We start from the raw sequence: 288,358 nt of genomic DNA, 5'->3' as shown, positions 1-288,358 counted from the left end.
GGAAACTTTGTATGTCTAAAAATGTCTTTATTTTACCCTCACTATTGTTTAATAGTTTAGCTGGATATAGAATTTTGGCTTGGAAATCAATTTCCCTCAGAATAATGAATGCTTCATTCAATTTTATTCTAACTTACAGTGTTGCTGTTGATATGTTCAATGCCCTACTGACTTTTTATTCTTTGCATGCAATCTGTTCTTTTCTGTCTGAAAGCTTTTAGAATCTTATACCAGTTGGGGTACCATCTAGAAAAAAGAAGTCATTTTATATATTCTGTATATAACAAATTTATGTATGTATGTATGTATGTTTAGAGACAGAGAGCAAGGTAGGGGCATTGGGAGAGGGAGAAAGAGAATCTCAAACAGGTTCCATGATCAGCACGGAGCTCAAAGAGGGGCTCAATCTCATGACCATGAGATCACGAGCTGAGCCAAAACTAAGAGTCAGTGGCTTAACTGACTGAGCCACCTAGGCACTCCTGTATATAAAATATTTAATAAGAATTAGGCATTTTCTTGACTGTTGGAAGAGCTGAAGGAGAAGAGGTCATGGGAGCCATCACCAAAACTCAGAGGAACTCATGCTAAACATCTTAGGTTAAGCATGAGGCAAGTGGTTCTCAAAACCTTACTGAAATTCTCAAAAATCTCTGGGAAGTGTCCACCAATCATGTCAGAATTCAGTAATGAAAAGGGTAGTTCTCAAGAGTACTAGAAAGCCACTGTGAATCTCTTCTTTACTCACACATTTGGCAAGTTTCTCTCACCAGCATACTCTAACCAAAAACTATATAGGAAAGGGGAATTCTGGAAAATGTAGCTCAGCCTTAAAGATAAGCGGTAGTAGTGCTGAGTTAACTACAAACTGTGCATGCAGAGTCTACACCCTTGTCAGCTCAGCATCCAAAGACCCTCGTTGTCAACATTTAACTTCCAAATGAAGATATTAGCAACATTATACTTTCCTATTATATAATTTAACTATTCATCATACCACGAAACCCAGAAGAAATCCAGAGTTCCATTTGTCCCTCTTTGAGTAAATGTTTCTTTATCCTCTGATTCACAATCCCCTTTTGCTATGCTATACCCTAAACCTGAGATATAGAAGTAATCATGATTTATATATTAATACTCTTAGGTGGCATGGGAATGGGAGAGGAGAAGGAAAAAAATATGAGTATATACACAAATGTCCAAATATAGCAACAAGACAAGAAATATATTTAACTACCATAGTGATTTTATTTTTCTAACTGGTAATATGTCCATAAGTGTTATTTATAATTCCCTTCTCTTACCATCCATTCCCTTTTCCACTTTTCACCAGCAAGCGTCGCAGCCAGTTATTTATTTATGTATTTATGTATTTATTTATTTATTTAGGTCAGGTAAGGTGACCTAAATCTTAGTCTTGAACTCTTTGCACCATAAAGGCTCTGCCTCTTCTGGTTGCTATAGTTTTCTATTACTTCTGCTATATAACTTGAGTACTTGAGTACTAAGAGATTACCAAGAGAATCTCCTGAGTCCTAGGTTTTCCTCCTTGCTCCCATTGCACAGTAGCAAACTAATTTACTATTGATAATTAAGATCAATTATCACATCCAGTACAGTAACCACTTTATTTGCCTGACAATGTGACCAGATGGCAGTCTTAGCTTCATGTTTAATGAAACCATTTTTGTCCTCCTGGTAGAAGCATTCCCTGCCCTGGGAACCGAGATCTCCAAGACCAGCAGAGCTCAATACTGTGGAGATGGGAAGTTAAAACTTTGCTACTATATCATTAGGTGTATCAATTTAAAAAGTGCCCGTTTATACCTCTTGATTCCTGAAACTGCATATCTGCTGTGGAGAAACTGCATTATAAATTAATCGTTGGTTCAGAGCATGCCCTTCATCTCAGGCATTATGCCAGATTTCACCCAGCTGGTATCATAACTGAATTTTCAGAGTCTATTCTATTAGGCCAAGCAGCAGGATGATGGGAAACATAGTAAGATAGTGAGTTCTAAATAACAGTATTAACAACGTCATACTTTCAGGAGAAAATCACTGCACTTCATTTGCTTTTAAATGAGTTCCTTGTCAGAAGTAATGCTAAGAATACCATGATCACAAATAACACACTCTGTAAGTCCAGGAATAATCATTATGGCAGAAGCATTATGGGAAGGGAACGCAAAATCTGTATCCAGTGAGAAAAAAAAATCATTGTTCCTGAAATGATAGAAATTATCCAATGCACTTAAACTACCACAAGGTAGCTGGTTGGTTGTCCCAAATAATAGTGTCACATCATGGGCTCAATGTTGATCTTTGCTACTGACAGATTGGGCACTCCACAGGGGACATAACCCTGTTATTTCATAAAGGTTACATAAATGGAATCATACAACATGAATCCTTTTGAAATTGGCTTTTCTTCATTCAGCATAATTTCATCCAAACTGTTATATGTATTAATGGGTTATTCCTTCCTATTGTTGAGTACTATTCCCATGGTAGAGATTCATGACAATTTCTTTAACTATTCATCCTTTGAAGGATATTTGAATATTTTTGAGTTTAGAGCAAATAAATAAACAAATAAGGTTGCTATGGATATTTGTATATCTATTTATCTTAGTTTTTGCTACATTATTAATTTCCAAAAGTTATTTCTTATTGTTTGATTGCTTCATTTTATAGCACCATCTTTTTGCCTTATGGGTATAAGATCTTCTCTTACATTTGCCAATATTAATTATAATTTAAAACAAAAGTTTTCTTCTATTCTTTGCATTATTACAGAGTTCCTCTGTTTCTTTGTGTAAGATCATTTTTCATGTGAACATTTTCCTCAAATGTATGTTCAGTCTTGATTAAACATTTATATTTAAAAGTAAGGTACTACAAAATTTATTGGAAGGACTTCTTGGCTAGTTAGCTTCACTGGTGAGGAATTGGTCAGTTTACTAGTTAGAATAAATTAAGATATGTTGTCCTAACAACCCCCAGATCTCAGTAGCTTAGCACAGTAAAGGTTTACTTCTCACTAGTGTCACAGTCCAATGTGGCTTCCACAGAACTAGAAGAAAAAACACAGAGATTGTGTAAAGTCTGAGAAAGAGTTTTTGTCATTGTGAAACCCCCACAGAGCTCCCAGGGTTCAAAACTAAAACTAAAGTGGAAGTAAGGCTGTTGGGGCTAACTGCAATGATGTTTTCAGGATTAGCAATTGGGATTATGCCAATACTCTTTCCGTAAAGATGTTGAAGATTCCTAGAAGACAGAAAGTTTCTATGCCGTGGCCTCAGATACTTCAGAATGCACTTTGTAGTTTTACAGCAAGTAGGCATCATTTTCATGAATTTGAGCAAGAACAGTTTTGAGTAGCCTGGTTCTGGCTCCAAGTCATCTACTTATTAACTCATCCTTACATGTGAAAACATACAAAGGAAATCACCAGGCATTTGAAGGATGTCTTCAACACGAAAAAGAGATGTAGAGGGAGAGCTAGAGTATATTATGCTAAATAATATGTCAGTCAGAGAAAGACAAATATCATATGATTTCACTCAGATGTGGAATTGAAGAAACAAAATGGAAGAACATGGGGGAAAAAAACAAAAAGAGAGAGGCAAACCATAAAACAAACTTTTAAGTATAGAGAGCAAACTGAGAGTTGCTGGAGGGGAGGTGGGTGGGGGGTGGGTTAAATGGGTGATGGGGATTAAGGAGGCCACTTGTTGTGATGAGCAGGGGGTGTTGTATGTAAGTGAGGAAACACTAAATTCTACTCCTGCAACTAATATTACACTATATGTTAACTAACTGGAATTTAAATAAAAACTTGAAAGAAAAAAAGAATAATAATAATAAAGACAAATTCTGACTAGAAGATTAAAAAGCTAAAACATGAAAGAGATACTATTGGCAAATAAGTAGAGGAAATTATCCTAGAGGAAATTGGCGAATGTTGAAAATACAAAACTGTAATATCAAGAAACTGGTGAAGATTATAGACATCACCAATGGAGTGCTAAGTAAAACTACAGTCAGAAGCTAAAAACCGCTTTTATAAGTTAAGAAAATATTATTTGAAGCAGGAAAATTGGAAGAAAATGTTGGGTAAATACCCAAGGAAGAAAAACAAATGTACAAAGAAAGGAGAAAAAGAAAGGAGATATTGAATTCAGGAGTAGAATTTAGCGATTCATCACTTACATACAATACCCAGTGTTTGTCCCATCAAGTCCCCTCTTTAATACCGATCACCCATTTAGCCCATCTCCACATCCACCTCCCCTCCAGCAACCCTCAGTTTGTAATCTATAGTTAATAGTCTCTTATGGTTTGCCACCCTCTCTCTTTTTCTTTCTTCCTTCCCCTATATTTGTCTGTTTTGTTTCTTAAATTCCACATATGAGTAAAGTCATATGATATTTCTCTTTCTCTTATTTTGCTTAGCATAACACACTTAAGCTCCACAAACATCATTGCAAATGGCAAGATATCATTCTTTTTTGATGGCTTAATAATATTCCATTGTGGAGATAGATAGATAGATAGATAGATAGATAGATAGATAGATAGATAGATAGATATAGATATAGATCACATCCTCTTTGTCCATTCATCAGCCAATGGACATTTGAGCTTTTTCCATAATTTGGCTATTGTTGGTAATGCTTCTATAAACATTGGGGTGCATGTATCCCTTTGACTCTGTATTTTTGTATCCTTTGAGTAAATACTTAGGAGTGCAATTGCTGACCCATAGGATATTTCTATTTTTCACTTTTTCAGGAAGCTTCAAACTGCTTTTCAGAGTGGCTGCACCAATTTGCATTCCCACCAATGGTGCAAGAGAGTTCCCCTTTCTCTGCATCCTCACCAACATCTGTTGTCACCTGTGTTGTTAATTTTAGCCATTCCTACAGGTGCGTGGTGGTTTATCTCATAGTGGTTTTGATTTGTATTTCCCTAATGATGCGCGATGTTGCGTGTCTTTTCATGTGTCTGTTAGCCATCTGGATGTTTCCTTTGGAAAAATGTCTATTCATGTTTTCTGCCCATTTCTTCACTGGATTATTTGGTTTTTTGGTATTGAGTTTGATAAGTTCTTTATAGATTTGGGATACTAACCCTTTGATATGTCGTTTGCAAATATCTTCTCCCATCCCATAGATTGCCTTTTAGTTTTATTGATTGTTTACTTTCTTAAAAAAAAAATTTAATGTTTATTTACTTTTGAGAGAGAGAGAAAGAGACAGAGAGAGCAGGGGAATGGCAGAGAGAGAAAGGGATACACAGAATCCAAAGCAGGCTCCAGGCTCTGAGCTGTCAGCACAGAGCCCAATGCAGGGCTCAAGCTCACAAATTGCGAGATCATGACCTGAGCCAAAGTTGAACGCTTAACCAACTGAGCCACCTAGGTGCCTAGGTGCCCTATTGATTGTTTCCTTTGTTGTACAGAAGGTTTTTATCTTGATGAAGTCCCAATAGCCCATTTTTGGTTTTGCTTTCCTTGCCTCAGAAGACATATCTAGAAAGAAGTTGCTAAGGCCAAAGTCTAAGAGGTTGCTGCCTGTATTCTCCTCTAGGATTTTGATGGTTTCTTGTCTCACATTTAGGTCTTTCATCAATTTTGAATTTCTCTTTGTGTGTGGTGTAAGAAAGTGGTCCAGTTTCATTCTTTTGTTGTCACTGTCCAGTTTTCCCAACACCATTTGTTGAAGAGATTTGTCTTTTTTCCATTACATAGTCTTTCTTGCTCTGTCAAAGAATAGTTGACCATATTAGTTGTGGGTCCATTTCTGGTTTTTCTATTCTGTTCCATTGACTATGTGTCTACTTTTGTGCCAGTAACATACTGCCTTGATTACTACAGTTTTGTAATATAGTTTGAAGTCCAGAATTGTGATGTCCTCAGCTTGCTTTTCTTTTTCAAGATTGCTTTGGCTATTTAAGGTCTTTTGTGATTTTATTTTAGGATTGTGTGTTCTGGCTCTGAAAAAATGCTGGTGGTATTTTGATAGAAATCGCATTAAATGTGTACATTGATTTGAATAATATAGACATTTTAACTATATTTGTTCTTCCTATCCATGAACATGGAATATTTCTCCATTTCTTTCTGCCCTTTTCAATTTCTTTCATAAATGTTCTATAATTTTCAGAGTACAGATCTTTTACCTCTTAGATTAGGCTTATTCCTAGTTATCTCATGATATTTGGTTCAATTGTAAATGGGATCAATTCCTTGATTTCTCTTTCTGCTGCTTCATTATTGGTGTATAGAAATGCAACAGATTTCTGTTCATTGATTTTGTATCCTGCGACTTTACTGAATTCATGCATCACTTCTAGCAATTTTTGGTGGAGTCTTTTGGGTTTTCTACTTTGAGTATCATGTTGTCTGCAAATAGTGAAAGTTTGACATCTTCCTTGCCAATTTGGATGCCCTTTATTTCTTTTTTTTATGTTTATTTATTTATTTATTTTGAGAGAGATAGCAAGAGTAGGGTGGTGGTGGAAAGAAAGGGAGAGAGAGAATCCCAAGCAAGCTCGTGCTGTCGGAGCAGAACCCAATGCAGAGCTAGATCTCACAAACTGTGAGATCATGAGCTGAGCCAAAATTCAGAGTTGGACACTTAATTGATTGAGCCACCCAGGTGCCCCCCCTTTTTTGGTCTGAATTCTGAGGCTAGGACTTCCAGTACTATATTAAATAACAATGCTGAGAGTGGACATCCCTGTCTTGTTCCTGACTGTAGAGGAAAAGCTCTTGGTTTTTCCCATTGAGGATATATTAGCTGTGGGTATTTTGTATATGGCTTTTATGATGTTGAGGTATATTCCCTCTATCTCTACTTTGTTGATGGTTTTAATCAAGAAGCAATGCTGTATTTTGTCAAATACATTTTCTGCATCTATTGACAGGATCATATCATTCATATCCTTTCTTTTATTAATGTGGTGTATCATTTTGATTGACTTGTGAATATTGAACCACACTTGCACCCCAGGAATAAATCCCACTTGATCATGGTGAAAAAAATATTTTAATATACTGTTGGACTCAATTTACTAGTATCTTGTTAAGAATTTTTGCTTCATGATCATCAGAAATATTGGCCCATATTTTTCCTTTATAGTGGGATCTTTGATTTTGAAATCAAGTTAATGCTGGCCTTGCAGAATGTGTTTGGGTGTTTTCCTTCCTTTTCTATTTTTTGGACCAGTTTGAAAAGAATAGGTATTAACTTTTCTTTAAATGTTTGGAATAATTCCCCTGGGAAGCCATCTGGCCCTGGACTTTTGTTTCTTGGAAGATTTTTGACTAATGACTCAATTTATTTGCTGGTTATGAGTCTGTTCAAATTATCTATTTTTTCCTGTTTCAGCTTTGCTAGTTTATATATTTCTAGAAATTTAACTATTATTTCCAGATTGCCCAATTTGTTGGCATACAGTTTGTTCATAATATTCTCTTATAATTGTTCGTATTTCTGTAGTGTTGGTTGTGATGGTTCCTTTTTCATTTGTGATTTTATTTATTTGGGTCCATTCTCTTTTCTTTTTGATAAGTCTGGATAGGGGGTTATCAATTTTTATTAATTCTTTCAAAAACCAGTTTCTAGTTTCACTGATATATTCTACTGCTTTTTTGTTTGTTTGTTTCTTTATAATTTATTTCTTCTCTAATCTTAATTATTTCCCTTCTTCTGATGGCTATTTACTGTTCCTTTTCTACATCTTTTAGGTATAAGGTTAGGTTGTGTATTTGAGACTTTTCTTGCTTCTTGAGGTAACCCTGTATTGCTGTATACTTCCCTCTTATAACTGCTTTGCTGTATCCCAAAAGTTTTGGACTTCTGTGTTTTCATTTTCATCTGTTTCCATGTATTTATTTATTTCTTCTTTAATTTCCTGGTAACACATTCACTCTTTAGTAGGATGTTCCTTAATCTCTATGTATTTTGTGGTCTTTCCAAATTTTTTCTTGTGGTTGACTTCAAGTTTTATAGCATTATGATTGGAAAATATGCATGGTATAATCTCAATATTTTTGTAATTGTTGAGGACTGATTTGTGACCTAGTATGTGATCTATTCTGGACAATGTTTCATGTGCACTCAAAAAGAATGTGTATTCTGCTGTTTTAGGATGAAACAGATATACCTGTATGGTTGATCTGGTCCAGTGTGGCATTCAAAGCCATTGTTTCCTTGTTTTCTGCTTAGATGATCAGTCCATTGTTGTAAGAGTGGTGTTAAAGTCCCCTACTATAATTGTATTGTTATCAATGAGCTTCTTTATGTTTGTAATTAATTGATTTATATATGAAAGCACCCAGTGCTTTCAAGTTGGGGGAATAAATATTTAGAATTGTTATATCTTTTTGTTGGATAAACCCCTTTATTATGATATAGTCCCTTCTTCATCTCTTGTTACAGTCTTTGGTTTTAAATCTACTTTGTCTTACATAAGTATGGCTAGTCCAGCCTTCTTTTGACATCTATTAGCATGATAAATGGTTCTCCATCCTTCCACTTTCAGTCTGTAGGTGTTTTTAGGTCTAGTAAGTGTCTTTAGGTCCAAAGTAAGTCTCTTGTAGGCAGCATATAGATGGGTCTTGTGTTTTTATCCATTCTATAACTCTGTCTTTTGATTGGAGCATTTAGTTCACTTACATTCAGAATGATTATTGAAAGATATGAATTTAGTGTCATTGTATTACCTGCAAAGTCATTTTTTCTGGAGATTTCCTCTGTTCCTTTCTAGTCTTTGTTGCTTTTGGTCTTACTTTCCCACTCAAAGAGTCCCCTTTAATATTTCTTGCAGGGCTGGTTTAGTGCTCACAAATATCTTCAGTTTTTCTTTGAGAAACTCTTTATCTCTCCTTCTGTTCTTAATGACAGCTTTTCTGGATAAAGTATTCTTGGCTGCATATTTTTCCCATTGAGCATGTTGACTATCTCATGCCACTCTCATCTGGCCTACCAAATTTCTGTTGATAATTCTGCTGCTAACCTGATTTGTCTTCCCTTGTAAGTTAGAGATTTCTTTTTCCTTGCTGCTCTCAGGATGTTTTCCTTATCTCTGTATATTGTAAATTTTACTATAATATGTCTTGGTGTTGGTGTGTTTTATTGATTTTGTTGGGAGTTCTCTGTGTCTCCTGGATTTGTATGTTTGTTTCCTTCTCCAGATTAGGGAAATTTTCAGCTATATTACTCAAATAAAGCCTCTTCCCTTTTTTCTCCTCCCTTCTTATTGTGGGACTCCTATGATATGAATGCTATGCTTGAAAGAAAGAAATTTTTAAACACATGATAAAAAATACAATTTCCTACAACTGAAATAATTAAATCTCCAGGTTTAATGATTCCAAGGAGTGTTAGCACAACAAATGAAAAAGACGTGCAATTAGGCACATAACTTTAAAATTTAAAACCCATGGATAAAGAAAAATCAGAGAACCTTCCAGAGAGGAAAAACCAACTCACCTGCAAAGCAACGAGCATCATTTTAAGGTAAAATATCTACCTTAAATTCCGGGGGGAAAAGACATTTTACAATAACAAAGTATGGCAAGTTCACTAATGGTTCAAGTTCCACATTGCAATTAACTTTTAAGAAACTATCATTTGTCAAGTTGTGGTGTAGTATCAGAAAAGAATACCCTCCTTCTTTTTTCAACTATATATCTGTGGGAAGCCATATTTTTTCATATATTTCAACCTAAAAGCATAGGGCACTAAATTTAATGAAGAAGCACATGTAAGAAGACAGATCTCTTTTATTAAAACAGACATTAAAGTTATTTGCAATAATATAAGTCAAGATAAAATTCTCATCTTTTTGTTTTAAAAAATACAATAAAAAAGTATTATTTTTGACATGTAATGAGTTCTGATTCTAAGTGAGTTAATGAATAACATTATTACATTTCTTAGTTTGAGCTTTTTGTTTTCAATTTATTTATTGAGGTATAAATGGCATATTATGTTAGTTTTGGATGTACATGTTTGATATTTGTATATATTACAAAATTATCACCACAGTAAGTCCAGTTTTCATCCATCACCAAATATAGTTACAATTTTTTTCCTGTGATGAGAACTTTTAAGATCTACTCTATTAGCAGTTTTCGTGGTTTCCTTTGCTGTGCAGAGGCTTTTTAATTTGATGTAGTCCTACTTGTTTATTTTTGTTTTTGTTGCCTTTGCTATTGGTGTCAATTCCAAAATATCATTGACAAGACCAATATCAAGGAGTTTACTACCTATGTTTTCTTCAAAGAGTTTTATGGTTTCAGGTCTTACAATAAAGTCTTTATACATTTTGAGCTAATTTTTGTACAGTGAAAGATAGTGGTCTAGTTTCATTCTTTTGCACGTGGCTGTCCAGTTTTCCCAACATCATTTATTGAAAAGATTATCCTCCCCCCATTGTATACTCTTGGCTCCTTTGTTATAAATAATTGATCATATATGTGTGTGTTTATTTCTGGGTTCTCTATTCTATTTCATTGACCTATATGTCTGTTTTTATGCCAGTATCATACTGTTTTTATTACTATAGCTTTGTAATATCCTTTGAAATCAGGGAGGATAATGCCTCAAGCTTTGTTTTTCTTTCTCCAGATTGCTTTGGCTATTTGAGGTCTTTTGTGTTTCCATTCAAACTTTAGAACTATTTGTTCTATTTCTGTAAAAACAAATTGGAATTTTGATAGCAATTGTATTTAATCTATAGATTGCTTGGGACATTTTAACAATATGAATTCTTCCAATCCGTGAACACAATGCTGTGTTCTTTCCACTTATTTGTGTCATCTTCAATTACTTTCATCAATGGCTTATATTTTTCAATGTACAAGTCTTTAAGCCCCTTGGTTAAATTTATTTCTAAATATTTTATTCTTTTTGATGTAATTGTAATAGGATCATTTTCTTAATTTCTATTTCTGCTGGTTTGTCACTGATGTATAGAAATGCAACAGATTTTTGTATGCTAAGTGTGTACTCTGATACTTTGCTGATTTTTTAAATTTGTTCTAACAGTTTTTTGGTCAAGTTCAGGGTTTCCTTTTTTTATTTTTTTTAATGTTTATTTATTTTTGAGAGAGAGAGACAGCATGAACAAGGGGGTGGGAAGAGGGGTACAGAGAGAGAGACACAGAATCCAGAACAGACTCCAGGCTCCAAGCTGTCAGCCCAGAGCCTGATGCGGGCCCAAACCCATGAACTGTGAGATCATGACCTGAGCTGAAGTCAGCCCCTCAACTGACTGAGCCACCCAGGCACCCCAGGTTTAGGGTTTTCTATATATAATATCATGTCATCTGCAAATAGGGACAATTTAATTTTTCCTTTCCAATTTGGGTTCTTTTATTTATTTTTCTTGCCTAATTTCTGTGGTTAAGACTTCCAATACTATGTTGAATAAAAGTGGTAAGAATGGGCATATGTATCTTGTTCTTTTTTTTTAATTGTTTTAAATGTTTTTATTTTTGAGACAGAGAGAGACAGAGCATGAGCAGGGGAGAGGCAGAGAGAGAGGGAGACACAGAATCTGAAGCAGGCTCCAGGCTCCGAACTATCAGCCCAAAGCCTGATGTAGGGCTCGAACTCACAGATTGTGAGATCATGACCTGAGCTGAAGTTGGACGCTTAACTGACTGAGCCACCCAGGCGCCCCTGTATCTTGTTCTTAATCTTATAGGAAAAGTTTTCAGCTTTTTACTATTGAGAACACTGTTAACTGAAAGTTTTCTGTATATGGCTTTTATCATGTCAAGATACGTTCCCTCTGTACCCACTTTGTTGACAGTTATCATAAATGAAGGTTAAATTTTGTACAATGTACACTTTGCATCTATGAAATGATCATATGATTTTTATCTTTCATTTTGCTAATGTGGTATATCACATTGATTGATGTACCAATATCAAACCATCCTTGCATCCTTGAAATAAATCCTACTTGATCATGATGTATGATTCTTTTAGGATACTGTTGAATTCAGTTTCCTAATATTTTGTTGAGGATTTTTTGTATCTAAGTTTATTAGAGATATTGGTCTATAATGTTCTTTTCTTGTGGCATCCTTGTCTGGCTTTTATATCAGGATAATGCTGTCCTAGTGAATGACTTTAGAAATGTCCCTCTTCTATCTTTTGAAAGAGTTTGAGAAGAATAGGTATTAATTCTTTAAACGTTCATAAAATTCAACAGTAAAACCATCTGCTCTTGAATTTTTTCTTTTTGGGAGGATTTTGATAACTGATTCCATCTCCTTACTAGTAATTGGTCTATTCAGGATTCCTATTTCTTCCTGATTCAGTCTTGGTACGTTGTATATTTCTAGGAATTTATACACTTTTTCTCTAGTTTTTCCAATTTGTTGGTGTATACGTATTCATAGTAATCTCTTATAATCTTTTGTTTTCTGTGGTATCAATCATTTCCCTCTACTAACTTTGGGCTTTCTTTTGTTTTCTTTTTATAGTTCTTTGAGGTATAAAGTTAGGTTGTTTATTTGAGATTTTTCTCACATAAAGTAGACATCTACCACTACAAACTTCTCGCTTAGAATTGCTTTTGCTACATCCCATACATTTTGATATATCATATTTCCATTTTCATTAATCGCATGGTATTTTTTTATTTATACTTAGATTTCTTCTTTGACTCATTGGTTGTCCAGTAGCATTTTGTTTAACTTCCAAGTATTTGTGAATTTTTCAGTTTTCTTCTTGTAATTGATTTCTAATTTCATTTCATTGTGGGCAGAACAGAAGCTTGATATGATATCCATCTTCTTAAATTTATTAAGGCTTGTTTTGGGGCCTAACATATGATTTATCCTGGAGAATAAATTCACAAGATGTGTATTCTTTTGCCTTTGGATTGAATGTTCTATTTATGTTAAGTCCATCTGGTCTAGTATGTCATCTAAGACTTATGTTTTCTTATTGATTTTCTATCTAAACATTCATGTAAATGAGGTATTAAAATCTACTGTTATTATATTGCTGTCTATTTCTACATTTAGATCTGTTAGTATTTCCTTTATATATTTAGGTGCTCTGTTGGTTGCATAAATACTTATAGATGTTATATCCTCTTACTGGATTGGCCCCAGTTATTATTGTGTAATGCCCTTCTTTGTCCCTTACTATAGTTTTTGATTTAAAATCGATTTCTCTGATTTAAGAATAAATACCCTAGTTTTCTTTGGGTTCTATTTGCATGGAATATCGTTTTCCAATACTTCAATATTCAGTATGTGTGCTCTTACATCTGAAGTGAGTATCTTGTAAGCAGCTTACATGGGTCTTATTTGTTAATTCATTCAGCCACTCTACTTCTTTTGATCGAACAATTTAGTCCATTTACATTTTTTTTACATTTATTTATTTTTAAGAGACAGAGCACAAGTTAGGGAGGGGCAGAGACAGAAGTAGACACAGAATCTGAAGCAGGCTCCAGGCTCTGAGCTGTCAGCACAGAGCCTGACAAGAGGCTCGAACTCACACACTGTGAGATCATGACCTCAACTGAAGTCAGACACTCAACCTACTGAGACACCCAGGTGCCCCATAGTCCATTTACATTCAAAGTAATCATTGATAGGTATGTATTTATAGTCACTTTGTTCACTTTTTTGTGACTGTTTTGTAGTTCCTTTGTTCCTTTATTCTTCTTTTGCACTCTTCCTTTGTGAATTGATGGTTTGCCTTAGTGATATGCTTAGATTAATTTCTCTTTATCTTTTGTGTTTCTAGTATAGGTTATTTTAAAGTTTTTATTTAAATTTCAGTTAGTTAACATACAATATATCATTAGTTTCAGGTGTACAATAAAGTGATTTAACACTTCTATACAATGCCTGGTGCTCAACACAAGTATACTCCTTAATCCCCAATACCTATTTAACTAATCCCCCCCACACCTCTCCCTTCTAGTAACCGTAAGTTTGTTCTCTATACTTAAGAGTATGTTTCTTGGTTTACCTCTTATACATTTTTTTCCCTTTGCTCATTTGTTTTCTTTCTTAAATTCCACATATGAGTGAAATCATATGGTATTTGTCTTTCTCAGGCTGACTTATTTCACTTACCATAATAGCCCCAGCTCCATCCATGTAATCGCAAATGGCAAAATTTCATACTTTTTTATGGCTGAGTAATATTCCATTGTGTATATATATAACCTCTTCTTTATCCATTCATCAATGGATGGACTCCTGGGCTCTTTCCATAATTTGGCTATTGTATGTAATGCTGCTTTTAAGATCAGGGTGCAACTATCCCTTTGAATTAGTATTTTTGTATTCTTTGGGTAAATACCTAGTAGTGCAATTGTTGGATCGTAGGGTAGTTCTACTTTTAACATTTTGCGGAACCTCCATACTATTTTCCAGAGTGGCTGCACTGGTTTGCATTCCCACTAGTAGTCCAAATGGTTCCTCTTCCTCCATTTCTTTGCCAACATCTTTTGTTTCTTGTGTTATTGATTTTAGCTGTCCTGACAGCTGTGAGGTAATATCTCATTGTAGTTTTGTTTGCATTTCTTTGATGAACAGTAATGTTAAGTGTCTTTTCTGTTGGCCACTTGTATGTCTTCTTTGGAAAAATGTCTATGTCTTCTGCCCATTTTTTAATTGGATTATTCATTTTTGGGATGTTGACATCTATAAGTTCTTTATAGATTTTGGACACTAACTCTTTATCAGATATGTCACTTGCAAATATCTTCTTCCATTTTATATGTTGCCTTTTAGTTTTGTTGTTTCCTTTGAGGTGCAGAAGCTTTTAATTTTGATGTAATACCAATAGCTTATTTTTGCTTTTGTTTCTCTCGCCTCAGGAGACCTATCTAGAAAGAAGTTGCTATGGCCAATATCAAAGAGGTTGATATTGAACACTGTCTGTGTTCTCCTCTAGGATTCAGATGGTTTTCTGTCTGACATTTAGGTCTTTAAATCAGTTTGATATATTTTTGTGTATGTTGTAAGAAAGTGGTCCAGTTTCATTCTTTTGCATGTAGCTGTTGACTTTTCCCAACACCATCTGTTGAAGAGGATGTCTTTTTTCCCATTATATTCTTTCCTGCTTTGTTGAAGATTAATTGACCATGTAGTTGCAGGTCCACTTCTGGGTTTTCTATTCTGTTCTATTGATCTCTCTGCCTATTTTTGTGCCAGTATACTTAGTGTTTTGATAGATACAGCTTTGTAATATAACTTGAAGTCCAGAATTGCGATGCCTCCAGCACTAAGATTGCTTTGGCTATTTGGGGTTTTCTGTGGTTCTGTACAAAATTTAGGATTGTTTGTTCTAGTTCTGTGAAAAAAAAAATTAATAAGGATTGCTTGCAATGTGTACGTTGCTTTGGTAGTATAGACATGTTGACAATATTTGTTCTTCTAATCCATGAGCATGGAATATCTTTCCATTTCTTTGTGTCATCTTCAATTCTTTTCATAACTGCTCCATAGTTTTTAGAGTATATGTCTTTAGCCTCTTTAGTTCAATTTATTTCTAGAAATCTTATGGTTTTTGATGCAATTGTAAATGGGATTGATCCCTTAATTTCTGTTTCTGCTGCTTCATTATTGGTGTATAGAAATCAAAATATTTCTGTATGTTTGTTTGTATTCTGTGATTTATCAAGTTTGTCTTTCAGTTCTAGCATTTTTTTATGGAATCTTTGGAGTTTTCCATATATAGTATCATGTCATCTACAAATATAGTGAAAGGTTTACTTTATTGCTGATTTGGATGCCTTTTATTTAAAATATAAGAATCTTAAATTTATATTTATGTCTTTAGCACTCCACCATTCTAATGTTCACTATGTGTTACTTAAATTTACACAATGTAGCTTAGATTCAGCATTACTGGGAAAAAGACAATGTTCCTAAGAAAATTCTACTACTGACAATAAAATTTTATCTACTACATATTATCTATGAGAGCAGTCAGCAAGGTTAAGAAACTTTTTGAAAAAATTATGAACACATATAACCATAGAACACCTTATAATGATTCAATAATCCTTAGAATAATGCCAATCTTTCTATGTAACATATCATTTTCTAATTCCTCTGTTGGAGCAGATTACAAGTAAATTTATTCATCATATACAAAAACCTGTCACTTATGTTATAGTCATACCTCTTTCTTAAAATAATAAATTTGGCATTATCCAGCTTAATCACTTGTGTTATAAAAAGAATTAACTCTGACTTTTTGACTATCTGCAAAAATCAAATCCAATGTTGGCAGATGAAGATTTATCACCATTGACAATATTTTTAAAAATACACTTAAGTTTCTGAAGGCAATTTCTTTTTTTAAAAAAAAGTATTAAATGTTTCAAAAGACTTCAGATTGTTAGAAAAAATAGCCTTCAGCTGGCATTTATTGAGTATTAATATGTTGGCCAATGTCTTGCTGACGCAAATGGCTCATTCCAGATATAGAAATGTAATTTTATTCATTTAAAAAACACACCCATAATTTTATGAAATGTGACTAAAGTAAATTTAAAGGGCATAAGTTATTCATCTTTTGGTTCTAAAGTGAAGCTAAAGTGAGTATAGATGCATAATTCAGCTTATACAATGACATTGGCCAGAAGTGGACAAAGCATATAGGTGAGCAGGGTAGAATCATTCTGTACAATCCAAGGTCATCTATGAGTAAAGCATTAAACACTTATTCAATCCAGGAACTTCTCTCTCTTCAAACTTCCCCTTTATTTTGTACCAACCCTGCTGTTGCTATGTTTTGTTGGGTTAAGTCTCCTGCATAGAGGTTCTTTCCCGAGAGTAAAAGAAACATACTATATGAGAACAAAATAACAGGATAGAAGCACTGGAAAAGAGAAAACAGGAGTACAAAAGAAGAACTTTTTATGCAGCTGACTTGTATTTCACTCACTGGATAACATCGGTGTATGTAGATGTTAGTCATGAAACAAATATGTTTTCATTGCATATGGCTTAATTTTTTTTTTTCAACGTTTTTATTTATTTTTGGGACAGAGAGAGACAGAGCATGAACGGGGGAGGGGCAGAGAGAGAGGGAGACACAGAATCGGAAACAGGCTCCAGGCTCCGAGCCATCAGCCCAGAGCCTGACGCAGGGCTCGAGATCGTGACCTGGCTGAAGTCGGACGCTTAACCGACTGCGCCACCCAGGCGCCCCTCATTGCATATGGCTTAGAAACCTACGTTATTTAATAACTTCATCAGGAAATTATTGAACTCTAGTTAATAATAATTAGAATGTGTTATATACTTGTAATTATTCCTAATGTACCAATAATCTAACCGTGAGACTTCAAGAAGCTGAATGATGCATTCCATTAGCCAATAAATTTATCTCTTGTGTTTTTATAAAAAAAGAAACCACACTTTCCTTCACTAATTAATTCAGAAGAAGCGAGATTTGTTCTCCTTAACTAAAATGGTGCTATTGTGCCTTTCAAAGAAAGAAAGAATTAAAGATTTTATATTCATGAAAGCAAAAATGTGACCCAAAAAACTACCATGTTGACATTATTAACATTATAGAATTATAAATATGCCCAACTCAGTTTATAAACACATCTTTTTGAAGCCCAAATGCCTACATATAATTTCTGAATAAACATCTGTCCTATTTACTAGTCCAAGGACATAATTTCAGATTTTAAAGAGCTCACTTGTGACATCCTTTAGGGCTTTCAACAAGTATGTGCTCATGGGGTAGTTGCTACCCATGTACACAGCACAAGACACACATAGATTCTTAATTATGCTCAAGTTTCTAGCATGTTGATGACAAGTGTTTGTGACAGTACTGAGGAAAATTTATTTATTTTATCTTGCAAAGTAACTTCCTCAGATAAAGAAGTATACTAGTTTCCTACAGCTTCCATAACAAAGGACCATAGACCAGGTAGATTAAAAAACAGAAATTTATTGTCTCACAGTTCTGGAGGCTAGGAGTAAAAAATTAAGGTGTCATCAGGGTTGGTTCCTCCAGAGGTCTGTGAGGGAAAGATTTGTTCCAGACCTCTTTCCTTGGTTTGTAGATAACCATTTTCTCCCTATGTCTCTTCACATTTATACATGTCTTTGTGTCCAAATTTTCCCTATCTGTATGAACACCAGTTATATTGGATTACTACTCATCCTAATGACCTCATTTTAACTCGACTACCTCCTTAAAGTCCTTATCTCAAAATAAGGCCACACTGAAGTGGGGTTAGGATTTTAACATATAAATGGGGGGGGGTGGAAGGGACAAAACTCAATCAATAATATGGAGCTACAATATCTACAATGCATCTCTTCCAATTGACTATTCCTTCATAATAAACTAGTAATAGTAAAACCTTTTCCTGAGTTGCTGTGAGTCATTCCAGTGAATCATTGAACCTGAGGGAGTGGGTTTGTGGTCAGTGGGACAGAGATGTGGGTTGCCTAGACACTCCATATATGGCTGGCTTCTGAAGTGGGGCAATCTTGTGGGACTGATTGCCCAATCTTCTTCAACTTGTAGAATCCGAAGCTTATTCCAGGTCGGTAATGTCAGAAGTGAACTGAATTGTTGGACAGCCAGTTGGTGTCCAGAGAATGGAGAATTGGCTGGTGTTGAAAAAGAGACCACAGGGGCGCCTGGGTGGCGCAGTCGGTTAAGCGTCCGACTTCAACCAGGTCACGATCTCACGGTCCGTGAGTTCGAGTCCCGCGTCGGGCTCTGGGCTGATGGCTCAGAGCCTGGAGCCTGTTTCCGATTCTGTGTCTCCCTCTCTCTCTGCCCCTCGCCCGTTCATGCTCTGTCTCTCTCTGTCCCAAAAATAAATAAACGTTGGAAAAAATAAATAAATAAATAAATAAATAAATAAATAAAAGAAAAAGAGACCACAAATTTGGTGTCAGGAGGATTAGATGGAAGAAAGGGCTTCTGTGACAAGTAAGGGAGGTTGGTGGTGTTAGAGTTCAGAGTACTCCATGGAGTTCCCTGAGTCATTTCAGGTGCACTCATTTCAATTCACAGTCTTGATTTTTCCTAACTCTATGTTCTAACTTTTACTTACATGATGTGGTGGCTTTAACTAATAGAGTAATTTGACAACCCTAAATTTCAAATTTTGAGTTTAGTGTTCATCTACTTCATCATTAGGTTTCCAGCATATAAAAGGACTTTTGTGTTTTTGTGTTTTTAGAAATCAAAAAATAACATTGAAAGACCACAGCACATAAAATAAAAATAAATCAAATCAAAAGGATTAGAAAGGATTGAAGATGACTTTAATTAGAGGATATTACCATTTTAACAGAAAATCACAAAGAATCTACAGACAGGATACGAGAAATAATAAGAGAATTTAACAAGGTGGGTAGGTATAAAGATTGTTATACAACAGTTATCTGTACTTCTTTATACCAAAAGGCAGTCTAGATGTAGACTCAGATATACGGGGCATGTGAATGTGACAAAGGTTGTATCTTATACCATGGGAGAAGTAATATTCCATAAAGGTGTTAAGACAATGGTTAATTGTTCAGGGAGAAAAAACATAAATCTGAATTTAATGTAATCTGTTAACATATACAAAGATTTTTTTTTTAATTTTTTTTTCAACGTTTTTATTTATTTTTTTTGGGACAGAGAGAGACGGAGCATGAACGGGGGAGGGGCAGAGAGAGAGGGAGACACAGAATCGGAAACAGGCTCCAGGCTCTGAGCCATCCGCCCAGAGCCCTACGCGGGGCTCGAACTCATGGACCGCGAGATCGTGACCTGGCTGAAGTCAGACGCTTAACCGACTGCGCCACCCAGGCGCCCCTACAAAGATTTTTTTTAAAGGAGGTCATTTAATCCATTACTTTACCATGATTGCATCATACTTATACAAAAGTTCCTCGTTAGTCTCCTAAGAGAGCATTTAACACATTGCCATTTTACTGCTGCCGATCCCTGAAAAGTTTTGATTCAGTATTTGCAACTCATCTCTTGTAAAATGTTACCACTATGTAGGTTAGCCTCAAGAAGTAACAGGATTCCAAAAGTGCACAACACTCAATTTCAGTCAATTGAGTACGATTCCTCATAAATTCTTTCTTGTTTGGGTCATTATTGCACATATTGGAAAGCTAGAAAGGAGAGGGAATGTTAATGGAAGGCATAGATTCATATCTAAAGAACTGCAATGCATTTACTTGAAGACTGGCCATTGGAGGAGATTTAGGAATGGAACAGTGTGAGCTCTAGATCCGTATCCACCCTTCCTGTATCATCACTCTCTTCCACAACTCTTCACAGAATCTTACTTTCCTGGCCTATTTTCACAGACTTTCAAAATAATGCCATGAAACTACAGAGCAAGCCAGGAGATGTTACTTTAACAAAGCAATATTGCCATATCTGATATATTTTCCCTCTTCTTTTGTTGAATATAATTGTGAGAAGTGAGATGATTCATTTTCAGATACCAAATAAAAGCTGTTGTTTAGTTAACCATAGGTTTGCAACCTATTGGAAATATGTATGAACACTGCCCCACCCCCATGGAGTCCCAAACCCTTAGCTGCTTCACTTCCTGGTTCTTCTTCCCCTCACCATTTAGCAGGCTTATTTTTTATAGGCTTTGCAATGAGCATTGACCAAAGAACTGAAGTCTCTGCATCACTTCAAGGAAAGTACATTTGTTCCAATCAGACTACTTTTTGGCCTTATATGGGCATAAGTAACTTCCCAGTAAGGCCATAACCTCTGTAATACTTAGCCAATGAGGAATCAGGGGAGGGACTTCATGCTAGGAGATACATTGCCTGCTGTAACTGCCCACACGTGCCTGTCCATCAGACACCCGTTCTTGCAAGAACATTGATTAAAGCATCCCTTCACTGTGCTCCAAGTCTCCATGTCCCTCCTTTGATTGGGGCAGTGAGCTTATTTCTCACAGTAATTAATCATTTCTTGCCTTAACTTCTGTTGACTGAGCCATGGAAGCAAAAGCTAGCACTTCAGTTCCATAAATAGTTGATTCAATATTACCAAAATGTACTTTGATTCCTTATTCAGATGAAAACTTCACAAGTGTAGCATACTTAGAGCTCTTCCTTTAACCATGTGGACTTTATCCATTTACTGCTACCATGGGCATTTATAAATATAAATCCAGCCTATCTCTTTTTCTTCCCAATGATTGTCTGGGTCCTGTGTGTGTGTGGCTGATTTCAGTGTTCTAAATTAAAAAGTGCCATTATGATGCAAATAAGTGATGCCTTTTTCTTTGAACTTTCCAGAGGTCTTTTTCTTTTAAAAGTTGGGTCAAAGTCCATCAAGTTAATCCTGGCAGTCAACTAGTTTAAAATCTAGGCCTCTCCACTTTTGATAATCTGCATTGTGAATATCTCATGGAGCACACTATAATCAATTTGAAATATTACCATTATTTTGATGAAAGGGCCGTGGCAAAAAGTTGGGATAATGTTAGCCTGCTATGGCCTTTGTCCTTGAGAACAAATCGCTATAACAATGAGTTTCTATATTTTTAAGGAATTAATGCTATTTAAGCTGGTGCAAGTGTGAGGCACATAAATGGAGTGGCAGCAAGTTTGCTTTGTGAAGAATATTGAAGGGATGTTTACTTCTATGGAGAGCTTCCATGAAGAAGGAGGAGGAGGAGGAGGAGGAGGAAGAGGAGGAGGAGGAAGAGAAACGTGAATCCTGCCCTAAGATGGGTAGGCTGACCTCTTTCAGGTCCATTCTATCTTCTGGTCCCTTTAAATCCATGCAGAAATAAGGCCATAAGTTTTGGTGTTTAACTGGGAGGAAGGTGGAGCCTTGCTGCCCCCAATTGACTTATTTTACTAGTGGTTTGTCCTTGAATTCGACTTTGATTAAACTTCATACTAGTCATCATTCTCTCCTGGGACTGCACCTCACCTCCTTCCCTTCTGCCAGCTTTCCCACCTGGTCTTCACTCTGGACAATGTGTGTAGGAAACGCTACACTTGATGCTTAGCTTTGCCTTCCTTCCCCTGTTCTTTTCTGCTTTAATCAAGTCAAGAGCCCAAATTCTCCCTTAGAGATTTATCCTTTTTCCTCCTGGCACATCAGATATTTTCCCAGTACCTTATCTATAGAGTTCCAGCTTAATACTATAAAGTCTGGCAGAGAGATGAGAACCTGAAGTTTTCCATAGGACAAGACAGACCACTACACAAACACTGGCTCCTCTTTTTTCTGGCTTTTTCATATGGGGCACTATTGATGATAGTCCAGCTCATACCCCCTATCATTCATCAAGGCCTATTGGGTACCCATACCAAAGACTTCTAAAAAATATATAAGTATTACAAAAAATAAACTTAAATATTTTTATAATGTTGGAGCAAGGAAATTTTCATAAACACATCAGGAAACCCAGGAGTCACAAGGGAATCTGACTACTTAAACAATTTGAAGCTTCTTTATAGCACAAACACAAACCCTCCTTGAAGTTAAAAGATAAAAGACAGTCTGGAAGATAACGTCCTATCACAGCTTGTGGTGTGCCTTTGGTTGTCAGTGAGACCTGTTTGAAGGCCAGCTCTAAAACTGTGTGAATTTGGGTAAATTCCTTAATCTCTCTGAACTCCAGACTTCCTCGTATGAAAAGTGAGAATAATAACAATATTCTATAAGACTGTTATAAGGCTTAAATGGGATCATGTACGTAAAGTATTTAGCACTGGGCATAGCACATAATAAGCATTCAATAAATTCAGGGGAGAAGATCTGTAATATTTGACAAAAGCAATAATTACAAATTAATAAGAAAAAACAGTTCATGTTTTAAAAAGGACAAAGTATGTAACCAGTAAGCTCGAATAAGCAGAAATAACATCAGTTAATAATCACATGAAAAAATATATATAAGCTACTAATAGAAATGCAAAGTAAGACAACAATAAGACACATGATTATACTGTTCATGGAGGAAAATAAACTTTTCTTTGACCTTTCATCATCCCTTGCTGTGTCTGAAAATTAAATCAGCAAAGACTGATTAACAGGAGAAAAAAACATGCACATTTATTTAATCTGAATTCTATGTGACATGGGAGCCTCAAAAGGAAACGAAGACCCAAAGAAATGGTTAAACCCATGTGTTTTTATGCTAGGTTTGATGAAGAGTGGAAAGTCATGGAAAGATGTGATAGGGTAAAGATTATAAGTATAGCAAACTGGGGGACATTTAGCCAGGCCCATTGTTTCTCAACATCCCCTTATCTTCAGAGATGAAGATGCTTCTTTCCTCCAGGTATAGAAAGGGCACTTGTCACATAAGGGTTTTATGATTGCTTCCAGAGAAAGGGGCAGGGGAAAGCCAGAGTCACCTTCCTGCTGCTGCCATTTTCTCAGACTCCTTCAGCTTAATCTATTCAATAAACCAAGGTAGTATGCCTTGAACCCCATAAGTACCTAGCAGACTGGCCAAGATTGAAAAAAAAATGATAATTTTCTGAGTTAGTAAGAATATAATAATCAAATCAAATCAGTCTCTTACATTGTTTTGGGAGCATAAACTGGTATACTTTTCAAGGTAGTTTTTGGTGCTTATTCAAATCTATATTTTTTAAACTTTTTTTTCTTTAATATTTTAACTTATTTTTGAGAGAGAGAGAGAGAGAGAGAGAGAGAGAGAGAGAGGAGGGCAGAGAGAAAGGGAGACACAGAATCCAAAGCAGATTCCAGCTCTGAGCTGTCAGCCCAGAGCCCAATGTGGGGCTCAAACTCATGAACCATGAGATCATGACCTGAGCAGAAGTTGGCCACCTAACAGACTGATCCACCCAGACAACCCTTTGGTGTTTATTCAGCTTAAATGTTCATATAGTTTAATAAAACCAGCCGTGAGACCCTCCAGATATATATCGGGGGGCCATAAACTTGGAGTATGATTGCCAACATATATCTTGGGGCAGCTGAGATAAAAGAAGTAGATTTACAGGATCCTCAAGATTAGGATAAGGTTAGGATAAGGCTAAGATCCTCTTTTGCCCCTAGCAAAGTGTTATCATCTAGACAGGTGAGTTCCTAAAGGGAGGTCACTCTGCCAGTTTCAAGGACTTATCAATGGGCTATAGGAAGCAAGGGAATGTAATTTTTCATTTGCCTTAGTTTCCCATATTACCATGGCAAGCACTTAAAACCCTTGTCTTTGTTCTTGGGTAGCTGAGAGTGTCTGAGAAATATCACACAGATCCCACCTGGGGCGGCGGGGGGGGGGGGAGGGGGGTTGCCAGCCTGTATTTTGCCCTCAGCTTGCCCCATGCTCCTTCATCAATCTCCTTTTGGTCAAATAAAAAAGAATTATAACCTATATGCTAATATACTCATAAAAAAAGTCTCTAAAGGTTAAGATTATAGAGTTTTCCCCCTTTTAGTGTTATTTTTAAACTACAATCATTTATAAATTAATAATAATTACATACGAGTGACAATTTATAATTGAATTCAGATGGAAGAAGAGAGGAGATACCAAAGTATAAGAGGAGGAAAAGAGATAGGCTCTAAAGCTCAAGCAAAACGGAGATAGACACCAGGTTATAGAAGTCATTTTAAATATTTGAAAATAAACCTCCAGCCAAGCTCTCTGCATACCAATAGTTAATATTCAAATTAAATATTTCATATACTCATTGAAAAATGTAGTGCAAATTAGTCACTACTTTAACTGTAAAAAAAAAAGATGCACAACTTTTTCAAATTTAAATTTGCTTTAATTTGGAGGAGGAGGTCCTTGTCTTCCACCCTCATCTTACTTAAAAATGTATCATTCAGTGGAGCTCCTGGGTGGCTCAGTCAGTTAAGCATCCAAATTCTGCTCAGGTCATGATCTCCAGGTTCACAGGTTCAAGCCCCGCCTCTGACTCTGTGCTGACAACTCAGAGTCTGGAGCCTGCTTTGGATTCTGTCTCCCTCTCTCTCTGTCCTTCCCCTACTCATGCTCGCTCTCTCTCTCTCTCTCTCTCAAAAATAAACATTAAAAAAAAAATATATATATATATATATATATATATATGCACACACAGCATCAACAAGTCTGTGAAAATGCTTTGCAAATGCTCTGAAAAGTGCTAGATTGTACAGCTATTAGACTAGGCTTGAGTGGAGTGGCAATAAGCATACAAATTGTTCCAGGAAAAGGGAGTTTTACTGCTCCATAGCAGTTGAAGTGCATATGTTTATTAAAATACTTTGACATGAAGCTTTACATTTTAAAAACTGCACACTATATTTGAACACAACAGTCTTTCCAAATGTGGCATTGATGCTTCACATATGCGTGTGATTACTGCCCAAACCTGCTATTTCATCTTGCCTCTGACATAGTCTGTCCCTTCATCTACTGTACCTCCAAATTCATCTGCCATTGAGTTCAGACCATTAACATAACATAGGCTATACCCTGTTTAATTTGCCAATCCAAGTCATTTATTCCTAATCTTAAAACATGCTTCATTTTATAAACGCATTCAAGGGAATAAATGCACGGAAATGGAACTTGCCCAAGAGTTTCATATGCAGGCAGATACAAAAGACATCTGTGCAGTAATCCAGGAATCAGATTACTCTACTTGTCATCATTTTTTTCTTTCAAGAATGGTAGAAGGAATGGGTGTAACCATGGAAATGTTCCTTCCAAAAACACAGATCTTAAACAAAACCCAAAGCCTAGGAACATCAAGGAAACCAAGGGCCCTAGACTTTCAACAGAGAATTCAACATTACCATGACACAGAGTAGCTGAAAAGAAATGCTTTCCAAAACAGAACGAAAAGCGCTACAAAGACAAGGCCCTTTGCTTTTACTCCAGGCAAGACGCCTTTTATTCTGTAAAACAAAACACTTGTCAGCAACTACAGAAATAAAATACGTGTCTAAAATATTCTAAGAACTATTCTTCAGTAGCTAGGTTCAGCCACTTTCCTTAGATAATTGTGGTGCAGCATCTTAATCCCAAAATAAAGCAGCATATTCCTCATATCCTGGTTGAAATGGGGGTACTCTTTTGGGAGACATGGGTCCCTCTTGATCTAAACTTAATTAAAAACAACTAAAATCTGTACAAATTCATATAAAGGCAATAAAATACTCACTTGCCAAAGAGGCTGGAGTATAAACTAACAGCGCTGAAATTAATTCATTCAACAAATATTCATTGATGTGGGAAACAAAGGCAGAAGGAAATGGCAGATAAAATTAAATTTCCTTATAACCTGCAGCCCATTGACAAATACTTGAGGCTGGCAGAGTAAAACCAGGAGTTTCTCCAGGAACTCCCTCCTGTCTTAATGCTTTGCTAGAGGGGAAGCTTGACAATAGCTAGGCCTCCAGTAACCTGTGAGTCTTCTTTGGCATATGAAACTTTCTTTGGAAACTTCCCCTAGACTACCTCCCCCAACTCCGAAGTACATAAGCAGTTTCTCCTCATGGTCCCGGGGCAGCTCTTTCTGCTCACAGGTCCTATCCCTGTGCTTCAATAAAATCACCTTTTTGCACCAAAGACGTCTTCAAGAATTCTTTCTTGGCCGTCAGCTCTGAACCCCCACCACCAGTCCAAAACCTCATCATTTATCATACACTTATTGTACAGTAAACACAGTCAAGTGCTAGATAAACTGTTGCCAACAAGAGTAGACAATATCTCTAATTTTATAAAGCTTACATCTAAGTCAGTGAACAATTATTAATAAAGGGGCAATTGTATATAGTCTTAAGTAGTGAGAAGAAAATCAAGCAAGGCAGTGTGATGAAGAGGGCTTCTTCTTCTTCTTTTTTTAATGTTTATTTATTTTTGAGAGAGAGAGAAACACAGAATCCAAAGCAGGGTCCAGACTCCCAGCTGTCAGCACAGAGCCTTGATGCAGGGCTCTAACCTGCAAACCATGAGATCATGACCTAAGCTGAAGTCAAACGCTTAACTGACTGAGCCACCCAGGCGCCCCATGAAAAGGACTCCTGGGTTAGGGATAGAACATGGCATGATATTAACAAGTTTTAGAAGATGTGGCCTTTGAGCTGAGACTCAAAAGTCTGGAAGACTGACCATGCACAGATGTAGAAATGAGAGCTGTAAGCAGAGGAACAGCACACATAATGATTGTGAGACAGGAATAAGCTTGAAGAATTATAATAAAAGAAAAGAGGGTGTGCCTGAAGGTTAAAGAGTACAAAAGAGAATTTAGGGAGGGCCAAGTCATGTAGAGCCTTATAGACCATAGGTCAGACCACAGGTGGATTTTATTTGATGTATGGTGAGAAAACACTGGTGGATTTTTGTCTCGTGAATGTTCTAAAACCTCATTCTGCTGCTTTGAGGGAAAAGGAATTGAAGTGGAGAGACTAGGTAAGACATTTTGATGGCTTAGACTAGAATGGTAGAAACGGAGATATAAAGATAAGATGAAATCATGCAATATAAACATATTTTTTTAAATTTTTTTCTTAATGTTTTTATTTATTTTTGAGACAGAGAGAGACAGAGCATGAGCAGGGAAGGGGCAGAGAGAGAGGGAGACACAGAATCGGAAGCAGGCTCCAGGCTCTGAGCCATCAGCACAGAGCCCGATGCGGGGCTTGAACTCACAGACCGTGAGATCATGACCTGAGCCGAAGTCAGACACTCAACCAACTGGGCCACCCAGGCGCCCCACAATATAAACATATTTTATGGTAAAATCAATAGGCAGGCACTTGCCTTCCTCTTGATGGGGTTTTGGGGTGATGGTGAGGTTTGGAGCTGATGGCCAAGAAAAAATTCTTGAAGAGGTCTTTGGTGCAAAGAGGTAATTTTATTAAAGCACAGGGACAGGACCCAGGGACAGAAAGAGCTGCACTGGGGTTGTAACAGGTGACTGATTATATACATTCATATTGGGAGGGGGTTAGGAAAGAGTAAGTCTCTAAGGTATTTTGGAAGCAAGGTTTCCAGGACCTTGAGGGGCTAGATGTTGTTAGGAAAATGCCATTTATTACCAATTAATAAAATCTCAGTCATGAGACCCCTTCAGATGTGTATCAGGGGGCCATACGTTTGGAGTATGATTGCCAGCATATATCTTGGGGAAGTTGAGATAAAGGAGGTTTCCAAAGGAATTTTTATATGTTTGAATAGATTTAAAGGATCCTGGGGGGTCAGATAATGTTAACCCAAGATTCCCCTTTGCCTCTAGAAATGTGTCATCATCGAGGCAGCAGAGCTTCTAGAAGGAGGTCACTCTGTCTGTTTCAAGGACTTGTCAGTGGGCTGTAGGCAATAAGGGAATTTAATTTTTAATTTGGCTTTATTTCCCACATCACCATGGCAAGCACTTAAACCTCCTTACATCTTGATGAGTGTGATGTTAGGGCTCCAGGGAACAGAGTCTATAGGTTTCTGGAGATTAGGCTATGATAAAATTGCCTTTTTCTTGCAGTCTATTCAGTTATCCATAAACTGAAGGAGACTCCTATCCTGCATGACTGTGATTTCTATCAGTCAATCATTTGCTTTTTTTTTTTTTTTTTCCTTTCCTCTGTCCTTGGGCAGCCAGGAGTATCTGAGAAATAGCACACATATCCCACCTGGGGTGGGGCAGGGGGTGCATGCTGTTAGCCTATACTTTGCCCTCAGCTTGCCCCAAGCTCCCTCATCACTCTCACCTAAATTAATTAACAGAGGGAAAGAACATCATTGTAGGAGCAGGAATGGCTAGCCTAGACCTTATGGTTATTTTAAGCTGTGGTGGCAACAGATCTCACTGTGTAAGAATTAAAGAAAAATTATTCTCCTGGGCTAAAAAGAGAAAACTTGGAAATTTGCAATAAAAAGTTCACAGTCATTTCATAAATATTCTAAAAGCAAACAAACAAACAAGAAAACATTCTGAAGATCTGGGTAAATAAAAATGTGCAGCTTTCTTTCTTTCTTTCTTTCTTTCTTTCTTTCTTTCTTTCTTTGTTAAGACTTAGAATAAAGCTGCTTATGTAAAACAGATGAAGGCTGGTAAGTAACTAGAATGAGGGGAAATGTACAAGGTTAGATTACACAAAATTAACCATATAATGTGATATGAAATTCTAGTTGAGACTGGGAAAACATGAAAGACATATCAGAAAAAATACATATGGGTATATTAGGAAAAGATAAGTGAGGAAAGAAAATAAAGAAGTATAAGATAAAGCCATACTGAAAGATGGTGATGTGTAATATACTATTACAGAAAAAAAATTATATTTAAAGAGAAATGCATTGACTGTTTGAATTTAAAGTGACATAAAAATAATGAATCCCACCCAAATGCCATGGTTTCTGCTCTCCAAAGAAGGAAAAATTTCTGTTCTGGTATAAGTTGGATCTTATATGTCCAAACCACTGCTCCAAAAAGTTCTATATTATTACACTAACGGTGGTGATATTTCAGAGACCAATTTCCCATGAAAACACATGGATTCCTCGAGATATCATAAAATTTCAAGGAAGTCAGAAGAGACCTTTAAACATAAGTGTTTAACAGAAAAGTACTTTCCAATATACAGATGAAATTTCACCAAAAACATGGTAAATTATGATCAATTCAGGGATGCTCTCCAAAACCACCATATGGGCACTGACCACTCAGAAGGCAGGCTGGCCACGGTACTAAAGCAGGATCCAGGAGGCACCTGACATAAGCTGGGCAAGAACGGAAGGAGGAACCCTGAAGGCATATGCTAAGGATTCCACTCACATGAAATAACTAAAATAGGCAAATTCACAAAGATAGAAAGTAGAATAGAGGTTACCAAGAGCTAGGGGGAAGGTGAAATATGGAATTATTGTGGATATGTAGTTTCTGTGTGGGGTAAAAAAAAAGTTCTAGAAATGAGTAGTGGTGATGGTTGTACAACATCATAAATGTACAAAATGACACCGAATTGCACACTAAAAATGGCTGAAATGGTAAATTTTATGTTATGTGTATTTTACCAATTTTAAAGGATATGGAAAAAGTGGAACCCTCATACACTGCTGGCGGGAATCTAAAATAGCACAGCCACTTTGGAAAACAGTCTGTCAGTTCCTCAAAATATTAAACACAGAGTTGCTATATGATCTAGCAATTCCACCCCTAGGTACCCAAGAGACATGAAAACATAAGTCCACAAAAAAACTTTCACATCGATGTTCGTGGCAGCATTATTCATAATAGCCATAAAGTATAAAAGTATAAACAACTTAAATATTCATTAGCTGATGAACAAAATGTAGGATGTCCATATAATGAAATATTATTTTGCAATAAAAAGGAAAGAAGTACTTTTCTGAATAATAGTAATTCACGATAGATGCTATTTCATAGAGGAAACCTTTATTAATTATAAGGGAAAGAAATATACGGAATTAAACAATTAGAGTAAACATAAGGAGGGAGAGAAGTATAGAGAAGAACAAAGAAGGGTTAATACATCAAATCAGGTACTCACAACATCAAACCTCCTGGCAGGGAAAGCCCCACAGTGAACAGCCCAGTTGGAGTCCTAATTGAGGGCCCTACAGTGGAGTGTCTTCCCCTGGGGTGAGACTTCCAACTAACTATTCCCACCGGGGCAATATATGTACTAGCTGTGTGATTCATCTATGGCTAGTCATTAAGTTTGCCTAAGTGCAGTCCTGAGCAAGCTGGGGTGTTTTTTTTTTTTCTCTGTTTTCTTTTTTTAATTTTTGTTTAACGTTTCCTTATTTTTGAGAGAGAGAGACAGTGACAGAATGCAAGCGGGGGAGGGGCAGAGAGGGTGGGAGACACAGAATCCGATGCAGGTTCCAAACTCTGAGCTGTCAGCACAGAGCTCAACGCAGGGCTCAAACTCACAAACTGAGATCATGACCTGAGCCAATGTCAGACGTTTAGCCAACTGAGCCACGCAGGCGCCCTCTCTGTTTTTCTTATCATATCTGAGAATCTCAGGAGCCTGGACATCTGTATATTTTTCTTCCCTCCCGGATCTATTCCAGGGAGCCAGCCTGGTCTGGTGCAAGGAGGTGAAGCAAGTTAAAATTCCTTTTGGCATCAGGAACAGAAGGGCCAGTTCTGATACCAAGGCCAATACAGAGTACAAGTCAACTAAGCCCCCCATGACTGTGTATGTGCGGCTCTGGGCAGAAATGCATAACAAGTCACACAAGTTTTAGATAGAACACGTGCTACAACATAGATGGACCTTGAAAATATCATGCCACAAGATGGCGGAACAGCATGGAAGCTTTTTGTGTGTCTTGCATCCGTGAAATACAGCCAGACCAACACTAAACCATCCTACACACCTAGAAAACCGACTGGAAGATTAACACAACAATCTGCACAACCTGAACCACAGAATTCAGCAGGAACGGGACACAAAGAGCTGAACTTGAGGAGCAAGCAGGCCTGAAAGGCAGGAAACCGCTTTTGCAGGCAGAGAGAGGATGGAGACTGGGGAGGGGGGGAGCATACAGGAAAAACACCCCTCCCCAAAAGCAGCTGGAGAGAAAGTGGAAAATTGGAAACAGCCGCAGGGACTAAACTAAAAAGGGAGAACGGAGAAAGGACAGGGTTTAAATTCCATTAAGACTGTAAACAAAGGGAGCACAAAGGCTGCAACTCCGCAGCTTGATACCTGGCGGTGCTGTGGTGGGAAAGGTGAATCCCCAGGAACAGAGTGGGGTCCAGGAGGTTCTCAGGCCACATGGGGAAAAGCGGTTCCACTTCTGGAAGGACATTTGGTAGAGACTGTTCAAGCCACCTAGTCCCAGCAGACCCTGGAAGGCAGCCACATTCACCAGTGCTGGAGCAAGGTTGTTGAGGGTGAAGCCTGGTGTCAGATTTATGTTGCGATTTTCCATGGTCCCTGAAATGCTGAGACTACATTGTCTTGCGATTTTGGGGGGGGGGGGGGGGAGGGGGGCGCCGGCAACAGCAGGATCCAGCGGGCGTTCCTGGGTGCAGCTACATTCGGCCATTGCTCGGTGAGACCCTCCCGCAGAGGGGTGGAGCAGGTCAAAACCCCAGTCCTTTGGAAGTAAGGGGACGGGGAAAACAGCCACATCTGAGAAAAAACTTGGGAGAGAGGTACTGCCCTAGGCCTGGTCATGGAGAGTGGAAAAGCAGGGAGTGGACAAGAGCTGAAGACGGAGGACTGGTGCGCAACTGCTGATCGGGGAGAACAGACTGGGTGGCTGGGTGGTGCCATTTTTCACTGCTCCCGCGCATGCGCACCTACGAGCACCTCAACAATCCACCCCAGTAGGCTAGCAGCGCCATCTAGGGGAGAGTGGAGCTGTTACACCGAGCCCTGCCCAACTGGGCCAACTTCGCTCTTCAAGAACACAAACCTCACCACCGGCTTAAGCTAGGGACTATAAAGAGCTACATGGACTGACCTCTAGGGGAAAACAAAGCAATTTCAGTCCTACTTCAATCTGTTAGCAGGTTCATCTGTTTTTTCTCTCTTTCTCCTTTTTCTCTTTTACAATTCTCTTTTCTTGAATACAGAAAGAGAAAAAACTCATTTTTATTTTCAATTTTTATTAAAAATATCTCTTTAATTTTTATTACTATATTTTTTACTTTTGTGTAAATTTTTTTCAAATTCTACTTTACTTCCATCATTTTATTTTAGTCTACTTAGTGTACTCACCTTTTCAAATTTCCAAACAATTTCCTTTCTTTTCCTTTCTTTTTCTTTTTCTTTCTTTCTCTTTTTCATTTCTTTTCTTTTTCTTGAATGCAGAAAGAGAAAAACTTCATTTTTACTTTCAATTTCTTTTAAAATATTTTTATTTAATTTTTATCACTATATTTTTTGATTTTATGTAAATTTTTTTCAAATTCTATCTTACTCCCATCATTTTATTTCAGTCTAATACAGTGTATTCACTTTTTCAAATTTTCAAATGATCTTTTTTCTTTTCCTTTTTTCTTTATCTTTTTTCTTTTTCATTTCTTTTCTTTTTTCTTAAATACAGAAAACAAAAAAATTCATATTTCTTTTTAATTTTTATTAAAAATATTTTTCTATAACTTTTTCTACTATAGTCTCTATTTTTGTGTATTTTAGTCTACTTTAGTATCTTAATTTTTTCAAATTCTAAAACGATTTCCTTTTTTTCTCTACCCCCCTTCTTTTTCTGTTTGTTTCTATAATCTGTCAAACCACTTTCTACACCCAGACCAAAACACACCTAAGATCTAGCATCATCTATTCGATTTTTGTGTGGGTGTGTTTTTAATTTTTAATTTTAATATTTTTTTATTTTAATTTTTTTAATTTCCATTTTTCTACTTCATTAATTCCTTTTCTCCCTTCAAAATGACAAAACAAAGGAATTCACCCCAAAAGAAAGAGCACAAAGAAACGACAGCCAGGGATTTAACCAACACAGGTACAAGCAAGATGTCTGAACCAGAATTTAGAATCACGATAATAAGAATACTAGCTGGAGTCAAAAATAGACTAGAATCGCTTTCTGCAGAGATAAAAGAAGTCAAAACTAGCTGGAATGAAATTAAAAATACTATAACAGAGCTGCAATCACGGATGGATGCACTGGCAGCAAGGATGGATGAGGCAGAACAGAGAATCAGTGATATAGAGGACAAACTTATAGAGAATAATGAAGCAGAGAAAAAGAGGGAGATTAAGGCAAAAGAGCATCATTTAAGAATTAGAGAAATCAGTGACTCATTAAAAAGGAACAATATCAGAATCATAGGGGTGCCAGATGAGGAAGAGAGAGAAATAGGGGTAGAAGGGTTATGTGCAAATCATAGTGGAAAACTTTCCTAACCTATGGAAAGACACAGACATCAAAATCCAGGAAGCACAGAGGACTCCCATTAGATTCAGCAAAAGCTGACCATCAAAAAGGCATATCATAGTCAAATTCACAAAATACTCAGGCAAGGAGAGAATCATGAAAGCAGCAAGGGAAAAAAAGTCCCTAACCTACAAGGGAAGACAGATCAGGTGTGCAGCAGACCTATCCACAGAAACCTGGCAGGCCAGAAAGGAGTGGCAGGATATATTCAGTGTGCTGAATCAGAAAAATATACAGCCAAGAATTCTTTATCCAGCAAGGCTGTCATTCAAAATAGAAGGAGAGATAAAAAGTTTCCCAGACAAACAAAAATTAAAGGAGTTTGTGACCACTAAACCAGCCCTGCAAGAAATATTAAGGGGGACACTCTGAGGGAACAAAAGATGAAAAAAAAAAAATATATATATATATATATATATATATATATATATATCAAAAGCAACAAAGATTAGAAAGGACCAGAGAACACCACCAGAAACTTCAACTCTACAAGCATCATAATAGCAATAAATTCATATCTTTCAGTACTCACTCTAAACGCCAATGGACTCAATGCTCCAATCAAAAGACATAGGGTAACAGAATGGATGAGAAAACAAGACCCATCTATATGCTGTTTACAAGAGACCCACTTTAGACCTAAAGACACCCATCATGCTAATGGTCAACAAAAGAAAGCCAGAGTAGCCATACTTACATCAGACAATCTAGAGTTTAAACTAAAGACTGTATCAAGAGATAAAGAAGGGCATTATATCGTAATCAAGGGGTCTATAGACCAAGAAGACCTAACAATTGTAAACATTTATGCGCCAAATGTAGGAGAACCCAAATATATAAATCAATTAATCACAAACATAAAGAAACTCATCAATAATAATACCATAATAGTAGGGGACTTCAACACCCCGCTCACAACAATGGACAGATCATCTAATCAAAAAATCAACAAGGAAACAAAGACTTTGAATGACACATTGGACAGATGGACTTAACAGATATATTCAGAACATTTCATCCTAAAGCAGCAGAATATACATTCTTCTCCAGTGCACATGGAACATTCTCCAGAATAGACCATATACTGGGACACAAATAAGCCCTAAGTAAGTACAAAAAGATGGAGATCATACCATGCATATTTTCAGACCACAACACTATGAAAGTTGAAATCAACCACAAGAAAAAATCTGGAAAGATAACAAATACTTGGAGACTGAGGAACATCCTAATAAAGAATGAATGGGATAACCAAGCAGTTAAAGAGGAAATTAAAAAGTATATGGAACTCAATGAAATTGATAGCACCACAACCCAAAACCTCTGGGATGCAGCAAAGGTGGTCATAAGAAGAAAGTATATAGCAATCCAGGCCTTCCTAAAGAAGGAAGAAAGATCTCAGATACACAACCTAACCTTACGCCTTAAGGAGCTGGAAAAAGAACAGCAAATAAAATCCAAAAACAGCAGAAGACATGAAATAATAAAGATTAAAGCAGAAATTAATGCTATCAAAACCAAAAAACCAGTAGAACAGATCAATGAAATCAGAAGCTGGTTCTTTGAAAGAATTAAAAAAAAATTGATAAACCACTAGCCAGTTTGATCAAGAAGAAAAAGGAAAGGACCCAAAAAATAAAATCAAGAATGAGAGGGGAGAGATCACAACCAACACAGCAGAAATACAAACAATAATAAGAGAATATTATGAGCAACTATATGCCAATAAAGTGGGCAATCTGGGAGAAATGGACAAATTCCTAGAAACATATACACTACCAAAACTGAAACAGGAAGAAATAGAAAATTTGAACAGACCCATAACCAGTAAGGAAATCGAATTAGTAATCAAAAATCTGCCAAAAAATAAGAGTCCAGGGCCAGATGGCTTTCCAGGGGAATTCTACCAAACATTTAAGGAAGAGTTAACACCTATTCTCTTGAAACTGTTCCAAAAAATAGAAATGGAAGGAAAACTTCCAAACTTTCTATGAAGCCAGCATCACCCTGATTCCAAACCAGACAGAGACCCCACTAAAAAGGAGAACTATAGACCAATTTCCCTGATGAACATGGATACAAAAATCCTCAACAAGATATTAGCCAACCAGATCTAACAATACATTAAAAAAATTATTCACCACAACCATGTGGGAATTATACCTGGGATGCAGGGCTGGCTCAATATCCACAAAACAATTAAGGTGATTCATCACATCAATAAAAGAAAGGACAAGAACCATATGATCCTCTCAATAGATGCAGAGAAAGCATTTGACAAAATACAGCATCCTTTCTTGATAAAAACCCTCAAGAAAGTAGGGATAGAAGGATCATACCTCAAGATGATAAAAGCCATCTTTTATTACCCAACGCTAATATCATGCTGAATGGGGAAAAACTGAGAGCTTTCCCCCTAAGGCCAGGAACAAGACAGGGATACCCACTCTCGCCCTGTTATTCAACATAGTATTGGAAGTCTTAGCCTCTGCAATCAGACAACACAAAGAAATAAAAGGCATCCAAATTGGCCAGGAGGAGGTCAAACTTTCACTCTTCGAAGATGACATGACACTCTATATGGAAAACCCAAAAGATTCCACCAAAAAACTTCCAGAATTGATTCATGAATTCAGCAAAGTTGCAGTATATAAAATCAATGCACAGAAATCGGTTGCATTCCTATACACCAACAATGAAGCAACAGAAAGAGTAATCAAAGAATCGATCCCATTTACAGTTGCACCAAAAACCATAAAATACCTAGGAATAAATCTAACCAAAGAGGAGAAAAATCTATACACTGGAAACTATAGAAAGCTTATGAAAGAAATTGAAGAAGATGCAAAGAAATGGAAAAAGATTCCATGTTCCTGGATAGGAAGAACAAATATTGTTAAAATGTTGATACTACCCAAAGCAATCTACATATTCAACTCAATCCCTATCAAAGTAACACCAGCATTCTTCACAGAGCTAAAACAAATAATCCTAAAATTTGTATGCAGCCAGAAAAGCCAAATAGCCAAAGCAATTTTGAAAAGGGAAGCCAAAGCAGGAGGCATCACAATCCCAGACTTCAAGCTATACTACAAAGCTGTAATCATCAAGACAGTATGGTACTGGCACAAGAACAGACACTCAGATCAATGGAATAGAATAGAGAACCCAGAAATGGACCCACAAACGTATAGCCAACTAATCTTTGACAAAGCAGGAAAGAATATCCAATGGAATAAAGACAGTCTCTTCAGCAAGTGGTGCTGGAAAAACTGGACAGCGACATGCAGAAGAATGAACCTGGACCACTTTCTTACACCATACATAAAAATATACTCAAAATGGATGAAAGACCTCAATGTAAGACAAGAAGCCATCAAAATCCTTGAGAAGACAGCAGGCAAAAACCTCTTTGATCTTGCCCACAGCAATTTCTTACTCAACACATCTCCAGAGGCAAGGGAAACAAAAGCAAAAATGAACTACTGGGACCTCATCAAAATAAAAAGCTTCTGCACAGTGAAGGAAACAATCAGCAAAACTAAAAGGCAACCGACAGAATGGGAGAAGATATTTGCAAATGACATATCAGATAAGGGGTTAGTATCCAAAATCTACAAAGAACTTATCAAACTCAACAGCCAAAAAACAAATAATCCAATGAAGAAATGGGCAAAAGACAGGAATAGACACTTCTCCAAAGAAGACATCCAGATGGCCAACTGACACATGAGAAAATGCTCAACATCACTCATCATCAGGGAAATACAAATCAAAACCACAATGAGATACCACCTCACACCTGTCAGAATGGCTAACATTAACAACTCAGGCAACAACAGATGTTGGCGATGATGTGGAGAAAGAGGATCTCTTTTGCATTGTTGGTGGCAATGCAAGCTGGTGCAGCCACTCTGGAAAACAGTATGGAGGTTTCTCAAAAAACGAAAAATATAACTACCCAGCAATTGCACTACTAGGTATTTATCCAAGGGATACAGGTGTGCTGTTTCAAAGGGACACATGCACCCCCATGTTTATAGCAGCACTATCAACAATAGCCCAAGTATGGAAAGAGCCCAAATGTCCATCGATGGATGAATGGATAAAGAAGATGTGGTATATATATACAATGGGGTATTATTCAGCAATCAAAAAGAATGAAATCTTACCATTTGCAACTATGTGGATGGAACTGGAGGGCATTATGCTAAGTGAAATTAGAGAAAGACAAAAATCATATGACTTCACTCATATGAGGACTTTAAGAGACAAAACAGATGAACATAAGGGAAGGGAAACAAAAATAAGGTGAAAACAGGGAGGGGGACAAAACAGAAGAGACTCATAACTATGGAGAACAAACTGAGGACTGCTGGAGGGGTTGTGGGCAGGGGGGTGGGCTAAATGGGTAAGGGCATTAAGGAATCTACTAAAATCATTGCTTCACTATATACTAATTTGGATGTAAATTTAAAAAAATAAAAAATAAAGTTAAACCAAAGCACAAAAAAGAAAAAAGATTACTGAAAAAAAAAAAAGAAAGAAAATATCATGCCAAAGTTTACAGCAGCACTTTCAACAATAGCCAAATTATGGAAAGAGCCCAAATGTCCATCAACTGACGAATGGATAAAGAAGATGTGGTTTATATATATAATGGAATACTACTTGACAATGAGAAAGAATGAAATCTGGCCATTTGTAGCAACGTGGATGGAATTGGAGAGTGTTATGCTAAGTGAAATAAGTCAGGAAGAGAAAGATACCATATGTTTTCACTCTTATGTGGATCCTTAGAAACTTAACAGAAGACCAGGGGGGAGAGGAAGTGGGGGAAAAAAGTTACAGAGAGAGAAGGCAGCAAACCATAAGAGACTCTTAAATACTGGGAACAAACTGAGCATTGATTGGGGATAGGGGAGAGGGGAAAGTGGGTGATGAGCACTGAGGGTGGCACCTGTTGGGATGAGCACTGGGTGTTGTATGTAAACCAATTTGACAATAAATCACATATAAAAAAAAGTAAAAAAAGAAAAAGAAAAAAATTAAAAAAAAAGAAAATATCATGCTAATTGAAAGAAACCAGTCACAAAGGATCACATATTTAATGATTCCATTTATATGAAATGCCTAGAAAAGACAAATATATAGGCAGAAAGTAGATTACTGACTGCATGGTAGGGATGAGAAATGGGGGACAAATAGAGGGTGATAGCTAAGGAGTCCAAAATTTCTTTTTGGAGTGATAAAAAATGTGCTAAAATTGGTTGTGATGGTGGTTACACAACTCTGAATAGGCTAAAACCCACTGAATTGTACAGTTTAAATGAGTGGATTATAGATAGAATATATGAGTTATATCCCTATAAAGCTGTTATCAAAAAAAATCTTCCCATAAAAATGTGAACACTGTTTCTGATCTGTGACATAACTTTATTTGGCTAGAGAAGAACAAGTAATAGACATGAAGGCAGTGATTAAAATTCCAGTTTTCTTACTTTTACAAGTTATATTCTTTTTATAAAATAAAGCCTAGTTTCTACAACAGTATCACTACTTTTCATGACTGTCAAACTTCACTTTGAAAGCTATCTACTTAACAGATTAATTCCGCTAAGAGGAATTAAAAAAAATGACTAAGTTGGATTTATCCAATGAATACAAAAATGGTTGAATATTAGAAAAATCTACAAATTCGATTCATCGTAATAGATGAAAAGAGAAAAATCATGATTATTCCCATCGATGCAGAAAAGCATTCGATAAAATTTAACATTAAATTCATAACAAAAGGCCTTAGAAGGAAAAGATACAATGAATTTCCACAGAGAATATCTCTAAATAATCTGCAGTAAAAGCCCTTAAAAGCATTCCTTTAACAAATCAAAAAATAACACTAAGTTGAAGCCCTTAATAGGACATAAAATAATAAAAATAAACTGACTCTAAAATGTTTGCAAAGAAGTACATAAAACTATCTATTGGCAGATGATATGATCATTTCTGTAGAAAAAAATCTGCAGATGATTTACTAGAAATAACGAGAGTTTAACAAAGTGAGTGGATATAAGGTTGTTGTACAAAAGTCAACTGTATTTCTTTACACCAATAACAAATACCTGGAAAATATTTTTGAAAAAGGAAGATATCATTTTCAATAGTATCAGAGAATACCAAGTACCTACAAATAATCTAATAAAAGATATACAATATCTATGGGTTAAAACTATGACGCAGGTGGCCCATAATTCTTTTTTAAAGTAAAATTAGAAGTAAGTATTTAAAATAAAATTTTAAGAAGCATAGAGATAAAATAAAGCCATGTAAAGCAAAGGGGAAATGGGCAGAAAATAAAGGAATAACCGAGGTCCCAAATTCAGGTAGGCAAGGAATGAGAAGAGACAGACATAATATCAAGATTCTGGGGTTGAATTGGATAGCAACTTCATGGATGCTTAATCAGTATTAAACAAAGTAAAAAACAAATGCAGGCTTTGCATGGACCAACAGTGAAAATGTCAAGAACCAGATATTAGTGATCTATTTCTGTGTGCCACTTGAGGTGCATCTTAAAAAGACACACACAAACAAACAAACAAAACGTAACAATAATCTCAGACTAAAATTTTAAATTATTTATCAAAATATAATAAGCATGTCACAAAGGGAGATCTAAAAAAAGAAATCAGGGGGACCTGAGTAGCTCTGTCAGTTGAGCCTCTGACTCTTGATCTCTGCTCAGGTCTTGATCCCATGGTTGTGAGCTTCAGCCCTGCATTGGACTCTGTGCTAGGCATGGAACCTACTTACAAAAAAAGAAAAATCAATCTAACTGTCTTATCTGAGAGTCAGAAGTTAAGATACTCAATAATTCCCACCATTGATAAAAAGATATGTGTCAAATATGGCTAGTAAAAATTTAAGTAAAAAGATCAAAAGAGAACCATACTTAATGAAGTTTCACAGGCAAAGGGGAAAAAATAATCAAGAATGTTTTAAAAAAGAACAACATGAAAAATGTCATAAATAAGAAGACACAAAGTTATCACAATAAATTTGTGAGAATTAAATCAGGATGAAACAAGCTCACTTATTTTTTTGCTTAGAAAACAATTGGAGTAACCAAATTAAGATATGCTATTTGAGATAGTCCAAGTTTTTTTAATTTATTATTTTATTTTTAATTGAGGTATGGTTGACATACAATATTGTATTTATTTCAGGTGTACAACATAGCATTTCAACAATCACATGCATTATGCAGTGTTCACCACCATAAGTATAGTCACTATCTGTCACCAAAGTTATAACAATATTACTATGTTTCCTCTGTACCTTTCATTGTCATGATTTCTTTTATAACTGGTAGTTTGTAAAATATTAAATGTACTTAATTGGCTTCAGAAATTATATGAATAAATAACATTGGTATACAAATATATGTTAATTTAAAAATACAGAAGTAGGGGTGCCTGAGTGGCTCAGTTGGTTAAGCATCTGACTTCAGCTCAGGTCATGATCTCATGGTTTGTGAGTTCGAGTCCTGCATGGGGTGAACTCGAGCCCCACTGCTGGTGAGCCCTACTTCTCTCTCTCTCCCTCTCTCTCTCTCTGCCCCTTGCTCATTTTCACCTCTCCCTCAAAAAAAAAAAAAAATATATATATATACATATATATGTGTATATATATATATATATATATATATATATATATATATATTCTTCTATACATACATATAGAAGTAGCTAACTCGGCAATGGCCTATACTTTCTTTCATCAGACCCTAACCAGGATTTTAAGCAAATAGTATACATCCAAGTCTGGTAGGCTATTGGGCTAGTTTTTTTCTAGTTCCAACTTTTAATTGCTCTTAGCATTTCCAGGATACAGAAATTTGTGTTTATTAAAACCATGTAAAGTAGGCACTGCCAGTCTTTAATACTGCCCCTCCTTTTTTAGTAGATGAAGAAACTGAGGTTTAGAAAGGTTAAGTAGTCTTTCCAGGTTATGCAGCTGGTAAGTCATGCTGCAGGCGTTCCAACACCAACAACTGACCCCATGGCCAACATTCAATCATTAAAATATCACTGATACCACAATCCTTGTGAGATAATCTGCTATGTGGTACAAAAACCATATTATACCAGACAAAAGATAACCTGGAAACTAAGCAAAACTGTAACTATGCCCTCTGTTTTCCCTTTCTCTTGCAAGATTTCCGTTATTTAGGTTTTCTAAGTGAACCAATCTCTGGTGCAAGATTGCATGATAACAAAATTATGCTGGTCCTTTGCTGCCCTCTTATGGGAGATGTACAGAGATACACAAATCCTTGCCAATAACTAGTCTCACTTTGTCATAACTAGTTCACATATACCTAGTTTAAGTGATATCATTCAGCTCCTAGAACAAAGCAACCAGTACATAAAAGGTACTCAATGAATGTTTGTAGAATTGAACTGAAACTTCATCCACTGAGTCTCTGATATGTAGGACCTTGATTTCACAGGAATCCTATAATAAATTACTTAGTTAAATGACTAAATACCTTCCAATTTAATCTTTGGGGTACATGGATTGGCATATATCATGCTTATTTAAAATTATAGAATTGCATCATGTACCAAGTTTATGCACAATAATAAAATCCTAATATATACAAAATAAATAAAGATCATAATCAAAGATTTTCAGTTCAGTCACTTGTTTCAAGTACTTCTACATCTTTTTAAAGCTCAAATAGTCAAAGTGAGTAGTTGAACAAGTTTCTTTTCATTTCCTGCTCTTTGTTTAGTCTCTGTTGGTTGTGACCACAATCTATCTCAGAAGAAACCAAGAGCTTTGAACACTGCAATAGGCAGGGCTGATCAATCCTCAACAAAATCTATGAAGAACAGCATTGCTTGAAGTCTTAATGTAGGTAAACAGTTATCTCCCTAGCTACTTCCTCAAACTCTTAATGATGACACTAAACATGAAAGCCCATAATCATATGACTTCAAAACAGTGAGGGATTTTTGTAATTGTTTCACTAATTCATAGATGAGTGGACTTCCAAAGTCATGGATTATCTCCTACAATGGAACTTCTCCAGGCTTTCCATTGGAATGGAATTTCTCCAGGCTTTCCATTGGAATGGAATGTTTCAATCCTTAGAATTGAACCTCACCTGACTTTAGCCATCACAAGTACTGGGAAAGGTTACACACATCACTGAGATGTGTGATGTATAGATCATTCCTACATATTGGGCAGACACCATAAATATCATTCCTCTGTGTTAGGTAGCTACCACACACACACACACCACCACCACCACCACCACCACTACCACCACCACCACCAACAACAACAACAACAACTGCTTAGTGTACTCACCAAAAATATTTCTTGAATCCATCTGGTAGCTGTATCATAACTACCCACTGTGAGTTCATCAAGAGCTTTATTACTCACACTTTCCTTCCCGTTGTCAATGGTATCATTCTAGTACAGGCTCTTATCTTCTTATATCCATTCATCAAATACTATACTTCTTGAGTACGATGTACAAGTATTGTGTTAGGAGCTAGGTACACAATGAAAGACAAACAAAAGATACATGGTCTGCTGTCATGTAACTTATAACCTAGAAAGGAAAAACAGACACCAAGCAAATAAACATACAAATAAATATACTGACAGTTTGATGGGGCTTCTGGTTGACTCCGTCAGCTGAATGCCCAACTTCCACTCAGGTCATGATCTCATGGTTCACGAGTTCAGGCCCTGCATCAGGCTCTGTACTGACAGCTCAGAGCCTGGAGCCTGCTATAGATTCTGCATCTCCCTCTCTCTCTCTCTGTCCCTCCCCATCTTGTGCGCTCTCTCTCTCTCTCTCTTTATCTCTCTCTCTCAAAATAAACATTAAAAAAAATTTTTTTAATAAAATAAATATGCTGACAGTTTGACAGGGAAAATTACAGGAAGTTTTAAGAGTCAAAAGAAAGATAGCTCCTGTTATATTGATATTATATTGATATTATATTGATATTCAGACCAGAAGGAAGGCTATCATTCAAAGAAAGGCCCCTTTGTGTACAACATCTGAAGAATAGGTTGTAGTAATCAAGGTAAAGAGAGAGAAAAGAGAAATCCAGGCAGAATAAACAGCAAAAACCTCAGGCCGTAAGATAAGAAAAAGTATGGCATGTTTCAGGATGAAAATAAGGTCAGCATGGCTGAAAGAGGAGACTAAACAATAGAGCCTAAATCATCAGGGTTTTGCATGCCATGTTATGAAGTTTGATTTCAAAATTTCAGGGTACCATTACATGGGTTTAAGCAGTAAAGTGACATGAACTAATTCATACTTTTAAAAGCTTACTTCAGTTTCTGGGTAGAGAATGGTTTGAAGCAAAGCAAAGGCGGAAGAAGAGAAATCATAAAAGAGGCAACTGCAGGCATTCCAACAAGACAGAGGCCTGGGTTAAGGTAGTAACAAGGGAATAGAAAAAGAAATCACTGAATTTAATATACATTTTATTTATTTTTTTTTAATTTTTTTCAACGTTTTTTATTTATTTTTGGGACAGAGAGAGACAGAGCATGAACGGGGGAGGGGCAGAGAGAGAGGGAGACACAGAATCGGAAACAGGCTCCAGGCTCTGAGCCATCAGCCCAGAGCCCGACGCAGGGCTCGAACCCACGGACCGCGAGATCGTGACCTGGCTGAAGTCGGACGCTTAACCGACTGCGCCACCCAGGCACCCCTAATATACATTTTAAAGTTAGTGGTGCCTGCGTGGCTCAGTTAGTTAAGCGTCCAACTCTTGATTTCAGCTCAGGTCATGATCTCGTGGTTCGTGAGATGGAGCCCCGAATCAGGCTCTGAGCTGACAGTGTGGAGCCTGCTTGGGATTCTCTCTCTTCCTTTCTCTCTGCCCCTCCCCTGCTCATGCTCACTCTCTCTCTTTGTCTTTCTCAAAGTAAATAAATAAACATTTCTTAAATAAAGGTAAAATTAATAGAACATGATGATGGACTAGATATTAACTGGTTTGAGCAACTCAAGAACAGAGATATCTCATATACTGAGACAAAAGGAGTCTAAATTGGGAAGGGGGAATGATAATTCAGTTTGAAGCATGTTCATGTTCAGATTTCTGTCATGTATCCAAGTAAATGTGTCAATTAGCTAGTACATAAATGACAAACAATGGCAATGGATGAGATCACTTAGAGATCACAGAGAATATGTGAGACTCAAGGCTAAGCTAGAAAGGTAACTTAAGGAGTAGGAGCCCCAGAGACCCATACAGGAGGAAAGTCAGGAGAGTATTATGCCACATAAATTTGTATTCAGTAATTAGAGCTGTTAAATGAACACATGAATAGCAGGTTAGTCCATTTGACCAATTTCTTATAGAAATCCTGTACAAGAATTAAATGCACAAAACTGGAATGTTTTAGTGATCTCACAAAATGGAATCAACTGTATTTAGTGGGAACACAAGTCTTCTTCCTGTCTTTTGAACACATCAAATGTACCCCCTTCTCAGGTGTTTTATACTTGCTCATGTTTGGAACATTCTTCTCCCTAATGGCTCCTCACTTTGTATTATTCAAGGCTCAGTTCAAATGTCATTTCCTCAGAGAAGCATCTGAGAGCCATCCTCTCAAATAGCTCTCTCCTACCACATCATTCTGCTTCATCTTTTCACAGCACTTACTATTGTATGTTTCCTACCAACTAGAATATAAGCTACATGAGAGCAAGGATCTTATGTATCTTAAGTTCACTATCGTTTTCCCAATGCCTAAACAATGCTTAAGACACAGTAGGCACTCCAAAAATGTGTGAAGTAAATAAAATATACAATAATTTTCTGATAAGAATAGGAGATTACTGTTATTCATGGTTCAGAAAATGTAATACTAATGACAGACTGCATTAGATAAAAGACAGTATTCTAGAATTCTGAATCCGTTATTGGAGTCTTCATCTTTCATCTGGTCATGAGGACTCCACTAAACAAACCTTCATACTGCACTCCCCCTTCTTGCTTCCCTGAGATCACACTCGACAGCTCACTTCCTCTCCTGATGAGTACACCTAGCATTTCCTGGGGCCCATGTCTAGCCTGTATATGACCTCTAAACATGAAACTAAGCCACTGACTCTTTATCCACAATTACAGCCAGTACTGTGCCAAGGAGTCCTAGATTCTTCCCAATCTTTCCTATACCAAATGATAACTGAGGGCTAATTTTTATCAAACAAATTCTGTGATGGTTGATTTACTGAGATATCACTTAATTAGAGATAAACATGTTTCCAAGGCAAATTTTACTAAAAGTGAAGTTAGTAAGTATATAAATATTGTTAGTAAAAACCACATAAATTTTATATTTCTAATTTTTAAAAACTCGTATGCTTTTATTCAGAAAACATTTCCTAAATACATCAGTCAACCATGTATTTTCAGAATGCAAAAGTGCCCAGTGAGAAATAGTCATTTTCATTAAAAACTACAAATTATATTAATGTACAATGGGCTTATTATTGATATTTTAAATTACTTGATCAATAAGCATTTTTAAATTTCTCTATTTTAATATCTATTACAGCAAATATCGATAGGTATAACCCACATAATTAAAAGTTTCCCATTAATTTTTAAGGATATAAAGGGTTCCAAAGAACAAAATGTTTGAGATCCACTGTCATAGGTTCAGGAAGAAACTAAAAACAGGAAAGATTAGAAGAATTGTTTTATGAGTATAAATGCCTGATTTAGTATGACTATACAGAGAAAGGATCAAATCTGGGATAATATGGATTAGGAACATTAGCAGCCCTAAAATCCTAAAGGCTAATGGTCATTCCCCTACCATATATTCAAAATAAAATAATATTAATACATAGAATGAATGTAAGGCAGTGAAACAAATTTCTGAGGTTTTCTTATATTTCTTTTTTTCCTCAGATTTATTGAGGTATGATTGGTAAATAAAATGTTATATATTTCAGTTATACATGTGACTTTTTAAAAAATATACAACATAATGAGTTAATATATGCAGACACTGGGGGATAATTATTATAATCATGTTAATTAACACATCCATCACCTTACAGTTAGCTTTTTTTTGATGGTAAAAAAATATTAAGATCTACTGTCTTAGCAAACAAATGTTGAGTATACAATACAGTTAATTAACAATAATCACCACACTACACATTAGGTCCCCAGAACTTATTCATCTCTTAACTGAAAGTTTGCATCCTTGGACCTTAGCCCTTGGCAAACACTACTGTACTCCTGGTTCTATGAATGTGACTCTTTTAGATTCCACATGTAAGTGATCTCATATACTATTTGTCTTTCTGTGTTTGGTTTATTTCACTTAGCATAATATCTTCTAGGCTCATCCATGTCATCACAAATGACAAGACTTCCCTCTTTTTATGGCTAAATAATATGCAATACCCCCCCCCACACACACACACCAGGTTTTCCTTATCCATTCATCTGTTGATGGTGAAAGCTGAAACCTTTTCCTCTAAGATAAGGAACAAAACAGGGGTTCCCACTCTTACAACCTGTATTCCACATAGTACTGGAAGTCTTAGCCAAAGCAATTAGGCAAGAAAAATAAATAAAAGCCATTCAGAAAGACATCCATATCCCAGAAATAAAACATGCATAACAGTCAACTAATCTTTGAGAAAGACTCCAAGAATACAGAATGTTGAAGATAGTCTCACCCATTATTAAAATTATCTTTTTAATTTTTTTTAATGTTTATTTATTTTTGAGAAGAGAGAGACAGAGCATGAGTGGGGGAGGAGAGAGAAAGACGGCGACACAGAATCTGAAACAGGCTCCAGGCTCTGAGCTGTCAGCACAGAGCCCGACACAGGGCTCAAACTCACGGACTGCAAGATCATGACCTGAGCCGAAGATGGATGCTTAACCAACTGAGCCACCCAGGCACCCAATTACAATGATCTTTTAAAAATATCAAGTAAGAAAATCTTCTGTTCACCCTATAAACTGGTACCCTTGTTTTGACATACTCTAAACATATGTTTCCTCCATAATACTGGGGAAATGAACTCCTTGCTTCTCTAAGTGGGGTCTATGGATCCCATAGATGCTTTTTAGCCTTGCAGAAAGTCAAGCCTCAGCCCATACCTACTAAATAAGAATCTATATTTTAATAAGATTTTCCAGATTATTTTTACATACAGTAAACTTTAAGAAGACTTGACTAACTAACATAGATGCTAAGGAATCAGTGATTAATAAATGTTAGATTCCTAAAAAGACAAGATGTTAAAGTTAATAAATGATGTTTAATATTGCATTCAACTATCTGGCATATGAAGTTGATAATTTACTTGTGACATACATAAGAAAGTAAAACAAACACATAGTCTACAACTACACAGAATTCATACGACAAAATGGATACATTTCAGGATCTATGCAATAAATTTTTAGAATCCAAGCTTATGCTATTAACTATGTTGAAAATTCATTACATAACTTTTAGTTCTTTATATATTGAATGAGAACTAGATTTATCCTCCTGCCTTAACAAAAAACTCGACAAAATAAAAAACCAACTGTTTTCATATATTGGACAAGAGGAAGCACAGAACTATAGGCATTAAGAAAAGAAAATCAAATGAAGGAAGCCCTAAAGCTGCCACAGCTTTTGGCCTGCATATTGCAGAAAAGGAGGGGATCTCCCATACAATGTAGTGGTCCTGCTAAATTAAGTTATCAGCAGTTGGTGTTCTGAGAGTCTGAAGCAGCTGGAAGTTGCCAGGCAGAGTCCTGGAGAGGAAGAATAAATGAAAGTAAAACAAAACCTTTCACTTTTATTATTCTTAACATAAAATAAATGTCTGTTAAAAGTAACAATGGCAAAAATGTATTGGGTGATTACAGGATATGAAAAATAAGTGAAATGAATGACAGCAATGGAGACAAGAGCAAGAAATTGGGAAGACTACATTTTAATCCATGTCCTATAGTGTTCCTTAAAAGTGGACTTAGATTAGTTGTAAATGTATATTGCAAATGTAAAGAAACCATTCAAAATTTTTAAGTATAATTGAAGATTTTGAATAGAAAACAGAATCACAAATTACTCAACTAAAAGCAGACAAAGCAGAAAAGAGGGGAAAAAAAACAGAAAGAAAGTACAATAAATAGAATATAATTAAAAACATTATACATATCAATCCAATCATATCAATAATTTAAATATGCATGGTCCAAATACTTCCATTAAAACACCGAGGGAATCAAAAACAAGATCCAACTATACGTTGTCTAAAGAAACCCACATGAAATATAATGACCCAGACTAAAAGGAAAGGGATGTTAACGTTAATCAAAAGAAAGCTGGAACATATATATTAATTTCAGACAAAGTTGACTTAAGAACAAGGAAACTTATAAAAGGTAGAGTGTCATTACATCATGATAAATAAAATTCTCCAACACAGCATAATAATCCTTAATGTGTATGCACCTAACAACAGAGCGTTATGATACATAAGGCAAAAACTGATAGAACTGCAAAGAGAAATAGATGAACCCACTATTTCAGTTGGAGACTTCAACAAACTTCTATCAGTAATTGGCAAATCCAGCAGGCAGAACATCAGTAAGGATATAGTTGAATTAAACAGCATCATTAATCAACAGGATCAAACTGACAAACTACAGTTTATACTCTAGCATTTATATAATATTTATTCAACAACAACAAAAAATACATATTTTTCTCAAGGTCATATACACCATTCACCAAGAGAGACCACATTTTGAACCACAAAACACACCTTGAAAAACATAAGAAAGTAGAAATCACAGAAAATATGCTCTTAGACCACAATAAAATAAAACTAGAAATCATTAACAGAAAGACAGCTAGGAAATCTGAACACATTTGGAGATTAAACTATTTATGGGTCAAATAAGTCTCAAGAGAAATTTTAAAATACTTTAAATGGAAATGAAAATACAATTTATCAAAATTGTGGGATACAGCAAAAGCAGTGCTTAAAGGTAAATGTACAGCATTGAATGCATAAATTAGAAAAGAAGAATCTAAAGTTAATAATCTAGTTCCACATTATGAAACTAGAGAGAAAAGAGAAATATAAGGCAGCCAAATTAAAATGAACAATAAAAATTGGAGTAGAATTAATGAAATTAAAAACAGGACATCAAGAGAGAAATATCAAAGAAATCAAAGTCTGGTTCTTTGAGAAGATCAATAAATCAATAAATTGATATACCTCTAGTCAGACTAAGAAAAAAAGGAGAAGCCATAAACACCAACATCAGAAATGAAAAAAGGGCCATTTCCATTGATCCCATGGACATTAAACAAATAATAAAGGAATATTGTGAATAACTCCATGCCCACAAATATGATAACTTAGATGAAATGGGCCAATTTCTTAAAAGACACAAACTACATTTCACACAAGGATGAATATATGAATATGCCTATATCGACTAAAGAAATTGAATCAGGTGCACCTGGATGGCTCAGTTGGTTAAGCATCTGACTTAGGCTCAGGTCATGATCTCATGGTTCATGAATTTAAGCTCCACATCGGGCTCTGTGCTGACAGCTTAGAGCCTGGAGCCTGCTTCAGATTCTGTGTCTCCCTCTCACGCTGCCCCTCCTCTGCTCACTCTCTCTCTCTCTCTCTCTCTCTCTCTCTCTCTCTCTCTCAAAAATAAATAAACATTTTTTAAAAATTGAATTGGTAATTAATAACCTTCCAAAAATAAAGCTCTAGTTTCAGAAGGATTCACTGTTGAATTCTACCAGATATTTAACGAAGAAATGATACCAATTCTTCATCATCTCTTCTAGAAAACAGTATCAGAGGGAAATAATCCCCAACTCATACAGTTATACACTACTTTTATACCAAAAGTGGTTATACACATTACAAAGAAGGTAAAATTACAGACCAATATTACTTATGAACATAGATATAAAATTCCAAAACAAAATATTAGGAAATCTAACCTAATAATGTACAGAAAGAATTGCAAACCATGACCACGTAGAATTTATGCCAGGACTACAAAGCTGGTTCAACATTTAATGAAATAAGTTAATATAATCCATCACATCAACAAGCTAAAAAAAAAAAAAATCACATCAAAAACTGATCAAAAGATCTGAACAGGCACCTCATGAAAGAAGACACAGGTGGCAAATAATCACACAAAAAGATGCTATCATGTCATAATTGCAAATTGAAACAACAATGAGATACTACTACACATCTATTAAAATGGCTAATATCCAAAAACTAACAATACCTAAATCTGGTGATGATATGGAGCAACAGGCACTCTCATTCATTGCTAGTGGAAATGCAAAATGGAACAGGCTCTTTGAAAATTTGGCAGTTTCTTACAAAGCTAAACATAGTTGTTATTTTTCCCCCAGCTTTATTGAGATATAAATGACATATAGCATTAATATGTAAGTTAAAGGAGTACAACGTAATGATTTGATGTATATTCAAAAATGACTACCACAATAAAGTTAGTCAATGCAGCCATTACCTCACATAGTTATAATTTTTTGTGTGTGTAGTGAGAAGTTTTAAAATCTATTCTATTAGCAACTTCAAATGTACAATACAGTATTGTTAACTTTACTCACCATGCTGTACATTATGTCTCCCAAACTTATTCCTCTTGTAACTGAAAGTCTGTACACATTGGCCACCTTCACCCATTTTCCCCACCTCCTACCCCCCACCCCAACAAAATCTTGTGGTATGTTATAGACTGAAATGTGTCCTCCAAAAATTCTTATGTTGAAGCCTTATCCCCAGTATGACTGCATTTGGAAATAAGGCCTTAAGGGGTAAAGTTTAATTGAGGTCAGAAAGGTATGGCCTTATTCTGATAGTATTGTCTTTATAAGCAAAGGAAGAGACACCAGAGATGTCTGTCTCTCGGGAACAAGTGAGGACACATCAGAAAAGCAAATCAAACCAGAAGGAAAGGCCTCACCAAAAATGAAATTTTCCCACACCTTGATCTTGGACTTATGGTCTCCCCAAAATCTGAGAAGACAAAAAATTTCTGCTGTTTTTTTGCAGATGACATGATACGATACATGGAAAACCTGACAGACTCCATGAAAAGTCTGTTAGAACTAATACATGAATTCAGCAAAGTCGCAGGATACAAAATTAATGTACAGAAATCAGTTGCATTTTTTACACCAATAATAAAGCAACAGAAAGACCAATAAAGAAACTGATCCCATTCACAATTGCACCAAGAACCATAAAATACTTAGGAATAAACCTAACCAAAGATGTAAAAGATCTGTATGTGGAAAACCATAGAAAGCTTATGAAGGAAATTGAAGAAGATAAAAAGAAATGGAAAAACATTCCATGCTCATGAATTGGAAGAATAAATATTGTTAAAATGTCAATACTACCCAAAGCAATCTACACATTCAATGCAATCCCAATCAAAATTGCACCAGCATTCTTCCCGAAGCTAGAACAAGCAATCCTAAAATTTGTATGGAACCACAAGAGACCCTGAATAGCCAAAGTAATTTTGAACAAGATCAAAGTGGGAGACATCACAATCCCAGACTTTAGCCTCTACTACAAAGCTGTTATCATCAAGACAGCATGGTATTGGTACAAAAACAGACACATAGGCCAATGGAGTAGAATAGAGACTCCAGAATTGGACCCACAAAATGTATGGCCAACTAATCTTTGACAAAGCAGGAAAGAACATCCAATGGAAAAAAGACAGTCTCTTTAACAAATGGTGCTGGGAGAACTGGACAGCAACATGCAGAAGGTTGACACTAGACCACTTTCTCACACCATTCACAAAAACAAACTCAAAAGGGATGAAGGACTTGAATGTGAGACAGGAAACCATCAAAACCCTAGAGGAGAAAGCAGGAAAAAACCTCTCTGACCTCAGCCACAGAAATTTCTTACTTGACACATCTCCAAAGGCAAGGGAATTAAAAGCAAAAATGAACTATTGGGACCTCATGAAGATAAAAAGCTTCTGCACAGCAAAGGAAACAATCAACAAAACTAAAAGGCAACCAATGGAATGGGAAAAGATATTTGCAAATGACATATCGGATAAAGGGCTAGTATCCAAAATCTATAAAGAACTCACCAAACCCCACACCCGAAAAGCAAATAATCCAGTGAAGAAATGGGCAGAAGACATGAACAGACACTTCTCTAAAGAAGACATCCAGATGGCCAACAGGCACATGAAAAGATGCTCAACATCACTCCTCATCAGGGAAATACAAATCAAAACCACACTAAGATACCACCTCATGCCAGTCAGAGTGGCTAAAATGAACAAATCAGGAGACTATAGATGCTGGAGAGGATGTGGAGAAATGGGAACGCTCTTGCAATGTTGGTGGGAATGCAAACTGGTGCAGCCACTCTGGAAAACAGCGTGAAGGTTCCTCAAAAAATTAAAAATAGATCTACCCTATGACCCAGTAATAGCATTGCTGGGAACTTACCCAAGGGATACAGGAGTGCTGATGCATGGGGCACTTGTACCCCAATGTTTATAGCAGCACTTTCAACAATAGCCAAATTGTGGAGAAAACCTAAATGTCTATCAACTGATGAATGGATAAAGAAGTTGTGGTTTATATACACAATGGAATACTACTTGGCAATGAGAAAGAATGAAATATGGCCTTTTGTAGTAACGTGGATGGGACTGGAGAGTGTTATGCTAAGTGAAATAAGTCATACAGAGAAAGACAGATACCATAGGTTTTCACTTTTATGTGGATCCTGAGAAACTCAACAGAAGACCAGCGGGGAGGGGAAGGGGGAAAAAAAGAAGTTACAGAAAGGGAAGGAGGCAAACCATAAGAGACTCTTAAATACTGAGAACAAACTGAAGGTTGGGGGGGGGTGGGGGAGAGGGGAAAGTGAGCGATGGGCATTGAGGAGGCACCTTTGGGATGAGCACTGGGTGTATGTGTGGAAGCCAATTTGACAATAAATTATATATATATATATATATATATATATATATATATATATATATATATATAAAGAAATCTGCTTTTTAAGTCACCCAGTCTGTAATATTTTGCTGTGGCTGCTGAGTATATTAAGACACTGCATGATCCAGTAATTGTTTTCTACATGTTTACCCAATTGAGTTGAAAAGTTGTGACCATACAAAAACCTGCGCATTGATATTTTATAGCACCTTTATTCAGAACTGCTAAAAATGGAAAACTCAATAGATGAATGGATAAATTGTGGTACACCCAAAGAAATATTATTTAGCAATAAAAAGAATGAACTATCAAGCCTCCCACACACATACAAAAAGACATGTAAGAAAACTTAAAACTTTTATTGCTGAATAAAAGCAAATCTGCAAAGACTATATATTTTATGATTCTAAGTATATGATATTCTAGAAAATACAAAACTATGGAGATCAATGGTTGCCAAGGGTTCAGTGGAAGAAAAGAAGGGATTACAAGAGATTTTTAGGGCAATCAAACTACTCTGTATGATATTACAATAGTGGATACCTTGAACAATACTGGATACATTAAACATGGGTCAAAATGCATAGAACTGTAACTACAAAGAGTTGACCTTAATGTAAACTATGTACTTCAGTTAATAATAATGTATCAATATTGATTCATTAATTGTAACAGGTGTACCACATAGATGCAAGATGTTAATAGCAGAAATTGTACAGGTGGGGAAAGAATATAGGAACACTTTGTACTGTCTGCTTAATTTTCCTGTATTTTTAAAACTTTCATAAGCAATAACATCTATTACTTTAAAAATCTATGACTGGGGCGCCTGGGTGGCACAGTCGGTTAAGCGTCCGACTTCAGCCAGGTCACTATCTCGCAGTCCGTGCCGTGAGTTCGAGCCCCGCGTCAGGCTCTGGGCTGATGGCTCAGAGCCCGGAGCCTGTTTCCGATTCTGTGTCTCCCTCTCTCTCTGCCCCTCCCCCGTTCATGCTCTATCTCTCTCTGTCCCAAAAATAAATAAACGTTGAAAAAATAAAAATAAAAAAAAATCGTATGACTTGGAACGGAAGAAGTAAAAGTTTTTATTTGGAAAACAAGATGATTATATATAGAAAATCCTAAGAGTTCTAAAGTAAAACTACTAGAAATAATGAGTTTAACAAAGTTGCAAAGTATACAGTCAACACGCAAATATCATTTATATTCTACATGTAGCAGTAAACAATTACAAATAATATTTAACAAATACTATGGCACCAGTAAATGTGAAACATGTAAGGATAAATTTAACAAAGTGTGTGTAACACTTGTATACTGGAAATTAGAAAATACTGGTCAGAAAAATTTTTAAAGACCTAAGAAAATGGAAATCTGGTAAAGCTCACACCTATGGGTCTAAATAAAGTATTTCTAACAGTTGCAGTTTGAGCTTCCAAGCCTTCCCCTAGGAAATAAGAAGGATTGGGCATTATGCTTTCCTCTAATAAATGTCAGGATTACATGAAATGTACTAGAATTTAAATTTTAATTCATTAATTTAACAATGCAGATCTACAAATAGGAAAAAAAAAAACCCAGAAAAGAATGTATGAAAAGGCATTTTATTTTATTTTTTAATTTTTTTTTTCCAACGTTTATTTATTTTTGGGACAGAGAGAGACAGAGCATGAACGGGGGAGGGGCAGAGAGAGAGGGAAACACAGAATCGGAAACAGGCTCCAGGCTCTGAGCCATCAGCCCAGAGCCCGACGCGGGGCTCAAACCCACGGACCGCGAGATCGTGACCTGGCTGAAGTCGGACGCTTAACCGACTGCGCCACCCAGGCGCCCCTGAAAAGGCATTTTAAAAGACTGCTGTTAAATCCTTTTTGTTCTCCCAGTTTTATTGAGATACACTTGACATACAAAAGGACTAATGTTCAATCTTTCCTACAGGCATAAAATTTTAAAAATAATCTATTGTCGATGTGGAAGGGAACCACTAAAAAAAAACAAGAAACAAAAAACAACAAACTCAAAAAAAGTGTGGAAAAAATACCTAGGAATAAAGTTAACCAAGGAGGTGAAAGACTTGTACTCTGAAAACTATGAAACGTTGATGAAAGAAATTAAAGACAACACAAATAGAAAGGTATTCCATGCTCATGGATTAGAAGAATGAATACTGTTAAAATGTCCATATACCCAAAGCAATCTACAGATATAATGCAATCCCTGTCAAAAAACCAACAGCATTTTTCACAGAACTAGAACAAATAATACTAAAACTGTGTGGACACACAATCTCAAATAGCCAGAGCAACCTTGAGAAACAACAAAGCTGAGGGCATCATAATTCCAGATTTCAAGTTATACTAGAAAGCTGCAGTAATCAAAAGTAGACACATAGATCAATAGAACAAAATAGCCCAGAAAAAAACCCCACACTTATATGGTAAATTAATCTATGACAAAAGAGGTAAGAAAACACAGTGGGGAAAAGACAGTCTGTTTAACAAATAGTGTTGGGAAAACTGGTCAGCTACATGCAAAAGAATGAAACTGGAACTCTATATTACATGATGCACAAAAATAAACTCAAAATAAATTAAAGACCTAAATGTGAGACCTAAAACCATATAACTCCCAGAAGAAAACATAGGCAGTAATTTCTTTGACATCAGCCATCACACAATTTTTCTAGGTATGTCTCTTCAGGCAACAGGAAGTAAAGCAAAATTAGACTACTGAGACACAAAAGAAACAGCTTTTGCACAGCAAAGGAAACCATTAACAAAATGACAAGGCAACCTAATGAATGGGAGAATATATTTGCAAATTATATGTCTGATAAGGAGTTAATATCCAAAGTATATAAAGAAACCATACAACCTAACACCAAAAAACAAAAACAAAAACAAACAAAAACAAGAATAACCTGATTAAAAATGGGCAGAGCACCTGAATACACATTTTTCCAAAAAAGACATACAGATGGCCAATAAGCACATGAAAAGATACTCAACATCACAAATCAACAGGAAAATGCAAATCAAAACCACATGAGATATCATTTTACACCTGTTAGAATGGCTAGAATCAAAAAGACAAGAAATAACAAGTGTTGCAAAGATGTGGAAAAAAAGAAATCCTTGTACACTGCTAGTGAATAATATAAGTCGGTCCAGCCACTGTAGAAAACATTATGGAGGTTCCTCAAAAGATTAAAAATTACAAATAGAATGATCCAGTAATTCCACTACTGAATATTTACCCAAAGAAACTTAAAACACTAATTGAAAAAGATATATGCAACCCTATGTTTATTGCACCATTATTACAATAGCCAAGATTTGGAAGCAACCCAAGTGTCCATCCATAGATGAATGGATAAAGATGGTGTGGTACATATATACAATGAAATATTATTCAGCCATATAAAAGGATAAGATGTTGTCATTTGCAACAACATGAATGGACCTAAAGGGTACAATGCTAAGTGAAATAAGTCACACATACAAACACGAATACCATATGATTTCATTCACAGATGAAAATTTTAGAAACGAAACAACAACAACAACAAAAACAGACTCTTAGACACAGAGAACAAATTAGTGATTGCCAGAAGGGAGGTGGGTGGATGGGTGAGATAGATCAAGGGGATTAAGAGTACACTGTGATGAGCCAGAGTAATGTACAGAATTGCTGATTCATTATATTGTACACTTGAAACAAATGTAACACTGTGTGTTAATTATGTATCAATTTTTTAAAAAGTAGGAAAAAAGTGAAAGAAAATTACTAAAGAAAGTAAACTGCTCCATTAGGAAATATTCACCTGATGCAAAATAAAGTAGTGAAAAAGAGAGGAACGAAAACCACATTAGACACATAGGAAACAAAGTAAAATGGCAGACATAAATCCAACTGTACCAATACATTGAATGCAAATGAATGAAACATTCTAATCAAAAGGCTGAGATCTTTAGACAAGACTAAAAAAAATAAGATCCAACTATGTGCTGTTTATAGGAGACACACAACAATGGTATATCATGTAAGCAACAACCAGTGGAAAGCTGAATTGCTGTACTAATACAAGACAAAATAAACTAAAAATTTTTCAAAAGAGGGACATTTGGAATGATAAAAGTGTCAACCCAAACGGAAAATGTTTATAAATATTAATGCACCAAATAACAGAAATGAAAGGAAAAACAAACAACTGAATAATAATTGAAGTCATTAAGACCCCACTTTCAATTAGACATCTAAGTCTGAAGCATGATATGACTAAAACAGAACCTTCATTTCCCCCACTTAAAATTTGCTCTTCCTTCAGTCTCTATCTCTGTAAGCAGCAACTGCCATCCAATTGCTTGAGCCACAAACTGTTAACTCACTGTCCCTTGCACCCCACATCCAATGAATCAATGAATTCTATAGCTTGTCCTTTCAAATTGTATCCAGAATCCAGCCACTTTTTCCATTTCCACCCTGGTTGAAACACCATCATCACTCACCAGGAATACTGAATTACACTCCTAACTGGATTCCACCTTTTGTTCTCTGGTGCCCTGCTGTGTAGCCTCATACAGCAGCCAAGTGAACCTCCTAAAATTAATTAAATCAGATTGTTCCTCAACCCTGAACTTACTCTGTAAATCTGAAATGAAATCTAAATTCTACTACCTTCTTTGTCAGCTTTTTCCCTACTTACTGCACTCTCTTTGCACTGAACCCCTTGTTTATAATGTAATTCTTAAAAATAACGTGTGTATGTATAAAAAGTGAGAAAGAATAGGACCTACTATAAAATGTGAATAATAATTATATATGGGTAAATTATAGCCAAATATAGTTTTTTATTGCAAAGAAGTATTTCTAACTTATGTTTTGATGAATAACTTATGTAGTAAAATATATAAAAAGCTGCGTATAAAACCTCTTAGACCCAATGTAGTAATAGTATTTAACTATATACAAAATCTGGAAATAAACCATGCATGTCACTAATTAAAAAAAAAATAGAACAAGAGAAATTTTAAAAATCAAAAATTCAAAAAAAATTTACATGTAGAAATGGTAGTATTTACCAATATATATGATCCAGGCACTTTCGTGCATTATTTCAATTAATTCTCATAATAACACTTTGTGATGAGAACTGTTATCCTCATGTTACTGATGTGTAAAATGAGGCTCAGAAAGGTTAAATAAGTTGCTGGAAGTGGCAGAGTGGTGAAGCCCATTGCCTTGAATGGTCGTGTTCTAAATACTATGGTAAATTCGGCTTCATCATAGGCATATACAATAGTGCAAAACTAAAATGACATAGACATCCAGTAACAGTGAAAAAAAAGGACATCATGTAAAAATGCTTACTGAAACTAGAATTATGTAGAATATATGGGTATGTTACATGAAAAAGCCAACTATCACATTCTACTCAGGAGTACAAAAAATTTAATATTTCATATGGAAATAGGTCAAAATAAGCCAATACATTAATGTTGGTCCAGTTTGGGCAATAGAACTTGGGCGGTTTTGTTTTCTTTTGTATTTGTATTTTCCAGATTTTCGTGAATGCGTCAGAACTGCTTTTAAAACAACAACAACAAAAAGAAAACCCTAAATTACATGGAACAAAAAGTTTTGTTTGTAAAAGAAAAACTCAGCATCCAGTGTCTTCCCAGCTATAGATTTCAAGTCTGGATCTAAACTAGGTAAAACTTATTTAAAAGGTGATCTACAGTCTTATGATTGACATCTGGGGACTTTCCATGGACCAGTTTTCTTCAAAGGATCTTATGATACTCTATTTTCTTTGTAGCCTACGTTAAAATGGGCCTATTAAGAGCTTATCGGGATTGATGCCCGTGTAGCTTAGATGGTCCAAACCTAATTATCTCTTTCCACAGAAAGAACGTAACTCAAAAGCATTTCCAAACTACCTCTGGAGTGTGTATCTTGCACGAAAGTAGTAATACTTAAAAGGAATGAAAGGTGGTTAAAAAAAAAAAAAGTCAAAACCGCAGGCTTGTTCTCAAAACCTTGTCTCGGGGCCAGTAAACTTTTTTGGTAGTAGGGCGCCAAGCGTTATGGGTTTTACGCTCTCTGTTGGCAAAACAAAGTCGACCTCTGCTTTTTTGAATTCGGTCTTCACGGGGGTCAACAAGGTGTCTCAGGGACGCGGGAGCCCGCGACGCCAGGCCCCCAGGCCGCGGCTTCTAGGTAGGACCTACTCAGTACCAGTCGGACCGGCCGGGCGACTCCGGGAAAGCGCCTTGTCGGTAAAACCGGCAAGAGCGGCACGCCTGACAGGGACCAAAGAGCGCAGGCTCAAGGCCGGAAGGAGGAGACACAGTAGCTGGGCGGGTCGGCCAGGCGCGGCGCGAAGGTACCGACTAGAAATAATCAGCTCTTATCCTGCATCCGCCGCTACAGGGCGGGCTCTGCCTGGTAAGGCGGGCCGCGGCCGCCTCAGTCACGCCCACCCCTTGCCCCTGACGCACGCACATATGCACGCACGCACGCGCTACCCTGGGCGCGCGGGCGGAGCGCCCACAGACAGGGAAGCGCGTGCTCGCGGAGGCGCCGTCGCGTCAGGGACTTCCGGCCAGCGGGTTCTGCGGCTATGCTGTCCCTTCCGCGCCTGCTAGGTGTAGGAATGCCTGCGGCTCTAAGGTGCAGAGGTTCTCGAATTCTGGGAGGAAAAGCAGCAAGAGTGAAAAGTTGGGTTTAAGTTTCTCTTACTAAACGTTTGCGGAATTATTAAACTAATAACTGATGTTTGCTTTAATTTTAACTCTGCCTTCCCTAAATCCTATTCTTCCAAAACTGCAACACAACTTTGGGGGAATCCTTGACAAATCCCTCCTAGTGCGGTCTGAACTGGTAGTAACCGTGCAAGCGAATTGGTGAGAAAATCTTAATGGAAATTTGCCAGTATCATTTTGTGAAGAGTTCCTTCTTTTTCTATGCTTTAAAAAATAAAACAAACAAAAAAAAGTGAAGGGTTTGTCCAAGTCTAAACTTGAGCCAGTCATAATGTGGCTTCAAACCTGAATAATTTAGCGTCTGTTCTGCCCATTTTTACCCACAACTCATATAGCATGGCTAGCACAAGTAACGCATATTAAATTGTCAAATTACTATGTTTTACATTAGAAACTAATGTAACATTGCATGTCAGCTATAATTCAATTAAGAAATTTTTTAGAATCATAAAGCAGAGGGGACCAGGGAGATAATAATATGATTGAGGAAACTGGAATTAACCTGTGAGCTCTCTGCTACTCAGCAACAAGGAAGAGACTACAGCCTCTGGACCCAGAGAAAATAAGGTGTATCTGGATGGTAATACAGTGTTCTTTCCATTACCTTTATTTTTTTATTTTTTAAAGGGACCTCCCCCTTATTTTTTTCGCCATTACCTTTAACTCAAAACACATTTGAATATCAAAGAGCTGTGTTGGTGGGTACTCAATAAATAGATGCTAAACAAATGACATTTCTGTGGGAAGCAGCAGAGTAAGAGGGAAAGAGCACAGACTTGCATGTTAGATTTCATTTCATACCCTGGCTTGGCACTTAGGAACTGAGTCATCATAAGCAAGTTCCCTTACCTCCAAGTGCCAGTGTGCTAGGCTTCTTTTGCCTTAAAGTATATTCTACTTTATATCCAAGATGAGATCTTACAGGTTTGCACTTATTTCCAAGAAGAAATCTAATAGGTTTACACATACATACACTATGTTCATCTCTTTTAACTTAAAATTTTATTTTAAAAAAATTTTTTTTTCAACGTTTATTTATTTTTTGGGGGACAGAGAGAGACAGAGCATGAACAGGGGAAGGGCAGAGAGAGAGGGAGACACAGAATCGGAAACAGGCTCCAGGCTCTGAGCCATCCGCCCAGAGCCCGACGCGGGGCTCGAACTCACGGACCGCGAGATCGTGACCTGGCTGAAGTCGGACGCTTAACCGACTGCGCCACCCAGGCGCCCCTAAAATTTTTTTTGTTATTTTAATACATTTGAGCCAATCTGGCTACAAGGACACGTGGCCTTGCCTTCACTTGGAGTGGGACAGAGAATATAATAAGCCATAAATATAAGGCTGAATTCATACTATTTGAAAAGGTATACAGGGATTTGAATCTAGAGGCAGGAAGCAATTAGAGCTCTGAAATCCCATAGGTAGATAAATATATGGTTTAAGATAGAAACCATCCTTAACATATTTCTGGAACCTTTTTCCTCTGAAAAAAAGTCTTCCAAGTTATTAAACCTGAATCTCATTGTTAAGAACAAGAAAAATCCTTCACAAAGAAAACGATGTAATTAAGGACCACATAAAGAAATGCTACAATGGAGTTGGGGAGGAAAGGGAATCCACAAAAATCAGTAATTACGCAAGGATTAGTGTTCCACAAAGGTAAAACGCTGAACATTTTAAACAGGTTAAGGAGTCAACCAACGAAAGACTCATTTTGTACGAATGTTTGTAAATCTTCCCCTCCGAAAACCAAGATATATAACAAGCCAGGTAGTATGAGCTCCAATTTCTACGGTTAAACCAAACTCAGTAAGAATGAAAGTGATGGTCACCTGATTTCAGGTATCATAGTATAAAGATATTTTTGAGAGAACGTAAAAACCTACATGGTGTTAAAAGCTCTCCAAGAGCCAGTACATATTTTCTCATAAAACATTTCATTTAATCCCATTACTGTAGAATTCATTACAGAAAAACAAAATCGCATTAAGTGATTTGGACCAAAAATGTTACTGAACCAGCAAACCTAAAGGCTCCTGAATCGTTACTCTTGAACAGTAAAAGCTGAAAGAAATTCAAACGTTTCAAATAAATCTAACAATTAATAATTCCATATTAAAAGACATTTACATTCTAAAACAGCCCTAACTTCCCAGTATTCTCAAAATGTCTTTCACCAACTCTCCTTCAATGCCACTTGAGATTGGGTTATCTAACCAGTAACGAGGTATTATGCCTCCAACGCAGCCCCGCAGCCAAATCATATTGTTTGCCCTAGTTGGAGAATTAACTCAACTTGTGGGCCCCACCGTGAAACCAGTTCTCGGAACCGCACACAAAATACCGATATCCCACTCACTCTGGTCCCTTCTCTAGCAAGTTTCCAGAGCCAAACGTTCGGTGCTAATACTAACTACCGGGCAAGCCCCAGTCACTGGTCACTAAACCCTTGGCAGGTGCCGCCTATACTTCCACACGCCCAACCCCCGTCCCGGAACTTGCGTCATGGCGCTCGTGCGCTCTGTCCCCGGATGCACTTTTATATCCGGATTCTTAGAGCGGACTCAGAGCTCCACGGTTCCCTACGCGGTTAGCACATGCGCGACGCTTCTGCTCCCTCTTCCACCACTTCCACTAGCTTCCACCGTCCGGGAAGCCGCCGCCACCGCCGCCGAGGAGTCAGGAAGTTCAAGATGGCCGCCGCCGAGACTCTGTCGCTGCGGGAACAGCCCGAGTGAGTAGTCTCTGTGAGCTGTGCGGAAGGCCGGAGCCCAGGAGACTGCCGAGTGGGAAACGGCGGAGACCTGCACGGGCTGGCGGGAAAGTTCAGGCCTAACGGCGAGAGCCAAACTTTGCCTTTACCCGCGCGATACGTTGTTGGGCGGGAGGCTTGGGGGGCGGGCGGGCGGCCTTCGAGCTTCGCTTTCCCGGAGGCCACGGCTGTTGGGTCGGAGGCGGCCGCGGCCTGCCGCGCGTCGTTGCCCTGGGAGGCGTACGCGCGAGCGGCCTCTACAGGTCCCGTGCGCGAGGCGGCTGCCGCGACCGTGCGGTCGCGCCTTCGTATTCCTCCCGCAGGGACCGAGCGGAGCTCCTTGGCTGCAGCACTGAGCGGCATCGGTGTTGGCACCCGAGGAGCAGTGGCGGCAGGGAGGCAAGCGATAATACTTTTCTTCTGCATGCAGTAACCTGCCGTTGTCCTGCTGCTGGTGTCAATTTTAGGACCTGAAAGTAGGGAGGAGGGGATGCTAGGACCACCTCTTTGAATATCCCAGACCTATATAATAGCGGGGTGCTTCGTTTCCTCACCCCGGTGCTCTTAATCCAGCATCACTTGATATATTTTTAACCCCTCTGCCTAGTGGCAGCTTATTTGCCAACTTGCAAACTTGAGGCAAAGTAAGATCAAGTCCTTGGTTTTGAGGCCTGACGTTTTTGGCCTGAGTTTATAGGGCTTCTTGGGAGTATGAGTGGAAGAAATAGTAGCTCCTTCCAAACCCAAGTGCTTTATGTCTGTAATTAAGGTAATGTAAGAATCGATGCGGCCGAATGAAAATATAACTTGTATGTGCTGCAAAGTCTGATCTTTGCTTAAAAGCAGCATTTTGTTCCCCTCTTCGTGTTTGGAAAACTCAAACAAGAACCTAAAAGGATTTTAAAAGAGTGTTCATATAGCGACCGTTTTGTGCATCAGCATTAGCTTGCCTTTTTTTTTTTTTTTTTTTTTTTTTTAACCCATCTTAGGAGAGAGGTAGATCTAGTCTCCCAGCAACTAGAGACTGAAAGGAGAAATTTTTACTACCAGGCAGCCCAACACGTCATTGCTGTGCATCCAGTTTTGGACTCCTCAGTCATTTGCTTTACTCAGAATTACACTGAGTTTTTCATTAAGGGCTTTTGAAAGCTTTATTATCTTTACAATTTTGACTTAGAGCAATTGGGTTGTAAGTTTTACCTAGACTTTGCCTCTTTGTTTCTCATTGAGTTCACAGTGTGGCACAGTTACAGTATTTATGTCATAGTAAAAATGTTATACAGCTGTTTTTTCTAGCAATCTCTTTAACGTTCTTTAGTATTATGTCCATTTGTTTGATTTGAGGGACCATTCAGATTCATTTTGACGAGTGCTTGAGCCATATTTTCTATGCATATTCAAATACTCGTCTTAATATTTATTTAGGCCCCTGCAATATGAATGCCACTGAAATAAACCTTGATTCCACATCCCCTTCGCACAGAACTCTTGGTATAACTGGAGTATTTGTTCTGTAAGTGTCCCACTTATTTTAAAATGTTTGACAAAGAAAATAAATTTAGTATGAAAGCAAGCACTGTGTGTGCTGCTCATAGTGAATGCTGGGATGTAATATCTACACAGTTCTTTAGAGGACACTGAGTAGTTTACAGTTGTATGGACTCTATTCAAAGTGGAACGTTTGAGAAGAAATAAATATGAAAAACAGCTTTTAAGTTCCCTGAAGGCTTTTTAATGACTTTTACGTTTGTCCATCTCTTTAGCTCTGCCTCTTTGGTGGTTTTAAACATTTAAGTTTTTATCTGCATTCACTTATTTGCACTTACCAAGTACTAGGTACTATTCAAAGCACTGAACGGCTATCTTATCGTTATAATGACCCTTTGGAAGTGGATACAGTTGTTTCCTATATTTTACAGATGATGAAACTAAAGCACAGAGAAATTAAGGGTACTTAGCCAGCCAGGGTCACACTAAGTGATAGACCCAAGATTTAAACCCAGGAAGTCTGATTCTAGAGACCTGCTCCTAACTGTTGTACTATCAGGTCACCCACTATACATTGTGGTTCCTTTTTAAAATATCCTTTAGGGTTTGAAATCATTTTTATTTACTTCCATTGTCCCCAAAAGGTCCATTTTTTTTATGTGACAGTTCTAATTCTTTGAAGCTTAATTTTTCACACCCGATTTGGAAAAGGAGGGGCGGAGGAGTTCATTTTAAGACTACGTGGTCTTTTGAATCATTCTTATTTTTTATGTCTATGTGAATACTGTGTTAAAGTAGTTTAACTTATCAGACAAGCAGGCTTAAATTACTTTCTTTGTAAAGAAGTAATGGCGTTCACTTTGCTCTCCATTCTCTGTTTCCAAAACATTAATTGAATGCCTCCCAAATAAGATGTCATTAGAAGCATTCTTATGAAAAAATTTGAAAGAAGAAATTAACACTGGTGGTTTGTAATTAGTCTTTATTTTAAACTTTATTTTAAAGTTGTTTCATTGCTATTTTCTTTGTGTCAGATGCCTAGAGACCCTTGTTTGAAGGATGAAACTTGTACATTGCATTTAACAAAATAAATGAATAAATACTGTTAAACACCCCTATAGTCTTCACTTCAAATTCAGCTTTGTTTCCAAATAATGTAATTTGAAGGATGTTTCTCAGTTCTCAATGAGTATGACAAATAATTGTAGATCGTGTTGGTTTAAACATACACCTGCTAAATGTGTAGTGTTAAGTTGCAAAATGTAAATTTACATTTGTGGGAGTTATATGCCTGTATTATAAATATAAACTATGCAAAAAGACTATGAGATTTATCAAGGTACCTTTCCCTAAAGTTTTAGAAAAAAGTTGATAATGAACCTAAATTAGCTGCCTTAGCACAAGCTTGTTATATGCAATATGCCTTTGCTTCATTGAGTTCAGGTTTTCCTGATGTACCTAATCAGACTTCAATTGGTATATTCTATGGAATTTGCATTGAGAGAGCCAACTGAGGAGGGCGTAAATGTCTGCTAACCCTAATGTAGGAGAACTCTAGAATTAAGGTTGAATTGACTTAGTAGGCCCTAAGGTGCTTGTAGCATTTTTATCAGTAAGGTAGTCATTATTTCTTGAGGTTAACAGTCACTAAGATACATTAGAAACAAGGATCACTCATGGGAGTAACTCTTAAGTGACATTGGGCATCACAGTGTAGCTTCTGATTCTCAGAAGCTTTAGGAGCTAGGTTTTCTTTTGAAGGAAATTACTTCCTTTGTGGGTAAACTCTTAAGAATTTTGATTTGAAACTCCTTGGAGACTTGTAACTTGTAGAAGAAAGCATTAGAAAAGTGTTCAAAGGGTATATTTTTCCTAGGTAGGGAGCTGATTAAATTTTAAATTATTTTGAGTTACTGCATTCGCCAGATAGGTGTGTGCACTGTGTGAGGCACTGGAGATCTGACTGAGCAAAACCAAATTGTTTCCTGTTAAGAGGTAAGAGTATAGTATAGCAACTATAAACCCAACTGTAATCTCATGAATACAGTTTTTATGTGTTATTCTATACAAATTATTTCATTGACACAACAAATTACTTACTGAATACCTGCTTACTATAGGTTAGACAATTTACTAGGTCTTAGTGCAGTGAACTACACAGATTAAAAATCTGCTCTCATGAGACTTGTGTTACGATAGGCAAACACAAAAACTTGGTTGCAGTTACTTTAGAGAAAAAAATAGGAAGGGAATATGTGTGTGGTATAGTGAGGGTTGTGATTTAAATGAATTGGTGAGGAAAACTTGACTGAGAAAGTACTTTGAGCAAAGGCCTGAGTTAGGCAAAGGAACCAGCAATGTATGCATCTGGGGAAAGCATTCCAGGTGGAGAAACAGCAAGTACAAGTACCAGAGCCCTGAGGTAGGGGTGTACCTGTTGTTCAAGGTGAGCGGTGTGGCTGAATGACTGAAGCATGGTGAGTGTGGGACAAAAGTAGGATCAAAGTGTTGGGAAGGTTGGGCAGATAATGTAGGGCTTTGTAAACAATTTTGGTTTTTACTCTGAATAAAATATGAAGCAATAATCAAGTTTCACACAGAGTAGGGATAGGATCTGACATTTTAAAATCCATCTTCAGTCAATTGGAAGAGCTCTTGACTCTCTTGGAATGTAATACTAGCCTTCTCACTAGCTTGATGTATGTGTGACTGAAGGCAAGACCATTGAACTTCCTTGAAACTTAAAATCTCTGTCGTGGAGACTGAGACAGTATTTCTTCAGTGCTTTGTGTGGTAGCCTTTTACATACAAACTCAACATTCTTAGCATCAGCTCTGACAGCTCCACAGTGTCCTAGTGAGTAAGTAGATTTATCCAGTCTCTAATAATCTCTTACTTTGGGGGCCCTAGGTTTGTTCTAGGCACTATTATGAGCCTTGATAACATCTGTTAATCCATGCAGTCCTCAGCTTACTTTGAGGTAGGGAATATTTTCTCCGTTTTGTAGATGAGGTGCCTGCAGACTAGAGAGAACTTAAAATTTGCCTAATGCACAACTAGTAAGCATTCGGACCAGGATTTGAACTCAGTCTGGCATTGGAGACTGGCTTCCTAAGACACATTAGAGGATCTTTAGATAGTTTTGAGTTTTAGCTTGTTGACTAGAATTTTGTACTTCGGGCACTGAGATTTTATATACCTAAAAATCATTCACAACCTTTAAACAGGTTCTCCATACCTGTCTCCATATCAGGAATTAGCCTAATTCAGTTTTCCTCATATTTGCCCCTAGAAGTCAAGTTTCCAGAAAAAAGACCTATGCTCCCACTTCCTAGGTTGTGCGATGGGAGATTTCAGGGGAAGGGATGTGGTTACCTGTATGAGGGTATAGTCTGTATAACAAACAAAGTTGAAATTCTTTGTATCTTCTACTTAAGTTCGTGATTTCCCCTTACCCATAATAGAACCATGTTGTTTTTAACATAAAGATGTTACACTTTTTTTTCCAAGTCTTTGAGAAAATTTGATGATCCAGATAACGCTGCTATATTTATTCTTTTTTCTCATACCCCATTAGAGAGAAGTCAGACCAAACTAAAACCTCTCAACTGGAAGGTACAGCTTTTTCTGCAGCTCTCTTCAGCACTTTCTCCTTTCTCACATTCCACAGTACCAAAATGGAGATTGGCAATCTGACAAAAATTTAAAGTTCTTGCCATGCGGTAGTTATATGTTCTTCATGTTCTCCACATCCCTTCATTGTTGTCAACTAGTAACTTTCCAAGCCTACTGCGGTGTGTCCTCTCCCTCCTCTAGCCTTTTCAAGTTTACTGAAGACTGATACCTAGCTGGAGGAACAGACTTGCCTCCCAACTCCTCTGTAATAGCAGTGTCCTTACAGACCACCTATCCAGTAACCTAATCTTGCAGTTCCTGGGCCTCTGACCCCAATTAGCCTCTAACTATCTCAGCCACTCATTCCCAGAATCTTGTGCAGTATCTCTTTATCTCCTGGAATTGGTCCATGGAGATCTTAACCACTAGACCAGTTACTTCATGAGTTTTGATGCCCTGGCAACACTGATCTGCTTCTGGTTTGCTATTTATAACTGTGCCTTTTGTCACCTTTTTTTCTATCGAAAATACTCTTTTCCCTTCTTGTTAATTTATTATTGTTTAGGACTATGTTACTCAACTTTTATTTTATAATCCATGTACCTTCTCAGTAAACATTCCTTCTCCTTTCAAAGTCCTTGCTTAACACAGCTTGGGTTTTTCTTTGATCTCCTTGACCATTTTCAAAGTGGTTTTAGGTGATCCCTTGGTGTTCCCATAATGCCCTTATTTATGTTTTTATCATTGCCTTCTTGCAGTGTTTCATGTGACTTTCTTTTCCATTGGACTGTTATTTCCTTGAGAGTGGGAGATATGGTCTTGTACATCTTTGTTTTCCTGCTACCTTTTCTAATGTCTACATTGTGTAGTGATTTTTAAAAAAATTGAATTCCTTCATTTTTTGGCATGATAATTTTTCTGAAAGTACAGCAGTACATAATTTGAAGGATTTGGACAAAATAATCCGTATCTTCCTACAAAAATAGTGTTTTGTTCTGAATCCAGATGACTTAGTGTTTTGATGTTTGTCTCATATTCTGGGGCGTGATGTTTTACTATGGAGTGATTTTAAAGGGGAAAGGTAATTAATGCCATTGTAGCCTGTGTTTAACCTGGGATTAACAATAGCAGGGATTTAGCAAAATAATTTAGCATCATAAACTAAGCATAGCCCAGGCATTTAAACACAAAAGCTACCCCCTTGATGTATTTGAATGTTTTTTTGCATGGTACCTATCAATATGAGCATATTTTGGGAAACTAATCTTTCATTTGAAATTTAAAGAGATTAAATAGCCCAGTGAACTGATATTGAACCATAGGCTATTGCTGATATTGGACTGTTGTTCACCTGCAGAAGACCCTTCGATGTCTTTCAGTCTAATACCACATGGTTGCTCATTGGGTACCACAGACTGAAAGTATAGTTCTCAATTTAAAGTGGAGAAAGAGATTAGTCTCCCAATGTATGTCAGTGTTTTATGGGAAAAAAAAATTGGGAGGGGGATGCCTTTGGTGTTAAATCTGTGTGAAAAATTCTGGTTTAAAAACAAGTTACTGAGTGTTTAAATCAATATTAACGTTTTACTGTACCTGTTTTGGATTTTCTTTTTCTATTCAGTGTAATTATTTATCTTCCGTCATTGTGTATTTCTTCTATGTATTTTAGTGCAACCATTAGAAATAAAGCTAAACCACTATTTAAGTCAGTTTTGCCAGGTATTTTGAAATGTCTGAAGCTGTTGTGAAAATATTTCAGTGACTAACTTCATGTATTACATTGAGATGTATTTAACATTATTTTGTTGTGATCAAATCTTGATAAATGATAGGATTTTGAAATGTGTTTGATACATTTATAGGATAGAAGATGCTGATAATTCCGAGAAGAGTGTAAATGAAGAAAATGGGGAAGTATCAGAAGACCAATCTCAAAATAAGCACAGTCGTCACAAAAAAAAGAAGCATAAACACAGAAGTAAACATAAGAAACATAAACATTCCTCAGAAGAAGATAAGGATAAAAAACATAAACATAAGCATAAACATAAGAAACACAAAAGAAAAGAGGTCATTGATGCCTCTGACAAAGAAGGTATGTCTCCAGCAAAAAGAACTAAACTTGATGATTTAGCTTTGCTGGAAGACTTGGAAAAACAGAGAGCCTTGATTAAAGCTGAACTTGATAATGAGTTAATGGAAGGAAAGGTCCAATCTGGGATGGGGCTCATATTGCAAGGTTATGAGTCTGGCTCTGAAGAAGAGGGGGAGATTCATGAAAAGGCAAGAAATGGAAATAGGTCTAGTACCAGATCTTCAAGTACAAAGGGGAAACTCGAACTTATGGACAATAAAAATAGTACAAAAAAGCGAAGTAAAAGCAGATCCAAAGAACGGACTAGACATAGGTCTGATAAAAAGAAAAGTAAGGGAGGTGTTGAAATAGTTAAAGAAAAGACAACTAGGAGCAAATCAAAGGAGAGGAAAAAGTCCAAAAGTCCATCCAAAAGAAGTAAGTCTCAAGATCAAGCAAGGAAATCAAAATCCCCTACCCTTAGAAGGAGATCTCAAGAGAAAATTGGAAAGGCCAGATCTCCTACTGATGACAAGGTTAAAACCGAAGATAAAAGTAGGTCAAAAGATAGGAAAAAATCCCCAATTATAAATGAAAGTAGAAGTCGTGATCGAGGCAAAAAATCCAGATCCCCAGTTGATTTAAGAGGTAAATCCAAAGACAGAAGATCACGATCCAAAGAGAGAAAATCAAAACGGTCTGAAACAGATAAAGAAAAGAAGCCAATTAAATCTCCCTCTAAAGATGCTTCTTCTGGGAAAGAAAACAGGTCACCCAGTAGAAGACCTGGTCGAAGTCCTAAAAGAAGAAGTTTGTCTCCAAAACAGCGTGATAAATCAAGGAGAAGTAGATCTCCACTAGTAAATGATAGGAGGTCTAAGCAGAGCAAATCACCTTCTCGAACTCTGTCTCCTGGTAGAAGAGCCAAGAGCCGATCCTTGGAAAGAAAACGAAGAGAACCAGAAAGGAGACGACTTTCTTCTCCAAGGTAACTTTTGTTTTCAAAATATTAATGCTTTCTGCCAATACATCAGATTTTAAAAAGGAGAAACTAGAATTTGTGAACAATAAAAAAAAGTGGTGGTGTTAATATACTTTTAACATAGATCCTGCCCACTAACTATATTAACATTTGTACTTTTGTCAGCAAATATCTTGACTATGGGATTTAAAAATATCGAACTGTTGAATTATATATTAAAAATATTGAATTGAAATACTGAACTGTTGAATTGAGTTATATATTAAAAATATTGAATTGAAATGTTGACAGGTTTTTTTCAAGTTCTTAATTTAGTACCTAATTTGCAGAATCACTCCTTTAAATCCAAATAATTTGGCTGATAAATCTATGTGTACCCATTTATGGGAATTTCTAGAGCAAGGATTATGACTTTATTGGACAGTATAGGCTTAAGATTTTAACTTTAAAAAAGAGGTATCAATTTAAGGCTTGTGATGTATCCATTCTCTTGAGTTGGCATAATTTTGAGTTCTGACAATATAAATTGGAACTACCAAATTTTTTGGCCCCCAAAATTAAATTCAAAGTGGACATTTTTTGGGGCACCTGGGTGGCGCAATCGGTTAAGCGTCCGACTTCAGCCAGGTCACGATCTCGCGGTCCGTGAGTTCGAGCCCCGTGTCGGGCTCTGGGCTGATGGCTCAGAGCCTGGAGCCTGTTTCCGATTCTGTGTCTCCCTCTCTCTCTGCCCCTCCCCCGTTCATGCTCTGTCTCTCTCTGTCCCAAAAATAAATAAACGTTGAAAAAAATTTAAAAAAAATCAAAGTGGACATTTTTTTTGTTACTAATTCATATGCTTATAATCTCAATGTTTAAATAATAGTACCTTTTAATTTTAAGAATAGTGTAAGAAATGATTTTATTTTCTTAATAATAATGAAAGTAATTCATTTTTGCGTAATACAATACTCTTGGCCCATCATATTTTTTCTCAAATACTCATGATTCTCTCTCCTTATAAAGTGGAGTAACTCTTATACTCTATTTGTAAATGAGAAAAAAGATTGCAAGATTATCTAACTTACCCAGGATCATAGACCTAATAGGTAATTTAGGCACATGAAAGATTTTGGAAGAGGGGGTGGGGGTTGTTTAGTCTAAACTACTTCAGAAACATTTTTAGTATCTTTATATTTAATAAGCAGATGAAATTATCAGCAGAGTTTAGCTTAAAAGAATGTTGGCTTATACAATGTGAAGATATAAATTCCTAGCCATTTACTCTGTGTGAGTATACATACAAGCTGACCTTGAAGTGTAAATGGTTCTCTGAAAAATTTTAAGAATGCTGTTTTCAAAATGCTGTATATTAGGAAATACTCTTGATTTTTCTAAATGACATTATAATTAAATGGCCCCCTTCTTTCTTTAGCTTTCTAAATTGAGATGGTTGTTAGTGTTGCTGATTATGTCTTCTAAAGTGTTTCCAAATGATTCTTGTCTCTTTCAATTTTGTTTCCATTTGAAAAGGAAATTCTGAGCAGTTTATTAAGGACTAGAGTTGAATATTTGAAACAAAATTTTGTTTTAATTACAGAAAAGATACTAACTCAGAGAAATTCAGATAAGGCAGAAGCCTGTAAATTCTCTCCCTTTCCATCCCTTCTGCAGTACCAGTCACAAGAATGTCCTTCTAGCCCTTTTTTTTTTTTATGCACATCGAATTCTATGAATGTTCTTTCTTACAAAAATGGAGTCTTCCTATTCACGTGAACAGTGATTTTTTTCATGAAACATTTTTGTGACAATAAAGATCTTTTAAGTGTTTATATAACAGCACCATATTTCGCAGTATAGATATATCATAACGCAGTTGACCCTGGAACAACACAGAGGTTAGGGGGGGCCAGTCCCCCACATAGTCAGAAATGTGCATATAACACTTGACTCTCCCAAAATTTATTACTAGTAGCCTACTGCTAACTGGAAGCCTTATCAATAAAACTTAGTCAATTGGCATATTTGTTGTATGTATTGTATATTGTATTCTTTAAGTTAGAGGTAAAATCATAAGGATGAGTAAATATATTTACAGTACTGTAAAAAATCTACGTGTAAGTGGACCTGTGCAGTTCAAACCCATGTTCAAGGGTCACCTCTAATCATCCCCCTTTTTCAGATGAAAATTTTAGTTGGTGTCAGTTTTTCATGATCGTATGCTACTATGTCCGTTGTTTACATGTGAAGGTTCTTTGTAGAATAGATTCATAGAAATGGAATTGCAAAGTCTAAGGTAATGTACATTTACATTTTAGAAAGTTACTGCCAAATGTCTTTCCGGGAAAGTTACACCAATATGTATTTCCATGACTAGATAGGCTGTCCTTTTCTCTAAATCCTTACTTATATTCCCTCTGTTTAAAGGTTAACATTGATTGTAAGATGCTATTATATGTAATATATTAAAAAGAAGACTCTATATTGGGAAAATGTCAAAATTTAGAAACAGTCTTCAAACTAAGGAAGTGGAATACTATTACTCACTTAGGCAAGTTTTATTTGAGTTGTGTATCTGGAATTAGAATCAGTGACTTTAATAATGTGAATAGCCATCATAATTCTTCAGATTGTGAGATGACAGGAAGTATACCATTTTTACTGTGTGCCTACCACAACAACACCAAAATGTCATTGTGATTTTCTGAATTTAAGTTTTGTTAAAAAACCTGTTAATATTTGTTTACTGTCTTCATGTTTAGTGCACCCTTTCTTAAGATGTTCTTTATGTGCAAAACAAATTCATTAATTTGATGTGTTTTTCTATAACTTGGATTTGGTCCCCTTAAGAACACGACCTCGAGATGATATCCTCAGTAGACGTGAAAGATCAAAAGATGCCAGCCCCATCAATAGGTGGTCCCCAACCCGAAGAAGAGCAAGTAGATCTCCCATTAGAAGGCGGTCTCGTTCCCCACTCAGACGAAGTAGGTCACCCAGGAGAAGAAGCAGGTCTCCTCGGAGAAGGTAAAATAGCGTTACATATGTTGTTCTTTTGATTCATTAAACTGTATGCTTCTGAAGCCTCATATTAGCTCAGTTGGTAGGTTTTCTTAGAGACCGTTTTTCTCTGAAAAATTGTAGCTGTGATCCCATATAGTTTCCTTTTTCCCAACATGTGATATTTCACATACACTGATTTTTCTTTAATATAGCTTTTTTTCAAATTTAAATAAATCAGTGTTCATTAAAAACTCATTCTTTTAAAAGGGAAAAATTTTTTTCCCCTACTTAAGATAAATACTACATGAGCTGTGCTTTTTTGTTTTGTTTTGTTTTTTTGAACAGGATAGATCATAAGGTAATAAAAAAGTAGCCGAGTTTCTGGTCATATAATTTCATTTCTCTGTTTTTCTATTAATTTGTATTTGGTCCCCTTAGAACGTGACTTCAAGATGATAACCTTAGTAGATGTGAAAGACAATCTCGGCAAACACTTGTTTAATTAACCATTTTATGTGATGCACATGTAGTGAGTTGGTTAATCAAAATGTTGGTTTATAAAGCACAAATCATTTTTAAAATATATGCATTAAATATTTTAACTCAAACATAAGTAGACTTCCATTTGCCAATTTTTAATGTTTTTAAAAGATAACATACCAAAGGCTTATATTGCAACCAGTGGATAGATCTTTACATTATCTGAGTATTTTTGTATACTAGATTCCTTGAAGTGCTTTGTCCAAGGTTGTGTATGTTAAAATTTTTAGAAGTTATTACCATATTATCTATTGATTTCTTATTCTGGACAATTACTGTTTTTTAATCCCCCCCCCACATACACACTTTTCTACCTAATTGTACGATATTTCCCCGTGCTTCCAGTTATAATCATTATGATCATGTGCATATTGCTCATTGCTGAGCAGACGGGAGAAGGGGCAAGAAAAGACCTTCCTTCTAATGCTTCTAGCCTTTGAGCTCCAAACTGACGAATAGGCCTGCTTAAACAGTTATTGTAGGAATTGTTTTCCCTTTTCTGTCGTCTTGGCAGTCTCTCTTATTTTGTGATTCTCTTTCCTGTATCCAGCATCTTCATATTTTATTTCCTTGCTTTGTTAATGCCTTTACAATAGTTTCCTGCGAAAAGTACATGAAAAGGACATTTTGGGGGACCTTTGTCTCTTTAAAAAAAGAAAAGGCTTTTGTCTTCACTGCTGATTTGTTAAGGAATAGAATTCCAAGTTGAAATCATTTTTTCCCTTAAGAATTTTGAAATTGTTATTCCACTAACTTCTAGTTTCCAGTAGTTTTCTGGTCATTAAATAGGCCCTTTATTTAAATTTACTTACTTAAGTTTACTTTTTGAGAGAACGTGCAAGGGCAAAGAAAGGTTCTACGCTGTATGGAACCTGATTGGGGGCTCTGACCAAACAGATCATGACTTGAGCTGAAGTCTGACACTTAACCCACCACTGAGGCACCCAGGTGCTCCCTAAATAGGCTTTAAAGCAGGAAGATTATGGCTACCTATTCTGGGAAATTTTCTTTGTTTGCTTTTTTGCCCATTGTTTTCTTCATCCCTGCATTGGATCTTCTGTATTGTTCCACTCATTCCCCCTCTATGCACACTCATCTTTTAGGTTTGTCCTTTTGTTCTGCTTTTAGTGTAAATTTTCTTGTTCTGCCTTCTTACCTTTCTATATTTTTTCCTGTGCTCATATATATGTATTTTTATTTCCAAGATTTGTTGGCTGTTTAATTTTTTTCTGCCATTTTAACTTGTTTTATAGAAATAGCATCTCCTACATCAAAGATTATAATGAGTTTGCTTTGTGGAGTTTTGTTCTTAATGATTTTCTTTTCTTACTTTCTTTCTTCCCAGAATCCTTTTGCTGCTCATTTACCTTTATCATTTGAGGACTTTATTCAAACAGCTGGATCCTATTCTCATTTAAAACTTAGCCACTGAGAAAGCTGAATGGAAGCTTTCTTCCATTCTGAGAATGTAGAATTTGTGGCTTCATTGTGATATCTTTAGCATATCCTTGACTATAGTTCTTTTAGGTTAGCAGTTTTCCAGAATCCTCTCATCTGCTGGAGAATGTAGACATGGCTGCCAGTAGAGTTCTGATTCTTCATAATGTAGACTTCCCCTAATCCTTCCATTTTCAGTACTGTGCCTCCCCGCTACCTTGGGTCAGTTTTGATAACAACCAACACCTCTATAAATTTAAGTATTTTGCCAGAATGTGAAGGGGAATGGTTGGCATTTTCTGCTGAGTCAGGAAGGAGGCAGAATACACAGAAGCCAGCTATTCCTAAAGGCTTTCAACCAGTTTTTATTTAGCTTTTACCTACAGGATATGGTGTCTCCAATGCTTGAGGCTTTCTGGAGTTTTGTGGCATGGATTTACTTGTTTCTTATATATCTTGTCTGTTCCTGTTAGACTTATGTTTAGATTTGATCTGTTACTACTCTTTTTGTCCAGTGTGCACATCAAGATTTTGTTGACATCTCTATTGTCCTAATAGCTCTTCACATTCTTTAGTTGTTCCCTTCATGTCATTTTTAGTAAGATTTCTAAAGAAATATGACATAAGCCTGGTAGTCACATGTGACATTAACAGGCAGTTTGCCAATTCTCTGTAGACTTAGCAGCCTTTTCTGTTTGGAATTCTACAGCATCTTTCTAACATAAACTTTACCTTTAATGCTTGAACCGGTTTTTGTTTAACATGAGGCAAGACCTTCAGACACTTATAAAGCTGTCTGAGGGCCCTATTAATTAGACTTAGAATTTTTGTCATGTTTGTATTTTCTTTGCCTTATTAACGGTGATATTTTTTTTAATCTCATTTATTGAAACATATTTACATAAAGTAAATTCACCCTTGTTGGTGTAAAGTTATGTGAGTTTTGACAAACACATAGTCACATAATCACCATAATCAAGAATATTTCCATCGCCCCCAAAGTTCTTTTTGTGTCCTTTTGCAGTCCAATAAGAACAGTAACTGTGTTTTAGTTGTTTTCAATTAAGCTGATTACCCCAATCTTTCTGGTGTGTTATTTCACCTTAAATTTTTAATTAACCCCTTTTTAAAAGATTTTATTTTTAGAACAGTTTTAGGTTCACAGCAAAATTGAGCTTTTGAAAAGTACAGAAAGTTCCTGTATACTCTTGCCCAACACACCCACAGCTTTCCCACCTTTAATTGACCTTTAAAGTGCACGTGCGTGTGTGTGTGTGTGTGTGTGTGTGTGTGTGTGTGTGTGTGTGTGTGTTTATTTATTTATTTATTTTCCCCCAACCCAACCAAATAGGGACAGAGGTCGAAGGAGCAGGTCACGCTTGAGAAGGCGGTCTCGATCACGGGGTGGTCGTAGACGTAGGAGCAGAAGCAAAGTAAAAGAAGATAAATTTAAAGGAAGTCTTTCTGAAGGAATGAAAGTTGAACAAGAATCTTCATCTGATGATAAGTAAGAATGGAATTTCCCATAATTTCCTTTTTTCAATTTAGACAAGTACTATTTGACCTGGAAATCTTTACTTTTCCACCTGGATATAGCAAGCGAATCCATTCATTAGGTCCTGAATTGAAAAGTTAATCTTTTGTGCATATTTTATAAGTTATGTGGCAGAGGTCATGGTTTTCTGAATTTAGAGGCTTCAGTTTTTGCTGGAATGAACATTGGGCTATCAATTTATCATGAGCCTTCCCTTCATTTTTATTAGAGACAACAGATATATTAGATAGTTCTACCAATCTTGATTACCAGTTTTGCAGTGGTGTGGGTGTGCGGGTGTATACTAATATTTAAACTTTTCACTTTGTGTAAAATGATACCTACTTTGCAGTTGAGGCTATCTGATGGTAGATATGCCTGTTACTATGTGGAAAATGCAAAAACATTTCATTGTCTAACAGAATTTTTTTTTTTAATGCGAATTTAGTTGTGTAGATGGAACATCTCAAAAAATGAGACTAATCTAGAGCAATAGTTCTTAGCTGGGGGTAATCTGCTTCTCCGGGGACATTTTGGCAGTATCTAAACGTATTTTGATTGTCATCTTGTGGCTAGAGACCAGAGATACTGTTCAATATCTGCCAGTGCATAGGACAATGCCCTCTTCCATAATGAAGAATTGTTAAAATGTCAGTAGTGCTGACGTCAAGAAAGAGCTTAGGTGATACGAAAGTTAAATGAAGGTTAAGTGAACATCCTGATAACCTTGAGAATGCATTTTGCTTACTTGTCTGCAGTGAACATTCAGCAGATCATAGAAACACCTATACTAGGAGGGATTGCAAAGATTGTGGAGTTTTTTGGGAGGAAATTGGGAACAGTCAGGGCAGTGTCTGGGGGTAGAGCCACATTCCCCTTCAGACTGTATGTGGATATTTACATGTGCATTTTTGATAGGGAAAAGATCCATAGCTTTCCAAGGATCTGCAGCTTTCTGTGACCCAGAAAAGGTATTAGTTTGCTTATGTGTCTCACCCTCTTGTTCTATAAAGGTTAAAACAGGCTAGGTAAATGAAATGACTTTAGTAATACCAAGGTCATGGAAGAGCCGGGAGTGACTTTTTTGAACTTAGGGATCTTTCATTTGTTCCCTAGTTTGGTGCCATGAAACAAGTGAGGAGAAAAATGAGACACAGAAGGTTAAATTACTTGCTAGGTTTCCAAACCAGGCAACTAAGAGAGTTTAGAAACAGAATAGAGTAGGATGGCAATTAGCTGATCACTTACGTTTTCCAGCTCTTACTTTTAATTTATATAGCAGTTACTATTTGTGAGTCTCTAAGGATTTTTGAAGTTAATTATGTGTATATATGTGTACATTTTTTTTTTAAGCCTTGAAGACTTTGATGTAGAGGAAGAAGATGAAGAAGCCCTAATAGAACAGAGAAGAATACAGAGGCAGGCAATTGTTCAGGTGTGTGATATTAGTGAAATTTTGAGCACCCCTTCTGAAATAATTACTCTATTAGTAAAAACAGTTTTTATTTATAAAGAAGTGATGGTAACAGCAATTGAGTAAATCTTTAAGAAGTGTATGTGTAAAATTATCTTTGTGAGATTTGAAAAGATAATTTCTTAATAAAATTGAAATGGTTGCCTTGTTTTGTTATAGAGAGGATTCTGACAAAAACCTTTTATAAGACATAAAATTTGAAATTTGCTTTTTTAAAAAAAAATTTAAAGTTTACATACTTGGGGCGCCTGGGTGGCGCAGTCGGTTGAGCATCCGACTTCGGCTCAGGTCATGATCTCGCGGTCCGTGAGTTCGAGCCCCGCGTCGGGCTCTGGGCTGACTGCTCAGAGCCTGGAGCCTGTTTCAGATTCTGTGTCTCCCTCTCTCTCTGACCCTCCTCCATTCATGCTCTGTCTCTCTCTGTCTCAAAAATAAATAAACGTTAAAAAAAATTTTTTTTTTTTAAATAAATAAAGTTTACATACTTGTTTTGAGAGAGAGAGCATGAGTGGGGGCGGGGGGGGGGGCAGAGAGAGAGAGAGAATCACAACATAGGGCTCAAACTCAAAAACTGAGATCATGACCTGAGCCAAAATCAAGAGTCAGATGCTTAACCACCTGAGCCCACCCAGGCGTCCTTCTTTTTTGTTTGTTTTTAAGAAAACCCTCATAAGTGAGTATAGAATAAATTGGAAGAATTTCTCTATGTGGGGGCGGAGAACTATTTTAAGGTCTAAAAAAAATGGTAAATTTCTAATGCAAATGTGATTGTTTACATGGAACATCTCAAAAATAAGTTTGAGTTGTTTAGAGCTAGGTGATTAAGACAGTGGGGGTGGGGAAAGGGTGTTATACATAGGTCTTTATATTCTCATTTAATGATTTGGTTACCTGCCTTGGAAGATTGTCAGTTATGCCTCGGCCATCCTGACTTAAAGCCATGGCCACTAGATGCTTTGTGGATGGCAGTCCCTGTAAAGTGTAAAGTTTTCCCTTAATGGAAGGTGAGCAATGAAGTTGAGAATGCATTCTGGAAGAAGTAAAAAATGTTGAGGTGCTATAAGGACATTAGACAAAAGCAAAGGACAGTCATACCAGCTCACTTACACATACGTAGCAAATCATAAACCATGTACTGTTATGTCAGAGCAAAGGAAAGAACTTGAATCATCAGAAGATGTAGGGCAAAACTGGAATTCCAGAGAACCTTTTCTGGGGCACTGATGAAATTGTTGTTATTAAACTGATATCCCTAAAGACTTGGTTGAATCTTTTTTTGTTCTTGCCCAGGTCCACAATCCCTTATCTCCAGCCCTTGGGGCCAGATGTGCTTCAGAACTCAGAACTATTTGAATTTTAGAAAGGTAATATGGTGCATCTATGTATATTATTTAGCCCCATCAGTGGGCTCTAGGAGCAGCACCCCGTTATCAAACACAGTAGTATTTCTGCAGTGAGGCATATTCTGTTCACACTGGGGGAGATAAAAATAAGACTACAAATAGCATCACATCTGTTCATGTCAGGTTTTGTCACCTAATGAATGTGCACCGAACATAGAAAATCTCTTTCAGAGTTGTGTGGATTTTGGAATTCTATGTAAGGGATTGTGGATCTGATTCAGTGAAGGCATCAATACTCTTTAAAAAATTTTTAACATTATTTAACACTCTTTTCAGTGCAATACCTCTTTAGCAAATATGCATTGGATTTTATGAAAATAATATGTTGTATTGTTGTTACAGAAATATAAATATCTTGCTGAAGATAGCAATATGTCTGTGCCATCTGAACCCAGCAGCCCCCAGAGCAGTACCTGTACGCGGTCACCTTCTCCAGATGACATTCTAGAAAGGGTAGCTGCTGATGTTAAAGAGTATGAACGGGAAAATGTTGATACATTTGAGGCTTCAGTAAAAGCCAAGCATAATCTAATGACAGTTGAACAGAATAATGGTAAGTTAGATTTTTGTTTTGATCATGCTTTTCTCTCAATTTTTAGCTCTGTAAATAATGAAAGAGATTGTTTTGGAATGGGGAAAAGTGAAAGGGATTAGAAATGTTGCCCCTGTTAACCCCTGTTAAATCTTATGGTAATATAGTATTAAATGTGTCCCAGTGAATGTTCTTTATAAATATTTTTTATTAGTTCACATAACCTAAAACAGTATACGGAATCCCACATTGTTTGTTACCTTCTGTTTGGGGCGCGTGGCTGGCTTAGTCAGTGGAGCATGCAACCCTTGATCTCGAGGTCATGTGTTCAAGCCCCATGTTGGGCACAGAGCTTACTTAAGATAAATACGTACATACATACATATATTTAAAAAGTCATTAGCTTCTGTTTTGCTTGCTAGAGTATTCTAAAGCAGATCCCAGCCATGATTTCATTTTGTCTATAAATAACTTCGTTTTGTATCTCTGCTAGATAAGAACTTTTTTTTTTTTTTTTTAACGTTTATTTATTTTTGAGACAGAGACAGAGCATGAACAGGGGAGGGGCAGAGAGAGAGGGAGACACAGAATCCGAAACAGGCTCCAGGCTCTTAGCTGTCAGCACAGAGCCCGACGTGGGGCTCGAACTCACGGACCGAAGTCGGACGCTTAACCAACCAAGCCACCCAGGCGCCCCGATAGAACTTTTTTTAAAAAAACATTACTTAAAAAATTGATTGCTTTTAAATATCTAATATCTAATTACAGTTGGCTGGTTTGAATCAGAATCCACATAAGATGCCTATATCTGTCTCAATGTCTCAGAGTCTTTAATATTCTCATCCTTTCCTCCTCCCCCTTTTCCATTTACTTGTGAAGATACTGGGGCCATGTGTCCTATTAACTTCTCTTTGCACTCTGATTTTACCACATTCTTGTGCCAATTTATCCTATTTTCTCTATCTTCAGTGTTTCTTGAACACTGCATGTTGGAGACTTGAATAGATTTAAGTTAACTTTTTTGGCAAGAATACTTCATAAGTAGTGGTGTGCACTTGCATCACATCAGGTGGTGTGTAGTGTGTGCTTGTCCTGTTTTTATTGACCTTGAGATTGTGTGTTCAGATAGGAAGATCCATAGCTGTCCAATATGAAGTTTACCTTCAGCTGTTCACCTAGCAGTTTCAGTAGCCATTGGTGATCATTACTCAGATCCATTCTTTCATGAGGGGCAGGGGTGGGGGGTGTGGACACACTCCAAAGTGGTGATTCTTAAATTATAATTCCTTTTGAATTACTACCTGTAATTCCATAAAAGAAAAGGTTTCTATTCTTTGGTTACCGTGAAACATAGTTTGTACAGGAGAGTTGGGATAAATTCTTCATTATTTTCTTTTATTGACTAATTTTTAGCATAGATAAAGTTTGGTACATTAGCAACCTCCAGAGATAACCAGTGAAATTTTGGTAGTTTTTGTCATGTTTTCATGATTTCGTATCATTGTATACTTAAATTCTCTTTCCAACTGAGGTGGGGAGGAGCCTTTTTAAGTTGGTTTCTAATGTCTTTTTGACCCACACCCTACAGGATTGATTGGTAATATATACTTATTAATATTATTCTTTCTAGGACAGGGGTTGGCAAACTGTAAAAGGTCAGAGAATATTTTAGGTTTTCATAATTTAGACTTTTTTTCTCTGTTCCAACTACTGGACTCTGCTGTTGTAGAGCAGAAGCAGCTGTGTTCCTCCCAAAAAAACCTGTGTGGACACCAAAATTTAAATTTTCAATAATTTTCAAACGTCACAAAATATTCTCATGTTTTTCCCCAAAATCTTTGAAAACATAAAAATGGACCATATGAAAATAAGGGGCCAAATTTGCTTCACTGTAGTTTGCAAAATTAGTTTTACCACAGTGTGAGATTTCACAGGCTCACCTTATGGGTATCTTGTCCCAGAACAGAAACAGCTGTTGATCTAAGGAACGCTGGTGCCATTTAATAGGAAATTCCATTCAGAGGTCACAGGGCATGTAGGGGTGCCCGTTATTCATGGGACTTTTCAGTGGACAAAGCTAGGACATACATACCTTTTTGGAAGGGGGAGGTTCATACTAAAAAAGTGCCAATTCAAATTCGTACTTCTATAAGGTTTTTATTAAGTTCTTTGATTTTATGTTTGTATTTTAGTGAAAAACTTGACTCCTAATAACATTATTTGGGTTATTTTGAAGCTTTTATTTACATAGTTATCAGTATGATCAATATTCTTTTTATCCTTGGGATACATTCCAAAGTGTAAAATCATTTGAAATACTTCTTTGTGTGGGTATACCACTCATTTAATAGATTTAGGTTTATTTTTTTTCTTTTGCTTGTGATTTTTAGGAATTTTGTTTTATTATTAAAATGGTCCTTCATATGTGTGTGTATTTGTATCCTATGTATACAAGTACACACAAAGATATACACTCCTTGATGTGAAAAAATCTTCATTCCTTTTTATAGCTGTGTACTATTCCAGTGTAATGAATGTGCAAAAGTTTATTCATTGTCTTCTAATGGTAGATGTTTGGGTTATCTCCAGTTGTTGAGTATTTATTGGACCATTAATTATAATGCGATTGTGCATTGTCATTTTTTTAATGTGTACCACTCTGTCTTTGAGATGATTTTGTACAAGTGAAGTTGCTGGGTCTAAAGAGTACGGTTGTGCTGTGTTTCCAAATTTTATGCTGTAAGGCTTACACAGTTTTGCCTCTCCCAAGTAATGTCTGAGTTCTTGTTTATCAGGGCTTGTTTTTGTGGGGGTTCTTGTTGGGTTTTTTGTTTTTTGTTTTTGTTTTTTTTTTGAGAGAGAGAGAGCATGTGCATGAGTGGGGGTGGGAGGGTAACATTGGCGAGACAGATAATTCCAAGCAGGCTCCACACCAGCAGCGCAGAGCAAGACACAGGACTCAAACACTTGAAACTGTGAGATCGTGACCTGAGCTGAAATCAAGAGTCGATTGCTCAACTGACTGAGCTACCCAGCCGCCCCTAGAATTTATTTATTTTTTTTAAAGTTTATTTTTGGGAGAGGGGAAAGTACAAGCAGGGGAGGGGCAGAGAGAGAGTGAGACCAAGGATCTGAAGCCAGCTGACAGATACCAATACAGAGCTAGAACTCACAAACCGTGAGGTCATAACCTGAATTGAAGTTGGAAGGTTAAGTGACTGTGCCACCCAGGCACTCCTAGAAATAGAATTTTTTGAAGAGGAACTTTGATTTTAATACATAATCATTATTTACCTATTAGCATATTAATTTAACTAACATTGGAGAAAGTACTGATAATTAGGTGTTTCAACTTTCTGAAATGAATCTTTTTAGTAAAGAATGGATGGCCTTATATATGTTAAGTGTTAAAGTAACTTTTGGACAGGTATTAATGAAAAACTCGTGCAAGAGGAAAGAAAGTTTGAATTGTTAGTGATTTTACATTGATGACTGATTTGTGTTTTAATTTGTATCCCTTCATTTTTCAAATATTACTGTTCATTTCCATTTAGGTTCATCTCAGAAGAAGCTGTTGGCACCTGATATGTTTACCGAATCTGATGATATGTTTGCTGCCTATTTTGATGTAAGTAATTTTACTTATGTAACTTTAAATGAAATACATAAGCGTTGTATATGTATATAGAGAGAATAATAGATAAATATATGCTAACATTTGGACAGTCTGAAGGTTATCTGGAAACTCTCTGTACTAATGTTGCAACATTTCTCGAAGTCTGAAATTAGGTCAATATTTTAAAAACAAGTATAGCAGAACAGTTTGGGAGGTTCAGAAAAGTTAAACACCAAATGACTTAAATGTGTAGTTATTTTTCTCAAGCAACATTTTCTTGGATTTAAAAGTGTGTGTGTGTTGTGTGTGTGTGTGTGTGTGTGTGTGTGTGTGTGTGTGTGTGTAGGGCATAGTTAGCTGAGACAAGATGATACCAATAATTTCCAAGCTGGTATTAGAGCAGAGTCCACTTTGGGCTTCGATATTATTGGTGATTGAAAAGTTAGGATTTGCGTCCTAATAAAGTCATTAAAGAGTTCTGAGTGTTATTCTAAGGCAGGGGATTAAGAAATTTTGGCTTTTTAGCCATGTTTCCAGTTTCTTTTCTTGAAAAAATCTTAAAAACATACTCAAGTATGGGATTTTTTCATTATAAATTCAAGAGAATATGAGAAATAAGGAGGCTTTGGCAAGAAGAGGAAGTAGGGGGATAAACATAAAAAGGGGAAATTAAAAATGGAGTAGGATTAAGCAGTCTGTGTCTAGGACCCGGAAGACCTTGATCATGGGCCCATGTGTCTATGTCTGTATTTTATTTTATTTATTTATTTATTTATTTTTTTATTTATTTATTTTTGGGACAGAGACAGAGCATGAACGGGGGAGGGGCAGAGAGAGAGGGAGACACAGAATTGGAAACAGGCTCCAGGCTCTGAGCCATCAGCCCAGAGCCTGACGCGGGGCTCGAATTCCCGGACCGCGAGATCGTGACCTGGCTGAAGTCAGACGCTTAACCAACTGCGCCACCCAGGCGCCCCTATGTCTGTATTTTAAACAGAAATACTAAATAATGCTAGGTTAAGGAATGATGAAATGATGATTGAGCCAGTGAAAGTATCAGTGCCCATCATTTGCTTGGGTGACAGGGGCCTTCTGGGTATCATGGACAGTGGTTTGTAATATTCTTAATTTCCCACACAAACTGTTAGTACAGCCAGTGACCTTTCATGCATATGTGGGAAGAGGAGTCAAGGGGTGGCAAGTAGACAAGGCAGTATAAGAAATGTGGAATTGGTAGAAGAGAATGTTGGATACCTATTGTTAACTGAGTGCCCATCTGTAATTTTTGTCCCCCTTTGTCTATTAATAGCTATCAAAAACCAGACCTGGTTTTGAGTCTTTTTCATTTATAATGCCCTAGTCATATTCCTAAGATTTCTTGAAGATACTTTAACTTTTTTCCTGAGCATTATTGTGATACAAGAGACTTTGTTACTCATGTTTCCAGGTGATGGTAAGAGTTTACTTAATTTGGCATAAGATGTTTTTATTGAATTATAGCTTGTTTTGCCCATTTTTGTTTTAAAGGAAGTATTTTAAATGTCTGCCAGATTAGTAGGTAAATGGCTCTCTCGTTGCCTCCTTCATTTCATTTCAGAGTGCTCGTCTTCGGGCTGCTGGTATTGGGAAAGATTTCAAAGAGAATCCCAACCTCAGGGATAACTGGACAGATGCAGAAGGCTATTACCGTAAGTTCACGGTTCTGATTAATTTTAGAGTTCTAAAATATTTTATAGAATTCTGTTGCTTGATGCAGTCACACGTTGGAGAACTCTTGAGAGTCCCATCACAGTGCCAGCACTTACAAAGTATGGCACATCGGATAGGTGCATGAACCCATGTTGTAATCTAGTAAGCAGCCCACGAGCTTCATGAATAGAAGTGAGGTAAAAACTTGATGTGCAACTTAAATCTATTCAAAGTTGTTTTCAGCCATGAGATAAGCCTCCAGGAGGAAGGGGGAACGTCACTTGCTCGTCTTGATCTGAAAACCAAGAAAAACGACATACAAGGAGCTTGGGATGCCAGTCATGCAGTATTTGTCCTGCAGGACTACAGTTGGAAACACTTCAGTGAGCACATTTCTTCCCTACTCAATGTTGAAATCCTCAGCAGTGGATAGGAAGTGGGCATGCAGCTTGAACCACATTATGAAAGAGTGACAAATGATGGAGGCTTGGCTTTGATTCTCCCTGGTGCCTAGGACACCAAACACACAGTAGAGATTTGACACATTTTTTTAAGTGACTGCACTGTGTTTCTTTTTATTATGTGTATCTCAGAGTTTTCTTAAGTATTTATTGTTTTCAAAATTCCCATTTCTTAATTTACTTTTCTAGGCGTGAACATAGGTGAAGTCCTAGATAAGCGTTACAATGTGTATGGCTACACTGGCCAGGGTGTATTCAGTAACGTTGTACGAGCCAGAGATAATGCAAGAGCAAACCAAGAAGTTGCTGTAAAAATCATCAGAAACAATGAGCTCATGTAAGTTCAGAAGACATATGTAACGAAACCTAAAAACACAGGTATTCACACATGAAGATTTTTAAAAAGTGTAACAGTCTATAAAAGTATTGCAGTTCTAAAATGACAGAATGATGGTATTGAATCTGATACCCTTTTTCTTTTATACAGTAGAGGTAATTGCCATATCCATATGTTCTAATAAGTACAATCCATAACCACACACTGAGTTGATGTTAAAGTCAACTTGCCATTATTTTTATTTTTTAATTTACATCCAAGTTAGTTAGCATATAGTGCAGTAATGATTTCAGGAGTAAAATCTAGTGATTTCATCCCCTACATACAACACCCAGTGCTATCCCAACAGGTGTCTGTCCTCCTTAATGCCCATCACCCATTTAGCCCCTCCCCCCCACCCACAACCCTTCCAGCAACCCTCAGTTTGTTCTCTCTATTTAGATCTTCTAAGTTTTGTCCCCCTCCCTATTTTTACATTATTTTTTTTTAACATTTATTTATTTTTGAGACAGAGAGACAGAGCATGAACGGGGGAGGGTCAGAGAGAGGGAGACACAGAATCTGAAACAGGCTCCAGGCTCTGAGCTATCAGCGCAGAGCCCGAAGCGGGGCTCGAACTCACGGACCGCGAGATCATGACCTGAGCCGAATTCGGCCGCTTAACCGACTGAGCCACCCAGGCGCCCCCATTATTTTTGCTTCCCTTTCCTTATGTTTTATCTGTTGTGTATTTTAAATTCTACATATGAGTGAAATCATGCTATTTGTCTTTCTCTGGCTAATTTTGCTTAGCATAATGCACTCTCGTTCCATCCATGTTGTTGCAGATGGCAAGATTTCATTCTTTTTGATTGTCGAGTAATAGTCCATTAAATTGTAACTAGAATTTTAGAGGAAAACCAAATATTTAATACTTGGTAAGACATCCATTATTAGACTCTTAACACCAGAACTTGTACAGGGTGGTTCTGTTTTTGTTAAAATAACATTTACATCAAGATGTTTTTGAGATAAAATATGTGCAAGATTGAATTCCCTTCAAGCAATGTGGGTTTGTTTCTTAGTGTTTCTGTTAATTGTGGAAATTAACTGCATGAGAACAATATTTGGCTCAGTATAAATTATTGCATTAATGATATACAGACTTGTCAGTCCTCAATAGATTTATTAGTATTTAAAACAAATTCCAAACTGCTTATCACCTGTAATACATCAGACTGGAACTAGTTTAATATTGTTTGATTTTTTTTTTTTAATCTGTATTGTGTTCAGTTTTGATTTTCTTTTACTTTTCAGGCAAAAAACTGGCTTAAAAGAACTAGAATTCTTGAAAAAACTTAATGATGCTGATCCTGATGACAAATTTCATTGTTTGCGACTCTTCAGACACTTTTATCACAAGCAGCATCTCTGTCTTGTATTTGAGCCTCTGAGGTAAGCTGTCAAATCTGTACATTACTAAACACTTAGATAAATGCGATGACAAATTTTCTGTGTGTTTTATTTTTCCAGTTAGCTCTGGGTTTGTCTTTTACTTTTGGTTAAGAACTAGTTTCTTGACAATAGTTAATGTATAAACACTAATTGACTGCATACCGTGTGCCAAACTCTAATCTCCTGTAGCCATCAGCACAACAGAGGTTCTCCGAAAGTTCAATACTTTTACACCATGATAAAAAGAAATGGAAATAGTGGAGTAGGAAAATACAATTTTGATTGTCAAAAGTATGGCTTTAGTTTTGGGCTTTCAGATGTAAACCATTCTGAAATCAATAGGAATTTTACCATTGTATGTCTTCCCTTCTATTTTTGAAAATTGAGTTTTACTGGAAAGTTGTGTTATATACACACAGATTCATGTGCTCTAATTTCAATGTAGAGTAATTTATTAAACATCTGAGGAGGTTCTTGAACAGGTACTTTCATTATAATCCAGATTGCAGATTTGATTTTACTTTATGCTTGGACATGATTTTGCCTTTTTTATTTCCATTTTGCATTGTAACCCCTAATTTTGTGTTGTTGCTTTTCTCTCCTAAAAGTATGAATTTACGAGAGGTGTTAAAAAAATATGGTAAAGATGTTGGTCTTCATATTAAAGCCGTGAGATCCTATAGTCAGCAGCTGTTCTTGGCATTAAAACTCCTTAAAAGATGCAATATCCTACATGCAGATATCAAGCCAGACAATATCCTGGTAAGTCCATCAGTCAGGTTGCCTTGTACATCCGTAAAGTTTCTTACCAATGATGTGATTACCACTGTATTATTCTAGAAACGATGTCTTAGAAGAACAACTCAGTATATTAATTACCCATTACAAAGGACTTAACCAGGGTTTACTTTTATGGAAGTTGGTCCATGAAATTTCATAGTAAAGTGTAAAGAAAGGAAATAGGCTATTGTCCCCAATTTTTTCCTTTTGATTGCTGGATTTAGAGTACACATAAATCTCAGGAGTGCTTTAATGGAGTAATGGTGGGTTTCTTCTGGTATCTAAAAAAAAAGAAATAAAAGATGCATATGTGTTGTTTGAAATTAGGAATGTTCACAACTCTTTGTTCTCTGTGGTCTGACAGGGTTAGAGACACTTAAGGAGAATTATCTCGTAAATCTACAGTTTGTCTGTAGGTGCCCAGGAGGGGGTCCAAACACAGTAACTCAGTTGTGATTACACTGAAAGGTGTCCCTTTCAGACTTTATCTCCTAAGGACTTCTGGTATAAGATGCAGCTTTCACAGAGTACATGTTTTTGAAATTTAAAAGTAATATATCCTTATAGGGGAGTGATGAATGCACACATACCTCTTCCCTCCCTGGCCCCATTTCTTCACCCCTGTTCTGAGATGTTCAGAGTTGCGGGTATGTTCACAACTTGAGGAATTCCTAACTTGTCTGCTAGTAACATGTTCTATACTTTTAAAAGATTACGATCCCATTAAAGTTTAAGGATCCCTTGTCAGTAACTTACCTGTTAGTTCAGATTCTTCTTTTGCTTTTTTAATATCTTAAAATATTTTCTTCCAGACTAGCACATAAATAATGAGACATTCCATCTTAGCATGTTTTGTCTGACTTTACAATGTATTGCGTATCCAGTATAATTTGGGGTTAGAAGAGCTGAGTAATTACAGTGAAATCAATGAATTGTAGACTTGCCTAGTCAACTTCATAGTTAGTTTTTACCTTAGTTTTCTTTAAATTGTGAAATATACCATTCATATCAAAGAATGTGTAAGATCTATAAAACCTAAAGGTAACTGCATTGAAAATCTGTTTAACCACCATAGAAGTTAAAGAATAAGACCTTTGCCAGTATTCAGGAGCTCTTATTTTTAAAACTTCATTTTCTTTGAGTTAATGCTACTCTCATAAGGTTTTCACATGGACTTCAGACACTGTTGTCTCTCCTTCCCAAGAAAGGAGGAAATAGACCTCAGAGATCACAGGGAGCTGCTTGTGAATGAAAATCCAAAACTTCTAGCCCAGGATTTCAACCATCAGTGTGGTAGGAGTACCACATTCCTTGTGAGAGGATAGAAATTATGTAGCCAAACTGAAATGCACATAAGTGTGGCTCCCCTGCTATCATTTAAGGCATGTTAGCCAGCCCAAGAGTGGAACTCCTGTCAGTGGAACTGGTAGATTCTAATTTTAAAATTGTCCTGAGGTTTCTCTGGGTTTTAAACTGCTTCGTTAATTAAATAGCTGAATGCAGTTTATACTTTTTAAAAAGCTTCACAAGTACTTTTCCATTTGAAGATCCCTATCTTCCTGAGACCCCAGATGAAGAGAATGGTTACGGATATGGCAGTTAAAAATAATCATTTCCATTATTAGCTTAATTCTGTGGATATCAACTGTAATGGGCCAATCTGTAACACTGACCAGACTTGGATATCCCAGTAGAAAGTGTTTATGTTAAAGTGTTATGTTTCTTTGGGGTGGGAACTATAGGCCAAGTTCAAGTCCCAACTCGGAATTTGTGTGTGTCTCTTTTGAAGGGGGGAAGGGACTCTGGAATATGAATTATCTTCACTTGTTAATCCTGAACATGCTTCTGACTCATGAGTGGCAGCAGCCATGGGAGCAGCTCCAGCCTTTCTCAGCAGATGTCACTGTTACTGTGTATGTTGAAGTATTTACAAAGGAAAAAAGAAACAAATGACTAATATAGAGTTCATATTTATCAAATATTGTGCCAAATATATTTAACATTTTCTTGACTAATACCTTTTTTATATTTAAGGGATTTAGTATTTTTTAGACTTGAAGTGATTGCTAAATTTGGGATGGTCTAGCAGCTTCCGGTGAAGAATGTTTTTGCTCTGATTTTGTCCAGATTTAATCTGAATCGTCCTCTGCTTTCATTGCTATCATAATTTTCTGGCAACTGAAAGTTAACCTCAGTCAATTGAAAGTTAGAATCTAAATGTGATCCCTTCTTAATAAACGTGTTCATGTTCCTTTAAATTAGTAACTTGACTTTATTCAGGTATTCTGGGGATTTTTAGAAGATGCTTTGCTTCAATGAGATTTTTCTATGACTCCTCCCTTTTCAAAGTAGCATAAGTTAAAATTGTACTTGGCATTCCATATTTCCTCACTGAAAAAAGTTCTTTTAACTAATTATAATCAAATACTTGATAGCTCTTAATTTTTTATAATTAGGAAATTGAGTTCTAAGATAATTAGAAAAGGAATTTTTAAATGGGTAACTTTGTTTTCAGTATTGGAAATAACTTCTCAAAACCCATTGTTTTTTATCTGATTATTTGTCTTAATTCTTTCTGGCATGAATTAAACTTCCATGATAAAATGTTTTGCAGGTTAATGAATCAAAAACTATTTTAAAGCTCTGCGATTTTGGGTCGGCTTCACATGTTGCGGATAATGACATAACACCTTATCTTGTCAGTAGATTTTATCGTGCTCCTGAAATCAGTAAGTCTCTTCAGCTCTTCTTTGACCTGGGCCATCATATGCAGTGGAAACAGCATATTTAATGTCTAAGTACTGTTTTCCATCGCACTTCAGCAGCTGCTCGAGGTCATTCATGAGGAAGGGAACCGTAGCAAGTTCATCCTCCTCAGGTGGAATGGTGGTAGTTGTGACAGGAGTCTTGATCATGTCTGGCAAGAGTAGCAAAACAGTTCTGGAAAATCCTCGGCTTTAGAAGACTGCTCTTGATTACTCAAGGTCTGATTATCAAATTTATGGATTATATGGGACCTTTGTTTTTTCTCTTCCTGTTGCCTTGGTTGAGGCTGGTTAGCACCTCCACCAAAGGTGAAATGAACAAAGAAATACACACTTTCTTCCACACCCCCCTTCAGTCCCTTCTGCATTTTCTCATTTTTTAAGGTTTTTAAGTTTAAGAGTCTACTAAGAATTAGTGGGGGGAAAAACATAAAGCTAATGCCAAAGTGAGGTATTAAGATTGCAGTTATGGAGGCCGAGCTAAATTAATCCCTCATTAATGAAAATAAATTGTAGTTGATTGTTTTTATCATCATGTATTAACACTCCTATTTTGTTTTCAGTTATAGGGAAAAGCTATGACTATGGTATAGACATGTGGTCTGTGGGTTGTACCTTATATGAACTCTACACCGGAAAAATTTTGTTTCCTGGCAAAACCAATAACCATATGTTGAAGCTCGCCATGGATCTCAAAGGAAAGATGCCTAATAAGGTAGGACATTAGTGTGAGCTGCTTTTTGTTTTTTGAGGTCTTAGCAGTAGTTTATTGTAGACCAGTGGATTGCTGACACTTAGTCCTCAGTAGTGTCTATAAAACAATTTCAGAAAGGCAGGTATATGGCTATTGTGATTCCTTAGTTCTTTTTCATTTCTGCTGTTTAAGTTAGTGGTTCTAATCAACCAAGAGCTGTCAAGATAAGAGAAGTCCATTTTCCTCTTCCCTCTAATGTGTCTCTTTGCTTTTCTTTATTCTTTTAAGCAGGAGGGTAGGAGCCTAGAGTTTGGAGTAGAATTGGAATTTAGGAAGAGAGATTGATGAGCATAAATTTGTTCACCATACATGTGTATATATATGACTGTTTCATATCTTTGTTCTTCCCTTGTTTGTTTATTGTCCTTTAATGATGGGCAGAGAAGCAGCCTTGGGAGCACACCGTATATTGATAACAGCACCAAACATGCTTGAGAGGTGGAATGAAAAAAGATGCAGGTCAGGTTAGTTCAGATGTGAAGAAGGGCTCAGTTGTCAGAGAATGATGGGGGACTACTGGAAAAGGAACTTGATGGCCTTCAGTTTATTCAGATTGGAAGTTCTTTGGGAAAGGAAGTTACCAAGAAAACTCCCTTGAACTTGACATCTTTATAACCTAAAATTCACCCTTAATGCTTCAGCTACAACAATTATTTCAGAAATGAAGCAGAAACTTGAGGCATTTATAAACCTGAGGGCCATATGTTAGACTTTGATGATTTCAGCTTATTTGCTAAATTTCTGAGAGATTACAGATTTTTCCACGTATGGGTCAGAAGCCATTGTATTTTTCAGGTACTGTCCAAATTCTATTATGTTGGGCTTGGTTAGAAGAAGTTACACAAAAATTAACCATGTTGGTATTTGTTTTAATGAGGTCTCACCTATATCCTCTTTGGACCATTGGAACATAATTTGTGAAATGTCATTGGGTTTCTTAAACTGCAAGAGAAAAGGGTCCAAATGTGTGATACTTTTACTTTCTAAGCATAAATTATTTTGTCTTTGTTTGATCCTCAATTTTGAATAATGAAAGCACAATGTGATATTATAATTGGTTTAAGTCACTGCCTGGGAAAACTGAATTTCATGATATTAAGTAGTTTCAGGCACAGCATTTCTATTTGCTCTTTCAAAGGGGTTAAACTCTCCAGAGCAAGGACTCTAAGATTCCTAAACAAGGAGACAAACCTAGAGAGACTAAATTAATGTTATTTGTGACTTGTTTCGTATTAAATTGTTAGTAGGCCAGACTGTTTCATAATAGTTCAAAACCCAAGTTTTGTTTTGCTTTATTGCCAGATGATTCGGAAAGGCGTATTCAAAGACCAACATTTTGATCAAAACCTCAACTTCATGTATATAGAAGTTGATAAAGTAACAGAGAGGGTAAGTCTCTTTTAGCTGTGCTACATTAAATGATTTTCTTACTGTGAACAAACAATGCTGGGTGGTACTAGGAGCAATGAATATTTAAAACACTAAAAATAATTCCTTTTGCTGTTGGCCAATTCCTGAATAAAACACAATCAGGTTATGAAAAAGATGAAGGGATTTAAAAATGTTTAGTATAATGAGTCTATTTTTATTATAGGTCATATTTAAATGGCCCTCTTCCTCTGTTCTTTGGATTCTGGCCTCCCATCCAGCTTTTGTGCTGCTTGCCAGAGTGATCTTTTTGAAAACAAATCTGATCATGTTATTCTGCCTGCTTAAAAACCCTTCTTTGGGTTCCTCTCTGATGAACTCTGCCATCTTCAGCAGTTCCCACCCCCTCGCAGTATTCTGTAAACCCCACCATGCCACACTTGGCAGTTAGCCAAAGGGCCTGCTGTGTCACACCTCTGTGCCTTTGTTCACAGACTGTCCTGACCTTATCTGCCTCCTGTACTTCCTCATCCCCTAAAAATAATTTGTCCAACTTCAAGCCTCAAGGGAAATACACATTCTACACGAGCCCTTCTAAAACCTCCAGGTCAAAGTAAGGACTTCTTTATTTTTGCCCCATTATATCGGCTGTTCCTAACTTCATTGGAGCACTTAACCACAAACACTTTTTGGTATGGACTTGCTTCCATGTCTGTTACCACTTCAGGATAGGGAAAGTACAGTTCAAACTCAAGTGTTTACTGTTAATTATTATTAAACTGTTTTAGGGTTTTCACAGACTTCTTTCTTTTGACATTTTCTCTCTTTTTACAAAATTAAATTACAGTGTTTTTTAAAAATTGTCATTGCTAACTTGGGCTTGATTTTTTTTTCCCCATTGAAGTTTTTTGGTTGCTTCTTAAAAAGATGTAGACTAGAGGAAGCTGTGTCAAAGTTTTCAATGAGTAGATGATAATCTATGTTAGAAGTCTTGATAGACAAAGCAGTCTGATTTAAGTTACATATGCTTAGTAACTCATTTAGACATACACATTTTAAAAATTATTTTTAGGAGAAGGTTACTGTCATGAGCACCATTAATCCAACCAAGGACCTGTTGGCTGACTTGATTGGGTGCCAGCGACTTCCTGAAGACCAACGTAAAAAAGTACACCAGCTAAAGGACTTGTTGGACCAGATCCTGATGTTGGACCCAGCTAAACGAATTAGCATCAATCAGGCCCTACAGCATGCCTTCATCCAGGAAAAAATTTAAACGAGATGAAGAAGCTCCAAGGGTTTGAGTAATTAAATACAAAGACTGAAGAAATTTCACAGCAGTTTATTAATGTATATAAACTTATAAATATTTCTCCAGCAAATTTGAGGAAGCATGATATATTTGAATTAACACCAAGGGTGATATTTCTTTTAGAAATGTTAGTTAATCTGTTTTGTGTCTTATGTGAAATTTCACTGTAGAACTGTTTTAATTGCCAAGACTGCACAGAATTACAGTGCAAATGTATATGGTTGCAGTTCACATAAAAGACAAAAGCATCTGTTATAAAAGGAGTAGTAATGTTGGGTGGTTGATTTATTTTTAGCAAACTTGGCTTCATATTGGTCTTCAGATAAAATGGCCAGCATAAATGCTGTTTATATTCACATTTTCCTAGGTGTGTGTGTGCAGGCCACAGCGGCATGCCCTTGGCGTAGTCAGTGCCGAAGGGGGTCTGTTCCTTCTTGAGCCTGCCTGCAGGGACGGCCTCCTCTTTTAAAGCAGGTTGTGTACAACATTCAGTACACTGAAGGTAAGCTAAACCATCAACATCACTGGCGTTTTAAGACGTTATTTTATTGGAACAGTTGACAAATGAGGGATATTAGCTTTGTGGCGGAATTCCCTGCATGTGTGCTAACTGATCTCGTTTTCTTTTTTGGCATCGCGACTGTGGCATAGTTACAATTTCTGTTCTGTTCATCACATTTAAAATTGGAAGAGTGTGCGCTTGATGGATAGAGCGCCTTCAGTGTACTGTTTCTTATTAACTTTAATTTTTTTAAATCAACTTGCTATAGACTTTATATACATTTTGTTAAATACAGTTCGTAGTGACATAGAAACAATGCGTAGTTTTCATTTACTAATTACAAATGTTGAGGCCTAATTCTGAGAGTCCTCATATTTAAAAGTTAGACAACATAATGAAATTTTTAACTATTTGTATGTCATTTTGAAAGTGTACTGCTTTATGGTAAAAGTGTTTTTTCATTTGTTCATTGTTTTCATTATTTGTGATCATGTTGTCTTTCAATACAGGCATAAACCTTCCACTCTTGAACAAAGCAGCTGCTTTTTAAAAGCGGTAATTGCTTCTTTACCTTTTATTTCTTTTGTAAATGAAGCTTTTCTTTAAGAATGTGACTTTAAAGTGTTGTCTATTGCATAAAACAGTTGACACTCACTTATTGTAAAGTGAAGATTGTTCTACTGCATGTGAAGTGGACCATGCAGATTTCTGTATGTTCTCAGTATGCATCACTAGATAATAAAGTCTTTTGTGAACAAGGCATTTGTAGCCATTTTTAAAAGTTTTTGTCTTCAGTGCTGGTAAGTCAGGTAAACCATAACTAGTTAAAAGCAACCTTTCATTTCTTCCTTTAAGTCTTTAAAAGAATTATTTGTTAAAGATGTAAAGCCTAGCCACAAGTTTATCATTTTATTAATAATCAGGATCCTAATTATTTCATCAAAAGAATCCTGCAAATATTGTCAGCTTTCAGTGTAGTGAGATAATTCCTGTAGGTTATGGGGTATAATTCAGGATTTAACTAATGTTTCTGCTATTTTCTCACTTTTCCTTCTGATGGTGCGGAAAGAGAAAAAAGGAAAACGGGGCACAGGCCATTCAACGCCTTCTCCAAGGGGTCTGATTTGCTGAGACACCAGCTTCACCTTCTTAACAAGGTTATTTCTGACAGCATGTGTAGATAAACATTTAGCCACAATTTAAGACAAAATCATGTAAATCAGCTTGGTTTTGCAACACAAAGGAATTCGTATTTTTAAACATGGTAGGGGAGCTTTTTCAGAAATGCATATGAATCTTTTCTGTTTGGGTGGTAAAATTAACGCTTGTCTTCCTGAGCAATGTGGAAAATAATCAGATTTTTGGGGTTTAAATAATATTTTTAAATTGTAAATGGGATTTTTTTATTCACCCAGGCACCTAATTACAACAAGATGCACGTTTTGGTGCATTCAAGAATGGAAAAATCAGAATAGCAGCATTCTTCTGGTGGGTTTTGCTCCATTTAAAGACATGAAATGAACTACAGCCAGGAAGGTGATAGATGATATAATAAGCCAACTTTGAATCTACACCCCGTCTCTTCATGGTTTAGACTTTACTAAAGTAAATACAAGCTGGTTTCCATCTTCAGGTAGAGGGAAGCCTTTTACAAAAGGCTTCACAGGTGCAGCTTTTCTACCTTAACAAAATGGGTAGTGATTTTCCCACCATGATTTACTTTATTTTGGTGATCATATGCTGCATATTCGAGTCTTCTGTAGTTATTTTCACTCAAAATAGTTAACATTTTGATGCTTCTGGTGATTTTTCATGGCTTCGTTTTATATAATTATTTAAGTAAGTTAACTTCCACTAGAGACAGTTCATCTTATGCCTTCAAAACTATTACCTATTCTTTAAAAAACAAAGTTGCTTGTTACTTGTTCTTTGTGTTTTAGGTGCAGTTCAGTGGAAGATGATGACAGCCAGAAGACATGAGCTAAGGTTTCTGTCCTATAAAAGATTAAAACAAACAAACAAAAAAGAATCCTCCATTTAATTTTTGTCTAATTTTTTAGTTTTCAGCCTTATCATTTGGGTTTCGTTAATGTTTGGCACTTAGAGTAGTAGTGCTGTTGTGTTCATCTGTACATGCTTGTTTTATTGTGCTTCCTGCCTCTCCCCTCTCTTCCCTCCCCTACAGTAAAAACAGTGGTCATTGAGTGGTTGGTAGGAAAGACTCCTCAATGGCGAGATTCCACATTAAACACGTGGCCGTCAGAATTGGTCCCTAGGGGTTATTAGGAAACTAGAAACCACCAAAACCTCGTACATCAGTACATCAAAAAAGCAGTCTTTAGCTTTAGGTATCTAATCTCCTTGGCAAATGCAAAAGAATAGCAAGTCGTGGAATTTGAAGAACACTATTATTCGACTCCCTTAATCCTCTTTTCTTTTAATCCAGCTTTCCTTTTAGTCCCTTTGTTTTCACAAGTGTGCCAATCATGGTCTTAAAATAGACACAGTATTTAGAGTCACTGTCAGTTTTTCTTCTTAAGGGAAATGAGAGAAGTCAATCTTCCCAAATTTAGCATTCCTAGATTTGTCTATTTGAAAGGAACTCTGTAAACATTCTTTATATACATACACAGGATTTGATTAGAATTTGTAATTTTGCAGAGGCAGAAATTCAGAGCTTGGTAAGACCTGTGTGTTTGATTATGGTCATTTAGTTGAATTACCTTTAACCTACATTCATATTTCACAGTAGCTGTATAGTTTTCAAATAAGTTAATCTCTGGTAAAGCTTTTTGTTTTATTACACTTCACAGCAAAATATACCGTGAATGTGTCAGACTTCAGGGTTCCTAAGTCTTAGGACACAACCCTCAAAAAGGTCCTACTTTCTGTAGTGAGAGGGTAGGTGAGATCCAGAAAGCACATACATTGGAGAGCCCATTCTAGGTGGACCTTATTCTCAAAGGTCTCAGAATTCAGGTTGGAATATCCAAGTTTTGAAGGAAGGGAGCATCTGGTCATAAACTTTGAAGACCTTCCCAGTATTCACTTTCACCCTTAAGTCCTTATTAATAGCATCCTGTTTATTCAAATCCAGTGTATAACTCATTCCACTCTACTACTTCAAAATAGTTTTGTATTTGTAAAATACTGTAACTTTTTTTTCCCCCATTATAATAACCACCTCTTTTCTCTAAAACAAATACTCAGGGCATTTCTACAATATGAAAAACGTATGTTTTATGGTATGTGGTAGAGCAGAGAAATGTAATGTTCTCACATTTGTTTCATATTTGCATCCATCCTGCTTTGCTTTACCTGTACTTGATCATCATTTGGTTACTGGAGCTGGCTAGGTAGAAATAAAATCTCTGAAATGACACAGGAATCACATATCTTCAAACTTAGGCCAGGCAGTTAAGGAATGCCCTTTTTAAATGGTGGAGATAGGAAAGAAGTAGACATTCAAATAAGTAATTTCCTTTCATGAGTTATGATGATATCATTAGAAATTGGGCTTCATAAAGTGTTTCTTTCCTTGTAGTATACTAGTTCAAGCATATATTATGCAACACAAGTTTTATCATTCTCCTAGATGGAATGTCTTCCTTTTGGAAGTGTTCACTACAGATTCATTTGTGTTTTTTTACATGTCAATAATGTACACTAAATTGAGTTAAAATGTTTTCCAGTTATTTGATAGATATCATCATGGCATCTTTAATTGTTTTTTTCTCCTTCTGTATGTAGGGTAAGGGACTGTTCTTCTGAAGAATCTTTCCATTTAGTGATCAAGATATGGAAGCTGGTCTCTGAAAATACTCAATGTGTATCCCAATTACTCATGGTATCATTTGAATTGTAACTTGCATTTTAAATAGAAACAATGTTTCCAATTATTGGGAAACCTTAATAAAATATGCCTCTTGTTACCAGATTGTCTCCTGATTTTTTCCTTTGGTATTTTGTGTTTAGTTTTAAATTAAAACACCATTTCCTACCTAAAGTTTCTTAGATGCTATTTTACTGGTGTTCATAGATCTGCCTCGAAAGGTATTCTGTGCTCAAATCTGATTGGCAACTGCCGGATTAAGTTAGAGTGGTATTTACAGGTTCTCAGAAGACATCTGATGTGCATCCCAGTGAGGGCAAAGGTATAGACAGAAGTTTACCAAACCACTTGGCAGAATATGCCCTTTCACAGAACCTGCTGTTTGGAAACAGCCTAGTATCTTCCTTACAAACATCAAAATACTTCCTAGCGACTAAGTGCACAACACACACCAAACGAAGGGTGTTGGATTCCTATTCTTGGTACATATAGTTCTGATTTGGTTTTCCTAATAATAGAAACATAGTAAGGAGAGAACTTCCTCTTCTGTAATGATTTCATTCAATTGGTTCATTGCAGATGGGGAAGGCTGGCAAATACTGGACTCTATCTTTAGTCTGTCCATTTTCGTTTAAGGAAATGTCCTTAACCAAACAACGTGTAAAATGCTTAAGAGTGGCAGTGAGGCTGAGTGGCTCTTTAACACACAAAGCAGGACTGAGAATGGAAGACAGCCAGAATGTGTGGCTGTGTGAATACACCTGACCTAGCTGATGCTCCCTTCTCTCATTAGCGGTCGATTCCTGGTTTTGGGAAGAAATGAGCCAAATGGCAGTGGTTCTGGATACCCTCCCCCCCCCCCCCCCCCAAAGGCCCCAGTTGTTTTCTGCTTGGGCTAGCAGACGATTAATGACCATATGCTATTATTCCTCTAAAGTGACATGAGAGTCTTGAGATCCTGTTTTTTATCAGAGTGTATTGGGCTTGGGAGGAGGTTGCTGCAAACTTTAAAGAGAAAGATGTGCTTTCTCTCATTGAGGAAATCGAAAGATCCAAAAGCTAAGACAAGGCTTCAATACTAGAGAGCTAAACATGGGGAATATATGAGCAAGCCATTAAGCCAAATTCAACTAAAGTTTACTGGACAGAATTAACTTCCAATTTAAACATGTCTGTTACAAACTGCCAGATGTTTCTTCAAAATTAGTAGAAGTTGGCAATTTTTCAAGGCCGTTGGAAGTCATGTCTTTTGACTTTGTTGGTTAACTACTGTGCCCCCACCCTCAGTGGTGAGTTTTCCTTGTAGGGGTAAAATAGGCAATGTTTGGCTATCCTTTTACAAGATGAACTCAAGATGGCTACATCTTCCTATGTACATTATGCCTCTTCCAACCTCATTTTAGGGACTCCATTCAAACACAAAATATTTTGGCAACTATTTTTACAAATGATCATGATGTGTTAAAATTAGTACTTTTGCCTCATAATTGAAATCTGCACTGCTGCAAATGTGTTTTTTACATAGTTACATTGAACACAATTAGGGACTGGGGCATCTGGGTGGCTCAGTTAAACAGCTGACTTCGGCTCAGGTCATGATCTCCCAGTTTGTGAGTTCTAGCCCAGCATTAGGCTCACTGCTGTCAGCACAGCCTGTTTTGGAGCCTCTGTCCCCTCTCTGCCCCTCCCCTGTCGGTTCTCTCTCTCAAACTTAAAAAAATAAAGCAATTTGGGACTAATTGAAAACTGGTGTTTCAGTAGCTATTTTGTTTTTTTTTTTGTTTGTTTGTTTGTTTTCAGGTCTAATGACATCCTAAATAAAGTGGCCTGGTTATGTTTGCAGTAAGAAATTTGCCCTACCTCTAAGACATTAAAGCTGAGAATCTGTCTCCTCCCACCTCCCAAAGCAATCCTATTCATGGGAATCTATTTCATGGAACTGCTGACCGTGATCTTTTACTACCTCTCCCTCTAAAATACCCCCCCACCCATTGCCCATGTCCCACTCCCACTCCTGATCTTGACAACCAGGGACAGTGTCTGCATCACTTCATATCGTGTCCCTGATGCCTGGCACATGCCTTGTAAGATGTAGGACATTAATAATCTTGAGTTGTTACTCCAGTGACAGTGAATTCAGTGCTGAGGCAGCTCATTCCATTCAGTGTGCTCTCCTGTGTCATTCCTATTTTCCCTGATCTATTTTGTAATTTGCCAGGCACTTTACTCAATCCTCACATGATTATATGAGATAAAAGATAACTCTATCCACCTTACCAATTAGGAAAGTGAAGAACCAAGGTTAAGGAACCTGACTGAGGTGTATAGCTGTTAAGTGGCAGAGCCTGGGTTCAGACTCAGTCTGGCCTTGGAGCCAGTGCCTGTAACTGCTGTGTCACCTAACAGTCCTCAAAGCTGGGTAAAGTCCTTTCCTTATGTACTGTGAAGGGTATCTACATGCCAACCAATTATTGTTCGGGATACAGTGGTGAACAGAACAGGCATGTCCCTTTCCTGAAGCTTTCACAGATAAAAATTACATCGTTACAACCCTAAAGGTGAAGGGATAAAATGCAAGCAAGTAAAGAAGGTAGAAATGAGAATGGGTACAAGGGTTGGCAAATAAGGCTCAATACTCAGAGCTGTAAGAATGAGAGTAAGGATGGGGCACCTGGGCGGTTCAGTCCGTTGAGCATCTGACTTCAGCTCAGGTCATGATCTCACAGTTTGTGGGTTCGAGCCCTGCATCAGGTTCTGTGCTGACAGCTTGGAGCCTGGAGCCTGCTTCAGATTCTGTGTCTCCCTCTCTGCCGCTCCCCTTCTCACACTCTGTCTCTCTCTCAAAAATAAAGATTAAAAAAAATTTTTTTTAAATAATGAGAGTAAGGGTGGTTGAGAGGGGAAACCACAAAGATCATTCGTTGCAAGCTGGAACAGAGTGAAAGCTGGAGTCCATTTTTGTATTCTATCAAAGGCATGTTCTAGTACTTTGGATAATGACACCAACTGTGTGGGATTTAGGCAAAATTCTGTTCTATGACAAGGGATCCTGGACAGTTAATTTTCTATTGCTGTGTTGATGCAGTTCCAGAAAATTCTTGGAAACTAATCTAAAAACTAAGCATGCTCTTTAACCTCTGCTTCTAAGCAAACTCCTTGAGCCTTATTCTTTGACTACAAATAGCACAAAGGAAACTGAGCTGCAGTTGCTGTCTTCAGCGTGTATTTGAATCGTCCTGAAAATTCACCTCGCTGTCTGGATCTCATGTTATTTCATCTTATGGGGGGGGGGGGGTCAGGGGGCGGGAGGATGCTACACAAAAATGTAATATCAATTGCCTTGGTGGGGGGCTGGGAGTGGGAACAGGCCTTTTATTTCTCATTTTCCTTTGGGTAACCTAAAAGTTTTAATCCTGTGTTACTTTTTTAATGTTTAAGAAAAACTCATTTGAATTCACCATCAACTGAAAACCAAAGCACATGATCCCCACCAACCAACCCTGAGCATTTTGCATCAAGTTTTTCCTTCAGGTTTTTCAAACTGGGATCCAAGAACCACCTGCATTAAAATCACCTGGGAAGTTTACCAGGCAGGTTCCCTGGCCCCACTCTCAAAAGATTCTGTGTCTGTGCACCTGCGGTAGAACCCAGGACTCAGCTTTTTTGTTTCCCTGATTCTTAGGTGCAGTAAGCTGTGTCCATTACATAGTTCCCCCTGCCTCCAATCCCCACACACTTTTTTAAATAAGAAACTTCAGCTGTTTGAGTTTCAACTAACCAGGGTTAAGACTTCCAGCAACAAAGAACTTTGGGGAAAAGTTCCACTAACAGATGTTGGCTGCTCTTGTGGACAGCAACCTTTTCTCATTTTACCTTTGACGTTTTAAAACTACTTAGTCTGAGTGGAAGAGGGTTGTTTCATATCTACAACTATAGTTAGTCTCCAAGGGAACTGATCTTGCTTTCATGTATATGACCAAGGACCTGGGAAAGGAACATTTTTTAAGATTCACAGGAGGACCCAGGGGCTCTCGCATATTAACTTAACAAAATAGCAAGTATTTTAGCTTTTAATGGCCAAGCAAATACTCAAAAGATTGGTCAAAATGATAGACAAAGGAGATTTGTAGAGGCAGTAAAGGAAAGGAAAAAGGAACCAGAGTGGGAAGAACTAAAAAGAGGTAACTACACTCTTCAAACTATAATAGAACACAAAATATACCAGCAATAAGTTGATTATAGCATTCATTGATGATGGAATTACACTAGGAAACCATCACAACAAAAGAGAATATTCTTTTGAAAAGAACAGTTTACTAAGTGAAACATTCCTTTGAAACATAACATGCAAAAGATTGCCAAATATGTCAGTATGGAAGCCCTTGAATTTATATTTACACATCTCAGCAATGATTTTTACAAATTCCACTCCACATCACATCAAGTTACTCATGCATGTGTGTAATACTTGTATCTCGGAATGATGAACCACGTTTTAGCCAAGCTTCTTGGAAACAGATTTGCTCACATTGAGATGTATGAAAGAAAAGTTATTTTTGGTCAATAGGTGAACACTTACCCTTAGCTGTAAAGGAAGGTGATAAACAGTTTAGCTTCTGAATATAGAATGGTCTGTTCAGTGCTATGTTTTTTTGATAAAGTTTCTTTTTGGTCCTTGGTACCTTAATTTCTTCTCTCTGATTTTCGGGGAAAGACAGAGGTATAGATGAGACTGGTATTGGAGACTTTGGTGGCAGACATCTTGTTGAGGCCATTTTAACCAATGATTGAGTTGTTTGGGAAGAAGTAGGCTTGGTTGCGAGTTCTTGGCATGGATTTAAAATGGAGCTTTTGAGATTCCTAAAGTCATCACAAGTTGCAACCAATTGTTTGGTGGTGGATGAACTTTTTAGAGATGTTGGTCTAGAATTCCATTTATATTTGCCAGCATTGCTCCAATTCCATTTTGAAGCATTTTGTTCAAGCTTGCAAGATCCAGAATTGCTTTTTCTTTTTTCACGACTTTTATCTACACAAGTCGTCTGAAGACTCAAAGGGTCTGAAAGTTTGGGCTGTCTCACTTTGGGTATAGCTTTGGAGGAAGAGGGTCGTTCAGTAGCTGCCAGAGTACAGAAAGTAGTTTGTAGTCTGGGCCTCTCTTTTTGGATAGTCATGTGTTGCAATCTTTCCATTTCTAGTAAACGAGTTATCAGACGTTCAACAGAGCTTTCTGGAGGTTCTACTGTCACTTTCCAATTTTCAGATTTTGAAAGGGCTAATTTGTGCAAGTCCAGGGTATTGAAAGGAGAAGGGAGAAAATCAGGATATGGAAATACTTCACTTGGTTCCTCTGTGAAAGATTCCTCAACGTTTACTATTGTTTCTGGCTTTAAGTTCAGGTCCATCTTTTTAAAGTAGCTGAGCAAACTATCATTTGCTTTTTCATTTTCTGATAAATCACTTTCATCTGTTAAGTTTTCTTCCACACTGCTGTTTCCATATTTCAAGTTCCAATTTAAAGCAGGTAAAGTTTCACCACTATTGTTTTCTATAGTCGAACATAAATTAATATAAGGCTCATTTCTGTCCTTCAAAAAGTCTCCATCAGCATAGGGCCAGCAGAGAACCGATGGTATCTGCAGTCCAGAGTAAAAACCAACTTGCTTCTCAACTGAAGCACTTGTTACAAGTGAGTGGTTCAGAGTAAAGAGCCTTATGGGATTATTGGTTACATTAAAGCCAGTTTCCACGGAAGATTTTCTGAAATCCCTTTAAAAAATGATTTAGTTAATGAATGGTTTGTTGACTGGAATTAAAATGCTATTAAAATAATCAAAAAGTAAAATTATCAAAGACTGGTTAATGTTTAGTTTCCAATGGCCTATGTGTATCTATCTGTAACTGACAGATGTTAACTTCCAAATATGCTCAAGTACATAAAACTATATACATTTTTAAACGTATAAATTAGAATATTAACTGGATATCCCTGTGTGCATTCACAGGAAACTAGATCGTTATACCCACAAATGGCTGTGTCTATGAATGGCCACTGGGTTGAAAGTGGCTAATTACATCTATTTACCTATGAATAGATTGTATCTGCACTGATGATGTCTGAGAAGGGGGCTATCCAACTCAAACTGAAATTGCATTGACATGTTTATGACCCAGGATTAGATAAAAGGAAGCTCAAAGAATGTAATTAGGTTACTCAATAAAGCCTTCTACATTAGCCATTGTGGTCTAAAAAAAATTATGCCCATATAAAAGGAAACAAAACAATGTTCATCAAAAACTATCCCATAGTTTAAAAAAAAAAAAAAAAAAGAAAGAAAGAAAGGAACCATACAGGTAAAAAAAAAAAATTATCCCATTGTAATTTTCACCTGGAAGTGCTCTTTTATTTTATGACTAATGATTCTAGGTATTATATTAGAATGAAAACTGCATAAGAGCCAGGCCATGGAACACTGAGTTTAAAATAGTTCATTTTTTTAAAGCTTACTAGAAGTACTGACATTGAGGGGCGCCTGGGTGGCGCAGTCGGTTAGGCGTCCGACTTCAGCCAGGTCACGATCTCGCGGTCCGTGAGTTCGAGCCCCGCGTCGGGCTCTGGGCTGGTGGCTCGGAGCCTGGAGCCTGTTTCCGATTCTGTGTCTCCCTCTCTCTCTGCCCCTCCCCCGTTCATGCTCTGTCTCTCTCTGTCCCAAAAATAAATAAAAACGTTGAAAAAAAAAAAAAAGAAGTACTGACATTGAAAGGGTTGAAGCATTAATCGACATGTAAAGTCTCATTATCTTCTTGCTTCTTTTAATGCCAGTTTATATTAAAGACAGCAAAGTATTCTTGAAGGATTTTGAAAAATACTTCTATTTCTACAGAAAAGAGTAAAAATTTATTTCTTTAGCTAAATATTAGTTATACCAACTTGCCTTTATAAAACCACAGGAAAGTCTCCTGAAATCTACAATTGATGACAGACACAATCCACGTTGTTTAGTGAAAAGAGCATGGAATCTGGGAGTGGGGACCTAGGTTTGAATCCCTTTGCCACCAGTGATCAGAATGGTAAGGACAATACCGACCTTGAGGTGGTCTGAGAAGCCAATTACATGAACATACTTTGCAAAATGTTAAACCCTAAATAAAAAATATTACTTTTATTCTCTTCTTGATGGCATATTGAAGAGAAAAATCTCAGTAATAAACTATTTCATTGATCCTGGGCTTCTAACTCTGCAACATCTTGGGCTTTCCCAGTATAAATAGCAAATACCTATCAAACACATTGTTCTGCTTAGTCCCCAGGAGACAAGCACTTTTATTGTTTACCTTTCATGGGTAAGGAAGCCAAGGCAGAGTGGTTAAGGTCATACATGTGGTAAGTGGTAGAGCCAGAGTGGTGGGACCGGATGTTTGTAATCTTACCCACTGCCCTCTACTGACTCAGTTTATGTTTGCTCTGTGTTAGTGTGATACAATTCAATTCATTTCATTTGACCTCTTACCTTGAAATCCTTGTTCCCAGCTGAGTTCCTTCTAGTAAAAGTAGCCTTTCTATCCCCCTCAGCACTGACATTCCCTTAGGGCATTAGTCACTAGGGTCCCTTTAGCATTTCTTGGATTCACACCTTGAATTTCAGCTTAGGGGAGTTTCATCCTGAGTCTCACAGAGGTAAAGTCCTCTGGGAGACTGCTATCAAGTGAGCCACACCCACTGTCAAAACTGGGCACAAAACTGAGGAACAGAACTCAGGATCTCCATGAAACAGCACACTGTGTGTAAAAGTGACCCAGGGTTCAATAAATGTAATCTTCTCCACATAGTAGTACCCTGTGTTTGTAAGAAGCATTCTAGCTGGTTCTGATGCATGCTTAAGTTTAAGAACCAAAAAATAAGTAAAGTCTGAAAAGTGATACACTGTAGTGCTAATGAGCATGAACCAAGCTCTTCTTACATCCTGTTTCTACCATTCCATTCATTGTATGACTTTGGGCAAGTTACATATCTTGTCGCCCTGACTCAGTGTTCTCATCTGTAAAGTAGGAATGCGGACACCAGTACCTTATACATAAGGGATGGAAATCATTCTTGCCCCATGGACTATTATTTTCCTATTACAGTTTATTTTCCCTTCGGTGAGAAGCCCAAACTCTATCCATATAAACTCTCATTTAAGGGCACAGAAATTCTTAATTGCCCATACACTGATGATCTCTGTAGTGTAAGCCAGCCACTTCCTAGTTTAGGGTTCCTATAATTCCCCCGTATTTATATGCAATACTTTTTCTTCAGGTTGTTTTTCTTCCTAGTATCTAAGGTGAATAGTTAACTCATTGTATTTAAATATATTTCACTAATTTATGGGTTTATAAAAATAAATATTCTCTCACCTGTTCTCCATGGTACTTCCTTCGTTAAGAGGATAACTCCATAACTGAAACATCCCTTGCTCACTATTCTGATAACAGAAAAACCATGGACAACATTTTAGTAACTGAATGCATTAAAAAAAATACTTGAGGAGTATGATGAATAAAATCCCACCTGTGTTCTTTTGTGAGCATGCTCTGACAAATTAAGTTCTAGCATCAGTTGCTCTATTGAAATTTCCAAATGGTTCTATAAAGCAGCAGAAGACTTTTAAACGCAAGACATCTCTGTTCCCTGCTCTTGTTCTAAGACTGTATAATTCTTGTTCTAACCAAGAATCATTTGTTTTTACTGACTTCAGCAGGAACTGGTATAATCTGTTGCAAGTACCAGCTAAACAGTGTTAACTAATAAGCCTTGAATATCATTAAGATTTACTGATAGTTAAGTGTTTTATATCTTGATCAAAAAAAGTAAATGAAAGATTAATTTCTTCACTACTTCAACTACTTAGTTGAAATGAACCATTTCAATTGCTTCAATAAATCTCAAGGGCTGAAACTACTTCTCTTTTGGCAATGTTAATTTCCATTTATGGTATTATTATATTGAAAAATACATAATAAAATATTAATTTAATGACCAGTTTGCAGCCCTATAGAACAGAAAAGGCTTTGACTTGTTTGAAGAACTCTACGGAAATGAAATTGATATTTTTAAAGAAAGAAATTTTTTAATGAGCATACATGTAATTTTAAAATAATGTTTTGTGAATTATTTAAAACCAAACATTTATCCTTACCTTGTTAATTGAACCTGAAAGAATGTGTATGGAAAAAATGACAATTAATAGTTACATAAAACTGGTTGCATTAAAAACAAACCCCCTTTAATATAAGTGGCTATTTGTATTACAAGTATGAATATAAATTTTTAATGTTTATAAGTATAAATACACACATCTAGGATTTCTTACCACCTGTTGCACTATCCTTTCCAGGTGGGAGATTTTTATTTTCAGGAGCAGGTATTTCTGAATCCAAATTCCAGTGACACAAGTTCTAAAACAATATTTGTTTTAGGATAAAAACAATGTTAAGAACACTTTAATAAAAGCTCAAGTACATAATTTTTCATGTCTGTAGATAAAGTCTGACAAAAAGCACAAAGTTTCTTGACCTGTTGTCCCTCCTATAAGGACACTACCAGCATTTTTGAGAAGCAGGTAGTGTTCTCTTATCAAACTGTTAACAACTTGATGACACCTATTAGGAAATAGAAAGGCTTTTATAATGATTTATGGCTTCATTCCTATTTTGTTAAAAATAATGACACACAGGTTTTCAAAACTGATTTTAAAAATACAATAAAATATCCAGTTCTGTGTGTCCCTGGTGCACCATGGCACATTGGCCAAATTTTCTGTATCCGAACATGGGATCTGATATCCTATAAAATCTTTCCATCGACCAAAAAAAATTCTCTAATCTTCACATCATACTCAACACTGACCAACCCACCAATCATTCTAGACTCCAGATATTGAAAAAACACTCAGGAAGTATTCAAAAGCAAGTCAAGAAATGAATAGGGGAAGATATTAATATGTACTGAATATTTTATGTTCCAGACATTGTGCTATGCCCGGGGGGGGGGGGGAATGTGGGGTGTGTGTAGGAGAGGATTGTAACAATTTATCTTGGAATAGGCAAAATGAGGAGGTGGAATTTATTTATTTATTTTTTTTAGTAATTTTTTAGGAGCAAACTCAGTTATTTCCTATCTCAAAATAAGAAAACCCTTTGTAAATTAAACTCTAAGCAATACACAAATAAAACATTAGGTGTCATCACAAAACTAAAAGAGGAACAGGGAGAATAAGTTTAAATACAGTCTGAGGATTTAACTGGCCCACAAGAAAATTATCTCCTGACAGGAAAGGTAGTTGAACATTGGGAAGGTAGCCTGCAGATTATCTTTCTCTGGAGGTTAATTCCCTGCTCCCTGAGATAACATGTAATTAGGTCTAGTCTCCTGAGAATCACCTGGGGACCTTTTTAAAACTAATACTTGAAAAAAAAATTACCACAAGTTCTGACTCAGTAGGATGAAGGTAAGGCTCAGTTATTTGTATTTTTAAAACCTCCCTGACAGATTATCAGGCTTCTTTCAGCTCTGTGATCCTGGTCCACTAATGCACAAGAGAACATGTGAGAGAAACATCCTTACAGTGACACCTTAAAGGGAAGTTGTTAACTGTGGCTGAGGTCATCCAATACTATTAATATAGGAGCACCTGCGTGGCTCAGTGGCTTAAGCATGGGACTCTTGATTTTGGCTCAGGTCATGATCTCAGGGCTGCTGAGTTAGAGCCCTGGGATGTGCTCTGGGCTGACAATGTGGAGCCTGCTTTGGATCCTCTGTCTCCCTCTTTCTCTGTCCCTCCCATGCTCATGCTTGCACTCTCTCTCTCTCTCTCAAAAATAAATAAATTTATTAAATAAGAGATTAATATAACCCAATTTGTCAACTGGTAAGGAAAGCTATTAACTCCGCACGACATCAGCGGGATTGCAAACTCCTTACAGGTTGGGAACGATTAGGCTCTTTGATATCCCACCTGCCTTACCAACACTTTTCACAAAGTTATGTGTGAGAAGATTTTACAAGGTGAGCACGGCCTGATGGATCGAGGTGGCATCTTTCACGAAGTCCAATTGCAACAGGAAGCGTTTTGAGGTTTGGAGGGAAGCTGGTGAATTTCTCCTTCATTAAGAGAAATAACAATTTTCCCTTTGCTATTAGTGCAAGTTCCCAAGAGGAACATCCCACACAAACCGCTCACAATGACAAAGCAGCAGGGGTCTCAGCAGGAAGACTCAGCAGGAGCTCTGTCTTAGCAAAGCAGCTGCCTAACGCTCAGGTCACTGCCACAGGCCGTACCTCCTTCGAGATGCTGGATGCACGCGGGGTGGTGCCATTGTTCTCTCCATTTCTTCTTCCCATTTTGCATCTCTGTTTCCTTAAAATCCTACACAGGTTGTGGGACAGGCACAATAGATGGGTAAGGTATAACAGTGATTTTTTTTTTTTTTCAAAGCTTGTGCTTTGGCTCCTCATCTAAAGGAGGTTACAAAAATGTTTAGAATGGAGGACAAAGGAACTATGAGGACAGAGAAGAGGTAACAATAGGAAATCAACCAGAAATAAGGTGCAAGCCAGACGAAAAAAAAAAGCACAGACAAAGCAAATTCTAAAATCTAACTGACAGAAGATTAGGAAATTAAGGTCTTAAGTGAGAAAGGAAACATATCAGATAGAAAGATAAAATACAAATTAGAGGCGCAATTGCGTGGCTTAGTTGGTTAAGCATCTGACTCTTGATTTCAGCTCAGGTTGTGATCCCACAGTTAGTGGGATTGAGCCCAGTGTCAGGCTCAGTGCTGACAGCTCAGAGTCGGCTTGAGATTCTCTCTCGCCTCCTCTCTGCCCCTCTCTCACTTGCACTCTCTCTCTCACTCTCTCTCAAAATAAATAAACACTTAAAAAATACAAATTAGAGGGGCACTTTGGTGGCTCAGTCCGTTGAGTGTCCTATTTTGACTCAGGTCATGATCTCACAGTTTGTGAGTTTGTGAGCCCTGTTGGGCTCTGTGCTGACAGCTCAGAACCTAGAGCCTGTTTCAGATTCTGGGTCTCCCTCTCTCTGCCCCTCCCCCACTCCTGCTCTGTCACTCTTTCAAAAATAAATTAACATTAAAAAAATTAAAAAAAACAAATTAGAAAAAATACATCAATTATCTGGAACTCATAAAACAGGGCCAGGAACTCTTTGGCTTTTCATTAGGCAAAACAGGTGCTCCATTTGAAAGCCAGATGAACCTTATAGCCCCCCATGCATGTTTTGGGGACACTAGAAGGCCCAAAGGACCAAACACTATTTTCCATGTCCAACTATCATGGTTTCTAAGCCCACTACTGTATAAGGTAGAAGTATCAGAGAAGATAGCAGACAAGACAATCAGTGGGTTAATGTATGACTATGTGGAATCACAAATTAAAGCCACCGCAGTAATCAGTATATTTCTTAATCATTTACAATTTATTGTCTCCTAGAAGGAGAGGCAGATCCTGAAGAAATAGAAGAGTACAATTCAGGTATCGATCCACCTGCTCTATGCCAGGCCCTGGGATGGAACAATGAAGGAGGAGGAAGGAGTTTGCTGAATAGGTGGCACAGCCTGGGGACCCCCCAAGTGTGTGCCATGGAGTAGGGCCTGGGGTGCCTGGAAAAGGCTACCGCACCTGGAGGAGGGGCCAAGAGACAAGGAGACCTTTGTGACAAAGCGTCGGCGAAAGAAGCCGCAGGACAGGAAAGCAGGGAGAGAGGTGCAGGTGGGAGGCACAAAGCCCCGTAGTGAGCTACCCCTCCTGACCCTTCCTTCCCGGGCCGGGGGTGGCTCGGTCCGGGGCACGGAGCAGGTGACAGCAGGTGGGGCTCGCGGGGGCGCCCCGGGCCGCGGCCTCTTACCCCATGGCGCCGCAGGCCCACGTGTCGTCGTCGGTGTCGTCCCCGAAGGCGCTGCTGCCCCGAGGCCCGGGTCCCTCCGCGTGCGGGGCGAACAGCTTGACGGGCGCCCCCTCGGACTCGGCCTTCCTGCAGCGGGAGGACAGGGGGGGCAGCGGACGGCGGCTGGCCGCGAGCGCGCCCCCCTCGGCGCTGGACGGCCTGCGGGGCGCAGGGGCCCAAGCCAGGCCTAGCGAGGCCAGCCTGGGCTGGGGCTGCGGCTCCGCGGGCCTCCCCAGCGGCCCGGTCGCCCGGCAACTACCATCGAGCGGGGGCGCTCGCGACGGCGCCGCGTTCCACCGGGGCCACCGGTATTCCGGGGCCGCGGGCCGGTCGGGGGCCGCCTGGACCCGGAGCCTTCTGGGGGTCGCCAGGCCTCCAGCCCCTCGGGGCGAGCCGCGCCGCCAGGGCAGTGCCTTGAGCCCAGGCCCCTGAGCCCCTCCGCTCCTCCTCGCGGGCGGACAGGCGCACTCAGCCATCGCAGGTGGAGGGGCCGCCCCGAGGCTCCGCAAGGGCGGAGGTCACGGCCGCAGGGACTTCTCGGGCCTTCCTGGGCCCTGGCCCTGACCCTGACCGCGAGCTAAGAGATCTCCGCAGGTCCCTGGCACCTGTTCGAATGAAGCCAGGGGGTCGGGCTGGCTAAATGTACGTATGTGCACGGATATATGTACAGTTCTATCCATGCTTATAATATGTAAATTTAATTAAAATGGAAGAAGGAAGGTATCCCCGCTGAGAGCAAGCCCACCTCTGGTGGTTCCAGATCAGTCATTGGTCTTACAACAGAAGAACAGAAGCTGATTTTTTTTTTTTTTCTATCTAGGATAAATTTAGATGATAGGAGACCAGTTTGGCCCTCCAAATGTATATCTCTTACTTCAGTTCCATGAAATCAATGTGTGGGGTGGAAGAGGAAGGAGCGTGTATGCATATATATGATATGGATATATTATTATATGTGCAGTATTGTGTATATACATGTATAACAAGTAAATATGTAAGTGAATATTTACATATTTATGGCTGATATATGTGTATGAGTAAATGAATATTTAAAGATATATATGTATAAGTAACATATAATAATATATAAAGATATATGTGTATAAGTAAAGAATGTTTAAAGAAATCAGCAATATTCTTTATAAGAAAGCATTGACATTTGAGAAAGACATTTTTGCAATCATTTGCTGATGATACTATTGCATTCTGTTGGGTTGAACATCCAACTATAGATTCGAACACCAAAATGTTTCATTAAGCATCTAAATGCACTGGTTCTTAACATTTGGGGGGAAGAGATGTCATGCTCCTTGAGAGTCTTCCCAGAAAATGCACATATAAACCAGATGTCCAACAGAATTTCAAGGGTTTGTCAGCTCTTGGAACTCCCACCTCCACCCCCTGCCCAGAGGTGTCTGTCTCCTTCTTCTGCATGTCCATTTTCCTCTCAGAAAGGCCTTTCCTGGCTTGGCTTTCAAGAAGCCTTCCCACCCACTTTACTCTTTCATAAGACCCTATTTTTATTCTTTCACTGTATGCCTCACAGTCTTGTTAATCTTGTGTGCTTTTCTATTGCCTGTCTCTTCCCATTGGAGTATAAAGCTCTGTGAGGGTGGAGGCCTTGACTGTCTAGTTCACTGATCTACCCTATCACTTTAAAACTGTGCCTAGCACATAGTAGAAGGACAATAAATATAAGAGAATGAATTTCACATTGGCCTCCTTGGAAGTCTCCCTCTAAGGCTATGTCCTCCAGACTGTTTTCCATACTGCTGATATAAAACATAGACCTGCTCTAATGCCTTCCTAATCCCAAAGAATGACGTCCAAATTCTGTAGCCAGGTTTTAAGTATCTGCTTATCACTCCTGGTGCCTGCATGTCCAACACCTCAGACATTTTGCAGTTTTCTTAAACACTCTCTTTCTGCCAGGACATACATCATTTTTCTTTTTCTTTAATAGTTCCTCCTTTTTTTTCTCCTCCCCCTTTTACCTGCCTAGTTAAGTCCTATCCATATAAATCTAGTTCACAAATTATCTTCCTTAGCCCCTCAGGAAGAATAAATTGCTACCTCTTCCAAGATTCTTCATTTGGGTTATTCTGATTTGCTTACAATTCCCTACTCACTGTTACATTCTAATTCTTCATTTCATTCATATCTCAGTCACTATCTTTTCAATGCCTTAAAGACAAGGCCTGGACTTATTCTATCTGGCCTGGTCCCTGGCATATAGTAGGCATGCAATAAATATTTGAATCAATTTAATTACTCCACAAATAACATTTGCTAGAAATAACACTTGCTAGGATAGGGTTCCCATGTGGCAGGCATAAGGCTGAACATTTTATATAGATTATATAGATTAACCAATTTAATACTTTTAATAACACGATGGGAATAGTTATTCCTATTTTATAAATTGGTAACCTGAGCCTTAAATATTGTTTTCCCAACTTACAATTATTTTAAAAATAGTGAATTGGGTAAATATTTAAGTCCAGATACTCCCAGATGATACTTTCTACAAATATATTTAGCTGGGAAATTTTTTTTTCTGCTGTCGGGATAGAAGACAAAAATGATGTGTGTATATGTGCACGTGGGCATGCACGTCACTTTTCTAGCTCACACATCTCCTGTCTTCCTTGGTTTATGTTTGTTTCTGTGTTTTCCTTTTGTTTCAGAACATGAATTGCTTCCCAATCCCTTAAGCTCCCTCAGATTTGTCATCCTTAAATACATCCTCTACGATTCTTTTTTTTTTTTTTTCTTGACAGGACATATTCCTAAAAACCTTCTTATCAATTTGACTCTTCCCCCCTTTCTCTGGAGATTTTTTTAATGCTTTGACATTAGCATAAAAATCATGCCCCCCCCCAATCACTTGTTGAATTGATAGTTTGTAGTACTACAGGTTTATAACTATAGTGACAGCAAAGTCCCTGGACACTATCTATGTGGGAGCCCCAGTCTAGGTGGCGAGGAGACAAGAGAAAAAGTGTGAAATGATGTGCCAGTGTGAAATCTAAGGGAAACAGCTAAGAGAATCACACCCTCTCCAAACCCTTCAGTCTGGTTTGGCTCTAGTCCTGCCTTGAGAGCAAGATGATTCGTTGGACAGGGGATTGTTTTCCATAGTAGCTCTGACGCAGCTCTAACATCACTCCTTAGCCCAACATAGTGCACTTTCCTTATAGGCCATCCCAAGGCCACTCCGGGAATTCAGATTTTAGTGGCAGCATCAGACTTGCCTTACTTTAACGCTTCTTTAGCTAATCCAGTGAAGGAAGGTAAGGGAGATGTTCTATGTCTCATGGCATTTAACAAGCTCTTACATTCATTGCAATGGAGGTGGTCTGAATTGGTGGAAAGAAGGAACGTCTTGGGCCAATCACTTGGCAGGTAAGCATGGCTTGCTGATCAAGTCAGTTTCTCCTACTATGACAAAAGTGACAATTTTGACCAACAGAAAACTATTTTGGAAAGCCCTTTAACATACATTCCTTTTTGTCGTCCAGAGTTATGTAAAGAGATGTCAGTGACAACACTGCTTAGCTTCTAATGATTCTTCAGGGAAACCCTTCTATTTCCATTCACCTCTTTCAAGACCTTTCATATTTTTACATTGCTCATGTATTTGCCTCCACTTCCCTTTATTCTTCCCTGCTGTATGGTCAATGTCACAGCTGGTTATTTACTGCAGTGGAATTTTGTTCAGTGTAATTACGTAAATATTTTCAGAAAGTCGAGGCCATATTTTCTAATTAGTAATATGCATTTTTGTTCCCAAGTACATAAGAGGCTATTCAGTGGGAAACATTTCAATTCAATTCTGGGCAATTTGTATTTAGTGTATGATTTAGATAACTAGTCCTTTGCTTCTCCTTTTCTCCTGCTTTCCCAGCTCCTGCTTTCTGTTTCAGCCATAGCCAATTATATTCACCCCAACTTAGGACTCCATTTCTGTGAGCATTTACCTTAAATGTCCTAACTTTCTTGGATTTGTCTAATTCCTTTTTAGGAAATAATGTATAGGGGCGCCTGGGTGGCGCAGTCGGTTAAGCGTCCGACTTCAGCCAGGTCACGATCTCGCGGTCCGTGAGTTCGAGCCCCGCGTCAGGCTCTGGGCTGATGGCTCAGAGCCTGGAGCCTGTTTCTGATTCTGTGTCTCCCTCTCTCTCTGCCCCTCCCCCGTTCATGCTCTCTCTCTCTCTCTGTCCCAAAAATAAATTAAAAAAAAAAAAAAAAAAAAAAAAGGAAATAATGTATAAAAATATTTTTTTGGTTAGAAGTTGCATTTCTCTTTTAAAAATTAACCTTGAACACTTTGCTCCCTTATGTGGGAGACCACCATTTTGTTGCAAAAACATAAAAAAGCTTGTTTAGGACCTATTTATTCTTAGAACAAATGTGCTAGTGATCCATAGGGATATATTTCCAAAAGCTAAGCACGTACCTTTGCAAATTCTACACCTGTATGTGTTGCAGCCCATACTGTTGAATAAATTCTCAGTCATATATGTCTACCTATATTTAGATTTTCCTGCAAGACTAGATTTCTGCAGTTTGCATAGCTTTATGGCTTCCTGTCCTTCAGATGCCTATGCTCTTAGCCTTGTATCCCAAATGTACTTTGAATGTTTAAGTTTCCGGAGCAGGACTTACTTTCTGGTGCCAGGAAAGTTGTCGCTTAGGTCCTCATTCTGGTAGCCGGAGCCCTCCCACCTCATTTGCTTTGAACGGAACACTCTCTTTAGAACGCTTTCTTTAAGAAACTTGGAGATGATCTTTTCCCTTTGAACATTACTGAATATTTTGCCTTCTGGAAGCCAGCTGATCTTGTCACATCCACCATGGCAGAGGGGAAGGGGAAGGTGTTCGGGAGACACAACAGCCCTCTTTGGAACAAAAAAAGGAATTGCCGTTTACCTAAAAGTCATGAAGAAGAGATCAGCCTAACTAGAAAAACAACGCAGCGTCCTGCAGGTGCTGTGCTGTGGGATCAATTTAGTTAATAATACAGTGCTACTACCTGAGAGGCACGGCTGGCCCTTCATAGCAACTCATTGTCACAATAAGAAAGAAAGAGAGCACTGGCTTAGGAACATTCTCTCTCATCTTTCTTTTGAGAAAATAATTATATATTACAAATGTGGTTTTGGAAATGTAGATTTTTTGGCCATGGAAGAACAGAATTGGAAATAAGCCAAATTCAAAACAAGATACAAACTAGAAGGATGTTTCATCAGAGGACATTAGTTCTGTAGGGTGAGACCTGGCTGGCTGAGATCAAGATCACACAGCTAGTCAACAGCAGTGGGGCACCAGCCTCCGACTGCTGACCCTGGTCCTGAATGGTATTCTTTCCACTGCACCACACATAGAGTGAATGAGATGGATTCCTTGAAGCAGTCTTATCCATTGCAGAAGACATTTATCCATCAGAGAGTTTATTTAAAAATAAAATATAATCCCGTGGCCTACTTCTGATTTCAGCCAAGGTAAATAAGCCAAATAACTGGAAACATTCCATCAGTTGCTATTTAGAGCAATGATTAAGAACAAATGGTGGGGATGAAAGGTATAGTACAGGGAATATAGTCAAGGGTATTGTAACCCTAATATATATATATATATATATATATATATATATATATCAACTTACATGCAATATATCACTTCCTTGGCCTGTAGAATAGCTTAAAACATGGTTCGTTCTTTTCTATTTATATAAAATAATATTTAGGGTAACATATTCAAGTTTGCTTGGAAGAAAGAAGTCTCCACCTATCAAAATATCCTACCCCCCTCACTTCCACAAGCTCCCTTCTGTCTCCAAAAACACCCATGAAATCATGAGAATCACATTATATTCAAGTGATTCTGATTCTCTAACATATTTTAAATATATTCAAAGTAAACCCTTTTGTTTTTTTTTAAAGCCTTACTCTTTAAGTTTGCAAATTAAAAATTAATTTGAAAGTTCAGAAATAAAATTTTGTATCTTCTGCTCTGGGCACTAATGTATGACATGATATAACCATGATGCTACTGTGGTCCTGACCAAGGGCTTTGAAGTTTGGTAAGAAGCTGGCAAGCACTACCAGCTGGCTCGTAGCGTGCTTGGCTCACATGGATCTCCTCATTTCTGATCACTTTGCAGTGCGGTTACCAGCCAGTTCATGGGATACAGCAAAGTGGTGACCCTGGCTCAGGTGGCGAAGCATGCTGAGGTTAAGGAGTAGCTAGAACAACCCTAACTGTTTGCATTTTGGCCTCAAACCTGGGAGGAGTTCTTGACACCTTCTACCTTGCTCAGGGCTATGCTATCAGCTATGGTGGGTCAAGATCATTTAGTACTTCTGCTCTGGGTCCACAGTGAGGACTGGCTTCTGCCAGTAAAGCTAGAATGGAGCATTTGGTTGACTCTGTTCGGATAAGAGAATAAGAAGCAGGTTGGCCTCCTACCTGTGTTAATCTGGACATTTCCTCAGTTGTGGACAATGAAGCTCTTCGCTCAGTTCAGCTTGAGGACTGTATGGAGGTAATTGCTTTCCCTTGGGGCCTAGTAGGTCTGCGGAGTCTCAATTATGTATACACAGGCCTCCATGAAGTGCCAGATGGAAAATCAACACTGGATGTGTTGGCTTCCCCTCTTGCCTTTAGGAAAGTACTCTGTTTGCCTCAGCTGTTGTCCACGTTCAGACAGGAAATGAGTTTCTGCCTGAAATCCCCATAAGAGTTGGCAAGATCTTTTTGACAGGCTGATTTCCTCTGGTTTGAAGATAGGATGAGCATTCAGGGTTCCAGGCTAAGATCTGGGCCATTGTGACTCTCAGAATGCTAAGTGATCTGAGACCAGAAAATAGATTCTGTGATACCTTCTCCGAGATGGAGGAAAGCGGGGAGAAAGAACAACTGTGGGGCACTCTACCCTTCTGATTCCTTATTTTTTCTTCTCTGTAACTCAGTGGGTCATCATGGGGACAGCCAAGAACAACCACACTGTACTGAAACTTCCCCTCCTTGACAAACCCAAGACACAGAAAAACTATGCCCAACCTGAGGTTCTGTGTCACACCTTTGAGACCCTGTCTAACCTTCACAAACTGCTGCCAAATCATATGATGGAGACACTCTACTTCTACAAGAGGGAAGAGGACAAACAAAATTGTATGTGGGCAGAGGATGGGCGTGAACTCTGTTTAGTAAGCATATACTTCGTCTTGGTGTAAAACTGCCTCTACTTTTATTTATTTATTAAATATTTTTATTTATTTTGAGAGAGAGAGCAAGCAGGGGAGGAGCACAGAGAGAGAGAGGGAAAGAGGGAATCCCAAATTGGCCCTACACATCAGCACAGAGCCTGATGAGGGGCTCAAACTCACAAACTGTGAAATGATGACCTGAACCGAAATTGAGTTGGTCTCATAACTGACTGAGCCACCCAGCCACCCCCTGCCTCTGCTTTTACCATGACTAAGAACTGACTCTTTATATGGCAGGTGTGGTCAGTCCTTGGCATGCTGATTATGCTCTGGGGGTCCATGCTCTCTGAGCTCCCTTCTTCCCTTTCGTTTATTGGACTGGTCTTTTATGAACCAAGTGAGGTCTGTCACTGTTCTTCAGGCAAAGTCTACCTCTGGGATGATGGAAAGTGGATTAAGTGGGAAATAATCTCTAAATTTACAGGTTCAGATTTGATTTGAAGATGAGTAAGGGAATGTCCAAGTTGAAGGTCAGGCTTAGAAGCTTATTCCTTTGCTCTATTTCCTGGTGTGCCTTCCTCCTACTGTTCCACCCCACAGAGAAGCCGGATATTCCCTCTCCCTCCCGCCCCACCCTGCCACCAAGGATTATAAATGCCCCTCCCTTTCTGGAGTTTGGAGCAGCCCCCAGTCCTGGAATTCTCTCAGAGCTGTTTATAACTGGACTGATTCGTAGAATTGGGTGGGGCCTGCCTCCTGAAGTGTTTGTTCCTGCTTCAGTGAAAGACAAAGGTAGCTGGTAGCCACTTGTGTCCATGAATTTAGAAAGGAAAATAGCAGTTGCCACAGTGCTTAAGACACAGTCCTGGGGAGGAAGGTTTAATGGCAAATTTGTCCATTTATATTCTGCTTAGTCCCAAGTCCCTGAATGCACAGTATTGTGAATTGATCCCAATTTCCAGATTACACTAAAGATTACATAAAAATAATCAAGGAAAATAAAAGCAACCTCCTAGAGTAGATAAATATAGACGGACAATTCACAAGATGAAATACAAATTATCAATAAGCATGAACGCTGTTCAAACACTCTGGTAGTCAAGGAAGTAAAAGATAAATCAAGGCAATATTTTTTTAGGCCATCAGACTGGTCAAGTTTTAAAAGATCAATACTGGTGAACATGTGGGGAAATTAATGCCCTCATAATCATTATTAGAATGCTATTGATTCAGGCTTTTTTGAAGATAATTTGAAAGTCTTTGCCGAAATTTAAAATGTATGTTACTGGCTTATTAAATGAGTTGAACTTGGCAAAGAATAAGTAGAAAATAATTTTCTTTTTTGTCATGGTTTCCCCTGTGACCATTCTGTTGCTCTTCAGCCATCATGTTTGGGTAAAATTACAAGCAGATCTCATAGGTTTCCTGGTCATATTCTGTTTAATACATTCTCCAGACCAGTTTTCTCAATGACTGGTACCAAACCAAAAAGTAGGAAATGGGAGGAAGTTTGAAGCTTTAGTATATTGTTTTTAATGCTTAAGAAGCTACCTCTCTTGGTTAATTCATGGCTTTTCCCCACAGATACTTTGGGAGGTTGCTTAGTTGGATGCAGTGAGGGGCAGGGAAAGCAGGAAGAGTGGATTCCACAGAAGGAGTGGGCTCCGGGAGGAGATGAACGGGGCAGCTCTAGAAGAGGCACACGTGCGTGCATGTGTGTGTGTCTGTGTGTGTGTGTGTATGTCCTGTTCATGTGCCAGCTGGAGACTTTTGTGTGTGCCTTAAAGACAATTCTGAGGTGTAAAAGCAACAAGTCATTTTAAAGCCTCCAGTTTTAAGTTACCTATTTTCTACTGCGTCTGGTACACACACACATTGGCTTGTGTACTGGTTTATATACATTATCTATGCTGATTTGTATTGTGATTACAAACTCATCCATCCATTCTTCAAACCATCCACCCATCTAACATGTACTGCATTCCACACATTAAAATAAGAAATTGGGGCATCTGGGTGGCTCAGTCAGTTAAGCATCTGACTCTTGATTTCAGCTCAGGTCATGATCTTACAGCTGTGGGATTGAGCCCTGCATTGGGCTCTGTGTTGGGCATGGAGCCTGTTTGAGATTCTCTCCCTCTCCCTCTGCCCCACCTGCCTCTCTCTCTCTCTCTCTCAAAAAAAAATAAGAAATCAAAAACCATTCAAAGCAGCTCACAGTCCAATATATCTAATTTTCATCTATAAATTTATAATCAATATCATTTTATTTCCAATAATTTCTGGAGGCATAACTATACTTTCTGTACTTTCTTTCAAAACCAGGAAATTTGCTTATAATTTCAGATAAGGCTGGCAGTAAGACTTAAATATTCAAAGTGAGTTCTGAGTTTTTATCTTATTTTGGTGTGCAGTGCTAAATATAAATTTTATGCTGGAGAATATGAGAAGTTGTTATATTTGTTAAATGTTATCCTTTCTAATTCATCCTTGATTACTTACTTTTGAGGCAGTTTAGAATTCCAAAGTATGTGTACACAAGACAATAAAAAACAATTCATTTAAGGCAAAAATTATTTTTAGCTGGATGTCATCAAATACCTGAATTGGGTTTATTATTTCAGTCAAATACTACATTTTGCTTCCAGGAGTGCCTGGGTGGCTCAGTTGGTTGAGCCTCTGACTTCGGCTCAGGTCATGATCTCACACTTCATGGGTTCAAGCCCTGCATCAGGCTTTGTGCTAACAGCTCTCAGAGTCTAGAGCCTGCTTTGGATTCTGTGTCTCCTTCTCTCTCTGCCCCTCCCCTGCTCACTCTCTGTCTCTCTTTAACATAAATAAACAGTAAAAAAATATAAACAAATAAATTAGCTTCCAAATTGTGACAACCAAAGCAAACCATGCTATTCCTATCATTAGAGTGTAAGGGCTTCTGAGTGCGGCATCCCTGCCCCCACCCGCCATGGGATCCTGAGCTAAAACTGCTTCTAGGAGCAGTATGTGAATGCTGTCTGGGCCAGGCCTGAGACCACTGGGCAGGAGCCCCAGATTCCTGTTTTTTACTCACTTGGAATGATTTGCAGTCCTCTAAAGATTGATCTATTAATCATTACATCATTTAGATTGCCAAGAGATGGCCTCTTGAGTCAATTCTTGGTTCTTTGGAGTCTGTGCCAATTACCCTGTCTGGGATGGACCATCAGTGGTTCAGTCCGAGAAACAACAGAGGCTGGCTGAGTTGGGAACTAATTTCTATGCAGGGTCACCCTGAATCACTGGGGCTCAGTTTCTCTTCTTGCATTAGGTTGATCACGGCACTCTTATTTTCTAATACACCCAGCTGCATTGCAGAGCCACTCACAGTGTAGCTGGCAAACTGGTTTTGGTTCTCAACTTGTTACCAGTTGGCAAAGAGAGAAGCTTACACTACAGTGTATGTATGGTGGTATGTCACCAAATCCACCATGCAGTTCTACTGACTTCCTTTCTTTCCCTCCCTCTCTCCCTTCTTCTCTCCCTCCTTGCCTCCTCCCTCCCTCCTTCCCTCTCTTCCTTTCTTTTGGTAGCAGGACTGTTTTGATGACGGAAGCAGTATACTGAATTATATTCTGGCACAAGCTCTTTGTCCCACCGCAGACGAGAGATTTGGTTAGGGGCCAAACAAGGGCAACGTGAAGTAGTGGATGTGATGTAAATACAGGGTATGGTTAATCTCTCTGAAGATCGAAATAATGGAACAGTAAATTGCCATTAATTTGAGAATCACACACAAATTACTTAAACAAACTTCAATATTTGTGGTGGTACCAGCACATTGGTTTGTTCATTCATTTATTTATTTGTTGTGCATCTATTAGATGTCTAGGACCAGACTAAGGTCTGAATGTTGCTCAAGTATACTTTTGCAGTGAAGGAATGGCGGAGCTCAATAGCAATTATTAAATGGTATAAATATTCTTTCTCAAACTAATGCCATGTTACTCTCGCTATGCAAAGATGGAAAGGAACACTGAATCGTATGAATGTTAATTCTATTACTAGGTCGGAATTCTGAATTCTCTGGCTTAGAAAGGATTTTAGCAAGACATCAGTTTCCAAAAGAGATTAATCTGACTCCCAATCCAAGTAGCATGCCCCTGTGGAGAAGAAAATGCATCAACAATGCAAATCGTGGGTGGAAGAAATGTCAATTGTGGAATAAAAGCCTTGAGGAACCTCCAATGTCAACCATAGTTGTCAGGTAGGCATCTACTTTTAGTGTGATCACAAACTCTTCATGCCTTAGCCAAAAAATGTCTTAATGTGCTCTTTGAGATGTATGATGAGCATGAAAACAAGCATTGCTATGTATAAAAGCATATAAGCCCCATTTTCTCAGAGACAAAACTCATGAAGACAAAATTCTGAGAGAGAGAGAACTCACGGAGATAGGAGGTGTGTGGGTCTCCCATGGGCCATTGCATTTCACGTTAGTAGGCAGACATCTAGCCGGGCTGGGCTGGCATTCTTGGGTGAGGGACTCGACTACAGAGCTATGGGGCTTTTATGCTGCATGAGTCAGGAAGCACCAGCCCACCCCTAGCATGACTAGTGGCCTAGGATACAATAGTATAAATAGTGGAACCTTAGCGTTATCTGTATAGTGTGCAGGTTTTACGCTGACAGAAATGGGAGCCGTTTCAGGGTCTTAAAAATAAGGGCAATACAATCTCATCTGAAACCTCCCTGGCCCCTAGGGGTACCAGGGGGGAAGCGGAGAGGGATGGTAGGTCTCAGACCGGTAGTAACAGTGGGGATGTAGAATTGGTTGGATTCTGGCACTTAAAGTTATAAGCTTTGGTTTCCTTGGAAAATTATCTTTGTTGGTACACTTCCTTCCCTGATAATGCCAGACAGAGGATGTTTCCAGATTTGTTTCTTCAGTATTGCTGCATGTATTGCTATACAATACCTAATAAGTGATTTCTACATGTAGCACTTAGTAGGTATTCAAAAAATGTTGTTGCCAGGCTGACAGGAGAATATATAATTTTCTATAAAGACAGAGTTCTCTCTGCTTTGAAGGTAACAGACAGGGAGAGATTTCCAGCTCATGAATTTTACCTGTACTGGAAGCTCCCACTTGGAAAGAATTTCCTTGTCTACATTTCTCCCCCCAATGTCCTCAGTGGCATAACTTGACAATTGGATTTAAAAATCCATTTTCAATGAAGGCAAAGATATGTTATAAAAGAATTAGAATGATGGTATTTTCTTCTTGAACAATACAAGGCACTAAACTTGTGTTCAGATTAAGGATAGAAGCTATTTTAAGTGATGATTCCTGATTACTCAAGTTAAGATTATTTGACCATACTTTGGAGGCCTATAAAGAAAGATAACAACAGTTTATACACCTCAATTTCAGGCCATAATGTCTTGATGTGAACTAATATATTTTACTTTACATCCTAGTTTGTTTGGTTTCTGAAAAATATAGCCAGATTGTTAGAACATAAGAAGTGACATATTTATTCATATTTTCTTCTACAAACATTTATTTGCTTTTCTTAAAAACTAGGACTGGTAAAAGCAGGCATCTTTTCATTGTTCTTAATGTCAGGAAAAAATAATTCAGTATTTTGTTGGCTATTGGTTTTTGCAGGTTACTTTTATCAGTTGGAAGAAATTCACTACTGTTGTTGGTTTGCTTAGTTTTTGTCATAATGGATATTGAATTTTGTCAAATGCTTTCACTATATCCACTGACTTGATCATATTTATCTTTTCTATTAATATGGTGAATTATATTGTTTTAAAAATATTTTTATCATGGTAGAATGTATGTAAAATGTTCTATTTCCCCCATTTTTAAAGTGTACAGTTCAGTGGCTTTAAGCACCTCTACACTGCTGTGCAGCCATCACACCATCCATATTTCCAGAACATTTTCATCTTCCTAGACTGAAACTCTGCACCCATTAAACACTAACTCCTATTTCCTCGTCTCTCCAATTCCTGACAAACACTATTTTTACTTTTGTCTCTATGGATTTGCCTAATCTAGATACCTCAACTCAGTAAAACCATACAATATTTGTCCTTTTGTGTCTGGCTTATTTCACTGAGCATGATGTCCTCAAAGTTCATCATGTTGTGTGTCAGAAGTTCCTTGCTTCTGAAGGCCGAATAATATTCCATTGTATGTATATGCTACATTTTGTTTTATCCAAACAAAACACCCAGCATTTATTGAAAAGATCATCTTTTCCCTATTGAATGGTCTTGGCACCTTTGTCAAAAATCATTTCATCATTAAAAATAAAGTCATGCAAAAGTTTATTCTGAGTTTTCTATTCTATTCCATTGGTTTATAATGGAATCATAAGATTATATATTGGAGCTCTAATATTTGGTGTGTTTATAAAATGTTAATACATGTTTATAATTGTTCTACCTTCTTGCCTCATTGGCCCTTTTACCATTACATTATGTCTTTATCTATTGTAAGAGTTTTCTAGTCTCCTTTTTTTTTTTTTTAAATGCATATAGCCATCCGTGTTCTCTTTTGCTTACTATTTGCATGGAGTATTTTTTTCATCCTTTCATTTCTAACCCAAGCATGTCCCTAGATCTAAAGTGAGACTCTTGTAGGCAGTATATAATTGAATTGAATCCTGACTGGTTTTATTATCTATTCTATCAGTCCATGTTTTTTGGAGCATTTAACCCATTTGCATTTGAAGTAATTACTAATAGGGAAGCACTTACTTTTGCCATGTTGTTTTCTGTATGTTTTATATATTTTCCCTCATTTTCTCCATAACTGCTTTCTTTTGTGTTTGGTTGATTTCTTGTACCAACACATTTTGATTCTCTTTTCATTTCTTTTTGTGTATCTTCTATGGATATTTTCTTTGTGGTTACCATGGGGATTATATATAACATCCTAAAGTTGTGACAATCTATCTTAAATTGTTACCAACTCAACTTCAATTGCATAAGAAAACTCCTTTAGAGCTCTGCCCCTGTTACTGATGTCACAAACTAAATCTTTACATATTGCATACCCATGAACATAGATTTATAATTACATCTTATGCATTTGTCTTTTAAATCCTATAAAAAATATGGGCTCCTGGGTGGCTCAGTCAGTTAAGCATCTGACTCTTGATTTTGGCTCAGGTCATGATTCCAGGGTTGTGAGATCTAGCCCCACATCAGGCTCTGCACTGAGCGTGGAGCATGCTTGAGATTCTGTCTCTCTCTCTCTCTCTCTCTCTGCCTCTCTCCCCTGCTCATGCTAAAAGAGATAAAAACAAATGAATAAACAAGCAAATAAATCCTATGAAAATAAAAAGTGGAGTTGCAAACCCAAATATCAGAGTACTATTTTTATATTTGTGCATATATTTACCTTTACTGGAGAACTTTATATTTTTACGTGGCTTTGAATTACTATCTAGCTCCCTTTCATTTCAACTTGGATGCTGTTTAGTATTGCTTGTAGGGCAGATCTAGAAGTAATGAATGCCCAGGTTTTGCATTGGAAGGTCTTAAATTTCTCCCTCATTTTTGAAGGGCAGTTTTGCCAAATGTAGAGTTATTAGTTGACATTTTTTTTTTCTTTTCCTTTCAGTGCTTTAAATGTATCCTACTGCCTTCTGTACTGCAAGGTTTCCGCTGAGAAATCTGCTCATTATCTTATTGGTGATCACTTTCTAAAATGATTTGCTTTTCAGGGTGCCTGGGTGGCTCAGTAGGTTGAGCATCTGACTTCAGCTCAGGTCATGATCTCACGGTTTGTGAGTTCGAGCCCCGTGTTGGGCTCTGTGCTGACAGCTCAGAGCCTGGAGCCTGCTTCGGATTCTGTGTCTCCCTCTCTCTCTGTCCCTCCCCTGCTCATGCTCTGTCTCTGTCTCAAAAATAAAAAAAAACATTAAAAATAAATTTATAATGAGTTGCTTTTCTCTTGCTGCTTTTAAGATTCACTCCTTGTCTTTGACCAGTGTCACTATAGTGTGGCTCAGTGTAGGTGTCTTTATGTTTATCCTACTTCTAGTTCACTGAGCTTCTTGGATTTATATATCCACATCTTTCCTCAAATTTAGTCATTCTTGTTTTCAAATGATCACTCTGCCCTCTCTCCTCCTCTTCCACCTGGGGATCCCATTGTGTGTATAGCAGTCAGCCTGATAGAGTCTGTCCCCTAAGTCTTTTAGGCTCTATTCACTTAACATTCTTGTTTTTGCTCCTCAAGCTTGATCACTTCAAATGACCTCTTTTTAAGTTTGCTGATTTTTCTTCTATTTGTTCAAGTTGGCTGCTGAACTGCCCTAGTGAATGTTTCCAATTATTGTAATTTTCAGTCCTAGAATTTGTTCAGTTTAAAAAAACAGTCCACCTCTTTGTCAATACACTTTTATCTTCACATGCTGTTTTCCTGATGTCCTTTTGTTCTTTGTCCATATTAGCCTTTAGCTCTTTTGAGGTATCTGACATTTGTTTTAAAATCCTTGTCTAATAACTAGGTGCCTTTTTGCTTGTTTCTGAAATTTTTGCTTCCATGTTTTTCTATTTCTTTGCATGCCTATGACCTTTTGTTGAAAAGTGGGCATTTGCAAAAACAGGCCCCTCGTACACTGATGGGTAAGACCTTCTCTCATTAGTGGGACCATGAGTCTTCAGAGCAGCCTGGGCCTTCTCAGGTCTTTTCTGGGCATGCTTCCTGTCCAGGTCTGTATGTTTTAAAAATTTCCCTCAGCTTTTAAATGTCTTAATATCCTGAAGAATCTCCACCTTCTTCTTGGGGCCTTAAGTATTCTATTGTATTCCACTATTTTTTTTTTTTTAATTTTTTTTTTCAACGTTTATTTATTTTTGGGACAGAGAGAGACAGAGCATGAACGGGGTAGGGGCAGAGAGAGAGGGAGACACAGAATCGGAAACAGGCTCCAGGCTCTGAGCCATCAGCCCAGAGCCCGACGCGGGGCTCGAACTCACGGACCGCGAGATCGAGACCTGGCTGAAGTCGGACGCTTAACCGACTGCGCCACCCAGGCGCCCCGGTATTCCACTATTTTGTAATCTTTCTCATCTGCAGTCAGCTTGTACTTTTCATGTGTTCCATTGACTGCCACTGCCTCTTGTGGTTTCTTGTCTCACATCCAAATTATGGCAGTGTTTCCCTTCTGAACTTTGACTCCAGCAAGACAGCAAACAGTTCCTCAGACAGTCCACAGATAGGTCAGAATGTTGCAAACAAGTTCCACTATGCTCCTTTCATCCCAAGGGAGGGAGCCAAGAATCAGGTGAATTCCTTCCAACCGCACCATGCAGGGAAGTGGTGGGGCAAGGGCAAGTAAAAATGCCACACAATTTCTTTTAAAATTCAAAGTGATTTTGTGTTGGACATTCACTTGTTTAGGTGTTCAGTTTCTGTAGTTATTTGATGTTTCTATGGGAAAATGAGGCCTAAATCTTCCTAGCTTGCCATCTTGCTGATGTCACTGTTTATTCATCTTTTCCCAGTATTTTCTTCTGTGTTTTGCACTGCTTAATTTCTGTAGATCCACCTTCCAAGTTTATTGACTCCTTCGTCACCGAGTCTGCTAGCGAAGCCCTTCAGATCATCTTTCTTAAATTTCAGATTTTCAGTTCTAAAGTTTGTATTTGCATCTCCTTTGGTAGTTTGTTTCTGCGCTGAGAAGCCACATTGTTTTCATCATTTCAAGTGTGCTTTACCTTGTAGAACAGTCACAAAAACTAGTTTAAAAACTTTGTAGGACAATGACATCTAGGTCATCTCAGGATTGACGTGTGCTTTTTCTTCACCTGTTTGCATTTTCATGGTCTTCTGCATGTCAAATCATTTTGCATTGTACCGTGGACACTAAATATTACATATTGCATGGATCCTGGGTCCTGTTGACATTGTCTGGAGAATGTTGTTTTTGTGGGTCCTGCTACAATCGTTTGGAGAATGTTGCTGTTTTTGTTTTAGCAAGTAATCAACCTGCTTAGAGACTATACACTCTATCTTAATCTTGTGTGGGTGATGATCAAAAATCCCAGTGCAGTCTTCAAAGCCTTCTGTGTGTTTTGTCCACTCATGAACCTGAGACTTGTGTGTGTTCAGTTAGGGGAACATGTCTCTCTCTCTGCTCGGGGATTGTCCTCATGCTTACTCTCTACCCCCCCAGGGAATCCTTTCTCTGATTAGAAAAAGGTTTTCCTTTATCTCAGATTTTATTTGGCCAGGTGTACTGTTGGCCACCACTGCAAGGTTTAATGGGGGCCTGCCTTTGGGTGGATGTCCCATGCTCAGGAGGGCCCAGCAACTGTTTCATTTCCCATCAGAGAAACTCATCCCTGTGCAGTTGCTTCTTTGTATTTTGATGCCCTAACACAATCCATCTGCTTTCAATTTCAGCATCTGCAAGGAATTGTTTCACATCTTTTGCCCAGAGATTTTAGATGAAATTAGTGGGAGGGTAGGCAGTAGTAGGCTCATGGTAACACAGTGGAACTGTAACTCTCTGCAACACTGCCTGTGAGTTTGACTCTGGAAAAGCTCCTTACTCTACATCCCTACTTGTAAAATGGTAGAAGCAACAGTACCCACATCATTTTCAACTTGTGGCACTGCTTTTTGAGGATAAAATGTGGTTATGGGCCATCTAACACTTGTAACAAACAGTAAGTGCTCAAAACAATGGCTATTACTATTCATATATTTTCAGTAAGACTGAACATTTTGGATTATAATACTGGAATAAAAAAATGAAGACCTCAAAAGTTACAGGTTCAGTGGGCTGGCTACCTGTATACTGAGGCTTGAAGGAAAGACTGAAAAGGAAAGAGGTATTTAGAAGAGCAAAATATTCCATGATGGTTTTGTAGCCACTGGAATGACACCCTCATCCTTGTCAACTAATAGATATGGTGCCAATCAAAGCAGAAAGTTGCAAGGACAGGTAAGGTAGCTTGTAGGTATGCCTTTTATAACCTAACACGTTAAACAAGAATGAAGACTATGTAATAGTTAAGTATGTAATTACGGATCCAGAACACTGCTTTTATTTCCAATGAAATACCCCAATTTTCCCTTCATGCCTTTTTTATTAAATTATGGGGGAAAAAATGGAAATAAGATTCTTACTTATTTTCTAATAGTACTACTGCTCCATTTGCTCCCTTGCTAGATGGTTGAAAAAGAACATGCAACCCGCCGAAGACCTCCAGTCAGTAGTCCAGAGGCTGTCAGTGTTTGGGCCAATTAAGTCAGTCACCTTCTGTGGACGGCAAAGTGCTATCGTGGTGTTCGAAGACCTGACTTCAGCTTGTAATGCTGTGAATGCTTTTCAAAGCAGGACCACAGGCACAATGTTTCAGTGTTCCTGGCAACAGCGTTTCATGTCAAAAGATGTAAGACTCGCTACGACCAAAAACCTCTGTAGATTCTTGTTTTACATGTCATTTGTTTTTCACCAGGGCTTTAGTGAAGTAGGATAATCGTAAGTGATAATTCAGCACGGTTTATTCAGTTCAAGTATTAGAAACCACAAATGATAGCACATCCCTTCCTTTGAAATGTTTAATGTTTCGGTGATAGGCATCACAGTTTGGCTTTTCGGGTTAAGAAGTTCATGACTGCATTTGTGCATTCATCTGACAGCCATCTTTCCTGGAGGACTCTGCTTTCTTCGGCATTAATAGCATGTAGCTTTTCTTTCTCCCTATTCCTGATGACCTGTTTTGAAATTCTCATGGCCTGAAAACACAAAAGCAACAATAAGGTTAAGAGGCATTGTAACAGGGTACCCCATAGTTCTGATTTTTGTTTCTCCATTGTTCACTTAATCCTGTCACACGTTCAGATACAGGTATAACATAGGACAGTGTTTCTCAAACTATAATGCACATACAAATTACTTTGATGGGTGTGGGAGAGGGCCTGGGATTCCACATTTGTAAAAAGCCCCAGATAGATACTAAAGCTTTTGGTTCCAGGACCACATTTTGGGCAGAAAGACTATAAGAGCGATCAGTCACCAGTTAGCTGCATATAAAAATGAAAGTGCAGGGTGCCTGGATGGCTCTTTGGTTAAGTGTGTAACTCTTGGTCATGATCTCATAGGTTGGTGGGTTTGAGACCCATGTCTGGCTCTGTGCTGTCGTCACAGAGCTTTCTTGGGATTCTCTCACTCTCCCTCCCTCTGTCCCTCCCCTGCTTGTGCTCCCTCTCAAAATAAATAAATAAACTTAAAATAAAAACAAAAACCAACGCCCCACCCCCACAAAAGTGCTGCATGATAAGAATCTCCTCAAGGTCAACCTATCTGGTTTCTCACCTGGATTCAAGAATAAAAGTGCTCAGCAAATAATGCCTATCATCCTCCTCAAAGTCATCCCCAGAAAGAACTGCCCCTCTGCCTTCCTACATATCAGAGAAATGAAATGTCTATTTGAAAAGTTTTATAAAAATCAGTGTTTCTAACATTATTATTGTTATTTTTAATCTCAAATTTAGATATGCTCAAAGCTAACCAAGATAGGTCTTGTTTTTTGAATTCCTTATTCTCTTAAGGCAAATACATTATTTCCATGGTTTCTACTATTAAAAAAGAAAAAAAAAGAACACAAACATTTGGGGGCAACTTTGAATATGCTTTCAGCCTGGTCCAAACTTCTTTCTGAAAAGTGCTATCAGGAAACACTTCACTAACAAGTCCTTGAGCGCATGCCTCTGCAGCGGTTAACTTCTTTCCGAAAATAAGCATCTCGGCTGCCTGAAATGAAAAGTAGGATTGAGACATTAACTTAATAAAACAAAGGTCAGTTAACCTCAGAACAGCAGACATAGGGAGATTCCCTTGTGGTCTTTTGAGGTTGCCAGGATTTCTTGTTCAGGGAGAAACTGAAGACCTCAATAGGCAATGCTGTTGCAAAATGTGCTGAAGCCATCTTAGGCTCTCTAGAAGGTTTGCAGGTGTTTTTGCTTCTGGATGTATCTATGTTGGAGAGGCAAGAGCAGGGAGCCCAGGGCAGAAATGACTTGAAGCAGATGCTGACTTGATAACCCACACAGCTATAATTTTTTATTTAATATACCATAAACAACTATATAAGAAAAAAATAATTAAAAAAAAAAAAGGAAAATGATGGTCACAGTGAATGCCAACCAAACTTTAGACACCCTAACTCTCTAATTTCCTTTCCCTGGAGATTTTACCCAGTGGTCTAGCTCTGACAGGTTTCTTTACCTGCACAGAGACTAGTACTTAGCTCTACCTGACTAAAGGAAAGTGAGGACTAAGATTGTTTCTATCAAACTGAGATCCCTAAGCAGATATCCTTCTCTGTATTTCCAATTTTTCTTCTGGAAAAATAGTATTTTCATAGTCAAATGCCCTAAGCCTTAGAGTTGGTTCTGCCCAGCTTTTCAAAGTTAAAATCTGTAGAGTAACTCAGGGTCTATGACAGAATAATGAGATTTAAAAAATACGTATTTACAACAAAAACCTAGCAGTCAGTGAAAACAGGCTCAACTCCAACGCCAGCCCTTTCATACCTCAAAGAGTGTGGGCTGAGCCATCCCCTAGCCCCTGCTCTCCATGCTCCAGTCTTGTGATCACCTTGCAGTCATGCACACTAAGCCTGCGCAACCAAGTTTCCAGAGACACAGTGACAGACCTGAGCAGCCACTGAACCACTCAGGGAACCTGAACACACAACTAAAACCACCCACGAAGAGGCTGCTGTGACTGGAAGTGGTTGTGGAAGAGTATCTCCTGTGACTCTCCAAGTAAAGGTGTCATCTTAGGGCTTCCAGAGGATGCCACTCATCTGTACAGAAACCAGGTGGCGTCCTGAGCTGGGCACAGCCCTGGTCTTTTAATGCTTTTAAAGCCCTGGTCTTTTAACACCACACAGCAGCAGAGAATGAGCTAGGCACCTAGCTGCAAGAATAGATCCTAGTTTGGGGAGTTATGGAGGATTTCTGATTCTCCCTCATACCAGAAAGACCATTTCCCATAGCCCAGCTCCTCTATATTTGAAACTTTTAGAGTTCAAACATTATCAGCAAATGTTTCATTTTTCTCCTGTCTATATTATAAAAAGAGAGTACAGAGTTGCCTTTGGAATGGAAGTCACTATTACAATTTATTCTTAAGGTTTCCAAAAGTTACCTTGGCTGGGCCCATTATCTTCGGAAAAGTGTAAGAAGAACATCCTTCTGGACTCTGGCCTAGGTGACTAAAAGGAGTATGAAATGTTGCCTATTTGGAGAAAAAAGAAAATAAAATTATTTTTTGTATGTGATAAAAAAAAAAACCCACTATTGTCTACATCCTCACAATACTTGAGTAACTTGCTTTACAATTAGGATTTTGGTGGAATTATATACACAGAAAGTTCACTACTAGGTATGTAGCTGGTAAGTTTTAACACATGTATACAGTTCTGCAGTCACCACCATGTCAAGGTGTAGACTATCTCCATCATCCCAAAGGGTTCCTTTGTGCCCTCCATTCTTGTCACCCCCAAACAACCACCGATCTGTTTTCTGTCCCTCTGTTTGCCTTCTCTAGAATGTAATATAATGGAATTGCATGTTCTGTAGCCTTTGGTCCTTAGCCTAAGATTTCTGAGAGTCACCATGCTGTAGTATGCATTAGTAGCTTGTTCCTTCTCGTTACTGAAGAATTCCATTGTATGGATGTTGTAATTCGTGTATCCATTTACCAGCGGAAACCATCGGTGTTATTTCCAGCATTTTGGCTATTATGATTACGACTGTTAATGATAATTTTATGCAGGTCTCTGCATGAACGTGTTTTCAGTTCTCTTGGGTAAATACCTAGGGGTGGAATTGCCGGGTTGTAGGGTAAATGGTGGTTTAAAACTTTGTAAGAAGCTGCCAAAAGATTTTCCACCATGGTGTACCATTTAACAGTCCCACTAGCAGCACGTGGAGTTCCAATTGCTCCACATCCTCGCTAAACCTTGTTATTATCAGTCGTTTTATCTTGAACCATCCTGGTAGGTGTGTAGTAGTGTCTTGTGGTTTTAATTTCCATTTACCTAATGACTAATGATGTTGAGCGTCTTTTCATGTGCTTATTAGCTCATTTTATATCTTTTTTGATGAAGTAATCATTCTAATACTTTGCCCATGATTTTTAAGTTAGATTGGTTGTCTTTTTATTATCAAATTGTAGTTCTTTATGTATTCTGGTTGCAAGTAATTTTCTTAATAGTGTCTTTCTCCTATGTTTTTAAAGAGGCATTTATACTTTATTTTCTGCAGATTATGTATTCCTCTGTTGCCCATTTTTACATTAAGTTGTTGACCTATCATTTTATAAATGTATTTAAAAAATGTTAGGAAGATTAGCCTTTATTGTGTCAGTTGAAAAATTGTTTCCTCAGTCTGTCATCTGTCTTGATTTTACCTCAGAGAGGTTTTTAAATTGGCTTTAAATATCAGAATCTATGACTAATACTGGTTATTTAGACTACAGAGCCATCTTTAATTTTTTTAATTTATTTAAGAAATATTTTTGTGTATTTCTTGATGAATGAGAAGTCCTTATGAAAGGAAATTAATTTATAATTGACAATATGTACACAGAACATTTAGACTTCGTTTCCCCTAATCAGATATGGTGCTATTTCATAATGTATATTTTTAGAGGACATAAATATATAATGTATGCAGCACATAGACCAAAATAAAAATATAAAATACTAATGTCACCTATCATCCCCCTCCCTCCAAAAGAAAACATATTCAAGAAGATATACTGCAAAGTCACAGCCTAAGGATTACAAGCAGGAAATTGAAAGAAAAGGCTAATCATAGCTAAGGGGACACGAACAGGTATGTGTGGAGCCAACAATAAAGCACCATTTAACTTATTTACAATCATTATTATAAGTAAGCATTTAGCCCATTTTCATAAATAGAGCAGTAGATGTAACTAAGGGTCAGGCTCTGGCATCAGACTGCTTGCTGATGCTGGGAGCTTCTTAACCTCTTTGTGCCACAGTTTCCCCATCTGTAAAATGGAGACAAGAGTACCTGTCTCACAGGGCTGTTGTGAGTGTTATGTATGTACACTGTGCATCAACAGAACACCCAGTATGTGGTGTACTCAAATAGGATTTTTAGGATTTCTACCTTTTTATTACCTCATGGGGAAATGCACTATTTGTTGACAAGCTAACAGACAATGTTAACTACTGCCCATAATAAAGAATCATTTGATTATATGAGTAAATGTTAACCCACGTTTAGTATGGTATTTGTTTATGAAGCCAATAATGATAAATCCTATAAAACGAATTCCTCTCCACAGGTTCTTTCTTCTGTGTCTTTCTCTGATTTGAAATTGAACCTTGGTTTGATTCAGTTGGGTGAACTCTTAGCAGTGGTCTCTATTTGTTTAAAGATTTTACTTTGAGCCAAATCTTTTAGCATTTTTAATTACATACATGTGTTTTCTTTGATTTCAATTATAATTGGTATCGTTTAAGATGGAAGTCCTAGAAACCTATAAAAGGATGATGGATAGGACAGTCATTTTGAATTCTGAGAATCAGGAAAATATTCAAAGAGGATGATATATTTTCCCTCTGAGTACTGAAGGAGGAGACCCCCAAGTTCATGTCAGGAATTCCTGAACCCACCCCCTTCTGGACTGGCTGATTAATGAGTCCTCTAACACACAATGTGACCAAAGGCTACTGATTTCTGCCTTTGGGCAGAAATTTCCACCTGTAAAGGTTAGACATCCTAGCACCTAGAATCTCATTTACTATTTTCATGGAAAAATTATTAGTAACAATTAGGTCTGACAATATGCCCAATCCGATCAAACTGAATCTGGTAAAAAATGAACCCAAGAGATTAGGATCTCAAAATATGGTCTTGTCTATCAGTAGGGAAAACACCTCCAAACAAAACTAGAAATCTCTTCAGTGATAAAAACCAAATGTTTCCCATGAGGTGTAGATCAGGAAATCCTACTACTGCAGAAGCAAAAATAAGAATCTGGTAACCGTACAAGGGATTATTAGTTCTACAGTACAAGTTCTAGGGTAAAAGTTCTAAGCTAAATGGTCATCACATCTTTGTTCAAAATGAAAGACCTGGAGTTCCAGCACCCAAGGACTGGTTATCTCTGAGAGGTAAGACAAGGAGTGCTTTTTATTTTTTTAAATTTTTTTTTTCAACGTTTATTTATTTTTGGGACAGAGAGAGACAGAGCATGAACAGGGGAGGGGCAGAGAGAGGGAGACATAGAATCGGAAACAGGCTCCAGGCTCTGAGCCATCAGCCCAGAGCCTGACGCGGGGCTCGAACTCACAGACCGCGAGATCGTGACCTGGCTGAAGCCGGACGCTTAACCGACTGCGCCACCCAGGCGCCCCAAGGAGTGCTTTTTAATTGAACCCTTTTCTTTGTGCTTTTCCAGATTTTTCAAAATTTTATTTTCTACTATGACATACACCACTACTGTAGTAAGAACAGAAAGTAAAATCAGTACAATTCAATGATAAACACCAGGCTGAACTGTTTTGGCAAGTAACTTCACTGAGCTTCAGTTTACTTACCTGCAAAAAAGGGAGTGAGGGCAGAGAGTGCTTGAAAGTTCCTTCTTATTCAAAAATTCTATTCTAAAATTCTAAACTCTAGAATTTATTTGGAAAAAAAAAGTATTAAGTGATCCACTTGTGTAACATGCAAAAATGCCACTCCTATCTTAGATTATTTGGAAAATTAGAAGTTGAGTAACTGTTACGTAATCTGACTAAAGCACTGAAAGAGTGGGGACAAATGTTCACAACAATACTGGTGTTTAGGAAAACCTAAGTTAATAATGAAGGACAAATAAAACAAGTCGAATTACATTAGGGTAATTCGTTAGGAAAAATTTTAATTTAGTCCATTCTACCATAAACCATGTAATCTACTTACTACTAGCAACAATAAAGGAAAGTTCAGAGGACCTCATTTTTCCCTCAAGACTTTGTAAGTTTCTGGGGGCTAACTTACCCTGCTGGATGCATACACAGTATCAAATAGCCCAAGAATGGTGACGGAGATTCCCACAGCTGGACCATTTACCGCTGCAATCAGAGGCTTAGGAAAATCTATAAAACAGTCTACAAAATCCCTACAGAAATGGAAATACAAAAGCACATTTAAATGTTCCAAGGCAGCATTACTGAAGTATAGGAAAGACAGCATGAGCCTGAAATAAACTCTCTGGCCAGGCTGGACATCCATCTGAATGGCACTTGATGGAAGCTCATAAAATGAGTCCCATAAGCTTGACCTTGGTTCAACCATGTATTCTGGGCAGCCAGGTCAGGGCTGTATGTCAGCCACAGACTTAGAGATTAGGGTGGCTGGCTGAGCATATGCTGCAATTTTATAGCTCAGTGGGAATGAGAAACCCAGGAGGGATAAGTGAGTTGGGAAGAGAGAAGCCTTCCTGTCCTCTAGGCTGAGACTACTTCACATATCTCATTACCCGCAATCATAGAAACCATGCAATCCTCTGGCCAAAAAGAGAATTTGCTAGATCTCTCTGCTTCAATACGAGAGATTTTTTTTTTTTTACAACTGTAGTTTATTACACTGACACAAAGAAGTATTTATCTTCTGCTCGACTAAATACCACTTTAATGAATAAGAATGTGCCCTTTGGGATCAACAAATGTCACTCTTACCTCAGTAAAATGGCACTACTTTTAGCTTTCTCCTCTATTCCCTCAGGGGGAATATCAGTGAAATTAGACAGATCATTCCCACTAGAGTAATAGTCACCATTTCCTGTAAATAAAATCAGCAGATTCACCATTCATTCCATAATTACTGAGCATCTACTAGGTAAGGCTCTATTAGCAAGCAGTGGAAATGCACTGGTGAACCAGCTATGGCTCCTGTCCTAATTTACAGACTGTTGAATAAGCTGGACATTGATTTCAAAACTCATAAGCAAATGTAGGTAACCTAATTCTGATACAGAGAAGTACTTGACGATGACATGAGAGTATGTAACAGAATTTGTTCTAATCCCGTTTCAGGAGGACATTCCTAAAGAAGGAATAGCTGAACTGAGATCTGAAGGAGGAGCAAGGTTAGCTAGAAAAAGAGGGGTAAGGCAGAATTCATGCAGAGCAAACACCATGTACAAAGGCTCTGTGAAGGGGGTAACCCTGGTGTACATGACGAGCTGAAAGAAGCACCACTGTGCCAGAGCAGTAAAATCCAGAGGGGGAGTTGGTGTATGTAGGATGTGGGCAGGCAGGAAAGACCATGCAGGGCTTTGCTGAACCATTAAGAAGTTCTGCCTTTTATTCTAAGAGCCATTGAAGGTGTTTGTTTTAAATTTTTTTTTTTTTTCAACGTTTATTTATTTTTGGGACAGAGAGAGACAGAGCATGAACGGGGGAGGGGCAGAGAGAGAGAGGGAGACACAGAATCGGAAACAGGCTCCAGGCTCTGAGCCATCAGCCCAGAGCCCGACGCGGGGCTCGAACTCACAGACCGCGAGATCGTGACCTGGCTGAAGTCGGACGCTTAACCGACTGCGCCACCCAGGCGCCCCGAAGGTGTTTGTTTTAAAGTATAATTTACACACAAGAAATGCTTGTGTGTTTCAATGCTTTTTTTTTTTATGCTAAATGCTTTAAGTTTTAAATGCTCGGTTAAATGATTTTCGATAACTGTAAATAATTGTGATCGCCATTTGAAACAGATATAGAACATTTCTACCATCCTAGAAAGTTCCATTAAGCTCCTTTCCAGCCATCTCACTCCACCCCACCCTGCCCCAATGCAATCACTTTCTGACTTCAATCACCACAGAACGCTTCTGCCTATTTTAGAACTTTCATAAATGGAATCACATAATGTGTACTATTTTGTGTCTGTGTTCTTTGCTGAACCAACTTAAAGATTCACCTGTATTCTTGTATCAGTTCTTCATTCTTTTACAATGCTGAGTAGTACTCCATTGTGTGACTAGTCAACAATTTGTTTATTCATCTGCTGAATGGATATGTGTTTTGGACTACTGTAAATTGGATTATAAACTGTTCTGTGGATATATGCTTTACTTATCTTGAGTAATTGTCTAGGAGTAGATTGGTGTGCCACTGAGTTGGTATGTTTTTAACTCCATAAAAGTTGCCAGTTTTCTGCAGAGTTCTCATATTAGATGTGTAAGAGTTCCAGTTGCTCCACATCATCACCAGTCTTTCATATTGTCTGTTCTTTGGATTTTAGCCATTCTAGCGCATGAAATATCTGTGATTTTAATTTGCATTTGTTTGATGGCTAATGATATTGAGCACCTTTTCATGTGTTTACTGACAATCTGTATATGTTCTTTTATGAAGTATTCAAGTCTTTTATCTAGTTTTTATTCTTTTATTCAAGTTTATTTATTTATTTAGCAAGAGCTCATGTGTGAGTGGGGGAGGGGCAGAGAAAGAGTGAGACAGAGAAATCTTAAGTAGACTCCCCGCTCAGTGCACAGCCTGATAATGGGCTCAATCTCACAAACCGTGAGATCATGATCTGAGTGGAAATCAAGTGTTGGACACTTAATGGACTTAGCCACCTCAGCACCTCTATCTAGTTTATAAATCTGGCTATTGTTAATTTCTACGAGTTCTTTATATATTCTGAATATTAATCACTAATCAGATTTATGTATACATAACTTTGTATATGCAAATATACTCCCCTCCAGCTTGTGGTACTTGTATATTCATTTTCTTACTACTGACTTTGATAAACAGAGATTTTAAATTTTGATGAAGTCTAAGTTGTAAATAGTTTCTTTAATGGTTAATACTTTTTGTGTTCTGAGAAATCTCTGCTTACCCCAAGGTTACAAAGATAGTTTTCTTCTAGAAGCTTTATGTTTGTGGGTTTTATGCTTAAATAACTTTTAAATTTTTGTATAGGGTGTAAGATGGGGTTGAAGTTCATTTCTCCACATATGGATCTAGTTACTCTTCCATATATGGATATCTAGTTGCTCTGGCACCATTTTTCAGAAGATTTGTCTTTCTCCACTGATTTATCTGGGTGCCACTGAAGAAGTTTCAAATGGGGGAGGAATAAGATTTTTATTTGGAAAAAGAATTTTACTGGATGTGGTAAAATTGGACAAGGCATGGGAGAGAGGTGGCCAAAAGGGTATCAGAGAGATCAGATGGGGTTGATTTCAGTTCAGACAAGAGTCCACGGTAGCTTGGACTAGGTCAGAGGAGACATAAAAAAAAAAAAGTACAAGTCCAGAAATACTGATGAAGTAAAATTGGATTGGACTGGACATAGGAGGTAAGACAGGGACAAGATCAATAATGAATGCTAGGATTCTGGTCTACACAAAGGGTAGATGTGAAGCCACCTACTGTGATTTGGAACACTAAAAGAGCTCCAGAGAGATGTGGGAGGTGACACCTCTGAACAAGTGCCAGGTGGGTACACCAGTTGGGAACCCCGTGGAACGTCCTCAGTAAAGATACCAATGGGAGAATCACCAGCATGTAAATTTTTGTTGGAGAGTGGGCATGGATGCAGGGTCCAGAGAGAGCTAGAAGCAAGAAAAGACTGCCTATAGGTAAACCTTCAGGAACTCTCCCATTTGATGACCACACAGAGCATGAACTTACAAAGGAGACCAGAGCCAGCAACTTGGGGCAGGCTGTGCCACTGAAGCCTAGGGTAAGAAAGGAGGGAACCAACCAATGAAACAAACAAAAGAAAAAACTTTCTGGAAATTTAAGGAACTATCATTATTATGTAATGATTGGATCAAAGAGGAAACAGAAACCCAATGTGAAGAATATATAAAAGATAACTATAGCAAAAGCACTATTTATCAAAACTTACCTTTGAGTTTTCCCAGCTATAAAAGAAGAATAATTACAGGACCTAACTTCACTGGGTTTGTTCCAAGAAAGCTTAGAAAAAGTTAAAATAAAAAAAAGCTTTAGAATGAATCCAAGTGTTTAGAAGAGCACCTGGCAAAGAGAACAGAAAGTGTGTGAGTGTGTGTGAGTGTGTGTGTGTGTGTGTGTGTGTGTGTGTGTGTATCACCTATCATTATTATTAAATTAGCAATTTGGAATAGAGCCTGTAGATATGATTGCACGTTAGCCGAAAATCATACATCTAAAGACATTCACTGAAGCACTTTAATAGCCAAAGACTAAGTACAATCTACATGTTCATCAACAGAAAAATAATGAAGTAAGTTATGGAATCCAAAAAATGTAATACTCTGTGGCCCTGAAAGGAAACACTGAGATGTGTAGGTTGCTAACAGAACAGCTTTTCAGGATGTGTTAAGGTAGGTAGGTGGATAGAGTATGTGTGTATACTGTGTTTCTGGTTGTTTTTAAAAACATGAAGAGAAACACACACACACACACACACACACACACACACACACGTATATACAGTTTCTAAAAGGCATGAAGAAAAGTCAAATTTTTCTAGGGAGGAGGACTGGGGTTCCAAGAATTGAGATTTAGTTTTGTTATGTTGCGTTTTCATATTCTTTAGATTAAAAACAAAACAAAAACCATGTGCTTATGTTAAACTATTATAAAAAATATACATAAAACATCCTTCTCCTGTATCAAACCAATGTCACTTCTAGACTGTTTTTGTTCCCTTCGTTCTCCAAAATCACCTAGGTAGATGTGTGAACTGCCAGGACGATCTTCAGCTCTTCCCTTCCTCTGACCCTCTAATCAGCTATGAGATTTCTCTCTCCTGACCTCTTTTCTTACAAAGAGCTGTGTGATATCTCTATATTATTTATTTTACAAACTTTAACAAAAAATAAAAGAAAGCAGAATCACTTCTGTTTCTGCTAATGCCAACAAACAGTAACAGCTACCATCTACCACATTCCTGCTGTGTGCAATGCCCTTACCTGCATGATCTCATGTCACCATCACGACCCTTCAATGGGGTCAGTAAAACACTGTCTTCTCCATTCCAGAAGCAAAGGTCACCCACAGGTAGGTGAGGAATGAAGCCAGGATTTAAATGTAAGTTGACCTGAGTCCTGAGCCTTAGCCCCCTACACACACGTGGTGTCCCTTCCAAATCCAACTTCTATTTTCTATGTTCTCATCAGTCCAGGTTCATGGGCATCCCTGATATTTTTCAGTGATTATCATAGAACTGATATAATTTTCACTGTTTAAAAATTGTTACTGTTTTTTTAATTATATCTTAAATATTTTCTATATTGTTGGTCTTTACAATTATAATTGTTAGTGCTTATGCAATAAATAGTCCAGTGGATATTCTAGAATTTGCTTTATTATTCTATTATGGCAACATATTTAGAATGTTTTAACATTTTTGCAATTGCAAGAAATGCTGCAAAATACCTTTCTTGCCTCAAGCCTTTAACCTTTTCTTGGATAATTTCCTTAAAATAAACTTCTACAAAGTGGGATTCCCATGCTAAACAATTTATATATTGCCAAAATGCCCTTTCCCTTTGCTATTTACACTTTTTACAGCCGTTTTCACTGCTGCCAGCAAGACATTAAAGTCATTTATTCTACCATAACCTTGTCAAAGTAGGGTATAACTAAAAATTTTGCTAATTAAGGAAGTACAAAATGGTATCTCATCATTTTGATCTGTATCTGTGATTATTAATGAGGCTGCATTTTTCCTTGGTATCTAATACCTGGTCTTTATCATATAAACTGTTTATTCATTCTATTCACCAATTTCTCTAGGAGATCTTAGTACTTCTCTTACCAGTCTGTATCTCCTTTTTACATGATAAAGATACCAATCTTGTGCCTATTGTGTTTTTTATATATTAAAGAATTAGAGTATCTCAGTACTGGAAAAGACCTTAGAGCTATTTACTCAGTTTCCTATCTGGTAGAAAATCCACCCCCCCACCAAATAGAAATTTAATTATTAAGAAATCCAAGAGAATGTCTTACCTGTTAGAACAGTTATGGCAGAGTCATCCTTGCTGGCAGCTTTAAGTGCAAGCATGATTTCATTATACATCTATGTGAAAGGGGGAGACGAGGAAAAGAAAAGAACTTTGAAAATAATAACTGCCACCTGGTGGATTGACTAAAAGTCCATCTGCAAGCCTGCTCTCTGCAAAGTGCCTTCTGTTTATGTTGGTTGTATTTACATAATCAAAAAGGCAGTTGGATACACTTGAAAGGATTCTCATTCTTTTTACAACTACTCCGTGTGTATAATGGTACCATGTGCTATGGTGGACACTGGGGGATTTGTCCACTTTTTCCCAAAGTAAGCAAGACACATTTCTTGAGCTTTTGGAATTAATGCTGGCGGGGGGGGGGGGGGGGGGAGGGAGGGAGGGGTCCAGGAAGCTCTACAATGGGTGGAGGGTACAATGCAGCTGGAAGCTCGGAGGAAGCACTGATGCATCTGGCATGGGTGGGAGGGGAGGTGGCCATAGAGTTTCATGAAGCGGTTTTTCAGCTAGGACCTCAAAAAAGAGCCCAAGTGTCCCAGGCAGTCTGAAAAGCGTTAATGAGTGTTAAAGGCTGGGATTTCAGGACACTGTAATGGTAACCAAAGACAACAGGACAGTATTTCAAATCAGCAACATCTCTGAAAACCTCAGATGTGTAGTTGTTATAGCTTTTAATGCACTGGTGCCATTTCTACCTCAGATGGGACATCACTGTGGGTGGGAGAGAATGACGAAGAGGGCTGATATTTATGCACACGCAGACACTGAAAAAAAAGATAGACTTTACATAATTTATGAGTAAAAGTGAAATCATATTCATTGAGGGAGGAAATGAAGAAGTAATACCAATATTATTACAGTTATGATGACATAGCATGATGGGGTAACTGGCAAGAGCTGGGATTATGAGATGGATCTATTAGGGTTTCAATTTAGGTTTTCCAGCTTATTTGAGCAAGTTACTACTTAACCTAATTATTTTATTGTTAGGTAATAATAGCAGTAGGCTCTTGGGAACTAAAGAAACCTCTGTGTGGAAAGTGCTGACACTGTGAAGAGTACCTGCTATTCGCTATAATCATCACCAGAATTATACAGAATTGAGTGAAGGGCAAGGGAAATAAAGTTTTGAGAATCAAATGTTTTACTAATTGGATGGCACATACCCAACCTCATTGAATTTTTATTTAAGATTATTTTAAAGTTAGTGTGCTCTTTCTGCTATAAAGCATATGATAAACCCAATAAAGAAGGTTATAGATAGTCCTCTCAAATTGTAATTGCAGTTCAGCACAAAGCATCTAATTAATTCCCTATAATTTTTTCAAGTGGAAGGGGTGGAAATGGTTATTTTTATTATCATTCTAGTTCAATGAAAGATTCAAAGATCAAAGTTGCTCTTATAAAGCAGCTCATTTTAAGCAGAGCTGGGTTATGCTATATTTAAGAGGAAGGCCTTATTTCCTTTCTCCCTCTACTTGTACAAAATAAAGCCCCATGCAACTAGAATAGTACTCCCTCTCAAGTCTAAGTGACAGGAACAAAGTCTGGGGATGGTCTATCCTGACCTTAGAGAGAATCTCTATGCACATTCACTTATATCAATATATACTTCATTTATGTTAATTTATTTGTGCTTCCATCGTTAGGAAAGTTGCAGTGCTTTTTGGACATGCAGAACCTACCCAAAGCCAACAAGTTCTAAATAATGAATGCCCAACTTGGTTGTGTGAAGTAGCAGCCACCATTACTCATCTTACTACACCAAATCAAACGAGAGATCACAAAAATAGGAATGATGCTGAAACACTATAGCTTTTGAGTGAAATAGGGGAAGAACAGAAAAGCAGAACAAACTCTCACGGCAGGTCGCGTTACCTGAGTTGTAATTGCATTCTTTTTGGCTGGCCGGTTCATCATGATCTTTGTGATGCTGTCTTCAGAGGTTACCACCAGGGTTTCATATCCTGGTTGTTTCCTGTCTGCTTCAGGCTTCACTTGGCTGGAGGAGTCAGAAGAAGAACTCAAACCAGACACCAGATCCACATAGTTCTGCCTCGCAGTTTCCTGAAGAGAAGATGACAAATAACTTCGGCCCATGGTCAATGAGTAAGCATTTTGAGAAACTTATAATGCTAAGAAACAGCACCTTCCAATGAAGAAAGAATAGAGGTTCTGACTCAACAGAACACATCAAGATCTCACAGGTTCCATCTGCAATGGCTTAATGAGAAGCACCCAACTTCCCTCAGGAGTATAGCAAATAAAATAATTGCAAAGTAGCAAGTAAATTTACCTTGGGCAGACTGCCAAGGGCATTCCATGCATCCCATTTGGCCTTATTGATCAAGTCGAACACCCCTGGTTTGGGTGTATTACAAGGTCCTTCAGTGGCCTGTGAAAAGCAGAGAGGCAATTATCAAATGTCCATGCAAACTGGAGTGTTAAATATTTAAGATCCATAGAATGCACAACTAGCATGAATGTGCCTTCCACTCCCAAATACTTTCGGAAGGTATATAAATTCATCTGAATATTCTCCTTGCCCTCCCTTTGATGCTATTACTAAAAATACACAACAGAAAAAATACTGGAGAGAGAAAATATGCCATGAGCTATTAACCCCTAAAATAGGTTATAAATGCCTGCATGTGAAAATAATGCAAGGTAAGGGTTCTGGGAAAGTACTTTTTTAAAAATTCCAGTAGTCCATTAGTTTTATACTGATGATCTCATTTTTCACACACACTCAAAACATTCAAGCAAATTCTCTTCAAACGTGACTAGCCAAACCTACAGCATATTCTGAAACCCCACTCAGAGGTACAAAAACATACCACTCATTCAGTGGTGGATTTTTGCTAACTAGAGTTGTGCCTAGGGTAGCAGGGATGGGGGGCTGTCAGAGCCACTCGCCCTTTGGAAGCTGAACTGAAGGGCATGCAAGTAGGAAGCATAAAAACAACTAAATTTTACTTGAGAACAGGTGGAGTGTTTTAAGATGAATAAAATATCCCAAGCAACTGCTTTCCACTTAATTAGCCACATTTAAAAACTTTAAATTCCATAATTAGCCAAAAGAGGAAAGAAGAGGCTTTGAAAAACAAAGGCAGTAAAAGAGTCTGAGACTTTCCCAAGACAGAGAGACTAGAGTCACCCTGCAAGGGGTGGATACCTGAGAAGCTGGAGGCAACACACTTCACAAGCCTCCTTCCCCATACCCACCATGGAGTTAGGATAGCAACACTTCTCCCACAACACGTGTCTGACTACACACGTGGAGTACTGCTCACCAGGGAGGCTCACTCAAGACTCAGTGTTCAAAATTTTCATTTGGGGCTCCATCACATGGGTATGGTTGACTAAGTAACCAGAAGCCCCCACTCTAAGTCACATTGTTAGACTCTCCAGGCAGGCAAAGATACTCTGTACCAGGCATGGTATCTCAAGGGCTGAGGGATTACCTCCCAGAAATCAAGGGCAAAGGCTACACCTCTTTCTGAGCTAAGTCAAATTCTTCACTATACACACCCATATGAAAGTAAGGGAGGCTCATACCAATCACAGGAAGAGGAAAATAGATCACACCCAGGAGCTCAGATGAGCTGACTTCTCAAGGTAGTCTTTAGACATCACAACTTAAAAACTGAAGTTTAAAATTTTTGTTATAAAAATTTTCAAACAGGGGCGCCTAGGTGGCTCAGCCGGTTAGGCAGTGGACTCTTGGTTTCGGCTCAGGTCATGATCTTAGGGTCATGAGTTTGAGCCATACATCAGGCTCTGCACTCAACAGTGTGGAGCCTGCTTCAAATCCTTGGTCTTCCTCTGTCTGCCCCCCACCCCCACCCTGCGCACATGCACGCACTCTCTAAATAAACATTAAAAAAAAAATAAAACATTCACTAAAGTACAATATTCTAATGAATTCCCAACACTCAACCTAACTCAATAACTAGCATTTTTTGGTCATACTTGCTTTGTCCATCCTTTTCTTTCCTTTTTTTTTTTTTTTGCCCATTTTAGTGATTCCCAAACACATACTACTTCACTCCTACATACTTAGCGTGCATTCCTAAAACACATCAACATTTTATTATATAGCCATGATGCCCTTAGTAATAACTCCCAGGTATCACCCAATATTCTATCCATATTCAAATTTCCCCAGTAGTCTCAAAAAAACTCCCCCCCCCACCCCCCGCCGTGGATATTTTCTCAGCCAGATGAGGTCAACACCTTTGGTTGTCATCTTTTTTAAGTCTCTCTTACTCTGGAGTGATCCTGAGGGGTTACTTTTTGCCTTAACAGTACTGCAAAGACCAGTAATATACAAAAACTCTCATGTATACAGGTTTGAGAGGCAAGGCAGCAACCTCAAAAACATGAGAAACAGATTTTAGTAAAACACACAGCGTATCTATTTGAGAGCCATCTGCTCAAAACGTCTCTAAATGATATGAGACCTCAGGCAGTTACCTGCTTATACAGCGCATAGAGTTTTAGCTTCACTTCATTTCCTGGATCCTTCAAGAGTTTCACCTGACTCAGTGCACTTTCAAAGTCCTTCTGACTGGCTCTCATTGCTGTTTTACTCATGTGCAGCTGAAGTGCTGGGACCTGCAGGGAACTACAAACAGGCACACTGATTTCTAATTGTTCCCAACTGTTACATACCAAAATGCTATATTTCTCCTTAAACATGTTCCCTATACCTGCCCTATACAAGTTGGTTGCAAATGGTTAGTGGCGTAGGGGCCAAGGGCAGGCAGCCCCGAGATGGGCCACTTTGGCATGAACAATATTTTGAGTAAAAAGCAAGCAAAAGCCAGCAGATGTAGGAAAATCTCTCTGCCTCCCCACCAACTGCCTGAGTTTACACTGGAAAGAAGAGCGGTTGGAGGAAGAAAGCCACTAACAGAGATTCCTCTTTATCTAACAAACTTTACCTAACAGGACCACCTTTGTTTTGCCAACATTCTCTCACCTTCCTGCTACTGGTCTTCTTCCCCTTTGTATCCTCAAACCCATACCCCTTCTCCTTAGCTCAGAATGGAAGCTTCAAGATACAAGTCATACAAGCCTCATGCTGCCTATTTTTGGAAATTCATGTCATGTATTCCCCATATGTATGAAACTAAATTTGGTTTTCTGTGAATCTGTCGTATGTCCATTTGATTCTTGGTCCAGCTAGAAAGATCTTGAAGGGCAAAATAAATTTCTTCTTCCCTAACAGTGATTTCTAAAAATCAATACAGAGACTAACTGTAGTCATCTTCAAGTAAAGGAAAAGGAAGCTACAATACAGCAATGCATTTGTAGCAATTCAAATTAAATACTGGTAAGAACAGCTAGAACCTAAACTGCCACAAAATTTTGCAAGAAGTAAATGAAAGGCATGCAAAATGAAAGTAATCAGGAGACTGAGTCAGAACAGGTCAAGTGAACAGAACCTGGTCTTTTGCACCCTGTGCGCCAGAAACCCTGTCTGCCCTTACTGATTAACAAAGTATAAACTACTACAAGGTCAATTCTTCCTATTCAGCAAAATGTGTGTCTCAGATGAAAGGAGGGGAGAATGAGCTAAAGTACAAGAAATGTTCAAAAAGACAAATGAGCTGTTGCTGGCATCCAAAGAGCCAGCCACTTCTTAGTGAAGTAAGGGACCCACCTAGGGGAAATCTAACTGATGTGGATGCTAGTCTGTGAAACTGGGCTGAACAGGTATAACTAAATACTCACCCCAGGAAGTTTAAGGAGCCAGCTAGAAGCAGAGCAGAAACAGCAAGCACAAACAGGTAAGTTTTTAGCAGGCAGAGGGGAGGAGAAAATTTCAGTGCACAGTATTAAGGCAACAAGCAAAAAAACAAACAAAAAGGGTGTTCACAATGATGACTCTGGCATATAAAGTTCAAGTTAATGGGATCAAAGATTAAAACACAATTATTAATGGAGCCCAAACCTAGTATCACTTCTTCTGCAATAACACAACTTTCAAAGAGTATAATGAACACTATGTTCAAACCCTTAAATATTAGTAATTCAATAAGTCTTCAACAATTTTTATATTAAATAATTGAATTAGTTTCTTTCGAACATGGGGGAAAAAACTGCATCCTACGTGAATCTGGCACCCGTCAAGTTCCAAACAAAATGAAAGGAAAACAAAATGTCCATTAGAAGGCCTAAATAAATGTGCAAGTGTTCACAAAATATAGTACACATTTATTTTAAGCTAAAGTTAAAAAAAATTACAAAACACTACCATTTAATATACAGAATCTGGAAAATTGGTAACTCTATCACATTAAGGCAACCACATTACCGGCGTTTCTGGTTTCTTACGCATAGCGTCCTTTTTGTGTGTGCCATTTAAGATTTTTTTTTTAAGTAAACTCTCCCCCCAAGATGGGGCTCAAATCCACAACCCGTGGTCAAGAGTCACGTGCTTTACCGCCTGCATAGCGGGCGCACCCCCCTCCTTTTTTAGTTTTTACATAGTTTGTGTACCCCGCCATTTAACATTATTCTCCAAGTGTTCTCCAAGAAGAGAATAGTTGATAAGGGTTTGCGTTTCTACAGCGTTCAGAAGAAAAGCCAAGCGTGCTTAGATGTTCGACCTCATTTTAGCAAACTACGTTTGTAACCCAGAAGCAGCCAGGGTGGCGGCGTACAGGTCGGAGATTTGAGTGCTACGCACTCCTGCAGGGAGTGTGGCCCGAGGCGCGCGCTGAGCAGAGTCGCAGCTTAGGCCCCGCGGCTTCCACCCCGACTCTTTCGCGCCCAGCTGAGGAAGAGGGCGCGCGTTTCAGGATACTTGCTGGCACTGTGTTCCTGAAAAACCATAAAAGCATAGCCCTGTTGCTCTCAGGACAAGTTAAGAGAGAGGACACCTCCCACAGGCGGCGACTCCCCCGGGACGGCGGCGTCGCAAGGGCGACCCTGGACCCCTGGCTCAGCACTTACCTCCTCAGCACATGAGGGTACCAGCGCCGGACGACTCTACCCGCTGCGCCAGCCATGGCTACCCCGAGGGTATGGGCGTGAACGGAATACCAGGACCAATCAGGGACGGGGGCGGGGCCCGCGCGCTGGGGGAACGATGCGCGGGGGCGGGCCCGGGGCGGGGAAGAGGCGGGGACCCGATAGGTCAAAGCGGGCGAGACGGCGTGCGGGGCGGGGCCAACGCGGGGGGAGGCGGGGCGGGGCTGGAAGTGAGTGGGGGAGGTACAGCGCCCGAAGGTTCTGCGGAGGCTTGGGGAGATGCGGGGAGGCAGGCGGAGGCGGAGGAGGGAGAGGGGAGTTGGGGCGCTGGGGCAACGGCTGGCGGGAAGCCGACAAATGGAGCGGGAGACTCAGGCTGTCCGAGCTCCAGGAGGTGCGTTAGGAGGTGCGAAGGTGTAATGGGTACACTGGAACTCTGCCAAAGTTTGGGCTACCTACTAGAGGGCCCGAGGAGGGGTGGTCGCTTCCCTCTACCGCCCAGCTACCTAGGATGGGCCGTGCGTTAAGGAAGGAAAATAATGAGGGTGTGTTTTAAAAAAAAAAAAACAACACGCCTTATTTACTGCAAAAGATGAAAGGTTTACAGACCTGGTAGAGCACCTGGGCATCAGAAGTTGCTGACTATTTTAAACCCATCTTTTCACATCAGTAACTGGATAGTTGTTAGTTTTGCCGAAGCGTTTAACAAAGTATTTTCTTTGGGAAAGATTTTTTTTTTTTAATGTTTATTTATTTTGAGAGAGAGCACACAAGCAAGGAGGGGCAGAGAGAGAGAGAGAGAATGAGAATCCCAAGCAGGCTCTACACTGTCAGCAGAGAGCCCTATTCAGGGCTTGAACCCACTAATCATGAGATCATGACCTGAGCCGAAATCAAGAGGCGATTAACTGACTGTGCCACCCAGGTGCGGCTTTGGGAAAGAATTCTTAAGAATTGAAAGGACCTTTGGCAGTCAGCTCCTCCAGTCACAGGAGAACAACAAAACTCACTGTTTTAAATGGGGTTAAAAAGAAAACCACAGGTCCAGAATGGAGTCACTTATGTTAAGGGCCCAGAGTCAGCAAACTAAGACTTAATAAATTAACCTGATTGCAGTTTCATACACTGCCCCTCCTACTTTGTAACTGTCAATAGGGAATTTCCTGATCAACAGTAGGAAATTTACTGATGACTTCTTCTGTTCCTATTAGGAGGTTGACCTTGCCTAAAATGATGCATTGTTTGCTAATCATTGCCTTCTTTCTGCTCCCTCTCTGCCTTTTCTACAGCTCAACAGCATGCCTGATTCATGAATCATTTCATAAAGCCAGTTAGCTCTTCAAATTTACTGTTTAAATTTTATTTATAGTGCTCAAGGTGTAACATCCAAGTAGGCCTGGATTACCTATATATAGTGAGACACGGTAGTTGTAATTCTTTCTGTAATCACACAAGAAAAATGGTGTTTCCCCATTTTGCTGTTGTGGAAATTGAGGTCAAGAAAGAGTAATTAGGTGGCTTGCCCAAAGACCTGTGACTTGGAAGTGATTAGAATGTTTCAACTCAAAGCCCAGAGTTGAAGTCCCAAGTAATTTTATTATTCCACGCTGATGGTCCTTTAGTATTTGTGCCTCATCAGGCAGATATGGGTAGTAGTTCAGCTGGGAGCAAGACTGAAGGCCAGGTAGAACAATTTGGACTTCTCCTAAAACTTCAGACAGTACAAAGTTATGGTTGGTAGGCTGAGCTGTTTCTCAAAGGCATTGGTCCTGTCATGGACTGAGTTAAGTGACCCTCTTAGGCAGTGAAAATACACTAGTTGGAAATTGCAAAAATACTGGGAGATTCTCTGGACTCCAGAAGATGAAACACTTCTCCGAAATATTAGTATTTTGAAAAAGTCCTTTAGTGGTGAACATATTTGGATTATGCCTCCTATATTTCAACAGAAAAGCGGGATGTGGGAAATTATCCTTGCCAAAGTATAATTTTAAAAATATAGAGGGAGCATTGGTGAGAGGCTTACTTAACTCATTAATTAGGGAACTAACAGGATGGTAAGAAAGAATTTGAAAGGCTGGTTTATATCATTACTGTAAAAAAGAATGCTAGAGTAGACAATACAAAGTTGGTTAAGGTCTTACAGAGCAATAAAACCATAAACTCTGGAGTGTATTTTTTTTTACTGTTACTCAGATAGTTTGCATCTCCACTGGTTGTATTTACTAAAGACCACTATATGCCAGTGAATGAGTGAGGGGAGATAATTGAGAAAATAGACATTCCTGACATCTTGGATCCACCTTTGGTCTATCAAATTGTTACCAGAAGTTCAGGCCATGCCATTTAAACATGGTTATGATGGCCTTGTGGGTAAAAAGACCAGTTCTCAGCTAAAGGGAACAACTGTGAGTTGGTTAGAAGCTCCACCTGAGGGTGAGGACCATTGTATACACGCTAAGCTGTTTGGATTTTGTGTTGAGAGCTTTGGAGAGCCACTGAAGATATCACTGGTATGTCTGGTTATCAGTTCTTAGTGCAATAATACACTCCCTCTATATCCTCAGGGTGTAATGAGTCTAGATAAGAGTAAGCAATGCAGAAGCCCAGTCAAGACCTCACAAAGTTCTAATCTCTAGTATATGATCAGGTTTCCCTGGTGCTTCTGAAGGCCTTGGAAGGGGAATGTCCTATCTGATTGGATCCCATTTTAGAGTATTGATTGCAGGGGGGAAAGGTCTGCCTGGAAGGGAATTTGATGCTGTTCTGTGTACGGACAATCCCAGACTCCCCTGGAGGTCACAGGTGCCCACTGTCTTCTGCTGTAATGACGCTTAGGAGCCAGGATGCCCACTTCACACTGTTGTGCTCAGTGGTAGGAAATTTTTATCTTAAAAATATTTACTTTTTTTTAATATTTACTTTTTTAGAATCGCAGAGTAACATCTACCAATTGTGTGTCTTCTGTCAGTCATAATGATTATTTTTATTTCTGATTTTCAAAACATCAGATACTGTTATGACATACAAGAAGTCTGTCCCATTCAGTCATGATGAGCTATTTGGGAACGATTGTCCAATTAACAGTGCATGCTAGGAGCCTGGAAGCATCTTGGAATCTCTCTGTCTCACTGACACCTCACTTTTATCAGTTTCTACGTCCTAGTGACTCTGACTTCTAAATATTTCTTCACTTCTTTCCTTTTCCCCTCTACCACTGTCTTAACATAGACCGTCATGGTGTGTGACTACTGGTTTTTGGATTATCATTAGTTACGTTACCATAATAGCCACTTACCAGTTTTGCTGACTTCAGCCCCACATCTGCAGCCCATTGTCTATCTGCTTCCTAACTGGTTTCCCTAAATTGTAAACCTGACGCTACACTCATAATTCTCCCCAATCTCTCCCCATAATTGAAAATCTTCTGGTGGGTCCCCATTGTCTTCTGAAAAAATTCAAACTTCTTAGTCTAACCTAAAGGCCCTCAAGATTTGGCCCTTGCCTACCAGTTTAGTTTATCTCTCACCGACCCTATACTTGAATCTTCCATTGCAGATGAACTTGGGATGCTCTGTTTCTCTGAGTCTTCATATTCTCATCTTATCCAGAAAGTCTCCTCTGACCTCCCCCCGCCATCAGGTATATTTCTTTCTTCTGAGCTCCTATAATCCCCCCTGTCTTCTCTTTCTCATAGCATCTGTGTCACTGTGTATGGCTGGTTAGTGATCTGTCTCCTCACTCACCCCCAGGCACACACTGAGAATTCCACACTTACAGTAAACCCCAGGCCCCACCTCCTAACACACTGCTTGACACAAAATAGACTGTAAATGTGTATTGAATGATGGGCTATTGAAAATGTCTATCTAGGCCATATTTTTCCATGTTTGATAATAAGCTATGAGTAAATTGCTACGTTTTTATGAAATTTCAGAAGGAATTAACATCAATGTTTTTGTGCTTTGAACTATTTCTTTTTCAGCTAGTGGTAGTTTAAGGAGAGGGAAGTTAACTGTTGCCAGTTTCCTGTGTTAAAACAAACTAGGGGCACCTGGGTGGCTCAGTCATTTGAGCGTCCAACTCTTGACTCTTGATTTCAGCTCAGGTTATGATTACAGGGTTGCTGGATCAAGCCCCACATGGGTGCTCTGAGCTAAGCATGGAGGCTGCTTAAGATTCTCCGCCTCCCCCTTGCTCCTCTCCCCTCCTCATTCTCTCTCTCTCTCTAAAATAAAAATAAACAAAACTAGAAAAAGTGGGATTAAGGAAACTATGGTATTTAAATCTATAAATTTCTGGGATGTGGTAATATATTATCTTCAATTAGTCATTAAAGATTATTAGTCCATGTTCTGTACTCCATATCAAAGCTATTTCTTGGCTTGAGTTCTATAGCATTGCTTGAGACCAGTTAAACCTATGCTGCTATTATGTTTTCTTTACTAAATCTTTTTTTCTATGTAGGCTTTGTATCATCTTTCTAAACTGTCTTATACATGATTAAAATATAAATATATTAAAATATATTAAAAATAATATTCTGGAATCTTACATGTTTTTGCATGTTATTTCTATTTCTATTTTCATTTCTATTTCAATTATTATAATTTAGAGAAGAAAGACATTTCAGAAGTAAACATTTGACTCACTGTATCACCTGTGCCTGAGTTCCTTATACTTGAATGATTCATTCATTCATCCATCCATGGCTATTTTATCCACATTGTGTGTGGGTGGGTGGGTGTGGGTCTGGGTGTGTGTATTGCACAAACATAAACCCAACCTTTTGTTTGAGGATTACCTTTCAACCCTTTTTCTCCAGCAAAGAAATCTCCCTCAGATATCCTGCTCTGAGAATGATTGGAACTGATACATATTACTGTGTAAGAAGTGGCTGTTGTTTCCAGAATAATTCCAATTTTTCTTGTTCACACCAAAGCTTAACTTACAACCTGTCCAAATGCATAAAAAAGAACAAGAACAATGGCCACGATAAAAAATGAGCCAGGAGAGTCACAAAAAGAATCATAAGCTATGTATTCAGTACAACATTAAATAATTTACATTGATTCCAGGGCTTAGAAAGAGGTCAGAGAATGACATCCACGGTTGGGGAAGCAGATGACATCCTTGTTGACTAGCAAAGGTGATATGGCCTCTCCTTTCTGTATAAAAAAGAAGTGAATTAAGATTTCTATCCATAAGTCACTGAATGAAAACTTTAAAAAGACACAGTCAATCCTCATTATTCTCAAATTCTATATTTGAGAACTCACTCACTCGCTACAAAATTTATTTGAAACCTCCAAATCAGTACTCCTGGGGCTTTCATAGTTATATGTCTATTTCATTGATACGTGTAGAGAGAGCATCAAAACATTTGAGTTTCAGTACATGCATGTCCCAGCTGAGGGGTAAACCAGGCAATGATCTGCTGTCTTGTTCCAGCTCTCATACTGCAAACAAGTGTCCTTTTCATGGTCTATTTTGTATCATGTTTTCCACATTTGTGTGTGGGCATGTGGTTTTCTTTATTGGTGGTGGTGGTGGAAATTTGCTGTTTAAAATGCCTCCAAGTATAGTGATGAAGTGCTGTCTAGTGTACCTAAGTGCAAGAAAGCTGTGATGTGTCTTATAGAGAAAATGTGTTCTAAATCAGCTTCACTTAGACATGAGTTATAGTGCTATTCACATGAGTTAAATCTTTTTTAAAACTTTATTTATTTATTTTGAGAGAGAGAGAGAGAGAGACAGAGCAAGCAGGGGAGGGGCAGAGAGAGAGAGAGAGAATCCTAAGCAGGCTTCATACTATCAGCATGGAGCCCAACTCAAGGCTCCATCCCACGAACCGTGAGATCATGACATGAGTTGAAACCAAGGACGCTTAATCGACTAAGCTATCCAGGCACTCTGGCATGAGTTCAATCTTAATGAAATTTCAATGTGTATTAAATAAGTTGTCTTTAAACAGAAATACACATAAAACAAGGTTATGTATTGATTCGTTGATGAAAATGTGACCAGAGGCTCACAGGATCCTAACTGTATTTTCCCTTGGAGCTAACAGGGTTCAGTATTCGCTAATTCAGTGTTTGCAGTGACTTTAGAAAATCTCACTTGAACAAATAATGAGAATTAATTGTGCATACAGCTGTGTTAGCTTGGGCTTCATGAAACAGACTTCCAGAAAGGAGTTTATTTGGAAATCATCCCAGGAAACATTTGTGTGGGAGGAGTGAAGACAGGAAAGCAAAAGCTGCCAATAAAAGGTCAGTTAATTAAGCAAATTAATCAACTCAGACAACTCTGAGAGCCAGTGAAGAACATGTAATGGGTGATGTGGGTGGCTCAGTTGGTTAAGCGTCTGACCCTTGACATTATCTCAGGTCATGATCTCACAGTTCATGAATTTGAGCTCCGCAATGGGGCTTGGCACTGAGAGTGCAGAGCCTGCTTGAGATTCTTTGTCTCCCTCTCTCTGTCCCTCCTGTGTGCTCTCTCTCTCAGAATAAAAAATTAAACTAAAAAAAAAAAAAAAAAAGAACATGTACCATGGAGTTTCATTTAATTATGGTCCAAGAGTGTACTTTGTACTAATTCAATGCTGTTAAATTTGTTTTAAAGAAGTTTGTTTTGTGGCCCAGCATATGGTCTATCTTGGTGAATGTTCCACATGTCTTAGAAAAGGCATTGTTGTCAGGTAGATCTCGCTCTCTCTCTTATTATTATTTTTTTAACATTTATTCATTTTTGAGAGAGAGAGAACATGAGTCGGGGAGGGGAAGAGAGAGGGGGATAGAGGATTTGAAGCTACCTTGGTGCTGGCACCAGTGAGTCTGATGAGGGGCTGGAACTTTGAGACTGTGACCTGAACTGAAGTCAGACATTCAACCAACTGAGCCACCCAGGCACCCCATCAGGTAGATATTCTTTAAATGACACTTACTGATTTACTGTCTACTTGTTCTGTAGATTAGAGAAGAATGTTGATGTAACAAAGTATATTTGTGAACTTGTCTCTTTCTCCACTTAGTCTTATCAGTTTCTACTTCATCCTCTGTTGTTAGATGCATACAAATTGGTGATTTTATGTTTCCTTGATGAACAGAACTTTTTATCATGTATTGTCTCTTTTTATCCCTGATAAATAATTTTCCTTGATCTGAAATCTAATTTATTTGATACTAATATAGACAATACAGCTTTATTTTGATTGGGGTTTATGTGATTTATTTTCATCCTTTTAATGTATGTATACCATCATAGTTAAAGTAGGAATCTTGGGGTGCCTGGGTGGCTCAGTCGGTTGAGCGTCCGACTTCAGCTCAGGTCATGATCTCACAGCTCATGAGTTCAATCCCTGCGTTGGGCTCTGTGCTGACAGCTCGGAGCCTGGAGCCTACTTTGGATTCTGTGTCTCCCTCTCTCTCTCTGCCCCTGGCTCACTCACATTCTGTCTCTGTCTCTCTCAAAAATAAATAAACATTAAAAAAATATTTTTTAAATAAAAAAAATAAAGGTTTCTTGTAGGTAGAATATAGTCAGTTTTTAAATTTAAATCCAATCTGACAATCTTTGTTTTTTTTAATTTTTTTTTTTCAACGTTTATTTATTTTCTTTGGGACAGAGAGAGACAGAGCATGAACGGGGGAGGGGCAGAGAGAGAGGGAGACACAGAATCAGAAACAGGCTCCAGGCTCTGAGCCATCAGCCCAGAGCCCGATGCGGGGCTCGAACTCACGAACCGCGAGATCGTGACCTGGCTGAAGTCGGACGCTTAACCGACTGCGCCACCCAGGCGCCCCAATCTTTGTTTTTTTTTAATGGTGTATTTAAATCATTTACAGTTAACATGATAACCAATATGGTTGAATTAGGCCTACCATTTTGTTATTTTTCTATTTGTCTCCTGGTTTTTTTGTTCTTCTGTTACCTCTTCCTGCGTTCCTTTGCATATTTTTTGATGTTCCATTTTAAATTATCTGCTAGCTTTTGGCTGTATCTGCTTGTATTATTTTTCAGCAGTTGCTACAGGGATTATGCTATACATGACTAAGTTTTCAGTCTACTTAGAGATGATGTTTTGTAGCTTGAGATAAAATGCAGGGCTTGTAACCATATAGATCACTTTACTGCCCCCTTTATCTTATAGTTGTCATATGTATCACATTTACACCTTCTCAGACAATCTTGAATTTGTGCTTTCAACACTTATACATATTTTAGAGAACTTAAAATAGAAAAATATCATTTAATCAGACATTTATCATTTCTATTGTTTTTGTTTTTTTCATTCCAGGTTTCCCTTTGGGAACATTTTCCTTCAGCCTTAATTCCTTTAGCAATTTCTCTTACAGTGGATATCATTGGCAATGAATTCTCTGTTTTTCTTCATCAAGAATAACCTTATGTTACTTTAATTCCTGGAGGGTATTATCCCTGATTATAGAATTTTTAGTTGACATTTCTTTTAGCACTTTAAAGATTTTGCTCCACGGCCTTTATAATTTCTGATGAGGAACTTTAGTATTCTCTAGTAACTGTAGTATTTGAATTGTTGTTCCCCTTTATGTAATGTTTCATTTTGTTGTGGCTGCTTTCAAGACTTTTCTTTATCTTTGTTCTTCTTTATCTTTGTTCGTTAGCAGTTTGGTTTTGATGTGTATAAGCATGGTGTTCTTTGAGTTTATTTTGGGGCTAACCAGACTTTTTAAATTTATTAATATATGTCTTTATTTTTAGTCCTTATTTCTTCAAATATTTTGTCTGTCACAATATCTTCCTCCTCTTCTTTAGGGACTCCAATGAGATTGATATTGTCCCATGGGTCTCTGTGACTGTTTATGTTTTAATCCTTTTTCTGTCTATTCTTCAGATTGGATCATTTCTATTAATCTATTTTCAAATTAACTGATTCTTCTCTCTGTCATCTACATGGTTATTGAGGCTACCTAGTAGATTTTTTTCTTTTAGGCACTTTTTTTTTTCTTTCTCAAATTTCTATTTGACTTGTTTTATGAGCTTCTCTTTGTCTGCTGACAACACTTATCTTTATTTTCATTCCAGATGTATTCACTTTTACCTGAAGGAAGATTATAATGAAGGCTTTAAGTTACTGGTTCCTGTTGGTTTTGTTTCACACTGCCTCATGGGTTTGTTCTTTTGCATTTGACCACTTGGATTTTCCGTCTCTGATGCTTTGGCCCTCCAACTTGTCTGATGGGAAACCCCACTCTCATTGCCCAGTCCTACGTTGGGCAGTCCTGCATTTGACAGTTCCAGTGTCAAAGGTATGTCTTGGGCCCTCAGCTAGGCTATTTTAGGTCTTTGAAGATTTGATTAGGACCATTAATTCCTTTTCTCTCCCCTCCTTCAACAGCGTATTCAATTTGCTGGACAGTTTGAATTAAGTTGAGCTAAGTGGATTCATTGATAGAAAATTCACAGGTCCAGTCCAGCCAATGTAATACATCATTACAAGGTGACTGTTATCTTTGAATAATGCTCTTCATTCCAAGCTTCTGTGGAATTTCATGGACCAGAAATGTAGTGCATATTTCATACTTCTCAACATTTTCAGCCTGATTATAATTGCAGGCAACCCTCATAAATCAAATTCTCTATTTTACAGAGACTTCATAGGTACCCAGGCTAGATGGAATTCATGTCTTAGAGTGTTATTGTCAATCACAGGAAGTTGAGACAAAGCATTTATTAGCATGATTGATATAAAATGAATGATCTGCCATTCATCTGCCTTGCTCACCTGCTTCATAAAGATATTGGCAGCATTTAGCAAGGCTGGAAAATTGATTGATTGATTGATTGATTCATTCATTCATTCATTCATTCATTCTTTCATTGTTCAATCATTCCTCAGCAGATATTTATTGATAATTTATTATGTGTGAGGCAGTAGCAGACAACTCTGTTGGAGTGAGGTTGAGGCTTTCATGTAGAACCCTGGGTCCCTGTGGAGTGACAAATTTGTTGAGAAGTATGCAGTGGTGGGAATCTATTTGAGAATGAAGGGACCATAAAAGCCCTTTGGACCAGTCTCTGACCACTGATATCCTGTGATTTCCATCTCTTTTAAATGAAAAAAAAAAAAACAAAAAACAAAACAAAAAAAAACTTTCGTCTGAGAGGAGAGACCACGTCCTTGTTCTACAGGTCTTAGGAGAGTTGAAGAATTTTGTTCTTAAGATGATGATCAAGGTCAGCATTAATCCACATGGCACATTTTTTTTTTTTTTTTTTAAGTAGGCTTCATGCCTGGGTTAGAGCCCAATGCAGGGCTTAAACTCACAACCCCAAGATGAAGACCTGAGCTGAAATCAAGAGTAGGACACTTAACTGACTGAGACACCCATACACCCCACGTGGTACATTTTTACTTGAATTAGAAAGTAACTCAGTTGTACATATGCAGCCCCATGAACACATGGTTTAGGAAGCACCTAACTGGCAAATTGAGCTGGATGAACTTCAGCCCCTATTTGTCCCTTTGCCTAGGCAATACAGATAATAAACATTCTTGCACAACTGTGCTTGTTCCAAGCTTTTTCTGATGACACCATTGCAAGACTGAATAAATGTTTGTTTACCCAAAGTGCTTGTTATATTTGGCTCAGCAAGTGGTAAGAAATAATTTTGAACCAGCCGAGTCAGGAGAGTTGGAGGTGGGAGCTGCCACTGTGGATGGGTGTGGTCAGGGGAGGCCTTCGGAATGTGGAAAGAATGTGATACGTGGAAACTGGGAAAAGATGCTCTATGGTCAGAAGATTTTTATCAACTTTCATTTGGGAGCCAAAGCCCATACTACATGGCAAATAGGCTTTTAGATCAGTAATATACACTGTTGTAGGATATACATTATGGTATGTACTGTTGATCTTCTTTAAGAACTCCATACAAGGTAGAGAGTTCTAAAGTTATGCATCTTTCAGGGAATTCTACTATATAACATATATAAAGGGAACAAGGATTCAGTATAAGGGTATTTTTTTTAAAGAGAAATAGAAGATAAGATACGAGATGATCCCTGGGCTGTTTCACCTTTTCTGTTGCTAATGCTGTGTGTTTAATGGCAATAAATTCCTTCTTAACTCTAATGTCGTAATGGCAGATAGACCAAAAGCCACAAATCTTTTTAATTGTACCTGGGGTTAATTTGCTTAATTGCGGCTTTCGAGGCAATGATTCTTAAACTTCATACTCACCTTTATTGATTTTCGGAAGCCAGGATCAACTTGTCTCTTGCTACTGTGCTTTTTTGAATTCATATTAAGTTCTAATTGCTGATCTCAAGCCCATTTAAAAACATATATTCTGGATATATTCTGATATCCTGGATAACTTTGTTCCTTTTCATTGAAAATTTCCACAGAAATATGTGAACTTTTTTTGATAAATTACAGATATTGAAAATTGGAGTTCATTCCTTTATGTCTTCAAGAGATGCTTATTAAAGAGTTATCATGTACCAGGCCTATCCTAGGATCCAGGGAGATGGTGGTAAACCAGCCAGAAAGGGTCTTGCTTTCATGGAGCTCATATTCTTTTTTTTTTTTTTTTTAATTTTTTAAAATGTTTTTATTTACTTTTGAGAGAGAGAGAACAAATGGGGGAGGTGCAGAGAGAGAGAGGGAGACAGAATCCGAAGCAGGCTCCAGGCTCTGAGCTGTCAGCACAGAGCCCGACATGGGGCTGGAACCCATGAACACTGAGATCATGACCTGAGCTGAAGTTGGACGCTTAACCAACTGAGTCACCCAGGCACCCCAATAGAGCTTATATTCTAATGGAAGGAAGCAAAAGACAACAGGAAGACAAAACAATTTCAGTGTTAAACATTGTATAGGAAATAAAACAGGATACTATTATTTTTTTAAGTAATCTCTACTTAAATCTCTACTTAAATCTCACCCAATGTGGGTGAGATAGAGAGTTACATGTTCTATTGACTGAGCCAGCCAGGTGCCTCAAACAGGGTACTGATTTTAAAAAGTGCTAGGAGGGAGGTTGCCAAAAAAGACTTCTCAGAGGAGGGCAGGTTTGAGTTGAAACCCTGACAAGAAGAAGCTGCACATGTGAATATCTGAGAGACGAATGTCCCAAGCAGAGGAAACAAGTGCCAAGGCCCTGGGGCAGGAAGAAACTTGGTAAATTCAAGGAATAGAAGAAAGACTAATGTGGCATGAATCCATCAAGTGGTTGGAGAATGGACAAAGTCAAGGAGGAAGAGTAGGAAATGACCAGATCACTTAGGACCTTGTAGCTTATGTTCAGAGTTTGGAATTTATCCTAAAATTAAAGAGAAGTCACTGGAAGATTTTAAGTAGGAAGAGGTCTCATAAAGACCAATCTGGCTACAGTGTTAGAAAATGGGTTGAAGAGGGAAAGAGTAGTTAGGGGGTCAGTGTAGTAGTTCAGATAAGAGATAAACAGGAACCAAGATGGAGGAGTGAAGATGAAGAGAAATAGTTTGATTTGGTATGTGTTTTGGAGGGAGAAGTCTACAAGGGCTTAGGATGAATGGATGGATGTAGGATATGAAGGAAAGATAAGCATTATGGATAAATTCTAGGCATTTGGCTTGATATGGTGGTACTGTTTAGATAAAACTAAATCCTAGGACAGAAGCAGTCTAGTGCAATGGAAATTAAGAGCCTGTTTTGTCATGGATAGTGTAGTAATTATATAAAAATATAATGTGATGCCACTGTCATAAAAAAATGCATATTAGACTTCTAAATGGAGGTGTTAAGTTGCAGTTAAGACAATTAAGTCAGCCACAGTTCTTGAGCACCCATTCGTGCATTGTACTAAGAGAGACCAAAGAGAACAACACAGTACCTCTGCCCTCAGCAGCTTCCTGTCTACTGTGAGATTCAGATAACTAGGTAAGTTGACTTGGGAAGTTAACATGGTATATTCATGGATTTAACTACTGGTAAGCAGCCCTGAAATCCTCATGTCTTATAGGAATGGACCAGAGAGGAAACATCTCCTTTCCAGGGCTGCTTTATAGCTATGGCTGACTTTGGGTCCCAGGACTGCAGGCCTGAGCTGCAGTAGGGAGTCCCTCATGTTGGCTTTGCCAAGGAGCCACCTGCTTCAGATCTCATCCGTATCTTGGCAGTGTTTCTGGTTTTAAGGTTTCCACTGAGCTCAGATGGATTTCTATCTAAGGTCCAGGCAGTTATTTGTGTTATCCCTGTGGTGCAATCAAGGAGAAGCGGGAAAGAGAAAATGCCCTTGAAACTGACAAATAAGTTCTGAGAAGCTCGGAGAGCAGAGCAGAGTTGAGCAGATTTTCACAGGTTGAGATGGTCAGGCACCATCGTGGTGGAGGTAAATGCTCAACCAAACTCCAGCTGAAGGAGAGTAGGATGTATTGCGGTGATGGTATAGTCTTTGTCAAATTAGAAGAAAACATTACTACAAATATAATCCTAGGGCAAAACTGTTAGACTTAAAAAACCCTTGTTTGATTCAGCTCTTTGCAAAATATTAAGGTGACTTTTAAAATTATCCTTGTATCAGAGAAGTTGTAAGGAGAGAATTGGTGAGACCGGACATAATCAAGATGAAGGTCTTCGGGAAGGGCATTGGCCATCTGTCACTTACACTGCAGAGTTCAAGGCCTATGGTTTTGGAAAGCCCAGAAACAACTGCAGTTGTTTGTTTTCGAATACCCTAGTCAACTTGCTCAAGGACGGATTACTTAAACTATTTGTTATTTTCTAACTAATCAATTTATTTGGAAAGTGTAAAGTATGATTCATCTTGTCCACTGCAGTTACCTTCTGTCCTGTCTCTCCCCTCTCCTATAAATCTTGTCTTTGCCTTTGTCTGATGACCACAGACTATGGATGGTGTTTCCCTCGTATGAATGAATTGCATGCAGATAACTACGTCTCTAAATTTTTCCTTGGCACATGTCAGTTCCCTAGAGTTGCAGGAGACTGGAATCCAATGCATGTTTGTCTAGTGAGGGGTAGTGTGGTGGCAAGAATAGTCTCAATCTTTCAGGTATTCTAGAAAGCACCAAAATAAGATTGAACATATTTTCTCTGAAAAAAAAAAAAAAAAGGATAGCTTTTGACCTACTTTTTAAAAATGGTACAACTTCCTGTTTCTTCATTTATTATTATTAATAAATGAAAACAACCCGATTCACTTCGTGTGTTACAAAGATCACTTTGTTGTAAAGGATGGATTGGAGAGATAGAAAGAGTAGGGGCACCTGGGTGGCTCAGTTGGTTAAGTGGCCAACTTCGGCTCAGGTCATGATCTATCTCGTGGTTCATGGGTTCAAACCCTGTGTCCAGCTCTGTACTGACAGCTCAGAGCCTGGAGCCTGCCTTGGATTCCATGCCTCCCTCTCTGCCCCTTTCCTGCTTGTGCTCTCTCTCTTTTTCTCAAAAATAAATAAATAAAAAACTTAAAAAAAAGAGTAGAGGTGGAGAGCCAGTGTGGCCACCATTTTGGTGTTTATGGAGATGGTGGAGCCTAGGTAGTAGAATAGTTGGCGGGGGGAGAGAAGTGGGCAGATTTGCAGTGTATTTGGGAGTATAATGTTCCTGATGGGCTATTGGGGGAATTTAAGAAAGGGGAAGAATTAAGGATGGCTTTGAGAGTTTCTGGGCCGAGGTGGGGAGCATTCTGAGAGAACAGAAAACATGTATGTTGCATTATAAATCAAAAGTTTAGTTTTGCATGTATTAAGTGTGAAATGATTGCAAGAAACACAGATTGCTATATTAAGTAGGCAGTTGGTAAAATGGGTTTGGAGTTCAAAAGTCAGACATGAATTAGAATTGTTTTCTGATTTTTGCTGATATTTAGGAAAGGCACCAATATTTACAGATAATGACTCCCATTTTAATATTGTTTATGTATTTCTAAGAACATTACAAATATCATAAATTGTGTTATAAAACAATATTTCAGTAAGAAAAATATCAGAGCAGAAAATTTTTGACATGCAATAGCATTTTTTTTTTTCTGGTAGCCATCTCTATGAAAGTTGTACTTGCAAATTATATTCCCTAATGGTAAATCACATGCCATTAAAAACTCAAACACAAAAGTCTCATTTATCTTGTATCCAGATACATTTTTAATATTTAAAAAATATCTAATAGTTCTTACTCTTCTGTTGCTGAAAAATTCTATCCTAAAGCCACTAGGCAGATATAGCAAGGTCAGTGTCTGTATAGAGGGGTGGTGGAGGCTTTCACAGTTATATTTTTTTTATGTTAGAAAATGTCCTTGCTTAGAAGAAATATTTGCCAGAGCATTCAGGGGTGGGATTATCATAATAACAACTGTTCTCAAATGGCTTTAACTTACAAAAGAAACTTACAAAAAAAACTTACAAAAAGCTTTTTTTGTACTATGGTCTCAACCTTTTTGCAAGTTTGATATTATTTCAAAATTTAAAAAATAGTTTTCAGCAATTAAACTTTCTAGGTGCACAAATTAAAACATTTTCTGATGCAAATAACAAATAGAACTTGAATTAACATAAACAAAAGGGAAATTTATTATAAGGTTTAAAAAATACTTCATGGAGTCTAAGAACATGTAAGAGTCTCAGGTATGCACTGGAACCAGGAGCTGAATGTGATCAGGATACTGTTTTCCATGTCTTGTCTGCACTTCTCTCTGTATATCCTCTTTGTCCTCTCTGCATACCATTCTTTCCTGCTTCTCAGTAAAGCATGGCTACCAACTACTCCAAGGGTTCACTAACACAGTTTAGGTATTCAGAGAAAGATGAAGGCAGGGTCAAGTCCAAATAGCTAGGGAAGGGGCTTTGCTTAGCCCAGCTCAGGCTAAGAGTTTGCCTCCATCAGTCAGCTGTTGCCAGAGGGTAGAGTCCTATTGTACTAACCTGAACACTCTTTTAATGACCACTGGGACAAAATGGTAGAGCACAGGGTCATTTTCCAGAAAAAAGGGAGAAGTTTCCAAAAATGAAGGGAACTCTATAGACTCTAAAATAAACTGTTAGATAACTAGGGATATCACTATATTGTCCACAAATATAATGTGGGCATAATATTTATGTGTCCATAAATATAATATAATGACGTTTTCTTTTCCTTACTATTAATATAATTCTTATTTCTGTTTCATCTTTCTTTTTGTATTTGTTATAATTTTCAAATATTATAAAATGGTAATGGTTGTAGAGGACATCCTCTAGCATTTTATGTATGATGTTGGCTTTTGATTTAGGGGAGGAAATCTTTCTCATATTAATGAATTATCATTCTGGTTCTAGTTTCTGAAGAGTTTTCAACAGGAATGGATGGATACATTTCATGGATACATTCATGGTCTTAAATAATTCTCTTTTTTGCTGATGCCTTGCATAAAACGAACATATTTCTTAATATTCAACCATTCTTGAATTCATAGGTCAAATAGGGATTGGCAAACTGTAGGTCCTGGACCAATCCAGTGGGCCTGTTTTTGTACTGCTCTTTAGCTAATAATGGTTTTATACATTTTTAAAAGGTTGTTTAAAAAAGAAAGAAAGATGGGGCCGCCTGTGGCTCAGTTGGTTGGGCTTCCAACTTTGGCCTAGGTCATGATCTTGCGATTTGTGAGTTCGAGCCTCACATCAGGCTCTGTGCTGACAGCTTAGAGCCTGGAGCCTGCTTCAGATTCTGTGTCTCTCTCTATCTCTGCTCCTCCCCTGCTCATGCTCTGTCTCTCAAAAATAAATAAATGTTTAAAAAATTTAAAAAAAAAGAAAGAAGAAAAATATACAACAGAAACTTACATCCTTCTTCACATTTCCCCCTCATTTTAGCTTTTTGTTTATTTTCCTCTTACAACACGAATCACTAGGACATATTTGGATATATGTTGTTAATTCTACAAACACTCTGTTTTCTAATTCATTAACTTCAATTTTGGCCTTTTTTTTTTTCTTGTGGTTTTCTAGAAGATCCTCTTTGTTTTGTTTTCTTTTGCGTTTCTTGCCTTTTTGAGTTATTATTTATTTACTTTCTTTTAAATTAATGAAAGTGTTTAAGTGTAAGAGTTCCCTTTTGAGTACAGTTTTGATCAGGTTCCATATGTTTTTAATGTAGTTTGTAAATAGTAATTTTAAATTCCCTTTTGTCCCAAGAGGAGAGTTCTTTTAATCTTCATGTGGTTGTTTTGGTGTGTGTGTGTGTAAACTCGGCCTGTCTTATTTCCTTTGTTCTCTTTTTTTCTGGTCTCCCCCTGCTTTCCTCCTTCTCTTTTGAATGCACACTATATTTTGTGGGTTTTTTTTTCCATCTTGCGTGGTGATTTCAATAATAGACATTTTTTTTGTTTGTTAAATATATACTTAAACATGCATTTCTTGATTTATAAACTCAACAATAAAATCACCCTTTAAACTCATTCCTATGTATAGGAACACATCTATCATGCTTTTATTTGTCTAATCCTTTTGTTTTCAATTTCTAGTCTTATTATTCAGGAACTACAAACACTGGTTTCTCTTTCTGTCTGGATGTATGTTTTTTTAAAAAAGCATTTTTGAGGGGGTGAAATTTACCATAATTATAGAAAAGTACATAAAATATATGTACAACCTGTTAAATAATTATTACCAGTTTTTTTGTTATTAAAAATTTTTTTAAGAACAGTTTTGTCTTTTGTGGTCACTTTAGTATCATCTCTATGATGACTATTTTAACTTAATGTTACGTTTAAATTAGTTTTAATGCTCAGTGTAATTATATTTATATTAAGCCAGTGATTTTCAATCTATGTGGAGTAATAGAATGAGAACCTAAAAAGATCATAAAGGCTATGATACATCTTCCAAATACAATGTATGCATTCACATGTACACGGTTTGCATACACTTTTCATGGGATTTAAGCATACCATTCAGCAGAGGTAGGAAATAGGGACTTTGGTATCTTTTGTTTATTTCATTCTTATTTTTTTAATTTATCTTGCAGTCTGTTGGAATACAACTTAAGCCATGTAAAGCTACATTCATGGTGAAATCCAAGGTCTTGGATCCTTGTGTATTAGCACAAAGTTAGTCCAGAAAAAAAAGCTTGATGATTTGGCTGGGACTTTTGTTCACTTTTTTTTTCCTTTTTTGCTTGGATTAGGGAGAAAAATTTGAATGCTTTATTTCTTATTTGTGTGTGTGTGTGTGTGTGTGTGTGTGTGTGTGTGTGTGTGTGTGTAAATAAATATATGACTTCCTTTGTGAGATCATTCTTGTTAGATGAATTCTAGTTACCAGTGTACTTTCAGTAAATAACTTTGCAGCATAGGCTAGGACAGATCATTGATACTCCTGCTGATTTTAATTGGCAAGAAAGGAGCCTATACATTTAGAGAGAGATGCTCAGGAGGCAGAAAGATAGTAAGAGAGAAAGGTACACAATGCAGGCAATGAAAAGTAAGCTATTATATATTTTTTCTCTTAAAAAGGTGTGTGCACAAATTATACTAGGGAGATTAATTTAGGGAGAAAAAATTTAATGTTCTGAAGAATGAGGCTGAATGAGGTAAATTTTTAACTGAAATATGATTGACTTTCATGTTATGATAGAACAGAACATGGGGAAAACACAAAGGTTGAATATGGAGAGATGATTTATAAATGTGACAAGAATGGGGATAAGTAGCTGTAAATTATAAGGAGAACAAAGACTGGTAATTCGTGTGAAATTGATCATTTTCATGCATCAGTTGCACAGGCTGACTTGGCAAAGTGGTCCAGCCCTCCTCCTTACCTTCAGCCTCCTGCTACCCCTCCCCTCTACCTTCCCTTCCCTGTTAGTGCATCCTTAAATTTGGTTACCAGAGTATTCCCCAACAGGTGGTAACGGCTTGTTTTTAAAGGTTTTTTTTTCTTAAATTTTAAAAAATATTTTATTTATTCTTGAGAGAGAGAGAGACAGAGAGAGCATGAGCAAGGGAGGGGCAGAGAGAGAGAGAGGGACACAGAATCCGAAGCAGACTCCAGGCTGTGAGCTGTCAACACAGGCCTGACATGGGGCTCAAACTCACAAGCGGAGGATGGTGACCGGAGCCAGTCAGATGCTCAACCTACTGAGCCATCCAGGCGCCGCCCCTCTTTTCTTTTTTATGTTTATTTATTTCGAGAGTGAGCCGAGAGCATGAATGCAAGTGGGGGAGGAGCAGAGAGAGAGAGAGGGAGAGAGAGAATCCCCAGCAGGCTCCATGCTGTCAGTGCAGAGCCCGATGCAGGGCTCAGTCTCATGAACTCTGAGATCATGACCTGAGCCAAGATCAAAAGTCTGGCACTTAACCAATTGAGCTACCCAGGTTCCCTAAATGACGACATACGGTAGGAAACATCTAGTAAATCTAACAAAAGAGCTGATAATGTTGTGAGATTAAGATATTTTACATTGCTGTAGTTACATTATGTATGACTTAATAATATAGGCTATTGGTCAATATGTGGCAATTTAAAAAGTTAGCTAATCAGCGTGGACCCTCAAAATTATTGATTAGCTAAGTTATTGAAGGTCTGTGCTGGAATTTTAATACATATAAAAATTGTATTCAAGGTGAACCCTCATAAAAGATATATATGAAAGCAAACCATATGTGGGTGGGCTCTCATTGAAAGTTGCTAGCTTGCTGGTGCCACCCTTGTAGCAAGAATTCCACAAAGTGAATCTACTTCACAAAATATTCACGAGAAATGTATATCATACTGATCTTTTTTTTTTTTTTTTGCAGTGGTAGATGAGCTTTACCTTAACATTATAAAGCAGGCAAACAAAAATCCTCAGAACTTTTTAAATTTTAAGTTTTCGTTAAAGTTTTACATGCATAGGATTTCAGGCACCAACTAATATTATGAGATTTGTCAAGGCAAAGAACAGTCTTTAACATATCTCCCCCACCATGTGAACTCTCTTAGCTGATTTCAGGACTGCCTTCGGGAGTGTTTCCATATTTCTAAGTAGTATACTTTATTTTATTTTTTTTAATTTTTGAGTTTTAGGTATTTGCCTGGTGACTTCCCACTCTTGAAGATGAGGATTTATCTCACTTCCTCCCCCACTGCCTTCCCCTCCATCCAACTTTTCCTGTCCCTTTATCCTAATATAGTCATGTTATAATTCTAATTAGATTAATATTCAGAGTTTAATTATTCTCTTTTTGCTATTAAGTAATTGTGATTACTTTTCTTTCCTGTACAGTTTCTGTTTTTCCTTGAGATTATGAAGTCCTTTTTCACTTGATAAGGTTTCCATGTACTTATTACTAACTCAACCCTAAAGTCTTCACCATTTGTCTAAATCTCCTCTCAATATACTTGTTTGCATGAGGTAGTTTACCGAAAAGCAGTCTCTCCTTTAATCTTTTACCTGTTTTAGTCTTGAATTGTTCCTTCTGTTGGTGCCACTTGACATCCAAATTCTCCCTTCACCCTTAAGGTAGGTATTCCCTGTGCCTCTCTCCAGTATTGGGAATCTTGTTTCCTGTGTCATATGTCATTCTCTTTCTTGATTTACTTACTTTGTTTTAGTAGGATGTATCTTCCAGTGGATTTCTAAACATTGTGTATAAATAGTAAGTTTTCAGTCAGTTATTTCTGGTTACCAGTGTTACTATTAAGAAAGCAAGAATATTCTGATAACTGACCTTTTCAAATGGAACCTGTTTGCTTTGTCTTGTTTTTCTCTCTGAAAGCTTCTAAGATCTTCCCTCTATGTCCAGTGTTCTGAAACTTAACAATGAATCATCACCATTATGCTGGGTAAATCTTCACTATTATGTTGGGCCTCAATAAAGGACACCCGTGGTGGACCAACTGAACACTTTCCCCAGTCCAGATTTTCCTTAGAAAACAGTTCTGGGCCCATCTAACATGAGGCCCTGAAGATCAATTTCATGCATAATAGAACATGCATAATAGAACATGCATAATGCAACCTATCCCAAAACTTTAGTCATGAATGTCTGCTACCAGCTGTGTATAACATATAAAGGGAAGTTTCTCTAAACTCAGGCACTCAAAGGAAAATGAGAACAGCAGCTTGTGTGTATAGTGGCACAATTGAATATTTGCAAAATTGAGTCCCATGAAGTAATTATGGTACTGCAGTGGTTCTCAAATTTTGCTATGCATTGGAATCACCTGGGGATATTTATTTATCTATCTATATATTTATTTATTATTTATTTAATATAATTTATTGTCAAATTGGCTTCCATACAAGACCCAGTGCTCATCCCAACAGGTGCCCTCAATGCTCATCACCCACTTTCCCCTTTCCCCCACCCGACATCAACCCTCAGTTTGTTCTCTGTATTGAGGAGTCTCTTATGGTTTGCCTCCCTCCCTCTCTGTTTGTAACTTTTTCTTCCCCTTCCCCTCCCCCATGATCTTCTGTTAAGTTTCTCAAGATCCACATATGAGTGAAAACATATGGTATCTTTCTCTAACTTATTTCACTTAGCATAATATCCTCCAGTTCCATCCACGTTGCTACAAATGGCCAGATTTCATTCTTTCTCATTACCAAGTAGTATCCCATTGTATATATAAACCACATCTTCTTTATCCAGTAATCAGCTGATGGACATTTAGGCTCTTTCTATAATTTGGCTATTGTCAAAAGTGCTGCTATAAACATTGGCGTACATGTGCCCTATGTATCAGCACTCCTGTATCCCTTGGGTAAATTCCTAGCAGTGCTATTGCTGGGTCATAGGATAGCTCTATTTTTAATTTTTTGAGGAACCTCAATATTGTTTTCCAGAGAGGCTCCACCAGTTTTCATGCTCACCAACAGTGCAAGAGGGTTGTGTTTCTCCACATCCTTGCCAATGTCTATAGTCTCCTGATTTGTTCATTTTAGCCACTCTGACTGGCATGAGGTGGTATCTCAATGTGGCTTTGATTTGTATTTCCTTGATGATGAGTGACGTTGAGCAGCGTTTCATGTGTGTGTTGGCCATCTGGATGTCTTCTTTGGAAAAGTGTCTATTCATGCCTTCTGCCCATTTCTTCACTGGATTATTTGTTTTTTGGGTGTGGAGTTTGGTGAGTTCTTTATAGATTTTGGATACTAGCCCTTTATCCAATGTCATTTGCAAATATCTTTTCCATCCGTTGCCTTTTAGTTTTGTTGATTGTTTCCTTTGCAGTGCAGAAGCTTTTTATCTTTATGAGGTCCTAATAGTTCATTTTTGCTTTTAATTCCCTTGCCTTTGGAGATGTGTTGAGTAGGAAATTGCTGTTGCTGAGGTCAAAGAGGTTGTTGCCTGCTTTCTCCTCTAGGGTTTTGATGGTTTCCTGTCTCACATTCAGGTCTTTTATCCATTTTGAGTTTATTTTTGTATATGGTGCAATAAAGTGGTCTAATTTCATTCTTCTGCATGTTGCTGTCCAGTTCTCCCAGCACCATTTGTTAAAGAGACTGTTTTTTTTGGGGCGCCTGGGTGGCGCAGTCGGTTAAGCGTCCGACTTCAGCCAGGTCACGATCTCGCGGTCCGTGAGTTCGAGCCCCGCGTCGGGCTCTGGGCTGATGGCTCAGAGCCTGGAACCTGTTTCCGATTCTGTGTCTCCCTCTCTCTCTGTCCCTCCCCCGCTCATGCTCTGTCTCTCTCTGTCCCAAAAATAAATAAACGTTGAAAAAAAAAAATTTTTTTTAATGTTTATTTATTTTTGAGACAGAGAGAGACAGAGCATGAACAGGGGAGGGTCAGAGAGAGGGAGACACAGAATCTGAAACAGGCTCCAGGCTCTGAGCTGTAAGCACAGAGACCGACACGGGGCTTGAACTCACGGACTATGAGATCATGACCTGAGCTGAAGTCGGCCGCTTAACCGACTGAGCCACCCAGGCGCCCCGAGACTGTTTTTTTTCCATTGGATACTCTTTCCTACTTGTCAAAGATTAGTTGGCCACACATTTGTGGATCCAATTCTGGGTTCTCTATTCTATTCCATTGGTCTATGTGTTTGTTTTTGTGCCAATACCATACTGTCTTGATGATTACAGCTTTGTAGTAGAGGCTAAAGTCTAGGATTGTGATGCCTCCTGCTTTGGTCTTCTTCTTCAATGTTACTTTGGCTATTTGGGGTCTTCTGTGGTTCCATACAAATTTTAGGATTGTTTGCTCTAGCTTTAAGAAGAATGCTGGTGCAATTTTGATTGGGATTGCATTGAATGTATAGATTGCTTTGGATAGCATTGACATTTTAACAATATGTATTGTTCCAATCCCTGAGCATGGAATGTTTTTCCATTTCTTTGTGTCTTCGTCAATTTCCTTCATAAGCTTTCTCTAGTTTTCTTTTACATCTTTGGTTAGGTTTATTCCTAGGTGTTTTATGGTTCTTTGTGCAATTGTAAATGGGATCAGTTTCTTTATTTCTCTTTCTGTTGCTTCATTATTGGTGTATAAAAATGCAACCAATTTCTGTACATTGATTTTGTACCCTGCGACTTTGCTGAATTCATGTATCAGTTCTAGCAGACTTTTGGTGGAGTCTGTCGGGTTTTCCACGTAGAGTATCATGTTGTCTGCAAAAAGTGCAAGTTTGACTTCTTCTTTGCTAATTTTGATGCCTTTGATTTCATTTTGTTGTCTGATTGCTGATGCTAGGACTTCCAACACTATGATAAACAATAGTGGTGAGAGTGGACATCCCTGTCATGTTCCTGATCTCAGGGAGAAAGCTCTCAGTTTTTCCCCATTGAGGATGATATTAGCTATGGGCTTTTCATAAATGGCTTTTATGATGTTTAATTACGTTCCTTCTATCCCAACTTTCTTAAGGGTTTTTATTAAGAAAGGATGCTGTATTTTGTCAAATGCTCTTTCTTCATAGATTGACAGGATCATATGGTTCTTATCCTTTCTTTTATTAATGTGATGTATTACATTGATTGATTTGCAAATATTGAACCAGTCCTGCAACCCAGGAATGAATCCCACTTGATCATGGTGAATAATTCTTTTTATATGCTGTTGAATTTAATTTGCTACTATTTTGTTGAGAATTTTTGCATCCATATTCATCATCAATATTGGCCTGTAGTTCTCTTTTTTTATTGGATCTCTGTCTGGTTTGGGAATCAAAGTAATGCTGGCTTCATAGAATAAGTCTGGAAGTTTTCCTTCCTTTTCTATTTTTTGGAACAGCTTGAGAAGGACAAGTATTAACTCTGCTTTAAATGTCTGGTAGAATTCCCCAGGGAAGCCATCTGGTCCAGGACTCTTATTTGTTGGGAGATTTTTGATAACTGATTAATTTCTTCACTAGTTATGGGTCTGTTCAAATTTTCTATTTCTTCCCATTTGAGTTTTGGTAGTGTGTGGGTGTTTAGGAATTTGTCCATTTCTTCTAGGTTGTCCAGTTTGTTGGCATATAATTTTTCATAGTATTCCCTGATGATTGCTTGTATTTCTGAGGGATTGGTTGTAATAATTCCATTTTCATTCATGATTTTATCTATTTGGGTCATCTCCCTTTTCTTTTTGAGAAGCCTGGCTAGAGGTTTATCAATTTTGTTTATTTTTTCAAAAAACCAACTCTTAATTTCATTGATCTGTTCACTGTTTTATTGTTTTGATTCTATATTACTTATACCTGCTCTGATCTTTATTATTTCTCTTCTTCTGCTGGTTTTGGGGTGTCTTTGTTGTTCTGCTTCTGGTTCCTTTAGGTGTGCTTTTAGATTTTGTATTTGGGATTTTTCTTGTTTCTTGAGATAGGCCTGGATTTCAATGTATTTTACTCTTAGGACTGCCTTTGCTGCATCCCCAAGGGTTTGGATTGTTGTGTTTTTGTTTTCATTTGTTTCCTTTTTTCTTTTAAATTTCTTCTCTAATTATCTGGTTGACCCATTTTTTCTTTATTAGGATGTTCTTTAACTTCCAGGCTTTTGGAGGTTTTACAGACTTTTTCCTGTGGTTAATTTCAAGTTTCATAGCATTGTGATCTGAAAGTGTGCATGGTATGATTTCAATTCTTTTATATTTATTGAGGGCTGTTTTTTGACCCAGTATGTGATCTATCTTGGAGAATGTTCCATGGGCACTCAAGAAGAAAGTATATTCTGCTGCTTTAGGATGTAGAGTTCTAAATGTATCTGTCAAGTCCATCTGGTCCAATGTATTATTCAGGGCCATTGTTTCTTTACTGATTTTCTGTCTAGACGATCTGTCCATTGTTGTACGTGGAGTATTAAAGTCCCCTGCAATTACCACATTCTTACCAATAAGATTACTTATGTTTGTGATTAATTGTTTTATATATTTGGGTGCCTCCGAATTTGGTGCATTGACCTTTATAATTGTTAACTCTTCCTGATGGATAGACCCTGTAATTAGTATATAATGCCCTTCTTCATCTCTTGTTACAACCTTTAATTTAAAGTCTAGTTTGTCTGATATAAGTATGGTTGTTCTGGCTTTCTTTTGACTTACAGTAGCATGATAGATAGTTCTCTATCCCCTCACTTTCAATCTGAAGGTGTCCTCAGGTCTAAAATGGGTCTCTCACAGACAGCAAATAGATGGATCTTTTTTTTTTTTTTTTTTTAATCTATTCTGATACCCTATGTCTTTTGATTGGAGCATTTAGTCCATTTACATTCAATGTTATTATTGAAAGATATAGGTTTAGAGTCATTGTGTTATCTGTAGGTTTCATGGTTGTAGTGATGTCTCTGGTACTTTGTGGTCCTTGCAACATTTCACTCACAGAGTCCCCCTTAGGATCTCTTGTAGGACTGGTTTAGTGGTGATTAATGCCTTCAGTTTTTGTTTGGGAAAACCTTTATCTCTCCTTCTATTCTGAATGACAGGCTTGCTGGATAAAGGATTCTTGGCTGCACATTTTTCCTGTTCATCACATTGAAGATTTCCTGCCATTCCTCTCTGGCCTGCCAAGTTTCAGTAGATAGGTCTGCTACTACCCTTATGTGTCTACCTTTATGTTAAGACTCATTTATCCCTAGCTGCTTTCAGAATTCTCTCTTTATCCTTGTATTTTGCCAGTTTCACTATGATATGTCATGCACATCAATTCAAGTTACACCTGAAGGGAATTCTCTGTGCTTCTTGGATTTCAGAATCTGTTTCCTTCCCCACATTGGGGAAGTTCTCAGCTATGATTTGTTCAAGTACACCTTCAGCCCTTTCTCTCTTCTGGAATTCCTATGATATGGCTATTGTTCCATTTGATTGCATCACTTAATTCTCTAATTCTCCCCTGTGATCCTGGATTTTTTATCTTTCTTTTTTCAGCTTCCTCTTTTTCCATAATTTTATCTTCTAATTCACCTATTCTCCCCTCTGCCTCTTCAATCCATGCTATAGCCGCCTCCATTTTCTTTTGCACCTCATTTATAGCATTTTTTAATTCATCAGGATTATTTTTTACTTCCTTGATCTCTGCAGCAATAGATTCTCTGCTGTCTTTTATGCTTTTCTCCAGCCCAGCGATTAATCTTATGACTATTATTCTAAATTGTGGTTCAGTTATATTGCTTATATCTGTTTTGATCAATTCTTTAGCTGTCACTTCTTCCTGTAATTTCTTTTGAGAAGAATTCTTCTGTTTCATCATTTTGGCTAGTTTTCTGTCCCTTATGAGTTAAAAGCTTGTTATGTGCTCTGCACCTGTGAGCACTGCTATATTAAGGGGGGGGGGGGGATCATACACTGTCCAGTGCCTGGCCCTTCAGGAGGTGTTTTTTGGAGAGTGTTACTTGCTCTCTATTGTTGTGACTTTGGTTATTTTATTTCCCTACTTGTAGTGATGTTCTGCACCCTCTACCAGGTGTACTTTGATTTGTTCCTTGAAGTAGCCTTGGAAAGGAAAACAAACAGACAAACAGGAAATAAAAACACGCAAACACACAAACAAAACAAACAAACACACAAATGAACAAACAAACAAAAAAACAATCCAAAGGCAAAAAACCAGAAACACCAGCTACAAGTAAAGAACAGGGTGCAGGCGGTGCTGATGGAAGAGCACATACAAAGACAGAAATGACAGGGACAGGGGTGGAAAAAGAAAAAAATAAACATTGACCAGGCAGAGAGACTAAACACCTTAATCCAGAGAGAGAGAGAGAGAAAGGAAAACAAGGAGGCAGGGAAAAAGAAATGAAGATAAAGCTACCCAGACAGAGAAACTATATGGCTTGATTATTCCAGAGAGAGAGAAAGGAAAGGAAAGAAGGAGATGTAGAACATGTATCAAGAGAATGGATTAAATATGTCTGCTTAAACAAACCAACAACCAGAGTAACCAGCATAGAGGAGGGAAGAGATAAGAAGGAGAAAAGTAAGAAAGAATATATTAAATAACAAGAACTGTCCTAGAATTAATCCAGGTAATGCAGCCGTGCTTGTCTGGAAGAGGGCACTGTCTGGTTCCTCAGTGTTTATCCTGCTCTAGTAGATACACAGTTACCAGGCACAGAGGGGCGTGGTTTGGCGTAGGCTGGTCCCTCTTCCACTGTGGACCCCGTCTTGGTGTGGGGGGGGGGGGGGATGGCGACCCCTGTCTCTTCTCCACGACCAGGTGTCCCAAGTCATTCTGTTCGAGCTATCCTCACTGTGTCGGGCACGCAGACAAGGCAGTCTGTCTCGCTCTGCTGACTCCTGTGCCCAGGCGTTTGGCTGGGATTCAAACTCCCACTCCGTGTGCCCCGGCACTTGGGAGGCATCTCTCTATGTGGCCTGATATGTGGTCCCGGCTGGTTTTGTTCTGTGCAGAAGCACTCCAGGGAGGGAGGGGACTGCTTTCTCCTACTGTGGACTCCGCCCCTGACCTACCACCGAACCCAGGAGTGGCTCCCCTCCTCCCCAGGTGCACGAACAGGGCAGCCAGCCCCAGTACAGAGAAAGCCCCTCAGTTAGAGATGGGATCCCTCTCTGTCCCAGACCGAAGTTTTATTCTTGTCCAGATATAGTCCTATGCTTCCCCAGCTGCTCCTTTTCTTCCCTTTGTCTCTCCTCAGAAGGGGATCCCTCCCCTCTGTGCCTACACAGCCCATTTTATCTCCCTCAGTTCATAATCTCCCACCTATGGTCTATCAGGTTGTCCCAGTATCTCCCTGGTAGACTCAGTCTCTTGTCCTCCCAGACTCTTGCGGTTCAAAGTCTGCTGGCTTCAACCCTTCTTTGTCTGAGAGACACGGGAAGTGCAAATCCCCCTGCTTCTCCACCATGGTGGCCCCTCCTCCCCTGGGTATCTTTAAAATGTACCAATGCCTAAACTTTTGGGATGAGCACTGGGTGTTGTATGGAAACCAAGTTGACAATAAATTTCTTATTTATAAAAAAAAATAGTTCTTAAAAAAAAAAAAAGTACCAATGCCTAGCTCCCACCCCCCAACATCCTTATTTAATTGGTGTAGTGTGAAATCTGGGCATTGGGACCATTTAAAACTCTAATGTATAGCAAAGTTTGGAAGCCTATAAAGAGAATGGCTAACTGGGAATCCTGGAGTATGGTCCATATAGTTGTAGGGGCAAACATAGCTAACTCAAGGTAGAGTTGAGGGAGGGTAATTAAAGATAAGTGCTTCAGAAGAATGCAAAAGATCATACTTGAAGTACAACAAGTGATGTAATGAAAGTGAGCTTCACTGCTAGACCAAACATCACTTTTAATTAGCTTTTTTGACATGAAATTTTGTGTTTCTGCAGATATCTATTAGGTAATGATTCTGCAAATAATGGCTTTCTGTGATATTTTGTTGACACCTAGCAAAATACTTCTAAAGCGTCAGAAACTATCAGTGACTTCAGTAGTTCTCAGACACCTACCAACTGTAATATATGATGGACAAAACTGGTGCTCTCCCTGCCATCTTGCATAGTTCACAGTAGAGACAAGGGCCAGAGGATTTCTGGGAGCAGAGCTATTGTTGATTGCTGTGACAGTGAGAAAACTTTTCAGTTAGGGAAGCATTATTGAAAAAGAATTCTTACCAAGTTTCGTTGTACAAAGTGGTGTGATCAGCCAAGACTGGGTAGTTTTCTTTTTTTTTTTTTAATTTTTATTTCCTTTACCTAAAATATTTATATTTTTTATTAAACTAATACTTAAGCACAGTTTAGAAAGTCAATAGTAAATACTAAAAAAATTATAAGGAAAACTAGCTGTCCCCTGATAGATCTCTCATCATACCTAAGGCTAGTTTCCCAAAGGTCCTGCTTTTAGCAACTTTAGCTGTTAACTCATTTATTTCTAAATAATACTCTTATTTTTAAATTTCTTGATATCTGCATTTTAGTGGTTAGTGATTTATTTTGTTCTGGCAGAACCCTTTTCTCTCCTTTCCCTTCATTTTCTTTTCCCTTTTTTCCATCCTCCCAATGGAATTCTGTCACATTTTTAGTTAAGTAATATTCAGCCACAGTTGTAATTATGTAAAGATTATTCAAAGCTGAACGACCCTATGTACTATGATGATATTTCTGTGTCTTTTCAATATGTGAGCAATTAGGTAGGGAAAGAAAGGCCCTGACTTCCCACCACTGCAAACAAGGATGCCTTTTGTGATTGATTCAAATGCAGGTATGAGTGAGAAAAAAATCTCTTGTGATGAAAAAGACTTTAAGTTCCTTAACCTCCTTTTAAGGCATACTCTTCCTGAAGTTTTGTTTTAACATTATTTTAGGGGAAAACCATCTTTAAATTGTAATTAAAGTGGGATCTGAAAATTTTTCATTGGGGTCTAAAAATCTTCACCTGTGCCAATTTTTGACTCAGCTAAACAAGTTCTGATTTAGTTCAGGAATTGAAGTATCACCCCACCACGACCACCAGCAAAACAGAAGAACAGAGCCTATAGTGAGTAATATCATGTTGAGTCATTTAAACATTTACATAATTTGTGCTCATCACTGTACTGGGCACTAAAGATAGAAATCTCAAGCTTAATTTCTGTTCCTGATGGTATTATTGCTGTAATTTCTTTCAGTCCTAAGTACCTAGTGTTCCTGTAGTACCCTATAGCATACTTATGTTGCCATAACACTAATTGCATCATTTTAAATTTTCTTAATTACCTGATTACACCCATTACCTCATAAGCAGCCAGAGGTCAGAGGCTGTGGGCCTGTTCAGTTTGAATTCTCAGTGCCTACTACAGGGCTCACTCAGCACATGGGAAATGCTCAGTACGTTTTTGTTAAATAAATAACACAAAGACAGATCCCCTGAACAATGGGATTTTTGGTTTTGCTCTCACACAAGACACCAGTGTTTTTAGCCCTGGACATGAACACCGATTTCTGCTTATGGCCGTGGCCCTATGAAGAATAAAGTGATAAAAACACCTTTGCTCTTATTCCTGATAAAGCTACTTGTGGTCAGGACCACTAGTCAGTTTTATTTTAGGTTAATAATTGGTAGTAAGAGCTCTGTTGAAAAGAGATAAAACGAGAAACACAGACTACCTTTCTGAATGTGATGTCTCCAGCAGTAGGCCACCCTTGACAGGAAACTGCTCTCCTTCCTTCAAAAAGCACACACTTCCTTGGGGGTGAACACAAATGGAGTGTGAGGGCCGAGTGGGGCCTCTGTACTTTTAGCCAGGTTAGCTGCTTCTCAGTGATTAATAAGATATTGAATATTGATGACAACTACTTTCCCAGGTACTTTGGGGAAATATACTGATTTAAAGAAGGTACAAGTTATCAATTACTGTTACACTTTTAAAATGGGAGTGGAAGTATATCATTTAGTTTCCAAATATTTGAGGATTTTTTTTTCAAATATCTTTCCACTGTTGATTTTTAATTGTGGTCAGAGAGTGTACTTTGCATGACTTAAATCCTTTAAAATGTGTTGAGACCTGTTTTATGTGCCCAGGATATGGTATGTTTGGTACGTACACTTAAAAAAATGTGTATTTTACCATTGTTGCATGAAGTTTTCTACAAATGAATTCAGTTACGTCGATTTGGCTGATAGTATTGTTCAGCTCTTCCATAGCCTTACTGATTTTATGTTTATTTGTTCTATCACTTATGGAGAGAAGGATACTGAAATCTCTCCCTATTGCTGGCAATTTTTCTACTTCTATTTGTCGTTCTGTCAGCTGTTGCTTCTGTACTTGGAAGCTCCAGTATTACATGCATAAATATTCAAGATTCTTATATTCTCTTAATCATTATCTTGACCCCTTTATCATTATAAAGTAATGCTCTTTATCTCCAATAATATTGTTCTGAAATCTACCTTCTCTGATGTAAATCTAGGCACTCCAGCTTTCTTTTGATTAGTATTAGCATGCTATATCTTCTTTCCATCCTTTTAACTTACTTGTATCTTTTTACTTACAGTGAGTTTCTTGAAGGCAGCATATAGTTGGGTATTATTTATCTTTAATCCAACCTCTGCCATTTAATGTGATTATTGAAATATGTGGGTATAAATCTACCACCTAGATATTTTTTGCCTCTTTTAAAAATCTGTTATTGTCCATTTGTTACCTCTTACTCTTTTTTTCTTCATTTTTGGGTTATGACTGTATTTTATCTCATCTTTTGCTACATTTTATCCCTTTAATTGGATTATTGGCTTTTATTAGCTATAACTTTTTGTTGCATTATTTTAGTGGTTGCTTTAGAGTTGATCATATGCCTCTTCACCTTCTATCACTGTCTGCATTCAAATGATATTGTACCACTTCACATAAACCATCAGAACCTTGCAACCATAACCTTCCATTTCTCTTCACCCCTCTGACTTTTGTGCTATTGTCCTATCTTCTTCTACTTCTACATGTGTTATAAATTCCACAATATGTAGTTATTGTTAATTATCCCTTAAAAAGATATAAATAATAGGAAAAGAGTCATTATATTTACTCATATAGTTACCATTTGTGGTGCATTTAGCTCCTTTGTTGAGCCCCAGGTGTCCATGTGGCATCATTTGCCTTCTGGCTGAAGGTCTTCCTTGAAAACATCTTGTAGTACAGGTCTGCTGGGGATGTATTCTTTCAGCTCCTGTATGTTTGAAAAGTCTTCATTTCACTTGAATTTTTAAATTTTAGAATACTTTTACATTTGCAGAAAAGTGATAAAAATAGTAGAGAGAGCTCCTTTATGCCACCGGACAGTTTCCCCTGATGTTCATATCTTACATCGTCAGGGTACACTTGTCAAATTAATGGACTAACATTGATGCATTACTAATAACTAGACTCTAGATTTTATCCTGACTTCACTTGTTTTCCACTGACAGTTTTTTCCTATTCCAGGATCCCATCCAGGATACCATATAGCAGTTAGTCCTTATGTATCCTTAGTCTCCTCTGGTCTGAGACAATTTCTCAGTCTGTCTTTGTTTTTTTATGACCTTAATAGTTTTGAGGAGTACTGGTTAGGTATTTCATAGAATGTCGCTCAGTTTGAGATTGTCTGATTTTTTTTTCTTCACAATTAGACTGGAGTTATGAGTTTCTGGGAAGAATACCACACAGAGGAAGTACCCTTCTTGACATGATATTGGGTGCATTCTACCATCATACATTCTCACTAGTGATATTAACCCTCATCGCTTTGTTAAAGTAGTGTTTGTTGCCAGGTCCCTGGACTATGAAGTTACTGTTTTTTCCTTTTCATACTGTACCCTTTGAAGCAAGTCACTAAGTTCAGCCCTTACTCAAGAAAGTAGGAGGTTATGCTCCACATCCTGGAGAAAGAGCATCTACTTAGATTACTTAAAATTCTACTATAAAGATTTGTCTCTTCTCCTCAATTTAAAAATTTATGCTATTATTTATTTATATCAGTGTGTAGGCTGAAAGCAGCCTCCCAAAGATGTCCATGTCCTAACCCCTAAAGCCTATAACTATGTTACTTTATATGGCAAAAGCGATTTTGCAAATATGACTTGGGGACCTTGAAATGAAAGATTATCCCCAGATTATCTGGGTAGGCCCAATGTGATCATAAGAGTCTCTTTAAGAGAGAGGCAGGATGGTCAGAGTCAGAGCAAGAGACAAAGGAAGCTGAGACTGGAGTGACATAGGCAGCTTCTAGAAACTGAAAAAGCCAAAGATTTTTCCCCTGTCGTCCAGAGGGAACACAGCCCTACCAACACCTTGATTTTAGGCCAGTAAAACTGATTTTAGACTCCCGACATCCAGAACTATATAATAATAACTTTTTGTCATTTTAACCACTAAATGTATGGTAATTGTTACAAAAGCAATAGTAAACTGATACAATTAGTATGGATTCATGCATACTTATTTTATACTTTGGGTCACTATTTTTGAAAAATATTTTTCCTGGGCAAAGAATTCTAGATTGACAATTGTTTTCTTTCACCACCTCAAAGGTATAATTTCACTGTCTTCTAGCCTACATTGTTTCAGGTGAGAAATCTGCCATTACCTCATCTTTGTTCTTCTGTATGTATTGTGTTTTTTTTCCCTCTAGCCACTTTTAATATATTGACCTTATCTCTAGTATTAGACAATCTGATTATGATGTCCTATGGTATAATTTTCTCATGCTTAAAGTTTATTGAGCTGCTTGGATGTATACATTTATAGTGTTCGACACATTTTTAAAATTTTCAGTATTTTTTTGAAAAACTTTTTCCCTGTCAGTCCCTCTTTTCCCCATTGCAGACTGAAATTTCATAAACATTAATCTCTTGAAGTTGTCCCGCAACCTACTGGTACTCTGTACATTTTTTTCAACCTCTTTCCTCTCTATGTGTTTTATTTTTGGTAGTTTATATAATTTTGTCTTCAATTTTACTTATCTTTTCTTCTGCAGTGTCTAAATTGTTGTTAGTTCCATCCAGTGAATTTTTCATCTTGGACACTGTATTGTTATCTCTAGAAGTTTGATTTGTGTCTCACCATGTTCAGTTTTTTCTCTAGTCCCATGACATATGGCATACAATAATAATTACTGTTTTAATATCTTTGTCTACAAGTTTATTGTATTATTTTTTTTCTGGGTCACTTTGGATGGATTGCTTTTTCTCTTCATAATGAGTTGTATTTTCTTGCCTCTTTGCATGCCTAGTAATTATTAGTGGGATGCTAGACCTTATGAATTTTATCTTGATGGGTGCTAGATATATCTTTATATTCCATAAATTTTCTTGAGCTTTATTCTGGAATGTGGTTAAGTTATCAAAGAAACAGTTTGCTTCTTTTGGATCTTGTTTCCAGGCTTTGTTGGAGATGACCAGAATAGGGCTTAGTCTAGTGTTGATTTTCCCCACTATTAAGGCAAAACTGTTCTGAGTACTATGTTTATTTCCTGTGAATTATAATGTTCTTCACTCTGACTAGTGACAGCAGGCACTAATCCTGACCCAGTGTGATCACTGATGATGGTTTCTTCTAATCCTTTTGGGTAGTTGTCTCCTTGCCCTTGGGCAATCTTCTTATGATCAGTTACCTTGGCAGGACCATCTGCGAGTTTCTGCAATTGTCCCATTGTTCAGCTCTCTCTTCTAATATTCAGCCCTGTGAATGTTAGCTGCCTTGACCTCCCTGGACTCCCACCTCTGTCTCCTCAACTCAGAGAGATCAATGAGCTCTGACCAAGCTCCTCCTTTCTGTGCCATGGCCTGGAATATTTCTCAAGGGAGTAAGTTGGAGGTGACTGTAGGCATCACTTTATTTGTTTTCCTTCTCTCTGAGATGACTAGCTTGTGCTGTTATCCACTGTCTGAAAACCATTGTTTCATGTATGCTGTCTGTTTTTTCCACTTGTTTCAGATGAGAGAGTAAATCTGGTCTCCTTTACGTCATCTTGCCTGAAAGTAGAAGACTTCTTATTCTTCCCACAAATCATTTTTTATTTGGATGGCTGAACTGTAATTTATTTAAGAAGGCTTTGTTGCTTATTTGTAATTGCTAAATAATATTTTATTATATTGATGTGCTATCACCAATAAGCAACCTATTATTTGACACTTGGGCTGAGATTTAGCTTTTCTTTTTATAAACAGCTGCATATTTGTGACTTGCATCTTTATTTCACTACAATATATTTCTAGATATGGATGACTGGCTGCATGGTAAGGGCCAGATGGCTGGTTTGTACAAGCATACCCTGAATGCCCCTATTAATCATTATCTTGAGAGTGTATAGCTCCTGTCTTTCTTCTGTCACTTCCCACAAGCAAGATATGTGGAAATGTTGTTCAGCATTCCAAGTCAGAGGTTCCAGGGTGGCCAACTCAGGCCATCTCCTTGGTAATGCAGGATGTCCAGGCTCTGATCTCCTTGGAACATTGGCCACCCAAGGAAGGGCAAAGCTATGGAGAACTGTGAGGCTAGTTGCTACACTACAAAAGCTTGTTGCATGTAGATCCCAGCAGTGGGTACTTTGTCCAGTATGCTGCTCCTGGAATCTCTGTGCATCAGTTCCCCCAATAAGACATAGGCTGGCTCTATGATTGCTGGCTCTGGGTTGTTTCTTGGGTCTCACAAAGTCATCACCCACCCTTGGCTTAGAGTCTGCCTGGATGTGGCGACCTTATATTAGTCATTATGTATTGCCAACTTGTGCTCCAGAGAGATGGAGCCAACTGACATGTTGCCTACATGTAACTTTTTGGATGTTGAATCTTCCTCAAAATCAGCTGTTCTCTTGACTCATTTATGTCATCTTCTTTGGTATATATTGCCTAATTTTGATGAGAAGCTCTGTCATTCCAAGTTCCAGAATTTACCAGCACATCTGACACTCTGAAAAGATTAATATTTAGGCCATTCTGTGGGCCAATCTAGTCTTGATTAATGTTGTCTTCTTCCAGCTTTAAAAACATTCCTCATACTATTTAACGTAATAACATTCTTCTCCTTCAATTAATTTGGTTTATATGCACTCATTTTCTCACACCAAAAATATTAATTTTTCTACTGAAACCCACAAAGCTTTGCATAAATCTTACATATAGTAATCATAGCACTCAGAAATCACCTTTAGCTCAGTTCTACCGTGGGTAGGCCCAGAGAAAGATCTAGCAATAGACAAAACAGTATACTTGATTAATGAGGCATTGTTATTGGAATAAGATTTTAGAACTCTCCTCTTCCTTTAGGATGAGTTATTTCTCTCAGTCTCCTCAGCCTGTATGGACCTGTTTCACCAGTACTAGGGATTCCTTTTCAGTAGAAATAAGCCAAGCTGGGACTCATGACTACACATACAGCATAATCTTTCATAAGAGGAAACCCCTTGTATTCAGTGTTATCTATACATAAGTCTAGCATAAAGGGTCACAATTAATGAGGCAGAAGGACTTTTTATTTATGTGCTTTTAGCTATGGAGACTCCAGATTTGATATAAAATTTTCAGAACAGTGAAAATTGTTTTAGGAAGTTTCATTTTATATTTTTCACTCATAAGTTTATCTCTAGAGGCACACACACAGTATAGATAATCAGGTAAGAAGTCCAAAAGCATCAGGAGTCGGATGTGGTAGAGTCAGAGCCCTATCACAGGCCTTTTGACTTTTGACATTATATTTCCATATGAACTGTTCCATATGAATTGTCCAGAACAATTAATGATAGCTCTAATGTCCAATGTTGTTATAAGTCATTCTTTCTAAAATGCTTATTTCCTTTGCCTTGAATAAGTTCTTTGCTCATTGCACATGTTGAAGAACATTAAATCATCATGGTGATAGAAGAAATCTAAGTGAGCACTTAATTCTTTTAAACATGAGAAATTTAGAGCCAGAAGAGGAGGAAAAGGCCTTGCCCAGGGACACACAGCAGGAACTCATCAAGTAGACAGACCACTCAGCCAATGATTTATTTCCTCAATTAAATAAATAATAAAAAAAAGGGAACAAAACTTCTAGGCAGCTGAGGCTGTGGCTTTGGCTTTGGACAAGTGGAGAAATTGTGTTGTTGACCTTGTTTTGGGGTTTAGGTGGCAGTACTATGCTGTTTCCTATAACAAAGATACCATGTGTAAACTTTGCAGGACTCAATACTAAACTAGTGACAAAAACAGCAGACTGCCTTTCTAGGCAGTACCAAGACTACTGCTCATCACCAGTAATGTTACTTTCATCTAGCAAAGATTGTGGAGAATTCAGTTTTCCTTGAAGAAATTTTTCAGGGTCAAAAATCTGTCTCCTAATCAATTCCAGTCATCGGTCTGAGTTTGACCCATGTGGCAGGTAGTCCTCCCAGTATTTAATGATAGCTTCATTTGTCTAAAACTTGCTTTTCTAGCCATTTCCTCAATTAGCAGTTTTTGAATATCATCAGAATCTTGGTTGCTCTCAGGTTTTGCCTCTGTGGTCAGACAGAGCTCTTAAGCCCTTAGAGCTGTTAACCATATTGGTTAAATTTGTAACCAACCATATTGGTTAAATTGGTTTCTAAATTTGTAAGATGGCATTAAGATAATGTAATGTAAGGTAAGGCAATAGAAGATAATGGCATAAGTGCTTAAGAGAGTGCCTAGCACATGGTAAATGGTAGCTACTACTATAATCATTACAAGGGTTATTTTTACTTGTCTTTGTCACTCCAGATGTGACCCTACAGCTAGAAATAAAGACGAACTATTAGTTCCATTATCTTGTTCTGTGCAGGGTGCTTCTATTAATGCAGTCTACATGGGTGTGTACTAAGAAGACTCACATTTCATAATCTTTAAATATCAACTTAAATTCAACTAAAATTCCATTCAAAGCTCCCAACCTGCCTAGTGCAAAGTTTTAACACTATCTCCCTCTCTAGGGTGACAAGCTTCTGTGATAGTGAGAAGATGATAGTGGATCCCCTGATCCACAAGATAACACGATTTCTGCTGGCAGCTGTATTAATGGAGCCTACATGATGTCCAAGGTCCTTAGTTGTTATTGCAGGGGTGGGACCATCTCTCAGTGCCTCGGAGATCTGCCATCTTCCCAGAGATACCACCAGGGAATATAGTCTGGCTATCCTTGGATCCAAAGTCTCCTGTTTCCACTTAGCCTAGGGGAAGATATCTTTTGCATGTTTCCAGCCACCCTCAAACTTTGTCTTCAATTCTTCCTCTTACTCATCAACACTTGAAATGGCCATTGCAAATTTCTTGGACTTTTACAGAGGACTTTAACTTTAAGCCACAAACTTAAATATGAGGTAAGAGAGACAAAGCCAATCTCTCTGTTTGATATGGGAGAGTGGAAACAAAAATATTTGGAGAAAACCAACAGCTCAGGACCATAGTGCAATGTTGGCAGTCAAACCATATATCTAAGCTCGTTCTCATCATGTACTCTTACTAAGAAGGGCTTCTATATATTTTTTAATTCTTATTTTTTTATTGAGGTGAAATTTGCAAAATATAAAACTAGCCATTTTAAAGTATACAGTTCAGTGGCATTTGGTGTGTTCACAATGTTGTGCAACCATCACCACTATCTAGTTCTAAAACATCTGATTACCTTGAAAGAAAACCCCATTAGGCAACTACCAATCTGCTTTTGATCTCTATGGATTTACATATTCTGAGTATTTCATGTAACTGTGAACATAGTGGCTTCCTTCACTTAGCATATGTTTTCAAGGTTTATCCACATTGTAGCAGATATCAATATTTGCTTCCTTTTATGGCTGAATAATATTCCATTTATGTATATACCACAATTTGTTTATCCATTCATTTGATGATAGGCATTTGAGGTGTTTCTACCTTTTGGTTATTGTGAATAGTGCTTCTTTGTACATTCATGTGTAAGTATTTGTTTGAGAATTAGTCTCTTTTTAACTCAACTAGGGACATTATATTTGCCTTGATTATTTCCTACACTGTAGATTTGGCTCAACTATTTTGCTCAGAGGTTCTCAATCCTGTATGCACATCATATGGGGATCTTTTTAAAAAATACATGCTGATTATCAACAATACCCAAACTATGGAAAAAACACAAATGTCCATATATATATATGTACACACACACACACACACACACACACACACGGACGCACACGCCTGCGTGCAATGGAATGCTACTCAACCATCAAAAAGAATGAAATCTTGCCATTTGCAACAACATGGATGGAGCTAGAGTGTATTTTGCTAAGTGAAATAAGTCAGTAAGAGAAAGACAAATATCATATGATTTCACTCATCTATGGAATTTATGAAACAAACAGATGAACAAATGGGAAGAAGGAGAAAAAGAGAGAGGGAAACAAACCATAAGAGACTCTTAACGATAGAGAACAATCTGAGGGTTGACAGAGGGAGGTGAGTGGGGGATGGGCTAAATGAGTGATGGGTATTAAGGAGGGGCACTTGTTATGATGAGCACTGGGTGTTGTATGTAAGTGATGAATCACTAAATTCTACTCCTGAAACCAATATTACACTATGTTAACTAGCTAGAATTTAAATAAAAATTTTAAAAAAGGAAAATATAAAAACAAATAAATAAAATGGGATAAATAAAAATACATGCTGAGATCCCTCCCCAGAGCAATTAAATTGTTTAAAGCTCCCCAAGTGACATACTGTTCAGCCAGAGTGGAAAAGCACTGGCTTCCTGCCCAGGTTCTCAGATTTTACCATGCATCAGATGCACTCAGACATCTTGTTAAAACACAGATTCCTGAGTTTCTGTCTCAGTTTGTTGGCGGTGAGGCATGCACATTTGTGCTTCCAGTAAGTTACCAGGTGATGCTGATGCATTGGGGCCACACTTTGAAAATCACGGACCTCTCACCCACAAGAATGGGGCATCAGAATCACCTGGGAAGGCCTATCAAATCACACCCATCTCCTTATGTTGTGCCCTGGTTGGAGGAGATAGCGTCTGTAGTTTAGAAAACTTCCCAGCTCATTTTACTCACACTCCTCTTCTCCCACTTGCAACTGAGAAATACTGTTTTAGCTTCCGTGTCTTTCTGGGTACAGCTTCTGCCACTCAACCTGTTTTCTATCTCTACAAGCCTTCATCCTTGTACTCACATCATTTCTCACATCTAAAATGTCTTTCTCCATATGCTGCCAAAGCCCCAGCCATCTTTCACTAACTAAACCCTCATATTTTCTCTGATGTGGTCTCTAATCTTTTGATCTATCCTCTCTCTGAATTCTCATTGTATCTACAAAGATGTAAGGAACTAGGGTATAGAACATAGTGCTTAATGATGTACTGTTTTTAATTATTCACAGATTGTTTTATCTAAGTTATGAGTAGCCAAGTTTGTGTTTCTTTCATATTTTTCTTGGAGACTTTTGTTGTGCTATATTTTGATTAGGAGCTCAGTAAAAACAATCATAAAATGTTAGAGTATTTATCTAGGAGAGCATTTGCCCCAGTCAGCCTATTGTACAGACAAAGATTGCTGAGTCAAGGATCTTGAACTTTACCCAAGGGAAATTCCACAGCAGAAGGCCTAGCAGGCAGTGATTTTGTGATGGTAGGCTATGGTACTTGGTCTGCTTTTCTTCCTTTCTTTCTTTTTTAAATTTTATTATTATTTTTTAATTTACATCCATATTGGTTAGCATATAGTGCAACAATGATTTCAGGAATAGATTCCTTAATGCCCCTTACCCACTTAGCCCATCCCCCCTCCCACAAGTCCTCCAGTAACCCTCTGTTTGTTCTCCATATTTAAGAGTCTCTTATGTTTTATCCCCCTCCCTGTTTCTATATTATTTTTGTTTCCCTTCCCTTATGTTCATTTGTTTTGTCTCTTAAAAGTCCTCATCTGAGTGAAGTCATATGATATTTGGCTTTCTCTGACTGACTAATTTCGCTTAGCATAATACCCTCCAGTTCCATCCACGTAGTTGCAAATGGCAAGATTTCATTCGTTTTGATTGCTGAGTAATACTCCATTGAATATATATACCACATCTTCTTTATCCATTCATCCATCGATGGACATTTGGGCTCTTTCCATACTTTGGCTATTGTTGATAGTGCTGTTATAAACATTGGGGTGCATATGTCCCTTTGAAACAGTACACCTATATCCCTTGGATAAATACCTAGTAATGCAATTGTTGGCTCATAGGGTAGTTCTATTCTTAATTTTTTGATGAACCTCCATACTGTTTTCCAGAGTGGCTGCACCAGCTTGCATTCCCACCAGCAACACAAAAGAAATCCTCTTTCTCCACATCCTCGCCAACATTTGTTGTTGCCTGAGTTGTTAATGTTAGCCATTCTGACAGGTGTGAGGTGGTATCTCAGTTTATTTTTGATTTGTATTTCCCTGATGATGAGTGATGTTGAGCATTTTTTCATGTGTCGGTTGGCCATCTGGATGTCTTCTTTGGAGAAGTGTCTATTCATGTCTTTTGCCCATTTCTTCAATGGATTATTTGGTTTTTGGGTGTTGAGTTTGATAAGTTCTTTATAGATTTTGGGTACTAACCCTTTATCTGATATGTCATTTGCAAATATCTTCTCCCATTCTGTCGGTTGCCTTTTAGTTTTGCTGGGTCTGCTTTTCTATGCACAAACGGTTCTCATTACTAATTAGAAAATGAAACAGCTTAGAATTATTATTTTCCATGCAAACCATACAATGTCTCCTCAAGTAAAATTAGGAGAAAAAATTTGTTTTACCTAGAAGGAAATTATACAGAATAGAGTGAGGTATCAGGTGTCATGATACCCAAAGCCTTGAACTTGTTCTGATTTGTGTTTTAGTCCACTTGCTGGGCCTTTCATTCTCATTTCTAGTTTTACATGCTGCATAATTAATGATGCTCACAAGGGATGCCATGAAATAAGCTAGATCAGAGGTTGGCAAACTATGGTGCCTGGGTCAAATCTGGCTTCCACCATTTTTGTAAAGGCAGTTTTATTGGAGCACAGTAACATCCATTTGTTTGTGTGGTGGCTTTCACTCTGCAATGGCAGGATTGAGCAGTTGCAGTGAGACTGTGTATTAATCTAGTAGACCAAGCAGGGCTGCCATAACAAAGACCACAGACTGGGAGGATTAACAGTAGAAATGTATTTTCTCACAGTTTTGGAGGCTGGAAGTCCAAGATCAAGATGTCAGCAGGGCTGGTTTCCACTGAGACCTCTTTCCTTGGCTTGCAGATAGTGGTCTTCTTCTGCTTGTGTCTTCATGTGGCTTCCCCTTGGTCTATGTGTGCCTGTGTCCTAATCTCTTCTTATAAAGACACCACTCAGATTGGATTAAGGTCCATCTGAATGACCTTATTTTAACTGAATCGCCTCTTTTAAGACCCTATCACCAAATACAGTCACACTCTCAGAGGTTCAGGACTTCTACATGTGAATTTGGTAGTGGTAGGGGTGGGGGAGAGGTGGCATTCAACTCATAATAAACCAAATGGCCACAAAGCCTAAAATATAGACTATCTTGTTCTTTATAGAAAAAATCTTGTTGACCTCTGTTATATACTGTAGTTTCTCCTATAAGATAGAACAAAATACAACTCCAAAATGGAACCACCAAAGTTTTACTCCTCTCTCTATGAGCAGCTTTCACCCTGGCTGGAGCTCTCATTTCAGGAGGGTCACACTTCCAAGCAGGACTTTTCGTGGGTCCATTCCCTTCAGAAACCACAGCCACGACCATTCCATAAGTAATTAAAACTTCCACTTTCTGGAAGAATCACTATTTTCTCACACTATACCCTCTTTTTTTCAACTTCCATCACCAGTGTAAGCACCTGGCCCTCTTTTGAGGCTGTTTGGATCAAGGAAGCAAACTTTTTATCACTTTGTGATGGTTGCTGAGTATGTTAAGGGAAGCAGGGAAACCAAACCACCTCTTCCTATGGAGGCAGAGGCAGGCTGGCCCATTCACTGGCCAACTGGCTTGCTTTGTAGCAGCTGCTACTCAAATGGGGCCCAGAAAAACTACCCATGGTTCCATGTTGTGTAGACCTTTGGGAGTGCTTGAGAAAATTCAAAATGCAAATGGGAAATTAAAACATGACAAGGGTCCACTTGATTGTTATCATTTGGAGAAGTAATTCAACTCATGGTCAACATATGTCCATGAGACTCAGTCATGGCATTTTATTTATTTATTTATTATTATTTTTTAATTTTATTTTTTTAAAGTTTATTTATTTTTGAAGGAGAGAGAGAGAGAGCAAGAGACAGAGCATGAGTGAGGAGGGGCAGAGAAAGAGGGAGACACAGAATCTGAAGCAGATGCCAAGCTCTAAGCTGTCAGCACAGAGCCAGACGTGGGGCTTGAATCCACAAACCGCAAGATCATGACCTGAGACAAAGTCGGACACTTAACTGACTAAGCCACCCTGGGGCCTCCTCAGCCATGGCATTTTAAGGAGAACTTTAAGAATCCAGGCAAAAGCCCTTATGATTTGGAGATTGAGATATATCTACTAAAGTAGGTCTCTAACTGGTATTTCTAAAAATGAGCTCAGCAAGTAACCTCATCTGGAATGGGGATGTCCTCAGAGCATATGTCCTTGGCATAATTGGAGATTTACAGGAGTAGTAGATATACTATCTGTCCAAACCTTCTCTGTTTACTGTAGAGGAAACTAAAGGCAACAAATGAAGAAGGAACCAGTCGAAGGTCATGTTAGGTCATGTCCTAACTCTGAGCTGGTACCCTCCCCTCTGCACTTGTCCAGTGTTCTAGTAAATGTTTTCCATCTTGTTGTCCCCTGGAGCTCTGAGGGTAAATGCAGTTCCTCAGGGAAAAGTACCCACTTCAGGAATTTGGGAGTATTAGTTGAATGGCAGTGCTGTGGTGGATTTTGATAAAAGACGGAGAGGTTTGTGTCTATTGCAGACATAAAGATTCCCCTCCTGAATGCAGGTGGCAGTCTGGGGCACTGCAGTCACAGTGTGGTGGAGCAGGCCCAAGGGAAGTCTTTTGTTTTGACGGGTCAAAAAGTCTGAACTTGCTTGAAGGAAGTTTGCTCAAGGAGATTATGGCCACTGCAGAGATCCCAGAAAGCTGGGACCCCAGCTCACTGAACTGAGAAATGGGCACAAACAAATGACTTTCACCTGCAGATGGCTTTCGCCCATGAAAAGTGATGAGGCCAAGATGGACATTCATGTGGTCATTCATTGAACCACTGAGCTCTTACTGTATGCAAAATCCTGGGGATATAATGCTGAGCACAGCCAGACCTGGTCTCAGCCCTTTGTAGCTTTCAGGAAAGGGAAGGAGGCAGATATTATGAAATACACAAATAAACGTAAAATTATGGCAGTGATAAAGGCATTGGAGGAAGGGTGGGTACAGGGAGAAATGGGCCGGCTGAAGCAGCAACTCTAGTCTAAGGCGAGTGGTATAAACTGTAGTTACTGCTTGGCCTGAGCCTTCCCTAAGGGTGTGTATCCCCAGGAAACACTGTGGTGAGGCACTAGAGGGGCACTGGTTCTTACCATTGCCAAGTGTTTGTATGAATTATGGACTGCTAGACTTAGCCTCCTCCACCCTGGACTTATCTCTACAGCATCCCTACTGGGGGGTTATCCAGTCACCTGAAGGTCTAGGGAACAGAATGCTGTGTTGCTGTTCTTTTAGTAAGACTTCTTGGGACACAGGTCAGGAAATTGGGGACAATATACTTGGCCGTACAAAGGCAGTCTCAGAAGAAAGAAGCAGATACTCTTGAACCTAGGGGCACCAGGGACAATGAGCTATGAAAAAGCCACCTTCAGAAAACCAACAGCTCTACAACTGGGATGTCACTACTATTCAAGAATGCCAAGGAAATGCCACATGAGTGAGACAAAGTGCATGTGGGATCGATTACCCTGCTCCCCACCCCAACCCCAGCCCACGTATTAAATTGATAATGCTGGATTCAAATCAGTTCTACACCGTGGGGTACTTGTTTCTGATATAAATAGACACTATGGTGGTTTGGCATTTTTGATGCCAACAGGAAAAGCACCACAATCATCTACACCAATACAAAGGTCTGATTCCTATCACTTCCTTCCTCTTCTAAGTGAATGGCAGCCTCTCTGCTGCCACCTACTGACAACAGTGAGTACAACTACATATTTGTACAGTGTCCTCTGGGAACAAAAAGTTTTCAACCACAGTTACCTCTCCAAAATGAAGCCTGCATTCCCTCCTAATGTTATATTTTGACTAAAATTAAAAATAATTTTTTTTAAGTTCAAAAAGTCTTATACATGTTTAAAAAAATCTGCACCATAAGGGATTAATCCTCACTTTCAAGAACCTAAAATTTTTGTCAGCAATTCAGGGAATAGACAAAGATGCATTTAATAGCAGTCTCTAAATACACTGCTAAGGGCACCTGGGTGGCTCAGTTAGTTGAGAATCCAACTTCTGCTCAGGTCATGATCTCACAGCTTGTGGGTTCTAGCCCAACATGGGACTTTACATTGACAGTGTGGAACCTGCTTCAGATTCTCTGTCTCCCTCTCTGTCTGACCTACTCTCTCTCTCTCTTGAAAATAAACTTTAATTTTTTAAAAAAAATACACTTCTATATTTATCTAAAAATAAGTGCCTCTGGTTCTTCAACACTTAAATTCCTTTATGTCCTGAGTATAGTCACCTGAAGTCTATGGGATGTCAAAATGTGGTCCCCAGTTGGTGATCTATGGCTTTTCCTTCTATAGCTTCTCCTTTAAGTGGTTTCTGAAAGGATTAAAAAGATAGTTGTAATTCTGTAAATAAAAGGAACAGGATATGAGATCTAGTCCCCTGGGGGACAGGCTGTGTTTTATTACTGTTTGTGTCCCTTGTTCCAACAGCATCTGGGTAACAGTAGGGCTCAATAAATGTCGTAAATGTGGAAGGGGCCAAGGGGATGATATATTCATTGGCCCCTTAGAAATGGCCTGGGATGGACTGGAACTTTTTGGTAGGGTCCCTTCCTGCCACTGTCATATGAAATTCAGCATGGCTGGAAGCCCTCGATTCTCAGAGGTGCGTTGAGATGGGCACTGAGGCTAGAAAAAGTCACAGAATGCCTGAGAGAGGGGCTTGCTATTGCCACCTGACTGCTTCCCACCTTTCCTTCTGCTCCACAAAATGGCAGGTTCCAGAAACCATGTGGGATTTAGGGCAGTAGGCACTGACTGTCAGTTCTGGGGGCCAAGTGTCCAGACAACACTGCTGAAGAGAAGCCAAGTGTATTAGTCAGGGTTCTCTAGAGAAATAGAACCAACAGGGTGTGTGTGTGTGTGTGTGTGTGTGTGTGTGTGCATGTGTGTGTGTGCGTGTGTGTGTGTGTGTGTGTGTGTGTGTGTGTGTGTGTGTGTCTAAGAGAGAGAGACAGAGAGAGAGATTTTGAGGAATTGGCTCATGTGATTATAGAGGCTTGGTTAAATCTAATATCTATAGGGAGAACCAGAAGTAGGTGGCCTAGGGAAGAGTTGCAGTCCAAATCCAAAGGTGTTCTGTGGGAAGAATTCCTTTGGGAGAGATTAATCTTTGTTCTATTAAGGCCCTCAACTGATTGGATGAGGCCCACCCACATTATGGAGAATAATCTGTTTTACCTCAGAATCTACGATTTACATGTTAATCTCATTTGAAAAACCCCTTCACAGAAACATCCAGAATAATGTTTGACCAAACATCTGGGCACCATGGCCCAGACAAGTTTACCTAAAATTAGCCATCATAGTAAGTCACCTGGGAAACGTTTAATAGTTGTGTTTAGTGGCCACCGGTTGGATGCCAGTTAGACAGTTGTGTGCCTCCTGTTAGAGAGCAGCAAGCTGCCAACCAAAAGCATTTACAGTTCCTGAATCCAGGGCACCTAGAAAGGTTTTTGCCTCACCTCTGCTTTCTACTCTTCACAACACACCTCCTATTTTAAAAGACACTTTCAGAGTACAATTTTCAGGATGAGTTTGGCATTTTTTGAAAATGGGTGACTGAGGAGATCTGTGTGTCTATGAAGAGGCAATAAATTATCCTCTGGGTCCAGGATTGGACATAGCAAGGGGCAAGAGTTTCCAGATTTCCTGTTTAGAAACATACTCCCAGGGCTGCTCTGGTGTCAGGGCATACGGTGGTTGTGGGAGTGACTGGGGTTCATTTCACAGCTTGGCTTTCTACCAAGTTATGTTTTCATCAATTTGTTGTTTATTGTAGCTGTTTGCAAACTCCCTTCAGTTACTGGGTGTTCAGCAATGTGATATATCGTCATGTGTGAAAATAAATATACCTCTTTAATTGAAACAATCTAGAATGTATTATGGAGGAATTTTTATTTTTTGGTAATTTCATGTTTTAGTGTGAAAATGGAAGACCTTTGGAGAGTTGAAAATATAAACTTTGGGGATCACAAGGAAATGACATCAGGAATATATCACAAATCATCTCTAATCTTTCTTCCATTTAGGTCTGGCTTTAGGCCAAATTGTAATAGTAAATGAGGAAATTTACTATAGTTCTCTTACTCTACTTAAATAATAACACATTATCTCACTATGTTGTATTCCTTTGTTGCTCATCTCTAGTAGATGGTGAGTCCTTAAAGATAGGGGTTAAGTGCCATATTCCAAACACCTGCACATTGCAAGTGGTCAGTAAGTGTTTGATGAAGTAATGAAGGAATATTGTTGCCATTCTGGCTTTTGTTTATTTATACTTGGATAGATTTGTGGTTTTAAGACCCTGGGAAGCCTCATAAGAACCTCAGACTGCTATGGGGATGAGTAGCTGCTACTCTACTCCATCTCTGTGGTTCTCCTGAGAGCTGCCATTATTCATGGAGTACTCTACCCTACCTCCCCCTCCCCTCAGTTAATTGGTATTATGGGTGAGCTAAGTGGACCCCTCACATCCCTTTGACCAGAAGTGATTGCTCAGTTGGGCACTGCCTCACTGAGTCTTTGAGAGTCCTCCCCCGGAATGCTTTGAATTGTCAGTGAAACACAGAGTCTTTGTGGAGGTAAGAGCAGCAAGATATGGGACTCGGGAATTGGCCTTTTGTTTCTCACCCCGTGGAGAGAGCTATTGAAGGGTGGAGGCAACTGAAAGGAGGCACAGAAACAAATAAAGAGTCCTGGGAAATCCAGACTCTGACTCCAATTATTCCGGAGGCCCAAATACATCCCCACTTTACTTGTGGCTTGCTGATTGACACTTCCCTAGATCCCATGATGTATTCTAGTACCTTCCAATAAGTTCTTAATTATTTAATAAATAATTTATGATAAATAACTAAATTGTCAAGGAAAAGCTTTACTGAAAAAAGTTCTGGGATAAAATTTTTTTTTAAAGTTCTGAAAAATGCAATGTCTCAATCTTTGGGGCCTTCAGTATCCATGAGTCAGTAAGAACTATAACACAAACTCTCTTGTTTAGAAAACTGGTCTGCATTATGGAGGAATGGATTCATGTGCATAGTGGGTATTGTTCCTCAACTGTGTCTGATGTTTCTAGGCAGATGGCTTTATAAATCTGACTTATTGGAACCATGTTGGAGGCTTCAGTCACATACAGGCTAGGTTACTCAGAGACCAGGAGGGACTGCAGATGCTTGGTTCAGAGGCCTGTGCCTTTTGTACAGGTGCAAACCCCCCTTTCCTTCTCTGCCTCTTCTTGAGCCTGTTACTTGCTCTTGGCCTTAATGATCACATCTGCAGATTAGAGCTGTCTGCTATTAACTCAGTCTTTCATGGCAATCCATCTCTTTAGAGCATAGCCTTTGATGTTGTACTTATTGTTTTTATTTGTTTGTTTGTTTGTTTTAGCTTATGACCACTCTCTGAGTCTGTTCTTGGTTTTGGCTTTTTATGTCCAAGCTGAAAACTTGAACCAGCAAGGGGCCCAACCTATGCAGTGTCTGCTCAAAGGCCAGCCAGATGTTAATTGGCTAAAAAAGATCCATAATAATTTAAGGCAATCCTTCTTGAAATTTAGGAAGAGAACAGCACAAGGGATTATAAAGAAACCTCTGAGAAGAGAAAAGCAAAAATAGTTAAAAGGAGAAACATCTGGGGTCTACAGGGAGAGGGTGGGGAGGATAACTAGGGGAGTGAGGGTAGCTACTGGGGCCAAACCCTAGTGGGACTGTCATCCAAGTCCTTGATTATCCCAAGACCTGTGTGGTCTGGGGAAAATTGAACTTACATTAGTCCTTATTTTGAGATTTTCCCAGGCATCTCTGGAGGAGAATTTATTCCCAAATTCAGGAGCTCAGCCCCGAGTCTCAGCTGTTGACATAGAAGTTCCACAAAGGCATTGACTTCACTCCTTGTGGTGGGAATGAAGTTCAGTCTAATTTTCAATACCAGTACTGATTCTGTTTGTCCTTGAATTTTGCTCTGCCACTCCACATCCCTCTGAGACTCTAAGAAGGTCAGAAAACAGTTTGGAGATACTTACATCTCAAAGCAGCAAGTTGAATAGGTTTTCCATGGTCAAATTCACCTAGACAGAAGTACTACCACCATGGATGAGCATTTTTAGGCCCTCATCCTAAGATATAAAGAGTTTTCTTACTGCTCCGGAAAGGTACCTTAGTGGAGAAAGTGAGGACTGATCCAACAACATGCCCTCCATCGCAAGCACTCTTACCTGATTCCAGGACACCACCATGGTCATTGACTTCCTGCCATACATGGGATATTTGGAGGACAGATCAGATACGAGATAGTTTGATGAAACAGCTTTTAAATAGAGTGTCAGCTCTTCTTTCTCTGAAGCAAGGGGAGGGCGGTGGTAACAGAGACAGCTGCATGGCTTCAATGCAGGTGACAGCTTTCAGGGGCACTGGGTTGAGGGAGACAGCCGCCATGAGGAACAGGAGGGAAGCAGAGCACCCTGGGAAGTTCGCAAACTGAATAGAATAATAAAGCATTGGTGTTAGGTAAGTTGTAAAATGTCTGGGGAAATGCTGAATAATGAACGACCCGCCATGAAAGAAGTCTATAAAACAGGTGCTAAAAGTCTCCACAGAAGCTCGGAGAGGCTGGCACAGGCAGTGTGAGCTGCCCTCACCAACGGGCTGACACCTGCACCAGGTCACGTGGAATCCACCTCCACACAGCTCAGATGGCAGGAAACCTTAGCTTTGCATTTGTCAAATCCAGCTAGGGTGGCTCCCACCGGCAAACCCCTTCTAAGTTCTGAAGGAAAGGACAGCATTCTAAGCAGGCCATGAGAAAATCTGCAGAATCTATTTCCCATGCAAGTAAAAGCATATTTCAAAAATATTTAAGTTATCTACAGGCTTATCTCTTGCAATGTTCAGATTAGGTAAAGGAGAGGAAAGTGGAGGATAGTAGCAATATGGGGATGAGATATCCAGCCAAGGGGAACCCTAATCAGGGGGCACATCTCCAGGGCTAGAGTCTGAGAGAACGATAGCGGAAACCTAGGATCCCCAAATCCTTGGACTCACAGCCAATGGTGCCTGCAGGCTTTGGGGACAGCTGTGAAAGGCAGATGAAGGGACATCAAGCAAAATCTGTTACTCCACAGCTCTGGCTCCTGGCCCAGGGGAGAAACCCCCGGCCTGGATCGTTGGGTCCCAATCGATAATTTGTGAGCCTCAATCAATAACTCAGCAGATTGGCTTTTGGTGAATCAGCCCTTTAGCAAATTTGGTCATTTGGTGAATTAGCTTTTTGAAGAATTGATTTTTGGAGAAATGAACGAGAACCCTCCAGGGCCTGTCTCACAGTCTGGTAGTGACACAGGTCAGGAAGTTTAAATAGAAGAGTTCAGCTCAGCTTCTAGGTTGAGTTGGAACTTAAAAGGGATATGTTTGTTGCAGGTGAGGCAGAATTATCCAGGAGTCTCTGTGCCTCCAGTCCTCCAGATCTGGGCTTCTATGGCACTAGGTGCTGCAGAATTGGCAGGTAAAACATGCAGGGGAGAATTACCTCTGGGAAATGACATGAAATGAGGGTTTGGGGAACAAGAAGAAAGGAAAGGACGGCTTTGAGCCACTGTTGTGGGTGGCAGGGATCAGACAGAACATTCTGTGTCTTGGCTGTGGTGGTAGGTATGTGGGTGTAGCTTGCTCATTTCCATGCACCTGCTGTCTTTTGCTTATCAAGAACATCATTATCAGAGACGGTGTGGCTGCCCAAACCTCCCCCCGAAAGCTAAGGCTCCTTTGGTCAGGCGGGCCTGTCAGGTGTCCCCGGCTCCCATGGCTGCCTGCGCCCATCAGCTGCCTCTGGTTGGCCTCCGTATGGAGTCTGCTCACAGCCTGTCAGGCTGCTATTTCTTCATTCCCCCTTCCCAGACATCTCTGCTCTGCCCTGCCAGTTCCATTCTATTTGCTCTGGGTTTTGTGCTGTTATTTCTTCCCAAAGGGACACCTCTCCACTCTTGAGATGCCTACACTTTTCTACTCACCCCTTTTGCCATTAAATGAAGTTCAGAGACTTCCAGTTAAAATTCTTGCATTTACACAACTGTTGAGTGGGCTCAGAGGCTTGCCTCCACACCCCAACCTGTCCCACCACACCTGGGGGTGTGTGGCAGGGAGGGAGAAGATGGCTTTCTCCTTTTCTTGAACTTCTCTTCTGTAAAATGATGGGGATGGATTTAAATATATTTTTTTCAAAATTTATTTATTTGAGAGGGAGAGAGAGGAAGAGAGAGGAAGAGAGAGTGAGCACATGCCAGAGAGAGGGAGAGGGCCAGAGAGAGGCAGAGAGAGAATCCCAAGCAGGCTCCACGCTGTCAGCATGGAGCCCAATGCGGGGCTTGATCTCACGAACCACAAAATCCTGACCTGAACTGAAATCAAGAGTCAAATGCTTAACTGGCTGAGCCACCCAGGTGCCCCTAAATATCTTAATATTCTCCCTCTTTTTGTTTTTAAACACCTTTATTGAGGTAAATTGGACTGTTAACCATATTAACCTTAAGTAATATGGGGAGACCAGATGCAGATCAAGAGAAAGAAATCAGAAAGCTTTACTGTTTGGTTGCATCACAGCTCCCTGGGGAGAACACACCACACCCATTGCAGGTCCACACAGGAAGCACTGGGGTCACTCAGGAGAAGAGGGGGAGGGGAAACCATGAGCAAGAGTCTTTTTTTTTAATTTTAGAGAGAGAGAGCAGGGGAGAGGGGCAGAGAGAGAGTGTGAGAGAGAGAGAGAGAGAGAGAAGGAGAAAGAGAGAGAGGGAATCTTAAGCAGGCTTCATGCCAAGTGTGGATGGGTAAGTCTTTATTGTGGCTTCTGCAGGAAGGAACAGGTGAGGCAGGGTAAGCAGGCTTAGGAGTGGCCAGTCTGGATAATTCAGTGGTTTCTGGGGTACAGGGGCCGCCCCTAGTTGTCTGGTACCTGGCACTGGGCTGATAAGGCACACAGATGTGGCTTGGAGTGTGAGAGACTGATAAGGGAGGAGGTGGTTGTCATGGGCTCAATCAGCTGCTCACTAAGGAACCCACCAGCCTCTAGTCAGGATCTCTACTGGGTCAAGACAGCATTTAAGTAAATATATATTATGTTGACATAAAATAAATTGCACATACTTAAAGTATACAGTTGGATGATTTTGGATATCTGTAAATATCAGTGAAACCATCACCACAATCAAGGTAGTGAATGTATCCATCCAGCCCCCCATAGGTTTCCCTCTGACCTTTGGGAATCTTCTCTCCCCAAGCAACCATTGATCTTTCTGTCTATAGATGAATTTGCATTTTCTAGAATATTACATAAATGGAATCATACAGTATGTACCCTCTCATCTGATTTTTTCACTCAGCATTATCATTTTGAGATTCAGCCATATTTTTGCATGTGTCAATAGTTTATTCCTTTTATTGGTGGGTGGTATTCGTTGTATGAATGTACCATTTATCTGCTGGTGAACATTTGGGTTATTTTCGGTTTGGGCTATTATTACAAATAAAGCTGTTATGTTTGTGCACATACATTTGTAATGTATATATAGTTTCATTTCTCCTAAGTACGTAGGAGTTGAATGGCTGGGTTGTATGGTACATGTATACTTGGTCTTTTAAGATAAAGCTGTTTTCCAAAGTGGCTGTACCATTTTACATTCTCTCCAACAGGGTACAAGATCTCCAGCTGCAGGGTGCCTGGGTGGCTCAGTTGGTTACACGCCCAACTCTTGGCTTCAGCTCAGGTCATGATATCATGGTTCATGAGATTGAGCCCTGCATCGGGCTCTGCACTAACAATGTGAAGCCTGCCTGGGATTTTCTTTCTCCTTCTCTCTTTGCCCCTTCCTGACTCATGCACATGCACAGGTGTACATGCACATGCTCTCTCTCTCACAAAATAAAAAAATAAATTAAAAAAAAAAACCAACAACAGTTCTGGTAACACCACATGGTATGCCAGCAGGTGGTATGGTCAGTGTTTTACATTTATTCATTGTAGGAGGAGTGTGGTAGTATCTTATTGTGGTTCTGATATGCGTTTGTCCAATGACTTTTGATGGCAAGCATCTTTGCCTATGCTTATTTGGCTGTCAGTGTATCTTCTCTTGTAAAGTGTGTGTTCAGGTCTCATGTGTATTGTTATAATTGGTTTCATTGAATTCTTATTGTTGAGTGGTAAGGGTTCTTTATATGTCTACATGAGTCTTTGGTTGCATGTAAGTTTTGTATATTTTCTCACAATCCATGTCTTACCTTTTATTTTTATATTCATTTCCTTTTGAAAGGCAAAATTTAGATTTTGAAAATGTTAAATTTATTTATATATTTTTTTCTTTTAAAGCATGTGCTTTTTCAATTTGTATTTAAGAAACCTTTCCAAAATAAAAGTCAGTAAGATTTTCTTTTCTGTTTTTTTTTTTTTTTCCTGGAAATGTTATAGTTTCCACTCTTACATTTAGGTCTGTATCCATTTCAGTTATTTTTGTATACAGTGTCAAGTAAGGGTTCAGGTTGATTCTTTTGCATACAGATACCTTGTTGTTCTAGGATCATTTGTTGAAAAGATTATGTTTTCCCCATTGAGTTGCCTTGGTACTGTTGTCAAAAATCAACTGACCATATAAATGTGGCTCCATTTTGGAGCTCTTCTATTCCATTCATCAGTTTGTCTACCTTCACACTAAAGCTGCAGGACTTTGTTTATTGCAGATTTATAATAAGTCTTGAAATCAGGTAGAGTTAGTCCTCGAACTTTGTTCTTCCTTTTTAGGGTTGTTGTTTTGGCCATTCTGTATCATATTCCTTTGGCCGATATGCACTGTTTGAATTACTGAGGGGGCGTGATACGTCCTGATGTTTATCTGGGCTAGTTCCTTCTAAGGGTGTGTTCTTAACCACTCAGAATCAGATGCAGAGCCTTAGGGGCAGATCCCCTGCCCCCACCTCTGTCTCCCTGCTCACAAATTCTCCTGCCCCCCTAGGAGGATCTTAGCAGAGCAGCCTTTAGTATAGAGTAGAGCCTGTGGTAGAGGGGAGGACAAAAGCAGCCTGCCCTTTGCTCATGGGGAGTTTTTGACCCAAGGGTTGCTGCTGTGGAGTGGAGGAGTCCACTTCCAAATGGACAGATATGGTCAGATTCTGCCTAGAGTTCTCAAGGTCTGAATAGTTCAGACATAAAGACACATTTGTTTTGAGAATTATGGTGAATCACTGGGAGAAAGGGTGGGAGAAGTTCCCATGGCTTTTCTTTTAAATTCTTTCACAGCAGGCTGACAGGATTTGTACAGAGAGAGAGAGTTTTTTGGCAAGTTCTGAAGGAGAGAGAGAGATGAGGTTGTTGTTTTGGGCTGCCAATGACCTTACATGTATGTGGTGCCTTTTCTCCAAGGATTACAAAAATGCCTTCAGACATTAAATTGCCAGACAGTCATTAATCCTTCTAGCACTCCCGAGAAGTGAAGAATACAGTTGAATAGTTGAGATGAATGCCAATGACCTCCCACCTGTGGTCACCCATCCCCAAACTGAACGATGACCAATGGAGGAACCCCTTCTTATGTACCAGTGGGGTGTTGATGGGGGCCCCCAGAGCTTCTACCTAAGGAACATCCACTATTTACATTATCCTGAACGCTACTTACCCAAGAGGCCCTTGCTAAAAACCAGACAGATGGTTTCTCTGACGAACTTACTCATCTTTTGAGTAAGAAACCCTGTAGTCTTGCTAGGCAATCCTTATTCAGATAGAAATAGGTATTCTTTTTTCTATAAAATCTTTACATTTTATGTACAAATATGTACATATATGTAAATTTACAGGAAGAGTGAATGAATCATTTTCTTTATAGAAACCATAGAATTTTAGGATATGTAAGGATGTTTTAAATCATCTCATTGTTTTTGTTTTATGGGTGAGGCCATTGATACACAGAAAGCTGAGGGACACCTGCAGCCCACGGAGCAGAACCAAGCCTAGAACCCAGCTCTCTGGACTCCCTGTTTAGTGCTCTTTCCACTGGGTGGAATATAACACAGCACATACACAGCACATGTGCCCTAACTCCCCACTCCCAAGCCCATGGCAGACATTGACAGTCAATTGCCAGTATGATCCCCACTGAACCTCACCATCTTCTTGGACCCGAGACCCAGGCAGGGGGTGATAAAGGCGAGCACAAACTTTAGAGTTGGGCAGACCAAGAATGAATCCTGGGTCATTTCATTAATTGCTGAGAGCTTAGACAGTATGAGTTAATCTTTCTGAGCCTTGGTTTCCTTATTTATAAAATGGGGAGAACAGTCACATCTACCGCATTGGTCCGAGTTGAGGATTAACTGTGTGAAGTCCTGTAAAACAGCACACTTCTGTAAGAGCTCAGCGCTTGTTGGCTGTGATTTTTCATGATATGACCACAATAGTGATGGTAATGATGACTTCTTTCTATCATCCTGCTGGGCCATATTTCTCATGTCACATCTGAAATCAAATGGGTAAGTCCATTCCCTCATCCATCCTCATATGTGCATCAAAGAGAGGTGTGGCTCTGCTCTTTCATCTTGCCTCAGATCCTTGACATTGGATCCACTCATGTGCTCTGCTGCTGGTTGAGGCTGAATCCAGACCGTACCATCCATGTCAACCTGGGGCCGTGTAGTGGGTCGTATGGTGTCTTCCCTGTCCCAAATTCATATGTTGGAGTCCTAAGTTCCATGACCTCAGAATGTGGCCTTATTTAGAAGCTGACTCCTTGAAAATGTAATTAGTTATTATGAGATTATACTGGAGTAGAGTGGGTCCCAAAACCAATATGACTGGTGTCTGTATAAAAAGACCAAATGCCATGTGAAGATTGAAATTATGCTTTCAACACCAAGGACCACCAGAGCCAGGAGAGAGGCCTGGAACAGGTCCTTCTGCAGCACCTTCAGTAGGAACTTGACCCTGCTGATACCATGTTGTTGGACTTCTGGCCTCCAGAACTGTGAGACAAAAAATTTCTGTGGCCTAAGCTACGCAATTTGTGGCACATTGTTATGGTAGCCTGAGGACACTAACACAGGATGTAAATACGTTTACTCCCTCTTAGAGGCTCAGTCACAATGATTCGGTACCCTGAGCTGCCCCCAAGTGTCTCCCACTGTCAGGGAGTCAGGGTTTGGAGACTGGGGAAAGCCCTCAGCTCTCCGTGTTGGCTTTTTCTGAACTCATTGAGTATAGAATGCTTGCTTGCCTAATTCTCTATGTTTCCCTTTTAAGATTGAGGCCTCACCTGTTCCTAGCTTAGCTGACTCCCCCTAAAACACAGATCCTACTTCCGGACCTGAAGTTCAGAAGACAGGGCCTCTTGAATGATAGATCTTTTGGAACAATGGCAGCCAGCCACCAGGGTCTTGAGTGTTCAACCTTTCTCTGGATATAATGTGCCACCATCTGCTCCCTTGCCCCCTGCCCCACCATCAGACTTGTACACTGACAGATTTAGGATTAGAACTGAGCCCATAGGGCACTTGGTTGCTCTCTCCTGGCTAGTGGTATCACCTCTGCCAGGCCTCAACTGGCCTCCTGAGCTCTGATTCTATTGGCTCCCTTGGGAGTTTATGGAGGTAGGACAATTATGACCTCAGATAAATCAAATATTCTGCCTGAGAATTCATTGTATCTTTTTATGGTTAAAAATGTCCGTTGTCAAAAAATGAAAGGAACAAAAAGAAAAAATAACCTAGAAACACAAGACTTAAAGATTCACACTCTTAATATTTGGGTTTATGTTCTTTTGGACTTTTTTTTAATTATTTCACTTTATCTTTGTTTAATTACTCAATTTCTATTTTATCAAAGGTATATGAGCACAGAAGTCTGAAAGAATCAAATAGTTCTAAAAGGTTTATAAAAATTCACTGAGTGCCTGTCTCCTCCCAGATCCTTGCTCCAGAGATGATCACTTTGGATTTCTTCATCTGTGTCTTCTGCTCCTTGCACATCTTAATTACTTCCAGATTTAGACCTGATCTCTTTAGTACCTACTGTGGCAACTAAGGGTTTATCTTTCTTACCATGCCATTATCTCTGAATTCCTCTTTCTCATGCCCATATGGTCACTCCAATTTTGTGAAAACAATATTCAGAATATTAACATATGTGTTCAGATAATGTTCACAGCTGAAAATTGTCATGTGCCACCATCATTTCCTTTTTTTTCCCCCCTGAAAGTAACAGTGACTTGTGTCTTATTTGCTCAGTGTTCTTTGTCTTCATTGCTAATTCTTTGCACACATCTCATCATCTCACAGCCTCCCCCGTACATTTTTTCTCAGGGTGATTAACATCAAATAATCCATAGGTTCCATTTTTCCTCCCAAAGACTCCCCGCTCTGGAGACCTCCCTTTTTCTTCTCCCTGTGCTGGTTGCCTCCTGGGCCTATTGTGCGATGTTACCCTGGAATTTTTCTTTGCATCACTCTTGGGATTCCCTTTATCTTTTTCCTGCACCATACTCCTGCTTTCCTTCATGTCATGCCTTTCTCCTTCTCGTTGTACAAGTAATGCTGTTGTGCACACTAATGTGTTTGCTCTACGTTTGTGTGCACTTCCTTTAGGAAGATACGTAAGAATGGGATTAGAGAATTTTTTTTGTTTTTTCAGTTTTCCTGGATACTGCTAGTTCTCCACAATAAACGCACCAACTTACACCCTCACTAACAATTTCAGTTCCACATACCAGTACTGGATGTGGTCAGTTTTAAGATTGGAGCAATTTTGATATTTCATTGTGATTTTAACCTGCATATGCTTCATGACTAACATAATGATGTTCAATATCTTTGGGTCATTTACATATTTTCTTTCACTGAATGCCTATTTGAGTTTTTGCCCATTTTTCTGTGGGGTTATCTGCCTTTTTCTCATTGATTTGTAATAGTTCATTTTATTCCAGATGTGAATCTTGTATCAGATATATGGTTGCAAATATTTTCTGTCTTTTTATGACTCACTTTAACTTTTCTAATTCATCAATACTCTCCTTTTAGGGTTGATTTTGAGAGAGAGAGACAGAGAGAGACAGAGAGAGAGAGTGATCAGGGGAGAGGAGCAGAGGGAGAGAGAGAAAATCTTGTGGGGCTCAATCCCATGACCCTGGGATCATGACGTGACCCCAAATTAAGAGTCAGATGCTTAAACAACTGTGCCACCCAGGTGCCCCTAAAATGTACTATTTAAGAAATCTTTGCCTACTCAAGAGTTATGAAGTTACTTTCCTATTTTGTTTTTAAGAAGTTTTATTATGTTACCTTTCACATTTATTGAGATTTCTAAGAAATCCTCCTGGACCAGATTTTTGTATATAGTGTGAAGTAGGGGTCAGGATTTATTTTTTCCATAAAAATAGCCAAATGTCCCAGAACCATTTATTGAAAGACCATTCTTTGTCTGTTGCAATATATGTGTGGGTCTATTCCTGAACTCTCTATACTATCCCATTGGCCTATTTGTCTAGCCTTCCCTCAATAGCATGTGATTTTAATTATTGTAATAGGCCTTGATATATGTTGGTACATGTCTTCTGTTTTTAAGATTGTCTTGGCAATTATAGGTGCTGACATTTCCATATATATTTAGAATCAGTTTAAATCTTTACATACTAAACCAAACCAAACCCCAAACAAAACAACAACAACATTCTGCTGGGATATTGATTTGGATCTCATTGAATCTATAGTTCAATTTGGTGAGAATGACATATTTGCAATATTTTTCTTTTAGTCTGTGAACATGGAAATTCTATTTCTCCAGGCTTTTACAATTTTATCTCTATAGTTTTTATTTGATCTTATAAATCTTGTTAGATTTACTTACATATTAATTTTTTTCTAATGCTATTTATATGGTATTTCTAAAATGTCATTTTTTATTGAGGTATAATGGGTATATAACATTATACTAGTTTCAGGTGTACAACCTAACAATTCGATATTTGTATATATTGTGAAAAGATCACCACAATAAACGTGCTTAACATATGTCCTTATACATAGTTACAAAAAATGTGATAAAAACTTTCAAGATCTGTTTTCTTAGCAACTTTCAAATATGCAATACAGTATTATTAACTATAGTCACTATGCTGTACATTACATCCCCATGACTTAATTATTTTATAACTGGAAGTTTGTACTTTTTGACCCTCTTCAGCCATTTCTCCTACTTCCATACCCCCCCTGTCTCTGGAAACCACCAGTCTGTTCTCTGTATCTATGCGTTCATTGTTTTTTGTTTTATTTTCGTTTTTAGATCACACATATAAGTGAGATAATATGGTATTTGTCTTTTTCTCTCTGACTTATTTCACTTAGCAAAATGCTCTCAAGGTCCATCCATGTTGTCTCAAATGGAAAGATTTCTTTCTTTTTTATGACTGAATAATGTTCCATGATCTATCTATCTGTTGCTATCTATTGATCCCCCTGTGAATTGATAGATATTATTGTCTTTATTCATCGATCTATGGACATGTAAATTGCTGCCATATCTTGGCTATTGTAAATAATGCCACGATGAACATGGAGGTGCAGATATCTTTTCAAGTTAGTGTTTTTGTTTTCTTCAGACAGATACCCAGAAGTGGAAATACTGGGTCATGTGGCATTTCTATTTTTACTTTTTGAGGAAACTCCATGCTGTGTTCCACAGTGGCTGCACCAATTTACATTCTTACCAACAATGCACAAGGGTCCCTTTCTCTCCAAATCATCACTAATACTTGTTACTTGTCGTTTTGATGATAGCCATTCTGACAGATGTGAGTTGATATCTCACTTTGATTTGCATTTCCCTGATGATGAATGATGTTGAGCATCTTTTCATGTACCTATTGGCTATTTGGATTTCTTCTTTGAAAAAAAATATCTATTCAGATTAAAATGTCATTTTCCACTATTTGACTAGTAGTATGTAGAAATTAAGTTAATTTTTGCATATTGACCTTATAGTCTACAGCATTTACTTCTTTTTAATAATAAATTTTAAAATAGTCACTTAGTAATATCAATAGTAAATAAAAATTGTAATTTTTTTGTTTTTGGCTTTTATATATATCTAAATTTGTTTGCAAATAATAATAGCTTTACCTCTTCCATTTCAACCTTACACCCTCCACCCCCACCTTCTTGCCTATTGCAAGACCTTCTTGCAAGCTAAGACCTCTAGAACAATGTTGAACAACAGTGATAAGAACAGACATCTGCCAAATGTTGATAGCATCAAGGTTGAGCAACCCTGATCACTCCCCAGCCTTTGCAGTTAAGTGCCATGTTAGACATGACATCTCTAAAACTTGGGGGTTTGGTTTCTGCGGCATCTTATCTCATTAACTTTGAAATCCCTGAGGCAGACATTATTCACAGAACACCAACAGCCTGCTGTCATTTCCATCATATGTTAAAGCAAGGTCCAGCTTGGATATCTGTCTAACTGCAGGGGTACAATGACCAGGAGTGTCTGGAATCCAGGATTTGGTTCTGTCTTTGCCCTCTGGGGTATTGCAGGCACTGAGGGGACATAAGTGGCCCTGGAAGATAATCCAACTGTAGAAACAAGACAGAATTAAAGGGTGTAGAGACAGATAAGTATCCTGAAGGCCTCCCAGGTGGTAGAAGGGCCTTCGAGTTGGATAGGACAGGGCATTTGAGAATCTGGGAGAAGGTGCTAAGCAGAAGTCTGAGGGCATCATGGAGGGAAACCCGGCACTCCCCACAGCTCGAGTCTAGCAATGGTAACACTGAGTGTGCCCTTCAGCAGCAGGCAATGTGCTAATATGCACTTTTCATGTCTTATCTATTTGCTTCTCACAATAGCTCTATGAAATAACTATTGTTGTCATCTCTATCCCTGAAGGAGGAAACAGGCCCACAAAAGTGAAATAACCTGTTAGAAGCCACAGAGCTCATATGTAGGAAGAGGAGCTGAGAGTAAATAAAACCTAGAGGGTTTCTCTCCCAAGCCTGGGTCTGTGAGCAACATCCAGTGGGACCTATGACTTGGGGACCCCCGACTGCAGGAGGGTGGCCTCAGGTACCAGGAAGGTGTTCCAGCACAAAAAAGACAGATTTTAGGTTTGGAGTATGAAGTTAGGGTCATGGAAACATCAACGTGGACTTGATGTTGATACCGTGGTGTTTGGCCAGTTGGGGGTGAGGATTGTCTCAGAGTGTGGAGGAGTCCTGAGCTGTTAGGGGAACAAAAATGGGGCAACATAGGGAAAGGAGGGAATATTAGGGCACAATGTGACTTTCCTCATCTTGAGAGTTGGGACAACTCTAACTCCTAGGCAAGAGCAGCCCTGTTTGATTGCCATCTGCTTTATAGAGGATGCTGCCTACTGGAAAGACACCGATTACCCATGATACTCCCGACTGAGACTGGGACACCCCTCTGTGATTTCTTCATCTTTCTTTCAAGGATTCTTTTATTTCCTCTCCAATACACAATGCCCAAATAAAACACATAAATTGATAAAAACTTGGGGTCTTAGGTTGGAACTTTGAGCCTCTCTGCAAATGCTCTTTCCTACAGAGAAAATGGAACTCTGGCTTCACAGAAAGACAGGCTTCAGTCTACAGTCCAGCTCTGCTCCCAAGTACTCATGAGAACCTAACTCACAGAGTGTGAGATCATGACCTGAGCCAAAGTTGGACACTCAGCTGACTGAGCCACCCAGGCGCCCCTCATTTGGTTATTTATTAATGAAATAAGATTATAAACCCGAGTTTAGCAAATCAATCTGATTCCAACTGATGACTTTTGGGGAAAAAGAATGCTCTGTGGTGAAGGGTGGGAGATGCAGATCGGGGACTCTTGCAGATGATGGTGATGTTCTGGAGAGTAATGACTAACTGAGTGTGGGAAGATCCTGGGAGGTGGGGTGCTCTAGTGTGACTGCAGCTTCTTCTGACTTAGTAATATTTTAACATTTTAAATTAGGAAATATTTCCAACTTCCCCCAAAGTACAAAAGTCATAACAAGGACTTCTATACCCTCCACTGATGTTAATGTAAGCTAAGATTTTGCCATATCTGCTTAGATCGTTTTAAGAAGCATGAAAACATGCCTTACTCCTTGGAACCTCCCCCCCACCAACCCCTTTCCAGAGGTCACTGACATTCCATCACATGGTTTGGCTCTTTTGTATCCAGAAACAATTACACCACTTTTTGTTTGTTTGAAAACTTTACATAGGTGGTATCATGGTATAATTTAAGTATTCTTTTCAAATTCCCTCCCGCCACCTACCAACAGTATGCTTTTTGAGACTTAACCATGTTCAAATGCATATACTTACCTCAGTCATTTTAACTGCTGAACAGTATTTCATACACAACTTAACATAGTTCATATATATACATTCCTCCTACTCAGGAACATTTAGATCCTTCCTTCTGCCCTCCTTCCCTCCCTTTCTTTCTTCTTTCCTTTTTCTATTTTTTTGTTACAAATAGCAGCACACACCCTTTTGGCTGTGTCCTGGGTTGTGTGTGGGAGAGTTTTTCTAGGGTGCATCCTTAGAGGTGGAATTATTCATCTGTGGAATTTACGCATCCTTCCCTCACTATTGCAAATTGCTGTCTCTCTCCCGCCAGCGATATATGGAAGTTCCTGCTTCTCCACATCCTTGCTAACATGTAGTATTACCAGACAGGAATTTCTGATGTGTATGACACATTATCTTATTGTTTTCATTTGCATTTCCCTGAGTTTTATCGAGATTGAAAATTTTTTTCATATGATTATTAGACACTAGTTTCCTTCTCTGTGAATCCTGTTTATAGCTTTTGTTCATTTATCACCTAGGGCTGCCTTTTCCTTATCAGTGGAAAGGATAACTTTGTATATTGTAGATATTAATTGTTTATCATGTTTGTTGTCTGACAATAAGTTCTTTAAATCTTTAAATTCCTTTTTTGTGTTGTTTGTGGTTCCTTTGTTTTTTTTTTAATTTTGTTAATGTTTGTTTATTTTTGAGAGAGAGAGACAGAGTGCAAGCAGGGGAGGGGCAGAGAGAGAGGGAGACACAGAATCTGAAGCAGGCTCCAGGCTCGGAGCTGTCAGCACAGAGCCTGACGTGGGACTCGAACCCACAAACCATGAGATCATGACCTGAGCCCAAGTCTGGCGCTTAACCAACTGAGCCACCCAGGTGCCCCTGTGGTTCTTTTGTGATACAGATGTTTTAGTTTTAAGAAAGTAATATATATATATACACTTAATAATTCATGATTTTCACATCTTAACAAATCTTTCCATTCCTGGATGTCATAAAGATATTTGCCCATGATTTTTTTTACATATTTTTTTCTTTTTTTAACATCTAGGTCTTTAATCCATCTGGACTTTATTTTTGTGTATAGCCTGAGATAGGGAACTAACTTTATCTGTGCCATATGGATAGTCATTAGTCCCAACGTCATTTATTGAACAGTCCATTTTTTTTCCCCTCACTCACATGTATAGTTACTTCTTTGATGTACCAAATGTATCACCTATGTTTGCACCATTACAAAACCACAGAGGCCTGAAAGTGCTGGGGAATTAACATCCTGTGGAAGCGGTTCACAACCAGAGTCTGAAAGGACTTATCTCAGTTCCCTCCCTCACTCTTAAGGTGGAATAATCCTGAGACATGTTTTAGACCTTTTCCCAGAGTTTTTCCAGGGAAATAGTTCCATAACCCACTGTTGTATCTGGCTTAGCTCCCCCTGTAGAGACTGCCTCTCTCCCTATCTCACTGTTCCATGCCTCCCAAATAAACGTCGTGCACTCAAATTCTTGTCTCAGAGCTTGCTTCTAGAGGAGCTAACCTGACACACGTGGCACGTGGACATACTTTCAGGCTCTCTGTTTTGTCCCACTTTCTGTTTATCTGTCATTGCCCCAAAACTTCTTAAGACTGTTAAACACACCCCCAGGTCACACAGCATGTGGAACTAAGAATAGGTCTCCAAAATCCTCCTGTTGGCCTTGGCAGTCTGCATTGATTTTGTTTCTCCTGGCTGTTGCTCTGTGACTCACCCTACCTGGCTCCTTACCCTGTTAACTCAGCACAGTGCTATTTCTCTGCTGTGACTTTAGACTTGCTTCACGGAAAATAATTTAGATTTTCCTTCAGGCGATGGTCTTTGACTTAGGTAGATATTCCATGGCCTTTCATGAAAAAATAAAACAAAGCTAGAGAAAGAGAAGGGTGCGGATAATTGGTACTTAGAAATATGTTGCCCCTTGGGGTTCTTCTTGGGTCTTTATATTCTATATGGAAGAAAAAAGTTACAATTTCACTGCACAAGAATGAGTAGAATCATGTGCTGAGTTCACAATTTACTTTGTTAATCTTATGCATTTTTAGTTTTTCTATCAGGCTTTGAAAGATTATTTGTACTTTTCCCCTTCCACTCCTGTACCTCACTGAAGCAGTGTGGCCTAGAATTTCTCATCATTGTCAACATGCTTCAAATTAGAGCACTTAGGAGCAATGTGGTGTACGGAGAAGAAGGCTCAGTCTAATTACCTCCAGTTTCCTTGAGGAATTAAGAGATTGATTTCAGAAGGCACCGTGTATCCTTTATAATCATATGTCATGATTGGAACATAATTCTTAGCATGCAGTGAGTGTAGTCATTCGCAACTAATGCTTTAGTTGTCTGCTTGGTCTTGAGTTTTTTTTTAAAGCAGCACTGCTATAATTATTATATGTGAATATCTAGATCCTACAGACCCTACCCTAACAATAATATTTAAAAATCTAAAGTAGGGTGCCTAGGTGGCTCAGGCAGTGAGGATCTGACTCGGTTTAGGCTCAGGTCATGACCTCATGGTTCATGAAATCGAATCCCGTGTCAGGCTCTGTGCCGACAGTGTGGAGTCTGCTTGGGATTTTCTCTCTCCCTCTCTCCCTGCTCCTCCCTGTCTCCTGTTCTCTTTCTCTCTCAAAATAAATATATGTATAAAAAAATCTAAGGTCCAAGGTGAGCAAAATCAGGAAGACAGCCCCCACATAGAGTTCTTTTTATTTCTGTCAGGGGAAGCTGCACATCACTGCAAATAGGTGAAAAATCTAAAAAAAGGAAGTGGCCATACAATGATAGGAAGCAGTACTAATATCAGGGAAAGGGCTTAGTACAGTGAAGTGAGAAAAATTAAAGGTTAAGTAGAGCCACCTAATATATTTCTTAGTCAGGTTTTGAGAGTGCTGGAAAGTGCTAATCCTTTAAGAACTGCAGCTCTATACTTAATTTCCCTTTTCAGCTACCCCCCCCCCAAACTAGCATGTGATCCTTTTCAACCCTGAGTACAGCTTAGTTAAGCTACAGAAAGTACCAGAAGTATAAGCTATGAATCCAGATTGTGTGGTAAATCTTACACAATTAGTTTCAGGCTCTTCTGCTAACTGTGAGCACGTTGTTGATCTATAATAAACATTATTCTTATGACACTGTCAGGAGAGTTTTACTGATTTTACATATATGTTTCCAAAGTTAGCTTCAGACAGTGTCTTCTTTCCTTTTTTGTAAATTTTGCTGAGTTACTATTCCCTTTAGTCGATCTTCCCACAGTTATTTCCAGATTTTCAGATAAAAGATTTTCATTAACTTCTGCTTTGAGGTTCTTAGTACAGTGTTTGAAGTGTTATTTACAGAGAAACAGCAAACTGTTCAGCATCCTCCTCTTTGCCAATTCACTCCTAGTTTCCTGTGTGCGGAGCTGGTGGCATCTGGACTAGACTTCTGGGCCTGAGTGCACAGTGGTCAGCTTCAGAGGGGCACAGCCATGGCCCAGCCCGGATGCAAGAGTTTGTCCTAGCTCCCTTTCCTAGTCCTCCGCCTTAAAGTTTCACTTTTATCCCAAGGACGGGTGCCTGCTTCCAACTACATGATATACTTATTTCTGAAATCCCCATAGATTACAAAAAACTGTAATTAAGGAGCAAAAGATTCCTTTGCAGATAATTGAAAGGTGGTGGCAGAGACCCAGGAGTTAAATACTTTTTAGATAACATTTACCTACACATTTTCCTCTTTAAATTTATGTTCCTTGCCTGTGAACACTTCTTTTCTGGATGACCAAAGGCAATTTCACTAAGTGTTTGAAACAACTGGTTTGGACCCACCCAAGTGTCTCTGCATCCTCTTGATCAATCCTACGGTGTCCCCTGGGCATCTGGGGCTACACCCAGCCACCGGGAGCAATTGCTATCAATTGCAAAGTTTGTTCCTTTCTTGCTATCTTTTCCCTGAGGACAAGAAAGAAACTTCTCTTCTCTGTGCTCCCACAGGACCTTGTTCCTGCCTCTATTAATAGCACTCACTGCATTGTATTATAATTACCTAGAAGTCTCCAATTTCCCTCAGTCACTCTGGCACCATCCAGAATAAAAGCGGCACCAGCTCAGTGGAGATACTCCTTCTCTAAACCCTTTTTCATCCTTCCTTTGACTCTCAGTTCTGATTAGGCTCTACCTCTACAGGCTTCAAAATGTTCTTGCTGTACTGTCATTGGCTTTCTGCTTCCTTCCATCCCCACCAGCCCCAGGTGACAGTTCTACCACCCTCAGTACCTATGTGGTGCCAGGAGTTTAAGAGACCTGCAACAAATAGGATTGATTAAGTGAAAGAGTTCTGGTATTGTCTTTGCTACTTTTCCCTCCTTTTTTGCTCCAGTTATGACCACTGGGGTGATTGGGTGGAGGGCAGACTTTTACCCCAAATTAATCAGTGCAACTCTTTTAGATAATCTTAGCTAATCACAACATTGGTCAAGAAGAGTTCTCCCAAAGTAGTCTAGTCTTTCATTTATGCAGCCTATAGTGAATTCCTACAGGATGAGTTTGGGGAGGACATTTCAGTCACATCACCGAAGGACACTCATGGGACTATCCCTTCATGCCAATCTCAAGGTTTTTGACCCGAAGCCCTTGTGAATATGTTATATAGACAGGTTCATGACCATGAGGGCTTCCCTCACGCCCAACATCATTAAGTTCTCATCTCTAGTAGATTCAACTTTCTTCACCCATAAAACACACAGATGCAGAAGTAGAAGAGGGATACCCAACCACTCTTTGGACTTCTTGCATCCTAGAAATGGATGAACTGGCCCTAGATGGCCTGCTAAGAGCCTGAGAGTTTATTGTATTCGAATCTCCATGCAGGTGTGCTTTAGCATCACCATGGAAACATCTCAACAGTCAAGCAACAAGATGGTAATTAAAGATAGGATAGAATAAAACGGTCAGAGTTTCTACTGGAATAGAAGGGCAGAAGAGGCAGAGGAAGGAGATAGCAAGAAGAGGGGGTCAAAAAGAGCAGAGTCACTCATATTAAAGTCTAGTATCAGGACCTAGAGTTTGACTGTTACACGTTTTCAACCTAGTTGATGCTTATCCAGTCAATTACTATGATGCCTCCTAAACTGAGTTCTGATTTCTAAATTTTAGCCTCTTGACTTGCTGCAGTGTTAAGATGTCAACTAGTACCTGGGGCTCAAACAGTGAGGCTTAACTGATTGGGTTTCTGCTGGCCCTAAGTCTGAATTCACTGGTCTGACTGCCGGAATACTATTGAAAGAACAATAACAACTGGGGGGAGATGGGGGGAGTCAACATAAACCCTCGTGTCTGAGTGAAGCCTACAAATCCTCACTTCACTTAAAGGCAAGTGTGTTTTCCTCCTAGGATTACTTACCCCAAGCAAGGGCATCTCTTCTTGCCCCTAATTTGAGAATAAATCCTATCTAATGCTCAAAATACCCAATATGCAATAGCTAAGTAGTCTCACAACTATCAACATCTTTGGTTATAAAACTATCTACACACCTAGATCCTGAGTTCCTGGAAAGGAGGTCCCCAATATTATTTATCTTTGATTCCTGAGCAATTGCACATTGCATATGTATAGTTAGGTAGAAGTTTGTAAGTATTTATTAAACGATTAAATCAGAGGAGACAGGGAGAATATCTCTTTGTGGTTGAATTGGTTTATTGTAAAGTTTGCCATTTTGTCCGAAGCAACCGGGAGGCCTCAGAGATGGCATTTCTACCTGGAGTCTGGGGTGATTTCTGAGAATTCTGAAATGTAGTTGGGCACATACTTTTACCCCCACCTCCTCCAACAGTTTATTTCCAAATGTTCCTGACTGGTTGGTTGGAAAAAAAAAAAGTTATTAGGTTCAGGAGTTGTTTTAAGGGTGGGGTATTTAAAAACCCAGATGAAAGCATTTGAAAATTAAGACAGCTATTGCAATATCTCTAACAGTCAATGTTCCTGTTAGTAATAAATTTGAAACACATCTTTGGTGCCATATCTTAAACTGTGGGTCCTGAATGGTAAGTGTATTCTAGGTGGACTGGGAGGGGCTCTGTTTGCATGACCTCTGTCCCTGCTGCTGTGGCTTCCTTTTCAATGTACCAACATTCCTGGATTTTCTGAGATTCTTCTTGCTTGTTTGAAGACTACTAGCTAGTTATTAGACAGTTACCTTTTTTTTCTCAAGATGAAGAATAACCTTATGCAGAATCACTGTGACACCTTGTGGGCATGGCTGGGGATTGCATCCCAGCCTTCATTTGTTCTAAATGATAGCCCTGGACCCTTCCTGTCACTGTCCCCTTCCACTTTCTCTCAATATCATTCCCTGAAGAGCAAACATTCTAGGATAGAAGTATTTGAAACTGGTATTGTTAAAAACAAGACAACGGGCCCCAAATTAAGTCATGTTAAGCTCTATGTCGCCAAAGCCAGACCCAATACTTAATTACAGTTTTGTTTTCTCCCCAGAATGGAATCTTGAATCAGTCAATCAGGAGCTACCTGGTCAGCACTAGTGAAGTTAATTTGCCTGATAAACCCGAGCTTGCTGGAATGATTTTCTTGTCTTGCTCCTTTATGCCTACAAAAGTTTTTCATTTTGTACGGCTCCTTGGAGCTCCTTTCTATCTGTTGGATAGGACGCTGCTCCATTTGTGAATCAGAATAAAGTCAGTAAGATCTTTAGAGTTTATTCAGTTGAATTTTGTTTTTTAAATAGTATTCTTGATTCTGTGTGACAAAGCAACTATTAACTTACTTTTGCCTTTTTAAAAAAATTTTTTAACGTTTATTCATTTTTTTGAGGGACAGAGAGTAAGTGAGCAGGAGAGGGGCAGAGAGAGACAGACAGACAGACAGACAGACTCCGAAGCAAGTTCCAGACTCTGAGCCGTCAGCACAGAGCCCAACACAGGGCTTGAACCCACAAATCACAATATCATGACCTGAGCAGAAGTTGGCTGTTTAATAGACTGAGCCACCCAGGCACCCCAATTTGCTTCTGTCTTGAGTTGAGCTTAAAAAAAAAATCTCCACCCTGTGGACCAAGATGGAAATGGCACGAAGAGGATTGGCTTCCCACTGGTGTTGATGCCAACTCCTTGTGAGCTCTCTCTCTCCACTCCTGTGGTGACACTACACCAGGAGGCAACTGGCAGTTATGGTTCTTCTACAGCAAATACACTTTTCTCCCCCAGAGATAGATTTCCATGGAAACCAAACCCAGAGAGAACATTCTGGAGAGACAGGGTGTGGCAAAAACCACAAGAGGGGTGAGAGGAGAAGGCATTTATGTCAGGATTACATTAGAAATATGTGTAAAAATATAGTCAGAGGCAGCTGAAAGCATGTAAAGTTTTAAGATATTTTTAAATGTTTCTATTTAAAGGGAGCTGAAGACCCTAGAAAAATCAGAAGCCCATACGTAGAACACCTATTGTATGCAAGGTATGATGCAGAGTGGTGGGAAGGATCAGGTGTCCGCCCTTAGGGAATTTGCAGCCTCAATGCACACAGATAATCACACCAAACAATAGCACCATTCAATAGCCAGATGAATGGGACCCACAGAAGTGGGCAAGAGGCAGGAATGACTCTTACTGTAGGCCAATCCTTATTACTTTTCAAGGTCAGTCTCTTAAAATAAGCAGTGAGAAGGGGCACCTGGGTGGCTCAGTCGGTTGAGCATCTGACTTTTGATATCAGCTCAGATCATTGATCCCAGGGTTGTGGGATCAAGCCTCGCATCGGGTTTTGTGCTGAGAATGGAGCCTGCTTAAGATTCTCTCTCCCCCCCCCACCCCTCTCTCTGCCCCTCTTCCCTGCATGTATGTGCTCTCCTTCTCTAAAATAAAAACATCAATAAAAATTAATAATAAACAGTGAGAGGAACAAAGCCATACAAGGGTAAATGTCAGGGAACTCAATCTGCAGTCCTGTTCTCAACAATGGTCAAAGGAGGGGTTTTCAAACATAGGGCATGAGTTTACAGTACTGGTGAGTGTCCAAGAGAAAGACACAGTTCGATGACTTGTGGGAGAGGACAGCAATTTACAATGTTGGCTACCCATGCATAACACCTGGGGAGTTTTAAAAAATACTGATGCCTGCCTCACCTGGGAGATTCTGATGAACTTGGTTTGGGAAGGAGAGAAGAGCCTATGCACTGGGATTTTAAACATTTTTCTCAAATGATTCTAAGGTGCAGCCAAGTTTTAGAAGCACTGGAAGATCCTATTCTTAGTACTTGTGTCCTCCAGATACTGCTACACAAATGCTCAGGAGCACACACAGGCACGTGCCCATGCTTACTCCTGCTCTTATAATTTTCAGCTTTGCAGAAAATGAATTCAGTATTAAATGCAATGGGATAGAGACTTCAGAATACCCAAATTCAGCAGGCACATGATTACCTGCTTACTGTGCTAATGAGGTGGGATGTGGTCTGGGGTCTGGATGCAATGGATCAGGAGAAGGGCTTACAGCAAGTGATTGCTCTAATATGTGCCTCTGACCCTTGACATACTTTCCTTCCGCCAGCTGTGATCCTGACCCCATGCCAGTATTAGCGAGTGATGTATCTATGCCTAGGGTTGGAACAATATACCGTGTTTTTCAGTGTCAGTTATAACACAGTACATGCCCCTGACACCCCCTTTCTCTGTCAGTGTCCCTGTGGCTGTCTTCTCTGTGCATGCTAGAGAAAGCATCCTAGGCTTTTTTTCCAAATCTCTGTTAAAAAGAAAAATCAAGAGTGTAACAGAACAAGAAGTGGTTTTATTTTCTGGTAACAGTAAACTATTGCCTACATAGGAGTATTGTACTTATTTCACATTTTCCAGTGGTAAAACACCTGCCACCACACATAACACACTACTAGGTTTCCTTTTATTTGAATGATAGTTTGTTGTAGTTGGTGAGGAATTCCTTATTTGGTATAATTTTAGAAATGTTAAGAAAATCCTTTTTTCCCCCTTACAAATCAAAGTTAACTATTCTGGAAGAGCAGCCTGGTGGTAGGCAGAATGGAATGGACCAGAAAGTTGTTGCAATAAGACTGCAGCGGGGATAGAGGATAGGGGTGGGGTGGGGGAGGGGAGGGCATTGATTAAAAGATCCTACGCTGGAGAAGTAGCAGAAGAAATAGACAGACTTTGGTTGTTGGTTCATGAGACATTCCGAGGGCAGACTTTATAGGATAGGGCACTTTTAGAAAAGAAGGTGAGGGAAAAGCCTGGATGATCAAGGATTTCAAATTCATGTGGAAGAAAGAATGGCGACCTTGTTTATAGATTCTGGGGAGGCAGGAGGAGATGGTGGTTGGGAGCTGACTGATTTGGTTTCATAGATAGTGGACTTTGAGTGCTGGTGGGAGTCCTCATGGGAATGTTCAACAAGCAGTTGGAGCTAAAGAGAAAGTTGAGAACTAGAGACGCAGATTTACTGCCTTAGATGTGCTAGTAAAGTCACGGGAGTGTTAGAAATTGGAACAGAATGGTTAAAAAGGAAAAAGGAAATAATGCCAGAATGTTGGAAGAATTCTATTATTTATGGTATCTGAACAGGAAAATGCCCCATTGAAGATCCAGGCACAGGATGAGAATGGAAACCAGAACATGGCCCAAGTCAGGGAAGGAGAGCTTCTCAAGATGTTCATGGTCAATCCTGAGAGATGCCACAGTGAGGTGAAGTAGGATAGCAATGGCTTTCAGGATAACAACCCTTATTTCTCTTGCTCTCTACATCTCTCATCTTCTCTCATCTTCTTTTCCTTTATGTTCTAGACCACTTTTCTCTGGTTTTCTTCTAGATCTTTGTCCACTCCTTTTCCATCCCCTGGTTTCCTTTCCTTCTTGCACTCTTGCCCTAAGTATTGATTCTCTTGCCACGGTTCCATTGCCAGCCCTCTTCTTTCTTAAGCCACACACTCTTCTCTATGACAGTAACCACTGTAACCACCATCCAGGTCAAGGAATGGGACCTTGGCAGCCACATTTTCCTGATAAGCCTCAAAACTCTCACTATAAGCAACCACTCTCTGATCTTTACATTGCCACTTACTTTTCTTTATAATTTTATCACCCGTGTACTATCACTCTACACTATAGTTTAGGTCTGCCTGTTTACTTTATTTCAGAATGTGTCTCCTAAGTCTATTTTAATTCCTGGATGCCCCATAGTTGGTTTGGGTCTTCATTGAGGGGCATATAATGTCTAATGTCTCTCTGTGTTGTTAACAGCCACCAATAATCAATGCCCAGATTCTTTGCTTCTTTTGATATTGCAAAATGGTGATAGTTCAATCCATCATTTCTTCTTTATTTATTAGCTGGAATGCTTGTAAAAAGAGAAAATTTCCCTCATTTGCTAGTTGATTACCCAGTGGTAGAATTTTCAAAAAAAAATTGGGGGGGGGGCAAAATGATAGCTTGAAATCTTCCCTTTATTTACTGATTTTTAAAATTGTCAGTTCTGTAGCCTCCTCCAGAGGAAACTGATTAGGGTTAGGGTACTTTGTGGGGGGGGGTGGTTACAATTTATAAACTCAGGTATCAAATGATATTTGGTGTCTTTTGGTGTGTTTTAACTGACAACAATTATCTTTATTGATGGTCAAATTTTTCTATCTTTGGTCAGCGGGAGTCTTTTTAAGTCGGTTCCTGCATTCTTTACCCAACCCTAAGGGTCTTCAGTAGCTTTCTTGCTATATGTCGTGATTTTGCAGGCTCATCTTGTGCATTTGCTGCACTATGCTCGGAAGCAGCCATTTCTCCAAGACCACAAGGTGGAAACAAGATGGTGCTCATTGCTACCGGTTACGTCATCATTTCAGGGCTTTTCAATGGACAGAACTAGGGTATTTGAAGATTAAAAAAATACCTCATGAATTTATGACATTACTTCCTTTTCAAATTCAGGAGTACAGGATGATTAACCTCTTCCATTTAACATTTATATCCATTCGTTCCCAAACCAAGAATCCTGGTTCTCAGGGACACACTGATGATAGAATTAGATATCACAGAGTCATTAATCTGCTTTTTCCAAAACATTTTCAGAATAACAATCCCAACACTTTACCAAGGTGGTAAAGGCTTACCAAGAAAGCAAGCAAAATTAAACATTTTTTGACATATGCCTTCCTCCTTTTTCACAGTCGTATTACAATCTGCACTATCAGAGCACGGAGATCTTTTATACTTTCGCTTTCTTATCTTTCATTTAAATATATTGCACATTTAAAGCTTTTAAAAATATTTATTTTAGGTAATCTCTACACTCAATGTGGGGTTTAAACCCACAACTCTGAGATCAAGAGCCACACACTTCACTGAGTGAGCCAGTCAGGTGCCCCTAAATATATTGTACATTTAAACTATACATTTAAATATATGTTTATTGTACATTTAAATATATACTTAGTACTCAATGTATATTTAAGTATATATTTAATGCTTACTGCCAGCATTTAAGCTGATGTCTCTCCAAGGCATTTTGGTTGATTAAAGTTCTTTCTCTAGTAAATTCTAAAGAAGGACTCCTGAGAACAATATTCTCTTAGTTCCTGCGTGCTGGTGACAATTTGCTGCCTTTTTACCTGAAAATAAGCTTTACCTGGATGTAAAGTCCATGGCTCACATTTTCTTCCTTCGGGTACTTTAAATATGTTGCTTCATTTTCTTCTAGAAAAAAGTATTGCTATCAAAAAGTCTGATGATAATCACATTTTCATTCCCTTTTATGTAACTTATTTTTACCTAGATAACAAAAAAATTTTTCTTTTTCTTTAAAGTTTAATAATACATAGTTTTTAGTATTTGTTCTGTTTTCTTGCTTTACTTTTCTTTTGCTGAGGCTCCTATTATTCATTTATTGCATTTTCTTTGCCTGTCTTCTGTATTGTCACTTCCCACCTAATCCAATTTATCTTTACCTTCATTATTTTTAATGTTCTATTTCCATAAATGTTGTTTTGTGTGCTCTTGTATTCTTTCTAATTTAGTTTTCACTTCTGAAATGATTTCCCTTTTTTTAAAAAAATGTTTATTTATTTATTTTGAGAGAGAGAGAGAGAGAGAGAATGGGGGTGGGAGGAGGCAGAGAGAGAGAGGGAGAGAGAGAGTCCCAAGTAGGTTCTGTGCTGTCAGCACAGATCCCAGTCCAGGGCTCAATCCCATGAACCATGAGACCATCACCTGAGCTGAAGTCAAGAGTCAGATGCTTAACCAACTGAGCCACCCAGGTGTCCCTGAAATAATTATTCTATATCTCTAATTCTTTGAAAGTTCCATCACTTTCTGAGATTTCTAGTTCATATATGTATTTTCCTTCCATATAATTTACTGTTTTTGATGACTTTTTTGCTTAATTTTGAAATATTATGTAATATTTTTCTTCTGTCTTTGTGGGATTCTTTCTGCTTCTTGTGGGATGTTATTCTGCTTCTTTATCTCTTTGATCTCAATCTTTTCTATTGAACATGTTAACGTGAAATTAGTTTTCCTGAACTTTTAGAATAAGCTGGGTTCAAGAGAGATTTCCTGAATTCACAGACCTCCCTTTCTTATTGATTTACATTGTGTTAAAAAATATGGCAATTTGCTTCCTTATATTTCCTGGTCCCATATGCATTTTCTTCTTCCTTTGTGTCAGTTGCCCTGCTCAATTTGGAGTCTGTTTTCAACAGTTCCTCCTCAGTGTGGGACACTTGGAAGGGAGATTTGGCTATTTTGTTTTGAGGAGAGTTCATAGTCCATTTCAGCCCTTGCCCACCTTCCTCAAGACCCTTCCAACTCATATGTTATTGGGATGTGCAAACCCCTTACAGTTTCACCTGCTGTTCTCCACTTTGGCTTGCTGAGCTTTTCTAAGTGGCCACTGATGGTTATTTTGGAGTTCCTGGGGCCATCAGATGCCCTATTGCTTCCCTCAACTTCCTCTGGTATAGATGCTAATGCCATGCAGATCTTGTAGCTGCCAGCATTTGTGCACACCTTTTGGATTTAGAAATCTCTGGAACATCTTGTCAACCAACGTATATTGTAGATATTGGCAATGGGCCTTTGTTTTGCCATCCTAGTTTCTCTTATTACTTTTATGGAGGAGTCTGAGGAAGTTAAAAATATGCTACCACCACTGCCATCTTTCACATCCCCATTTCCTAAATGGTAACTTCCCTCAGACCTCAGTCTTTGATCATCTATTCCTTTTATATACATATTTTTAAGTAAACTCATTACAGCCTTTGCTTTTACCTTTATGCCCTCAACTTCTAGACCCACATCTCTGGTCTCAATCTTTCCCTTGTGCTTCAGTCCTTTATTTTCTGCTGCCATTTGGCACCCTTACTTGGATGTCCCATGACACCTTAAACATTCAACCTTTTTATTGTATTTCCTCCATATTCTCATACCTGTTTCTCTTTTCTTGGGAAAAATATTTTGTGGAAAGGATTTACTTTCTGACCAATTCAATGTTGTTGGCAAGAGATTCTCTCATTGTCCCCAGATCTCTGGAACAGAAATTACTTGTGATATTGGTCTGGAGAACACAAATAAGCATCATTAAAGTAGGATGCTTTCAAAGAAGTTGCTTAATTTGCCTTCCTTTCTTTTGTCAATGTAATATTTAAAAGTTTTATGACATTTTTAATTTTGTGGGCTTTATATATTTATATATTTTTTATTATCAAAATAATACAGGTTTATTATAGAAAATTTGAAAAAAAAATAGAGAAGTTTCACAATCTCGCCACCCAAAGATAATCACTATTAACATTCTGGATTTTTCCCTTATTTTTCTGTTGGATATGTATTCATTACTTACAGTTTTTGGCGAGTGTTTTTCTATGTCATTTAGTAATCTTTGAAAGCATAAATTTTTAATGATAGTGTTAGTATTCCATTATATGGATGCACTACCATTTATTTATATTGTAATTGGCATTTAAGCTGTTTTTCAGCCATTTTGCTATTATAATAAATAGCACTGTGATAAACATGATTGCATATTAAATTTCATGTATCTCTGATTATTGTCCTTGAGGATTAATTTCTAGAAGTGAAACTGTTGTACCAAAATACATACTACTACATTTTTCTCTAAGAATTGAACACCAATTTAGTATCCTACTATCAGTGCATAAAATTAAAAATTTCTTCATTTGCTATTAAAAAGTCTTTGCCAATCTAATAGACCACAAAAGGATTTCATTGTTATTTTAATTTGAATTTGCTAGATTACTAGGATGGTTCAATATCTTGTCATATCCATAACAGCCATATGTATTTCTTTTGGTATTACTTCTCTGCACATGATTATAATGGGTGGGAAGAGCCTATTTTAAGTGTCCACATATTACAATCCTTGAAGGACTTCTTCATCTGCAATCCCTATGTCACCATTAAAATGATTTATTGAAACACTATTATGAATGAGAATACATTTTGCTAATTATTTATACACACACACACACACACACACACACACACACACACATATATATATTATAATCTCCAGTAGGATTTTAATATGGGTGTTTAACATGTTCTTTTTAAATAACAAGATTATTTAAAATATTGTTAAATAACCAATGACCACCAATAGAGAATACCAGGTCTCCCTAACACCTGCTGATAATGGTAATAACCATTGCTTATTCTACACTTGCTAAGCACTTTACAAACAGTGCCTCATTTAACACAGCTTCATAAAGTAGGCATTTGTTTCTGTGTTTTACATGACTAAGTGAGCCTTAGACATCTCAGGCACATTGGCCAAAGTCACATAGCTATTGGGTGACAAAATTGGAACTGCAGCTCACTTCAAAGCTGGTTTTAAAGTCCACCTTCTGAACCATTAGGCTCTGGGACTTTTCCTCACTCAGTGGTTTGTAACCCTGCTGCACATTAAGATCACTGGAGAACTTTTAGAAAGTACTGGTGCCACATCACATAGTACAAACAAATTGCATCAGAATCTCTGGGGGTGGTGCCCAATCATTTGTATGTTATAAAGGCTTCCTAAGTAATTGTAATGTGAAGCAGGGTTGAGAGCCACTGCTAGTAATTATTAACCAGTGTAGCTAAGGGAATAGTCTTAATTTGTCAAGTTCTAATTCTCAATGTTCCATGCTATTCATATCCCAACTGTATGTTGGAACAAATCCCTTTCTCTCAACTCAGTTCAGTGTTCTTATTACTCCCCCCACCCTTTCCACACACACACACACACACACACACACACACACACAGGCACACACACACACAGGCACACACATGCTCTAGCTCAGAATCTGTGTTCATACAAATGGTATTAGGGATGCCAGACCCAAATAAGGTCAGACAAAGGTAGAACATCACTTGACAAAACACTGCAATGGATGAAGCCAGGAATAATTATTTGAAAGGGAAATCCTAGGAGAGGCTGAATCAAAAGTTTGGCAGAGAGTTTTCCATCCAAAGAAGCAAGTCATAAAGAGATAATCTGGGGATGAGGCATCCAGGGAAGGAGATCAGATGCTTTGAAAGAGGGATTTTTATAGAGCACTGGTAATATTGGATATGAGAAGAAAGGCAGCCACCAACTCAGAGGTCACAGAGTGGTGGCTCACAGATGTGCTTTGTTTGACTTTCACTGACATTGAAAAAAAATGGCGTCAAAGTCAAAGCTAGGAGGTTGCCCATATGAATTGAGAGTCTAGCTTTAAAACCATCTGAAGACTTGGCAACTTAAGGCCATTGTTCTCACATGGCAGCAATGAGTGGCCCTGGGATGCCCCTGCCCACCTTCAGTGGAATAAGGAGTGTCATTCCCCAGCCCCAACAGGGCTCATGGACACTTACGTAGACAATGTGACTGCCAATACCGACATGTTAGCATTTGTGGCTTCTGATTTAAAATTCCAAACCAACCTGGACACCAAGCAGTCACTGAACATTTTAGGTAGCCTCTGCTTCCCTCTAAATAGCTCTACAAGATGTTATGGCTCCCTGTTTCATTAGTTAATGGGACTGGCTGTATGGTGCTGCGACTCCTTATCTCTCTGATTCATTTAAGTGCTGCCTTCTGCCCTGGTGTGTTCTCTCCTGCTTGTGATCTCCTTCCATCCGTCTGTGGTCCCTTCCTGTTGGAGTCTGAGCAGGGGATCCATCCCTCGTGTGCCACATCCTGAAACTTCCCGCGTCACTGCCCCCTCCCTCTTGTAGCAACAAAGACTGAAGCATGCTCACACCCCCAGGGCTACCCCAGCATCACTTTTGCATTTTCTTAACTGCTTTTCCTGGTACATTTAGATAGGTGAATTCCTAGAGAAAGTCCAATGAACTTATTCCTTTCAAGAATAAGCTTTGTGTTTTTTTCTTTTCTTTTTCTTCCTTCCTTCCTTTTTCTTTTTCTCTTTCTTTCTTTCTTTCTCTTTCTTTTCCTCTTTCTTTCTTTCTTTCTTTCTTTCTTTCTTTCTTTCTTTTCTTTCCTCTTTCTTTCTTTCTTTCTTTTCTTTCCTCTTTCTCTTTCTTTTCTTTCTTTCTTTCTTTCTTTCTTTCTTTCTTTCTTTCTTTCTTTCTTTCCTTCTTTCTTTCTTCCTTTCTTCTGAGTTGGCCTGATCTCTTTTCCTGAAGGTTTGTTTCTGTATTTTTTTTTTTTTAAGGACATAATAATCAAGTTCTTTTAATTTGGCTGTCCAGTTTAGGGAGAGGTCTGAATGTTCTGAACTTTGTACTCCTGGCAAGCCCTGTCCTCCCTAAATGGCAATGGAAAGAAGATCAGATATTTTCATGAAATAAAGTGTTTCCTCCGGGGAGAGCAGGACAGCCTCGGAGTCTCCGCTTGCTGCAAAAATAAATACGCGATCAAAGAAATAAACACACCAATAAAAACATAAATCCCAGTGAAACTTGTTGCCATTTATAGGTTGAAAAGGCTACATTCTTACAACCATGTGCTTAACGTTTATTTTATTCAGTTATGAATTCTAAGTGTTGAGGAAAAAAAAACCCCAAACTTGGATAGAAAATAAAAGGATGACCATGTCCCTTTGTCGTCATACTCAAGGGGAGTGGGACCTTTGTTTCACTTACTATTTACAATCGCTGAGGGCTCAGATTCTGTGAAATCAGATGTTAACCTGTAGATTTATAAGGTGGAAGTGATTTTTGTCCAGTAGAGATGCACATGATTTTTCTCGTTTAGAAAAGATAGTGACAAACATTATGGTTTTATTGCCCTAGTAACCTGTTTTATATCTAACTTAACAATCTGATTACAGCATTATTTCCTTCAATGCCTGTATTCATTTGTTCAATGTCTCGGATTCACTTTCTACCAGCTTTACAATTCTGCTAGTTCCTTCATAAATCAGTAAAGCAAATTTTTGAAGTGTGTTCATTCAATACTTGTATGAGAGCCATGTTTTTAACTTAAAAAAATTATATTTTGACTCTAGCCTCATCCTAGAAAAATTTTTAGATGGCCCCAACCTCCTGTTCACATATGGAGCTTCTAGCTTCTTTCCTTCACTGCTGCCGTGGGCTGCGGGCTGGCTGCATCAGGCAAAACTTTGGAAGTGCTTTTGCAGTTAATGTAGAAGATTAACACTTTATTGAGGGAGAGATAACTGAGCAATTAGCTTCAGTTTAGGGGAAGAAAAACCAGACGAAGTTATTCACTGATAAAGCAAATGCCATTTAATGATGCATCTGCTCATCACAAACATGACCTCCATTGCTGTCATGGTGACCATGTCTGCCCTGGTGAGTGGGATGTTTGCTGTATCTCTCTTTTGGCACAGAGGTCTTTCTGAGCTTCTCTTTACTCTATTCCATTTCCACAAACCATAGACCCTAAGAGGAGGAAACTCAGAAAACCATCTGGCCTATGCCACTAGAGGGTATTCCCAAGGCTCTCTAATAAAGATGTTCCTGAAAGATTGGGTATAAATTCAATTTAACAAAAAGCTTATTTCAAATGACCTGAGATGTTTGCTTTATTGTAGACAGAATGAATTATTTAATAATTGTAAGTAAATCACCGTGTAGCTGTATTTGAAAATGGTGTTAGGTTCTGTTTAAATATCATTAAATGTATTATTTAAGAAAAAAATATATTGTCTCTTCTAAATATGGGGATAGGTTTGGAAAGTGAAACAGTAATGAATTACCTGGCAGATAATATAGTAAAATGTGAAAATGCTTTACAAGCCATGTCGTGTTATATTTTCACACATCTGTTATTTATTATATCGATACTGTCATTAAGCATAACCTGAAGGTCCTCAATTTTACAAATAACTGAGGGAGTCACCATTTTTTGGTATCCAAACAAAATAACTTAAATCTATAGCCCATATTTGGCTCTAGTAAATCTACCCTCCTCCTAAACATTTCTGAGAATTCCCAGAGAGTGTGGATCAACTGCCAACCCCAGTTATTAGCTTGTTCTAGACCACTTTTGGCTGTTGAATTGGCTTTCTCCCTGGTTCCCTCCCTATACCTCTTTATTGCCTTCTGTCTTTCTGTGGCCCAGCTGAACTGCCTGCATGATCACACCTTCCTTTATTTCCCAAGAAAATGCTAAAATAAATCTGACTAATTTAGTAGTTACTAAAGGTTGGCTGAAACCATTGGAGAAGAATGGAGCATAAATAAGCTACAGAATTGGAAATAACTCAGAATACTCTCCCCTCAGGCCCTGTGTCTCACCATATATATGGAGTCTACTTTTCCCAGCCAGGGTCATTTCTATTATGTTTTTTTCTCCCCTTTTCCAAAGAGAGCTGAAAACCAATTAAAATTAGATCTTACTCCACCTCACTGGAACTAGCCTTTTATATTACCATAAAGAAAACTTTAGTTCATTTTACTGGACCTCCCCATTTTAACCAATACCTTGAGTCTTACCTTTAATACCCAACAGCCCTCTGAAGATTTGTTCCCCTAACCAAAAGACTGCTCCCACTTTTGGGAGCACTCCTCCCCCTCCTCCAAGGAATATGGAAGTTGCTGTAGCCATTTTTTCTGCCATTTATGCTAAGAAGACCACCTAAATAGAGAAAATACATTGCCAAGGGTAGGAAGACTTTAAGCCAACTTTTAGAATATATGACAGTACTTCCTAAATTATTTGATTTTTGTATACTAATCATGTGTCTAATAATGGGTGCCTAATTCACCCATTATTGTGAGTGTGTAGATTATTTTGAATATTTTATGTAGACAAACAAGATTTTCAAATGAGAGTTTTACATTTTTCTCTGGAAACTTTCTATCTATAACTTATTTTTCTAGCCACATTACAGAGACTAACCACGAGCACAAAGTTGACAGAAGTGACAATTGTGAACATCCTTGTCTGGTTCAGTCTGAAAGTCAGGGGCAAGTGTTTGATATATTGACTTCATGTATATTGTTTGCAGAAGGTTTTTGGGTCATCCCTTTATCATATTAAGGAAGTGCCCTTCTAGTTCTAGTCCACTGAGGGTTTTTTTTTTAAAAAATTATGAATGAGTATGGAACTTTATCAAATACTTTTATTGAATCTACAAAGTTTATTATATATCTATCCTTTATTCTGTTAATGTGGTGAATCATATGGGTTGATTTTGAATGCTATAAATCAATCTTATGTTCCTGGGATAAACCACACTTACTAGATTTGATTTGTTGTTATTTTGTTTTGAAGTTTTACACCTTAGTCTGACAGAAATCAGCCTATAATTTTCTTTCTTGTAATATCTTTGACAGATCATGTTCCAAGGGCCTCATGAAACAAGTTGGAAAGTGGTGTTTCATCCCCTGTTCTCTGTAGAGTGTGTATAAGAGAGGTATGATTTCTTCCTTAAACATGTGGAAGAATTTACCAGTGATACCATCTGAGACTAGAGTTTTCTTTGTGGATAGGTTTTAAACTATAGATTCAATTACTTTGACATATATAGGACCACTTAAATTTTCTTTTGTGTGTGTGTGTGGCTGTTTCAGCAAGTTGTGCTTTTCAGGGAATCTGTCCATTTCATGTAAGTGGTCAAATGTATTGGCATAAAATTTTTCATAATATCCTTTTATTACATTTTTAGTATATATTGAATTTTGATACTCACAGTTTATATTCTCTTTATCTTTTTCTCTTTTTCTCGATAAGTCTTGCTAGGAGCCATCAATTTTATTAAATTTTTCCAAAGAACTTACTTTTGACTTTGTGAATTTTCTCCCTTGCTCATCTGCTTTCTATTTCATTGCTTCTTGCTCTTATCTTTATTATTTCTTCCTTTTATTTTATTTGTGTTTACTTTCCAATATTCTTCTAGCATCTTTTATGGACATTTGCATGATTGATTTTCAATCTTTCTTCTTTTCCATAAGCTGTGGCACACATGGAGATTGTGACTTGGATAACCCTTCAACAAAGAACATGCCCAGTTGCTCTGAGTATGGTCCTCAGATTGTTGCCAGCTGTTATCTCCCTCAGGGTCTACTTTGGTTTTTAAGCCAAGGTCATGGTCTTCTTGGAGAAACCTCCCGGCTAATGTCTGAGCAAAGCAGTGGTAACTGAGTGCATGCTATTCTTAGGGTAGTTCTCAGCCAGTGATTAAAATAGATGGTGGGATAAGGCCCTAACCATTTATACCTAATACAGAGCTCTTGTAACTGACATTTTTTTTTTTTTTTCCTCTGGTGCTTCATTTGGAGTGCAGAGACTTGGGGTTGAACTGCCACTGTGGTCTGATGCAGGATCACCTCCTGACCTGCAGGAAGTTATGGAGATGCTAACAAAACATGGAACTATTAGAAACAAAATAGCTGGTACCCAACAAAGATATATGTATTATGATCTCTTGTCATTTCTGGGTATTTTCTAATGACCTTTAAAAAAACTTCATTTCTAGTTAAATTTCATATTTTGTGTGGTTTTAATCCTTTGAAATTTGTTGAGACTTGCTTTATGGCCTGGCATGCAGTCCATCTTGATCAATGCCTCATGTGCTCTTGAAAAGAATCCATAGTCTATAGTTGTTGAATTTTGTGTACCACATGAGTCAATTTGATCAACTTGGTTAATTGTATTGTTTAAATTTACTATATTCTTGCTGACATTTTTACTCATTTGGTCTATCAGGCACTGATAGTATTAAAATTCCTAATTATCCTACCCAAATACCTGCACATTGATGTTTATAGCACGTTTATTTATTTATTTATTTATTTATTTAATTAATTTATTTTTAAATTTTTTTTAACGTTGATTTATTTTTGAGACAGAGAGAGACAGAGCATGAACAGGGGAGGGTCAGAGAGAGAGGGAGACACAGAATCTGAAATGGGCTCCAGGCTCTGAGCTGTCAGCACAGAGCCCGACGCGGGGCTCGAACTCACGCACCGTGAGATCATGACCTGAGCCGAAGTCGGACGTTTAACCGACTGAGCCACCCAGGCGCCCCTATAGCACCTTTATTTAAAATTTACAAAACTTTGAAGCAATAAAGATGTCCTTTAGTATGTGAATGAATAAATTGTGGTACATCTAGACAACGGAATATTATTCAGTGCTAAAAAGAAATGAGCTATTGAGCCATGAAAAAACATGAAGGAAACTTAAATGTGTATTACTAAGTGAAAGAAACCAATCTGAAAAGGCTGTATACTATATGATCTCAAATATATGACATTCTGGGAAAGGCAAAACAATGGGGACAGTAAAAACAAACAAAAACAATGGAGCAGTCGTTTCTAGGAGTTAGAGGGGTGGGAAGGATAAATGGGTGCAGCAAAGAAGATTTTGGGGACAGTGAAACTCTCCTGTATGATACTATAATGGTGGATGCATGCCATTATACATTTGTCCAAACATGCAGAATGTGAACCAAGAGTGAATTCTTAGTTAAGTTAATTATGGGCTTTAGGTGATAATGATGCATTAATTAAGGTTTATTGACTGTGACAAATGTATCACTCTGTGGAGGGGAGGAGGATTTTGATAATGAATGTGTTATGAATGTGTGGGGCAAGGGGGTCTGTTGGAAATCTCTGTACCTTCCCTTCAATTTTGCTGTGAATCTAAAACTTCTCTTTGAAATAATGTCTATTAAAAAAAGTCAAGGGAGGGAGCATTGGTTGGGAGGGGATTTTATGGGAGCTTCTGTGGTATAATGTTCTTTTTTTTCAAGTGGGTGTGTTCTGTGTGTAAATCCATTAAACTGTATACTCATGAAAACAAGTCTCAATTATGATTGGAAAAGAAAATCTATTTTTCTTTTTATCTCTGTCTTTGCTTTTTATATTTTGAAGCTAAATGTTAGATGTATATTACTTTATGATTTCTGTGTTGTCCCATTGAATTTATCTTTTTATCATTATGAAATGTCCCTCTTTATCTAGTAATTCTTCTTGCCCTAAGTATTACTTTTTCTAATATCAACGTAACCTCTCCAGCTTCCTTTTGGTTAGTGTTTTCATGGTATATATTTTTTATCCTTTTGTTTCCAGTTTTGTAAATAGCATGTAATTGTGTCTAGTTTATATCATTCATTTATAATTTAAGTACATTATGGTCATCAAATTTGGGCTGTATGATACAATCCTTTTTTATTTAACTTTTTTTAGTTTATTTATTTATTTTGGGGGAGAGTGGGAGAGAGAGAGAGAGAGAGAGAGAGAGAGAGAGACAGGGGAGGGCCAGAGGGAGAGAATCCCAAGAAGGCTCTGCACTGTCAGGGCAGACCCTAATGTGGGTTTTGAGCTCACAAATAGTGAGATCATGACCTGAGCTAAAATCAAGAGTTGGACGTTTAACCCACTGAGCTACTCAGATACCCCTGATACCAATTCTTTAAAATGCATTGAAGTCCAACATGTGATAAACTTTCATACATGGTTCATGTGTATTTGAATATTATGTGTTGTCCATTTGAACAATGGACATTATTTATTGTGCTGTTCCAGTATTGTATATCTTTTCTGACTGTATTGTTTGTTTCCTTAATTTACCAAGTACTAAGAGAAAAGTAAAATTTCCAACTATAAATGTGGACTTGTCAGTTTCTCTTTGTAAATCTATCATTTTCTACTTCATATAGTTTGAGGCTGGTTGTGTTATTAACAGCATATTAACAGCATACAAATTTAGAATTATGGTTAATTGTCATTTTCAAATGACATTCTGTGTCATTTGCCTGAAATGTCCTATAATGTCTTTTGCCTGAAAGTGTATATTTTGTTATATTGATATAATCACTCAGATTTTTTGTTTGTGTTTATTTGATTTATTGTTTTCCATACTTGACTTTCAAGTATTTGTATTTGTACATTATTTACCCTTCTTTTCAATAATGTAGTGACCTTGAAATGCATTAGTCCTAATCACCTCCATACCAAATCTTATACTAGTTTTCCAGTATTTTACTTTTAGCCTATTTTCCAACTTTTTATAATTATTGTGTGAGAGTCAATGTTTGTTTGAATTTGCCTACATATTCACAAGAATCTTTACTCACCATTCCTCCCTGGATTTTAGACCTTCTATCTGTGATCACATTTATTCTACCTGAAGTACATCCTTTAGAATTTAATTTGCTGAGAATGTTTTTGTGACAAACCTTTAATTTTTGTTTGTTGCAATAATTTGTTTTCCCTCTTCTTTGAAAGTTAGTCTTTCTGGTTATAGAATTCTTTATTGGTAATTATTTTCTTTCAGCTTATTGAAAATATTTATTCTATTATCTTCTAATTTCCATTGTGGCTATGATAGGTGAGCAGTCAGTCAAATTGTTATTTATTTGTTGACATCTTTGACTTCCTTTTAAGATCTCCTTTTTAAAAAATTTTTTAATGTTTATTTATTTTTGAGGGAGACAGACAGAGTGTGAGCAGGGGAGAGTCAGAGAGAGAGGGAGACACAGAATCCAAAGCAGGCTCCAGGCTCTGAGCTGTCAGTACAGAGCCTGACACAGGGTTTGAACCCATGAACCGTGAGATCAAAACCTGAGCTGAGACCAAGAGTCAGATGTTTAAGCAACTGAGCCACCCAGGCACCCCAGAACTGTTCATTTTTATTAGAAATTTGTCTGTGGAGATTCTTTGAGGCCTGGGTCGAAGTTGAAGCCTTGGATTTTTCTTGCCAATCACCATGGAACAATACCAACCAAATACCACCTCAGGTTAACTTTTCTTTTTGAGGTTTTTCAGACTGCATAGGTAACAGAAACCCAAATCCACATGAAGTCCCATTTGTAGTTATGAATTCCCAGGGGATTACTTTAATTTTGCTCCTTCTAACCCTAGGATTTAGAGTCAGTTTCCCTGCTGTGCCTTTCTGCACAGGGGGGCTTTCACTGTGAGTCTAAGCTTTTTATGAGAATCTCCATTTCAGTCTCTATCTGGGGTGTGCTCTAGACTTTACCTTCTGCCCCCTGTATCTGGTGTAGTCCTTAAACCACGAGCTCAAAGATTCCAGGTTTTGCCAAAACTTTCCAGGTTTTTGCACTCTGAGTTCCTGGTTTCACTTGACTTTGGAGACTGGCATGTACTTTACACATGCTTCCTGTTCAAAAAGGATTTTAAAAAGATTTCTTACCCACTATATGAGTTATTTTATTTGGGTGAGTTATTCAGGGTATCCAGTCTGCCATACTGCTGGAAAAAGAGATTTCTCACAATATATGATCTTCTGTTATAAACTCTTATCTTTTTAGCATATATCTCTTTGCTGAATATGTTGCAGTCATAAATATTTAATCATTAAACTTTATCATTACTGGGGGATTTTTTTCTGAATACTTTAAAATTTCTACTTTTAGGGGCGCCTGGGTGGCGCAGTCGGTTAAGCGTCCGACTTCAGCCAGGTCACGATCTCGCGCTCCGTGAGTTTGAGCCCCGCGTCGGGCTCTGGGCTGATGGCTCAGAGCCTGGAGCCTGTTTCCGATTCTGTGTCTCCCTCTCTCTCTGCCCCTCCCCCGTTCATGCTCTGTCTCTCTCTGTCCCCAAAATAAATAAACGTTGAAAAAAAAAATTTTAAAATTTCTACTTTTAATTTACTGTCAGCTTTCTTTCTCCCTCTTAACCCTATAATATAAAACAGGCAATTGAAAAATGACTCTCTAAAAAACTGTGCAGTCAGCCTGGTATGATTAGATGTCAGGACAGTGATGTGGCTTAATTTTTTTGCTGCATAATCATCTTGAGTTCTTTGCCTCTGAATTGAGAACTTGGAGGTCAGAGGTGATTTATTTTCTTATTTACACTATAAAGTGAAGGAGAAAACCATTCTATACTTTGGTGGGAATGTTTGTGAGAGAAATAGTCTGTCAAAAATCAACTAGGTATGTGGGAATTAGAAATGAGTCTGGAATGGCTACAGACAGGTTATTTCAGCCTGTTTAATAGAATCCAAGAAAGTATGTTCAAGTGGAAGAAGGTTGCCTTTCTCCAGATCTAGTGAGCATTATTCTGGGATCAGTCTCAGGTGATGGCTCAGGAAGACACTCACATATTCATGGGCACACATGCAAATACACACACCCGCATGCCTACACAGGCATACACACTAGAAACACACACATGTAATTAAGTAGTTATATAAGTGGGAGGATTCTGGAAAGTGAATTATTGGATTTTGTTTTTTATTATATCCTTTTGCCCTAATTCTCAAAGTAGTATGTGTTTGTAAGGAAAGTATTGGAAGGTCCAGAAAAATAACCCATAATGCTATTGCTTTTTTTTATATGAAATTTATTGTCAAATTGGTTTCCATACAACACCCAGTGCTCATCCCAACAGGTGCCCTCCTCAATGCCCATCTTTCTTTCCTCTCCCACTTTCCCCTCCCTCCCACCCCCCATCAACCCTCAGTTTATTCTCAGTCTTTAAGAGTCTCTTATGGTTTGCCTCCCTCCCTCTCTAAGTTTTTTCCCCTTCTCCTCCCCCATGGTCTTCTGTCACGTTTCTCAAGATTCACATAGGAGTGAAAACATATGGTATCTGTCTTTCTCTGTATGACTTATTTCACTTAGCATAACACTCTCCAGTTCCATCCACGTTGCTACAAAAGGCCACATTTCTTTCTTTCTCATTGCCAAGTAGTATTCCATTGTATATATAAACCATAACTTCTTTATCCATTCATCAGTTGATGGAAATTTAGTCTCTTTCCATAATTTGGCTATTGTTGAAAGTGCTGCTATACACATTGGGGTACAAGTGCCCCTATGCATTAGCACTCCTGTATCCCTTGGGTAAATAGCAGTGCTATTACTGGGTCATAGGGTAGATCTATTTTTAATTTTTTGAGGAACCTCCACACTGTTTCCCAGAGTGGCTGCACCTGTTTGCATTCCCACCAACAGTGCAAGAGGGTTTCCATTTCTCCACATCCTCTCCAGCATCTATAGTCTCCTGATTTGTTCATTTTAGCCACTCTGACTGGCGTGAGGTAATATCTGAGTGTGGTTTTGATTTGTATTTTCCTGATGAGGAGTGATATTGAACATCTTTTCATGTGCCTATTGGCCATCTGGATGTCTTCTTTTTTTTTTTAACTTTATTTTTTATTTTTAAAAATTTACATCCAAATTAGTTAGCATATAGTGAAGCAATTATTTCAGGAGTAGATTCCTTAATGCCCCTTACCCATTTAGCCCATTCCCCCTCCCACAACCCCTCCAGCAACCCTCAGTTTGTTCTCCATATTTATGAGTCTCTTCTGTTTTGTCCCCCTCCCTGTTTTTGTTTTTTTTGTTTTTTTTTTCTTTTTTCTTTTTATTTTATTTTTTTTTATTTATATATGAAATTTATTGTCAAATTGGTTTCCATACAACACCCAGTGCTCATCCCAAAAGGTGCCCTCCTCAATACCCATCACCCACCCTCTCCTCCCTCCCACCCCCCATCAACCCTCAGTTTGCTCTCAGTTCTCAACAGTCTCTTATGCTTTGGCTCTCTCCCACTCTAACCTCTTTTTTTTTTCCTTCCCCTCCCCCATGGGTTCCTGTTAAGTTTCTCAGGATCCACATAAGAGTGAAACCATATGGTATCTGTCTTTCTCTGTATGGCTTATTTCACTTAGCATCACACTCTCCAGTTCCATCCACGTTGCTACAAAAGGCCATATTTCATTTTTTCTCATTGCCATGTAGTATTCCATAGTGTATATAAACCACAATTTCTTTATCCATTCATCAGTTGATGGACATTTAGGCTCCTTCCATAATTTGGCTATTGTTGAGAGTGCTGCTATGAACATTGGGGTACAAGTGCCCCTATGCATCAGTACTCCTGTGTCCCTTGGATAAACTCCTAACAGTGCTATTGCTGGGTCATAGGGTAGGTCTATTTTTAATTTTCTGAGGAACCTCCACACTGCTTTCCAGAGCGGCTGCACCAATTTGCATTCCCACCAACAGTGCAAGAGGGTTCCCGTTTCTCCACATCCTCTCCAGCATCTATAGTCTCCTGATTTGTTCATTTTGGCCACTCTGACTGGCGTGAGGTGATACCTGAGTGTGGTTTTGATTTGTATTTCCCTGATAAGGAGCGACGCTGAACATCTTTTCATGTGCCTGTTGGCCATCCGGATGTCTTCTTTAGAGAAGTGTCTACTCATGTTTTCTGCCCATTTCTTCACTGGGTTATTTGCTTTTCAGGTGTGGAGTTTGGTGAGCTCTTTATAGATTTTGGATACTAGCCCTTTGTCCGATATGTCATTTGCAAATATCTTTTCCCATTCCATTGGTTGCCTTTTAGTTTTGTTGGTTGTTTCCTTTGCTGTGCAGAAGCTTTTTATCTTCATAACGTCCCAGTAGTTCACTTTTGCTTTTAATTCCCTTGCCTTTGGGGATGTGTCGAGTAAGAGATTGCTATGGCTGAGGTCAGAGAGGTCTTTTCCTGCTTTCTCCTCTAAGGTGTTGATGGTTTCCTGTCTCACATTCAGGTCCTTTATCCATTTTGAGTTTATTTTTGTGAATGGTGTGAAAAAGTGGTCTAGTTTCAACCTTCTGCATGTTGCTGTCCAGTTCTCCCAGCACCATTTGTTAAAGAGACTGTCTTTTTTCCATTGGATGTTCTTTCCTGCTTTGTCAAAGATGAGTTGGCCATACGTTTGTGGGTCTAGTTCTGGGGTTTCTATTCTATTCCATTGGTCTATGTGTCTGTTTTTGTGCCAATACCATGCTGTCTTGATGATGACAGCTTTGTAGTAGAGGCTAAAGTCTGGGATTGTGATGCCTCCTGCTTTGGTCTTCTTCTTCAAAATTCCTTTGGCTATTCGGGGCCTTTTGTGGTTCCATATGAATTTTAGGATTGCTTGTTCTAGTTTCGAGAAGAATGCTGGTGCAATTTTGATTGGGATTGTATTGAATGTGTAGATAGCTTTGGGTAGTATTGACATTTTGACAATATTTATTCTTCCAATCCATGAGCAGGGAATGTCTTTCCATTTCTTTAAATCTTCTTCAATTACCTTCATAAGCTTTCTAGAGTTTTCAGCATACAGATCCTTTACATCTTTGGTTAGATTTATTCCTAGGTATTTTATGCTTCTTGGTGCAATTGTGAATGGGATCAGTTTCTTTACTTGTCTTTCTGTTGCTTCATTGTTAGTGTATAAGAATGCAACTGATTTCTGTACATTGATTTTGTATCCTGCAACTTTGCTGAATTCATGTATCAGTTCTAGTAGACTTTTGGTGGAGTCTATTGGATTTTCCATGTATAATATCATGTCATCTGGAAAAAGCGAAAGCTTGACTTCATCTTTGCCAATTTTGATGCCTTTGATTTCCTTTTGTTGTCTGATTGCTGATGCTAGAACTTCCAACACTATGTTAAACAACAGCAGTGAGAGTGGGCATCCCTGTCGTGTTCCTGATCTCAGGGAAAAAGCTCTCAGTTTTTCCCCCGTTGAGGATGATGTTAGCTGTGGGCTTTTCATAAATGGCTTTTATGATCTTTAAGTATATTCCTTCTATCCCGACTTTCTCAAGGGTTTTTATTAAGAAAGGGTGCTGGATTTTGTCAAAGGCCTTTTCTGCATCGATTGACAGGATCATATGGTTTTTCTCTTTTTTTTTTGTTAATGTGATGTATCACGTTGATTGATTTGCGAATGTTGAACCAGCCCTGCATCCCAGGAATGAATCCCACTTGATCATGGTGAATAATTCCTTTTATATGCCGTTGAATTCGATTTGCTAGTATCTTATTGAGAATTTTTGCATCCATATTCATCAGGGATATTGGCCTGTAGTTCTCTTTTTTTACTGGGTCTCTGTCTGGTTTAGGAATCAAAGTAATACTGGCTTCATAGAATGAGTCTGGAAGTTTTCCTTCCCTTTCTATTTCTTGGAACAGCTTGAGAAGGATAGGTATTATCTCTGCTTTAAACGTCTGGTAGAACTCCCCTGGGAAGCCATCTGGTCCTGGACTCTTATTTGTTGGGAGATTTTTGATAACCGATTCAATTTCTTCGCTGGTGATGGGTCTGTTCAAGCTTTCTATTTCCTCCTGATTGAGTTTTGGAAGAGTGTGGGTGTTCAGGAATTTGTCCATTTCTTCCAGGTTGTCCAATTTGTTGGCATATAATTTTTCATAGTATTCCCTGATAATTGTTTGTATCTCTGAGGGATTGGTTGTAATCATTCCATTTTCATTCATGATTTTATCTATTTGGGTCGTCTCCCTTTTCTTTTTGAGAAGCCTGGCTAGAGGTTTGTCAATTTTGTTTATTTTTTCAAAAAACCAACTCTTGGTTTCGTTGATCTGCTCTACAGTTTTTTTAGATTCTATATTGTTTATTTCTGCTCTGATCTTTATTATTTCTCTTCTTCTGCTGGGTTTAGGCTGCCTTTGCTGTTCTGCTTCTAGTTCCTTTAGGTGTGCTGTTAGATTTTGTATTTGGGATTTTTCTTGTTTCTTGAGATAGGCCTGGATTGCAATGTATTTTCCTCTCAGGACTGCCTTCGCTGCGTCCCAAAGCGTTTGGATTGTTGTATTTTCATTTTCGTTTGTTTCCATATATTTTTTAATTTCTTCTCGAATTGCCTGGTTGACCCACTCATTCGTTAGTAGGGTGTTCTTTAACCTCCATGCTTTTGGAGGTTTTCCAGACGTTTTTCTGTGGTTGATTTCCAGCTTCATAGCATTGTGGTCTGAAAGTATGCATGGTATGATTTCAATTCTTGTAAACTTATGAAGGGCTGTTTTGTGACCCAGTATATGATCTATCTTGGAGAATGTTCCATGTGCACTCGAGAAGAAAGTATATTCTGTTGCTTTGGGATGCAGAGTTCTAAATATATCTGTCAAGTCCATCTGATCCAATGTCTCATTCAGGGCCCTTGTTTCTTTATTGACCGTGTGTCTAGATGATCTATCCATTTCTGTAAGTGGGGTGTTAAAGTCCCCTGCAATTATACATTCTTATCAATGAGGTTGCTTATGTTTATGAGTAATTGTTTTATATATTTGGGCGCTCCGGTATTCGGCGCATAGACATTTATAATTGTTAGCTCTTCCTGATGGATAGACCCTGTCACTATTATATAATGTCCTTCTTCATCTCTTGTTACAGCCTTTAATTTAAAGTCTAGTTTGTCTGATAGAAGTATGGCTACTCCAGCTTTCTTTTGGCTTCCAGTAGCATGATAAATAGTTCTCCATCCCCTCACTCTCAATCTAAAGGTGTCCTCAGGTCTAAAATGAGTCTCTTGTAGACAGCAAATAGATGGGTCTTGTTTTTTTATCCATTCTGATACCCTATGTCTTTTGGTTGGCGCATTTAATCCATTTACATTCAGTGTTATTATAGAAAGATGTGGGTTTAGAGTCATTGTGACGTCTGTATGTTTTATGCTTGTAGTGATGTCTCTGGTACTTTGTCTCACAGGGTCCCCCTTAGGATCTCTTGTAGGGCTGGTTTAGTGGTGACAAATTCCTTCAGTTTTTGTTTGTTTGGGAAGACCTTTATCTCTCCTTCTATTCTAAATGACAGACTTGCTGGATAAAGGATTCTCGGCTGCATATTTTTTCTGTCTAGCACACTGAAAATCTCGTGCCAATTCTTTCTGGCCTGCCAAGTTTCAAAAGAGAGATCAGTCACGAGTCTTATGGGTCTCCCTTTATATGTGAGGGCACGTTTACCCCTTGCTGCTTTCAGAATTTTCTCTTTATCCTTGTATTTTGCCAGTTTCACTATGATATGTCGTGCAGAAGATCGATTCAAGTTACGTCTGAAGGGAGTTCTCTGTGCCTCTTGGATTTCAATGCCTTTTTCCTTCCCCAGTTCAGGGAAGTTCTCAGCTATGATTTCTTCAAGTACCCCTTCAGCACCTTTCCCTCTCTCTTCCTCCTCTGGGATACCAATGATGCGTATATTATTTCTTTTTAGTGTATCACTTAGTTCTCTAATTTTCCCCTCATACTCCTGGATTTTTTTATCTCTCTTTTTCTCAGCTTCCTCTTTTTCCATAACTTTATCTTCTAGTTCACCTATTCTCTCCTCTGCCTCTTCAATCCGAGCCGTGGTGGTTTCCATTTTGTTATGCATTTCGTTTAAAGCGTTTTTCAGCTCCTCGTGACTGTTCCTTAGTCCCTTGATCTCTGTAGCAAGAGATTCTCTGCTGTCAGCTATACTGTTTTCAAGCCCAGCGATTAATTTTATGACTATTATTCTAAATTCACTTTCTGTTATATTATTTAAATCCTTTTTGATCAGCTCATTAGCTGTTGTTATTTCCTGGAGATTCTTCTGAGGGGAATTCTTCCGCTTGGTCATTTTGGATAGTCCCTGGTGTGGTGAGGACCTGCAGGGCACTTCCCCTGTACTGTGGTGTATAACTGGAGTTGGTGGGCAGAGCCGCAGTCAGACCTGATGTCTGCCCCCAGCCCACCGCTGGGGCCACAGTCAGACTGGTGTGTGCCTTCTCTTCCCCTCTCCTAGGGGCGGGATTCACTGTGGGGTGGGGTGGCCTGTCTGGGCTACTTGCACACTGCCAGGCTTGTGATGCTGGGGATCTGGCGTCTTAGCTGGGGTGGGTAGGCAAGATGCACAGGGGCAGGAGGGGCAGGCTTAGCTTGCTTCTCCTTAGGTGACCCACTTCAGGAGGGGCCCTGTGGCAGTAGGAGGGAGTCAGATCCGCTGCCGGGGGTTTGGCTCTGCAGAAGCGCAGAGTTGGGTGTTTGCGCGGAAGGAGCAAGTTCCCTGGCAGGAACTGGTTCTCTTTGGGATTTTGGCTGGGGGATGGGCGGGGGAGATGGCGCTGGCGAGCCCCTTTGTTCCCCACCAAACTGAGCTCTGTCGTCCGGGGGCTCAGCAGCTCTCCTTCCCTTTGTCCTCCAGCCTTCCCGCTTTCTGAGCAGAGCTGTTAACTTATGACCTCCCAGACGCTAAGTCGCGCTTGCTGTAGGAACACAGTCCATCAGGCCCCTCCGCTTTTTGCAAGCCAGACTCGGGGGCTCTGCTTGGCCGGCGAGCCGCCCCTCCGCCCCGGCTCCCTCCCGCCAGTCCGTGGAGCGCGCACCGCCTCGCCGCCCTTCCTACCCTCTTCCGTGGGCCTCTCGTCTGCGCTTGGCTCCGGCGACTCCTTTCTGCTAATCCTCTGGCGGTTTTCTGGGTTATTTAGGCAGGTGTAGGTGGAATCTAAGTGATCAGCAGGACGCGCGGTGAGCCCAGCGTCCTCCTACGCCACCATCTTACTTCTCTCTCCCCCTCCCTGTTTTTGTATTATTTTTGTTTCCTTTTCCTTATGTTCATCTGTTTTGTGTCTTAAAGTCCTCATATGAGTGAAGTCATATGATTTTTGTCTTTCTCTGACTAATTTTGCTTAGCAAAATACCCTCAAGTTCCATCCACATAGTTGCAAATGGCAAGATTTCATTCTTTTTGATTGCCGAGTAATACTCCATTGTGTATATATACCACATCTTCTTTATTCATTCATCTGTCGATGGACATTTGGGCTCTTTCCATACTTTGGCTATCATCGATAGCATTGCTATAAACATTGGGGTGCATGTGCCCTTTCAAAACAATACACCTGAATCCTTCGGATAAATACCTAGTAGTGCAATTGCTGGGTTGTAGGGTAATTCTATGTTTAATTTTTTGAGAAACCTCCATACTGTTTTCCAGAGTGGCTGCATCAGTTTGCATTCCCACCAGCAGTGCAAAAGTTTCCTCTTTCTCTGCATCCTCACCAAGATCTGTCGTTGCATCAATTGTTAACTTTAGCCATTCTGACAGGTGTGAGGTGGTATCTCAGTTTGTTTTTGATTTGTATTTCCCTGATGATGAGTGATGTTGAGCATTGTTTCATGTGTCAACTGGCCATCTGGATGTGTTCTTTGGAGAAGTGTCTATTCATGTCTTTTGCCTATTTCTTCACTGGATTATTTGTTTTTGGGGTGTTGAGTTTGATAAGTTCTTTGTAGATTTTGGATACTAACCCTTTATCTTATATGTCATTTGCAAATATCTTCTCCCATTCTGTCGGTTGCCTTTTATTTTTCCTGATGGTTTCCTTCACTGTGCAGAAGCTTTTTATTTTGATGAGGTCCCAGTAGTTCATTTTTGCTTTTGTTTCCCTTGCCTCCAGAGATGTGTTGAGTAAGAAGTTGCTGTGGCCAAGATCAAAGATGTTTTTGCCTGCTTTCTCCTCGAGGATTTTTATGGCTTCCTGTCTTACATTGAGGTCTTTCATCCATTTTGAGTTTATTTTTGTGTATGGTGTAAGAAAGTGGTCCAGGTTCATTCTGCATGTCACTGTCCAGTTTTCCCAGCACCACTTGCTGAAGAAACTGCTTTATTCCATTGGATATTCTTTCCTGCTTTGTCAAAGACTAGTTGGCCATACGTTTGTGGGCCCATTTCTGGGTTCTCTATTCTGTTCTATTGATCTGAGTGTTCTTGTGCCAGTACCATACTGTCTTGCTAATTACAGCTTTATAGTATAGCTTGAAGTCTGGGACTGTGGTGCCTCCTTCTTTGGTTTTCTTTTTCAAGATTGCTTTGGCTATTCAGGGTCTTTTCTGGTTCCATACAAATTTTAAGATTATTTGTTCTAGCTTTGTGAAGAATGCTGGTATTACTTTGATAGGGATTGCGTTGAATATGTAGATTGCTTTGGGCAGTATCAACATTTTAACAATATTTCTTCTTCCTATCCAGGAGCATGGAATCTTTTTCCATTTCTTTGTGTCTTCCTCAATTTCTTTCATAAGCTTTCTATAGTTTTCAGTATATACATTTTTCACCCCTTTGGTTAGATTTATTCCTAGGTACTTTATAGTTTTTTGTGCAACTGTAAATGGAATTGATTCTTTGATTTCTCTTTCTGTCGCTTCATTGTTGGTGTATAGGAATGCAACCGATTTCTGTGCATTGATTTTATATCCTGCAACTTTGCTGAATTCATGAATCAGTTCTAGCAGTTTTTTGGTGGAATATTTTGGGTTTTTCACATAGAGTGTCATGTCATCTTCGAAGAGTGAAAGTTTGACCTCCTCCTGGCCAATTTGGATGCCTTTTATTTCTTTGTGTTGTCTGATTGCAGAGGCTAAGACTTCCAATACTATGTTGAATAACAGGGCGAGAGTGGACATCCCTGTCTTGTTCCTGACCTTAGGGGGAAAGCTCTCAGTTTTTCCCCATTGAGGATGATATTGGCGTTGGGTCGTTCATATATGGCTTTTATGATCTCAAGGTATGATCCTTTTATCCCTACTTTCTTGAGGGTTTTTTTTTTTTTCTGTATTTTGTCAAATGCTTTCTCTGCATCTATTGAGAGGATAATATGGTTCTTGCCCTTTCTTTTATTGATGTGATGAATCCAGTTAATTGTTTTGCGGATATTGAACCAGCCCTGCATCCCAGGTATAAATTCCACTTGTTCGTGGGGAATAATTTTTTTTAAGTATTGTTGGATCCGGTTGGCTAATATCTTGTTGAGGATTTTTGCATCCATGTACATCAGGGAAATTGGTCTATAGTTCTCCTTTTTAATGGGCTCTCTGTCTGGGTTTGCAATCAAGGTAATGCTGGCTTCATAGAAAGAGTTTGGAAGTTTTCTTTCCATTTCTATTTTTTGGAACAGTTTCAAGAGAATAGGTGTTAAGTCTTCCTTAAATGTTTGGTAGAATTCCCCTGGAAAGCCATCTGGCCCTGGACTCTTATTTTTTGGCAGATTTTTGATTACTAATTCGATTACCTTACTGATTGTGGGTCTGTTCAAATTTTCTATTTCTTCCTGTTTCAGTTTTGGTAGTATATATGTTTCTAGGAATATGTTCATTTTTTTCCAGATTGCCCACTTTATTGGCATATAATTGCTCATAATATTCTCTTATTATTGTTTTTATTTCTGTTGTGTTGGTTGTGATGTTTCCTCTTTCATTCTTGATTTTACTTATTTGGGTCCTTTCCTTTTTCTTCTTGATCAAACTGGCTGGTGGTTTATCAATTTCATCAATTCTTTCAAAGAACCAGCTTCTGCTTTCATTGATCTGTTCTACTGTTTTTGTTTTTTGTTTTTTTTTTTGTTTTGACAGCATTAATTTCTGCTCTAATCTTTATTATTTCCTGTCTTCTGCTGGTTTTGGGTTTTATTTGCTGTTCTTTTTCCAGATCCTTATGGTGTAAGGTTAGGTTCTGTATCTGAGATCTTTCTTCCTTCTTAGGAAGGCCCAGATTGCTATATACTTTCCTCTTATGACTGCCTTTGCTGCATCCCAGAGGTTTTGGGTTGTGGTGCTATCAATTTCATTGACTTCCATATACTTTTTAATTTCCTCTTTAACTGCTTGGTTATCCCATTCATTCTTTATTAGGATGTTCTTCAGTCTCCAAGTGTTTTTTACCTTTCCAAATTTTTTCTTGTGGTTGATTTTGAGTTTCATAGCGTTGTGGTCTGAAAATATGCACAGTATGATCTCAATCTTTTTGTACTTACTTAGGGCTGATTTCTGTCCCAGTATATGGTCTATTCTGGAGAACGTTCCATGTGCACTGGAGAAGAATGTATATTCTGCTGCTTTAGAATGAAATGTTCTGAATATATCTGTTAACTCCATCTGGTCCAATGTGTCATTCAAAGCCTTTGTTTCCTTGTTGATTTTTTGATCAGATGATCTCTCCATTGCTGTGAGTGGGGTGTTGAAGTCTCCTACTATTATGGTATTATTATTGATGAGTTTATGTTTGTGATTAATTGATTTATATATTTGGGTTCTCCCACATTTGGCACATAAATGTTTACAATTGTTAGGTCTTCTTGGTCTATAGACGCCTTGATTATGATATAATGCCCTTCTTTATCTCTTGATACAGTCTTTATTTTAAAGTCTAGATTGTCTGATATAAGTATGGCTACTCCGGCTTCCTTTTGTTGACCATTAGCATGATAGATGGTTCTCCATCCCCTTATTTTCAATCTGTAGGTGTCTTTAGGTCTAAAGTGGTTGTCTTGTAAACAGCACATAGATGGATCTTGTTTTCTTATCCATTCTGTTACCCTATGTCTTTTGATTGGAGCATTAAGTCCATTGACGTTTAGAGTGAGTGCTGAAAGGTATGAATTTATTGCCATTATGATGCTTGTAGAGTTGGAGTTTCAGGTATTCTCTGGTCCTTTCTAATATTTTGTTGCTTTTGGCATATATATATATATGAAAGTATATATATATACTTGAAAGTATATATATATATATATATATATATATATATATATACACTTTCATTTTTGAAAAGTATATATGAAAGTATATATATATACTTGAAAGTATATATATATATATATATATGAAAGTATATATATATACTTGAAAGTATATATATATATATATATACTTGAAAGTATATATATATATATATATATATATATATATATATATATATACACTTTCATCTTTTCTCCCCTCAGAGAGTACCCCTTAAAATTTCTTGCAGGGCTGGTTTAGCGGTCACAAACTCCTTTAATTTTTGTTTGTCTGGGAAACTTTTTATCTCTCCTATTTTGAATGACAGCCTTGCTGGATAAAGAATTCTTGGCTGCATATTTTTCTGATTCAGCACACTGAATATATCCCACCACTCCTTTCTGGGTGCCAGGTTTCTGTGGATAGGTCTGCTGCAAACCTGATCTGTCTTCCCTTGTAGGTTAGGGACTTTTTTCCCCTTGCTGCTTTCATGATTCTCTCCTTGCCTGAGTATTTTGTGAATTTGACTATGATATGCCTTGTTGATGATCGGCTTTTGTTGAATCTAATGGGGTTCCTCTGTGCTTCCTGGATTTTGATGTCTGTGTCTTTCCCTAGGTTAGGAAAATTTTCCACTATGATTTGCTCACATAACCCTTCTACCCCTATTTCTCTCTCTTCCTCCTCTGAGACCCCTATGATTCTGATGTTGTTCCTTTCTAATGAGTCACTGATTTCTATAATGCTTAAATCGTGCTCTTTTGCCTTAATCTCCCTCTTTTTTTCTGCTTCGTTATTCTCTATAAGTTTGTCCTCTATATCACTGATTCTCTGTTCTGCCTCATCCATCCTTGCCGCCATTGCATCCATCCATGATTGCAGATCAGTTATAGCATTTTTAATTTCATTCTGGCTATTTTTTACTTCTTTTATCTCTGCAGAAAAGGATTCTAATCTATTTTTGACTCCAGCTAGTATTCTTATTATCGTGATTGTAAATTCTGGTTCAGCCATTTTGCTTGTATCTGTGTTGGTTAAATCCCTGGCTGTTGTTTCTTCATGCTCTTTCTTTTGGGGTGAATTCCTTCGTTTTGTCATTTTGAAGGGAGGAAAGGAATTAATGAGGTAGAAAAATTGAAATTAAAAAAATATTTAAATTTTTAAAATATTAAAATTAAAAATTAAACACACACTCACACAAATAGAATAGATGATGCTAGATCGTAGGTGTGTTTTGGTCTGGGTGTTGAAAGTGTTGAGAGATTAGAGAAACGAAAAAAAAAGGGGGGGAGGAAATCATTTGAGAATTTTAAAAAGTGAATACACTGAAGTAGACTAAAATGAGAAAATGTGGGTAAAATAGAATATGAAAAAATATACACAAAAATAAATATAGTAGAAAAAATTAAAGAAAAATATTTTTAATAAAAATGAAAAAAATATGAATTTTTTCATTTTCTGTATTTAAGAAAAAAGAAAATAAATGAAAAAGAGAACAAAAGATAAAAAAAGAAGAAAGAAAAGAAAACAAATAAATCGTTTGAATATTTGAAAAAGTGAATACATTGTAGTAGACTGAAATAAAATGATGGGAGTAAGGTAGAATTTGAAAAAAATTACATAAAAGGAAAAATATAGTAATAAAAATTAAATAAAAATATTTTAAATAGAAATTGAAAGTAAAAATGAAGTTTTTCTTTTTCTGCATTCAAGAAGAAAAAAGGAAAAAGAAAGAAAAAAAGGAAATTGAAAATTTGAAAAGGTGAGTACAATGAAGTAGACTAAAATAAAATGTGGAAGTAAAGTAGAATTTGAAAAAATTAACACAAAAGTAAAAAATATAGTAATAAACATTACAGACAGGTATTTTTAATAAAAACTGAAAATAAAAATGAGTTTTTTCTCTTTCTGTATTCGAGAAAAAGAAAAGAATTGTAAAAGAGTAAAAGGGAAAAGAGAAAAAAAAACTGAATAGATGAACCTGCTAACAGATTGAAGTAGGACTGAAATTGCTTCGTTTTCCCCTAGAGGTCAGTTCATGTAGCTCTTTATAGTCCATAAATTAAACCGGTTTGTGTTCTTGAAGAGCGAAGTTGGCCCAGTTGGGCGGGGCTTGGTGTAACAGTTCCGCTCTCCACTAGATGGCGCTGCTAGCCTACTGGGGTGGATTGTTGCAGTGCTTGTAGCTGTGCATGCGCATGCGCGGGAGCGGTGAAAAATGGCGCCACCCAGCTACCCAGTCTGTTCTCCTGGATCAGCAATTGTGCACTGTCCTCCATCTTTAGCTCTCATCCACTTCCCGCTTTTCCACTCCCTGTGACCAGGCCCCAGGCAGTACCTGCCTCCCAAGTTTTGTCTCAGATATGGCTGTTTTCCCGGCCCCTTACTTCTGAAGGACTGAGGCTTTGACCCGTTCCGCCCCTCTGCATGAGGGTCTCACCGAGCAACGGCCGAATGAGCAATGGCCGAATGTTGGCTGCGCCCAGGAACACCCGTTGGACCTTGCCGGTGCCCCAAGACTGTGGCCAGGTGCCAGGCCACCCCAAAAAAATATTGTGAGAGTGTAGCATCAACATTTCAGGGATTACGGAAAATCGCAACACACATCTGGCACCAGGCTTCACCCTCAACGACCTTGCCCCAGCACCAGTGAATGTGGCTGCCTTCCCGGGTCTGCTGGGACCAGGTGGCTTCAACAGTCTCTACCAAATGTTCTTCCAGCAGTGGAACCGCTTTTCGCCGTGTGGCCCGAGAACCTCCCAGACCCCACTCTGTTCCTGGGGATTCACCTTACCCACCAGAGCACTGCCAGGTATTGAGCTGTAGAGTTGCAGATTTTGAGCTCCCCTTGTTTACAGTCTTAATGGAATTTAAACCTTCTCCTTTCTCCTTTCTCCCTTTTTAGTTTAGTCCCTGTAGCTGTTTCAAATTTTCCACTTTCTCTCCAGCTGCTTTTGGGGAGGGGTGCTTTTCCTGTATGCTCCCCCTGCTCCCCAGTCTCCATCCTCTGCCTGCAAAAGGGGTTCCCTACCTTTCGTGGCTTCTTGCTCCCCAAGTTCAGTTCTTTGTGTCACGTACCTGCTGAATTCTGTGGTTCAGGTTGTGCAGATTGTTGTGTTAATCTTCCAATCAGTTTTCTAAGTGTGTAGGATGGTTTAGTGTTGGTCTGGCTGTATTTCATGCATGTGAGACACACAAAAAGCTTCCATGCTGTTCTGCCATCTTGGCTCCTCCTCTGGATGTCTTCTTTAGAGAAGTGTCTATTCATGTCTTCTGCCCATTTCTTCACTGGATTATTTGTTTTTCCGATGTGGAGTTTGGTGAGTTCTTTATAGATTTTGGATACTAGCCCTTTGTCTGATATGTCATTTGCAAATATCTTTTCCCATTCCGTCAGTTGCCTTTTACTTTTGTTGATTGTTTGCAGTGCAGAATGCTATTTCTTTAAAAAAAATTTTTTTAATGTTTATTTTTTTTGAGAGAGAGACAGAGCATAAGCAGGAGAGGTGCAGAGAGAGGAAGACATAGAACCCCAAACAGGATCCAGGCTCTGAGCTGTCAACACAGAGCCTTACATGGAGCTTGAACTCATGAACTGCAAGATCATGACCTGAGCTGAAGTCTGATGCTTAATAGACTGAGCCACCCAGGCACCCTGCCTTACATGGAGCCTTACATGGAGCTTGAACTCATGAACTGCAAGATCATGACCTGAGCTGAAGTCTGATGCTTAATAGACTGAGCCACCCAGGCACCCTGCTATATTGCTATTTCTTAGTAAAAACAATGGCAATATGTTTGTGCATTTCTTTTCTTTGCATTTATTAACTATAGGTGAGCTTGTATGAGCAACTACACTTGAATCTGCTTTTCTTTCCCTAATAACAATTTTATATTAGGTACATCCCCATGTTTTCATCATAGTAAAATATTCTTTCACATAGATTCACAGTTTCTTCCCATTAGACATTAAAGTTGTTACAATTTCTCCAGTAGTAAAATGAGTCACTGTTGTTATATCTCCCTGTGTCCTCTGCCTTGGTCCTAGAAAAATAGTTAAAGGTTGCTCTCAGTTTCAAGTGTCAGTGAACCTCTCTCAGAGGTTCAAGTTCAGCTGTCAATCTATGTGTTGCCCTAACATCCTCCATGGGGGTTTCCCGCTTCCATCCCCTACCCTCATGCTGGACACAGCAGATTTTTCAAAGTATTTCTCTCAACCACATGTGGTATGTGTTCCCCTTGGGGGGAGTTTCATAAATGTAAAAAAATTCCCCATCTCATTATATTTCAAATGCTATTTTAGCTCCCTGTTGTATAACGTGATACATTAGTGCCTGGGCACCAACTGATGACCTGTGAAAGTCTTGAATTATCCTAGGCTCCCCCTGTGGATGAGTGCTTGAAATGTGGCTAGTTAAAATTAAGATATCTGGTAAGTGTAAAATAAACAATGAATTTTGAATGCTTAGCAAGATAAAAAGGAACACGTATTATTTTATGGATGGTACTATTTGTATTGATTACAGGTTAAATGATAATATTTTGGATACGTTGAATTTAATGAAATATTTTATTAAAATTAATTTAATCCTTGTTATGCATCTTTAATGTGGCCACAGGAAAATTTAAAACTACATATGTGGCTTGTGTTTGTGGCTAGTATTGTATTTCTTTTTGAGAGACCAAGTTAGAGCCAAGAGTCAGAGCCTGGGACACCATACTAATGTTCCCTCTTGGGAAAGCACCTCATCCCCCTGCTCTCTGCTCAAGCTTCCAGAATCTTGCGTAAGGGGGGAAAAATGTCAGCAGAGTTCTTCTTCACTCCCTTTCTCCCAACATCCAACCCCACCATGAAGCTTGTAGAAACAGAGGGTTAGGTAGTGGATAAGAGAACTAACTTGGTTGGTTTGTTATGCTATTTTATTAACTTTAAGGACCATATTGCATTAAGTTGGATGAGTGACAGATACTCCCATGTGGAATAGATCTAGCTGTAAAGTGCTCACCAAATGCTCTGTGTCTCTGGGCTTTGGCTCTAGCTTTGAGTCATTTTGTTCTTCTCTACCTGACTTCAATCACTCCTTTTGCAAAAGCACTAAAGCTCCCTTGTGCCTACTTTTAGGGAGTCAGAGCTGGGACTTCACATACTTTTTTGCCATTTCAGCTGCCAGGCAGATAAAAAACGGTGTATATCAGAGATCCCTGTTCTAAGCAGCTCGTGAGGAGGAAGCTGAAACTGGAACATTTGGATTCAGGAGAAGCCTGAGATAACTGAGCCTGTTTCTTGAGATCTAATAGTTTCCTAGGCCTGCCAAGACACTTCAGCATCTCAGACAGCTCAAGGACTTAGACAGGAAAAGTTGAGTTAATGAGTGATAGTTGACACACAATTCTGAATCCTGCAGCAGCAATGTGTGTGTGCTCAGGCCTTCATCAGGCAATGGCCCAGGGACAGCACAGAAGTCCTTGGCTGGGAGCCACCCCTGGCTGTGGCTTCATGTGGCTCCTGGTTTCTGCACTGTTAAGACTATGACTTCAAGGGCAGCTGAGGTCACTAGTTACCCTAACCCATTTATAAAGCTGGTCAAGCTCCCATCCAAACAAATGTCCTTCCTGCTTTCAATTATTTTTGTAGGGAACCTCTGTTTGCACACAGAGTCATGTTTCTTGCCATATTTATTTAGTTTCTTTTTCTGTTAACCTCTTTCCTTCAGACTGGTAGAGGCAGTCTTTCCTGTGGCTTGATGCCAGTTGAGTCTCTTCCAACTATGGCTGGGAGGGGCCTGGCAGATTCTCCTCTGAAGCAGCAACTTTCAGGCTGCTTAATTCCTAGGAACTGAAGTCTGGGAGAAGAGACAGACATTGGGTATTCCCTATTCATGCCTATAACAAATATGTGGGTACCATCTTCTGTGAGCTAAGCACGAGGTTGGCCTCTGAGAACTCAGAAGAGTCAGGTGTAAATCCACCCTTGTAGACTTTTATAGCCTATGACAAATGATGAGTGACACTACACAGCTACCCCCAGGGGAAGTGGGAATTCAGCAGGACAGCAGATAGCTTTGAGCAAACAGGAATGGAAGAAGGAATTGTGGGTATTTCATGAAGGAGAAATTTGAGCCGTCATTGAAGGGTGGGTATAAATTGACCCTATCTATAGCAGTGTTTCTCATCCTCAACACTATTGACATTTTGGACCAGATAATTTTCTACTATGGAGGCCTTCCTGTACATTGTAAGATTGTTTAACAGCATCCCAGTCTTCTACCAGTGAGGTACCAGTAGGACCCCAATCTGTTGTGACAAACAAAATATCTGCAGACATTGCCAAAAGTCCCCTACAGGAAAAAAAATCACCTGGTTGAGAACCACAGTTATAAAGGAATAAGCAAAAGAATATTCCAGAAAGAGAGAAAAAAAAAAAAAAAGAGCAAAGGACAAGCCCTGCACAGACAGCAGGTGAATCCGTTTGCCTGGAATGAAGGATATGTGAAGAGAATTCTCAAAACAGCGGAAAAACAGAATGTAAACTCCAAAGAGTGGGTGTTTGGGGTGTGTGTGTGTGTGTGTGTGTGTGTGTGTGTGTGTCTGTTTTGTTTCATAATGGACCTCAAACACCTAGAATAGAGTCTGGGACATAATTGAAACTCAATAGTGTTTGTAGAGTAGAAGAGAGTGTAGGGTCACTTTATAGAGGGTTGAGCACTGGGTTGGGGTATTGGTTTTATTCTGTAAGTAACATGGAGATGTTTGAATGTTTTGGAATAAAAGATAGAGGTGACCCATTCTAGACATTGAGAATCAGACAGCCATATGTCAGGAAGATTAGAGAATAGGCTGACCCTGAGGATAAAGAGATAGCCAAAAGACTGTTGCAGGAGTCCAGACAAGAGATAATAGGAGTTTGTCCACAGATAGCATGTGGAGGGAGATGAAGAGAAACAATACATGACAGCAAAGATTGGATGATGGGAATGGGGTGGAGAAATAATGGCAACGTGTAAAAGTAGGAAACACAGGTCGATACTACCCAAAGCAATCTACATATTCAATGCAATCCCTATCAAAATAACACCAGCATTCCTCACACAGCTAGAAAAAACAATCCTAAAATTTGTATGGAACCAGAAAAGACTCTGAATAGCCAAAGCAATCTTGAAAAAGAAAGCCAAAGCAGGAGGCATCACAATTCTGGACTTCAAGCTGTATTAGAAAGCTGTAATCATTAAGATGGTATGGTTCTGGCACAGAAACAGACACTCAGATCAATGGAACAGAATAGAGAACCCAGAAGTGGACCCACAGATGTATGGGAAACTAATATTTGACAAAGCAAGAAAGAATATCCAGTGGAATAAAGACCATCTCTTCAGCAAATGGTGTTGGGAAAACTGGATAGCGACATGCAGAAGAATGAACCTGGACCACTTTCTTACACCATACACACACACAAAAAACTCAAAGTGGATGAAAGACCTAAGCGTAAGACAGGAGGCCATCAAAATCCTCGAGGAGAAAACAGGCGAAAACATCTTTGACCTTGGCTGCAGCAACTTCTTACTCAACATGTCTCTGGAGGCAAGGGAAACAAAAGCAAAAATGAACTACTGGGACCTCATCAAGATAAAAAGCTTCTGCACAGCAAAAGAAACAATCAGTGAAGCTAAAAGGCAACCAACAGAATGGGAGAAGTTATTTGCAAATGACATATCAGATAAAGGGTTAGTATCCAAAATCTACAAAGAACTTATCAAACTCAACACCCCAAAAACAAATAATCCAGTGAAGAAATAGGCAAAAGACATGAATAGACACTTCTCCAAAGAAGACATCCAGATGGCCAGCTGACACATGAAACAATGCTCAACATCACTCATCATCAGGGAAATACAAATCAAAAACAAACTGAGATACCACCTCACACCTGTCAGAATGGCTAAAGTTAACAATTGATGCAACGACAGATCTTGGTGAGGATGCAGAGAAAGAGGAAACTTTTGCACTGCTGGTGGGAATGCAAACTGATGCAGCCACTCTGGAAAACAGTATGGAGGTTTCTCAAAAAATTAAACATAGAATTACCCTACAACCCAGCAATTGCACTACTAGGTATTTATCCGAAGGATTCAGGTGTATTGTTTTGAAAGGGCACATGCACCCCAATGTTTATAGCAACGCTATTGATGATAGCCAAAGTATGGAAAGAGCCCAGATGTCCATCGACAGATGAATGATAAAGAAGTTGTGGTATATATATATACAATGGAGTATTACTCAGTGATCAAAAAGAATGAAATCTTGCTGTTTGCAACAACATGGATGGAACTAGAGTATATTATACTAAGCAAAATTAGTCAGAGAAAGACAAAAATCATATGACTTCACTCATATGTGGAATTTATGGTACAAAACAGATGAGCATAAGGTAAGGGAAACAAAAATAATATAAAAACTGGGAGGAGGATGAAACAAAAGAGACTTGTAACTATAGAAAACAAACTGAGGGTTGCTGGAGGGAGTTGGGTGGGGTGGATGGACTAAAAAGGCAAGGGACATTAAGGAAGACACTTGTTGGGTGAGCACTGGGTGTCATATGTAGGGGATAAATCACTGGATTCTACTCCTGAAATCATTATTGCACTATATGCTGACTAACTTGGATGTAAATTAAAAAGTAAATAATAAAAAAAAGTAGGAAACACACACAGGAAAACAAAGAGGGAATGTGGGAAATAATTTAATTATTTACATTTTGCCTTTAAAAAAGAATCCACACTAATCCTTCTCAAACTCTTCCCAAAAGTTGAAGAGAAGGGAATACTTCCAAAATCACTTTATGAGGGCAGAATTATCCTGATACTAAAGCCAGACAAGGCCACTATAAGAAAATTACAAGCCAATATTCTTCATGTGCATACATGCAAAAATCTTCAACAAAGTATCAGCAAAATTCAACAGCACGTTAAGAGTATCATACACCACTGGGGCGCCTGGGTGGCGCAGTCGGTTAAGCGTCCGACTTCAGCCAGGTCACAATCTCGCGGTCCGTGAGTTCGAGCCCCGCGTCAGGCTCTGGGCTGATGGCTCGGAGCCTGGAGCCTGTTTCCGATTCTGTGTCTCCCTCTCTCTCTGCCCCTCCCCCGTTCATGCTCTGTCTCTCTCTGTCCCAAAAATAAATAAATAAACGTTGAAAAAAAATTAAAAAAAAAAAAGAGTATCATACACCACGATCAATTAGGACTTACTCGGGGATGCAAAGATGGTTCAATATATGTAAATTAATAATTGTGATAGAGGGGTACTGGGTGGCTCAGTTGGTTGAGTATCTGACTCTTGATATCAGCTCAGGTGTTAGTCTCAGGGTTGTGAGTTGAAGTCCCATATTGAGCTCCATGTTGGCATGGAATCTACTTAAAAATAATAAATAAATAAATACATAAATACATAAATACATAAATAAGATACATCACATAAACAGAATGGAGGATTAAAAAATCATGTGATCATCTCAATAGATGCAAAAAAAGCATTTGACAAAAATTCAACAATTTTTCATCATAAAAATTCTCAACAATGAGGTATAGAAGGAATATACATAATAAACTCCATATATGACAAGCCCACAGCCAAAATCCTGTTCTATTGTGTAAAGCTGAAAGTTTTTCCTCTGTGATGAAGAACATGACAAGAATGTCTACTTTTGTATTTATATTCAACATAGTACTGGCATCCTGGTCAGAGCAACTAGGCAAGAAAAACAAATACAGGCATACCTCAGAGGCACTGTGGGTTTGTTTCCAGACCATCACAATAAAGTGAATATTGCAATAAAGCAAGTCAAATCAATTTTTCCAGTGCAAATAAAAGTTATTTTTATTGTAGTCTATTAAGTGTACAACATCAATGAGCCTAAAAAATCCATGTACATGCCTTAATTAAAAATACTTTATTGGTAAAAAAAAATGCTGACTTTCCTCTGAGCTTTCAGTAAGTTATAATCTTTTTGCTGGTGGAGGGTCTATGCTGATGGCTAATGACTGATCAGTGTGGTGGTTGCTGGAAATGGGGCGGCTGTGGCAATTTCTTAAAATAAGACAACAATGAAGTTTGCTACATCCAAGACTCTTCATTTCATGCATGATTTCACTATAGCATGTAATGTTGTTTGATAGCCTTTTACCCACAGTACATCTTTCAGAATCGGAGTCAAGCCTATCAAACCTTGTCACTGCTTTATCAACTGAGTTTGTGTAATATTCTAAATCCTTTGTTGTCATTTCAACAGTCTTCACAGCATCATCACCAGGAGCAGATTTTATCTCAAGAAACCTCTTTCTTTGCCCATCCATAAAAGCAATTCTTCTTTCACTGAAATTTTATCATGAGATTTCAATAATTCAGTCACATCTTTAGGGTCCAGTTCTAATTCTAGTTCTCTTGCTATTTCCACTACATCTGCAGTTACTTCCTCCACCGAAGTCCTGAACCCCTCAGAATCATCCATGAGGGTTGGAATCAACTTCTTCCAAACTCCCATTAACATTGATATTTTGACTTCTTCCCCTGAATCACAAATGTTCTTAATGGCATCAAGAATGGCAAAATCCTTTCCAGAAGGTTTTCAATTTATTTTCTCCATATCTGTCAAAGGAATCACTATCTATGGGAGCTGTAGCCTTACAAAATGTATTACTTAAGTAATAAGACTTAAAAGTCAAAACTACTCTTGATCTCTGGGCTGCAGAATAGATGTTGTGTTAGCAGGCATTGAAAAAACATTAATCTCATTGTCCATTTCCGTCAGAGTTCTTGCATGACCACATGCGTGCATAATTAATGAGCAGGAATACTTTGAAAGAATTTTTTTTTCTTTTGCCTGAGCTGTAGATTTCAACAGTAGCCTTAAAGTATTCAGTAAACCATGTTGTAAATGGATGTGCTCTCATCCAAGCTTTCTTCCATTTATAGAGCACAGGTAGAGTAGACTTAGCATAATTCTTAAGGGCCCTAGAATTTTTAGAATAATAAATGAGCATTGGCTTCAGCTTCAAGTCACCAACTGCATTAGACACTAATGAGAGAATCAGCCCATCCTTTGAAGCTTTGAAGGCAGGCATTGACTTCTCTTCTCTAGCTATGAAAATCCTAGATGGCATCTTCTTCCAACAGAAGGCTATCTCATCTACATTCAAAATCTATTGTTTGATGTAGCCACCTTTATTAGTTATCATAGCTAAATCTTCTGGATAATTTGCTACAGCTTCTACATCAGCCCTTGCTGCTTCACCCTGAACTTTGGTGTTACGGAGACGGCTTCTTTCCTTACACTTCATGAACCAAACTCTGCTAGCTTCAGACTTTTCTTCTGCAGCTTCCTCACCTCTCTCAGCCTTCACAGAATTGACGAGAGTCAGGACCTTGGTCTGGATTAGGTTTTGGCTTAAAGGGATGTTGTGGCCTATTTGATCTTTTATCCAGACCACTAAAACTTTCCCTATATCCGCAATCTCTCTTTTATTATTCACTTATTCACTGGATTAGCACTTTTAATTTCCTTCAAGAACTCTTTCTTTGCATTCACAGCTTGGCTAACTGCTTAGCACAAGAGGCCCAGCTTTTGGCCTCTTTTAGTTTTCAACACTCATTCCTCACTAAGCTTAATCACTTCTAGCTTTTGATTTACAGTAACAGATGTGTGACCCTTCCTTTCACTTAAACACTTAGAGGAAGAGTCATTAATTGGCCTAATTTCAATATTGTTGTGTTTCAGGGAATAGGAAGACCTGAGAAGGAGGAGCAAGTTGGGGGAACAGCAGGTTGGTGGAGCATCAGAACACATACAACATTTATTGATTAAGTTTGCTATCTTACATGGCACCCCAAAACAATTATGGTCATAGTATCAAAGATCACTGATCATATATCATCATAAAAAATATAATAATCATGAAAAAATTTAAAATATTGTGAGAATTACCAAAATATGACATCGAGATATGAAGTGAGTAAATGGTGGAAAATGGTGGTGAAGTGGAAAATGGTGCCAATAGACCTGCTGGATCCAAGGTTACTACAAACCTTTAATTTGTAAAAAAATGCATTTTCTATGAAGTGCAATAAAGTGAAGTGCAATAAAATAAGGTCTGCCTGTAAAAGGCACCCAAATAAGAAAGAGAGAAGTAAAATTGTCTCTGCAGATGACATGATCTTATAAAAAATCCTAATGACTCCACACCCCCCCCCCCATCCTGGTAGAACTAGTAAACAAATTCACTAAAGTTGCAGGATACAAAGTTAGGATACAAAAATAATTTGCATTTCTATACAAACTACCTGAAAAAAATTAAGAAAAAAAATCTCATTTACAGTAGCATCAAAGACAATGAGACTTAGAAATAAATTTAATCAAAACCCATGAGATATTGAGGGAAAAAAGCTGAAGAAAGCACAAATAAATGAAAAGATAATTTGTGTTCTTGATTTGGAAGAGTTAATATTGTTAAAATATCCATGTTACCCAAAGCAATCTATACATTCAACACACATTTCCAAAGGCATCAAAATTCCAAAGGCATTTTCACAGAAATAGAAAAAAACAATCCTAAAATTCATGTGGAACAACAAAGGACTCTGAATAGTCAAAGCAATTTTGAGAAAGAACAGCAAAGCTGATTTCAAATGATATTACAAAGTCACAGTAATCAAAACAGTATATAGTACTGACATAAAAACAGGCATATATACTAATGGTACAGAATAGAGAACCCAGAATAAAATCCACACATATATGGTCAACTAATCTTTGACAAGGGTACCAAGAACACACAATAGGGTAAGGGTCATCTCCTCAATAAATGGTGTTGGGGCAACTGGATATCTATATGCAAAAAAATGACACTGAACCCCTATCTTACACCACTTATAAACACTCACTTGAAATGGGTTAAAGACTTAAATGTAAGACCTGAACCCATAAAATCTCTAGAAAAAAATATAGGTAAAACTCCTTGACATTGGTCTTGGCAATGATTTTTTGGGGCATGACACCAAAAGCATAGGCAACAAAAGCAAAAATAAGTGGGACTATATTAAAGTAAAAAGCTACTGAACAGCAAAGGAAACTATCAACAAAATGAAAAGGCAACCTATGGGATAAAAGAAAATATTTGCAAGCCATATATTTAATGAGAGGTAATATCCAAAATATAAAAGGAACTTATATAGCTCACTGACAAAAACCCAAACCCAAAAACCCAATGAGAAAATGGGCAGAGGATCTGAATAGACATTTCTCCAAAGGTGACATACAAATGGGCAACAGGAATATAAAAACGTGCTCCTTATCACTAATCATCAACAACATGCAAATCAAAGCTACCAAGAGATATTAGCTTGCATCTGTTAGAATGGCTATTATCAAAAAGATAAGAAATAAATGTTGATGAGGATGTGGATGACAGGAAGTCCTTGTACACTGTTGGGGAGAATACAAATTGGTATAGCCACTCTAGAAAATAGTATGGAATTTCCTCCAAAAATTAAGAATAGAACTACCCTATGATCCAGCAATCCCACTTCTGGATATGTATCTAAAGGAAATAAAACCGGTATCTTGGAAAGCTATTTGCCTTCCATGTTCATTGCAGCATTATTCACAGTAGCCAAGATAATACAAACAACTTAACTGTCCATCAATGGATGAATGGATAAAGAAAATGTGAGACACACACACACACACACACACACACACACACACACACACACATATACAATAGAATATTATTTAGCCATAAAAAAGGAAAGAAATCCTACCATTTGCAACAACACAGATAAGCCTTGAGGACATTTGCTCAATAATGAAATAAACCAGACACAGAGAGAAAAATACTGTGTGGTATCACTCATATGTAGAATTAAAAAAAATTTTTTTTTGAACTGGCAAGTGTGGGGCTATAAAGAGAGAGGACCAAGTCAGAATCTCTCGTGGTGAGGACATCTATGGTATGCACAGAGACCAGGGGTTGTCCACTATTATCTATTCTCACCTTCTTCCCAAGAAGAAGAACAGAACCCACATTTTTAGTTGGGTGCAGGATTATTTATTATTATATTATTTATTGTTTATTATTATAAAGACTGTATATCCCAGCTTCCCTTGTCACTAGGTATTGCCACATGACTACGTTTTGTCTAAGAGATTTGAGAATAGTAGTCATGTAATTGCTTCCAGAAGCCTGTCCTAATAGACATTTGGCATGTCTCTATTGTCTTATTTTTTTGTCCCATGTTCCATCCTGCTTCCTGGAAGTCTGATGTGAAAGGCTGGAGTTAAAGTAGCCTCCTTGGACCACGAGTATGGATGCCACACTCTAAGGATGAAACAGTAGAGACTACTGTTTCATGGGACCAGGTCTCTAAATGACTTTGTGAATCCACCATACCAGCCCTGAACTGCTGATCCCCAGGCTTTGACATGAAGAAGAGTTGAATTTCTATCTTATTTAAGCCACTGTCATTATGTGTCTCTGTTGCTTGCAGCCAAACCTAATTCCAACTGACACAGTGCAAGGAACAGCAAATAGGAAAGAACTAGCCAGAGAGTTTGAACAAGAGTAATTTAGTGTCATGGAAACCAAGGAAGGCAGAATTTCAGAACAGTGACCCACAGTGTGGAAGAGGATGAGGCCTGAGGACAAAGACACTATATTTGACAGCTTAAAGGTCACTGGTAGTTTTAAGTAAACACTGTCCAAGGCTAACTGCAAACCAAACCATATGAAAAGCCTCTTCATGGCATCTGCAAACACTCAGAACCTGCCAACTGACCTACATCTCGGGATCTGGAAGATGCTTATGCATTGTGAAGCGAAAAATATTTGCAGACTCACCTTATCTGCATAGACTGTATCAGTCTTCAAGAAATTAGTTAGAGACCATAGTCATTGTGAGAAAAAGCTGTCATTTAAAGGAGTGTTTCCAGCAGCGAGGGTGGAGAATGGATGAAGGGCAAGGGTCTTCTCCATGGCACCCTCTTGTCAGTTGGCTAATACTCTCTGGTCCTTTATATCTCAACCTAGAGCCCCTCCCTCAGACAGACAGTCCCCTGACTCCACTCTTGTAGGCTCTTATAGCTCCCTAAACTTTTCCTCTATATCTCTCCTTGTTTAATATCTGCCTTCCTCAATAGGACCCTGTCTGGTTTGTTCACTGCTGTGTCCTCAGGGCCTAGCTGAGCATCTGGTAAAGAACAGCTGCTCAATGGAGTGCATGACATTTCTCCTTGCAGTGCTGGCACCAAACTCTTGGTGTTTTGCTTAGTTTGTTTCTTGTGCTTGAGGAAACACTTTGTGAAATTGTTTCTTCTCTTGGCTTCTCATTGTTTTCATCCTGAGAACTGATGAAGAGAGAGGGGAACGTGGAATTCCTAGTTGATGTCTACCTATGTTAGGGATGGTTGGTATCTTACTTACTTTCCTATTCCCTCACTGAAGGCACCAGGGAGCCATTTAGTATACAAAGACTATGTGGTACCCAAGGGTGTCTCAGAAGCTGAAGGAGTGAAGGAGGCTTCTGAAGTTCCCCCCAGAGTACCTTCCAGGGTGGAGTCATGCTATAAAGTACTCTAGGTCAGTGCCTATTAGAACATTACTTCAGATCCAGAGAAAGAGAGGTATTCCAATTCCTCACATTCTGGCCTTTACCTCCCCTCAAGCCCTATCTTCTTATCCCCTCTGTCCCCAATGTTACCCATTCTCAAGACTCATATTAAATGCCACCCTCTCTGGGGATCCTTCCCTGGTCACCCAGTCCAGGCACATATCTTTGTCCCCCGAGCTCCAACAACACCTGCTATCTGATGTTCCTTTGAAAATTAGCACATTCTGTCTAGTGGTGTTCGCCTGATTTTCAGGTGGGTATTCAGCTTCCTGAAAGGGTGCTGCCTTGAACTTCTGCATAGCCCGTGAGTATAGCTTTATACAATATAGATATCAGGAAATAGCTACTGGTTGACTGACCATTTCTCAGCTCTGCTCTTCATTTGCTGAAGCGAAGAAAACACACATGCATGACAACAGCAAACCTTGCCTGCCCCTGTTTCATGGCTTCTCATCTTGGACTGTCAGACATACTACAAGTTGCAGGGACCTTAATTTATTTTTCTATTTCAAAAAAAAATCACCCACAACCTCCTGTGGCTAGTAACTTCTAAACCATAGTAGCTGATTATAAGTAAGATGTATGTAATTGTTTATCAGCAAGCTTTAAATAAACACATAAATTTCAGTGTCTCTTCTTATTGGATTTTCTGACATGTTGGAATTGATCTGAGATCTCATTGAAATGTAAACTATAAACTAGCATCTGAGGCTCTTAAATCAGAGGCGGGAATAGAGATAATAGAGTGGTTAGCACCTTTGAGAAGCATATCTATTTGGTAGAATGGTTAGCTGGTTATATTTTGTCAGCCAAAAAAAAAAAAAATGACAGCTTCATTTGCATAGGACTGCAGTGATTGATTCTCATCCCAGCTGCTCTTCCTTTGTCTCCTCTCCAAAGTAGAGGCTTTGGGCTGAGAACAGTGGGGATAGGCCACAGTCAGAAGTAACCTCTTCTTGTGACATAACTAAGATTCTCATCATCAAACGCTCCTTTTGGAACCATTCCTCATAATGACTGTATTAGGATTCCCCGGAGAAACAGAACAAAGAGAGAAGATTTGTGGTAAGAATCAGCTCACATGACTATGGGGGCTGAGAAGTCCCACAGTCTGCTGTTTGCAAGGTGGACTGCCAGGAAAACCCATGGTATTAGTCCAAGTCCAAAGTGCTGAGAACTGATGGTATAACTCCCAGTCCTGGGGCAAAGTCCTGAGAACCACAGGCCTGTTGGTGTAAGTTCCTATGTCCAAAGGCCCAGAAGCTCCAATGTCCATGGATAGAAGATGAACATCCCATCCCAAGAATAAGGAGTGAATTTACCCTTCCTTTGCCTTGTTGTTCCATTGGGGCCCCCAGCGGATTGGAACATGCCTACCCACATTGGTAAGGATGGATCTCTTAGTCCTTGATTTAAATGCTTCCAGAAACACCCTTCCAGAGACACCTAGAAATACTACCTTATCAGCTATCTGGGCATCCCTTAGCTCAGTCAAGTTGATACATAAAATTAACCATCACAGTGACAATCCCAATATCTCATTTTAATTGCATTAGGGCTCATTTTAAGCAACTTCGCCAAGTCAGAAACATGACCCTTTATGTAAAACCCCAAGTTATTCAGAGGTTGGACAGATGCACATTTAATGATGGCAGAGGTAACACAGGCACAGGTGGCTATAATGAAGGTCTTGTGACACACCTCACAATGATGTCAGTGCACTAACTTGCATTAGCACACTAGCCATGATTCCTCAAGTAGTGTCTAAAAGGCAGCCCTCTTCTCTCTAGGTTGCAAGCTTGAACTTGGACTGTGCTAAACCTCTTCCATATTTTAAGCTGTTACATTTGTTTTAAGGGATTATGTTTGCTATGATGGATTATGGGTTGATAATCTCATACTGTTATTGAAAGCTTTCTTGCTGAACCAAGTTGAGTCAGAAATTACTGATGATTTTTTAGGGACAGATATTAGAACCAGTCTAAACCACAATCTTGCAGGACAAATTGCCCAGATTAAAAGAAAAGGAAATAACTCCCTTCTGACAGGAAAAATAATCCTAACACAGAAATCACTGTATTTCCTGATAGCACATATCCAAATAGATAGTGAATTTGTGTTTCCCCTTTTTATCTGCATATAGAAAAATAAGAATTTCAAAAGCACTTGGTTGTCAAAGAGATGATGGAAAATCCTGAGAAGGCAACCCAATGCCCTTTACTTAGAAAAACTCGGGAGACCTTGCTTGTTAAAAAAAGTTCCAAGACTGACAGAAAGCTGTTTACAAGGGTTTTTGCCATGGAAAGTCCCAAACAGGTCCAAAATGAAGAAAAATTTGACATGATTTAAATAGTTGCATCCTCCTCACATCAACAAGAGATAAATTAAGCCACAATTGATAGTGGTTAACTGTTTTCTTTTTCTTTTTTTAAGGTGTACAACGTGATGATTTGTATGTATATGTTGTGAAACAATTACCTTAATCAAGTTAATGAACACATCCATCACTTCACATAGTCACCTTTTTTGGGTAGTGAGAACACTTATGGTCTACTCTCTTAGCAAATTTCAAGTATAATGTACAGTATTGTTAACTGTAGTCACCCTGTGGTACATTAGATCCACAGAAGTTATTCATCTTGTAACGAAAAGTTCATACTCTTTGACCTACGTCTCTCATTTCCCCCACCGTCCCAGCCCTTGCCAACCACTATTCTACTCTGTTTCTATGAGTTCAGCTTTTTTCTTTTTGATTCCACAAATGTCAGTGATGCCGTATAGCATTTGTCTTTCTGTGTCTGGCTTATTTTACTTACAGGGGTAAGGAAGAAAATACAGTCTCAAGGGAGTAATAGGTTGAATAAAAATGTAAGGTTTTCTTTCCCTAGATGAGTGGACTTAAAATTCTTTTGATTGCTTGCCCCCAGGGTGGGGGGTTGAGAAACCAGGTACCTGCTCTAACATCTCTAAGTTAACACTTAAAAATTTTCCTTCAATTCAGGTAGTAGCAAAGAATGTAATTTCTAGTATATTATAAATATTTATATTTTCAAATAAAATGGTTACATGTCTGACTTAAATGTGTCCCATCTAAATGCCACACTGCCACCAGCATAGCTGTTCTCTAACAAAGGGTTTTTTCAACATTCCTTTTATTCCTTTTCATATTTTTATCCCACTCTCCTTAAAGAATTTTATTCCATTGTAGATTCTTGTGTTTGAAAGTCTTTTATTGCTGACCTTATCATAGTTACCCATAACAAAGTATTTACACAAACTGAAATAAGATGTTAAAATATTTCCTGTGAATGTGAAGCTGGGAAAAGTCACCCTTTTTCCTGGATTACACTAGTGCACCATTGGTTGAACCACATGCACCCCCATGCCTTTCCTGGGTAATGTGCAGGGAAGGACACCTGTCAGCAATGAGGTGGAAATAAGAGCTGGTGTGATCAGGGCCATTCATTCTGAAGGAGACATATTTAGAAAGGAGTACTATGGTAGGTGGATTAGTCCTACTTTTCTATAACATCGTGCAACCATACCTTCACCCTGGCCTCCTGGTGGCTGGAGTATGCTTCCCACTCATGGCCTCCAGCATGGTTTACTGACTTGCTTCAGTGGTTAAATGTGAGCAAAAGCTTGAAAAGTGCTTGTGCAGTTTGGTTTGGGTTCTAGTGCTTCTGCAGTTGCAGTGAGAAGACAATGCTCCGGGTAGCTGCTGCCCTCCACTGGGCCCCAAATAAGATATGGAATTAAGCTGATGCAGCCAGGGCCCATCACTTAATGGTAGGGCCCACTGCAAAATGAAAATGTGGGGCATCAGGATTCAATCCCTCTTTCTCCTGGCTTACCACCTCCATCCATGGTGGATGGCAACACCCAATGGGTAGAAATCTCCATGCAGGGGTGCACTTGGTACCTGGATTGGGAGTGAACAAGAAATCCCTGCCCATTGCCCACCAAATGTGCCATGACACTGCCAGTGTGAATAGCCACCACGTTGTCCCACCTTAAGACACTGCAGAACATGTGCCTGAATGGTCCTCCCTGTGGTCATGTTCAGAACCCCATGGGGACAGAGGGCAGCAGTGGTCACTGGGCATGCATGGAGAGCTGATGGCTGAGTACCTATCCAGGAGGGCGGGGAGATAGGAGAAGGCAGCACCATGTGCCAATTGAGGCTTAAAGCCCCTGGAGCATGCAGCAAGTATTGTACTGAATACCTTCAGACTTCACTCACAAAACATGAATGTCTTGGGTCCATCCCAGAGTATTAAAGCACAAGTGTAAAGTCCTATTAAGTGTAGGGCTCTGTAAAATTGCATTGATCACACAACCTGGAGCCAGCCCTAGCCCAACAAACTGCAGACCTGCAGCCTGAATAGGGGCATCCCACCTGACCCACAGCTGCCCTAAGGATGGACGATTGTTGTTTTGAGTCACATTGTGTTGGGGTGGTTTGTTCTGCAGCATCATTGTGGCAATGGCTGAATGACACAAGTTCTCATGGAAATTCAGGTTCTAAAATTTAGTTTCACTAAAACCACCCATGCTTATTTGCCCCTTGGGAAGTCTCCGCGTGCTCGTAAGGATACAGGTTGTCCAATTTGAGGTCTTTGGCCCAGAGATCAAAGGTTGGGTGGAGTGTGAGAGAGTGTGTGAGACAGCTAAAAAGGAAGAGGGTTGTGGTCAGCAAGTGGGATTCTGCAGCTGGTGAGGTCAGGGGAAGAGCAAGTCGGGGGATGGCCTTGCTGGAGGACGGAGGCCATGACCTGAGGAGGTAGGGTGCAGAGATGCTGTGGAGCCAGTGGTGCTGTGGGTCCCAGTGGACTCTATGTCACCCATTAGCGGCAGTGTCACTGAGTGGTGATGCACATGGGCTTGTAGTCAGACAGGCAACCTGCATCTGCTAGTCCCTCCCTTTGCACTTACCTGTGTAACAGCAGGCATTCACTTATCTCCTTAGGGCTTTCCTTTCCTTATCTGTCCTGTGCTACAGTGTAATTCTATGAATTTCACACATAATCCATGAAAAGTCTTCAGCACAATACCTAGCACTTTGTAGGCACTCAGGAAATGTTAGCTGTTTATTATTTTGCAAGATGATGGGAGTTAGGTAACCTGTATTAGTCTCCTGTGGTTGTTGCAAAAAATTAGCACAAACTGGGTGGCTTGAAACAACAGAAATGTGTTCTTTCACAGTTCTGGAGGCTGGAGGTCCACAGTTAAGTTGTCAGGGCTGTGCTTCCTCCACATGCTTGAGGGGAGATCCTTGCTTCTTCCTCCCTCTGGTGGCTGCAGAATTCCTTCCTTTACTTGGGGCTCCTCTCTCTAGTCTCTGCCTCCTTTGTCACATTCCCTCCTCCTCTTCCATCTTTCCATCTCTCTGTGTGCTTCTGATGACGACCCTTGTTATTAGATTTCAGGCCCACCTGGATAATCCAGGATGCTCTCCTCCTCTCAAGATCCTTAACTTCATTACATCTGAGAAAAAACCCTTTTCCCAAAGAAGTTCATATCCACAGGTTCCAAGGATTAGGATACAGACATACCTTTATGGGGGGACATCATGCAGCACATGACAGTGCCCTTGTCTCTAATGAAAGTGTTGGCAGCACTAGCTGGCAAGAAAAGGCAGAGAGTGGCAATTCTCCCCTTCCCAGATATACAGGGTATAGATAGATAGTCTACATCTTCAGGCATAGGGCTTCATGGGAGGCACTGCTCATGGAAAACATTAGGCTTCACCAGGGTCAGAAGGAGGGGTATGTAACCGAAGTAGTAACCCTCAAATATAGCAGATTCCTGATGTAACACAGTGTATGCCATGTTTAGAAGATGGACTAGTGCAGGGGAGCAGAAGAGACTCAGGAAGATGGAATGAGAAAATGCCAGGGAATGAGTATTAAGGCTGGCAGGCTAGAAGGACGTCAAGGCCAAAGCTGGTGAAACAACTGCTGATACTCACCCCCCACCATCCTTAGCAGAGCCCCCTCCCACCTTCCATTTACCCCACCACTCAGACCCCTCACCCTGAGCTCTACAAACAAAAGCTCTGTATGCCTTTGAGTCACCATAGGCAGTGGGGTTGGCTTGCTTTGGTGTGTAGAGAGTGAGTGGTTGAACTTCTACCAATTTTATGTTTTCATCTGGAATATCACTATGCAATCCTTACAGTAAGATAATGGTTTTCTTTTCATAATAGATACCATATCCGTATCAATGTAGTTCTTGCCACTCTTTATCCCATGGGAAGCATTGTACTAATGAAAGGTTTCAAATCAACCCTGAAGGGAATGATTAAGGTTTACAGATCATTGTGCTCTCAGTCGGGATAAGTTATCACATATTATCTGCATATATAAAGGCCACCCTAGGAATACTCCGGCTTCTCCCTTTTTGAATTAATATTTGGAGGGGGGGAATAATTAAATTCATCTAGAAAGAGTGATCTGGAAAGCCTATAGTTGGCTTTAAGTTCTGAAGAGAAATTATGAAATGTAGGTAGGTCAAGAGAGTGGAGAGGAGATTTGGTGAAAGAAAAGCAGTGTATAAAATTAATTTTTAACTTTTTGGGGGGAGGGTGTCATTGACTTCTTTGAGGACCTGTTGGAAACTATGGATTCTTTCCCTAGACAGACTCACATACGCGTATACATACAAAATCCCACATGCAGTACTCAGTTGCTGAAAGCCCAACCACGGGGCTCTAGGGATGGATCCCTGGGGCCCAGTTAAGGCCATCTGGAGCATAATAGGCTCTACGAGTAACAGAAACACCAGCTCCACTGGAAGTGATAGTTAACATGGGAGAAGAGAAGAGGTTGGAAAACTAGGTAGGGAATCTCGCTCAAATGGCAAGATTCAGGAAACATAACTGCATTCTGGGGTGGGCATGTTAAATATTTTGGACAGGATGCACACCAAAAATCAGGGATCCCAGGTGGTAGACCAGTCAACTTCTTGGCTTTAATGGCCTCATGGGTAAAATGGGAATGTTCTCAGGGTCAGCATGAAAACAAAGCGAGATAATATAGTGAAAGTGTTTTGTAAACCTTTTAGTTTACAAAGTATCAAATGGAGGTTCAGGAAGATTAACCTGGTTGTGACCTGATGGGTATATGCCTTCATAGTCCTCAATGAGGGATCAGGAAACATGTAGTGTGGCTTCAGACTATTAGTCGGGGCAATACAATGAGAACTTCATGGACATATTACAAAGTAAACCAGGTGGAATGAATTTACCATTTTTGAAATAAGGGGTAATATGCCAAGTAGATTATCACTTTTTAGTGTGAATGCAAAGGTCTTGAGTGAGATCAGGAAGAAGATAAGAAATGTTAATCCTGAAAGCCCCTGAATTTTTCCAGAGGTCTTCCTTCCAAAACCAGATGGTACATGAATTAGATTTTCTGTGAATTATAGAATATTAAATTTTATAACCAAACCAAATTGATGTCTTATGCCTGGAACCAGTGAACTATTGAATCTATTGGGAACAGCTTAGATTATCTTAACTATTGATTCATGAAAAAGGTTTTGGCAAATGGTCTCAGACAAGGAATCAAGCCAGAAACAGCATTTGTCATACCAGATGGGTTGACTCACCCTTTGGACTGAAAAATTCACCTGTCTTTTTGTGCGAACTGCCTGTTGGTCTATTAGTTGGAGCAGAGATATTTGTTATATCATATATCAATGGGTGAGTCTTGATTATTCAATGTATATGAATTTCTGGGATGCTTCAGTTTGGTGCTAAATGTTATCAATAAAGCTGGTCTTTAAGAGAAACAATAAAAACCCATTTGGACGTCCAAAGGTCAGCTCTTTGGAAGAAGTGATGGAAAATTGGTCCATAGCCACTTTGTGAGAAAGAAGTCACATTAGAGATTGAGAGTCGACTACCACATGGAAGAGACAAGTGAGATCATCTACACTACAAGATAGTAAATAAGACAGTGTCCCTTCTCTCGGGGCCACAGTGGGACCTTCGTGTCTTTATGCCAAAAGGTAACTCCCTAAAAAGTCATTTGGATTCAAAGTTGTAAAGATTACTCTTCCTTCAACTTTCCCCTGGTTGTCCGATGTTCATCATTTAAAGTTCAGCCCCAATGTCACCTCCTACCTGGGTAGCTCCCTACCTTCCCCACCCCCGTCCTGCCACCTGGACGCTGTGTCATATTACTAACTCCCATTACTTGTTTAGGATATGCCTTCCTCTCATAAAGGATCTTGTCTGTCTTGCTCCCTAGCACACAACTGACCCATATTTGTCAAATAGATGAATTTGTGAAGCTTTTGGAACCTTGAAAGAAACCCTGATTTGCTTACCAGTTCTTAGAGTCCCGGTCCTTTTGTATTACATATTCTGACAAGTCTGTTGGGTTCTATACCTGTAAGATATCTCCCTGTTTCTGCTGCTGCTGCTGCTGCTGCTGCCCTAAATTCAGAATTTCCTTATGTCTGGACCACTGCAATGACCTCTGAAGGGTTCTGCCTGCCTTTGCTCTCTCCATCCACTCCAGCTCACTCTGTAAACCCTGTGCTGGATCAATTTTTGATTTCCTATTTGAAAAATTAAGCCATCAGTCTGACTTTCATGTACCCCCCAAATCTGCCCTGTTTCCCATCTTTTTCTTTTTGTACCCTTTGACTCAGTTAAGTCAAAATACTCCTCTGTTTCCACACACAGCCTGGATCTTCCTGCCTCTGAGTCTCGGCTCAGGTTGTTCTGTTTACTTGCCCAAATATTAGCCAAATTTAAGACCGAACTCAAGCTCCTCCAAGGAACTCTCCCAGATTTCACTAACCTGAAAGTGACCTTGCTCCTTTCAACTTTTCTAACACTGTATTTGTTCCTCTTTTAAAGTATGCAGCACTTTATATAAATGCCTGGCCTTCTCCACTAGACCATGAAGTAGTCAGGGGTAGGACTACATCTTATCTCTAGTGCACTAAGCACAGAACATCCCACATAGGAGCTACTCTACAAGCGTCACAGAACGCGGGACCATGTCTGCATTCTTGTTTGGGTTCAGTTTTATTTTAAGCACAGGAAAATGCAAAACATCCTGGAATATATTACTTACAATTATTGCCAAGGGGAAGAAATCTGTCTCCTATATGAAGAGCTGCCTGGCCATAGACTGTGGTTGGGATAGTAAAAACAATCACATAGAACTTTACAGTTTGCAACAGGCTCCGCTTCATTTGATCCCACAAGCTCGTGAGGTGAGTTGGTGTATTATAGGTGTTCCGGTTCATAGCTAAGGAACTGGAGACTCTGGCAGGAGAAATTACATGAGGTGCAAGAACCAGTAGGTGGTGGGGCTAGAACTCAGGTCTTGTGATTTCTCACCCTTGTCCACTGCTGTCCTCCAGCCCTCGTCATGAGGTGGGTGGAGACTTTGATAAATTCTTGCTGCATTTTAGACAGATGGCCCCTGAAACTCCAGTATTTCTAGATAGGCATTCATCCTGGGCAAGAAAGAAGGTAAATGAGTTAAGCTTTCAATTCCAGATGCTGGAATAAAGAACAGTTTAAAAAAGTGTTAGAGTTTGAGTAGAATGTGATTGAGACATTTTATAAGTTAAGCGGAAAAGATGCTTACCTGTGAACTAGAAGCTGGTCAAGCATAGGTATCTTTGTGCTGGACTCCCTGTGTTTCCTAGAATATAAAAAGTAGCAAGTGGTAAGAGGAAGTGTTCAGCATCAGACCTACAGAAGCCTGGGCTCAAGCCCCAGCCCTACCACTTCTGACTGGCTGGCTTTGACAAAATGGCTGTCTGAACCTACCTCTCCTTGTCTGTAAATGAAACAGTCATCCATCATCCCATTCAGTTCTCCCCACATGCTGAAAGTAGGTATTTTACTTACTGTTTGTTTGTTTGTTACTATTGTTTTTACTCCTTTCTCATTCTATACATAAGGAAATGCCGAAGCAAGAAGATGAACCACAGTACACATATTCACTAACCCATGTGCCCGCTTCCATCTATAGAACCTGGGATCCAAGGGAGACCCATCCCAGCAGGGTTCATGTGAAGGTTAGATAAGAAAATGTGTTTGAAGTGTCAAGATGATATTAATTAGATCCCTTCTCATGTTTTAAAATAAATGGTTGTGAATATCTCCAGGTATCTGTATTTCTTTAAATCATGTTTGAATTATAAGCCCTTTGTGTAATGATAATGATTAGTCAATCAAGCTTATGTTTATACTCAGCTTTCTTTTTTTTTTTTTCATGGGGTGGGGGGAAAACTCATCTTCAGAACCTGAGGCAGAGCCAAGCACCGCCCCCACCAGCCACAGCGGAGTAGTGGCTGAGAAAAGCCCTAGGAAGCAGGGAAGAGCCTTTGAAGTTCTGCTTTTGCAAAACAAACCTATAAAAGGTGGCGTATATCAAAAGCACAGTAATGAATTGCCTTGAAACTGGTGTCTGCTTTGCTTTAGTGTTTTGCTTTTTTTTTTTTTTTTAAGATATCAGTGCCTGTCTTTTTCTTGTTTTCTTTTTGTTTTTTAAGTTTTATTTTAATTCCAGTTAGTTAACATACAATGTTACATTAGTTTCAGGTGTACAATATAGCTATTCCACAATGCCACACATCAGCTTCATGTGAATGTTTAATGGGGAGTTACAGAAGTTAATTAAGGGAAGAAAATATTGTACAGGAATTGTTGATGGGTCTAGAAAGGCTTAAAACTGTGTTTAACATAAATGTTTTCATCAGACTTTCTTACCCTCCCTAACGATCATTCTAGCATCCAGGGACTAGAGAACATTCCAGAGGGGACCTGGAAGAGGGCAGAACTACAAGATGAACAGGACCAAGACTGATTCCAAATCTTTGCTCTAGTTCGCATTAGCTGTGCAATCTTCAACCAATGCCCATACACTCTTGCAACCCTGTGGCAGAGATTGTGTTTCTCAAACCATTTCATTTTCTCTGGGCAAACAGAAGTCAGCAGTGGTCCTGGGACTGATTCTGGCCAATGGGATGTACATGGTACATGCAAGGCTGTGTTAAAATTCTTCGTTTTGCCACCTGGAATTCTCCCCCACCCCCAAATAATTGTTTTTCTAACACAAAAACTATGACATACTTACTGTGGAAAATTTGAAAAGAAAATTTAGAATGAAAATATCCACCGCCTAAAATGATCACTATTAATATCATGGCATATTTCTTAAGGTAAGCGTATTCTTACCATAGTTGAGAACACAATGCCCATACGATTCTCTATCCATTATTTTTTTCTGCTTGCCATGATCATAAGCATTTCTTTACGTCACTAAAAATTATTTATTAGGCCTTATTTTCAGGAGTTCCATAATATTCCATTATAAGGATGTACCATAATTTCTCTAACCAATTCCTTATTGTTTGATAGTTAGATCATTTCCAGTTTTTCAGTTGTACAACATGCTGCAATGGCTGTTCTGTAAATTTTGGATTGCTTCCTTTGCAGTCTGAATTCTTCAAGGGGATTCAGGTTTTAGACTTGGGTAATATGTGGAAAACCATTACTGTATCAGAAACAACATGATTTCTGAAATGTAACAGCATTAGGAGGTCAACTGTGGGAACTGGGCTGTAGAGGCCTTGGAGAAGGTGGTTGAGATTCTTGAAAAAGACTGAAGGAAATTCTTTCCTGCACCAGCTCTAAGGAGAGGGGCACAGCTGTCTGAGCATAAGAGACAATGGAGGGTCCTCCCTCCAGTTTTCTTTGAGGGTCAGGCAAGCCCTTTCTTGGTAGAGTCTAGCCTCATGTTTCATGAGCTGGTGGCAATTCTGCCTCACCATACTTCTTGAGGTTTATCCCTTTTCACTCGTTTATTTTTTTTGACCCACACCTGCGTTTTTTTTGACCCACACCTGCGTTTTTTTTAATTGAGCTATAATTAACATGCCCTAACATTCACTCTTTTAAAGTATATAATTCAATGGTTTTAATATAATCACAAGGTTGTGCAACAATCACCATTATCTAACTCCAGAACATTCTCATCACCCCAAAAAGAAATGCATACCAATCAGCAGCTCTTCTCTTACTGTCCAAACCCTTAACTCCTCACAACAACTAATTGACTTTCCTGTCTCTATGGATTTGCTTATTCTAAACTTCATAGACATGGAGTCTATAATAGGTGGCCTTTTATGTCTGGCTTCTTTCACTTAGCACAGTGTTTTCAAGGATCATCCATGTTGTAACGTGTATCCATACTTGAATTTTTAAGGCTAAACAATATTCCATTTTATAGATACACCAGATTTGTTTATCCACTCAACAGTTCATGGACATGTGGGTTGTTTCCTTGTTTGCGCTATTATGAATAAGGCTGCTATGAACATTTAATTCTAACTTAACTTGTGTACAAGTTATTATGTTATTATGTGGATACATAGTTTCAATTCTCATATACCTAGGACTGGAATTCCTGTTTAACTCCCTTTTTAACTTATTGCAGAACTGCCAAACTATTTCTGAAAAGGAACGCACATTTCTCATGCCCTCCACAATGTATAAGAGTTCCAATGTCTCTGAAGAAAAATGAACCTGGACCACTTTCTTACACCATACACAAAAATAAACTCAAAATAGATGAAAGACCTAAACGTAAGACAGGAAGCCATCAAAATCCTTGAGGAGAAAGCAGGCAAAAGCCTCTTTGACCTTGGCCACAGCAACTGCTTACTCAACACGTCTCCAGACGCAAGGAAAACAGAAGTAAAAATGAACTATTGGGACCTCATCAAGATAAAAAGCTCCCGTACAGAGAAGGAAACAATCAGTAAAACTAAAAGGCAACCAATGGAATGGGAGAAGATATTTGCAAGTGACATATCAGATAAAGGGTTAGTTTCCAAAATCTATAAAGAACTTATCAAACTCAACACCCAAAGAACAAATAATCCAGTGAAGAAATGGGCAAAAGACATGAATAGACACTTCTCCAAAGAAGACATCCAGATGGCCAGCTGACACATGAAAAAATGCTCAACATCATTCATCATCTGGTGAATAAAAGTCAAAACCACAATGAGATACCACCTCACACCTGTCAGAATGGCTAACATTAACAACTCAGGCAACAACAGATGTCCACAAGGATGTGGAGAAAGAGGATCTTTTTTGCACTGCTGGTAGGAATGTAAGCTGGTATAGCCACTCTGGAAAACAGTATGGAGGTTCCGCAAAAAATTAAAAATAGAACTACCCTATGAGGTAGCATTTGCCTAGTAGGTATTTATCCAAGGGATACAGCTATGCTGTTTATACAGGCACATGCACCCCAATGTTTATAGCAACACTGTCAACAATAGCCAAAGTACGGGAAGAGCCTAAATGTCCATCGATGGATGAATGGATATAGAAGAAATAAAGAAGATACACAGTGGAGTATTACTGGGCAATCAAAAAGAATGAAATCTTGCCATTTGCAACTATGTGGATGGAACTAGAGGGCAATATGCTAAGCGAAGTTAGAGAAAGACAAATATCATATGACTTCACTCATATGAAGACTTTAAGATACAAAACAGATGAACATAAGGGAAGGGAAGCAAAAATAATATAAAAACAGGGAGGGGGACAAAACAGAAGAGACTCATAAATATGGAGAACAAACTGAGGGTTGCTGGAGGGGTTGTGGGAGGGGGAGGGCTAAATGGGTAAGGGGGCATTAAGGAATCTACTCCTGAAATCATTGTTGCACCATATGCTAACTAACTTGGATGTAAATTTAAAAAAAAAATTAAATAAAAATTAAAAAAAAAAGAGTTCCAATGTCTCCATGTCCTCACCAACACTTATTATTTGTCCATCTTTTTCATTCTAACCATCCTTTTTTTTTTTTTTTTTAATTTTTTTTTTCAACGTTTATTTATTTTTGGGACAGAGAGAGACAGAGCATGAACGGGGGAGGGGCAGAGAGAGAGGGAGACACAGAATCGGAAACAGGCTCCAGGCTCTGAGCCATCAGCCCAGAGCCTGATGCGGGGCTCAAACTCACGGACCGCGAGATCCTGACCTGGCTGAAGTCGGACGCTTAACCGACTGCGCCACCCAGGCGCCCCAACATTCTAACCATCCTAATAGGTGTGAAGTGGTATCTCACTGTGGCTTTTTTTTAATGATTTTTAATGATTAGTGATGATAAACATTCCTTTATCTGCTTATTGGCTATTAGTACATCTTCTTTAGAGAAATGTGTATTCAAGTCCTTTGCCGTTTTAATATTCAGTTATTTATCCTTTTATTATATTCTGGATATAGATATTTATATATAATATATCATATTTGCAAATTGTTTTTCTTATTGTATGGGCTGTCTTTTTCACTTTCTTGGTGGTGTTCTTTGAAACACAAACATTTTTACTTTCAACGATGTTTGATTTATCTATTTTTTCTTTTGTTGGGCTTCTGGTGTCATGTCTAACCCAAGGTCACAGAGATTTATTCCTGTTTTCTTCTAAGAGTTTCATAGTTTTAGCGCTTTCATTTAAGTTTCTGATTCATTTTTAGTTACTTTTGTATATGGTGTAAGGTTTGGATCTAATTTCTTTCTCTCTTTTTTTTCATTTTCTCTTTCTTTCTTTCTTTCTTTCTTTCTTTCTTTCTTTCTTTCACTGCCTATGTGGACAGGCAGTTATCCTGACACCATTTGTTGAAAAGATCATTCTTTCCCACTAGATTGTCTTGGCACCCTTGTTGAAAATCAATGATCTATAAATATATGAGTTTATTTGTGGACTTTCAATATATGTCTATCTTCATGCCAGTACCACATTGTCTTGATTAGTGTAGGTTTGTCATAGGTTTTGAAATTGGAAAGTCTGTGTCTTCTACCTTTTATCTTTTTCAAGATTGTTTTTGGCTACTTTGGGTCCCTTGCATTTCTTTTTTTTTTTTTTAATTGTTTTTGATATTTATTTACTTTTGAGAGAGATAGAGAGACAGAGCTTAAGCAGGGGAAGGGCAGAGAGAGAGGGAGACACAGAATCCAAAGCAGGCTCCAGGCTCTGAGCTGTTAGCACAGAGCCCAACGTGGGGCTCGAACCCACAGACCATGAGATCATGACCTGAGCCTAAGTTGGACACTCAACCGACTGAGCCACCCAGGCACCCCAGGTCCTTTGCATTTCTTTTTTTTTTTTTTTTTAATTTTTTTTTCAACGTTTTTATTTATTTATGGGACAGACAGAGACAGAGCATGAACGGGGGAGGGGCAGAGAGAGAGGGAGACACAGAATTGGAAACAGGCTCCAGGCTCCGAGCCATCAGCCCAGAGCCTGACGCGGGGCTCGAACTCACGGACCGTGAGATCGTGACCTGGCTGAAGTCGGACGCTTAACCGACTGCGCCACCCAGGCGCCCCTCCTTTGCATTTCTATATGAATTTAGGATTAATTTGTCAATTTATGCAAAAAAAGCAGCAAAAAAGTAGACCAATTTGGGGAATATTGCCACCTTAACATTACTTAGTCTTCTCCAGCGCTATTCTTAAAAAATAAAACAAACCACAAACCTCAACAGTTACTTAACTCACATAACCACAATTATTGTTTCTCTGCAGTGTGGATAGCTCCTATTTCCTCTGGCTCCCTTTTAAAATGGAATGCTTTGCCTTCTAAATGAATTATTTTTTACCAGACAAACTCAACTCTGTATATATTTTCATATTAGACTATAATGATCCTAGTGGGTTATTGGGAGTAAATACTGTATGTATTTCACTAAAAGATGGAAATACCAAGGCAAAAAAACAAACATTCCAATGATTGGCCAATATGCCAGCAAACAGGTGGGTCTGTGATGAAGAGGAAAGGTTCCTGTTTCTCGTACTACGATGGTCTCCTAGAGGATTAGCAAGAGCTGATTTTGAACCCTGACCACTCTGTTCCTCTCCATTGCATACCATTCTTTGATGTGCAGTTTTTAAAAAAGTACTTAATTTCTGTGAATATATTTCTTTTCTTTATAATAGTGATGTCATCCAGGTATTCAGGTGTCTGTAATATGTCACACTATTTTTTTTTGAGATTTTATTTTTTAATAATCTCTACACCCAACATGGGGCTCGAAGCCACAACCTCAAGACCAAGAGTCACAGGCTTCACCGACTGAGCCAGCCAGGCACCCCTAAATCACACTTCATTTTATTTTATTTTTTTAAATTTTTTTTTCAACGTTTATTTATTTTTGGGACAGAGAGAGACAGAGCATGAACGGGGGAGGGGCAGAGAGAGAGTGAGACACAGAATCGGAAACAGGCTCCAGGCTCTGAGCCATCAGCCCAGAGCCTGACGCGGGGCTCGAACTCACGGACTGCGAGATCGTGACCTGGCTGAAGTCTGACGCTTAACCGACTGCGCCACCCAGGCGCCCCGCACACTTCATTTTAATGACAAATTATAGTTGCCTGTGTCCCCCCCCCCCCCCCCCCCCCCCCGGTCTGGCTGCCAGAAACTAACTCCTTCACAGTGTCTGGCACTTGTCTCTATGAATCCTTAGAGGGTGCCTCACATGCCCAGAGTCTGCTCATCATATATGCCCCCAGTTGCCTCTTCTGCACTTGGCCCCACCCCCACCCCACCTCAGTTCTGCTAGGCCTCCCAGAGATGCTCATCACCGGATTGCTGAAACCATGCAAGAGTGCTATTTTGGGATTCATTTAAACCTCCCCATTCTGGGGGCACCAGAGAAATGCCATTTCTGGATACACAAAGAGAATGGCCTCCTCTACCCTAAATGTAGCAAGCAACTCCACTCAGTCCTGAGTCTGAGTCATTCTTGAAAAATCCAAATAGCTCAGGCCCCTTTATTCCTAACCATTCTCCCACCGGATTGAACCACCTACTGGGGAGAACAGCATCTCAATTGCATCATTCTCTACTTTTCTTATCTCCAGGGCATCCAAAACTTCTCCTCCTTCCTGGTGGCCAAAGAGAAGGTGAATGAATGTAAGAAAAAGAGGGGTGAGAGTGGGGGGCCACCTTACTAACACAGTGGGGCGTCTGCTTTCTGGGGCAGACATGAGTTTCTGTTGGTTGAAAATGGTACCTACCCCCAAGAAGCGTTATGAGGATTAACTGAAGTAATACAAATAAAAATATGTGAAAATAAGGGTGCCTGGGTGGCTCAGTCGGTTAAGCATCCAACTTCAGTTCAGGTCATGATCTCAGCTCATGAGTTTGAGCCCTGTGCTTACAGCTCAGAGCCTGGAGCCTGCTTCGGATTCTGTGTCTCCTTCTCTCTCTGACCCTGCCCTGCTCCTGCTCTGTCTCTCTGTCTCAAAAATAAAATTAAAAAAATAATAATAATTTAAAAAATACATGAAAATAATGCAAAATAAAAAAAATAATGCAAACAAAAAAGATATTTTCTTCTGGGTTTTAAAATATCAAAAGTGACAGGATTCCTTTTCTAGTTAAGAGCACCTTTTCCAAATATTTCTCACTGCCCCTAGGGTAATGTCCCCAGGGCCTGTGACTCGAGGAAAGATTCCTGGGGTAAGCCCCCTCCTTCCTATGGATTTACATGCTTCCGTCCAGTCCAGAGCACCGATCAAACTGAAAGTCAGAATTTCTTCCTTCTCTGCTTTCCTGCCAGGCACTTGGGGGTGGTGGACTGTCTGTTTATGGGTTTGACCAGCTGGTGCCAGAACATCGGGGCACAGTGCCTCTTCTGAGCTTTTTGCCCAGGGCAGGAAAGGACGGAGGTGTCCCAGCCCACCCTCCTGCCCACAAGGCCAGGGCATTTCAGTACAGTCACTGCCCTGGGCGTTGACAAAAATAGAAGCTTGTTTCATCCGCCCTGCACCAGGCCTTCCCATAACTCCTCCTCTCCAGAAATTCCCACTGGCTGTTAGGAAGCTAGCTGAACTTCTCTACCCCGCGGGCTCTGCCCCTTGCCGCTTTTCAGCCCTGCTTCTGATACAGGCACTGGCCAGCCGCTGCATCCCCTTTCCTTTCACTTCCATGTCAGTACAGGTGCTGCCAACCAGGCACCCTGACAAAGCTGTCCCTTCTCCAATCTGGCCAGACGCGGCTCTGCATAATTGTGCTCTGTGTCCACCTGATCCCCCGCGGCTGTCCCCGACCCCACAGCAGGTGCGGCCCATTGCAAAACCTCCCAGGCTGAGGGAGGAATCAGAAATGCCAAACTGGGTTACATAAGTGGGTTAGGCAGGTGGCGGGTGAGGTGCTTTCTATAAGGAAGTTGTGAGTCAGGAGCCTGGCAACGTGAATTCTCAGTTCTCAGATTGGTTTCATTTCAACAAGCAGTTACTGAATGTCTGGTGTGTTCACGGAAGTGTGAGAGATGATTCTAGATGTTGGAATACAGAAGTAGAAGACGGGCTCTGTGAACCAGGCCCTGAGGACACAAATACCACAAGACACAGGCTCCAACTCAGAGAGTCCCCAATCCATGGGGGAGTCAGACACAGGAAGCAATACATACAGTACGTTGTGACCTATGATAGCGATAGTGCAAAGGTACAGAAGGAAAAGGGAGTAATTCTTTCTTCCGGGAGGAAGAGGTGATGTTCAAGGTTTTGAAAAATGAATTCAAGTTTGCCAGGTGGATAAGCGTATAAAAGAACATCCTGTTAGAGGCAACAGGGTCTTTGAACTTCCAGAGGGTGACCTAGAGGGGAATGTGCATCAGGAAGGAACATGAGGGGGGCTTGGTGCCCCGCATGATCTCTTTCAAACTATTTTTTTAATGTTTATTTATTTTTGAGAGACAGAGAGCAAGTGGTGGAGGGGCAGAGAGAGACAGAGACACAGAATCCCAAGCAGGCTCCAGGCTCTGAGCTGTCAGCACAGAGTCTGACGGGGGGGACTCAAACCCACAAACCATGAGATCATGAACTGAGCCAAAGCTGGACACTTCACCAACTGAGCCACCCAGGTGCCACCCCACCATGATCTCTTTCAGTGTCCTTCAAGGCCATCTCAAATAAGCAATCTGGGCAAAAATACTGAGTTTGTTCTGTGGACTCCACTTCAAGACAAGTCTATACCCTTCCCTTTCAATCCTATATATTATCTCAAGTTGCCCTGGGGCACCCGCGTGTCTCAGTTGGTTAAGTGGCCAACATCGGCTCAAGTCAGGATCACGGTTTGTGAGTTTGAGCCCTGCATCAAGCTCTGTGCTGACAGCTCAGGGCCCGGAGCCTGCTTCTGATTCTGTGTCTCCCTCTTTTTCTGCCCCTCCCCTGCTTGCACTCTGTCTCTCTCTCTCTCTCAAAACTGAATAAATGCTAAAAAGAAAATTTTAACTTGAGTTGCCCCTAGGGGATGTGGGGTTTTGGGGACAAAGAGAGTGAGTGACAAGTAGTTCCAGACAACTGGGACAGAAACAATAGATAAGCCCATAGAGGACATTAGATACCATGTGAAAGGACTTACATTTCATTTTGAGGGGTGGATCTTGCAAGCTAGTGGCCATGAGATAATCTTTTTTTTTTTTTTTTAAATCTTAGGGGCTTCTTTTGTTTGACTCTTAAAAAGTTTTAGAAGTCAGTACTGGGGTGATTGGGTGGCTCAGTCAGTTAAGCATCCGACTTTTGATCGTGGCTCAGTCATGATCTCAAGTTTCATGGGATTGAGCCCTGTGTCGGGCACTATGCTGACACTGGGGAGCCTGCTTGGGATTCTCTCTCTCTCTCTCTCTCTCTCTCTCTGCCCTTCCCCTGCTCTCTGTCCTTCTCTCTGTCTCAAAATAAGCAAATAAATATTTTTTAAAAAAAGTCAGTACCTTTTGGCATCCCTTGGAAGAATCTGATCTGACATCACTGGATTCAAGTGCCTGTAATGAGTTGGCACCAGGTTATAGCTTACACCTCTAAAACCAAGGAAGGGATCTCTGCCCCAGTCCCTGCCATTCATTCCCTTAGGCTTGCAGAGAACCCTCCTGGGCTCTGTGGGCATTTCAACATGGCGCCTGGAGGCACCGGAGAGCCACTGGTTTTAGGAAGGAGAGTTCTTTGGTAGGATTTGGATTGATAAGATTGGTGGGTGATTGGATTTAAGAGGAGGGCAGTGGAAGCAGGAACACTTGTCAGCCAGTGTTGGGGAAGGGGGGGGGGCAGATTCAAATCACATCAGAAACACATCCCTCATGCCCAGAGGTGCAGGTGCACACCCACCTAAATGTGGCAAAATAGCTCCTTCTTCCTCAGTTCTTTGAGTTCTCAGATTTCTTAAGATTTCTTTTCTCTCTTTAGATTTATTCATGTTCAATTTAAAGATGATTTATTTTAACAGAGGAAGGAAGTACACAATTTTTTTCCCTCCCAGAGCTAACTTCTCCTCTCTGTCCCCACATTTTCCCCTCAGATATGGAGCTGGGTTGTGGCCTTAAGAGAACATCAAATCCTGCATCATCTATTTTTCGACCTGCAAGGTCCCCTTGCAGGATTAAGTCTGCCTCAAACTTTTCAAGCTTCTCCAGTGTTCATGCCCCATAGAACTGTGCCCTATTCTTCCCACACTCAGCAAACATCTATTAATTGACTGGAAGGAAAAAAATAGAGAATTGTAGGGGAAGTATGGTGGGGCAATAAGAGAGTAGGTATCTTCACTGACCCCAGAGAAGTATGTAATCCACTGCAAATCCCTTTCTAAATTATAATAATGGGTTGTAGAGGAGAGAAAGGAGAGAAACCCTAAATTCCATTCCTACCTCCAACATCTGCTTCCTCTCCATTGTTGGGTGACCCTCCATTGTTGAGTGTTGGCTCTTGGTCTCCATTTCTGAAGCAGGATGGGAGAAAAATTGTGTAACGCCAGTCAAGTGCCAAGCAAATGAAAAGCAAGTAGTAGTATTTGTCTGGAAATTGATCTAGCTAGCATTTGTCTCTACTGCTAGAGCTAATTGCATTCACAGGTGCCATGTTATTTACTGATTTAACCACCTCTTTCAGTGCCACTTCTCAACACTGCACTTTTAAGTAAAATAATGTTCCTGGGTGTGTGTATTGATTACAAATGTCAGTGGAGATAGAAATGGAGGTTTAAAATTTCCTGCTAGGTGTTTGCTCTTCCTGGCTCAGGTCATGCATGGCTGCTGGCTCTCAGTTTTCATGCACCAGCTGTGGTGTGGTAAGTTGGGGACAGGGAAACAGAGACTCCCTCGTTCATTCCACAAGCATTCTGTCCTAGTGTGGGTTTTCAGGGAAGCAGATCCAGAGTCAAGGATTTGAGAGCAAGTCTTTTCCCGGAGAACTGAAGAAAATACTAGCTGTGAGGTGAGGAAGTAAGACAGAGAAAGGAACGCAGCCAAGAAAGGGTGCATAGTAGTTGGGTCACCTGAGAAACTTTGGGATCCAGTGTAGAACATGTGCCTCAGAGTTATCCCACCCAAGGGTTGAGAGAACTGGGATATTTGTATACCAACTCCCATTAATCATTGATCAAGGACTGCTCCCAGGGAGCATGAATTCCCTGAAACTTCTGCCCTGTAACTAGGGTAGGCAAAGCATGCTTTGGTGGTTGGAGAAAGTGCTCAGCCAAAGGAGGGCAAGTACTGGCAGTTGGATTTGGGATGATCCTGGACTAAAATGATAAGGACAAGAGGGTATGGGTGGGGCAATGACAGTACCTGATACATATGCTTTGAAGACTTCTTGTGTGCCAAGCACAATCATATAAATGGCTACCAAGATGGATTTTGTCTCTGTCTTCACAGAGTTTACAGCTTAGTGGAGAAGACAAACAAGTAACCAGGCAGTTCCTAAAAGATGGGACATTTTGTGATGGTAGAAAAGAGAAGTGTGTCAGGGAAGGCCTCCTGGAGAAGGTGACATCTAA

At 38.7% G+C, this 288,358-nt stretch overlaps 4 protein-coding genes and 2 long non-coding RNA genes across 23 annotated transcripts; 4 read left to right on the top strand and 2 right to left on the bottom strand.

The window, feature by feature from the left end:
* Window positions 1-63,256: 63,256 nt before the first annotated feature.
* Window positions 63,257-100,489, top strand: PRP4K (pre-mRNA processing factor kinase PRP4K). 14 transcript variants are annotated; one of them, XR_015251103.1, is made up of 17 exons: window positions 63,257-63,457; window positions 70,441-71,640; window positions 74,464-74,640; window positions 77,945-78,100; window positions 79,481-79,562; window positions 81,347-81,557; window positions 85,091-85,164; window positions 86,750-86,840; window positions 87,492-87,639; window positions 88,936-89,073; window positions 89,682-89,835; window positions 92,468-92,582; window positions 93,182-93,333; window positions 94,675-94,761; window positions 95,813-96,554; window positions 97,064-97,109; window positions 97,624-100,489. XR_015251103.1 is itself a non-coding variant. In XM_025917181.2 (15 exons), exons 1-15 carry the CDS (start codon window positions 63,321-63,323, stop codon window positions 96,014-96,016), a joined length of 3,126 nt encoding a protein of 1,041 aa, XP_025772966.1. In that variant the 5' UTR covers window positions 63,257-63,320; the 3' UTR covers window positions 96,017-100,489. The 14 variants fall into 14 exon arrangements, 1 of the variants encoding a protein (XP_025772966.1); XR_015251109.1 differs by having other exon boundaries at window positions 95,813-97,109; window positions 97,624-97,711; window positions 98,495-100,489; XR_015251107.1 differs by having other exon boundaries at window positions 95,813-97,109; window positions 97,624-97,711; window positions 97,970-100,489.
* On the bottom strand, window positions 89,503-120,140 carry FAM217A (family with sequence similarity 217 member A). 3 transcript variants are annotated; one of them, XM_086706400.1, is made up of 9 exons: window positions 119,805-120,139; window positions 118,002-118,234; window positions 113,295-113,420; window positions 111,707-111,794; window positions 109,743-109,824; window positions 109,566-109,579; window positions 108,784-108,851; window positions 104,966-106,155; window positions 89,503-90,134 (listed from the first exon to the last, which is right to left on the bottom strand). In XM_086706400.1, the coding sequence occupies exons 1-9, from the start codon at window positions 119,820-119,822 to the stop codon at window positions 90,103-90,105; spliced, it is 1,851 nt and encodes a 616-aa protein (XP_086562526.1). In that variant the 5' UTR covers window positions 119,823-120,139; the 3' UTR covers window positions 89,503-90,102. The 3 variants fall into 3 exon arrangements, with proteins under 3 accessions (XP_086562526.1, XP_086562528.1, XP_086562527.1); XM_086706402.1 differs by having other exon boundaries at window positions 118,002-118,265; window positions 119,805-120,135; XM_086706401.1 differs by lacking the exon at window positions 89,503-90,134 and having other exon boundaries at window positions 104,681-106,155; window positions 119,805-120,140.
* Window positions 120,141-120,206: 66 nt separating this feature from the next.
* LOC112853400 (testis expressed protein 56) lies at window positions 120,207-132,037 on the top strand. The gene is made up of 3 exons (XM_025916937.2): window positions 120,207-120,509; window positions 124,586-124,784; window positions 131,728-132,037. Exons 1-3 carry the CDS (start codon window positions 120,317-120,319, stop codon window positions 132,035-132,037), a joined length of 702 nt encoding a protein of 233 aa, XP_025772722.1. The 5' UTR covers window positions 120,207-120,316.
* Window positions 132,038-132,044: 7 nt separating this feature from the next.
* On the bottom strand, window positions 132,045-151,626 carry ECI2 (enoyl-CoA delta isomerase 2). 2 transcript variants are annotated; one of them, XM_086706403.1, is made up of 11 exons: window positions 151,519-151,602; window positions 150,295-150,316; window positions 149,032-149,182; window positions 146,852-146,950; window positions 146,434-146,622; window positions 144,542-144,611; window positions 139,268-139,370; window positions 138,588-138,708; window positions 134,716-134,805; window positions 133,171-133,314; window positions 132,045-132,296 (listed from the first exon to the last, which is right to left on the bottom strand). In XM_086706403.1, the coding sequence occupies exons 3-11, from the start codon at window positions 149,149-149,151 to the stop codon at window positions 132,141-132,143; spliced, it is 1,092 nt and encodes a 363-aa protein (XP_086562529.1). In that variant the 5' UTR covers window positions 149,152-149,182; window positions 150,295-150,316; window positions 151,519-151,602; the 3' UTR covers window positions 132,045-132,140. The 2 variants fall into 2 exon arrangements, with proteins under 2 accessions (XP_086562529.1, XP_025772888.1); XM_025917103.2 differs by lacking the exon at window positions 150,295-150,316 and having other exon boundaries at window positions 151,519-151,626.
* A 12,012-nt stretch (window positions 151,627-163,638) lies between these two features.
* Window positions 163,639-276,356, top strand: LOC147580801 (uncharacterized). 2 transcript variants are annotated; one of them, XR_015251112.1, is made up of 4 exons: window positions 163,639-165,484; window positions 233,945-234,024; window positions 262,647-262,692; window positions 265,185-274,344. It is a non-coding gene; the product is annotated as an uncharacterized LOC147580801 (long non-coding RNA). The 2 variants fall into 2 exon arrangements; XR_015251111.1 differs by lacking the exon at window positions 265,185-274,344 and adding an exon at window positions 274,356-276,356 and having other exon boundaries at window positions 163,641-165,484.
* A 105-nt stretch (window positions 276,357-276,461) lies between these two features.
* On the top strand, window positions 276,462-280,285 carry LOC147580800 (uncharacterized). Its single transcript, XR_015251113.1, has 3 exons — window positions 276,462-276,928; window positions 277,299-277,543; window positions 279,007-280,285. It is a non-coding gene; the product is annotated as an uncharacterized LOC147580800 (long non-coding RNA).
* Window positions 280,286-288,358: the final 8,073 nt, after the last annotated feature.

Source organism: Puma concolor, chromosome B2, assembly GCF_028749965.1.
Source record: "Puma concolor isolate L17-30 chromosome B2, mPumCon1.1.hap2, whole genome shotgun sequence".
Taxonomy (NCBI): Eukaryota; Metazoa; Chordata; class Mammalia; order Carnivora; family Felidae; genus Puma; species Puma concolor.
This window is presented reverse-complemented; position numbering and strand designations above follow the sequence as displayed.

Excerpts from the sequence above, each read along its gene's own strand:
- PRP4K (XM_025917181.2), top strand. The coding sequence starts at position 63,321 with ATGCGCGACGCTTCTGCTCCCTCTTCCACCACTTCCACTAGCTTCCAC. Across the intron at positions 63,458-70,440 it reads TCGCTGCGGGAACAGCCCGA|GATAGAAGATGCTGATAATT; the intron begins GTGAGTAGTCTC and ends ATACATTTATAG. Across the intron at positions 92,583-93,181 it reads TTATCGTGCTCCTGAAATCA|TTATAGGGAAAAGCTATGAC; the intron begins GTAAGTCTCTTC and ends TTTTGTTTTCAG.
- FAM217A (XM_086706400.1), bottom strand. Across the intron at positions 111,795-113,294 it reads TGGGCCTGCGGCGCCATGGG|GATTTTAAGGAAACAGAGAT; the intron begins GTAAGAGGCCGC and ends CAACCTGTGTAG. Across the intron at positions 106,156-108,783 it reads GGAAGTACCATGGAGAACAG|GGATTTCAGAAAATCTTCCG; the intron begins GTGAGAGAATAT and ends CATTTTTTAAAG.
- LOC112853400 (XM_025916937.2), top strand. The coding sequence starts at position 120,317 with ATGGGGACAGCCAAGAACAACCACACTGTACTGAAACTTCCCCTCCTT. Across the intron at positions 120,510-124,585 it reads GGAAGAGGACAAACAAAATT|GTCGGAATTCTGAATTCTCT; the intron begins GTATGTGGGCAG and ends TTCTATTACTAG. Across the intron at positions 124,785-131,727 it reads ATGTCAACCATAGTTGTCAG|ATGGTTGAAAAAGAACATGC; the intron begins GTAGGCATCTAC and ends CTCCCTTGCTAG.
- ECI2 (XM_025917103.2), bottom strand. The coding sequence starts at position 151,574 with ATGGCTGGCGCAGCGGGTAGAGTCGTCCGGCGCTGGTACCCTCATGTG. Across the intron at positions 144,612-146,433 it reads AGAATGCAATTACAACTCAG|ATGTATAATGAAATCATGCT; the intron begins GTAACGCGACCT and ends CCTTTCACATAG. Across the intron at positions 133,315-134,715 it reads AGATAATGGGCCCAGCCAAG|GCAGCCGAGATGCTTATTTT; the intron begins GTAACTTTTGGA and ends TTTTCATTTCAG.